This window comes from Sparus aurata, chromosome 11 (assembly GCF_900880675.1).
Source record: "Sparus aurata chromosome 11, fSpaAur1.1, whole genome shotgun sequence".
In the NCBI taxonomy this organism is placed as follows: Eukaryota; Metazoa; Chordata; class Actinopteri; order Spariformes; family Sparidae; genus Sparus; species Sparus aurata.
Window position 1 is genome coordinate 24,041,495 of NC_044197.1, and position 266,886 is coordinate 24,308,380.

The 266,886-nt window shown below is 40.2% G+C and overlaps 11 protein-coding genes across 21 annotated transcripts; 4 read left to right on the forward strand and 7 right to left on the reverse strand.

The window, feature by feature from the left end:
• Window positions 1–42,946: 42,946 nt before the first annotated feature.
• On the reverse strand, window positions 42,947–54,718 carry arrdc2 (arrestin domain containing 2). 2 transcript variants are annotated; one of them, XM_030432159.1, is made up of 8 exons: window positions 54,572–54,718; window positions 53,510–53,764; window positions 46,174–46,391; window positions 45,971–46,073; window positions 45,631–45,887; window positions 45,366–45,528; window positions 44,662–44,822; window positions 42,947–44,358 (listed from the first exon to the last, which is right to left on the reverse strand). In XM_030432159.1, exons 2-8 carry the CDS (start codon window positions 53,760–53,762, stop codon window positions 44,305–44,307), a joined length of 1,209 nt encoding a protein of 402 aa, XP_030288019.1. In that variant the 5' UTR covers window positions 53,763–53,764; window positions 54,572–54,718; the 3' UTR covers window positions 42,947–44,304. The 2 variants fall into 2 exon arrangements, with proteins under 2 accessions (XP_030288019.1, XP_030288018.1); XM_030432158.1 differs by lacking the exons at window positions 53,510–53,764; window positions 54,572–54,718 and adding an exon at window positions 47,969–48,390.
• LOC115590771 (ubiquitin-60S ribosomal protein L40) lies at window positions 46,665–65,092 on the forward strand. Of its 2 annotated transcripts, XM_030432163.1 has the most exons (7): window positions 46,665–46,668; window positions 50,574–50,580; window positions 62,984–62,990; window positions 63,423–63,534; window positions 63,943–64,029; window positions 64,321–64,423; window positions 64,939–65,092. In XM_030432163.1, coding segments are annotated over exons 1-7 (411 nt in total). In that variant the 5' UTR covers window positions 46,665–46,667; the 3' UTR covers window positions 65,033–65,092. The 2 variants fall into 2 exon arrangements, with proteins under 2 accessions (XP_030288023.1, XP_030288024.1); XM_030432164.1 differs by lacking the exons at window positions 46,665–46,668; window positions 50,574–50,580 and having other exon boundaries at window positions 62,937–62,990.
• Window positions 57,649–63,020, reverse strand: LOC115590768 (uncharacterized). 3 transcript variants are annotated; one of them, XM_030432156.1, is made up of 9 exons: window positions 62,894–63,020; window positions 61,164–61,817; window positions 60,817–60,926; window positions 59,435–59,526; window positions 59,086–59,186; window positions 58,522–58,643; window positions 58,222–58,411; window positions 58,064–58,146; window positions 57,649–57,839 (listed from the first exon to the last, which is right to left on the reverse strand). In XM_030432156.1, the coding sequence occupies exons 2-9, from the start codon at window positions 61,678–61,680 to the stop codon at window positions 57,711–57,713; spliced, it is 1,344 nt and encodes a 447-aa protein (XP_030288016.1). In that variant the 5' UTR covers window positions 61,681–61,817; window positions 62,894–63,020; the 3' UTR covers window positions 57,649–57,710. The 3 variants fall into 3 exon arrangements, with proteins under 3 accessions (XP_030288016.1, XP_030288014.1, XP_030288017.1); XM_030432154.1 differs by lacking the exon at window positions 62,894–63,020 and adding an exon at window positions 62,414–62,609; XM_030432157.1 differs by lacking the exon at window positions 62,894–63,020 and having other exon boundaries at window positions 61,164–61,830.
• An 843-nt stretch (window positions 65,093–65,935) lies between the features above and the next one.
• On the reverse strand, window positions 65,936–126,180 carry homer3b (homer scaffold protein 3b). 3 transcript variants are annotated; one of them, XM_030432160.1, is made up of 11 exons: window positions 125,699–126,178; window positions 122,441–122,486; window positions 104,648–104,804; window positions 102,173–102,304; window positions 101,069–101,176; window positions 92,986–92,994; window positions 88,915–89,048; window positions 83,603–83,759; window positions 75,239–75,349; window positions 73,674–73,754; window positions 65,936–70,344 (listed from the first exon to the last, which is right to left on the reverse strand). In XM_030432160.1, exons 2-11 carry the CDS (start codon window positions 122,461–122,463, stop codon window positions 70,159–70,161), a joined length of 1,098 nt encoding a protein of 365 aa, XP_030288020.1. In that variant the 5' UTR covers window positions 122,464–122,486; window positions 125,699–126,178; the 3' UTR covers window positions 65,936–70,158. The 3 variants fall into 3 exon arrangements, with proteins under 3 accessions (XP_030288020.1, XP_030288021.1, XP_030288022.1); XM_030432161.1 differs by lacking the exon at window positions 92,986–92,994 and having other exon boundaries at window positions 125,699–126,180; XM_030432162.1 differs by lacking the exon at window positions 122,441–122,486.
• A 3,870-nt stretch (window positions 126,181–130,050) lies between these two features.
• On the forward strand, window positions 130,051–137,336 carry ddx49 (DEAD (Asp-Glu-Ala-Asp) box polypeptide 49). The gene is made up of 13 exons (XM_030432787.1): window positions 130,051–130,330; window positions 130,941–131,064; window positions 131,857–131,942; window positions 132,197–132,318; window positions 132,692–132,879; window positions 133,906–134,046; window positions 134,335–134,410; window positions 134,780–134,856; window positions 135,471–135,568; window positions 135,682–135,756; window positions 136,219–136,307; window positions 136,559–136,630; window positions 137,038–137,336. The coding sequence occupies exons 1-13, from the start codon at window positions 130,216–130,218 to the stop codon at window positions 137,212–137,214; spliced, it is 1,440 nt and encodes a 479-aa protein (XP_030288647.1). The 5' UTR covers window positions 130,051–130,215; the 3' UTR covers window positions 137,215–137,336.
• LOC115591111 (regulator of nonsense transcripts 1) lies at window positions 137,328–153,329 on the reverse strand. Of its 5 annotated transcripts, none has more exons than XM_030432786.1 (24): window positions 152,894–153,329; window positions 152,352–152,494; window positions 151,437–151,526; window positions 150,783–150,950; window positions 149,109–149,289; window positions 148,796–148,957; window positions 148,366–148,450; window positions 147,962–148,060; window positions 147,666–147,774; window positions 147,173–147,332; window positions 146,616–146,734; window positions 146,326–146,490; window positions 145,162–145,276; window positions 144,654–144,797; window positions 144,293–144,506; window positions 144,048–144,165; window positions 143,440–143,596; window positions 143,071–143,213; window positions 142,567–142,741; window positions 141,752–141,833; window positions 141,431–141,592; window positions 141,029–141,249; window positions 140,507–140,629; window positions 137,328–140,238 (listed from the first exon to the last, which is right to left on the reverse strand). In XM_030432786.1, the coding sequence occupies exons 1-23, from the start codon at window positions 153,062–153,064 to the stop codon at window positions 140,510–140,512; spliced, it is 3,303 nt and encodes a 1,100-aa protein (XP_030288646.1). In that variant the 5' UTR covers window positions 153,065–153,329; the 3' UTR covers window positions 137,328–140,238; window positions 140,507–140,509. The 5 variants fall into 5 exon arrangements, with proteins under 5 accessions (XP_030288646.1, XP_030288643.1, XP_030288645.1 ...); XM_030432783.1 differs by having other exon boundaries at window positions 141,431–141,595; XM_030432785.1 differs by having other exon boundaries at window positions 148,363–148,450.
• A 1,605-nt stretch (window positions 153,330–154,934) lies between these two features.
• On the reverse strand, window positions 154,935–163,251 carry LOC115590751 (pyroglutamyl-peptidase 1). The gene is made up of 5 exons (XM_030432127.1): window positions 163,082–163,251; window positions 161,101–161,153; window positions 159,490–159,606; window positions 158,592–158,824; window positions 154,935–157,716 (listed from the first exon to the last, which is right to left on the reverse strand). Exons 1-5 carry the CDS (start codon window positions 163,113–163,115, stop codon window positions 157,521–157,523), a joined length of 633 nt encoding a protein of 210 aa, XP_030287987.1. The 5' UTR covers window positions 163,116–163,251; the 3' UTR covers window positions 154,935–157,520.
• A 1,352-nt stretch (window positions 163,252–164,603) lies between these two features.
• Window positions 164,604–168,356, forward strand: lsm4 (LSM4 homolog, U6 small nuclear RNA and mRNA degradation associated). Its single transcript, XM_030433384.1, has 5 exons — window positions 164,604–164,739; window positions 165,249–165,290; window positions 165,796–165,894; window positions 166,822–167,002; window positions 167,449–168,356. Exons 1-5 carry the CDS (start codon window positions 164,737–164,739, stop codon window positions 167,583–167,585), a joined length of 462 nt encoding a protein of 153 aa, XP_030289244.1. The 5' UTR covers window positions 164,604–164,736; the 3' UTR covers window positions 167,586–168,356.
• Window positions 168,357–169,385: 1,029 nt separating this feature from the next.
• LOC115591392 (E3 ubiquitin-protein ligase rnf213-alpha-like) lies at window positions 169,386–242,513 on the reverse strand. Its single transcript, XM_030433385.1, has 69 exons — window positions 242,446–242,513; window positions 238,067–238,106; window positions 237,612–237,718; window positions 237,369–237,466; window positions 235,116–235,830; window positions 234,895–235,019; window positions 234,399–234,532; window positions 234,110–234,244; window positions 233,769–233,974; window positions 232,165–232,445; window positions 231,612–231,829; window positions 230,638–230,829; window positions 230,094–230,286; window positions 227,957–228,012; window positions 227,696–227,861; window positions 227,008–227,121; window positions 226,813–226,911; window positions 226,608–226,730; window positions 225,781–225,970; window positions 225,466–225,639; window positions 221,846–221,998; window positions 220,157–220,776; window positions 219,701–219,860; window positions 219,404–219,621; window positions 218,865–219,002; window positions 212,362–212,517; window positions 210,976–212,257; window positions 210,165–210,349; window positions 209,280–209,435; window positions 205,297–208,857; window positions 205,026–205,153; window positions 204,248–204,343; window positions 204,019–204,140; window positions 203,649–203,762; window positions 203,515–203,564; window positions 201,266–201,416; window positions 201,027–201,162; window positions 200,633–200,818; window positions 200,225–200,349; window positions 199,913–200,073; window positions 198,576–198,779; window positions 198,078–198,265; window positions 194,038–194,158; window positions 193,722–193,822; window positions 193,448–193,627; window positions 192,950–193,095; window positions 192,580–192,682; window positions 192,222–192,336; window positions 191,181–191,385; window positions 190,517–190,707; window positions 190,138–190,260; window positions 185,159–185,269; window positions 183,962–184,204; window positions 183,729–183,819; window positions 183,378–183,412; window positions 183,146–183,249; window positions 180,141–180,294; window positions 179,718–179,892; window positions 178,434–178,522; window positions 177,947–178,198; window positions 177,590–177,719; window positions 177,328–177,405; window positions 176,867–177,047; window positions 176,175–176,376; window positions 175,794–175,871; window positions 174,962–175,159; window positions 173,637–173,726; window positions 173,307–173,485; window positions 169,386–171,717 (listed from the first exon to the last, which is right to left on the reverse strand). Exons 3-69 carry the CDS (start codon window positions 237,709–237,711, stop codon window positions 171,561–171,563), a joined length of 15,441 nt encoding a protein of 5,146 aa, XP_030289245.1. The 5' UTR covers window positions 237,712–237,718; window positions 238,067–238,106; window positions 242,446–242,513; the 3' UTR covers window positions 169,386–171,560.
• Window positions 242,514–251,430: 8,917 nt separating this feature from the next.
• On the forward strand, window positions 251,431–253,626 carry LOC115592014 (transcription factor jun-D-like). The gene has a single exon (XM_030434474.1). It carries the CDS (start codon window positions 251,708–251,710, stop codon window positions 252,527–252,529), a length of 822 nt encoding a protein of 273 aa, XP_030290334.1. The 5' UTR covers window positions 251,431–251,707; the 3' UTR covers window positions 252,530–253,626.
• A 4,822-nt stretch (window positions 253,627–258,448) lies between these two features.
• LOC115591569 (ras-related protein Rab-3A-like) lies at window positions 258,449–263,848 on the reverse strand. Its single transcript, XM_030433687.1, is given in 6 exon segments — window positions 258,449–260,051; window positions 261,274–261,341; window positions 261,343–261,370; window positions 261,373–261,395; window positions 262,263–262,429; window positions 263,837–263,848. Coding segments are annotated over 6 exon segments (489 nt in total). The 3' UTR covers window positions 258,449–259,860.
• Window positions 263,849–266,886: the final 3,038 nt, after the last annotated feature.

Consider the following 266,886-nt stretch of genomic DNA (forward strand, 5'->3'; position numbering starts at 1 on the left):
ATGGTTGTCTTTCTGGAAGTTTTTCCCATCTCCACACAGGATCTCTGGAGCTCAGCCAGAGGGACCTCTGGGTTCTTGGTCACCTCTCTTACTAAGGCCCTTCTTCCACGATTGCTCAGTTTGGCCGGGCAGCCAGCTCAAGGAAGAGTCCTAGTTGTCCCAATGCAGCCGAGTTTTTGGTGGAGCCTTTGTCAGATTTGTGCCTCGACACAATCCTGGCTCTTTGGTTTTTGCTCTGATATGCATGGTCAGCTGTGAAACCATAAGGTAGGTGTGTGCCTTTCCAAATCATGTCCAATCAATTGAAATGACCACAGGTGGATTGTAGTCAAGGTGGAGAAACATCTCAAAGATGATCAAGAGAAATGGGAGGCACCTGAGCTGAATTTTGATATTTCAGTTTCTCCTTTTTAATAAAGTTGCAAACATTTCTAAAAATTATGTTTCTGCTTTGTCATTATTGTGTATTGAGTGTAGACTGATGAGGAAAACAATCTATTTAGGCCATTTCAGCATAAGGCTGCAACGTAACAAAATGTGAAAAAGTGAAAGGGCTGTGAATACTTTCTGAATGCACAAGATCATGAGAGGAGCCAAAGATACAGTAACTGGGCAGGAACATTTAAAACTTCTTATAGTACAAAACAAAATGTCTGGCTGAACGATGTCTGTTGCCGTTTCCTTTTTTGTCTCTGTGCTACACTTCCCAAAAGTGAAAAAACCTCTCAGGAAATGAATATAGCTTTAATCTTACAGTGCACTGCACTGTGATACTTGAACATGCTGTACTGAAAAGAGGACACGCTGAAGTACATCTTTGGTTCAATAAACTTCTGTCAGTCTTTCATCTGAGTTGGCTGAGCTGTTGCTTTATGTCAGATCTCACTGCTGACAGTCTATAATCCTTCTGGCCGGCAGCCTGGAGGAGGAAACATTGTTCAGCCTCATGGTGTTTACATCTCCTGCCTCCTCCGGGTGAACAAACCCTTCAGCTCAGAGGAAAAACGAGAGTGTGCAGATTTGCTGAGAAATACCAAAGTCCATCCGTGTCTGTTTAGAATATCAACAGCTGGCAGTAAAAATCTGAGCCATGTTTTGGTGTGTTAGCTCTGACCACGATTTCCTCTTTGTTTACCCTCGAGACCGAGTTGTTTTTCTCAAAGTACACCTGTGAAAAACACTTCACATGTTACTGGTACTCAGGTCGGATTTGGTCAATTTAAATGAGAGTATATTATGGCTTCTTAGGTTCATACTTGGTGTGTGGCAATATATGCAACGTGGAAGATCTTTGTAAGGATCATGATAAGGTCAGTTAATCTCCTGGTCTTTCCATCTCTCATTCACACACACTCATCACTTTTATTTTTTACATGTGGAGTGGTCAGTAAACTTTGCAGCCAAACGCCTGGTAAAGGGAAATATGAGGAAAATAAGAATGAGAGCTGGTGAGAAGAATAAGAGAAAAGAGGGAAGGAGAAAACAGCAAAGAAAAGAGGAGGAAGTGAGAGAGGAAAAAGACAATTAGACCCAAACAAGAGAGAATGGAAAAGAAAAAAAACAAGAGAGGCAGTGAGATGAGCAGAGGAGAGGGGGAGGAGGAGGAGGAGGAGGAGGAGGAGGGGAAGCAAGAGAGGAGAAGGGGAAGGGGCAGGAACCGGTCTGAACCAGCCTAGGCTGACTCTCCGGGCTATAATACCCCTCCTCACTTCCCTCCCTCCTCCTCCTCCTCCTCTTCTCTTCCTCCTCGTCTTTCCTCTGACTCAGACTGGCTGAACTTTCTCTTTTAGCGCCCCGTCATGCGCTTGTTGTCAACCAGGAACAATTTAGATACACATTCCCCAGAAGTGTAAGAGGATCTACAGCAGAGTGAGGGCAGGGGACACGACGGTCAAGTCTGGATGATCCCGGACTTTAAGTGACGGGCAGGTGTTCCCCTGCACGTTACGTAAGGAATCAGGAGATAGCCTGAGAGGGCCAAATTTGGGTGTATTAATTATCAGGCAGACATGCTTGACATTCGTAAACACCCACACATATTTCTGTTGGGACAGTGTGTTTCATGGTATAGGGGTGTATTCATCAGGCAGCTATTTGTGGCTATAGGTTGTAGATCTTTATGTGGATGGAATAGAGTGGTGACACCTTGAAGAAAGTGGATCTTCTATCAGCAATGCTGCACTGAGTAATGTATGTCTTGTTTATTCAGTTAGAGATTTGTATTACCCCAAATGTATCGAGGGCTGGAACTGCCAAAATCAAAAAATAGTAAATAAATGGCTTGATAATACCAGTTACTTGCCATGTAATTTGCTTAGAATAATATTGAAAAATAAAAAAGCATTAGATCATTTATTAAATCTGACATAAATTGATATTTGCTTCTGTTTTCATTAACTATTTACTTTCCCATTAAATTTATACATTTCAACTATTATGTATGTATATGTCTTTACTTAAGTATTTACTATAAGTAAGTATATATAAATTGTTATTTTCATGTATCCTTTATATTTCTTTTTGCATGTGTGTTTCATTAAATGAGGAACCTGTCATTGAAAGTGTGTAATGGAGTTATCCTTTTTGCCTATTGGGTGATTGACCGAGTTTCATAGATAAACTATACATACCTTGCTTGTAACCAATTGCCAGGTTCATTATTGGTCTTCTGAGATGGGCGGTGTTTTTAACAGGACCCAAAAAGCAGACAGTCAGACTAGGAAAAGGTCACTGAAGGATACAGGCTTAAGCTGAGAGACATGGAACATAGGGTGCACAGGTAGTGAAGCTGGGAGCTTGAGGCTGACAGCAGATGGGTTAATAATTTTTTTCGACTTCGAATGGACCAACGTAACGGAGAGCCAGCTCATGTGAGTAGTAGGAGGAGTAGGTTACAGGAGCTGTTGGTGTCTTTTCAAGGGGATGGCAGACCGTACGCATTCGCACTGAATAACAAAAAAAACTCCTGCTGGGGATAGAGGAGGTGGACCAGTTATTGCAGGGGTTGTGGATTTTAGGCCAGTAAGTCGGAGAACAACTGGGAATGTGGATGAGGGATTCACAAAGAGCTGGATCTGTTCACGATGGTAACCAGAAATCACCAGAGTAAGCTGTTAGATGCAGAACTGTGGCTAGTAGTTTGCAGTTGAGTGCACTTACCTGTCTTGGGGTCTTCCAGGGACTCCACATGTATGATAGCTTGTTCCACCAGCGCCGCATAGATGAAACTATCGTCTGCCCTGGAGTCCACCAGGATGTTAACACATGGGTGAATCACGTGACCACTGGAGACAGGGAGGTTGATTTGCCAAGAAGAGCTAGAAGAGGAGAAGGTTTGGCTCACCAGTACAGCACAGTGATAGGCAGGTTAAACCCAGCTGGACTGAGGTTGAGATGAAGGTAGCTCTAGTCTACAGGGTCCTATAATTTCTCTCTCTAAGCCTTTCTCTGAGTCTGATTACAGAGATGAATTCTTCTAAGGACTGTGATAACTCTGGCATGGCTAGCTCATCCTTCAGCTCATCAACATAAGAACTTGTTCATTCCACCCACTCTCTGCAGCTAGAATATGGAAGTCAACTGAGTAAGAAGCGGCTGAGCGCCGACTGGGAAGACTGACATAGGGCATAGGCTAATAGCTAATAGGTGGTCAAAGCTTGGTCACTTGCTTTAATCAGCCATTTATTTCTTTTTGTTGCTGTTTGCAGTTTCAGTCCTCCATACAAATGGGTCATTCATCAAAAAAGAAATGCTTTTAGACCAAAACAAAGATGACAATATAACATTGCACAGAAATAAGCAAAATACGTTTTTCAACCATTTTAACAAAATTATTTAAAGATAATGTGCTATTGGTGTAAAGAAATGATACATTCATGCACAAGTCCTGGTGGAGGTCTTAATACATTTATGATAAGAACTTTATACATTTACTTTACTTTTTTTTCCTCACAAAGCGTTATTTTTTAGGATGCTGGATCTTGAATAAGGGAGGTGATGAGGTGGTGAAGACGCTGATGAAGGCGATGGTTGTGTACTTTATAATGGGCATATAGGGTATTAATGCCGCAATGATTGTTTTTGGAGTGTTTTCAGGAAAAAAGGGACACATAAATGCTGATTAATTGAGTTAAAATGAACCTGTGAAAGAGAAAAGGAAACGTGTTGATTGGGGTTAATATAGAAAAGAATGTAAAGAAATATCAGGTGTGTGTGAGGAGTGCTGAGGCCTCATGCTTGCACCGAAATTTGGTCTCGAATTTTTAGTGATGGAGAGCTGTTATAAACCCTTGATATCGTAGAGGCATCGAGGTCAGAGGCAGTGTCTCCGTCTGTCTCTGAGACGAGCTTAGCATGATGTAAGCTGGCCGTTGGTCACAGAGATCATGAGAACTGACACTATTCCTGGACTCAGCTTGCTGCCAAGTCCTAAACTTACTACCCTGGACCAGCTAATACATGCTGCTGTCCTCACCGGAGATCACACACACTCTATTAATATATCATTTGATATTCTATTACATTTTGTTAATAACATGGTATCTACACTTACATACAGATGGTTTAAAGACCTATGCTTCCTTATATATCACAAGCGGTGGGACAAAAATAAGCCCAGAATTGCCTACAAAAAAAAAAAAAAAAAATTCTCAAGAAGTAGGTCACCATAAGTTCCAGATGTGATAATGTTTAGGTATCCACTGTCATGGGCATACAAGTAACGCTATCGAGTGGGCAGTCTAGCCTGATTTGAGAGGTCAGGGGTACAATCACTGGCATCATCATAGTGCTATCCCAAGCCACCTGTCGCCTTGGATAACATTACTATTAGATTTCCTTGGTTGCTACAATTTTACACAAGAGGTTTCACGTTGCAAATGTGCTATGTCTTACATATTTTCCTGTTTGGCACAATCTTAGACAGTATAAATAGTGGATGGAGATTCTAGGTCTGTAAGTGAAGCCAATGCGGAAGTGCTTCAAACCTGCATTCTTTCTAATCGCCAGCAGGGGGTGACTCTACTGGCTCTTTACAATAAGAATTACCCGTCTCCTTCTTCTTACTTAAAACCTCAGTGAACAGTTACCTAATGTGTTTATGGTCTCAGTCTTGAGTTTAAAGTCTATACGATATAGCAGGGTCTGCTGCAGAGTCTGGCAAACTTGGCATTGACAAGTCAGATCCGATCAGGATATCCTCCCATGGTCCACTTTCTTGTTCAAATATCTAATTATTATATCAAATATCTTGTTCAAGACAGTTGGTCAGGTCTTCGATTTCAAGGTTTATGAACTCTAAGTGTGGTCTTACAATGAACTCAAAATCTTTCCTTTTGACATAAGCACAGTTGCATACCTGCCAACATTAGGCTGCGAAAACGTGGCTTTGTGGGATATCAGCAAATGTCGCCCTCCTGATCAAAAGTCACATGAATTATCTTTAAGTGCAAACAGTGTGTGTATTATTATTATTATTTTATCAAAATAATCTGGGTAGTGGGAGAATGATCAAGTTGAAATGAAGAAAAACATTTGCTACACAAATTATATAGATTTTCTAAAACTGTTCTCTTATTATGGCTTTTTGGGATTGGAATTGAATAACTTTATCTCTTTGGGCCTTATCTTGACAGGGGGCCCAGTGTAGATCCTGTCTCCAGCCCAGCGGGGTGACTGCCTTCATTGGATGTCTGAGGCAGGAGAGGAGGCAGTGGTAGAGGTCAGACTCCTGACCTCTGACCTCACCCCATAAATCTGCCAGGAGCCTCACTACATGCTGAGCAGTCATCAATCCACTGCAGTGTGAGATAGTAACTGCTCTGTGCTGACTCACAGGTTTTATATTGCCTGACCAAAGGCAGCTGTAAAACTGCTGGAGAAGCCCAGAGCTGCTGTACTGAACACAGTGGGATCATCTAGTTTCACTGACGTTTTCTTCCTATATGATTCTAACAAATGAAATCCATTGTGTATGATTCATTCACAAAACGGCAATTCATTTCAATCAAATTACCAGGCGCACATGTGGAGGGGTTTTTCAGGATTTTATCAATTTTCTGCATACTACCACTGACTCTGATTTTCCTCTTGCTCTCTCACATTTTAATTTTATAGGACCTAATGGATCAAACTGTGGTGATATAAAGTATAATGTCAGATTAAATTGTGCTTGTTTTGGTCAGTGAAGATCCATCAGATTTCACTCAGGGTCAAGTCCACTCGAAGCTGGTCTTGTTTGTTCATGATTACACAACTTGTATTTCAATATGTGCGTGACTAAGGTTAATGAAATAATTGTCAAACTAAGCTTGAGAAGCAAGTAAGTGAATGTCGATAATCCATAACTCCAAACTGGCCATGAGGCTCATAGAAGAGTGGTAAAAAAAGCCATGAAAACTCGCTCTCATCCTTCAGCGATTGACCATCAAGCAGCTTTTGACCAACACACTCAAACATGCCGCGTTGAAGGTCAGCTCCAAACAGTTGAAAACTAGGCTTAAGTTGCGTGGGCTTGAAGGTGTGGAAGTGTACAAATATGGAGCAAGAGCTCAGCGGGTAAATAGTGGTTAAAACAACACAAAAACACAAATCCTGAATGACCGTTTCTCCGTCCAAATCCTCACCACTTCATTGATTAGAAAAACATGCGCTGTAATCCAAGTAAAGCATACTCGGGCAAACTTTGGCATCTGCCACAGCTGAAAATCAGTTCCACCTGGACAGAGGCGAGGCAGGACTACTTAGTTTTTCCATTGCATAACTCTCCAGCTGCATTTTATTGATTCCTCTGGAGGGTTGAAAAAATGTTGCGGAAGACATGGCCCTTCTCTTTATATGTGTTTATTTAAAGTGCATTTTATGTGTTTTATTTTTGCTAGTTTCTGTCTATTTTCAGTTACCAGACTTAAAGAGAAACCTTTTAATAAGAGTTGGTTAAAAAGTTGTGTTTCATTAGATGGACTTTGCTTTGTAAAGCTAGAGGAAGAAAACCGACAGAATATGTAAATAATGTGTACATTTACAGCCTTGAAAGTTGAACCTCTGACCTCCTTACCCAAAGCCTGACAGGACCAGGACCCTTCTTTAAGCTGCAAGTGAACCAGAGCTGACTCACTAGCAACGTGAAAACCGTCCATCCTGCTAAGACAGAGACAGAAATGTAGTCATTAAGAGGGATTCAGAACAGATGCTCTAACTTAAACTCAACACCATGGATAGTCCAAGTGATCAGACCTGAGAGGAATAGGTCAATATGAGCATGAGTGTTTGCCAGTCACTAGTCACTGACATTTATAGGCATCTTAGTGCTGTTATGTGCCACCACCAGATTCCAAATATCCTTCACCGCATGAAGAGAGGCGGCTGAACTGAAAACTCTCCATAAAATTGAATAAACCTCACCCAATATACCTGGGCCCGTATTCACAAATATGCAGAGAATTCTCTCAGAGTGCTCCATACTTAAATTAAAAACTAGCAAGGGGTCTTGTCCTAAGAGTGATTTAGGAGTCTTCCTCGAGCAACTCTGAGCAAGGAAAGAACAGAAAGTTTTACCTTAGTGATTTTCAGTATCGACAGTTTTTTTAGATAATTTTTTTCAGTTGGCAAATATCTCAGTGTTTTGATCGATTTCACTTCTTCTGTCAGCGTTACTGCCTTGTGTCAGAGATATGAGATCAACCACAACCATTATCACTGCACCATATAAATCTAGTGTTTCATTAACTCACCGTCATTTGGCATGAACTCACCGCTCTTAAAGCTCCTCCTCACTACTCCAAACAGATTTCACCTTTAGGAGCTCTTTGAAGGGGCTGAGATGCTTTGTGAATAGCCATTTTTCTTGACAAGGATCCAGTCTGAATTTTTGAGAAAATATTCATAGAAAATGTCTTTCTACGAATTTTCTGAGAATTTCACAACTTGGAGCAACTCTTAGTGTTATGAAGTTTTATGAGTAAGGCCCCCGGTAAGAACACACTATTAGACAGACACTGTTCTGCAGTCCCAAACACCTGTGTGAACAAACACTCAAGTCTCAGCTCTGCTCTGTTAAAGCTCACCTGTGCTCTAAGGGAGAGAGAAGAAAATTCAAGAAACATTCAACTCACTGCAACAAGTGGACACACACACATGGAACATTAAAATTCTAGCTAGGGACGCATCCGTGTTATTCACTGTACATATGCTGTACAGTCTTGTAAACAGTACATGTTGGTGGGGTAATATGGGAGAGGGACACATTGAGTCAGCTGAAGTCAGAGTCATTTAATTTTAACTTTCAGTTCTGCTTCTTCTGTGTTACATTCAGTTCAATCTAAACAAAAAGGGGAAGTCCATTAAGAATAATGACATGGTGACAATAACCATGCTGGGCACATGTCTGTTTGTGCACGTGAGAACTGTGTGTCTCTGTGATGCAGGAACCATTATTCATATGAAATGCCTGTAGCCTTGATTCTTCCCACGCAGGGATGGTTCATGGCTGCTGCATGCGCTCTGTACATGCCGGGCACGTCAGTGGGCGCCCCCTGCTAATGCCCTCAGTGCTGCAAAGGGCAGTCGAGGCGCTAAATATCCCCCACCCCAAATCCATCCGCCTTTTCCGCTAACCTCGCAACCTCGCTGGTGGGGCTGGGCCAGTGAGAAGCAGCGCAAACCGGCATGAGCCAGTGCTGGGAGCTACATCACCCCCCGCCTCCTCCTTCCTCTGACTTCTTCCTCCCATATGTGCATACACACACACACACACACACACACACACACACACACACTCACACACACACGAGGATTAGTGTACTTATGAGGGCCTGCCATTGTCTGTATTCACTCTGTGATATCTGACCCTCAACTTAACATCTTTTTATGAACTCGGAGGGACTACAGGGCAGTTTCTCCCAAAGAAGATTCTGTTTTTTGATGAGAGGGGTGACTTTTAATCACAGCTGCTTTGTTTGATTATTACAATTATTTATTTTTTTATGAGACAGATTTGAATATGATAGTATGATAGAATGACAATATGATACTAAAAGCATTTAAATACACCTCTTTATGCCATAGCTCTGTTAGCAGATAGTCTTAACCAAAATCTCCCTTCTAGCACTTTATGGTCACAAATTTCAACCTGAATCTGATCCTAATTCTAATCTCCTAAACATCTTCTATTTTTGTCTTTTGACCATCATTTACTTTTGAAGAAGTGAAGACTGTCAACATGACTGTAGAAGCAGAGTAAGAGTTTCTGGCACAGGTGCATGAAGAACAGAGAAAGTATGAGGAGAGCAAAAAGCTCCAGCAACACACACACACCCATGCACACGCACACACAAACATACACACGCGCACACGCACACACAAACATACACACACACACACACACACACACACACATACATACAGACAGACGTACTTCCTCCTCTGTCCCCCAGACACGCTTTGAGCTTTAACTGTCTTGAACTGCGTTTGTACAGTTGCAGAAAATGGGCTGTTTGTGACCAGGCGTTTAAAAATAGGATGAGGACATCTGATTCCTCATGTTTTCACAGTGTAAGAAGGTGATTTCTTTTTGACCAAACTGTGAACTATTGTCCCACGGTTTTCTCCCCATCGTTAGCGGTGTTGGTTGGTGTTGGGTCAGGGACCTTTCTGCATAGTACAATGGTATCTGTTAGTTGCAGTAAACGTTTTTTTTTAGTCCCAGTGCAAGAATGTGTTTCTCTGAGAGAAAACACAAAGTTTAGCCAGAGTGGTCCAAGTTTACAAGACTTTTCCCTGTTGTTGGGGAGCCGGGAGGTATTTTGGTGAGCCAACTTCCCATTAAGTTCCCACTCTTTCAAGGACACACTTTTAGACCAACTCCTTTTCTGGAGTCTAAAAAGGAAAATGTGACAGAACTCACATGCGGAACAGTAGGCACTATTTTATATTTTTGCACAGGCCTAACCCATTCTTTATAGTGTTGTTTGTTTTTTATATAAACATACAAGAGGTTAAGTTAAACCATATCTTTAGTTTATGACATTGAGCTGTACAAATTAATTTTTTAATTTGGTTTTACAAACTCTTTTTGAACCCCAGCTAGTGTCACAATGTGATTCAGGTGGCTGCTATTGATCTTTCATTTTTGCCATACATTTGTTTTCATTTTTGCCACAACTAAAGGGTTATGCAGATCATTATCACTGTCTATTCAAAAGTTCACATAAATTAAAGGCTTCCTGACCTCCACGTGTCCAACGTATCAATCCTGAAACTAAACATGAAAAGAGATTACAAATCTTTAAGACACTCTACATAATTTCAAATGAATATGTGTGAGCAACAATATTACAACAGGGAGATGATTTGGCAAATGGTGTGGCAGGTTTGGTGGCTACTTAATAATATAGAGCCTAATGTGTTTGAGTGCAGTCAGCTACACCAACATTCAGTGAGCATCGTTGGCTGCAGTGAGGCAATGAGACAGATGGCATTCCTCGCAGTTAGATTTGGTGTGTCAGGGCCTTAAGAAGATTTAAACAGAAATCAATCAATTGGCAGGGAATTGCCCAAATCGCCCTCATTAGTATCTATAACTCCATAGTGGATCAACAATCAACAATCAACACTGGCTTCATTGCTGTTTTTGTAACACGGATCAGTGAGGTGTCGATTATCAGAGAAAAACAAAGTGCAGAGGTCGGCATGTTTTCATGTACAGTGCGACATCTGTATGCAGTGTATAGAGGCAGCAGGAGGAGGGGGTTGTTCAACACTCGCTGATCAGTCACATGTTCAGAGCCGGGGAACACAGGAAACACTTTTCTCCTCTCACCATGGGCGACGTGCATCACGGTAGGTTCGTGTGTTTGGGAGTGTGCGTCTGCCGGCAGCATGGGGCCGTGTGCGGCTGATTTTATCTCCACCTGCAGAAAAGAACACAGGCAGCACCTTCGCTTGGAGAACTTCCAACACAAACTTTACTCAGTTCACAATGAGGTCTGTTTTAAATCAACATTGTTTTCATCTCTTCCGCTGCACACTCATTTAACTCGAATAACAGTTTCAAATTTAACCCCCGATCCATCAAACAAGGCTGAATCACTGTCACTGAGAGATCAACACTTAATGCTATTGAAAATCAATTATTTTTCCACAGTGGATATAAATAGCATTTTGGAACAGAAGCCCTTCAGACAAACAGAGGTGGCAGAGTCAGTCCAGCTGACCAGTCACCCACTTGGCTGCTCCCTCTCACCCAGTGCCTGGACGTCCCCTCAGCACGGCCGTAAACAAACTATCTGGCCCCTCACCTGGATTCAACCTCTATCACGCACATTTTTTTAGGAAACATGCTTCCATTGATGTGACAGAGATTATTGTATCGCAGCTTGATCTGTTTAGAGTACTTCATCAGCAGCTTTTCTGTGTCAAGACTGCATGTTCTCCTCATTTTTATGTCACTGCATTTTTCACCCAAAGACGAGCTCGTTAGGTATTGCCAGTGCCTGGAAATCTATGGCAGCCCACAGCTACAAACTAATTTGATAACCTTGTTACAGTTGTTACAATTGTATGTAATGTCGTTTTTGCAAGCAGTCCACCGGTCTGTATTGCACTCCTATAACACTGTTGGACTTATTATGGACAGTGCAACAAATAATGATCAAAACTGTTACAGATAAACCAGAGATATCATCTTTTTTACTCCACACATTCTGCTTTTTCCCATATGCAGTAGTACTTCCAAAGATCTGTAAACACGCTTTAATGTACAGCATTGGTGGAGTTACTGTTTAAGAACAAATTCTTATTTACAATTGGCCACCTGGCAAAAGGAAGAGCTTCTTCAGGAAGGGGACTTAAAAACAAATATCAATAGTTAAACAGCAACAGTACACATCCAACAATTCTCACACACTGCACAAGCAGTCAGGCACAAAGCAGACAGTTGGTTTAGACAATAAAAACAATAAACAAGAGTAGATTACACAAGCAAAAGTATTCTGTAAATCAGTGTACATGAATATAGCAGACTAGCCAAAATGATGACCCTTGCTCTCCGCAAGTTTTTATTACAATACTGGATTTTAATGGCCCTCTCCAGCTGTGGGTCCCTAAATCATTAATGCAAAACACCTTGAAGGAAAATATACATTCGCAAAGATAATCAGAATAGAAAATGCACTGAGGTCAAATGTGCCACAAGGTGTCATTGTCATGAACTTGTATGTAGGTCCCGCTGTGACACAAACAGCTAAACACACTCAGCTTTAAACTTTTGTTTTTTGTAGGTGTGTTTGGTCTCATCAGGCCATTTAACTGTGTCTGCGGTCTGCCGTTTAAAGGGCCATGTGATGTCACCGCAGATAAGGCGCTGTGGCATGCCAGGGGAAATTCTAGCTTTGTCCTGATTGGCTGAGCACCAACTTGGCTTCTTATTAAATGTGCTTGACGACAGCACAGCCAATGAGAGCAGAGCGGTGGGCGGGGCCTGATGTTCCCAGCTGTGTGCGTCCTCAGACACACACGCGCACAAACACACACACAGTTTTTAGTTTCACTTCCTCTTAGTTAGTGAGGCTGATGCATTAAAATGCATTTGTTCAGTGCCTTGCAAAGTTCTGCAGCGCTTGTTGAACATTTCAGTCCTGTGAAAACGCATGGCAGTTAAGTTTTTGTCACGTGTTTTCAGAAGATTTCCACAGAGAATCTTCAGGAGCATAATGTAGCTAAACACAATAAGAATTATGTAGTATTAAGGAACACAAAACAACATGAAGAGGAAAATCTCAATGCTAATTTGTGCTGAATGCAAACTGCAAAACGGATGACAGTGTGCAAAGACAGTAGTATCAACAGAAATATGCACAATATGAAGTTTTGCAAATAATTTGAGCTGTGATGAGTCAAAGCGAGAGCGTGAGATGAGAGTCTGACAGAATTGCTGCTGTTTGTATGACGCAAATAGTGCATCAGATTCACACCAAGTCTCTGTAATGCTTGTTTGTACAGGAAGTATCTTAAATAGAGATGAAATCAGTTCCAAACAGACTATAGATAACATGTCCCTGTCTGTTGGCTGCTGAAATTAAAAAACGTATTTGCATTTGAGCCCCTTGCTGTTCTTTTTTTGACTGATTTCTAATGAGGTCAAATGTAATATAACAGGCAGTCTGCAGTAAAGAGGTTAAAGGTAAAGCTGCTTTTATGTGGTTGACTGCTGCAGGCAAGTGTCATTATAGAGAGAGGAACGCAACTTTAGTTTGTTGTTGCGGGTTTGCTCAACACATACACACTCTCTGGAAAACACACCACAAGGCTTGTTTTAACACTGGATGCACTTTTATTCTGTTTACTTTAGCAGCTATCCATTTCTCCATGCATTAATATTTCTCATTTTTGTTTGACTTTGTTTCAATTATTCTTGTTCCATTCATGTTATAACAGTCAATCCTTGTATATATTTACTAGTGTCTGCAGAAACAAAGTCTCATCTTTCCCTGCTCACTCTCACACTGTTCAACTTCACACACACACACACACACACACACACACTGACAAGCACACTGAACAACAGTTTGTGTGCACACTAGCTGAACATACAATAATACAGACATGAACCAGCCCAGGCAAGCAAAAACGTGCAGAGAGGCCGCCCACGCACACACACGCTGGCATGCAGTTAGGCACGCACAGCCTCCATATGTTATTACACTTAAATGTCTGGAGCCTCAACACAGCTGGTGCTGCACAGAGGAAGCCTGTGTGTGTGTGTGTGTGTGAGTGTGTGTGTGTGTGTGTGTGTGTGTGTGTGTGTGTGTGTGTGTGTGTGTGTGTGTGTGTGAATGCCTGGTGTTCAGCAGAGCAGTTGTCACTACGTTTGCTGCATTTATAATTGTGTTCTACTGTGCATGTGTTGTGTTACTTGTCGATTGGGTGACAGCTCATGCTTTCTGAGTTGAATTAAAATGTTTTGCGCGTTATCAATTAGCCTAAGTTTGTCCGTCTGTATGAGTCAACGCGTGTGTTTGCAAGTGTTTTGAACAGGTCTGTTTATATTTGATTTGCTCATGTTTTTATCTCTAGGTGACGCATTTCATTTCAAGCCCCAACAAACTGACTCACAGCAGGTCCAGCAGTAACTCACCTGTGTCCATGTGACTTGGCATACAGTAGTAGTGGGATCACCATCTGACTTCAACGTGAGAAGACTGATGGACTAATGGACTCCCCCCTTCCATGCATGATACTGTAGCTACATCAGCTTGCTTTAAAAAAAAGGGTTTGGGGTGTCAGAATGTGTTTACATACACATTCTTTAAAATAACATATACATAACATGAAAAAAATGGGCATTTGTTTATGCTATGTGCATGTTATTTTAGGAGGTTATCACTGACTCATGATAAGCCTTGGGTAGTTTAACATTTGTTATCTGGCAACTGGTGTCTTAGTTTCTTACATTCATTTTGTGTCATTGTTATTGGTGCCAGATACATCCCTGATCACTTTAGTTTTTTATCATGCGCTATTCATATGTATTGCTGTTCCAACAACCCACAAGCTAACCTGGAATGGTTTTGTTTACAGGATGTTCGCACAGCTAATCCACCCATCAGAGCTGCACAGTCTGGCACGTTGTGTTCTCAGTGCAGTTTAACAAGTATATCTGTTTGTCTTCATTCCTCCATCCATCCCAGAGTTGGTCTGTTTTTCTGTTCGGTTGCCCGTTTTACTGATTGCAGATCTGATATGAACCCACAATAGGCCTTCTGTATCATAGGCATTCCTGCGCCTCACTGGTTTCAGGTACAGGGAGTCCTCATCAGGCTTCAGTCCCACGGGTGGCATCACCTATCAGGACTCGCTTTAGTCTTGACTTGAGTTCACAAACTGATAGTCGCTTGTGATAGGGGAAAAGAAGTGTGTAAAAGAGACTTGACGCTGGTCACCAAATGTTCTAATTTTTTTCTCTCTTTCTTTTTTTATTTGTTGGCATTTTTTGCCAGGGACAGAATAGTACAGTTGTGAGTTAGTTTCACAGACTCTTTCTTTGTCTTTTTTGCCTTCTTCTCTTAAATGCCACTCTCAGTCTCTGTCCTTCTATTTCTATCCCCTTTTTCCTTTTCCACCATCGGCACATTATTATTCTTAGTCTTGTGTTATAGTATTGCGTGACCAGAGACCTCTTACATAATTCCTCGCAGTTGTTTTGCAAAGGCCTGTGCATCGCGAGTTTTGCTGTACATTTGATGGACAAGAAAAGGAGTGCAGTGCGGTCACAGTGTAATGCAGCACAGATGCACAGCCACAGGACTATGAAACCCTGCATGTTGGCTAGGGCTTTACGATGAATGGTGTACAGTCAATGATGTATTACAACAACATAGTTTCAAAGAGAAAATAAATATAAATGAGATGCAGTTGGGAAATGTGAACACATTATTTTTATCCAGTGGAAATGCACTGCGGCTGCTTCTGTGTGATCATGGACATTGCTAGTTAACCCTGTCACCTCGTGGTTACATCTATACACAAATAATTATGTATTTCGAAAGAATGTAATATCAGGTTGTTGTCATACCTGCCAACATTAGGCTGTGAGAAACAGGGGGATTTTCTGGGGTATCAACAAATCATTCAATCGTAGCCCACCGTAAAATGAATCAAAATGTGTAACAAAAATATGTGTATACAAAGGTCTCAGACTGTTTGATTTGTATCACTGTGAAATCAAACAAGGAGAACAGTCTGAGAAAGGGTTAAAAGTAGGGAGACTCTAGGCAGATATTAATCAATAGATGTCTCTGCAAAACAGACACTATACAGATGTATTTAACATAACATCAATATGTTAATTCTTCAACTTAAATTATTCTATACTGCACCTTTAACTACCAGTATTTATCTCCTGGAGTGTAGACAGTAGACAATAAAGACTAATCAAGTCTCAGTGTTATATTTCAATGTATTTCATCTGGCTCCCTGCAAATACAAAACATTATCTGTGTAAATTGTGACTTCCACAATGTTTTTTTGGTCTCAAAACCAGTTTTTCCCTAATGATAACCAAAGAGCTCTTGTTGTCTAACCCCACGGATAGGACTCAAGGTTGTATGCTCTCAAATACATCTGACCACTTTCCTTACATTGTGGAGCTGTTGCAAATGTAGCGCTTCAAAGAGCAAGTTTAATCACTGTTATGACCTCTAGTCCTGGTGACTAATATATAAACAACAAATCTCAAAATAATAGTGAAATCATTTTGCACTCAAATTATTTAGTTATTGTTTTCTCTGATGCATCAATGAACACAAATGGAAAAGAATTTGTGAACTTGACTGTCATGAAGCGGTTGTTTGTGTCGTTCCTGCTTCAGGATCGAAAAACAACAGATTTTTGTTGCTAAATATGAGTAAATTCAGCTTCATAACAACCGTCAGAGCATTTATGTTAACTTCTCCTGGTTGTTTTCCCAGTGTTGTGTGTTTATGTGACCTGGACCGGGGATTTAATCAGCTGAGTGACCTTCTGACTCTCCAGCTGGGCTTTTGGCTGCAGGAGCACTGAGGAGGAGGAGGCTGCGAGGTTTCCCATGGGGTTGTGGTGGATGGATGTCGGGAGGGGGGGGTTCATCAGGGGTTGAATCTGTTTTCCCAGTTCTGTTTCCCCAAAAGATTCCCTACTGAGTTTCCAGCGGAGAAAATCCAGACTGTCAAAGCCACAGAGCTACTGTGACAGATGTGCCAGTTATTTAGAGTCCTCTACTGAGAGAGCAGGAACAGTGTGTTGTAGTTTCTCTAAATTTCTCCTTTTTAGCACTAAAATAATAAAACTTTCTCTCACAGAAGAGTGCTGGATTTTAAAACTTTTTAGGGTAACACACTATACTACACACAGTCCCTATGATGCAACATGACAGTAATATCACTTGTCTGGCTGAAAGTCCAACTTACACCGTGTACTTTTACAGTGATATCATCAAACAATAAGATGTTAATCTGGTTCCTGCAATTTTGAGAAAACCCTTCCTGACATGTCTCTGCAGTGCTGATGTAACCCTGGTGTCATGTGTTTACTTGACACACACAAGGGAACTGAAAGACATTTGGGTTTAAAACAAAAAGAGAAAGTCTGATGATGTACAAAAAGAGTCCCTGTCATGTCAGCAGTAATAGCTCCCTATAACATTACAGGAAAAGCCGCCCCTGTCATTTAAAGGCAAAAGTCATATCTAATGAAATGTTTGTTTGCTGGGAAACAGTCAACATTGAGTTATGTGACAAGAAAACCTCAGGTCCCTCAGGTGGAAATCCTTACCTGATGAGTTAAGTTAGAAAATAATTTTGATCCTGTTTAAACAAAATAAATCTTAAATCATCAAACAAAATATTCCCTCTCAAATGGCCAGCAAAAGTTGACAAAGAGGATCCTAATGTGGGATATACACCCCACACTCAATCGGTGCGTTTACAGAAAGGATGTAATGATACGGGGTGGCGTAAAATATATGTGTGGGAAACACTTCTGTACATCATCTGCGTACAGATTGGTTCCCTGTAAACCTCACTTTCACCATGTTAACTGGTCTGCCACTGGGCTGGATTTTCCTGTGGGAAATCATGGTTGATTTAAGGCACAAAGGAAACAAGTCTGTCATTGCACAACCAAAACTGAGGCATTGTTTTCCACGGTCACTATCGCCAGGTAACGGTGGAACAACTGGAATAACTGTGGAAACTACATCGCAAAAGAAAAATAACCCTGCTGATGGAGGAAGCAAAGAAGGTGAAGAGGGAGAGTGATAGAAATTGAGGTCTAACAAGAGCGGACAGATGAACAGAAGACATGAGACAGTTCAAAACTACCAACCTATTATATCAATCAGGTGTTTTACTCTGACTTTTTCAGAGCACTGAGATCAGGATTTCTTGTTCTTTGCTTTGGATAGTAGCCAGGCTGCTCACAGTAGCAATGTTGCTAATGCTGTGTTTGCGACAGCTGCACCACCAGTGATAGCACACGAGAGTGGGTAAAGTTGAAAAGTAATCTATTTCCATTTCAAGATACAACAGTTAGTCACTTATAACTGATAACTTGGTTCACCTGTAAATGTAGCGCAAGTCATGACAGATGACAATTTATGATCATGATCTCCTGATCTGACACAGAAACCATCTCAAAAGACAAAATGTCTCTCCCCTTTTTTATTTAATTGTAAACTTATTATCCTTGGATTTTGGACTGTCTATTGGACAAAACAAGACGCCTGTAGATGTCAGCTTTGTCTTTTTTTCTTCTCTTTTTGACTGTTTTCTGACATTTTACAGACCAAACGTTTAAATTACTTATCAAAAAAATAAGCAGTATACTTAGTGATAGTAAAATAATGAATAGCAGCCCTACTTGTGTCTTATCTCACTGTCGGTCAGTGTATGCTGGGAGAAATGTGTCCTACGTTAACTTTTAGGTAAAAGTTACCTTCCGAGGAGATTTTTTTTCTGTCTCACCTTTTGGAAAAGTTCATGAGAAGAGTTTGGAAAAACAAACTGTCACAACAGATTGAGTCAGCAGAGAAGAATGTGTTTTTGACTTTTTGACTGGCAGCTGAGAGACTGTCCAACCGGTTTGAAAGATAAAAAAAATCCCAACTTTAAGGAGACGTCAAAATCCAGCCGTGTCAGCCTCCGTCCCCTCCTCCTTCCCCTCCCCTCCACTCCTCCCCCACGACCCAGCGATCCACCTTGTGTTTTTCTGAAAGATGACTCCCTGTTCGCCAACACCTGGGCTTTAAATGTAGGCACTTGGCCAAGAGAAGGAGAAAAACAAACTCAACAGGTTTCAGCTTTCCTTTTGATGAAAAACAAACAGAGGGAGAGAGATGAGAGGGAGGGATGGAGGAGAATATGGAGAGACGCACAGACACACAGAGGTGAGGATGAGGGGGTGTTTAGCCTCCTTAGATTCATCCCTGCCCGCTCACCGACTGAGACAAGAGCCTGTTTTGTTGCCCTTCGACACAGGACCGGCACGACTTCCTCTGAAGTAGCAGTTTGCTGTGAGCCTGTGGGTGGTGGTGGTGGTGGTGGAAGGCTGGAAAGGGGAAGAAGGTTGTCCTCTGTTTAACCCCCTCTATCGTTAGCAAACAGGCTGTAATTCCACAAAGTCACATCACGTCTCCAAAAGTCTGAGGGAGTGTTAGTCGAGGAAGTTAGCCCCTCAGCACGTGCCAAAGGGGGGAAAAAACCAGTGACACTGTAAAAAAAGTCAAGCAAAAATAATAAACTAAAAATAACCAAATAACCTTCTAGAAATGGGGGGGGAAAAGTTCATTAAGATATAAAAATACGGAAATCGTGTTAACAGAAATCAAATGCTTTATTTTGTGTTGAGGGAAGAGCATAACAGTAGAACAATACTCATTAATCTCTTATGAATATGTGATGTGTTTGCAGTGATGGTTAAAGTGTACTTATCATGCAAGAGCAAAAGTAAAGACATCATGTTAAATATTACTATGGTAAATGTTTGGTAAAAAAGTCCCCCATTTGAATAGTACTCAAGTGAATGTTATAAAGTATCTGATATTAAATGAACTTAAGTACCAAACGTATAAATAAAAGAAAGTAGGTACACTGTGTACTATGGGTCGACCCAGCAGTCAATCAGTGTGTTCTGCTCTTGCAAACTGCCATTCAGGTGTTTGTTTATAGGCCGGAAAGGACAGAGTTTTCAATTCATGACCTCTCTCTTAATCATCACTATTTTTTTTGATAAGCGGTACATTTGACTGTATGCCCCTTGTGGCTGATGCTAATGATGATGATTTGTATCTAACTTCATTCTGTCTTCTTCATGTCTTTATCCACCGTGTGTCTCTCCTCGTGTTCATCCCCATGTAAAATGCAGCCGGTATTCTCCCGTCCATAAACACAGACTTGAAAACGGAGACAGACAGGACTTTTATTTGTAAACATGAAAACGATCGTACTGTTATGTACTGTTTCCCTGAAGTCTGAAGGTGCTGCGCTGCCTTTCAAAAACAATCGTGCTCGGCTATGTAAACCTCCGACACCGTAGCCTCCCCAGGGGACGAGCTGAACAAAAACAACACACTCCTCCGATCATGACATCACAGCCAGTTGTTGTTACTCTCTCAGCGCCGAAGCTTCGTGCGGATGAAGGGATGAAAAAAATAAAGAGGGAGCAGCAGTCAGTCTGTAAGCAGTAGATTGTAAAAAGCAAAGTGCCCCACAACACTCTACAGCTGTGCTAGCTGCTCAGAGAGGCCATATTAAAACACAGCAGGGCTTTGACCTCAATGCTAACATGCTCAAGGCGACATGCCTTGAGCACATGCTGCAAATATGTTTAGAGTGCATTGGATGAGGGTGGAGGGAATGTTGTTTATTTTTTAAGTATTTGGTCATGAACTTAAAAAATTTGGCCTCATGATGGCAAAACAAGAAATCATCATATGGGACAATAGTTGATGAATCTTCTTAGGGATCACCTAAGTTATCAGGATATATCTTCTGGGAAATGTGTATATCTGTACAAATGCAAATGCATTAGGTTGCTGTTACGATATTCCACAGGATAAGTGAAACCTTTGACCTCCTGAAGTCACCAGACAAGCTGTCAGGGTATCAGCAGTTCCACGGTTTGGAACGCACGAACATCTGAACCACATTTTATGGCGATTCATCCAATTATTGATGAGACACTTCACTAAAAACCTGAAAATGTGAAGCTCCTTGTGGCAGTAGATCATTAAAGTCTTCTGGATTCATCCTTTAGGGACAATGAATGCCTGTAGAAAATATCAGGGAAATGCCTCTAATCGTTTGGGTATTTCAGTCTGATGCACAGTGGTGGACCAACAGAAATGTACCATCTCTAGGGCCAGTTGGTTAACCAAGTAAGATATGTAGCCTACGTAGGACTGATTTATAAGACTTAGATCACTCAGATAATCAAACACGCATTTTATCCAATCTGCTAAATCTACAAAACATAACCTCATTGGTTGGAGCTTGGTGGGGACGAGCGGAGCTAAAGGGCTGCCTTCAATCCATCAGTCTGTTCTAAAGCAAGCTGGCAGGTATGTTCTTAGATCAGTGATCAGGATCAAAGGTGATGTTGACACCCTGGAGACTCAAGAGGAGTCATTTTAAAGCAGCTTGTTTACAGCAGCAGCAGCAGCAGCCGTCAACCACGGAGAGATACGGCAGGCTTTCATGCCGAAGAGTTACTACAGCAACACTAGATATGTTGTACTACACTGTGCTGAACTGCATGATCTAACTTTACATGCAGTTTTATTCAGTCTCAGTACACTATTATTATATCTTTACCTTCAATGCGCTATGCTCGTTTACATTTTTGTCCATATGACAGTGTGTTCCTTGGCCCAGATGAAAGGTTTGGATATTAATTCAAATTGTACTCAGTACTCAATTACGATGTTAAAAGTAAGTTGTGTTTACAGACACATTAGTAAAGCAAACTAAACAACAGCGATCTTATCTCAGTCAGAGTTAATGTGATAGAACCTGCGCCAACGTGTCCCGTCCGAAAGAATGACGCTTTTAGAGATTTCATCTGAGAGCTGCAGCAGATTAATGGATATAATTTATTAAGACTGGAGATGAGTGATCTCTTCCAAACAATGTCTGTCTTTAGCTCAGGACACTTTGCATCGCTAATCTCTTTATCACACCCACCCCTCCCTCTGCAGCACTGCATGGACTTGCTGACCCTGGATTTATCTTATCTACAGTATATTACCACCACTGAGAACAGTAAATACTTTTAGTTTCACTTTACATACACAGCACGGGAGGTCATTGAGAGCCATCAATGAGAACTCCAAATACTGATGGTTTCGTGACAATGGAAGCAGTCTGTTTTCCACTTAAATGGAAAAGATGGAGCTGAACACTTAGCTCCTCCTCCCAGCTTCCCATTTGCTTTCCATTTCCCCTCCAACGTCACTGCTAAATGTAGGAGACATAACATGTCACATATGTTCCATGCTGAAGACTCAGAGGACTGCTCTGCTATGCAGAAACTCATCTGGGATCAATTTTGAGGCCGTATTTTCTGTAGGAAGCGCCCAGTAAATCTTAGGCGTACTTTGGTACGAGCAGCACAACATCAACATCTTTCTCCCAGTGTTAATGCTAAGGATGAGTGAATGTATTTAGCAGAGTCTGCCGTTTGGTTTCACATCTGGATCGAGGCACATATACATACCAACAACTGGAAAGATATTTAAGATGTATATGTCATTAAAAGGAGTTAAGGCAAAGGTCAGATGGAACAGATGAAACGAGTAACACAGCATCGCCTTATAAAGTTGAGATGGCTAACGAGTTAGCAAACAGTTGCCCGATAACACATCGAGCAACATGTAATGCATCAAACTACCAACGATTGAGCCCAAAATTCCCACCCAAAGCATCAGTATTTTGATGACCAGGAAACAACACTCAACAATCGAGTTACTTTCTCCAGAATCGGCTGCCCTGTCCTCAAAACAACTCACCTTTTACTTTGGCCTTGGATGCTAATCTAACAGCTGAGGCTGTCATTAGTTTCGCAGGTTGTCATAACCAAAATTTAAATTTTAGCGTGCAAGATTAAATGTCGGAGGATTTCTGTAGGATTCATCCTCTGGAAACCATGATGTTATTTACAGTATGTGTACAAATATTTATTGGTAATCCATCAAATAGTTGCTGTGGAGATTTTTCAGTGTGGCTTAGTAGCTTGGTGTCTTTGGTTTTCAGGTCTTGGAATTTGATCTTTGTACCCTGAATTTGTCCTTAAGAAATGACAGACAGCCGTTAATGAGATATAAATCATAATCCTGCCTGTCATCATCCTCTTTATGGCAACTTCATTTCAGCGGATGTGGTAAAGTTGGTGAAGCGTGTGTTTACTTCCATTTTTTCAGGAGATGTGGTTATAGAACAGAACACAATGTACAGCTAATGAGGGCTGTATCCACCTGAACATGTTGAAACTGCTCAATGAGAGTCTGAGTCTGCTCACCCAAAGACTAAAAATAGAGCCTGTGGTTTAGATATGATAAAAAACACAGGACATATTTGCATTCAGGGCGTGAATGTGACACAGTGACAATTTAATTCCTCTGCGTTCTCTTTCTTTACCTCACTGCCTGTTTCTCTTGCCTTCACAGGCTGTTTAAATGTCACACACAAGTCAACTTTATTACCCTTCACAGTTGAGTTTATGTCTTGGTGCGTCCCACAAGTTGGAAAGCACCTGAGATAGCGCACACGAAAATCAAGATCAGTGAATATGGCTTAATAGATTCTACGTCCTTTACACATAACAGCTGCATTAAGCTATCGCTAAGCATGCAGGGCAGGAATCAATAACCATAAAAGGTCTTATAATACTGTCATATTAAACTACAGTCAGACTTTTAAATGATGCAGACAACTACGACCTGAAGATTTGAAAAGCATCACACAGAAAGTCAGAGGAAACAGTCATAAGCTAAACAACCAAACTTAACCTAGTTTATTGAGAAGCCTGTACTTTATTGGTCTGGATATATTTAAGTTGCTGGTATGCTTTAACATCGTTTAAACCCGTATATCCAGGACTCTTTTATTTTTAAAGGAAAAAGGCCTGAAGTGTTTTGTCTGTAATTTGCTGCGCTTGTGCTGCACAATTTTTGGCTGCACAATGTTCTCATAACGGAGCCTACTTCTTCTTATTTTACATTTTCCTTTACGTATATGCACCTTCAATAACCCTCGGCTACACAAACAAATAAACTGTAAAATAAAATGTATCATTCATTAGTTGCTGTGACCAGATATTGTAAAGAAGACAAAATAATTAATGTTATCAGCAATCGTAGTGCAAATATTTTTTATAATTACATTTTCATTAATGATGGATCCTCATTATGTGAATAAAAATGTATTCTGTTATGTTTGGCTGGAAACAACGTGTCCTCATACTGAAACACAGATAGCTAACTTGGGGGGTCCAGCCCTGTTTTCCAGATATGAGCCACAAGCAGGCCAAAGCATGTCCACATGTCAGCCAAGAGCAAACCGAATTAACAAGAACTCAAATCTGGGCAAATGGTCATTCTATTCTGGTGGGCTAGATCTGGCCCAGACTTACGTACACTGAACAAAAATATAAACACAACACTTTTGTTTTTGCTCCTATTTTTCATGAGCTGAACTCAAAGATCTAAAACTTTTTCTATATACACAAAAGATCATTATCTCTCATATATTGTTCACAAATCTGTCTAAATCTGTGTTAGTGAGCATTTCTCCTTTGCCGAGATAATCCATCCCACCTCACAGGTGTGGCATATCAAGATGCTGATTAGACAGCATGAATATTGCACAGGTGTGCCTTAGGCTGGCCACAATAAAAGGCCACTCTGAAATGTGCAGTTTTGCTTTATTGGGGGGGTCAGAAAACCAGTCAGGATCTGGTGTGACCACCATTTGCCTCACATCTCCTTCACATAGAGTTGATCAGGTTGTTGATTGTGGCCTGTGGAATGTTGGTCCACTCCTCTTCAATGGCTGTGCGAAGTTGCTGGATATTGGCAGGAACTGGAACACGCCGTCGTATACGTGTCGTATCCAGAGCATCCCAAACATGCTCAATGGGTGACATGTCCGGTGAGTATGCTGGCCATGCAAGAACTGGCCACAATAAAAGGCCACTCTAAAATGTTCAGTTTTATCACACAGCACAATGTCATAGATGTCGCAAGTTTTGAGGGAACGTGCAATTGGCCTGCTGACTGCAGGAATGTCCACCAGAGCGGTTGCCCGTGAATTGAATGTTAATTTCTCTACTATAAGCCGTCTCCAAAGGTGTTTCATAAAATTTGGCAGTACATCCAACCGGCCTCACGACCGCAGACCACGTGTGACCACACCAGCCCAGGACCTCCACATCCAGCATGTTCACCTCCAAGATCGTCTGGGACCAGCCACCCGGACAGCTGCTGCAACACTCGGTTTGCCTAACAAAAGAATTTCTGCACAAACTGTCAGAAACCGTCTCAGGGAAGCTCATCTGCATTCTCGTCGTCCTCATCGGGGTCTCGACCTGACTGCAGTTCGTCGTCACAACCCACTTGAGTGGGCAAATGCTCACATTTGATGGTGTCTGGCACGTTGGAGAGGTGTTCTCTTCACGGATGAATCCCGGTTTTCACTGTTCAGGGCAGATGGCAGACAGCATGTGTGGCGTCGTGTGGGTGAGCGGTTTGCTGATGTTGTGGAATGAGTGGCCCATGATAGCGGTGGGGTTATGGTATGGGCAGGCGTATGTTATGGACAACGAACACAGGTGCATTTTATCGATGGCATTTTGAATGCACAGAGATACTCTGACGAGATCCTGAGGCCCATTGTTGTGCCATTCATCCAGGACCATCACCTCATGTTGCAGCATGATAGTGCACGGCCCCATGTTGCAAGGATCTGTACACAATTCCTGGAAGCTGAAAACATCCTAGTTCTTGCAGGGTGGCAGTCTGACTGGGAATCCAAGGTGATTATAAATAATAACTATAAATCCTTTGTTAAATCATGGATAAACCAATGCATTTAGACCCAAAGATACTTCATCAGGGCATTTCATTGTCTTTTTTTTCGCAGCAACTCGTCTGAACACTGGCTTTACACCTCTGTCATCTGTTTGTCCAAAGAAGAACATGAACAATGTGTTTCTGTGCAGATCATTGCTCTTCACACAGACCTGAGTCACATGGCAGAAAAACAGGGACGCTTTCAGTGAAAAACCTTTGTTAACAGGCTTAATAAACCACCTTGTGTCAACAGTGTCAACCTGGCGACGTGTGTCTGCACATTTAACCTCCCACAGCTTCAGGGCAGAGCTTCAAGATGAAACAGCAAACTTGGCTAGATATTTGCACGGGGGCTCATAGCAGCCGGTGCACAGCTGCACGTGCACACATAAACACTGAGTCATGAGTCAGGGACGCCACCCCCCTCATCCACCCCCCACCATCACCCCACCTCATCCCACATGTGCCAGTGAGGGAGGCACAACACACCTTTGTGCTCTGCTCTCCTGGTGCTCCGCATACCAAAAGTGCCTGAGGTCACAAATCAAACACTCGCTGCAAAAATATGTATATGTTTAACCCGTGAGATACAGCTGACGAGGAGTTAACTGTCACCTCCAGTGATTCATTATGAGGGAAGAAAAACGTTCCTGGAAAGTAATTTTCACACAACGTGTTTATGAATGAACTTCGACGTGACTTCATATGAAGCGCTTTTTTGTCCTGACATGAATGGAAGAATTTTTCACTTTTGTGGCATGGACCCATGTTAATATCTTGGTTTTAGACACACAGATCTTCACTATGAACACAATCATTTGTGCTTGGAAGAGGTCAGATTTTTGCTTTTGCTTTGTCTCTTATTCAAGATATTGTCATGATCTGCCTGTATTTTTGTTATAGGTATACTGGTTCCTTCAGTGTCATGTTACCTACTTTGTCATTCAGAGGTTTTTGTCACATCACAAAAAGTCATGTATGAACTACTGCTTTGGATGTAAACCAACTGTGAGACTCTGGATGGATGGATGCTGGTCATTGGCAGACTCAAATGTTTGAGGGGCAGGTTCTAGTTGTATGTTGTGGAGCATCAGGGTGCAGAAAGTCATGACACGCTTATAGTGAAGAGAGGGCCTTTCATTGAGTTTTGTCCACCCGAGAACACACTCTATCATGTTTTATCAAAGGGGCATCCAGTGACAAGGAAATAAATACATAGAAAAATGAATAAATACAAATAAAATAGAATATTATTATTATTTTTTTGATGTTTAGCATAAAGGCCCAAGTCTGGGGGTAGATAGTAGCTTGCACCGGCCACTATCTCCATAGCGTCATTACAACCCGGAAATGTGGCTCAGCAACTACATGTCTTTCATGACAGTTTGCACTACAACAACACTGATAACCATATGAAATAATCGATAAGAAGAGCCTTCATGCATCATCTGAACGACCAGGCTAGGAGAAACAGGAAAGAACTCAGGACAGAGAGTGTTGCTCATTCACTCTCCCTCTATACATTTTCCAGTAAGCCCAAATTTAAAGTTTAAAGTTCCAGTTATCAACCTGCTTCTCTGAGCTTTAGGTCACTGCTGACGTAAATAAGTTTCTGTGGGAAAGGACACAGTAAGGAGACACAGGGGAGGGACAGTAGCATCAACTGGGATTAAAACTAGAGCATAAACACCAATGATGATCTTCTCGAAGGATGTTGAGTTGAGTATCACATGTATTTGAAACAGATCCAGTTTCATTGATCTATTTAAAGGTCATATTATGCTTTTTGGGTTTTTTCTGTCAATCCATTGTTGTGTTATGTAGCATTTCTGTGTATGTAAATGGTCTGCAAAGTGAAAAAGCCCATAGTCCAAAAAAACCACTGCTCCTGCACTGTCTCAGATGCCTGGTTTGGAGCCGAGCCTTTACTTCCATAACTCATGTGCATCACTATGTAACAGGTGTGATATAAATAAACACAGAAATTGCAAAGTTAAAACGTTATATCTCAAAGAAAAAATAGTTAAAGTAATAACTTACCACTCTGACATGTCCTGCTCTGGTCTTGGTTGAGAAGGTGGGTCGTGTTTCGGTATCAGAATCTGGCCTAAGCATGGGTGGCTGTACCGCAGCCATGGTTACCGGCTGTAGCGCCCTTATTTTAGATCACACTAAACTTCAACACACTACATTGCCTTACATTGTCTCTGATTGGCTACATGTGCTGCAACAATGCACCATATGAAAAAAAATTTCTTTTTTGAAAATTAAAGTATATAAACCTTTTCTAGTAGGACCCCCAAGAATGTAAATAAGCACAATATGACCTCTTTAATCACTACTTCTTCTGGGACAAAGAACAAAAACAACACTATATCTCATGCTCTTGCTCCCAATTTCATCTTCTTTTCTCAGCTCTCCAAACTTGACCTTAGCCCATGTTTGTCTCTTCGTCTGAATCTTATTGACAGTGACCACAACTGTTTACATGGAGGCTCTTCCCTCGATTAGTCTTTGTTTTCCTTACCCATAAAGCCTGACGTCAGAACCCAGGATAGCACTTCCTCCCCGGGGACGACCATAAAGAGGAAGAGCTGTGAGAAGTGAACATGATTAAAAACAGGCAGGGATTTCTGTGTTGGATGTGTTATGTAATCAACAGAACTGGCGTGATAGCAGAATAAAGTTGACCACCATCTGCCCCCTGTGTGATACCAAAGTCAGGAAAGCAGATCACACTGAGAGTGAGAGAAACACTCACTCTATTAAGCAACTAATGCTGTTTTTAAGTAGATTTTTAAGTTTCTATTAATGTACTGTACAGTATTAGTCAAAAAGTATAACTTTTCTTATGAAGACATATATCATTACACCTGCCATTCATTATCTACTTATTCACAAGCATGCACTTATGGTTGCCCACAGTAGGAGTATATAGTACATTAATAAACACTTACAACAATATTATATTGCACTATAAACTGTTTACAACTGCTATGTAGGGGGGCTTTAAGCTATCAGGGTGGTAAGTTATTCTAGAATCGTATTTGTTATATTTGTAGAAGATCTCTTAACCTCCGGACAGTGAGAATAATTTGAATGCTCTAACAAATAAAACAAAAAAGTAACTGAGGCGGTTGAAGGTCTGTAATAAGCCCATTCAGTCGTCTCCTTCGGCCTGTATGGCAAGACTGGATAGTAGAGGTGTACAATTCGATACACATCAAATAGATACATGGGCTACGATAAGATTCAGGGATGATGCATTTTAAATACGGAACGATTTAGCGTGATGCGATGCGACACAATGCATCTGATACAGTTCTTGATATTTGTTTAATGTAGAAATTAATTTTCCATTATAAATTAAAATAAGCAATTCTATAAAAGTGGCATTGCTTACCTTACCATGTCTCGAAAGCCATCACTCTCAACCACACTGTAAGGTCGTATGTCCTTCGCAATAAAACGGGCTATAGATGCCGTGATTACCCTGGACCTCGCCAAGTTGTGGCTATGTTGTGGCTGGAAAAAGTCTTTAATAGCCATGTCGTTGTCTTGCATGTTCTTGCTTGCGCTATCTGTAATGTTATTAACATTAGCATCCACAGACTCCTCCATGCCGTCTCACCAGGTGAGGTGTCGGATTTGTCGTGCTACCGCTGTACTTAATAGCTGTTCTATAGACCTCACATCTGGCCAGACTTTTGTCGAAATGTCCCTCCTTCTCATAAAATCCAAATCTCCTCCAAAATTTAGATTTCAGATTAGCTTGTATTTGTAAACAGTGTCGGAGGTGTCGGACATGTTGTTGTTCTTGTTCTTGTGGTTTTTCACTCTGACACGCTAATGTGTCTCTCGCGACAATCTCGAATCTTGCATTATTGTGGCATTTCATCATTTGACAGAGTTGTGTTCATAGTCCAAAAAATTAAGAGGTTGTGCTGAACATGGCAATCTAGCCACTAATACGCTGCATCTCAAACCTGGCCGGCAAGCCCTACGGCTACATGGCAGTCCATGTAGTCAAGTGGTGCACAGTCATGTGTTTTGGAAGAATGGCTCTGAACGGAAGAGGTGGGAGTTTTTTGGTTGAATGCCTTAAAACCTTGCTTTTGCTGTTTTTAACAGTCTCACCAATCCCACACTGTAAGTATTAAAAGTTTACTCGTCTTTAAAAAAGTCAGAAAACCGATTACCTCATATTTACCAAGTAGACTCTTCTAAGTCTATTTAACTTGGTGATTTTTATGTAATCGGTTTCCTCCATTTTGAAAGCATTGCCATCTAATCATTTCCAACCTCTACAAGGAAGTAATGACTGAAATGGATTGTGCTTCAGCACATACAGTATGTAACATAAATAATGTAGTAGCCAATTAGTACTACACTAGCTCTACTGACGATTGTGGTCACAGAAATAGATGTGAAGAGGTCAGCAGCTCAGTCTGTCTCCTCTTGGTGTAAATCAAACCATCGAACTGTACGAAAACAGAACTGCGGCTCATTGATTGTGTTATGCACAGACAAAAAAAACCTTTCTTCTCTCCATAAGTTACAGAGGCATGAAAGTCCCTGACAACCATTGAACAAGACGTGAATAATCTGGAATCTTTAGTCAGAGACAAATTAAAATTCTCATCCATTTTTCCTCCAAAGGGAGTTAATCGAGCACTTGTCAGACAACCGCACATACAGTACATGTTCAGTGTCACATTCTGAATCTAAGGGTAATCTTAGTTGCACTTATTGTTAAATTCAGCAGGAAACTGGGCTGATGATTAGATATGTATTTAGTCATAGGATTATGTGTGAATGGTCGGTTTGATAACTTTCTTATGTAACCTGTTATTAAAGAATAGGAGTGGCAGTTCACCAACCTTTTCTACACTTTTTAAAATCAATCATTCACCTGACTGACCTATAAAAATATGACAATAATAAACCACAACAGAATTGTTTGAGGTGGTAAACTAAACAATAGCAGGTCTGTCTTTTCCCACTCACACAATTCAAAGTGATTTGTTATCTTTCCCTTGTTCCTCTCCTCTCCAGCAGCTCTTGTTGACTGCAGGCGGGGAAGCTTAACATCGACCCCTAACGTCTCAACCAACCACAGCCCATCATCTTTCCCTGCAGGGAGTTACACCTCCCCTCGGCAGATTGGATCACTCCAAACAAGGAGCCTCTCATGGCGGGGCAACAACAAGACCCAGACAGGCCGAGTCGAATTACACTCACAATAACATTTACATTTTAGGCATTTAGCTTGCACCCTTATCCAGAGCCACTGGTAGTGTGTGCAGGAGTACAGTAAGCTTCAGTTCCTGCAGTTAATCAGCCCTGCAGGCAACCAGAAGTGAACAGGTCAAAGGTCAGAGAGTGGCCTGATAAGACATGGTGAACAGAAGGAATGATTGCAGCATATAAACAATGTTTGAATGTGTGTATGGGCACCTCACAATTACTTTAAGAAAAACTTTCTTTAAAGGACCATTCTCTTTGGCTGCTACTTAAATGTCTCTGTATTGAAAGATCTGTAGATAGATAGATAGATAGATAGATAGATAGATAGATAGATAGATAGATAGATAGATAGATAGATATAATTACTTTAATGATCCCAGACTGGGAAATTATTTTGTTACAGCAGTAGTGGGTCCGCAAATAAAACACTTTGTACATAACATAAATAGAATCCAATATATACATAGTGTATATATACAGTGCACAGTGTGCTGTAAACAATAAACAATAATCCATATTAATCCATACGTTCAATGTCAAATAATTGATAAGGAAAGAAAAGGTCATATTACAGACTGTACTTGAATAGCAGTAACTCCAACTCCTACTCTAGCCAACTCCTAATTTTACACATTAAAGTGTGCTAGGTCTTGACGATTACAACTACATATGTGAAAACAGTAGTAAAAAGCCTTTATAGCCATGGGCAGATATAGGTGGATGTCATGCAGCTTCCTCTTGAGCCGCACAATGCTTTGTACACATTTTTTCACATATGCAGTAGTATTCACCAAGACCTGTAAACACACTTTAATGGGTTAAATTTGGTGGAGTTACCCTTTGAATTGGCTCCTCCGTTGTTTGTGGCTGACATTACCACAGCTGCAAGTAAGAAAAGTGAAACAACCGTCAGTTAAGATGGTAATAACTCATAGCTGGGTGAGAGTTTGTGTACGCAGTATTTGTAATTCAGTCTTATCATGTGATTATTTTCATTTCTGGTTCAGTTTTTATTTGTCCAGACATCAGTTACTGGTTTTGGAGAAGTTTCGAGCCTCGAGCTCATGCAAGAAGTTTCGAGCCTCGAGCTCATGCAAGTTCCTTCACATTCTCTGCTGACAGCTCTGACCACAGAAGGTGGAGAAGTTAAAGGAGAACTTCGGTCGATTTAAACATGCAGCTTCATTGCTCAAGCTACCCTTGACTTGCCAGTACCGAAGACGCGAACACATTTGGTCCAACCATTACAGAGCTCCGTGAACGGAGATTTAGCATTGACAGCTAACAGCATGGGGTCGGAACTTTACACTGCGTTTTAAGCGTCTTAACATGCTCCACATCTCACACCAAAAGTTATGCAACATCAGCAGACACCTGACAACACAGCACTGTGGCGTGTATGACTCAAAATGAATAAAAAAGTAGTTAAAACTGTGTGTTTGTGCAAGGAGCTACATACCTGTTTGTTGACATCCGTGTGTTCCGGTAGCAAGAAAATGACACAATAAAGCTGTTACTTAAGAGATAGCAACAATCAAACTGTAGACTGTATTATGCAGTGGAAATGTTGTTATTCTATAAACAGACACATATAGTGAAATAGTAATTATTGGGTTGATTTCAGTTATTCATTGTCTTCCACATGACACATGCTGTGTGAAAACAAACCTCTCCCCTCCTGAACCAGGGTGGCCAGCTCGATACAGACGTGCAAATTTGATTAAATTATGTGTGAACCGTTTCAGCTGCCGCTTGCTATCAGTATTTGACACTCGACTCGGATGGGATTACAAAAACTGTCCAGCTAACGGTGTTTATCTCTAAACCTCCCTCTCAAGGTGTGCAGGAGAAAGATCCTCACCTGCTCAGCAGCTTTCAGCCTACTGAAATTTTAAATGCAAAAAGTGAAAGTGAGTGTGAAACTTGTGGTGGCATGAAAGTGAGCAAAGGGAAGCAAAGAAACTATAAAGGAGTTACTGCAGCCAGAGGCCTGAGTTTGAGGCCTGAAGCCTCCTGCTGCTCAGCTGAGCTCGGCCACAGCTATAAGAGTGTTTACATCTGACTTGTTTTGCGTTCATGGGACATACTGTTCTTTCAGGCCCAGAAAGAAAGAAGATTGGGCAACAAGCTCAAGTCAAAACTTACTTGTCTCATAAGCTTACCCCCACCATTGTTTTTGTGCTCTGCAGCTCTGAGAGAGCGAGAGAGAGGGAAAGCTATGTGCTAATCTTGCGCTCCTTCCAAGAAAAATACATTCCTGAACGCTGCTTTCATGTTTGTCACATTATGGAGGAGAAATTTTCTCCCTGAAGACCTGGCAGGTAGCCAGCCCTCCCAACCAAACAACCCGGCCACGTGCACGTAGCATGGGAGGGGAAATAGCTTGCATATGCCTTTTACGCATTTAACACAGAGTGAATATTTTTGCACTATCAGACCAAATTGCTGTCTGTCTGAGCAGGATACCACAATATGAGCTGACTGAAACTGCACTCGGCCCATTGATGCCACCGAAAAGTGCCACACAACTTAATAAGAAGTTTGATGGCGACATGTTACACTCATTTTCAGGTTCATAATATTTTTTTCCAGAATTTCTAGAATAGGTTTACATGCTTTGGTGCTGGAAAAACACAGTACAGCTGCAGCACGTTATTCCCCCTCTGTCTGAAACACACCACATTAGCTCCTGTCTCTTTAAGACAAAATTCCACTGCATTATCTGAAAAACATACTTGTCACACAAGGCTGTTTTTTATCAATAAAAGCTGATGTTTTGGAGGTACAGGCTTAAGAGTAATGTTTTACTTCAGGGACACTCTACAGTGTCTATAATGCATTACATATATTCTTATAATGAGCTTATATTGATGTAATGTTTATAAGCCTTACAGACACATGCCAGTTTGATCTGATCTTTATAATTTTAGGTTATGTAAATGGATGAGTTATGAAAGAATGTGTCTGTAAATTAAGTTTGAAGAACAAAGGCCTGACACTTAATCCACACTTTAAAAGAATAATTCTGGTGTCTGGCAGCTGCACTGAAACAAACCATGACTAAATAACAATGTACCAAATGTTTCTCCTCATAGATGTTGGGCTAACTAAGAAAACAAAATGGATTGTTGTTTTGTGTCAACAGTTCTTGTTTTCTTCACCTTTGTTTCAAATCTCATAAAATCATGCCACGGCTTAGGGGGATGGCAGCTCGAGATACTGATGATCGATTTATTTGTTAAAGCGCATCACATCATGCATTATTGGCTCTGTGTGGAGCCTCCATTGTTCTGAGGGACATAATCGAACAAAGAGCGCCACAGAGCCCTGAAACAAAGAGAGACAGATCATACGCAACACAAAGTAGATTTTGTGGAACCCTGAATTACAACCGCGGGAGGAGCTGACATAAACAAAGCAGCTCTTTTTACATGTCGTTCGGGGATGTTGTTTGTTCCTACATGGTATTTTTCTTCTTCCAAAATATTCTGGGGAGCAGCTTGGCGTGCAGCACTCTGTCTGCTCCATGACCCCTCTGAAGTTACACTGGTTTCCACGAAGTCTTGAAAAGGGAGGGGAGCTGCAAGCTGATCCCCCACCCTTCACTTCTCCTTGGAGTCAACAAGGTGTTGATGTGAACCAGCCCCGACGTCCTGACGTCACAGCGTGTACGTCCTGGCATTTGGGTGTCACATTGCCGAAAGAGACACTTTGTTTGTCAGATCTCCAGCTTGATGTTGATCTCAAAGGATTAATTCATGACACATAATTCGATTATAAATACCACACTTGTCACATACAGAGCAGAGAGAGTCTCCAGCAAGTTTTGTAGCAGTGGTGCTGGGATGTGTTGGACACACAGTGGAAAGTCTTTTACACCAGGAAAAAACTATTTCAATTCAGGTTTTGGTATCTGACTAGACAGGAACATTCAATCATCAGATGGGCTTTTATTTAGCCTGTTCAGGCCTGTGAGAGCTGACCAATCAGTGGAGACTCAGCTTTACAGGAGGGGGCCTTAAAGAGACGGATACTAGAACAGAGCATTTCAGACATATGGTTGCGTCTTTGTTTCTACAGTGTTGTACATTACTCTGACCCAAGCTCCAAGACATGCAAACAATAAACAGAGACTGAAGTCAATTGTTTGGCCCTTCTGACAAAACATACTGCGTTTGGCCATGGATGAATGTGCACGCTCAAACACCCAACAAACTCCCTGCATTCCCTTCTGACAAAGCACATAACAAAGCCTCATGATGTCTTCCAAAACAACCCAGTGATACGTCCTCCCATTCCAGTCCTGCAGGAAAAAAAAAAAAAACCTGTTTTGGTTTGTCTGCCATTGTTCCTCCTGGTCGTGTTGGAATCTTTTTTGGAATGTAAGCTGATTAAGATGTTCTGATTTTAAGAAGGAAAACAAGCCAGGAAGACTGTCTTCCTCTCTGCAACCTTGAATGGTCCTCCCTGCTCAGACGTATCCTCATCCTGTGCACGTTTTGTATTCAATTTTATCTCCTGAACAAAACAGGTAACAATGACACCAAATATGTCCTGATAAGACGAAATGCTACTGCAACATATAACAGAGAATTACACATTCATGCCAAGCGCTGAAAGGGGAAGCTTGGTATCGAGAGTGCTTGGTCTGCTGACAGTTAGCCTTCCGTAGTGTCTCAAAACAATATAACTCAAACAGTTATAGACATAGTAAAATGCAATAAAAACACATCTAATAATAGATACAAGAGCATCAGGGGTCAGGTTTAAATGTATCAAAACAGGCCCAAGAAAGTACAGAAAACAGTAAAGCAAAAGTAAAGCGCGAGTAGAAAAGCCTAAACATGTCCTCTCTCTACATGGGGAGTAATGTTCAGATAGTTTAATAAAGCATAATAAGGACCTTGTGACACACTGGGAATGTATAACAGAATATACAAAAAATTAGGGGTCATGACAAAATGAAAGGATACTGAATGGACTGTAAAGAGAAGCCAACCAAGTTCCTACTTACACCTTTTTTAATAAATTTTTTGTATACGTTTACTAGCCTTTTGGCTTTGCCTCAGGAGTTTATGCCGCCCTTTATTTCAGTTTGGAGAGACAAGTAAATTCAGTAAAGATAGTTGTTTGTAAAGACAGATAATATGTGATGACTCAGTCTTTACAGAAAGTCTTTGACTCAGGCACAGACGAGACTGATGAAGCTGATGAATCTGTGAAGATTGGGTGGTGATGGAGAGGTGAGGGGCGCACGAGGAACCAATTTAAAAAGGAAAGGTGGCACGGAGAATGCCTCCCATGCGCGGCGACTGTGTCCTCTCCGTCCCAGCATGCATATCCCAATCCTGGCCCTTTGCTACATGTCATCCACCATCATCATCTCTCTAAACTCTCCAATCTAATAAACCATGAAAAAGCCAAAAAATAAGCCCGGAAAGCCAGTACAAGATAGGCTAACAATGTACATGTGATCAGCTTATGAGCACAGTCAATATCGCAATTGACAGCCCCAGATAATGACAGCAAGGAGATATGATCGAGTCAGCATGCGAGAGAGGAGAAAATAACAGGATGTTGTGGGAAATTAAACTACAGGCTGAAGTATGTGAAAGGATAGTCCTCCTGACTGGACTTTCATTAACACAGGTTGTATGAGCACCTTCAAATCTTAAATTTTAGTTGTTCCATCTTCCTGCCAACATAAAAATCAGAGACGTTCAAAGTTAGTTTGAGGCGTATTGAGGCATATGACCATAATCTGAATGAGGCCTTACTCTTTCACATCAAGGAGCAGTTACTGTTTGTTGGTTTGTCAGCAGGATTACTCAAAAACCTCTGAACGGATTTCCATGAAACTTAAATTGAGGATGGTATGCAGCCCCGAATAGAGCCCATTCATTTTCAGTGCCGATCAAATAGGGTGATTTTCAGTGTTTCCATCAAGTTCTCAGAGAAGAATACGTGCATCATGAGGAAAATATCTGGCATATTTAGCTGGCTGTGTGGGTACATTTTGATGTGGATCCTAGATCTAGATCTTAAATTATTAATCAGTTGTAGGTAGTTTGAATTCAGATTGATACAGGGCTATCAAATTTGATATTGGATTAGGCTTGATTGTAACAAAGGTGACTGTTGGGCCTCGGCAGAGGTATGTGCTCTACTGAATGCCATTCTAGTCTAGTTGTGATTCTGTATTTTTGGAAATGACCGCAATCACTGGATTCCTCTTAGTAAGAAAAAAAGGTTCTTCTTCAGTCAAGGTGAGGTTATCAAATTAGTTTTGTAACAACCACTGTCAAGTCCACCAAATAGCTTACTGTTAGACTTTTTGAGGTTCTCAAACTGGTATATGACTTTTTTCAGCATCAGGTCAATCATTGGCTCATGTTTCCATCACAATCAACTGCCAGCTGGCCGGTTCATGTCGCAGTTACACAGAATACTGACAACTTCAGTTTTTGTGTTCTTGGTCATGATTTTCAAGAACTATCTTTGATTATTTTGCACTTTTTGGGGGGGGCAGACCCAGTGTTCCTTCCTTTTACTATGGATCACACATCATGATGGATACAACTCGATGAACCAACAGACGACGGTTTCTGGATTATTCATTCATTCATTATTCATTGATGTTGCAGAGGTTGCTGGGAAACTAAGTTTGACGTCACTGACAAAAACCACAAGACAATTTATTATGTAACATCCAGAAACTTCTCCATTCTGCAGTGTCCATGAGTCACCTATGGAAGCAGTGCAAGGATTTTTCTTTTCTGGTCTGAACAAAATTATTTCTCCCCTGTATTTATGGCTTGAGAATTGGCGAAAACAGGTTTTGCCATGTTGACCGTTTAAGTTGCTTAATTTCTTTTCCATCTGTGAAAACACAGGCTTTTCAGATACATTTTTTTTTCATGTAGCCCCAATTTTCATGTAATGTAATCCCGCCTGGGGAGGAAAAAATCTGGAACATTTTTCTAACTCTTGGTTTTTCATACATGAAAATGTGGGAAAAGGAACTTAGACAGATTATCTTGGTAAAGCTTAGTCATAAACACAGGAGAAAAAAAACATTTTGATCAGAAATTGGAAAAAGGTTGTAGCTGCCTGATTGTGTTATTATTTGCCACAATCGAAAACCATTTTTATTATAAAAATCAATTGATTTTTTTTCTTTGAAAACATTGCTCTTCATCAGGAGCTCATTTTGGAGCTGCCAACGCTGTCACTTTAAAATGTTGCTTGAGCTGTTAGTCCTGTACTGTGTGTCTGAAACGCAATATGCTATCATTAAAGTGCTCTACAATTAAAGTGCTCTCCTGGCCGCACGTTAGCCTGCAGGTGAGGTGAGTTAATATGCAGAAATGTGTTGGTTGGTCCTGGTGAGGTGTGGTTGAGTGGCCTGAGAGGTTCTGTGAGAGTGGTGTGGCGTGATCAACCACGGCGTTTAGCAGATAGTCAGCATTGTCTGACAACAACTCTGTCTGTCAACTCATAATGACTCACGCACACAGCCACACGCAACCACGCACACACACACAAGCACACACACACACACACACACACACACACCTGCACGCACACAAAATCCAGGTGACACTATGTATTGGAAACAGTTGTGAAATGTAACAAAGTACATTTAGCAAATTTGAGGAACTTTACTTGACACTAAAGTTCTGAATACTTCCACCATCACTGATTGGAAACCAAATGTCTTTTCTATGGTTTTACATTTCGGGCAGCATACAATGCCTTGCTGAAAGGGCACTCTTGCACGATACATTCTGTTTTGGGCAGGTTTCTGGGAGCTACATTGAACCCATGACAGATTTCCTAAAGAGACTTGCTTCCAGATGTGTCTATGGTACAATGGATACACACACATACACACATTCACATTTAGTGGCTGGTTTGTTTACAGTTTTTGCCATGCAACCAGCTCGTAATGAATTTCTCTTCATTAGTGTAATTAGTTATCAGGGATACACCGCCACTGCCCTCAGTACAAATAGCCCAAAAGGTTTGGTGAAAGGAAACAATCTGTCTCTATTTGGCTCATGTGATTATGTTAACCCAATTTAGCACTGAACAAAGACTCCAGGGGAAAGATTACTAGTGGCCCCGAGGCAGTTTTTGTCAAGTCGAGGTTGGTCTTCATGTTTGTGAGGGGGAGGAACGAATGTAAAAATTTCTTGGAACACATTGCTGTCAAAATTATCCCTAAATTTCCCCAGACAACAGGTAATTCCATACAGTTTAGGTCTTTCTATTTGTCCTTTACTCCCTTTACTGAACACTCTATTGTTTAAAACCCCGAATGTGAAAACTGCTTCCTTAACTGTTGGCCTTTGGTTTTCAACTCTACTCATTTGATTCCAGAAATTATTCTTTTTTAATATAATTGGGCCAAGAAAACAGGTGTGCTAACAGACCAGTTGAGCATGTCCACTTTGAATCTGGGCCACAAAACACCGGGAGGCAAAACTGCAGGTATGTAACCTACATACCTGCAGTTTTACCTCTGTGTGATCTAAGGGGGTCTTTTAAAATGAATGAAAAAAAAAGAGTTCAAACTGAAGCTGAAATCATAACAAGTGGGGATGGAGGAAGTATTTGTAATTCAATGAAGTCAAAGTATGAATTCCACACTGAAAAAATACTTAATTACTAGTGCCTTATCAAAAGCATGCAGGTTGACACATATATTTTTACTACTTGCATATCTTATTTTTATTTTACTTACTCTTGTCTTCTTTACTTATATCTTATTCGGTTTCTCCATAGTGTGATATCTCTGATCTGGAAGGAGCAACTGGTATGAACCAATTTCCCCACAGTGATCAACAAAGTATTTCTGATTCAGATTCTGATACAGAAAGATCCATGTCAAATATTTGGTACCACTGTCTCTGAAAACTGAATTTCTACTAATTACTGGTCTACTAATTAAGGCATGACAAGTATGTTGAATCACAAATGTTATTCTTAACATGTGTAGCCACATGTCTTGACAGTTTCCAAATAAAACTGTGTGTTCCCACCTCCAACAGAAACAGATTCTGTGGGGTTTTGGTTTTGCCAACTAAATCAAACGTAATGATCCTCTGAATATTACCGTTTAATGAACCTGTTGACAAGGAGTTTCTAACATGCTGGTTTTTTTTCACATCAAATGTAACTTAACACAAAACTCTGAGTGCAATTAAGGAGAAATGATTGTTCATTGATTTTTTTGTTAATTAATTGAAAAGCCTTCTCTTTTAGTCAGGAGTCAGGCAAGGAGATTAATGTTCTCTCTGGGAGAATCGGGTGAAAAAGAAGGCAAAGTATATTATCAGCCAACCTGATCACGTTTGTGTGCCTTGTGAGTTCATGGTGATTCCTTCAGGCCAACACTTCCATGTACACTGTACATGAGGAGAACTAATAGATACTCCAAATGTTTTACTCCTTCTGTTGTCAGGTTACTAAATTCTAACAATAGTCTTTCTTAATTTCATTGCTATTTATTTTACCATAGATTTTTATCTTGCTGTCCTTTACCGACCTCTGTTTGTTTGTTTGTTGCTCTGTGTTTTTGACAGTAACTTATTGGATGTTGCTTGTGTGATTGTGGACGGGGTAAGCTGAAAATGAATTGCTCTCTTTGGGATCAATAGAGTTGTCTGAATCTAAATCTGAATCTGAATCTAAACTAGTGGTCTTTATAGGGTCAATACAGGAAACGCACAAGAACAAATGGAAGTAAACCACACTTATTGGATGAATATGAACAAACTTAATGTTGGAGCTATAATTCACAGACCAAACCAGACAGGCAGGTTTGATGATAGAACCCAATACTACAGAAGGGTTGAATTCACTCTGACTAACTCAGAGCATCAGTTAAAGGCAAGGTGTAAAAAGGGTTACAGGAATGTGGTGGATGTTGCATGATAGCAGGCAGACTGATGAAACATCTGCTTCACTTCTGTCATCACATCCGTTAGTTCTGTAGAAAACACACAGTGTCACAGTAAGGTGACTGCAGCGAGCAACTTAGTGAAAACCTCAAGGTGTCAGAGCTCAGGATGTTCACTTTTACAGTTGGTAACATTTCTGGTGTAGGCACTGGTGGTCTGAAATGGAGACCTTTGGCAGGTGAATCTTGTCAAGTTGTCATTAAATGTGTGTAGATTAATAATTTGTACCAAAACATGTTTTGTGAAAGATTATTTCTATGAATTAGCAACAGCTTATTTCTATCTGGTGTGACAACACCCACCCACAGTCTGTTCACCCTAATGCCATCTGACTATAGAGCAGCTTCTTTTCTCAGACTATGACACTCCTCAATTCATCCTCCACACACCACCATAAAAATAGTTTTTCCTGAGCTACAACTTCCCCTCAGAGTGACCCGGTTCAAGCCCCCCCTCCCGTCTTGAGGTGACTGTCCTCAGGGCAGACTCACTCAGATCTGATTCCTGGATCAAATGTTAGTCAGCACCAAGTGTTCATGTCTACCAGCTGACTGCTGGACTGCAGACTGTGTTATTCCAGTGAGTCTGAGCCTGGCTGAGCCAGTTTCGCACGTGAACTCCAAGGTTCCTGTTTTTAACTCATCTGACATTTGCTATCTTCTCTTATTTCTTGTTCTGTAACATTTTCTTTGATCATGGCAGCTGAGAGATAAAACCACACCACCGCAACTCCTCAACATCAAGAATTGAAACAGTCCTGTCAGGTGTTAATGCTCAATATGCTCGTGTACACCGGCTAATTAAACAGAATGAGCCGTTTCTACACACTCAAACATACACAAGAGTGTCTTGTGGTGAGAAAAACTGTGCAATCGTTTCGATGAAGGAGCTTCTGTTGGCGCAGACCTTGGCCTTTTTAAATTCCAAGATCTTCGACATGCCCAAGAAAATGTAGAACACTGGAGGAAAGGAATAAACAAAAAAGCACAATAGATCCCATTTAAGGAGTCTCAAGAAGCTGCTCTGTAGTCTGGTGGTACAGCAGCAGGGTGAACTGACTGTGGCCGGGGTCTCATCATACATAAACATTCTATTTGTCTGCAATTGTGTTAGCGGAAAAAAACAAAGAAACATTGAAATCCTTAAAATGGCACCTATTCTTTTTCCCCCTCATTGAAATTAATTCCAGAATATATTAATATATGCAATTATTTTTTGTTAAATTCAACAACTGGATTTAAGATTTGTCATATTTCGCTGTCCATTCTCAGTGTATGTGCAGTTGAGGTTTTTAAGTTTCTACATCACGCTCTTGTCTGCTGAATATTGGACCAGGGTCGGCTTCTGGAGTATTTTGTGATGTCACAAATCTCGCTCGTAGGTCCGCCTCCTAAAATTCGATTTTTCAGTGAGCACAGAGAAAATGTACACTGGAAAGAAAGAAAACCACCTTTTCACATCCATCATTCTACACAGTAACGCACAAACATTCAACTTATCAATTACATACCGATAAGAAGGATGAACTTTTACATACTCCTGCTTTCTCAGTGAATCTTTGTTTTCCTCCGCGCTGCACTGAACATCTCTCTTCTCAATAAACCCCATAGAATTTCTTCAGCCTGGCCGTCAGCCATGTTTACAGCTTTGTGCAGCACTGTGTGTAATTCAGCAATTTAGTTGTTTGTTACTATGTGCTACGTGTTTACATGAAAGATGACTGGGCTCCTTGTTGAGTATTCATGTACAAACTGTTCAAGGGGACACCAGATGAGAGGCGTTTATCAGCTGTACTCAGTGTGACAGATAATCAGTCATGATGAGCACAGAAAAACAACTGTTGACTCCTCCGGAGCAGCAAAAAGAAAAACATGGATTGCGTAAGTACACAATATTAGAGCTGTCACAGGCCTGTATGTGAGCCTGTAATTACTGTTTGGATCCACTGAGAGTAGCTCGTTTCTCCAGTGAACCCTGCCCTTGGCAACGATATAGTTTTGACTCACACTGCTGAACATAATGTACCAGTCCACCGGCACGCAACATGCTAAACAAAGGCACTCTACTTCTCTCTATTCCCCTCACAAAGTGTGCAGCTTACATACCAGTCCAGGCTTGAAGCAAACACCGCAGACATATATCATTTTGAGCTTCTTTTTTTTTTTTATTAGAAAAGAACAATTACAAAACTTTGGCAAGATTGTGAACCAACAATTGCATTTGTATAAAAATACATTCGTTATTTTCAGTGTGTGCCAACAAAGTGGCACGGCTGACCCTGAACACTTCTTTCATACTCCTAACAGTCTTTTTGGAAGTTGAGGAGAAAACATGATCCTCGAGTTAGTTTTGTTTTGGAATGTTTTTCGTCTGTATGTTTCAGTGGCGTCTCTAGCTTGAAGGCTCGACTTGAGCGCTGAGCGGTGTGTTGGGGTTGAGCCTTACGAAGCGCCCCACGGCACCGGGGCATCTGGCTCCCATCAAAAAGCTTCGGGCCACATGGCTCAGAGGTCTCCTCCTCCTCCTTTTGTTTAGCAGCTGGGAGAGCTAATCTATGAGCCTCATGCAGCTTTATACACAAACTGCTCTTCCTGTTTAATCACCGTGCTAAGAATCAACAGTCAAAGCTATCCGACACCTCAGTGCCTTAAGCCTCGCATTTACACAGCACTTCTCTTGGAATTCATCCACAGACAATTCAACCATTTTTTTTGTTCTACAAGTACTTTCAGAATACATTCAGCTCCATGAGAGAACTACTCCCTGAAACTCTCATGCAATCGCCAACGGTAGATTATTAAGGCATACTTGTTTTTCCCTTTTACATATTGTGACCTGCATGCATAAAATACATCTACATCTGCTCGACCATCAGTCACGTCTTCAGATACAGTATGTGCTTCGGTAACAGTAGAAATCATCACAGGCACACAATGCATAGGTTGTTAAAATCTACTGTGCTGCCAGTACAAGGAGAGTTGGAAACTGAGGACTATAATTGCACTTAACGCCATTCAAAGATGACAATCTAAAACACATGTCAGCTTCTCAAGAGCGCTTCTTTTTTTTTTTCAAACATCTGAACACGGGTGCAAATCCAACTCTCCACCTGACAAATATCAAGTGATCTCCCCCCCCTCCCGCAATATGTCCCAAACTCCTTAAATCTCAAAAATTGCTTCACGTGAGGGAATCCTTGATTGGGAGGTATCTGTAGATCACTTGGGGAGGACAGGAACTGATGTGGAGAAGTAACTTTCCTCGGAACACAACAGGAAAGCGTCCACTTTACTTTATGGGCACGAAACGAAGTGGCCTCCACTGACATCCAGTTCCTGTGAGCTCCGTCTCCTGCCCTCTCCGTGGCGGTCCGGTCCCCCTCCACGACACTTGGTGGGACCAGGCGCCATTTATCAGAGAGAAGTAATCCAGGAGAAGACAAATCTCTTGATTTGTTTCATTATTGTAGTCGCTTGACACTCAGGCAGGGATCTTCGTTCAACACGTCATGCAGCGAGGTCTCATGTTGATGGGCTGAGGGTTGGGGTCAATCTGTGGGCAGGAAAAAGGGAAATTAAGACACATAAACTGACGATGAAATTTGAAGATAATTTAACCTTTCTCCAAGCAAAACACTCACACTGTGCTATGATACACTCAGCCTCCACACACTGACTTCTTTTCATGTGGTTACTTTTGGATTATTCAGCTGGGATCTAAAGAAGCCTGTTAGGGATGTTTTTAAATACATCCACTCAATAAACAAAACCCACTCCCCAAGCCTTTCTAAATGCCAATTGAACTAAATCAACAGTGGGAGTAGGCGGCCGTAGTTTCAAGCATTTGATGACTCACCTCGCAGTAAACCGGAGGCGGTCGGAAGCGAAACTCTTGGACAAAAGCCATGAGGGGGCGCTCCTGGATCCCACTCAGGTCTTCGGCAGGTTGCGGGACCACCGTGTTGTTGCGCTGCTCGGCCTCCTCCTCCGTCACCACAGAGCTGTAATCTGGAGGAGCTGCAGGGAGAGAGGTGGGATTAGTCCACTGGTCTGACTCAACAGAACAGCACAGGTCCAAACACTAAGCTGCTGAGTCATCACTGCAGTTAAAACTCTTAGAAAGCCCCACAATAGATTTACTGCCTTTTTGCCGTAACAAACACTGATGTGATCAAACATGATTCTGGGCTGAATCGAGGCCTTTGTTTTGTTTTTACATGTTGGCATCTGACCCAGTTATATTTTGGCAGACAGCGATGCCAGTAGCAAAGTGGCATTGAAAGTGCTGCTTTTTCCAATACATAAAAAAATCCCATTGTTTAGCCGCTGGAGCCTGTTTGTCAGTATGTTTGACCATTTTTCCAGTGCCATGAATTGAGCTCACAGGCAGGATCTGGGTCAAGATGTCAAACATATCTAAACACTGGTTGCTGTTCATGAATGCCCAGACTGTTTGTGTCACAAAACTAAAACTTTCCATGTTTAATAATTGAGTCTCTATGCACATCTTAACCTGATCATCTCTGCCTGTTGATCACTGCAGTATTAAAGGGCACTTACGCTCAGGCTGCTCGGGGATGGCCATGCGCAGCCACTCCAGGTTGACGCTGTACTGGCTGCTGACGCTGGAGGTCCGGCTGCCGAAGGGATGGAGGGGGATGGTGCCAATGACCAGCGGCAACTCCAGACACAGTTTGGACGTCCCAGGAACATCAACACAAACCTGTGGGGACAAGAAGACGTTTTAGTGACATCTGCGCAAAACCAGCATGGAAAGAGGCGTCTTGACTTCCTCAGAACTAAAGCAGTTGTGAACTGAGCTCACCTTGAGCATGTACTCTACTTTGATGATGCGGCACTGCAGGATGGAGGGACCCACAGGTGGAATCTTGATAGCGCGACCGTGCCACGTCTCCCTGCATCTGGCGCCCACAATGTCCCCGCACAGGGTGCCCACGACCGAGCGCTTCTGCTTCATGGTGCCGCGGGCGATGAACGTCTGTGTCTGAGTGATGTAGGCTTTGGGCACCACTGATCTGGAGGTAGCGTTGTCGAACTCGGCAAAGACAGGTATCACCTCACCTGCGGAGAGGGAGAGTCCGTTAGACAAGGCAGATACTTCTAAGCTGTGTTTTTAAGGAGGTGTTTTGGTGAAAGAACCTTACCTGGTGTGTAGCCTTTGCGATCGATCTTTGCAGTAACAGACACCTGACCAAAGTTGCGGTACCACGCTCTCGCCATCTTGTCCTTCGTTCCAGCCTGTGGCGCCTGAGAATGATGGAACCAAATGAGGCACCTCAAAACACCCAGAAAACCATGAACTGTGTGTGACAACACAATCATGAATCACGAGGGCTGAGATGCTCACCAGTAAGGCCGGCGTGTTGATGTCGATGGGCTCGATGACTGTAAACTCCTTCTTGATCTTCTTGACGGTGGCCCACGGCCTGTGGAGCTTCACTTTGACCCAGTAACGGATGCTGCCGTGTTTCCCCTCGAAGGAGGTGACCAGCGTCTCCTCAGGCAGCTGGAAGCTGAACGGGAATTCATGTCTGCCGGCAGGAAGGACGGTCACTTCACCATTGTCTGAGGAGAGGACAGAAAAACGTAGAAATTTAAAATACAGTTTATTTACTTCATAGGAATAGGGGACATTGAGTATAACTTCAATGACCAGTTCCTCCTGTTGTTGAAGGTTATTATCACGAAGAGGAGCATAAAGTAATAGAAAACAAAATATAAGTGTCTTAATCTTTACTGCGATTGATTATCTGACTCTGTCAAAGGTGATTCACACAACACAAGAATGAATGGCAGCAATTCATTTAAAGAAGTCCCAATTAAAACTATGCTAAAATCTGCAGTTAGTTAAAACTTTTAAGAACATGCAAACACAAGTGTTCTTTAGAAATCCACAAGAATAAAGTTGACTTGGGGAGAGAGTACGAACAGATCTTTTAAGCATGACTCCTGCTGAAATAGAAATCTCTTTCTCTGCAATCACATGGCCCGTGTGCTCGCTCAGAGGGGCGGTTCCTGCTCCATTGTGCTGACTGAGAACATGTTTTCCTCGAGCTGTATTACGCAGCCCGTCTCAACCGCTCTCTTTTTCCTCTGGCTGCACAGGTCCAGGGAACACGTGTTTGCGTTTAACAGAGTCGATGTGTTTGGTGTCCCTTTGTTAGCTGGAGGCTTCAACTCGTTTTAAACAACAACACTGCCTCTGTCAAATGCTCTTAATGGATCAAGTGGCTTGGTGTGGGCTTTTTGTTGTTGCAAAAAAAAAAAAAACACCCCCAAAATCACCAGTGCTTTTCACATAATATGTAGCATTTTTTGAGAAAATACCAAATGGAGCGGTGAGACTGAACACTGCAGGAAAACAACGTGCAATAGCTGAAGCCCCGGCTGTGGATTTCCTGTCTGCACTTGAACCAAAACAACTCGATGCCCAATGAATGGAGGCAGAGGCTCAAGGCTCCAACGTCGCTGAGGAGAAAAACAACCCTTCTTCGAATGAGGAAGTCTGATGTCAGAACTTTTTCTTTCAACAGATGTTTTCACAATGACAAAGAAGTGCAAAGACGGCTGTTTTTGCTCTCTTCCTACACAGAATACTGAAGTTATGACCACAACAAAAAGCCTCAAAATAATGTTTTTGTCGATGAATGACTGGATCTCTTTTGTGCACCGTCTCGATGTGGATGTTCATGGACGTACCCACCGACAAGTAAACAACTGTCAAAGAGCTCCTGGTGAAATCTTGGAAACTTAAAATGCGACTTTCGTTTCATTCACACTATTAGGTGATCAAGTCAACTGTGCATCTGAACCAAATAGTGTATAAATCCAGTCACAGCCTACAGATGTGAGGAGATTAAAAAAACTTACTTAGGAAAACAAGTAGGAATTAGACTATGCCGGACTTTTAAACAACCAGCATTTTAACTCTCTTACCAAGTCATGTAAAAAACACTATTCCCAGTTTGCATACAAACAACCAGCTCACTGTCCCCAGACACATGAACCACTCTCACTATTGTTTCTGTCGCTTGGCATTCGCTCAATAACTTGACACTGGTTTTGCTGTTTTGATCCCCTTTGCAGACGGGCTGCACCCTCTGTTGTGTGCCCCATCACCGAGCCCTGCAGAGCGGACTGACCTGCCTGCAGCAGCACCTCTCTCCGGTTCAGGTACTCCACCTCGTCGCTGTAGTTCTGGGTGTATGCGGTGCTGGAGCCGGCGGACCGGGACTCGGTCCAGTGCACTTTAGCGAATCCTTCAGCGTGGAGCTTCAGGGAGTCCACTCGGCTCTCCCCAGACAGGTCCAGCACCACCCGTCCGGACACCACGTCCCCGCTGCTGAACACCGGAGGACTGTCGATCTCCGGAGAGTCGAAGACGATGTCAAACTTTCTCAACTTGTCGAAAATCATGTCTGCAGTGTGCGAGTCCTCTGAAAACAAATCGATTCCCTCTTTTCTTGTTGCTCTGCGGGATTTGAAGTTTGCTGAAGTGGATCTTCAGTTGTCGGTTGTTGACTTGTGTAAAGCTCAAACTGTTGAGCACTTTCGACTACAGCCCTATTTTGAGGCTGAGAAAGTGGGCGGGACTCTGGATTTATTATGTAAGGCCTCAGGAGAGGCCTGGCGCTGCCTTCAGGTGCCCCTCCCCGCCACCGACTTCCCAGCACTGCATGTTGTAAATAACACATGAGGCTGCATTTGATTCCTTTTATCAAAATTAGGTACACAACGTGTCAGGTACGTTTTAAACGGTTTAGGTTTTCATGTCCACGCAAGTTTGAGACCACTGCCTCTAAAAATAGATGCTTTACTTTGTGATAAAAAGGCCAGACATTAACATTTGAGCTTAAGACCACTACTTATGAACATGATGATGTGTGCACTTTTAAGCATTACACAGAGGGTGTTCATCATTACAAAAGGAGATAATTCTCATTAGGCCAAAAAATTCAGTATAGTTCATTTTTAATTGTGACCTTTTTTCTGCATATTAAACACTCAGGTTGTTAACAGCTCCAACAGAACAAGTCTGGGCAAAGCCTGAAAGCAAAACCACCTCATTACCAAAAATACCAACCACTATAAAGATGAAACTCAGCTTCATGTCAACAACTTTGATGACACAGAGTCAAGTAGGCTAAAGTTCCCACTTTCCCAGTCCAAAGTTTTTTTAGGTGCGACAGCTCATCCCAGAACTGCTAAATTTACGGACCAACCCTGAAGGCAGCATAATAAACATGCAGACTGGGTGTGGAGACAGCAGTGAGCAAAACAGGCCTTGGTGATGATTGATGGTTACAGGTTCTTAGAAGAAAACAGGCTCCCTGAACATGCCTCCATCTGGTAGAGATCTGCCCAGCACAGCTCAGAGGGGAATAGTTTCACTGAGGACCAAAGCTGTTTACTCCACTTCTTCCATGTCACTTTGAACATACTGTTCCACAGCCAGGGCTGCTGCACACATGGAAAAAACACAGCCATGCACAAAAGCATGCAACCTATTCTTCCAAATCCCCTCCAAAACAACTACAATCAGTCTTTCTGGGATAAAAATAGTGCACAGGAAAAGTACAAGTCCTCGAAAATAAAACTTTTGCACAAACTGGCTCCCTGCAGCTTTTCCTTCACACATCAAATTCACTCGTTTTGCAAACAAAGCAAATTCTGAGCACAATAGTTTTTTGCTTCAAAACTCTGCAGCAAATTAAAAAAAAATACAAATCCAACACTTTGCTCCATTTCTAAGCAGTGCTACTGTCTTCATTCAATGCAAAAACCCTCGGACAGAAATCAAGCCCGGTCTGAGAAAAACAAAGTTGTTTACTCTTTTGTTACCTGGCTGTGAGGGCTGGTTAGCTCTCCACTGTCACCCACTGGTGATGTGGAGGCAGTGTGCACAGCTGCAGGATGCTCTTACACAGCCTCATCTGGGCTAGAGATGTCTGTGAAACGTTTTAGGTACATGAAGCCCACAGATAAAACAGTAAAATTGGGCTTCACTGTTTCTTACAGGTTAAGAATAGTGGTAGAAAATAATAATCGATTTCCCTGCATCTTTTCTTCACTCTTATTTGTTTATTTTTCAGAATAAAAAGTGATCTTTGCAACAAAAATCTGACAAATTTAGGAGGTCAGTGCTCCAGTTTGCATGACAGAACTTTTGTATTTAGTTAAATTGTACAAATTGTATTTGTATTTGTACAATGTAACGTTGTATATATCATTATTGTTGTTTATTGTTCATAGTATATTTTGCACTGTATATATTTTTTGCAGACCCACTGCTGCTGTGACAAAATAATTTCCCAGTCTGGGATCATTAAAGTAACTCTATTTTGCCAGTTTTTGCTTGAATTGCATTCAGCAACATGTGGACTGAGGTGAAATGAAGTCCAGCACGCCACCTGCTGGCGACCAGGCGCAGCAGCCCGGACCCACCAGGGTTCCCCTTCCCACCGTAGATAAGATGAGCATGTGGTTCCCTGCAGAGAACGATGGGCCTGATAAACGCTCCTGTGCGCAGATGACTCAAGACGATAAACCTAATCATGGCTGCCAACATGTTTTACCAGTGCTAAAGTGCAGACGAGAGTAAACATATTTATCTTCGTGAGTTTCCCTCTGTTTGTTTACTCAAAGATTTGCTGCCGAGTGCACAATATCACAGAGTAAATATTTACATTGAAGCCCCACTTAAACTTTAGAGCAATGAGGGGCTTTAACAGAGTGCAATTATTCTAGTGTTTGCGTGAGAAACAACATGTTTTTAAAAACTGGAGCAGCTCCTCTGCACTGAAACTTTCGTGCCCTTAAAAAGGAAAAAGAGCCACTCACAAAAATGTTGTTTGTGGAAAACTGGAAGATTAATGAGCTGAAAATGACACCATATTGTAAAATGAATGGAGAACAGCAGCAGCAGCAGCAGTCTGTTGGATGAAGGCGGGCGAGACCAGCCACGTGTTGTTTTCCTGGTTGCCATGGCGACACAGGCTGCATTTTTTTAAAGGGCCCCCACCCTTCCTCCCCCCTTCCTTCCTTCCTTCTTTCCTTCCTTTACTTTCTCCTCCATCCTTTACTTTCTCCCAATTTCTTCTCCAAAATAAATAAAAGCCAAACGGAACAACTGTACAACATTTACTTTTTCTACTTTTACCCGATCGTTTGTGAAAGCAAACCTCCCAGGTCAATACAAGCGACTCTGTTCCTGAGAGGATCTGGGGCATGTCTGAGAAGGTGGAAGGTTTGCAAAAACAATTAGCGCTGTTGTTTCCTGGACAGACTCTGCAGATTACATTGGTCTGTAAAGAATGTCGGTCGAAGTGACACATTTATAGCCTGTTAGCCTCCATACTCTACTAGTGCAAGTAATCCAGAAAATAAATGTCATTTTATTTGAATTGGCAGGTTTTTTTTGAGTGAGAGATGAAGAAGAATACAGAGAATTTATTTAGTATAACCTGTAACAACTTTGTGTTACTTTATAACAACAAAGGCATATTTCTATTGTTTTCCCCTTGGTTTTATTTGACTTATCACATTTTATTCTTTGCATTATTTCTTCTGTTTTTTCTATAAAGATCTTCGAAGATCTGTTTGATATTTTTATCATCTAAGATACTGTATACTTTCAATGGCTGTGTGTAAGTCTATGAGAACATTCTGTGTGTATAAATCTTTGGTTTACGCTGCGTCAAGCAAACAAAAATTACTGCGGAACCAAATTGATGCAAAAGGAGACAGTTGGGAATCTGCAATTCCTGTGTACTGACATCAAGTCTAGTAAAGTCAACTTTCTTATTTCAAGGGGACAGGAGATTTGAATGGAAACAGGCCTACAGCTAAATAAGAGGTTCAGATTTCCCTGTTTTTGTTTCAGTTGGGACTTTGAGTCACTTCTGGTGTGAGGCAGTTTTCTCACCAGTGACCGCATCAAAACCAGATGATTTAGGAGAACAGGATGACGCAGCAATTATGCTTCAATGCATAATTGATTCAGGCTTTGATAAATGGTTAACTGTTGGTAATATATAGTTTAAAAAAATAGCATGTTTGCTTCCTTCCTTGCATCTCAGAAGCAAGGTTAAAGGTTAATGTATCATTTTACAAAACTGGTTGCAAGACGAAATTCAGTTTACGCTCCTTTGTGCTAAATAGAAGGAAAACAACTCAAAACAAAAACAAGCCATTTTGTGGAGTGAATTAGAGTGTGGAATGATAAATTAAGGAGTCTCAATGCCAGAGGAAAGATGCTGCTCTGTAGTCTTTCATTATCTTGTCATTATCAGATTCATGTTTTAAGTTTTTTGCAGTTTTTCTCAGTACGTTCGCAGTTTACAAATATCAATTTCAGCTTTGGTAACTGATAGTAACTGTCAAATTACATTTTTTACACATAACACAAGAAAATACTGATGGATAATTGAGGTATTTGTTAGTTGCAGCTTATAACAACATCTCAGTTGATGGGTGATGTGTTACCTTTTTGGGACGATTAAGGCTGAAATGTGGGCAAAATATTAACAAACAAAACCTGCCCAGTGCACCTTTGACCACAGTGTATACATGACGCAGCAGCCAGTGTATTGTGTGCTGTGTGTATTCTCCCAAAGCTATAACACAAATGCAGCTCTTATCTGAGACTGTGCATCTCGTGTCCCTTCATATTTGCCCATCTGAACAGGCAGCCAGGCAGTCAATCCAAGTGCTGTTTACAGAGAATCTAATGAAACATTAACCACTGTCTACAGTTTATTTACACAGCTACTATGGCCTATTTCTGATTTTAAGCCGCCGGGAGCCTTGCACACCTGGAGGATTTCACACTTTACAGCGTTATGTCCTGTACAACCCAGGACTCGGTAAACCAGTTGTGTTTATTTGGACCCTGCACTAATGGATTTGTGTTTAATGTCAGTATTATGTTATCTGGCAGGTGTATCTGGAGGAGCCTGTGGTGACTTCTCTCCCGGGTTTCCATGCAACACGATTGACCCAGGTGGCTTCATTTTGCAAACTGCAGCGACTACAAGACAGCAGCTACCAGCTGGCACATGACAGAGCAAATCAGCAGTTTTACGCCACATTATTCAGACCAGAGGGAGAAGCTTTTCACCGGCCAGCTGCAATATGCTGAAATACAGTTACTATGTATATCACAGCAAGCAGATACAGTCGGGGAGAAAAGCAAATACAAAAAAGGACAACAAAGTCAGCATTAATGCGCCCTTTTTTATAGAACAGAAGGGACTGTTATTTTCAATCAGTCATTATCACTAGTCATTTATTTCTAGTCACCTTTGGACTACCACTGTTTAACACAGCTGAGCTCTTGGTCCTGTTTGTGTCTTTTCCCTGAACAAGCACTATCAAAGAGCATTTGTTTTGCCAGATTATGGCTAACTAATGAGGTTTAATTTGACAAATGCACAGATTTCTACATGCAAAACACCATATTATCCAGAATCATTGCACATTTCAATGACAGAACCATCGAATCAAATAAAAACATAGATTTAAAACAGAAAAACACTCTGCAGGATGACTATTTGGTAACTTGTAAGAAGCAACATTTCACCATCTGCGGCTGTAATTCACCCGTGTTTTACTTATTCTACAGCCAGACTGATAAATATAAACACACACACTGAATATTTACCATCCAGGCTTTCTTCACTGACCTCGGATCAGATGCTGTCTCTTCCTGAAGTACGTGATCTTTGAGGTGTAGTCATTATAGACAGAGTTCATGCCCCGGTTCTCCAGCCAGTGTGCCGTGGCCACCCCTCTTCCCTGCACCTTCAAAGCGTGCACTCTGGTGTCCCTCCGAAGCTCCAGCACCACCTGGCCGGACACCACCTCCCCTCCGGTGAATGCTGCATCTGCTGGACCATCCAGCTCCAGCGTGTAGGACTTAACGGAGCTCAACGTCATCACTGTGAGTGGAGACAGTAAATAAAAACACACACTTTGACAAGGCTAAACACTGACAAATACCCAGGGTTTACATTAATGTTAGATTATTGAAGCATCTAGGGTTCGCGTGGACACCAGGGGACCCCAAACCAGGCAAATAACACATGAGAATTCATGTAATCACTTTTATATCCAAAATAATATTATGCTATGTTTTGTGCCGCTTTTAAATGGACAATTTAAATCAAACAGAACATGTTTGTTTATGCCATTTTCTTTGACAGATCTTCATTGTTGGGGTGGGGTTGGGTGGGTCTGATCAGGGTCGCACACATGCCAGGACCGGCCCTGGCAGCAGCCAGGAGTCTGTTTTTTGAAAACCTCTAAATTTTTTCTTTAATGGTTAAATAAAGTGGCTACTAAAGAATTACAATAAACACAACCCTTCTATTGTTTAATCTCAAAATGCATACAAACTCTTGCATTTCACAAATACACAAACAAATAAAAAAAAAAATTCTCTCATCATGATTCTTGAACATATTCTGCATGAGTGATATGGATATTTACATGCACAGGCCGAATATTCCTACAGACATAAGAGCAAATACATGCAACTCTGCTTCAATCAACGATGTGTAAATAGCATTGTAATAACAACTTACACTGACTCCTGTCACAACAGCACAGTTTAATCATTTCTAGTTTCCGTTATGCGGCCGGCGCGTGTTTATTTGACTTTTATGAACAACTCTCAGCCAATCAGGATTGAGAGCCGGCACAACGTTTAATAAACGGACGCTGAGCTTTAAACGCGTCAAACTCACCGGCAGGACACGAGTGAGGCGGCTCTGAGTGGTTTCCTCCAAGGCGAAGTTTGCAGCTCAGGAGCCGAAATCTATGTGTACTCGGACTGGCTGGCTCAATGGAGGTTCAGCGTTTATAAACGGTGGCAGGTTTCGACGCCCAGAAACACAACAGCTCTCTGTTTTACGCCAATGATGAGGAGCACATGCGAGACACGCCCGCCCACTTTATCAGGGAGGTGTAGGAGATCAGCGTCGACTGGCTGGACGTTAAGTGACGCAGAAATACAAGGTGATTTTCCGGTTATGCCTTTTCAAATTCAAGTCGTCTGTACCGTATTTCAGCACATCGTTTTCTTAACAGGTCACGTTAACTTTTGTGTGGGAGCAGATTCTTCAAAAAGAGTGTGCCATGAGGAAGGTCCGATATATAGACGAGCAAAATACTCAAATTTGACCGGTGACTCGATTCGTGTCGATGAACAGAGGCTTTTATTTTGAAGGCGGCGTGTCTTATTCAGTTAACGGTCAATGAAAATTATAACGACAGAACAGTCAAACGTGATATTATGAAGGAACAGTATTTCACAAAGTAGTTCAAAACAGGTTAACAACAAAAGGAGGGGGACAATAAAAGTAAATTTAAAATAGCACCCAAACACATGTAATGTAAAATGTAATGTACTGTAATGTTTTATTTTCTTAACTGAGGGGTTGTCTGTCTCCTGTTTTGAAATGTAAAAAAAACAACCGGAAAAAACAAACATAAAATGGCATCATACAGCTCGTCTGCAGTCGAGCTTGTGCACCCACTTGAGAAGGGGTGCATGCAAACGCTGTGATTTTTGGCAATGTATAACCCTAGTGTTAGAAATGATGTGATAGGCTTGCAGCGGTGGCCATCTCTGTGTGTTATCACTCGATTTATAACCCCACGCCGAAACACACTTTTCAAAACTCTACATAGGACAGAATATAAATTACACAAAATGCACTTCCATTTTGAAAAAGTTATATCACAAGAGTTTCCACTGTACATGAAGAATGAATAGCCTACAATGTTTACTGTACATCCTAGACTCAAAGGCAATGTATTACTAAATGTATAAGGATGACCCATAGGACAGCTTTTATATCACCATTTGTACATCGGCTGTAGTCATATTTATACACTACGTTTTCACTTTAACCTGTGCAGATACCAATGGACATACATTTTCTAGGATGTCTAGATCTAAAATGTCACCTGCCCCCAGCCAAAAGCTCAGATTTAGATGGTTGGATGTATATGTAAGCCAATTAGGGTGTTACTAATCACATCCTAGATGGTCATTCTTCATGCTGCCTATGCCTACAAGAGATGGATATCAAACTGTAGTTATCTTCTCAGAAGACACATATGTCTTTATCATGCCTTTAACACTCTATGATGAGATTGCGAATGTATGTTAAATGACATTTTTGGGATGGCGGCCATATTGGTAATATGCAAATTGGAGTGCTCTACATAGTGTCATCAATAAAAAAAAATAAAAAATCTTGAGTATTCCAATGCTTTTTAAACCTCAAAAAGCATTTAATAGACACCAATGTTGCCAGAAGACTCAAAAGTTATGGTAAAACAAATTTTCTGGTAATCGCCATCTTGGAAGTCCAGATGAATTCAATCATAAAGATAAGAGTTCCAGTGTGTTTCTAATAGTCAAAATACATGAAATAGACGGCATGTTTGCCTTTGTATCTTATCTGATTCAAAACTTATAGCTGAAGCCTTTTTTCGCTTGGCAGCCATATTGAATTTGGCCGCAATGGGTGCTTTCTAAATCATTATAACACACCCTGAGCTGCATCTGGGCCATATTTGTATCATCCCGCACTGTTCTCATGGTTGATATCATCTGAGACATTTGCATGTATCATGCGAAGATGTCTCTAACAATATATCACACAAACTAGCAGGACATAGTGAGAGAGCAATAATGAAAGCTTTTTGATCACACCTGACGAGATGCTGATTATTGAAGATAATGTGAATTGGACGTGTTAGGCAGGTCAAATCAAACAAGAGCTGTCAAGTCAGTTTTGGGGTTTAATCTTATATCAAACCATGTTCTCCCAAGATGAACCCCTCGGACGTGAATGTAAGCTCGTTACCCTACCAGTCATTACCTGCTGCCTTTTCACCAGGTTATTGAACTCCACATTGAGTTTATTTACATCTGCTCACCTGCCAAGTTTTTTTTTCTATCAGCATGAGTGTGCATTCAGGGTCAAGGCTGTGTTATTGCTACAACACAGATTGTTTTTAAAGAGTTTTGTGGTCAGTCATGCCTGAAGGAGGGTATGAGAATCTTTCTGTGAAACAGACTCTAACCTTCTTTGCAGTTAGCGTTGACAGTGTAAACAGGGTTGAAAGTAGGACAGTTAAACACAAGGCTGATTCCCTTCCTGGCCTGAATATGACTGGGCTCACGTTCATGTTTAAGCCACCTACCTGCTAAAGCTTCATACTGTCTCAACATTTCACACACTGATGGCCCCTGCACCAATCTGGGTCAACGGTAATTTATTTATCAGCCCAGATTATGATCATTTTTATGCAGCCATTGAAAAGCACCTTGATGATGTGATGAAGAGGCTTTAGCTAGAGAGGCATGCTTGAAATTTAAAGGAATTATAAATTCTCACAGACTAGAAGATTGAGGATCAGGGTTAATGATCTGCAAGTGAATAGAACAGAACAGCATAACAGCACAACATTGTTGTTTAGCACGCAAAATGCTGTGTGTTAACAATCTCATTAATGTCACTTATTAAAAAATATTTTAAAGGCATGTCTTAATCCAAGAGACAAGAGACGATACAGTAACCTTCTGCTTAACTGTAACTATACCTTCATTTTTAAGCTGCAGATCATTTGTTAGCATTTTGTTTAAAAGTGAAAATTCTGACTTCACTATGATACTTATTGATGAGTCTCGGCAGCATTTTCAGAAACAAAAACACCAAAATCAGGAAAATAATAAATTCCAGAAACAAGACTCAAATATGTGGAATGAGCTGCACATTTGAAACATTTCTGAAAAAAATGTCATAAATACTCTTGATTCTCTTTTATTAAGAGCTGGGCAGGAACACAAGAGAAAGAGAACATGGCATGTCACTGCATGACAAAATGAGTGAGGAACTGGCTGCGGGCAGCACGTCGCTGGATCAAAGGTTTGGTGGTGAAGTCTTCACTGTGGGTGGTGCTGACGTCCTGACAGGCCTGTGGAAACCTGAGGTTGCTCTATTTTATTAACAGAAAGAGAGGCAGAAATGGCATATTAGTGCTGAGAAAAATAAGAGCCCATGTACAAAGAGACACACGTAGGGATGCATCACGTCAGCATCAGTAATCAAACTTGCAACCCTGTAAATAACTAAAACTGCTATTTGTACTGATGCTTTCACCATCATTTTATTAGCAAATTTTAATTGCAGTATTTTTAATTTAAGTGGTTGATCTCTCACCCTCCGTGGTGACAGAGGTATAAGTCTGCAGGTCTTCAACGGGAGGTAGTCAGTCTTGGTGGTGCTGAGGTTCAGCCCATGTTCTGTCAAACAGATTAATCACAATTAACATCTACACGCACCTCCCTTTAAGCACACAAATACAACCAAATTGTCACCTGGTCCACTTAGTATCTTGACCGGCTGGCGGATGACAGGTCTGGCTCGCTCTCCTTCCAGTTTGCTGTAGTGTTCTTTGGCCGTGGTTGTGTAGTAGAGGCCTGACAAGCAGGGTAAGCTGAATTGTACATGGCTTTTTGTGATCAGGTCAGGCTCAGGTACATTGACTGGACTCACTTTGAGGTTCAGCTACAGGGAGGAACAGTCAGCATGATGAAATACGACATAAGATCTTTTCGCATAACAAACTTGTCAAAATGTGCAACGGTAATAAGTAAGTAAAACGTCTATAATCTCACATTGGGGAATGAGATTCTGTTGGTGGTGACAGACATCCTCTCTTTGTTGCCCCTCGTATCAATTTCCCCCTTGGGCAAGGAACTGGAATATTTGTTTCTCCTTGTCAGAACAACTCGAGTTCCTGAGAAAAAAACAAAGAGACTAATCCAGGCAGGATATCGAAAGTAGATTAATGTTCGATTGTTTTAGAAAAAAGGTAAAATTTTTGGTAAACACAATGTCCCAGTGTCCCAGTAATTAAACTATCTATTGTACAGTCACACAGGCTACGTCACCTGTAAAACCTTGGAAGACAACACTAGTGTCAACATCAACGTGATGCACAGAAAACTGGCTTCTTGATCATTTAAGTTAACGTTTAACTCATCCTACATGCATGACAATGAGTTGGCCTCTATGTGCCTCTGGTGGTGTGGTTAATCAGTTTAAAGTTTCTCTATGTTTTTATTACAGAGGTCTAGGATCTGTACGTCTGTGTCACATAATTAGACCATTTTAATCTTAGCCAGGGTTGATGCATGATGACTTTCTTGCGTCTAGACATTAACACAGAAAACACGCACCTGGCTTGCGGTAACGAAAATCTTCTCTGGACGTGCACGACCATGAGTCCTTAGAGAAGCTCCCAAGGTTGAGCTTCAAACGCTCTCTCAATACAGGAAGCCTGAATTAAGAACACAGATCATTTTTACATTTGCGTGGGGATAGATTCGACGCAGAGCTTTCAAATGTACTGTAATGTAATATTTCATGTACTCTTGACTTCCCAAGTCAAAACATGCAGTGAGAATTGAGATGTGTGAAAAGAGATGTGATGGGTGACTCCAGCCATGGTTTTTCCCGCTATCTGACATCTCTTTGTATAGGACATAAACTGAATCACGTGAGGGAAAAGCAAAAGCAGCCACAGACCTGCAGGCAGTGGGCTGGCTAAATGACACGGCATGGGTCGTCTCTCTTTCTATAATCTTCACGGGATCACCCATAGCCACGCAGGAGGTGTGCTGCAGAGGACATAGTGACAACATACACAGTCACGGTCGTGTGCCGATAACACATACCTCATGGAGAGCTTCGCAAAAAGGTCAACACCCTTGTTGCTTTTGTGTCTACCTAAAGCTGGCGGTGCTGGTATTCTAGGTCATAGTGTCAAATAGCAGCAAGCATACAGTACTTCAGCCTGCATTCTAGGTTAACCTGAGTCTGTCTGTGAAGTCTGAGAAAATGATCTGTACTGACCTGTAGCTTCTAGTTTCTTTTAGTCTTTTTAAACACATCAAGAACCAGTTTACAGTTGTTTCTAAATGTACTTAACCAGCTGTGACTAAACCATTTCTAATACACAACAGAATTTAAACATATGAGAAAAATAAAATTCTACACTTTGGGGTAAACGATTGGGTTCCACAGGGTGTAACATTTTGCAAAATGGACAAAAAGTATATCAGAAAGTAGTTGCACCACTGAACATTGTAAAATTGATATCACATTTTTAGATAATTGTTACTGAGGCCGAAACATGTAAGAACTGTTTTAATGTCATTTGATTTTTTTGGCACTTGCACATATGTACATTGTATGTAATCAATATATGTCAGTTGTGCTTTGAATTGAATTTGTCTAATGCAGCAGCACTGAGCCCAAGAAAAATGTCCATATGAGGAAAATAAAGTATATCATATCGTATCATATTGTGTTGTTTTGAATTCAATTGAATCATTTCAAATTTAATGAAATCATACCGTAGCATTATATGTGAATTTGTGCAAGCATGCAGTGTAACATACAATGTATCTGTTACATTTTAAATGAAGGTTTTAGGACATCATCCATTTACATAAACAATGCGCACGTTGTATTTAACGACAGACAGCATTTCTCTTGATGTGGTGTTGTGTATATCTAACACCTCTGTTTCACCTCTCCATGAATCCCTCACCCAGTAAACCAGGAGGCTGTCCCCAAGTGCTCCAATAGGATTTTGAACGTAAAAAAATCTTAATCTCACATCTCACTCTGAAATGTGTCGTATTAGAGGTCTGGAAAGCAGGAGAAATGGATGTACTGCTTGACATGACACTCAAGTGACTCTTCTGTTGAAAAAACTTTAAATTTGGTCTGTACAGTAAGGATTATGCATTATATAAATTACCTCCAGTGCAAGGTAGAGGGAAATCTCTTTTTTCCCCCTTTTTTTTTCTTATAACTTTTTAAAACATCTAAATCGGTTAAGTTGTGTGGAAACTTATTTGATCATACTGTCTCCTGAGTGACTGCTGCTGCTGCTGTGTTACCTTTTCCACAGGCTGGGCTGCTCTGCTCCAGGCTCCCTGGTAGGTGTTGCCGTACTGGGAGACAAAACTACGATGGCATCCATCCCCTTTGAAAGTGGGAAAGCTCTTTTCTACAGAGACATGATAAAATACTTTCACGTAAATGTTCTGCAGGATTCAGAGATGAACACTAACACAGATTCCTTCACTGTTATTCATTACAAGGCCATGCTGTTGACATTTTTTTCCAAGTTAATTCATAACCAGATTTGAAGAATGCTGACATCAATTATACATGGCTTATCAACGAACCCATGATTTAATATGGATTTTAGGATCAGAAGAAAATTAAGAATGCTGTCACTGACCTAGATGTTTAACCGTGGCTTTTACAACAGGAGAGACATGCTGTGGGGTGAAGGAGGCTTGGCTGGTGCTTTCTGCAGTCCATTCCACTTGCTGGATCTTCTTGATGGCAAGTACTGGTTGGATGGGTGCACGGCGAGCCTGGAAGGGCTGAGGCTGGAATTTCTGGGACTGGGTGGTGAGGAAAGTATCCTTTCTGTTGTCTGTTTGCATCTTGAAGTTGGTGCAAAGTGCAGGCCAGCGTGGAATGCGGGTGATCTGTGGCAATGGGTGACGTTTATAGGACACCAACGCATCTGTTAGGTACTCCTTGATGTATCTCACGTCCTTGTGGTCCACCTGAGCCGGGGTAGGCAGACTAAAAGACACAATCTTCTTGGGAGATGAAGGCTGGAAGTCCTCCTGGAAACGGGTTGAGAATGCATCTGGATTGCCGTCCAGAAATGGGATGTTTGTTGACAGGAGAAACTCTTTGTCCGCAGGACGAGCCCGGATCAAGTTTTTTACTACTGCAGTCATATTTAATGCCACCAGGGTCCTCCTGACATTACTGTGCCATCCTTCTTGTGACTTGAAGCAACTGAAAAATGCTACAATACCTCACCATGGAAACCTCTGTGCTGTGGAACATGATGATGTTGCTACTGTTGCTGCTCCTGCAGAGAAACAAATGGATGCTATGGTGTCCAATTACCTGGACAGGACACACAAAACTATTCAACTGTAGTATTTTATTCTACAACAAGGATACACAGAAACAGCTGCTGACTGTCGCTGTTTTAAAAGGATTTTTTTTAAATAAATAAATAAAATGTTCATGGTTTTCAGGCCATCATTGATAATCTAACAGCGTATAGACTTCCTTCTATCTGGCTTTCCTTGTGTTAAAAAGGGGCACCTTGGCACCCCTTTACCCTAACACAACTACTTAACATTTGAAGTGGACATGCTTCCAGTTTTCAAGAGTCTTGTGCATAATTCAGCATTACTTAAAATAAACTTACAATATCACCTTACAGAGTAGCATTTGAGAACAAGATGCAAACAGGCTGAAAGAGTTTGAAGTGATGACTGTCAAATAGAACATTTCACATAGATATGCATATTTAACACCACTTCAAAAGAGAGCTATCCTATCCCAGGTTAGATATACCATGCATATTGTATATGGAAATGCATGAATAGAAAACAACAAAACACATAAATGTAGTATAAATTGATTTAAAACTTAGCCAAAAAAAACTGTACTTGCTTGCAATACTTGAACGAACTCGGATTATGCTGTTTCTTCCATGCATGTTTTCGACGTGTCTCGACAACATTATTACAACAGCAGATGTCAGTCAAACTTTATTTTGGAGCAGTCCTACCCAGTCCAGACACACACTGTGCTGTTTCTCTGACACAGTGAGCTGCTTCCCAAAACCAAAAGGCAAATATTTTGAGATGTTTATGTGTTAACCTTCAATAATCAGCCTACATTCTTCTGTTTAATTAAGCATAATGTGCTGTGTCAAAGAACTTTCAGCGTTGGAAGTGAGTCACATTGCTCGTTGTCGCCCCCCCTCGGTCTCTTAATAAAAAAAAGACATCTGTAATAGTCTGTAAACGGGGCACAATGAGTCATTAAATGTTTAAATGTGTTTAAACAATAAGTGTAATGTATAGTCAATAACCTTTCAAATATAAGTTGTTAACAATCTGAACTTAAATATTGATGAATGACACTCACAGGACTTTATTGCCAAGGAAACCATGCAGGAGGAAGTGACGTATTTCAGCAGACGCTTCTTCCGCCCTCTTTTCGTTGAGGCTCAGCTAGAGGCCGGGTGGGTACACGTTTTGTCCAGAACATAGTTCTCGATTTAAAGTGAATGTTAGGTAGCTGAATGCCATTTTAACAAAATATTGTTCGAAGTTTATCTACCTTTATTGTGTATTAAGTGTTATTGGCTCAGTTCGAAGGCAGAACATAGAGAAACTTGTGATTGAGCGTCACGCTAACGGCGCGCATGTGGCGAGGCCCCGCACCGAGTCCACTGTGTTGCTAACATTAGCTAACGTCGTTGGCTGCTGATGAAAAACCAGCATAAAGTTTAAAGTGTAACGTTGTAAAAGTGTTTAGAAACGGTGAAGATATTGCCGTTTCTTTTGTAATTGTGCAGCTTTGTGTCGTTGATTGCTTGGTAAAAGATGCTGTCAGTGATCGTGTGGTCAATAAGTTAGCTAAACTTGGAGCTAACGGCCGTTTTATTCCTCAGCCTGCAAACATGCAGATCTTCGTGAAGACGTTGACGGGGAAAACCATCACCCTTGAGGTTGAGCCCAGCGACACTATCGAAAATGTCAAGGCTAAGATCCAGGATAAGGAAGGTGAGCTATCACACCGAACTGTCAGATGAGTCTTGACAAGTTCTTAGCCGGCGCTTTACACCTCCTACCTTATCAAATATCGTGACAAGTCATGTTCCCTTCAGATTCACAAGTTATATCAAGTAGGTAAAGCAGTGTTTTTGCTCTAGTGCCAGCCAGTAGTTTCGGTCTAAAAAGAGACTGGAATTCTTGCTCTCTAGGTAAACCATAATGCTAGCTATATTCATTCAACTTTTTATATTGTAATTGTAAAGCAGAACACTTTTGTATGCGGGATGACATAATGTAAAAATGATTTAAGTCTAATGTGTGAAGTCAGTATTTTCCATCACTTTGTCTTGAAAGCATGAATTAAATGTAATGTAAAAATGTGCATGTAGTTTTTGATAAGTTTTGTTGTGTTTGCAGGAATTCCCCCTGATCAGCAGCGTCTGATCTTCGCTGGCAAACAGCTGGAGGATGGACGTACACTGTCGGACTACAACATCCAGAAAGGTAAAAACCTGTTAACAAGGCTGAATGTGGCTTATAAATCTGGTCACAAATTAGTACTGACAAGCTTTTTAGTGTGAAGTAAATTGTAAAACACTTGAGCATGTTTAAACAGATTCCCACTAATCTTGAGGACACTGGTGCCTCGTTCATCATTTCACTAACACATTCCAGGTGTATTCTGTTCTATAACCACAACTTTAAGGTTATTATGAAATGCCCTGATAGAAGATGTGATGCTGTATGTCACTGAATATAAGATTGACATCATTGTTTGTTACCCCCACCCACCAGAATCCACTCTGCATCTGGTGCTGCGTCTGCGTGGTGGTATCATTGAGCCTTCTCTCAGACAGCTGGCCCAGAGGTACAACTGCGACAAGATGATCTGCCGCAAGTAAGTTTTGAAAACCATGAATAATAATAAAGCAGTCAACATTTTTTTATTGTGTGCATTAATGGTGCTATTTTAAGGGAGAATAGGTAGGTTAACATTGAGACTAAAACACTTTAAATCACACCATAAACAGTGTGGTTTCAAGTTCATGAAATTATATAAATGGATAAAACCAATAATGTTTGTGCTTAAAGGTTGAATATTGAAGACAGCATTTGTTGGCAGGTATAGGTCCTATTTTACTGCCCTCAAACTCTATTCCAGTGGAATTATTGAAAGATGAGTGAGTGGCTAAATGGCTAACAGTATGGAAGTTTCTTTAGCATTAAGCTAGTGTTTCACACCAAAATATAGGCTTAAGTTGACAACTGATAAGACCCTCAGATTTGGCAGATACATTTAGTAATTTGTCACATACATTTATTAATTTGTCTATTAATTTCAAAAGTGAATTAACTAAAATGTTGGTTCAGGAGAAATTTCCTCATAGTTGATCCCTGAAACTTGTTTTGCAGGTGCTATGCCCGTCTGCACCCCCGTGCTGTCAACTGCCGCAAGAAGAAGTGTGGACACACAAACAACCTTCGCCCCAAGAAGAAGCTGAAGTAGACATTTTGACTGAAGCGGCTGTCAATGCCATTTTGCGTTAAAATAAATGTAAGAAAACGACTCTGCTTGTCTGTCTTGTATTATTCAATGGCCGGAATAACTGCTAACATTTGTTTTAGTTTAATTGCCGTAATATGTGAAATACAGTCGTGAGGCTGTGCAGGGTGATCTCAGCTGCAAGCAAAACTAAAAGTGACAAGATTTGTATACTTGTTACTATTAGCCAAATGTGCCCATATTAGAATATTCATGAGAAGAGATTGGTAAATTGTCCTCATCAGAGGCCTGTACACTGAGTTATCTGGGTAATTCAGTAAACCTGCTGTTTGGAACTGGCACTGGTTGAAAACAGTGGATGCAATCCAAAACTTGACAGACACGGTGCCGGTTTGTACTTGTTGGCCGTGGTCTCCACTTTATTTCAATTTGGCACACACACCGTTGGTGTCAGCCTGAATAACAGGACTGCAGCACGCATAAATACCACGTGTGCGAAGTGCATCATTAACAGTTCAGACTAAAACACTTCTCACATGGCTGCTGGTGGCTGAATCAGAATGAGAAGATGCTGTACTGTCTGCCAACGCTAAAAAGATATTTATCGCAGCATTTCAGACACCAGCTGCTGTTTATCAGCTGATAAAAATTCAGTGTCATACGTGCCACCTGCTCTTAAAGCAACATTATGTAACTCTCAGCCACTCCACCCCGTCACTTGTTTCTGCACCATGTAACTTCAGTTAGAGGGTAGCATCCCAGTGTTGCATAGATGTGTACTTCAACATTGTTATGTAATGAGGAAGGAAAAAAATAATCATTCAGAAATGTGAGATGAAAACTTCAGGAATGCTTAATTGCACAAGCCTGCGTTTCTTGCCCTCCAATCACACAAACACAACACCCGTGACTGCATGAGTTTTAATGTTAAACAGCTCTATACAAATATAAGGAACTCATCTCACATTGTCAAATTCCATACAAACACCTGCTCTTCTCAATTCAGTAATACACGAAACAACAAAATCGTGACCTTGAACACCAGTTGACCAGTCGTTTTCCATTTACCAAATGAAACTGAAGTATTCTGAGGTATTTTGAGTCAAATGTTAAACCAAAAATAAAGTTGTGTGTTTATTCCAGTTGATGTCTTCTGCATGACAGTGGTGCATCTTTGGTACTGCGTTCTCTCTTGTAGCTGGCAACAGATGTTTGAAAAGGCATTACTTCAGTGTACTCCAGGAGGTTATTAAAACATCTTCCATTTATTGCTATTTTTTAAGTAATACCTATCCATGCCTCTCGTGTTTGGTCGAAAATGTCACCCCCTGCAACCTCTAAACAGAGGTCAGACACCGGTTTGGAAATACAGTCTTGCAGTTAGTCTCATTTCCCCCATTATGCATACACAGAAAGTACTCCTAATGCATGTACAGTGTTACTGTGCCTTAATGATGCACTGTAAAAAGACTTGTTGTGAAGTGTTTCCAAAATCTACCACGAGGAGCTCGAGCAGAGGAGCTGATGGCCTCCGATGCATTTTCTTCATGCTTGATTAAAGGCTGGTTCTAATCTGTAGCTAACTGGAGAAGCCATTAAAAAAGACCACAGCTGCGGAAAACGGTACTGATATTCAAATGGATGAGAACAGGCTCTACGGAGTTCTAATTACCTACAGATTACTGGTATTATCTATTAACAGGCATCTATGCTAGAAACTTTATTGCTAATTTAGTGATGTTTGCATGTATCAGCTGATGTCAGAACTCCCAGGTAGTGTAGTAACCTGTCAAAATTATGAAACGCCAGCGTTGTGGGACTGAAGGTACAATAACTTTTAGAAAAGGAGAGAAATTAATATGTATGTAAAGCGCGCAGCTCCACTTTTTGCTGAAACCGACTATTCCCAGTGGAAGAACATGTCCAGCAGCAGTAGCTAATTTAAATCATATACATATATGGCAGGAGTGGCCAAACTTGTTAGAATACCAGAACTGAAGCTTAACAGTGGGCCGTCACTGATTTTTCTTATTTATTAATTTTTACTTAACCTCATAATTTACTTTTCTTTATATATCATAATAATGACTTTTTATTTCCTGATTATGACTTACATTTCAATATTTGGCTGAAATGGGTTTCCATACAAATACCTTTGGTAGTATTAAAAAGAAAAATGGTACTAGGATGTAAAGTTCCCATAATTGACTGGCTTGATTATGATAAAAATCTTAATAATTAGGGATCCTTCATATTCAAAGAGAATTGAAACTCATAAGAAATAAACAGCATAGACAATATAACAGTTTAAAAAGCCTTTTTAACTCAAAACATCTGAGGGGCAAAATGGAACCGGCCCTGATTTAAAGGCTACTGTGTAGAGTCAATATTTGGCAAATACATTCGTTGTAATTGCTGTGTGACGCCAACCCTAACCCAGTTTTCCACCGGCACTTAAACGCAGCATACATTTGTGGATCGCCTAAGACGTGAAAAATGTCTCGAATGTCCACTCGTAAATGTAACCTGATCTCCGCACACACATTTAACCATCTGTCAATAAATATAAAAGAATGTCACAAATATTTTTTGACATTTGTATACACATGGGACTTTTTGAGAGTGAAACTGGTCACATCTGTGATGCTTAAGTACATAAAATATCCATTTATACAGGTTGTGATGTGTGCATTGGTAAATCTGTTCAATGTGTGTTCATGTTGCTTCGCAAGTGTGCGCGGATTGGAACACACTTTCATGAGTACCCAAAAGTATGAGACTAATTTCCCTCCATATTTATTGGGCTCGCTGAACTATAGAGGCATTTTCTTCTAAAATCTTAACAAATAATTGCAGATGATTGTTATAATGGGATGCTTGTGGTAGTTTATTACACTAATAATTATGACATGTTTAAGTCACATTTTGACATGTTATTATCCTGGCAGTTCCTGCATCATCAGCTGCAAAGGACTGCGCCTTATTTGTACCTATATTACTGTCATGAGAAGAAATCAATAACTCATCAGGGGGCGAGAAGCAAAGATCGATAGATACCGTGCATCAGAAGTTCACATACAAAGCTGACAGCCACGTTATTTAAGTACCCTAACACTAAAACTACTGCAGTTGTGCTTTTTTAACTCGAGCAGTCTCCATTTGCACACCAAGTATTGTGCGCGCACACACACACACACACACACATATACACACACACCTTCACATTCCTTGGCAGGTCCGAGGCTTCTGCAGAGCTCATGCAGTGCTTTCCTAGTGATCTATGCACTGCAGCACCCCTGATCCTCTCTCTGGGCTTATTATTACTATTATGGTAAATAGTAGTGTTGAGCAACACAGGAAAAAAAAAAGCACATAAAGTAGATCTTGGTAATTTTGTGAACGCAGACAAATGTAAACAAGGAAAAACTTGGCACAAACATTATCAAGTGCAATCTTGGGTTCAACAGCATCGGGGTGGGAAATGGCGACTCCGTCCACAGGCCACACTGACACATCAGGAGCCTTCTTCACATGCCGATGCACCTGTCAAAGTGGCCCGATGCAGAGGGCAGAGCCAGCAGCTGCAGCTTGAATTTACCAGCAATTTGGCCCGTCGCCATCGTTGATTTCCCACCCCAACTGTGAGCAACCCATCGATAAACATGAATAATAGAATAAGTGGTGAGGAAGAGCCGTCCTCATAAAACATGAACGCTGGCGATCCTCAGAAGATAGAATGTGAGCAGGTTGTTGCATCTCTGAGACTGTTGATGATCTGGCTGGTGTGAGGCCAGTCCGGGCTGCTGACGGTGAACTGGAGGTGACTTTATTCAGGGTCTTTGCCTCAATGTGTCCTTACCCCGACCAAACCTCTACTGCGTGCATCTCCACAGTGCCGAAAGAAAAGGATGTCACCAGCACGAAGTCAAAGTTGTTATTGTGTAAAAGCAGACATTTTACTTGTATAGCTTGTCTTGATTGCTTTTCCCTCAGTTGTCTCACCCATTCTGAGATTTGCCAATAACATGAGAAAATGCAGATCTAAGGATTTAATTATACAGGGCTATTATACTGTGCAGACCTCAGACTGCAGAGGAGGGAACAAAGACAATCGCTTTGTTGTTTCTATAAACCAAATGTTCAGAATTATGATAAATATTTATGTAAAGTAAGGGTGTACATTTCTAATTGTCCATTAAACTTGTGTACATGTGACTCCTGCTGTTACAGGACTGCAGTCTAACCGTCTGCCTCGACACAGATGAATGGTTCAGACCTCTGGCTCTGCAGGAAAACGGGGCACCACTGGCTTTATTACACCGCCAGATCTTGTGATTCTTTCCTAGTTTTAATGCTCCTCTTGTCTGTTAATCAGGTGAAAACACACTAATACAAGTGGACTGGCGATCACTCAAAGATAAACAAGTAGAAAATCCTTTGACACCTGTTGGAAATGTCTGCTTTTGCAGAATAACAAGCTTAAAATCGGCTTCGGTGTGAGTCCTCTTTTAAAGGTGCTTCGTGTATTGTTTGCAATCAGTAAATCATTACCTCAGTCCTTTTGAGACATTAGCATTATTACCATGGACAATTGAGACCATCACTGAAAAAGGCTTTCAGCTCCACTCAGCATTTTAAAACTGTAAACCACCGGGTCAGATTAGAACAGAATACACTGCTATAGCATCAGAAACAGGAGGAGGGCGCTGTTCTTCCACAGCTAACGGATCACGCGCTGTCAGTTTTCAGTGATGGCAGACGGTGAAAAGAGTAAAAGCCTGGTGAAATCAACAAAAACATGCAGCTGCAGGGAATTATGATATAGAAAAACAAGTGGTAGTAGCCAATTACATCGTTCTGACTGACTGTCTCATAATTACACCACGTTAGAGTAGTAAATGTAACAATGAGTACAGTACAGATGTTTTATTTTGCACTTAGCACCTTTATGAGGTTCCTGTTGTTTACCTGCAGTGATCTTAAAAAAAAAACCAAACAGACCCATGGAGGTAAACACCTGCATGTTTTCCTCCATGCCGCTTTGATTGTTGCTCTGCTGACACACAAATCAAAGCCACATGGATGAAACCAGCGCTGACTGTGGAGATGCAACCCAGACGACGCTGTGGCTATTTATCGATGAGTTTGGCCAGGCTCTGTCTCAGGTCGTTCAGGTCGCAGATTTTGACGTCCAGGACCTCGATGATACGTCGGACCTCGACCTCCGCCTCCTTCTGGTCTTCGCGGCTGGAGGCCAGTGTCTTTTCAGCACTCTGAACCTGATCCTCCAACTCAGTGTTTCGTCTCTCCACATCCTGCAGACACATCAATTGTTGTTAATAGTGTTTTCGTATCTGGGTGTGTTTGTGGATGTTTTCTGCATGGGCTGCTGTCCAAGCTCTCCACATTTTGTCTATTTTTGTGATATTAGCAGTAGCTACAGAAGCCCTGATGGGCAAGAGAGGACATGTTTTTCTATGTCAGATCAAAACTGTTCTCTCTGGTGAAAAAAGGGTTTTGCCAGGATAATCTTTTGTAAAGGAACAAAGTCTGCTTTGGAGCATTCACAAGTACAGCACCTTGTTTAAAGGCACTTTGGCCGATACAGTTTACTTCTGAAGGGATGAAGAAGAACCAACTTGGCCTTACTCAAAGGGCAACTCCACCAGTTTTATACATTGAAGTGTGATTACTGTATAAAATGAGGAGTATTACTGCACATGGGAAAACAGTTATTACAAAATAATCCAGAGGAAGGTGCATGTAATGTGATACATTTCCTCCACTAATGTCAATTAGTGTCTGAGTTGCATTGTGGGTAATGTATCTCTCTGGTTAAATTTTGAGCATTTGTTTTTAAATCGAAACCAGCCGAGTGCAATGACAGACCATTGGACTGCCTGTCAAAATCTGACACATTACCCACAATGCAACTTAGCCTTTTTCATACATGCAGTATTACTCCTCAAGAAGTTACCCTTAAAATGCCTGTAAATTCCTCATTCCCTGTGGCTGCTGACTGAAATGAAGTTCACTGAGAATGTCCCATCAGGCTTATTGGCTTTAAACTGTTTATACGGCAAAGGTCATTCTGTATGCCGAATGCAGCAGTAGATATATTATGGAATGAACACAAGGACAGCAAAGGTCGACGGTGAATAAACATAAATCACAAACTAATAACCACGACTAAAATTGACAGAAGACCTAATAAAGGCTAAGCAGTATGCATCCAGTATAATTTTTCTGCATTAGCAGTGAAAACTCGACACAATTAGTTTTCTCCTTGAAGCCCTCAGATCCTGGTTCTCTGCTGCTGTTCTGAACTGGGCTGTTTCTTTTAGGTACAGTAGCAGTGCTTTGATTTTCCATTAGTCGCCAGTGTGGCCCAGTTGAGTTTGGAGAATAGCAGAAAAACAGCTTGACAGCCGGTCAGCACTCTGCAGAACTAGGACTATTGTGTTTCTTACAATGAGGAAGATTCTAGTCTACACATTACAATCCAACCGAGACCACAACTTCTGGGCATATTTTATTGGAATTAAAGTATCTCCTCCTGCAGATACTTTTGGTTTTATCTGCAGGGATTTTAACCACTCATGCTGCTGGGTTCACTTGCTGCCTTTCCGGGCCTTTAAGAAGGTCTCTGACTGACTGCTTGCTAATTAGGTAGCGTTTTGCACAGATTTGGGTGTGTGGGTGTCTTTTGTGTCATTTTTCTTTGTTTGCTGAGATTTGGAAATCACCGCCACTTCGACGTTCTCCCACCAGTCGTATATAATTGAGGTGAAGGAACTAAGGCTGGGCAATTTGGCCTTTACATAATACTGTGATATTTTTAGGCTATAGCACAATGCACGATATATGCCTTGATATTTTATATATTGTGCATTTTTACTGGATATGTAATGTGCAACATTACTCTCAGTATCATGTGGGATATTAATTTTATTACTTCTCAATAGCATTGTATGTACTTTTATATTTAGTTTTGTTTTTAATTGTAGTTTAGCATTTTTCTTAAATGTAATTTTTTTTTCCTGTAATTCTATTAGGCACTGATGTCAGAATTTACTCCTTTCACACTTCTTATCCTCACTCTATTGTGTTTTATGCTGTTGATACTGTATTTTTGAGCATTCTCTGGCACGAGAATTTCCTTCAGGATTAATAAGTTTATTTATTTTGAAATCTCCATAAAAAGCACATCATACATACTAGGACTTATTTTGACAAAATCACATTGCTTTAGTGTAACGCAGCCTTTAAACCAGGAAAAGACAACACTTTTGCCATTCAAAAACTCAAGACAATGTTATTAATACCCTACATAAAATGATGGGAACATGTTCATTTAAAAGAATGTCATAAGGTGAAGACAACAAAAGCAGGTGCATGAGTAATGACTGCAGAGTAGGAATCAGAAAGAAAGAAAGAAAGCTTGTGCTGCAAGATTGAAAAGAAAATCCTTTGAGGACTGGAAATGATGACCTCTTAGCTACTAAATCACAAGTATGAATGGCAAAAAAAAAAAAAAATTGATGAGATGAATGTCTCTATTCAAACTGAAGATGAAACGCTATGATCTCCCTCCCCGTCGAGGAAGTAGTGTTCCCTCTTTTCTGCAATATTATACAAGCTGAAGTAAGAATGAAAATGTAGGTGAAGAGAACTAATTCTATGCATTGCTAATTTGGTTTAATTACTGTATGCTAACGAGAAAGAAACACTCCCAAAACCTCTGAGCGTTGCTCAGGATTGCATTAGTTCCATGAGGACCAACCCGTCTCCTTCATCACGTTTGATAAGAGCTGTGGCCTTGAAAATAGACTGAGTGGGTCAGAATTTCTTAAGAAATTCACACAAAACAGCTATCTCTTAAAGGTCGATATAGATAAAAACAGACAAAAAATAAACAAGTACATCAAACACAAAGGATTTTAACTTCTTTTCGCTTAATACAGACGCTACATTTAACAGCACTGTAATCAGAGTTTGCATTTTGTGAATCTAGATATTACTGAAATATCTCATACAGAAGGGAAAATGTTGGCTCCCGAATCTTAATTCTGTGGGGCCAATATTCACTTTCTGAAAACAGAGTTATAAGTGATTGTTAATTATTTTGTTAAGCCTTGTGTTTCCAGTCAGACAGATACACACAGACGAGAGACAGGAAGGTAGTCTTTTGTTCTGGCTCTGTCAGTTCAGATCTATAATAGTCTCCTGCAGCGGGGCATGGAGCTAAAAAAACATGTAGGAATCGCCTGCTGACTTTAGCCATTATTTTATTTTTATATATACACATGTAAAATTTCAGTCGTTTTGTCATGTCCCCCGTGCCTAAGACTTCGTATTAGTCTCTACCGGCCCTTGTTTTAGCTTAATACATGACAGTAGTGTTGTGAACCCTGAGAGAGTGAAGTTGGGTGAACAGTCCTGAGTGTTGCTGTGTAAAGAAGATTGAAGAAGAGTGTTAAAAGAGAAATTGTTGCCTGCTTCTTACCCACAGCCCAGAGGGATGGGAGAAAGCTACCAACCAAGACAAGAGTGTTAGACAAAGTGACTGCAACATGGCGAGTCAATCTGAGCACTCCAGTACACATTTCACAAAAGAGCAGATAAATATACTCTGCCATCTTACCTGCAATCTCTGCATGGCCTCCTCCCTCTCCTTCTCTAGCTCGCCCACATCTGTTTTCTTGCTCTGCAGGTTGTGAATTTCCTGAAAAACACAGTCGTTTCAAACTGTCACAACACCATGTTCACACGTATTCCCAACACATCCCCAATCGCTGTTCATCAGAACATTTGTCTCACCATTTGCTAAAAGAAGAAGCTGAATCATTAATCATAAACCAGGTTGCTGATAAAATTTGGGACACCTTGATGTTTTTCACAGTGGGTGGGTGGGGGGGGGGGAGTTGCCCCCCCCCAGGCCACTGTTACTAAAAGTGGAACTTGTTTAGATGGCGGTATGGACGCAGTTATGTTAATGAGGCTGGAGGACAGCAGCGAGCCTCTTTCTTGAAATATTTCACTTTAATATCGGTTTCACTTATCCACGGAAAATAGGTTTTTGGCATAGCCTGCCCAGCATCCACTTGATGGACACATACTTGGCTCATACAGGCACACAATTTTCACGAGGTCAAACTTTGGCATCATAAGAATCATATCAAAGTAGGCTTGGAGACTGTTCTGAAGGTGAGTCATACAATCCTGATTTCTTTTAACATGTAGGTGGCAGCTCTCTGGACATTTGCAGCATTCATTTTTGTGTTTTGTGAGACTATGCTATTTTCTCAAAGCTCTGTTCGTCTGATCACACCAATTAATCAACAGGAAAAATGACAGCGCCTTGAGGATAAATTTATGATTTTGTAGAAAATCGAAACTACAGGGGGATATATTAAAGTCAAAAGGCACATTCTCTTCTTTTATATCCACTTGGGTTTCTGAACATTTTGTTTGGTAATTATCTTTTCGCAAGGACAAAAACAAGATTTGTGAACCAGAGAGATTTCATTAAAGACTTAAATGATTCAGAGAACACACACTCAAACAGGCACTTGAACGTTTCCTTTATCACAAAATGTTTCTAAGGTTCTTCTCTTTTATTAGATGGAGACTGAGGCTCTGTATTTTCACAACTTCAAAACAAACATCCAATTGATTACTGGCAATATATTACCGTTTGTTTGCCGGTGTGTTATAGACCGTCTTTCAAAATCTGTGCAGTATGGGGATGGCTGAGGATGAAAATGTGATCGCCTGTAACAACCTTGTAAGACCACGTTGTGTGCTCAGTACGGCTGAATCAATTGGTTTGTGTTGGTGTTGCTTCCTATTGGAGTATTACCTCTGCAGGTACAATGTGGCTGGGTGCTAGGTGGTTAGCATGCTACCTTCAATAGATATCTCTGCAACACAATACGTGGACATCTTTGACATAACATCCAAACTGTTGTTTCTTCACATTGTGTTGAACATTTTAGTCAATCTTTTCATTTTTTAAAGTAAAGGTCTTACATACTGCATCTTTAAAAGCAGCAAGTAGTAACACAATAATACAAATTCATGTATCGTGAAATCAAAAGTGTTTAAGTTTTTTCATTGTCATATAGCCCTCTGCATTTAAAAAACTAAGTGAATCATGAGATGCCCAGAGACTTCCATCCCTGTTTATTGAGTGAACTGGGTTCTTGCCTGGTCTTTGTCTCTCAGCTGGGCTTCCAGCTCCTCCAGTGACTGATTCAGCTCCTCTCTGCCAGTCTGACCAGCAGCAGGATGCCCCAGCTGGGACTCAAGCTCTGCCACCTGGAACAAACACAAAGGCACATATTAATACATACTTAACAATACAACTGAGCTATATTTTCAATGTACTAAAGACATTTTACAAGATAACGAGACTAAGAGTGGCAGTGCTTTGACCTGCTGGTGTCAGTATGCAAGTTCACAATGAACATGCTGAAGTTTAGCAGGTATAACATTTACAATTTTACCACGTTAGTTTAGCATGCCAACATTTCCTTAACATAGCGTACAGCTGAAGCTGATGGAAATTAGAATTGTTCCTATTATTTCCCTGACATTTAAATGGAAGTTCAAATAGCCAAAATTAAGCGCTAGATGAAGGGAGTTAGGACAGTTATTTCTAAGGGGGTTCGTGGATATCTAACCATTTTTATGGCATTATATCATAGAATTATTAAAACATTGCACTTAAAATAAGAAATGTCAACCATGAGGGTTCCACTAGTGTCTGTTTCATGGCTGCTGAAATATTCTAGCCCGGACTGATGGTGCACCGACCGCCACATCGCAGTTGTGGTTAAAAGGAGTGTCCCTTCCATGATAAAATATACTTAAACATTAAGTTGGATATTAAGGGTTTTTTGGGGGGTTTTGAGTTTTGAGAGTCTGATCCCGGCTTGTGACCAGAGGTGACCGGGCCATCTGCTGTTCGAGCACTCTGCCTTCTGAGCCAAGACAGGCTGCATCATTAGCATATTGAATCCCTTATTAAAACTATCTTTGATAGGAAAGTGTTTATGAATATTTATATTTCGCTGGGTTTTATCATCCCACTCTTGCAATTCCTTTATTTCATCCCCTGGTGTTTCATGATCCCTGTGTTGTTTCCTTTTGCTTTTGTTTTTATCAGCAGTTTTCCGTGAAGCACTTTGTAACCTTGTTAAGAAAAGTGCTGCATAACTACAGTTCATATTATTAAAAGTGTAGGCGATCTATGGATCAGGTGCCTCTGAACAAGCAGACAGAAGAGCACACAAGTCATGCTGAACACAATACCACATTTATGATTTACTTCACACTTGGCTGGTGTATTGCTGAGGAACCAGGCAATTGCAGTGTCAAATATAGTGCGATTTTAACACGTGATACATTCAATATATATACATTTTGAATAAAATGTGAATGCCACTCTGTGCAGCAGTGAGGTGTGGCTCCGTGGCTCTGCAGACTGAAGCTGGGCTCACACCACAGGACTTTTAAAGTTTGATTTTGAAATATGGTCACATCAAACACAAGGAGAAACTCCACAGATGTTCTTCTCTTCAATAAAAATCATGAACAAACCACAAGATTTTTAAATAATGGCACATCACACACTACGGACAAGATAAGGGTTAGAGTAGTAATGAGTCCTTAAACCCAGAAATCAGTTAGCATTTTGCTGCTTCTGGTTCACTTGTCTCAAAGTGTTGGTTTTTGTTTAAATGCCCGCTTAGAAAATCACAAAACTGGTGTTCATCTGTGTAGGTTATCTTGCTGAACAAAACATGTAAGTATCATAAACATCTTTTCTGCAATAATCCAAAACCCAATTCAAAAATCCCATATGCTTTTTGTAGAGGGAATCAGGGTGATGCAAACTTCACGCTTTGCCTACAAAAATATGTCATCCATACACGACTCTGCACACCACCTCATGTGATCACTCTCACATGATCTCATGGGGAAGCAGATGTAAACAATAGTGTGGTGCAACAACTTGCTGTTGTAAAAAACAAAAGCAGAAGGTTAAATGAGTCTGGATGAGTGGGGAGACAGAGTATACATGGGTTTTCTATTGGAGAACTGGAGCTAAGATTTTAAGTTTCTGTCAACAATAGTATGCAAGCTAACATTAGCCTCAAGGGCTACAATGTTTACCATTGCTTGGCAGGACTTCTAGCAGCTCAGGACCCCTCAGAAGATACAGATGTAATCACCCAGTCTTAAATTGTAAATATCAAACATGTTTGACATCATCGGGCCAGCCCAGATGAGTCTGGGAGCAGATCATGAGGCATAAGACTGGATCTGTAAACCCCTACCAGATATTCTGTGCCAAACAGCATGTTTTGCACCAGTCGAAAAAGAAATAGCATTGTCAAGAAATAAGTCTCCTTTGTAAACACCATAATTCTCACTTGGAGCCTGATTGATGAAAGGCAGAAGCAGACTGGACATATAGAAACCACGACTTTCCAAAATTCTAAACAACTCCACATCTTGCTGTTACACTGAAGCACAGCGGCCCTCTCATGTTAAATTGATTTTAAATTGACTGAGCCTGCAACCAATCAGGAGTTGTAAAATCTATGTCTGATTTAGTTTTGCAATGTAATCCTTTGAGTCCTTTGTCTGAAGCTGATCAGTCCAGGTTTCATGGGAATATATAACTAGGTTTTTTACAGGCTAACACGGCAAACAAGAATCGGCAAAGGGTAAACAGAAATCCATTGTGAAGACGAGATTGAAGCAGCGGGACCTCATTTTAGCTGTTACACAATGACTGGGCTTTGAAAAGGTTGTATTAACGTAATGTGTAATTTTCTAAATTCAGAGAACAACACGAGAACCTTCATCTCCAGTGAAAATATGGAAATCAGCAGAATTAGCACTAAAAGGTTTTTTACACAATGTACAATGTACAAATACAATAACACAGTCACACACGATTAATATTGATGGAAATGTGGAAAACGCACTGTAGGGGTCACCGCTTACACAATCCGCCCACACACGCCCACACACATACACACACACAAACACACACACACACACAAACAGTGATTTCCACAGCTGATAAAAGTCCATTTAGTAAGGACTCAGTATCTTTGGTGGCTTCCATCGTGCATCACTCTGCTGCACAATCTACAAATGAGTCTATGATATTTTGTTGATTCATGCCCTCTTTCATCTCTTTTGGACCCCCACCACACACACACACACACACACACACACACACACACACACACACACACACACACACACACACACACACACACACACACACACACACACACGCGCACTTCTTTAGAGAAAAGCTTTTCTGCCAGCGGTCACACCACTGAACTCTTTCGCCTTGAAGATCTTATTTAATTACTTATTTCGATATTGCTGGAGGGCTGTGACCTCGTGGAAAATCATGAAAAATGTTTTTCCCAATCTGTCCCACTTCTCTGTATGCAACTTATTAACAGCCAAAGATGGTGAGAGACAGTCTGACTAAACAAGGGCAAACTGCTCAGCCTTTGAAGTCCGAACGTGATGTGATTCAAAGTTTGTGGTTCGCTGGTTATCTGCTCATTTATCTCCCCGGATGTTGTTGCTCAACAGTCAGAGCAAGGTGCTAAAGCTGCAATGCTTATGGGTTCGATTCCCACCGGGCCTTGCTACAACAAAAGAAAAATAATATGCTATAATTTTTGCATGCTCTGCAGGTAATAAGATTAAGACAATAACCTAATTGTGTCCCAGGTGTTTACACAGTTTGAAGTAACGGGATTTGTTAACAAGCTTCACACGAATTTATTTAAAAACTAAGAGGGGTCCTATTATACAACCACATCTAAAAATGTACCCTGAAAAACCGAACGTGATTACATATAAAACTGTGCAAAGGCAAAATATCTAATGTTTAACCTCATCAACTTGCCACAGAGGTTATTGCTTTCACATGTGTTTGTTGGTTGGTTTGTCTGCAGGATTACACGAAAACTACTGAATGGATTTCCACAAAACTTAAACTTAAATTGACTTTTGGTGCGGTCACTTTCGTTAATCTTGCGAGATTGGGATTTTTCAGCATTTTCGTTAATTGCACAGGAGATAATGCATGCATCTTGATGAAGGAAACCGGCATATTAGTGTTGCTGTTATCTGTGAGTGAGTACAGAAGGGGAGCGTGGGCCTCGGTGGAGTAATGCACTCTAGAGCTGAATTTACATCAACATGTTTAAAACAAGAGGAGTCAGGGGCAACAGAAGACTGAAAGTAGTAAAAGGAGAGTTTACTAAATGGGCTGAGGAAAACTTAATCAAACCTTTACTGGTAAACAGTTTGTTTGCACAGGATTGCATTCTGGTTTTATTAACGTTTTACCGGTGTTGTAAAAAGAACCCAAAAGTCAAACTTGAGTAAAAGTAAAGATATCATGTTAAAATATTACTTTGGTCAAAGTGAAAGTCACCCATACGAATAGCACTGGAGTAAAAGTCTTGAAGTATCTGATAGTCAATCTACTTTAATATCAAAAGTATCTTTCTGGCAGTAGATGTATTTAAGTATTAAAAGTAAAAGAATAATGTACATACGTGTATACTGTATACTAAAGGTCGAACGGTTACTGCCCTGGCTTTGCCTCTCAGATTTGCCATTCAGCATTTTCCGATGGTCAGAATCTGTGTTTTTTAATCCGGTTGCTGATCAAATTAATCAATTTAAAATGTGCTGCTTTGGCTCTGCAAAGTAACTAGTAGCTAAAGTAATGTAGTGGAGTGGAAGTATAAAGTAGCAGAAAATGAAGATTGCTGCATTTTATTCAGCATCCCAAACATTTCTGTGTCATGTTTTCTAAATCTGACTTTGGCTCTACTGACCCCCATCATTCAAAACGTAACAGTCTGTGTGTATATCCCCTAAAACATGGAGACAGGACTAAGACTCAACATGACAGTCTTCCCATTAAGATCATTTGTTGGGGAAAAAAAAGGTTAACACGACACTGACTATGGTGAGTGCTGCATTAACTTGATCAGATTTGCTTTTGCATGTCAGAGTGGACTCACTGTCAGCTACTACAGATGAAACCTGACTTCTGACATGATCAGAGCCGACAGGTGAAACATCTGCTCGCCATTTACTGTTGCGTGCCAGTTGTCTGTTCATCTTTTACACACAGTAACTTATAATTACGAGAATCATTTTAAATTTGCCAGGAATGCCAGGAGTAAACTGACTTTTGGGTTTTGGACAGCTGGTCAAACAAAGCAAGAAATTTAAACATGTTTCCTGGGGCTTTGAAAAATTGTGACGGACATTTTCCACAATTTTCCGCAATTTTACAGACCAAACCATTCGGTTGTCTTGAGATAAATAACTGGCAGATTCATTAATAATAATGATAGTTTGTTGTAGCCTTTAATGTGTAGATTTGCTGCTGTGTCCTTAACAGCCCAAGGACAAGGACACCTTAGATCATAAGAAGAAAAGGTTTACTTTCATAGTAAAACAGATGAATTCAAACAATGACACCTTAACTCTTGATCATTTGGTTATTCTAATGTCTGTCACAATGCAGGTTACTGCTTATTGCTTTTTTGCTCAATTGAATGTGTGAAATGTAAATGTGTGTTTGAGGGAAGATAGGGTTTCCTGCTCCCATGTTAATATTTCCCTGTCCCTCCCCTTCGCATCTCCACTGCATTTTCACAGACAATCATAGATTCCACACTATGCTATGTCACATGCCATCCAAGGCGAGCTTCAGCAAACTGCCGTGGGTGGAAGAGGAGGTGGGGTCCACATCATCTCAGGGGACTAAACTCCTTCGTATCCACTCGGTGTGTGACAGCTTCTGTCCCCGGAGGAACCAGCTAGTCTCTGAAGCAACCAGCTACCAGTTAATGTCTCTGAACTGCACACTGCAGAGGGACCTGGAAAACTGATTTATTTTCCAAAGTATTGTTCCCAGCAATATTTGTATATATGTGTGGGAGCAGTGAGCTGAATAAGATGTCAACGCAGATGCAGCGCCAAGAAAACAGATGGTGGAAAAGTGAGCACCGGCTCGTCAGATATTATTATATTATTAACTAAACTCTGCAGAGTTAAATCAGGAACGTCTTTCCGTCTGATGTCTTGATGTCTGTATGTTCATCTTGGATTATGGTTGAGTCCAATGATGACGTTTGCTTAATGGCTTAAAAAAAACGTATATACTCCATTCAGTCACAAACACTCGCTTTTTGCAGATGAATAAACCTTTTAGACTTTCATTTAAAATCTCACATAAAATCTTATAGAACCACAACAACCATCATTTATAAATGGTGTGTACATTAATACACATATGATATTATTGCGCAACATCTTTCTGTTTAACTTAACCCTCGTTATCCCGCACTATCAAACAGAAGAATTCATTGACAGAATCGCTGTATTTGTACGCTTTTGTACAGTTATGGCTACAGACTCTCCCCACATCCCCTCACTCATATTTGACTTTAACTAATTTCCCAAAGAAAGAGACAAAACAAACAATAAACAAAGCAAAAGATGAATCTGACAAAACATTCTGTTTAAATCTTTGTGTAAATGTCACAATAACACTGTTACCGTTAATTGTTTAGGCCACGATAATCACGTAGTGTTGATGATGATTGAATTGTTTATTCAGTGGAAAGGTAAATTATGATGTAAAAATTATCCTTTCCATTGATCCTGAACTATACCACAATGTCTGGCCTATTACAGTCCAATACGCGATGTGTTTAAACTGAGCAGGGGTCAGCAAGAGTCAACCCACAAACCCAGAAAATAAACCTCCAGCCCTTCTGCTGTGGATAACCATGAACATGGGGGGGGGGGGAGTGTGACTAGGGAGAAAAAGCCAGCCAACCTCTCTCCTTCTGCTCCTACGATGATTTATCTTCTTCCTCTAACTGGGGCAGAGAGGGGGGAGGGGGTGGGCAGTATAGGGTGTCCTGTCCCAAAAAGAAAAAAAAAAAAAACACCTCTTTGCCAAACCCTAGAGGCCTGCTCCACTTCCTGCCACCTGGTTGACTTTGCTGCAATGTGTGTGTGTGTGAGAGTGAGTGTGTGTTCGGTGGGGCAACCTTCACCTGGACTCGGAGATAGATGAAACCACAACGCCGGCTAAAAATAAAGGACCGGTTTTCTGTCACTGGTGGTAATAGCTCCATTGCTTGCCCGTTGCGGCAGCACTTCATTCTGTCGCATTGGAGAAGCCTTGTTAAGCTTGACCAAGGGCATAATTTGACTCTCTCTAAATTAAAGATGAAATGTCTGCGTTCGGGCTCTGCGATTATCACGGGAGCCTGTCAACAGAAATATTCCAAGGAGGGGGGGCTGGATGAAAAATGCATCTGCAGTTTGGAAGAGACAAAGTCCGCATAGGGATTTTAGCGTGATAGTTATGGATGTCTGAACAAAAAAATCTGCATAATATGTAGTCACTGTCAGTGGTCACACACAACAGGAACATAATTCATAGAAGAAAATCATACCCTGTATTCAGGTTTTGATTTGAGAGTTTATTTTCACCTGATTTACCTTTTTAAACCGTGTGGAGACAGATTTGTGGTCGCTTTAAATTATAATCCTGATCATCCCTCCTAAAACCCGAGTGATAAAGCAAAGTGTATTTTATACTACCGATCTAGTTTATTATCCCGATCGCATTTTTCAGAGTTTTTTATGCATTAATTTTACTTATCCCCACTGAAATGAACTGCTGTGCAGCTGATGTAGATGCCCTAAATAAAAACAGGGATGTGACAAAATAGTTTATGTTGTGACTTGTTTTGCTGGAGGACAAATTTCCTCCTCTGGGTGGGAAGTGACTGACAAGAAGCGGAGCGTCGCATAATTCAGCGACGATATGAAAACACTCAAGTCGAACCACATTCATGGAGCTGGACTATCTTGTTTTGTGCAAGCTTACATCTTTAAATATTTATTTGCACGACATGTATTTAAATGGCCAAGTTCTAGTGTTAGTGTGTATGATGCATATGATACAATAGCCCTGCAATAAGAGTTAGCTTGTGAAGCTTATACTCAGAGAAAAAGAAAGGAAGGGACATAAACGCCATCATTTCAAGATTCTTGGGATTGTATTCTGGTGCCAGGTCTTTTATATCGCTGAGACATGGTTAATGACTGATTTTTCCAAATGGGTGCATTAGTTTATTTGCTGTTGGCCTCTAAACAGTAACGAAAAAAGTTAAAGAGGTCATATCATGCAAATTTTCAGGTTCATACTTTTATTTGGGGGTCCTAGTAGAATAGGTTTACATACTTTGATAAAAAAAAACCACAGTATTTTTCATGTGGTAGACTGCTGCAGTACTCCTTTTCACACTGTGTCTTGAACGCTCCGTTTTAGCAACAAAGTGAGACATCTCGCCTCTGTTCAATCTTTGGTGTGAGTTGCATATGCGCATTACTTAACAGGCAGGATGTAGCCAATCAGAGCCAGAGTATATCTCTGTTTTATCTCTCTCTTTCACTGTGATCAGAGGCTGTGTACGTCACCTGGTCTCTGAGGCGGTCGGTCTCCTCCTGGTATTCAGCGAGCTGCTTCTTCCACTGCTCCACGCTGCTGTTGGCTTCCTGCAGTGCCGCCACCAGCTTTGCGTTACTGTCCTGCAGTGTGAAGAGTTCAGCCTCCAGGTTTATCTCACACATCGACCTGAGGAGAAGTCACAATAAGACCTGATTCTTTTTTGATTGGTTGAAACCACGTGATGTGAAGTCAGTTTATCAGAGATTTATTGCTGCCCGCTGAGGCCAGAAATGTCACTGATGAACTGCTTGGAGCGGTGAAACCAAAACAATGAGCTGAAAAATGGTAAAGCACTCCTAACTGCTAAGATGAGCTGCAGAAGCTGTCAGGTGATAATTAATATTGATTGATGCAGCTGTACAGACCTAATACTGGTCGGCTGTTACTGTCCGAAAGAAGCATTGCTGCTGAGCAAACTGCAGATGATAATGAGGTAATGCTGCACCATCTGTTTGGAGAAATTTGAAGGACATTTGTTTGATTCTAAGGAGCCACAAGCTCATGCGTTTTATGTTTTTTATGTTTTCAGAGAAGTCTGAGATAGAGCCAGATGACTCAGTTGTTAATTACCCTTACGTAACCTTCATTTCCAGCCCAGTCGCCAGGATAAAATGTTGGCAATTAATGTTTCCGCAAACTACAGATACATTAGCATTTGTGAAGGCTACGAACCATGTGAACAGTTTACAAAATGTCTTATAACACATTACATTACATGATTATGACCTGACTGTCGTATGGGGAGGAGGAGGCAATGGGGGAGGAGCTACATGCGAAAAAGAATGCCAAACCATTGACAACAGTTCAAGACTGTAGAAGTCGGGACATTTCCTGCCATGTTTGTGTCAACCCAAGACGAGCCAATACAAGATCGTTTCCTCACCCTAACCAGGTGTTTGTGCATAAACCTAACCAGAGTATAGACGAAGCATTGTCACGGGATAAAACTGATTACTGAACCTGAAATGTCATGGCATATTGCCAGCACTGATTCTGGCGACTGGAGCGTCACAATGTACAGATAATTGTGATATTTAAAAATAAAAGATTGATATTTTGATGATAATTTGCTTAAATAACCCAACACTAAATCATTTCTATTTCTTTGGCATTGCAATAGTAGGTGACAGTAACACACCTTGATCCTGGTTGCCATCTAAACTAACTAAACGGAGAGAAGAAGAAGAAGGAAAGGATCTGTATCGATGCTATAGAAAATGAGTATTGAAACCATTCCAAATATTCAGCATCGATATTTAAAGATGTTTCCACTTTTTTTTTTTTTTTTGCATAAAGAGAACTACAGAGACCATATAGAACTATCAGAAACCAGCACAGGTGATGTGTTCTCCTTTTATTACATGTGGGAAAGATGGATCAGTGCCTGTAAAAGGTCAGGATTCAGTGGGGATATTTATTAAACCCGAGAGCTTTCACATGAGAAGATGGAGGGTTCAACAGGATGTCGAAATTAACAGCTCGGCACCCGCGAAACTATTCACCATAGCAACAGGAGAAAGCCTGTGTCGGCATAAAACAATCATAACAATCTCGCTGGGATAATAGGTCATAAAGCAGCACAGGATGAGTGGTTTTCTGCTTCTCGGTCTCAATCGGAAGATTGAGTGATCAATGATAGGCACCATGATGAGGGTAATTATGAGCTGCTACCAACATGAAGGTCACTTGTAGTGTGGTTTTCATGCAGTCTGCACTTTTCTCTTTCTGTTAAATACTTGAAAATGACTCACTCCCATTCTTCTAGTTTATCAATGATGTTATATTTCCTAGAAGAAAAGCTCACTGTCACCTCAGTGAGCTTTTCTTGCAGAAATGGAGGAGAGAGGCACACTGAGGGGGCTGTTTTCTCTGAGGGGAGCACTGATTCACTCCCTTCAATAATGCTCAAACAATATGCACAAAAGAAAATCCCACAAGAAAATAAGAAATGAGAAAAAGAGTCAAAAGTCTAAATCATTTCCTTGAATTGTGGAAGTGCAACGTAAAATGTGCGTTGCCAAGTTGACGTCATATGATGCTGAAACATGGCGGATGAAAGTAAACACTGGGTTGATGGCAAGACATTTCTGTAAAATTAATTTATTGTATAAGTCACTGGATCGTTTCCTTTGCTCCTCCTCGTCACTCCAATACTGGAAACAGCGGTTAATGATAAATTACATATTTTTGGCGTCCATGTTTCTCCCAAATTCCGACATGATGCAAATGAACATACAGCCAAGTCAAAGAACGAATTTGCCACTCAGGAAATACGACCATCCGAGGAGCACTTGAACTCAGCAGAACTGCTGATACTTGGAGATGATCGCTCCTAACTAAATGAAGCAGGTTAATCCTAATGTTAAATACATAAATAATGCATAAGTTAAAATATAGGAAATTGTACATTTAAAAAAAAATAGTAATATATAAAATAAATATTGTACTGATGTGGGCTGGTGTGCGATTGTGATAAGCATTTCGGGTGTTTATGATCTGTACTGTCGGCTGGAGCTGGATGGGAAGTGTTTAAGTCATGATCGTAATGTAACAGAGAGGACAGGGGGAAAGAAGAGAGAGAACTTCACTCTGGTGTGTAACGATAGCCTACTGAATTCAATTTCGTTGTGTGCCATTGCTTGCTAACGTAAGCAATGGCAGATAAGTGTGAGTAATGCAAATAAACACAAATGTTCCTGCTTGATGTCCACACCATTTAACAACCACTGCTGCTGAAAATCCATCTGATGCGACTCAGGCACAAATGTTCACAGATGCGTTAACGTTTTTAAAGTGTATTTGTATTACATTTGGTGACAGCAACCTAATGAAATGCACAGTTACTCTGAGTAAACCGGTGAATTTCTCTGGGTTTTAACATTTTGGGAAACATTTGGGACAATAAAAGTACACAACACAAAGGTTGAGTTGCTTTTGGATGTTTTAACGCAGAATGGTGTATTCACACCCCGTGTCAAAAAGTTACCACGTCGCACCAGAATTTTAAGAATCTGAGCTCGTCTTACACAGTTTGTTCACATTTACAAAATATTTTCCATCCTCTGCTGTCAGCTCCTTTGTAATGTGTCAAATAACAGCCCTCATTTCAGAGAGAAACACCTCGGTTGTTATGTGGGCACCAGCTCGCCTCTCTGGATGGATAACAGTATGCACTGTTCGTAGAATAAATCCACAAACAACACATAGAGTCACTGTAAAACTCCTTCTCTGTGCCAAGAAGGCATGTTGTCAGTTTTGTTTGTTATTTCAAAAACCTGTGAACAGCTTTCAGCAAGTTTTGATGTAGAGTTGGGCCACAGGAGGAAGGAAAAGCGGCTCGTCTATGGTGCAGATCCTACTTTTTATCCATCTTTTCTGACATTTAAATGATATTGACAATTAACGACAATTTTTGCTAATTTCTCACAAGCTGCTCCGATCACGTAAAGGAAACAATCCTGCGTTGTGGTGCAGATTACCATTCTATAAACATTCATATTATTAAAATAACAATGTAGAGAACTGTGACTCACTCTTTCAATGCCTTGGAGCTTAATGGCTTGTAATCTCTGTTTCCTGTCCTCCACTTACAGACAAACCATTAAGGCATTTAAAGAGTGAGTCAGAGTTTCACTCAGTGAGTGCCGAATCTCACAAAGCACCACGGGCATTTGCATCTGCTCATGTAGCCGAACTGGCCGCCAGAGACAGGATTACAACCTTTGTAGTAAACTTTCTAAACTCTAACAGATACATGTTCACTACAGCACTCCCCGACACACATCTGCTGCTCTCCCTGTTGTTTGATTTCCATGTATTTTCCTTTTGCTGAATCCTTTTGAGGCCAAATACTCGTTCATAATCATCAGAAGCTCTGAGTGTAAATTTTCACTTCGTGCTGACCCTGTCTTTCTCCTTCTCCTGTGGCTGTATCTCTGCCATGTTTTTTCAAATAAATATATTTTTTATTTTTTTAAGTGAATTTTCGACTGAACCAAAAGCAAAACTATCTACGAAACAGCAGTGAGGGGTGTAAGGAATAATCCTTGAGAAGGAGATGCAGACCGCACCAAATGTTTAACAAACTGTGTTATGGACAGTGATCTACAGATGGGCTTTTTAGTCTTTCTGGTGGAAATTTTAAATTTTTTCCGTCTTTTTTTCAGTCTTACACATGAAAAAGAATTCTATAGACACATGTGCATCACAGTGAATAAAGTAACATCTGAAAAGTGCTGTTAGTCTGACCCATGTTCTGATTATTGCAGGATATTGGTAAGTAATGCAATGTAAAAGGCTAATGAGGTTAATGAAAAGCTATAACTAGATAAATACTTACAAACCTAAACTGAAGAACTTCAAACCAGTGTGGATAAAATACGCAAGAGTTATATTTGAGTAAAACAGTAAAGAATAGTACTTGAGTCATATAGTAGTATCCAAAATAAAAGTAAAAGTAAATTGGCTTGGCCGTTTATTGGATCTGATATTTAGCATTTTTAGTGATCATTTGGAATCAGTGCTTTTCTGGTTGCAAGCAAAATCATTTCATTAAAAATGTGCTACTTTGGCTCTTATGCAGAAAACTGCACCATACCTAATAATTAATTTATTATTTATTTTTTTTTAAAATGTAGTGAAAGTATAAAGAATCAGAAAACGGAAATACTCAAATCAAGCACAACTACCTCAAAAGTTGACTTGCTGCCCGCACGGAAAAATCTATGTCTCCAAAAGCTCTGACATCCTTGACTGATTTGAAAAGATGTTATTCACCCTGTCAGTCAGGGCCAAGCTTGTGCACCCACTTCAAACAGGGTGCGTGCTAATGCTTTTAGCTCAGCAGCTATGGCAACATTTTTTGGCTTCAACAAGAGCGAAAATGACATAGGTTCAAATCAATTTGGAAACCCTGGGATTCTGGAGACTTGGATTACGCTGGACGAGTGACTTTTTTCAGTTGTTTTTCATGTTTTAAAACAAATCCCCATCTACTTCAGTTGTTTAGGAGAATGCTGTAACACCGTTTTGCTGTGAAGCTCCAGAAATGTTTTGTGGATGACAGAACATCAACCCATTTTCGATAGATATGGGGGTTAATAGATAATGACATCACGGTGTGAAACTACATTGACATGTAAAGATGAAAGTTAAATATAGGAAGGGCTTATCAAGGCTTTACAGTTAGGCTTAGTCTTGAAATAATTAAGACGATTAAGACTTTTTTCTCCAGTTGATGTGATGCATGAGGTTTAAATTAGAAAAAAATCATCGTCATTACCCTTCAGACAGCATCTTTTTGACCCTCTCCTTCTCTGCCGTCAGCTCCACTTCAGCACTCTTGCTGCGAAACAGCTTCTCCTCGCCCGGCCCGTTGACTGTGAGCAGCGGTGGAGAATGGCGGTCCTCCGACAACTGGACCAACACACATGAAAACACAAACAGGACACGTGCTCTGTTATAAAGATGGAATTAAATCAGCAGCAGCTCGGATTAAATGTAAATCCTCATCAATGACACTGCAGACTCCTCTAATAGAAACTGTCCTTTTAGAGGACAAGAGCTCATGGCAGGGTGCGACTACTAGTCGTCCATTTTGCCTAAAGTGGATGTTTTAAATGACGGTAAGAGTTCCAATAACTATTCAATCAATGTAACTATTCTATTGACATCTGAGGACTGAATAATTACCAGTTCCAGCCTCACATTAATTATACTTTGGCTCAGAGGTTCAGGTTTAAGCTGCTGACAGGGCCATTGCTGTCTCTACATCCACACATGTCATCACAACAAAACAGATAGGACGCAGTGGCAGGACAGGACGGGGCTCAACCTGTCAGTGCTTGATATGTCCCATCTGGACTCCTATAAACAGGCTCCATGTGGAGCAGGCAGCCATGTGTGGAGCCCAGCTGCCTCGTCTTCACACAGCCTCACAGATCTAACTGGACTCTGATTCAACAGGAAACAACTGAAGTACAGTTCCGTGTTCCAAGAGTTCATCTGGTGTTCGTGTATAAAATATGCACAGACTGGTATGCTGCTGTAATCTGTGCGTCTGCTGTAATTTAACATTTACTGCACATGTGTACGTGCAGAGTTTGGCACTGGGATTTTAATGAGGGAGAAGGAATAGGCTAGTCTGAGTGATTTTAATGCAGTAAGTATACTTTTTGTCCATCAAAAACCAAATCAAACACACATCAGAGATACATCATCTATGTATGCCTTAATACATGTGTGGCTGGGATTCATTTCATATCGGCAGCTGGTCTGTAGCTGTCATTCATATCACATGATCTTTCTCAGCAGTTGCAGTTTGTTAATTGTACAGTAGATTCAAATTTCTATTTTCATGACCTTCATCTGAGCCGTCTCGTAGTTGAGGTTAATCCTGTCGTAACTTGCAGCTCCACTCTAACAGTTATATTATCCAAAGATAATCAGTTCATCTAAATTTTACAAGATTAAAGGGCCGTAAACACCGACAACGATCACCATAACTCGATCAAGATTACCAACTATATCGGCATCTTAGAAAAATGGATATGGGACGACATGTGTCTACTGTATGTTGAAGAGAGAAATTAAAATTCTTAACGACATGAGTTAGAAGACGCCAGCACTCTGTTACAAGAGTTGACGTCAGTTATCTTGCCAATTATTATAAAAGGACATCAAAACAAACTTCAGAGACCTAATCAGCACCAAAGATCCACTGGCAGCATCTGTCAGGTAGAATGTTGCTTTATATGCGTAATTTTCAGCCTAATACACGTTTTATGAGCGTTTGATAAGTTGGATAAATATCTAAGACTGAGTTACTAGAGTAAACCGTCTTAGCGTCTCTTAAATGCCATCAATTAGCTTCTATCAAAGAGGTCGGCCTCAGTTAGAAACCAATCTTATAATCACTGCGGAATTATTCTGGAGGAGAGTGTCCTCGAAATCAAGCTGTCAAGTGACGGCCCTGGAAATTCAGATAGATTCTGATCTATTTGTGGTTATTGTTGTAGTCTTCGTTCTCGGTGTGGACGGCCTTCAGTTCTAACTGTCATCAATGCCTTTTAGATTTTAGCTGTAATTTGTGAAATCTTATCCTGAACATAATTAAAGCATCCAGATGTTTCAGTTCAACTTTAAGTTTTCTGCCCAGCAAATTCTTACAAACAACAACTTTATAACAGAAACACAATAATATACAGAGACACGAGTTCACATTTTGCAGGGAACTAAATAACTGATTACTGATTCATCTGTCTGTTTCTTTCTTCTATTACTTGATCATCCAGTTGGCTTGAAGGTCTTCATGCTATAAATCAGTGTTTTGGAGTAGATATTTCAGCTTCGGTACAAATAAGAGCAGCTGCCGTCTCACAGTAACATACAGTGAGAAAAGAAAATCTAATTTATCTCACAAGTGACCTTTAGTTACAACACCGCATGGATCTGCAGCTATAAAACAACAAGACGGTTCTACATTTTGCAGCCTGGTTATTATGCTTGGACACTTGGACTTGGGAACAGTTGTGAGTCGAGTTCTCATATGCATTCAAGCGATCAACTCACTCAATCAACACAAAAGCCATTAGTTGCGTGGGATCGGGGGGTTGTTGTCTTAAGTGTTTAACAACCACCACACATGGAAAACATACGAGATATTGGTGGTGGGTTGTGATCTTTGAATATTAGATTAGTCGTTAAATGACAAAAACTGAATAGTGTGAGTGACTATAACATTGATTTCCACTGTTTTTGAGCAATGCCTGGAAATAACTCATACCGTTACTACAGACTGATGGAATTACGTTAGTATTCCCAGGCTCCAGTAAAACATTTGTAGCAAGGTCTTTTTCACACAAGCCTGTGTGACTAATATTGTTATTATTAGTAGTAGAATAATCATCAAGTACTTCCCAGTGATACCTGATAGCCTTTTTGTTTGAAATGCCCATCCCCACTACTGCAGGCAAGGTGGTGTTTTAAATGTTAGTTTATTTTAATTAAGACATTTATCTGACTTTTTCCTGCAAGTAACAGTGACAGGTGACCAAATGAGACGCATCATTACCTCGAATACATTTAAAATGTCTTCAAACAATGTCTTGTTAAATATTTTGTAACAAAACATTGTTGTAAGACATTTTAATGCAGAAAGGTCCTCTGTCTTCTTACCTCATTAGGATTAACTCACAGTATAAAATAAAGGTCAAACAAACTGAATGGTGATTCAGAACAAGAAGCCATTTGTCTTCCCCTAACGTCATGAAGATACTTTGAATATGACATTACAGCTTGCAGATGGCTCGACTCCAGCCTGGCAAGTCTAAACAATATGCTTTGATATTTTCCTTCCCGGCTGCCCAGAAATGGGTTCAAGCTTTCGTTCTCACAGTTTTTCGGCAGTTTGAGGCCCTGGGCTACAACACTGCTCACTCTCCTCTCTAAAAGCATGCAGATGAATTGGTTTGGGCACATTTCTGTGCCCCCCGTCGCCTTCTGTCTTCTCTCTGAGCGGAAACCTGAACTTGTCAGCGACCAAGTGCCTCAGTGAAGCATTACAACCCTGCACTTACTGTAGAAAAAGCTTGTATTATTAATTTGAGTGAGCCTGACTGTATCCCCCCCGAGGACGATGGTTTACCATCTATAGCTCAGCAGCTCTCTGCCTGTCCTTATGGATGGATATGGAAATAAAACACACAGTCGACTCATGTGGATTAGCAGTGTGTCCAGAGGAAGGAACCCGAGAGCAGGAGAAAATCAAAGCCGAGACAACTCCAGTCCGGCCCCAAAGCCAACGGATCAGCTGTGCGTATCCCTGAATAATTCATCCTGTGGATCATGTTTAAGTCATAAATGGGATTACAAATTTACAGCAGTTTTTTTCAGTATGTTGTTCGCTAACAGGCAGAGTGGAAACAAGGCAAGGAGGGACACTCGAGCACAAACCTGCAAACGACCAACAACCAGTCAAACAGAGTTCAAAGCATCTGCGAGGGAATTGTCACTTTTAAAGCACGTATCCGTGAACTGATATTTCATTTAATCGAGGTTTAGTCTGGATTTGATAAAGCAAACTCAGGAAACAGCTAACAAATTCACCTACATGTTGCAACATTCTGTACACAAAGCTCTGCTGTAGAAGACGCCAGCTGTGCTCAGTAGTTAAATTTGCTCTGAAGTCAACTTTGATCAGAGTCCGGATGAATTATTGAGCATGATAGGCCATGCAGCCCTAAGATGCCTGACTGTGAACACTACGGTCTCTAAGACAAAAGAAGGTGGTTGTCTTTGTGTTGCTTTTCTTTCTTTATTGTTGGTGTGTGGTGGAGAGTGTGTTTTCACGCACCTGGGAGAGCTGAGAGATGGAAAAATGTCCCATGATGCATCAGGTAAAAGGGAGAGGGAAGGGGCGAATGAGGAGAAAAACAGAAGAAATTAGTTACAAGGTGATTTGGCAGTTTTATTTTGACTAAACATTGAGCATGAAAGCTTCAACTCCTTCAAGTCCTCGGGGGAGGCTTGTATTGTAATCAATGGCATCACAGATACTTTAAATATTAAACGGCCTTCCTGAGAGCTTTCATCACGACGTCTCTGCGCCACTGTTCACCTTAAGTACATCTACACTGTTTACTTATTTATCCGAGCACAAGTTCATCGGCTCTCTTAGCCTTTAGAGAGCACCTATTTCTACGCCCTGTGTTTGAATGACACCACGAAGCTGCTTTAGTTATTCATGTCTCCATGCATCAGAGGCACATGCTTAGGTTTCCCTTGAAGCACCTGTCCTCCCCGACTAAACAACACACACACACACACACACACAGAAAACACACACTACTTTTTAGCTGGTTTTATTGCCAGGTCTGTGCTCTAAAATATTGATGACCAGTAGTTCTGTTTGCCTCTGTCTGCCTCTGCATGGAAACCATGTATGTGAGGAGATCACAGAGGGGGGGGGAAAAAAGCTCCAATCAGCAGGCGCAAACAAAGACAGCTGTTGGCTGTCAGAGGAGGGAGACAGCTTCTGTCTCCCGCTTGTGTTTACATTGCTGCTTAAACGATGTTCATTCTTCTTTACCCATCTTGGCATTTATTCATCTTTACGGCGGAGATCAGGGGTTCACAAACATCAACAGCCCTGTAAGATGAGCTCAAGTGGCTCTTCATTAACACTGCATATCTGATTTTAACTATATAAGGGTGGATATTGCTGATCCAAGATCTGCTTAGGCTTTGTCTCTGTTTTTTTCTTGGACCTTCAGTAGCTGGACACTTTTATCCTTTACTTAAGCAATGTGTACCAACTTCACACCAATCCAACTGGACCCCCGACATCCTGAAACACAGCCAGAGGCGATCAGGATAATTGTGCAGCTCCGTCACCAGCAGGTGAAACTCCCCCTTGCTCTTGACTTGTTTTCATGATTGAATGAACCCAGTGTTTTCTTTTTCTCCAGCTCAAGAAGTGAGAACAACAGAATCATCTTCACTCCTGTATATTTTCAGTGCGCAAGGTTATTGTGCAGATGATTTTTTAACATTCACTATAAAAAAAACATATACTCAGTGTGCAAAGGCATTTACTCAGGTTGGGTGGAGGCGGGTCATATATAGTTGGCCTATAAACGCCGGTAATTTATTGTTTATTATATCTATTAACAACATATTTTTTTATTTTGTAAAATCTAAATAATGAATGTAAGATATTATATGTGAATTCTTTTATGTTTGAGTTTGTAATCAATCAGATAATGACTCACTGTGATTGGCGACGTTATTTGCGAGTTCCCTCTCTTTTACAGTCAGTCTTTCTGTTATACACTGAGAAGTGATCTCTGAGTGAGTGTGCATATTTTCATATCATGTTTTCAATTTCATGTGTGCGACTGCTAAGTGGTTTAAAAGGGTGTATGGAAAATTCAAGCCTTACAGAATAATAGAGCCCCACATAAAATGAAAATACACCGTTTGCCCCCTCCAGCCCAAATGTCAAACTTCGTAAATGGTTTTTGGGACAATAAGTATATTAAAAGGTCAACCTTGCACTAATTTGGAGTCGTATTTGTGAATACCTACAAAACGCAAATGTGTAGAATTTTGTCATAAAATGTGTTATAATTCTATTATTCTAAAATAACCGAGCGGCAGAAGTACCTCCTGGAGTAGCAGTGGACAGCTGTGCAACACGAGTTCCCTGCAGGAGAACATGAGACTTATTACATGTGTTTCCTGTGAGACTGGTGAAGAGAAGGTCTTATCATTAAAATACTAAGTGTGTGTATTTCAAAGGTTCTTGGTGTCAGGAAAATCCTTTATTTGCAGAGGGTTTTTTTTTTTTTTAAACCTATGCATGTTCTTATCTTCCGGTCACACACAGCAGCCTCGGTGTGTCCAGATCCCTCCGCTCGACTAAAATCTGTGACCAATTGTTTGGATTGGACTGAAGAGAAGATTTTTCTTGAAATATCTTGTGACAGTATCTCAGAGAGGACAACAATGGTGTTGTGACAGAAAAAATAAAATAGGAAAGAAATGTGTTACAAAGTATTTGGGACCTTTAAGGCAAGTGCTTACTTGCCTGTAATGCCCAAGTGGGTGCATCTATTCACTTCTATATTTCAGCAATTCCATTTGCTTTTCATGCCATAATCCATCTTCTTTTTTGTTGAGAGAACTAATTTAAGCCATATCTACTACACAGCACATGACAGAAACAGGGCCATGGACAGGGGCTCAATTCCCACTGGGGCTTCCATTCAAAAATGCAGCATCATCTAAACAGTATTAACATTATTTTATTGCCCATAAATGTTATTGCCCGAGCACTACTCATTTCTATAATTCTCTCTATATTGCTCTGTTTATCATTCTTCATTTTTATCTTGCTTAACTTCACCATCTCCTCCTCCATCTTATCTCTGAGCTCTGCAAATAAGCCTGAAAGCTGCAGCTTTACTGCATGCAGATCCCCTGCTGCTGCTTTCCACACATCGGAGGCAGAGTGTGTGCTCTGTAAAGCCCGAGGCTGTATAGATACAGCTCTGTAGCAGTACTGAGGACGGTTACTGACCAGGGCTGTTACTGACCAGCTGAATGTGAAGCAACACCTCCTGATGTATTCAGTGAGGAGGAAAATTAAACAAAATGCTGCAGCTTCCCTCCAGCGTGTATAAACCATAAAACTGTTGCAGTTTTTCATAATGTAGGTTTATATATTTGCCTACAGTTTTATTAAAACATTACCTTCCTCTCTATCTACTGCTTCACTTTTTTTTCAGACTAACATTTTGTAGCTAGAAACACACTGCAGTTATTTTGATAAATAAGGTGCAATTTGTAGAATATGGCCGGAATCGGAAGGTGGCTCCAAAAACAGCCGACAGCTGCTGCTCTTTGCAAGCCATCCTTTGCCGCAGCTAGATACTGTAAGCTTATTAGCTCATGGCTATTATGGACATGGAGGCAATGGCCTAGAGTTTGTCTGGATCGAGACCTCAGATAACCACGGGGGACGGGCCCAAAATCATCTGGATTTGGCCACCTGATGTGAGAGTCAACACTGCTAGACACAGAACAATACAATACAATACAAGGACTGAACACAGCTGTCAAAAGAAAACTGAGCCAGTTACGCTTGTCTTAGTTTGGTGAAAGGGGGAAACTTAAATTCAGCAGATGAACAGTTGTATTTTTCCTGTTCATTAAAGAAAATAGATTTTTTTTATAGATAGATTTAGTTTCCTTTTTGAACATTTTAAACAGATTTTTCCACAGATTGAGTGTGCGGATGCTTTTTTTCTGTTCTAGCTTGATATTTTACAGCTCCAGCACCTCAGTCTGACGCTGCGTGAACGGTGCTTTTTAAACTCTGTCCGTATCTCGCAAATTGCTCCTTTAAAACCCTGTTATCTGTATTGTTTCTGCACTCACAATATGAGCCAGTGTTCGTGGAAAGCTTTAACAGTCCACACATTCTGGTGTATAAAAGCCTTAATGGAGCTCTTATCAGTTCTTATGCGGTATTAAAGCCACAATGGGGCCCCCATCAATACTTGGCTGTGGTTAATTTGCGCTGTAACTTTTTGTGTTCACACTTAATAACAGCTTTGATCGGGGATTATTTCTGCATTACACAGGTTCAGACGGTCAGCAGTTTGGTTTTTTTCACAGCGTGCAGCGATGAGTCAGAAGATGTGATAATAACCGCAACAGCACCCTCACAACACCACTGTGTTTACTGCCCGACACAAAATCAATGAATGCTGTCTAATCGAGGAATCATTAAAGCCTCCTCGCCAGCGCCTGACCTTGTAGCTCTACCCAGGTGTGTGTGTTTTGTGTGCGCGAGTGGATGCGCGCTCGCATTGCTCTTGATTAATCTAGCCTGCATGCATGCTTAATCATGTTTCTGTTTTCTCTGTGTTTGTGAGGAAGGGGACAGCTTTTGTTTTTCTTTTTTTGTTCTTCAAGCTCTCACAAATAAAGAAAGAGGACTCTGGTTGCCGTGGTAACAGGATGAAACACCTGACCTCTGACCTCAGTGTGTGCAGTTTGACTTTGCACTTCACACTGACATCTTGAGTGATGAACTGCGATCGCTCATGATTTCAGTAACTACAGCAGAGTAACTGCTAATCTGCTGGGTCAAGATTTTTATTAGGATCCGCACCAGAAATAAGTCCATTCTTTACCATTATCAGAAGAAAGCAGTGCTCTCTTTTTGAGCCTACATTTGAATTATTTTCTTTTTTTCCACTATAAAAGCTCTTTGCAATAATGGAAATCTAAAGAGGTGTTATTCATTACTGAGTAATGAGAAATCCTCAGTATCTTGCTCTCACACTCACTGGATAAGAGACATCCATTTTTATCCTTTCTGTCGTAACGTTTAAAAGATCTGGAAAGCAGACAGGTAGGATGGTTGCTCGCTGCAGAAAGGATTAGGGCTTTCTCTTGTTCTCGTTGAGACTAGACACTGGAATGACCTCAATTAGCGATGCTTTGCCGTGTTCAGCAAACTTAACATCATGAATATATCCTTCTATCGTGTTATGTAGTCCCTCTGCTGCAGCACCCGGCTCCGCAAGACTGGTGTTATATGATTCTTACTGTAAAGTTTGTCTGACCTAGCAACAGTAACTAAGGGGTGCATGACTTTTAGTCAATTGGGGCTTCCTGAAGGCTGATGGCTTCCATGTAACCACAGCAATCCCTGTTGTTATGTGTTATTATCCCCCCCCCCCAGTTTCCTGTCTACACATCCACTGTCCAATAAAGACAAAATGTCCAACAAGAATGAGCTCAGAACAACAAAAACACGGTGAATTGTGTTCACACTACAACGCTCGGATCGTTGAGTCATAGGCTAAAAAGTATACATTCAGTCTGCAGTGCAGTATTTTCAGCAGGAGAAAAGTTCTCCAGCTATGAGAGCGTAATCGATCAACGTCAAATACACAGAGGCATGAGCGAACTGAGCCCTCATCTGAAGTGTGAATATCAATCAGAATATGACACATAAAAGGCTCATTTGCAGTCCAAAGGCACAAAAAGGGATTTTTCACACTTTAGACTGAATCATCTTACATAATGGGTTTTGATTTAAATTCATAAGTGAAGAATGGAGAGCGAGGAGAGCGACAGGACATCAAAATCTAAACGGATGAATGCACACGACAGTTATATAAAGTTTTAAAGTGGAAGGTAAACAAGAAAATTACTGATCAAGTTGACCTTTGACCTCCCAGTCTTGCTACTTCATTAGAAAACATTAGTCCACTGGCCTTTCATAAGACTCTACAAATTAAGGTAAGCTAGTTTGATGAAGTATTCGACCTTCGCGGTATTGAAGCTCTGTTTCTTTCTGCCTTGAGAAATAAACAGACAAGAGAAACCATCAGCTCTTATCTGAGAGTCGCAGGACTGAGGTCGAGGTTGGCAGCGTGACTCTGCACTCCGTCAGGCCTGCTGAGTGGCTCTTTGTGAGGACTTCTACACAGAAACACACACTCACACACTTGAGTCTGTTTTGAATGTCCCTACAACATCCTAACACGCTGTTTACCACACGCCAATAAATGAGACTGGCAGCTCTGAAGCATTCCAAAAGGTAACATGTGACGGTGTTTCCTCCGTGTTTGTACGAATAAATCACAGTCACCAAATCAGGGCGTGCAATAGTTGACGCTGTAAACACAAGAAGAGCTGCCCCAGAAAATACCACTCTGTGTCTCGTAGTCTACTTATAGAAGAAAAAAATTGGGTGAAGGACAAAAAGTTTCCACTGCAGGCAACTTTCACGTCTCCAAGTGAACCTCAGAATTATCAAGTCCAGCCAGAAATCACCAACACTGGCAGGATAAAAGCTGGCCATTGTCCTTTCAGCTGCAGCCAGCTTCCCTTCAATTATGGATGATTCAGCTCCCTCCGTCCGTCCCTCCCTCGTTCTCTACTCTCTCTTCTCTCTTCTCCATTCTCCTGATCCCTCATTCTCCTTTCTCTCAGTCCTGGCCGTTACTGCCCCTCCGAACACCTTCAGCGCCAGCGTCTCTTTCTCCATTTGTCATGCATGAAATCTTTTAATGGAGTTAACCAATGGGAGAATAATGGAGCGGCCAGATGGGGATCCATCTAATCCCTCATGATTCTGTATATGTTTAAAATAGAAATAAAAGGCGAGGAGGGCTGATTGAGATATTACTTCTCTGCTCTGTCTCATTGTTGGCCTTCGAGGTCACAGGTTCGGCGGTTTAACCTGTTCAGCCTGAACCTGTTGTTCAACCTTATCAAAAGCAACTAAAGTCTATCAATTCTGATCCTTTTTCACAAGGTTAAAATGATATTACCTGTGACATCTGACCAACAAACACTTATCTGCATGTGACATGAGAGAGTGTCAGCGACAAAATCAGCTTGATTTAACTGTTACCAATTAGAACCGACCTATTCAACTGGCAGCCCATGGGCCAAATATGGCCCTTTAACAACCTCATTCCGGCCTTTTGATTAGTGTCTTAGTAGGACAATCAGAACATTTATAGTTTATTTCTGTTGCTGAGCAAAAAATACTCTAATTTCATTAAAAAGTTCTAACCCAGGCCGTTTAAGCAGCGGGACGTTGCAAGAATCAAACAGACAAACAGACTTCAGGACATGAAGTGTTTCTTTTACAATTGTGAAGATTAATTTAAAAAGCAGAGAACAAAAATTTAGAAAAAAAAAAACAAATACAATTTTAAAAAGTGCATTGTTTTTTACATCATGTATGAGCATCACAGGTCATATATAAGGTATTGTTCCGGCCTAGTTAGTGTCCTAACTGGCTGCACGCCCTGTTTCTATTTTCTTCCTGTTGCTCCTGTTGAAATTATGACATGACCAAGGAACGGCTGAATCATGAAGTTGAAATGAGGAGTTATTGATATAATACCATCTGCTTTTACTATAAAAACCTAACAAGGAGGCCAGCTGGCCGGAGGGCGATCGCCAAGTAGCTGAAAGTTTCTGGTAAAAAAAAACATTTGTAGCAAATGTGTCATTTAACATTTGCATTACAGTAAATGCTTATTAGTCACCTTTCACATCAGGAGGTGAAGGGGATGGTGGTGGCGTTTATTACAAGCCAACAAGGCTGCTAAACAGCTGACCGCAGTTCCACTCACACAACTGGATATTTTTAGGCACACCTGCAGACCTTTCCAGACGTTTTTGTGTCGTCAAAACTGGCTATTTTCTCCATCCCTGATCGTGGTAACAGGTATTTTAAACCAAACCATGGTGTTTTCTTAACCATAACTACTTGTTTTTTTTTTAAATCTTAACCAGTGCATAAGCACAGTGTTGTGACAAGAGAGAAACAGAAATTCAACCTAAACAAACAAAAGAAAAAGTCAGTTTCAAATTATCTGTGGTTTTGCAGAAACTTACTTAGCTGACATTTATTCTGGAGTTTGGGTTGAAGCTTTTAAGATTTCATTTCTACCATAATAACAGCAGTTTTCTAAATCATAACCAGCTGCAGCTGTTCCCTCAGTGCTGTCTGCACACAGTGAAGATAATTGCAGATATCACAGAAACAAATCTTTTTTTCTATGTCCTAATTAGCCTGAATTCATTAAGATGAAAAGAAACTATTCACCGTGCAGAGTTTTGGTTTCATGTGCTCAGGTTTTAACCTTTTGTTCTGCTGCATTCACTTGCTATCTGTTTAAGCCTTGACAGAAGGTCTCTGACTGAAAGCTTGTTAATTAAATAAATGTTATTGCAGATTCGAGTGCATGGAGGCTTTTTTTTAATTCAGTTTTTCTCCATTTGCATTGCTGAGATTTTGAAATCACTGCCAAATGAGAATTATCCCAATCCCAATAACTGAGAACACTTTCACACGTGTACTTTAACAGCTTTAAGAACTCGAAGCAGTGTTTTACCTCTGGAGCTGCGATGTTGAGCGCAGGGTTGGCCAGTTCATACCTCTCCTGAGATTTCTCTCTGGCCAGACGAGCCGCCTCCTTCACCTCCTTAAACTGCTCTGCAAACTGCAGGAGGAGGGAGAGACGACACAGGAGTCACACTCAGACACCAAATCACTGTTTTAAATCTGTCTTTGGGACCTGTACAAGATAATACACGTTAATAAAAAAAAAAACGTTCAATGTAATTAGTATTTTTTATACATCAATGATAAAAACAGATTAAAAGATGTTTTCCAGTTAAACACCATTTCTAAGAACGGCAATATCTCAGACTCCTTCACAAATCGCGTGATTTTAGGATAACACATGAGGAGAAACTCTATCAACTTTGTGCACAAATTCTAAATCTTTGGTGCCTTGTTGTAAATTTGACATTAAATACAATACACGATGTTTCCTTTCTTTTAAAAAGTGTCAAAGGTGTTTAAAGCTCGTCCTGTCTAAATCTGTGTCTAAAGTCTCACCTTCCAGCAGCTGTTTGAACACACTGTTTCAACTGATTTCATCATTGACACCAAATCTATTTACAAATTCAGTAACAGTAACTTATATAAGCTGCTTATTTGAAGAAAAATCCACAGACTCCCTGTAAAAAATGGTGAAACTGTATAAACTTTGTAAACTTCTGTATATAACACATTCACATTTTCAACTATACAGTTGAAAGGTCCAGCATGTAAGATTTTGGGTCATTTATGGCTGATAATGGAATATAATATTCATAATTAAGTCCCGCATTCAGCTGTTGATTTGAACTGAAAGTGTATCCATCCAAACAAATCTGTTGTTGTAAAAACGTCTTTAATAATAATCTTAAAATAGAATAATAAATACTGGTCTGAGTATTGACATTCTGTAGCATTTTCTGACAGTGACAGAATCTGGCTAAAATCGGACCTTGATCGCTTCATCACCGTCCTCTCCTCTCCGGCTCACACAGACCCTCTTTCTCCCCAAACCATCCCATCCCTGTGTCATATCTAATAAATGAAAGAGTCACTGAAGTGTTTTTGTTTGGCTGTTGCAGAGGTGTATGTGTCTGTGTGTGTCTGTGTGTACCTGTTGCAGCTGCTGCTCAGTGGAGAAGCCCAGGCCGTAGACGGTGTTGGCCCGGCTGTCTGCCCACTGGCCAAACTTCTGGGAGGTTTTGGTGAAGGTCATGTTGGGGGTGATGGTGCTGTTGATGATGGCCTGACACCATGGAGGATAAGAAAACAGCAGATAAAATGATCTTTACATGAAACATCAGAAGTATGGAAATACAGGAGAAAAGCAGAGCGAGAACAGAGGGAGACATTACACATGTTGTCACACTGTGTATAAAGGATCAACACTAATATAAACCCGACATACAGAAAATTATTGTAATATTTAGCAAAAAAAATAAACATTTTGTTCTGGAGAGAAACTCGATTGTGCACTGGAACACATTGTTTCACTAGTGAGGTTTTCTTTTTAAAATTGCTTGTCAGATTATTTTCCAGCAGTATTCAGGCGCGTCTTCATAACCTGAATTTTTAAGTAAATAACATCTGCAGCCGCTGTTATGAAGGTGCATCTTGGTGGAGTTCTGCACCGGCATACACGCATTTATCAACTTACCGCTTAACGGGTTTCAAGGACAAAGAATTTACAATATTCAGAACCAATAAGAAGAACATTAATCATTTCTGTCACCTTTAAATGCCAAATTCCTTACAGCTCGTTGTTGTTCTTCATTTGTATGTACTGGACCAGCTGATTTTCATCCAATTATCAACAGATTCACTGTGGAATAGCTCATTACAGTGAACAAGCTGCTGTTTGCTGGAACTGCGCTGGTTTTCTTTATGCTTATTAGCAATAATAAATAACATGGCAACAAAGACCACATGATTGATTTTGATTTGTTTTCATCTCATGCACAGAGAGTTCCCAGCCCTTCATGGGTTTACAGCAGGGATAGACCAATTATCTGCCTGTCCGATTATCAGGGTCGATATTCACCATTTTTCCAATTATCTGTACCTGTGATTTTTTTCTGTCACATTGATGATTAAATAAACTATTTGAAAATCCTCTCACACAATGCCCCAATAAAACACTATCCTATTGGTCACACGTCACACTTAATAACCTACAAACAATCAAATAATATGAATCTATTGAATTAATGTAGAGGAATGGAAGGAAGCAGTGAAGTAAAGTAGTAAAATACCTGAAAATTATACTAAACCTAACCAGAGCAAAAGTACAGTGGTGTCACGAGACACATTTAAAAAATTAACCTAAAGAAAACGTTTAGTTGCAACACAAAAAAATGGAAAGTTTCCAAATATCAATTGTTTGCAGAAAAGTACATTTTCAACATTTAATCTTGCATCGTTCCCTTCTAAGGTTAATAAAATCTGCTTTAAAAAATAATTCCCCTCCTGAAGAATGACACAAGTTTTTAAGACTTACAGTTAAAAAACATAACGGAGGTCTCCTCGAGAACTGTGTGTGCAAATAAATACAAAATATGCAACAACCAGGCCAGAGACAGAGCTAAGTGAAAAAGCTTGTTGTGGTGTCGGATGGTCTATTCAGTAATACTCTCAAGAGGATGCTCTGCTGAGGCGCATTTGTTGCCAAATGTAGATTTCTTTGGTCTCCAAAATCCTCAATTCTCAGGGCGCTTTATTGGCACAATTGTCTGATAACTACAAAGTGCAGTTTTTTCCCTGAGTTTCATTTCGGTGCTAACAAGATCTGCTGTTGGCGTCGGGACTCCCGGGTGCTTTACCATTGTTGTGAATGCTGCTTTTCCAAGGTAGTTGTGTTATAAATATTCTGCTGACAATGTGCGCCTCTGACTAATGCAATCCCCACCCATGACAGCCACGACAAAATAGAAAACAGATTTATTCCCTCGATTTGAAGAATCTCAGGATGGGAGTGCACAGAGTGGGCTGAATAAAATTCAGACTGGAGGAAGTGATACTACACAAAATGGAGTCACCAATGTAAGACTAATAACATTTGTGGAAAAATACTATCAACTCACAGCAGCAAGGTTCAATGTGTTACTGCTGAAGTTCAACAAAGGTTTAATAGATTTTTCGAGCAGTCCCACTGTACCTCGTACGGCTTTATTTGACAGAAATACAATAATTCATTTTTAAAAATCTAATTTGTCGTATAGATGACTCACTTTAGAATAAATAAATGCCAGAAAAGACTTCGGAAGAATATTGTTTACAAATAAATTGATTTCCATGTTTGTTTGTTTTTACATTTTTCCTCACCTTAGAGGAATTTCAGCAAAATTACTTGTTTTTTCCACCTTGGCCTGAAAATGATACCAGATGAAACGTGAAGAAATTCTGCAGCTACACTTCAGCAGCTCCTTGCTGACCCGTTTCTGACCCGTTTTTTACATTTCTGGTCCTTTGTCTCTGTGAACAACACAGTGTTCAAATCACTGCCTGATACACACAGTGTTTGTGTGCGATGTGAACATATGAAATAGCATTTGTGTGTCTGTGTGCAGTCATATGTGTGGTGCCCTCCTACCTTAGTGCCACCCACGCTGATGATGCGGTAGACGCTGCGGCTGGCATCGTAGAAGAAGGACACGGTGACGGCGTGTTTGCTGGCGGGCAGCCAGTTGCGTTTGGTGGCCGGGTCGATCTGGAAGACATGAGCTCTGGCGCTGAAGATGGGCTGCTCCCTTTTAAAACACACCACAGTAAAAGAGAACATATTAACTTAATTTCAGTGGTGATTTACAAAACGATACTGTGTATATTCAGGCAGGTGCTGTGCCTGAAAGCAAATTTATGTAGAAATTGGTATTTTGTGCAATCTGGCGCCCCACATTGCAACTAACGTTAGATTGAAAGGAACGCTGAAGTGACATAGTGCAGAAACAAGTGATGGGGGACCGAGTGGCTGAGACAGAAACACCAGTCACACTATTACAAGACACTATACTATCAACATGATTCTGAAGCTGTTGTTTTAAAAAAAAAAAAAGTTACATAATGTTGCTTTAAATGCACGGTATTCAAACAGAGGTACGGAATAAAACAAAATATGAAACCACCACACGAATGCACAAACACACACACCACACTTCATACCCTCATAATCCACACGGATCGTTTTTATGACTGCAGAATGGCTGTGTGGTTGCCATAACGGAAGTCTTCGGCTGATATTTGACATTGGATGGAAATGATAAAGTGTTGTGTTTATGACATTTATGAGTCATTTCCTTTGATATTTCAACATCAGCAAAGACAAATTAGTCATGTTTTTATTGCACTTTATTACAGATTTATTCAACGTGCCAACGACTTCCCAAACCTGTTTCTGGGTATACAGCATCAGTGTGGCATCAATTTTCTATTTCTGGACAAGCACAATTATTACATTCAGTTGTGTGTGGTTTTCCATTAGTTTGTGCTTTTATTGTCCCAGGAGCACCTGCTGACATTAGTGCAGTAGTAATCTCCGAGCTGATGACTTCTCTCTATAAAAATAACTTAATGTTCTTCTTTTAACTCCTTTGAGGTCACTTCTGTCTCTGTTCGGTAGTGAATAACAGAAATAATCTCAAAAAGGTGTCTGTGGTTTTAAGATTAAAATCTCCACAGTGTTGATTTACTTTAACACGAGAATAAACACCAGATTTAACATATAAAATACTGAGACCAGAAGAAATCACAACCTCATTTGTTTAAAGGCTTTTAATCATTTTGTAACAGTTGGTGTCACTTTCCAAGTTAATCTGTTTCCTGCTTGAACTCGTCACTCAGATCCATCAACAACAGTGAGGTGAAAAGTGCGGTCAGATATTACGCACAAGAATAAATCTGTCAGCGTGCGACGCTCCTCACCGAGCCAGTTTCTCTGGAAAAACTCACCTCAGGGAATGGAAAGATGAGCAAACAGTTTCGCTCAAAGTCTCATGAAAACTCAGTCTTCATTCTTATACACTGATCTACCTACCTGCAGCTGCATTGATGGTTAGGGCTGCATCTAACTATCAGTGTCATTAGCAATTAATCTGCAACACTTTTTCACCATTGATTGAGTTATTGTTTAGTCACAAAATGTGAAAAATGCTCTTCAGAATTTCCCAGAGCGCAAAGCCACACATCGTCCGATCAAAAGTCCAAAACCTAAAGGCTCTTCATTTACTGCTATAAATCCAAATGTTTAAGAAGCTGGAACAAGTGCAATTTTTTGACATTTTAACTTGAAAAAATGGGACTGGGACTCCAAATGTTAGCTTGCAGAATGAGAAGCCCTCAGTGTTGAGCTGGGAGATATGGCCTTCAAGTAATAATCACAATGTTTTTAGGCTGTATTGAGATACATGCTATGTCTCGATATTTTTAAAATCTCCTCTAATCTAATCCCCTCCCACTTCATAAACACTATGAGGAAAAATTAAATATCACAATCTTTGACATTGACATTTCAACAATATTGTTGGGATGACTATTAGTACTTCGACAAATAGTTCATAAATTCACTTTGCTGTAATGCAGCTTTTAAACCGAGGGAAGACAACACTCGTTCACATATTACAATATCCAAAATAAGATGATGTACAGGTATAGTCTTATATCACAGGAATTATTTATTATCGATATACTGCCCGATCCTTTTAAATGGTTTCTTTCGGATGGCATCTCTCAGGAAAAGCAATACTTTTCAGCTGATTATCTTTCATGTGCCGCTTTAAAAATGCATCCACCATTATCTTTTAGAGCACCAGTTTTACATGATAGGAAAGTGGAAATATCACACACACACAGTAAACTGATTAAAGCCAAAAGGCAGAAACATCTGTACCCATCATTAAAATCAACCGAATATCATTATCATTTCATTTTGTTCATCCGTTTGACTGCTAATCATTAACTTGTTTGGCATTTTGGGACCTCACTCTTCTACTAAATGTACAACGATGGGCGATAAAGCTATAAATAGAGACGAAAATACTCCCAATTTCCAATTGTGATTGTGTTTTTGAAGGACCTCGCGGTCACTGATGCGCTCCTGGTGTAATGAGGCTATTGGTGGATTTGCTAACCGCTAGCAGTCCAATTAGCCGTCCCGCTCTCTTTGAAGAACCATAGACTCGCTGTGGGGAGTAACAGAGGATCACAGGAGGAAGAGGGACTACGAGGGCACTTTGGCAAATTCATGCAACATTACACGGCTAATAGAGTTTGTATAATGTTAATGCATTCAATGAGCCATTCCCATCGCAAGTCAATTATACACTGACATTAATTAGGATAATGTGTGCTGTGAGGAGGCTCTGTTCTTTGTCTAAGCAAGAGAAATAATCATTAATATAGGTCAGCAACGGCTATATGAAGCATTGTTCCCACTGGATTTGGTTGGAATTACTTCACATTTGCATAGAAACAATAGTCACGATTGTTCCAACACAGATTACTGAAGCTGCAACTGACAATAGACAAATGCAGAGCAGCCAAGGGAGCAGATTCAGGTGCAGGAAGGAGCAGAGAGATAGAATAAATATCACTGACTGATGACACAAATATGGGTCTAAGTTACCTGAACCACATGCAGACTGGACAAAAATGCCACACATGAAGCGCAAACTACTAATATCTTAAATACCCTGATTTGGCTCTGAGGATTTGTTTTACAGGTTTTGTTCCAAATCAAATATTAAATTTTTTATTTCTCACAGAAGCTACAGAGGGACTGCTGCTTAGTTGCTGCCTCTGGGATTTGGAACTTTCCAGGAGAGTCAGTCGAGGACCGACCCTTTCCCCCCAAAAACCAATCATGTGCTTTACTACAGCTGAACAGGGAAAGATATTGCATTGCTGCGAGCACGCAGTTGACAGATTCACAACACTTTCAACCGATTTAGTGTGTTACAGTGATGGCGGCCGAGTGGCAAGTCCAGCCTATAAGGACTCCAGTAAAAGTAGGAGTTAACCTGTCACCATCTCTGCTGCTAACACTATGCCCAACAGACTACAGGAGGCATGTGACGGAAACAAGGCTGGTAACAGCTGCTGAATAGCATTTAACACACATCGAGAAGTGCTCAATTATAAAGGGCAACACTGAGCACTAGTTATTTTTCCACACTTGGAGCAGAGAAATGATGAAAAGTCATGTTGTCAAACAAAAGCAGCGTGCTACTGAATCAACAAAAGTAGGAAGTGTTACGAGCTGAGGGCCACAAGAGAAACATTTTAGTTAACTGGTCATCATATCAACACATTTAGACTCCCTCTCAGCACGTGTCCCACACAAACATAGTCCTTGTTCCACATTTGGTTTGTTGGGATCTGGTCACCGTACACGCAAGCTAGGAGCTAATTAGCTTAACTTACTGTGGCTTAGCATGGAAGCTACATTTCACTTGTATCCTACCGCACCTCACTGCAGCGGTGTCGGCCCAATTAGCTCAGTGCTGCCGACTGTTTCACAATGAAGTTACTTCTTCTAAGAAAGCTGTTTAAAGCCATGTGAGCTTCATTTTTTTTTTTTTTCTTACTGCAGACATTTTAACATTTTTAGCAGGAAATGTGTAAACAATCATGCTGCCTTCAATTGCATATAGAAGCTGCTGTTCCGTTACTTCCGATCTAAATGCGTCCCGCTGCGTTTGCTCTGGAAAACGTGGACGCCTGCAGCAACTGGATGTTTGTATGGCAAGTCTGTGAACTTCACAAGCACCCACAAGCAGCTGATTTAACAAACAAGAGCATTTATAAAGAGACAGGAGGAGTCAGCCAGAAAGACTTCTATCAAGCATGAATGGAAGTGGAAATGGCGACTAGAAAGTTGTTGTTACAGCATGTTTCACAACACAAACACTGCATTAGGTACACATTGATGTGAAGATTAAAGGTAATTGTTCACTACGTGTGCTCGCTCTGCTGATGTCAGCTGTGTGTATGTCGGAGGAGTCAGGCTTGGTGGATCTTGCCCGAGTTTTGTGACTGTTCAGAATTTCAAGCACAATTGAATGCAGCATAAGTTCCAGTGTGCCTTCACTGGGTATACTGGCTCTCTGTCGTGGCTAACTAGGGCACTAAAATGCAACGACACCATTAATATTTTTATTTACACATACTTTTCCCTCTACAAGCCGAAATGTTTGCCAAGAAAAAGAGAAGCAACTAGCACAACAACCACCAGCGAGGTGTTCAACACTGCCAGCAGTTCTTGTAAATGTTAACACTGCTGATTTATCAAAAAATACAGCCGTGTGTCCTCTTTCAGTAAATTTCAGGTGTCACAGCGGTTTGTTTGGTTTTCATCAGGCGTGTATTGGGTTCACACTTGAAACACCAACCATGATATTAAAACAATACACAACAGCTATACAAACGTTTGGCCTTAATGCTTTGGATGGCAACTTTGTAAATTTTTCTTGACAAAAGAAAAATCTGGCCACTGTAGCACTGCTGTCAGTCACGTATAAGTAAAAAATTAGCAGGAAGTTAAAAAGTCAGAAAGTACTGAAGCTGGCATCATTTCACCAGACAAATGTAACGTTTTTTCCTTTGGTTTCCTTGGTGTCTAACCCAGTCATTTAATATTATTTCTACCTGCAACACAACAGAGGGGTGTAGTTTGTATTCATAAACCCGGAAATCAGTGAGCGTTTTTGCACATCAAGTTCCTTTGTTTCAAAGTCTATGATGTTTTTGAATTGATTTTCAGTTAAATCCCTGAAATAAGGCCCGTGGTTACTACAGGCTTAAGAAGTTTTGTTCAACGGCATAAAATACATTGTTAATTGTCCCACAATTCAATTATAAAGCGCTTAAGTGTCTGTTAAAAACAGTGATTGCTAACAGGTGGCTAAATAAGACTACAGAAGTAGTGAGGGACGTTAAACGTCATCACACTGAACACAGACTCATCTACTCACCAGCCTGTCGCTACAGGCCGACTCTAGTTGCAAATTATTCCAACATGTAAGTATCATAAACACCACAGATCATATTCGCATGGCAGCCATTTTTCTCTGATGTCATGCACACGCTGGGATAATGTTGTCCTGTTGTGCTCCAGGTTGTAAGTTGTATCAACGTAGGGAATTTGACAAATTGCCGTCGTTCCACCGTTTCCGAGTTGATCAGCAACTAGAATGTCTGGAAGGTTGTTAGCATCCAACCACATCCAGTTAACATTAACGGTACCATGACAACCATTGTGCTTGACTTCCAGACTTGAGCTAAATAAATGTGTCCAAAGAAGTGGTTGAATGCTAACATTAGTCAGTACAATTTTATATGGATTAGGCTTGATTAAGTTAAAGGGGACTGTTGGAACTTGGCGGAGCACTCCAAGTTTCTGAGTTTTTGCAAGACAACAACCAAACCTTGAAACAGAGAGGGCATCAGAAGGGCGCCGCGAATGTTCCTTTTAAACAATAATTTACCAACTTCAGCATTTATGGGCATGAGTTATCATCTCCATCACCTTTAACAGCTACTGTGCGGCTGCCCTTGAGCAAGGCCATTTTTGCAACAATTTATCAAGTGAGAATAAGAGAGTAAAGAGACTGAAATATAAATATGCTGATGGGAAAGCAACAAAGCCATTTATCTTAAAAGAAAGCTATTATAACAAAACGTTTCAGGGAGGACAGTTTGATTTGAGACACAAATGAAGCAAAGTAACTGCACTGTAAAGGTATTCAATTACACTCAATGACACTAATCATTTGGCTGCATAACTGATCAACAGGACTTTAAAGGCAATACGCCAATATGCAAAAAAAAATAAAATAAAATTAACTTCAAAGTAGAACAGCTTCTGTTGGGATTTCCTTTCTATCACATTCTCATCTTAATGAGAAATGATGACTGACTGCTCAGCTCCCAGCCGTCACAGCGGATCACACAGAAAATGAATGTCCCGTCATTCATTTGGCCCATCTCGATGTAGCCCTGTGAAAAGCCCGTCAAGTTAATCAGCTCAGACAGGAAGCATCACGTCGAGGTTTGATGATATGAGCAGATTAAAACTGGATTAAACCCCTCCTGAGGTGAGGGAGAGCAAACACGGCACAGCAGCTCGACAGTCACAGAAGCCTTGTCTAAACTGATGCAGTGCAGCAGAGAGGAGTACAGCCCGGTACGTCACGGTGTCTGCTGCATTAAACACACCTGATCCAATTAACGTGAAAGTGTGTAGCTCTTAATTAAATCTGGCGATACGAGAGTAAAACCCTGCACGATGAAAGAGAGAGTTCATTCATATCTGCGAACCCCATAGAGCGGCAGACAAGCAGCAGCGGAGGAAGTGTTCAGATCCTTTACTTAAGTAAAAGCCGAAGTACCACACTGTTAAAAATACTCAGAAAAAGTCCTGAATTGAAAATCCGCAAATGTTCTCAGAACAGGGAAAAAGAAGAAAATCTTTTTAAAAGCCAAACTCTTCACTGATAGCTGCTGAACTGAAAGCGTATGTACACGGGCTTGACGGTACGTCAGGGGTGTACATAACATCTTTTTCAAATCTCTTTGGGCTCTCGGGGCTTCTGGAGACTTGGATTGCACTGGACAAGCTGTGCAGAGAGATTTATTTTTTGGTTGTTGTTATAGAGTTTCAAACAAGTCCAAATGTACTTGTAGTTGTTTACGAGAAGGCTGCAACACAGTCAAGCTGTGAAGCCCCAGAAATGTTGTGTGGACTGCAAAACAACTCCACTTTTCATCAGCATTGGGGTCATTTTTGAGTGGACTTATCCTTTAAGATATAAGGATAAGATATGATAAGATAGAACTTAAATAATGTAGCAATACCACCATGTAATAACAAAAACTCATACAGTCTTAATATTGGATTCCTAAACACTACCATGTACACAGACTTATCATAATGGGTAGAAAATAATGCATCATGCTTTAATGAAATGTGTGTTTACTATAGCACATAAACATAATAGAGTCAAATGTGCTTAAATTCCCTCTCAGTTTAACTCAAGTACACCACTTGTAATGATACGCAGCTCACAGAGCGGTTACTTGTGTGCCGAGGGTAGCAACCTCCCACTGTGAGCCAGAGGCCTCGGTCCAGAGGGAAGGTCATCTGGGTCAATCACTGTTAATCTATTCCAGGTCAGATATACATCCGTCCATGCATCCATCCCCCTCCATCATACTGTAGCTACACACTCACTGCGACACATCCACGCATGAGTGGAGGGAGGGCCCTGTTCAGATTACAGCTCAGTAATTAAACAGGTCACAAACACGACAACATGATTATCAGGGTGGAGAATTCTATATTAATACAATATATAACTCGGGCATATATATAATAATGTCTTTGTATACTTGGTGTAAATGTAACTACAAGTTCATCTATTAAGGGAAATGTGCGACGTTTTTCATGATAACATAACCAAAAGGTAGAAGTTTGACATTACCATCACAAACGTCTCATGTGACTAAGTTTCCCCCCTTAGTGTGCACCAATGTTACACTGAAGTTAAAGCTGCAAGTAACTATTTTCATAATTTATCAAAATGCCAATTATTTTATCAGCACATCCATCAATCGTTTTAGTCTGTAATATTTACGTAAATAGGGAAAAATGTCCAAGTCGAGGATTATTTGTCTCACATCACAATAGACAAACAGGAGTTTCAGCACAGTCTTCTGCAGTGCGTTCCTTAAAGTGTGTAAGCTTTTATCTAACGAAAGCCAAATTAACAAGTGAAATGTAAGTACTTTGTCTTCCCAGACTTGAAAATTTGAGATGTTTTTTGAGACTTGCTCACTGTTGAAGCACAACCTGCTTTTTCAAATCAGGGTGAAAAGTCTGTCACAATTTCCATGAGGCTGAGGCGATGTCACAAGATCTACAACAACATTCTTGGACTGACAAATATCCACCATCTTGATTAAAAATGACTTACTAAAAATAAATAAAGAATTATCAAAATATTTTTCTCTTTCTCTTCAATGCTGAATGTTAAATAGGCTGCATTTATATAGCTCTTTGTAATTTAGTTCTTGTCTACGGAAAGCTCTACAACACACGTCACATTCACCCGTTCACATCCATACTCTGATGGCTCCCACACAAGGTGTCGACCTGCTAATCATGAGCCAAACAGCACGTTCTATTTTTATAGCAGCCCACGATATTTCTGTGGTCATCGATTCACACACACACTCACATGGCAATGGAACACTCATCAGCTTCTTGCTTGAGGACACTTCAACATGCAGCCGGAGGTTGAAGCAACAACCTCCTGATCTGCTCAGCTCTACCTCCTTAATCCACAGCCAGGTAAAACCAGATGAAACCAGAGCAGCAGTCAGAAGACTTCTTGTACTCAGTCATAGACACCAGCCACCTAAATCCGCCTGATTTTTTATTTCATTTTTAAATCAAGTACAAATTATAAAAGAAAGTGAGACAAAGGGTTCCTGGATCTTTCCCTTTAACTGGATCCACACCAAAGTTAATGGGGTAAAGTTTTGTGGGATTTCGGTTTTGTGGTTTTTGTGTAATCTCGCTGACAATCCAACCAAAAAACGGACAAACATCCACTAGAGGACACCGCTCGGAGTCAAATAGGTCTCGCGTGGCTCTCTACTTTTCGCTTCACCACGTCCAACTCTCGTTTAATTCCTGTCTCAATCTCCTCCCAGCTATTCTGTGGTCAGCGTCTCTGTGCCCGGGTGAGTTAGCATTATACAGATGTTTATATCTTCTCCCCAACTTTTCAAACTTCTTCCTTTTATCACGTGGTCATGTCTCGCTTCAACTATGGCAACACTGTCCCGATGACTACAGACAAAAAAAAAAAAAAAAGCAGAGTACAGACTGAGGGAGCATAAATTTGCTTTGGCGAGAATAGACAAGCATCAAAATTCAAACAGTGGCTCTACCACCTGAGCCACAGTCAGGTAAAACTAGATATGTATTGAATAAAAAAACAAACCAAAAACAGAGATTCTAAAGCCAATTACAGTTACTAGAGAAGCTTTTCAGAGCTGGTTGTGTTTGGGGGACTCGTCTAAGTAGGACAAGGTATTCTTCTCAGGGTTTTTTCATTTCATTCCTTTTTATTTGTATTCAGGGTCAGAGTGCAGCAGACAGACAAAAACAGACAGGCAGAACCTGGTAGACACAGGAGAGAAAAGCTCTGCTGGGATCTGAGCCCAGGCAGGCTGGGAGGCAAGCAGGGGAACGCAGCTGAATCCTCAAGGGTGGTTCAAACCTCTGTGGGCTCGACCACTGGTCATGCCTTTCTAGGACATCTTATCTCCACGTCTTTGTATCCGTGCACTGCACGTCTGCAGCGATGTGAAGCTGGTGGGCTGTCACCGCTGGATCATCTGATGATTTTGACGCAGCAGACGGATTTAAAAACTACGCCTTCTCTCAGAAGAACTTCTGAAAGTTTGCCTTTAGAAAACCTTTATTTGATATTCTGCCATTGCCAGAGAATTGGAGAGTAAAGCAGCTGATTCTGAGCTGAAGGCTGAGGCTTTAAGTTTTCTTTAATCCACTACTGTCCTCTACACTCCCCATGAAAGCAGAGCAGCGATACCACATGGAGGAGGAGGAGGCACACAGCCCCGAGGCCATCAGCTCCCCTCCACCCTCATGATAAATTAATTACCATGAGGCATTCAGATGAATTTGAGGTTATGGGTGTACATACCAGATGAGGGATCTGATGAAATGTCGGACTAAGCCAAACAAACAGCCCTTTACCTCCTCCAGTCTGTCTCCTGGAGAGGCTTCTGCTGAGCATGCAGCCTCTTTCTCAGCTTCACAATCACACAGAGGAAATGATCCCTCTCAGGGTCGGGAAAATATTACAACAGTATTTGGCTGCTGCGTGCCGCAAAGGCCATAAACAGAGGGACTAATATGATCGCTCCATCTGGGCAGGCTGGAAGACAGACAGCACGAGGGCTGAGTTTTTCTTCTGAGAGCGTCAACAAGGAGGCTTTAATACACTTCTTCTTTACCTACAGGGCTTCATCTACTGCAAAGCCTCGTGAAATTACAGCCTGGACATCTTTGCTAACAGTTCTTTGGCTCCTGGAGAATAGAAATAACATCTCATATAGATGCAAACTGAGAGTGATGTAGGGAAGATGTGAGCAGAGTTAAAAAAAAACAATCACGACAGCGAGCTACTGAATAGACATTAACGCAAGGATTCGAGTCGAACTCCAAAAATACGTATATTAGGAGTAAAGCAGGGCCGCATTATATATTGTTTCAGCATCGACACTGAATTGTACCCATGTCCAACAGTCACATTACAGGACACATAATGTGAAGTAATCATACAACTGCTGCTTGATACAAATGGAAAACTCGCATGGTTTTCATTTTCCACTCACTGATCTACAAGAGACGTCAGTCTATGATTAGATAATCAAATCCAAGTTGAGGAGTCCCTGGACACATGGGAGTTTGATGCTTGCGAATGACATGAAGGCTCTACACAGCAAACATTCATTGATCCCTCTTAATGAATGTATCAAACAAAGCAGGGTCCATTTTGGTTTGTTTTATAAAATGCACTCGCTTACAAAATCACCCCAATAATTCTAGATTGAATCATTATTAAAAACCTATCTGGTGAAATTTTTTTTTGCCAATATCATGCAGCTCTAGATCAGAATAAGCTGGCATCTAATGTGACACCACAGGCAGCGTGTCTTATTTTAAGGATTAATCAATCAGTCTTAATTTCCTAATGTCTAAGGTGACATAAATCAATAAACCAAAATTCAAACATCTGACAGAAATGACCCCAATAATCACGAATCATACATTTCATACATACATCATACATACATTACACACACACAACAGAGCCAACAGGGACATGAGGGCAGTCAAACCCTTCGCGAACACAGATAATTAGGGTGATGCAAAATGTGGTAAACTGTGTTCAGAGTGACTGTGGTCATGAAGTGTAGTTCACAGTTTCTGCCCCAGAAAACACATTTTCTCCTCCACGATACTGACGCACCACATTATCAGAGCTGATAATGAGTCTGCTTGGATCCAGCGTGACAAATGTGACAGCACTTTATGAAATCCCAGTACCTGGAAAGATCTTTTACTTATTTTTCTTTTCTTTTTTTCTATCAGCAGTTCCACAGCTACTGACATTTAAATGCCACAACTGTTTGCATGACTTTTTTCAAAAAGTGAAGTCTGCAATTTAAAGACTTGAAGAAAACTTCTCGTACAAAAAGTCCTTGACGACTTCACAGTAGGACAGTCCTTAACAAGCTGACACTTCAATCCGCCATACAGTGCTGAAGTGCTCCTGAGCAACACACAATGCCCTCAGGTCCTGCAGTGCAGCTGCTTTTGTCCCATTTAACAAATGAAAATACGATTAATTCATTTATATCAGAACTTGAATATTCTCATACCATCACATATATTCCTATTTTTGATCATCTTAAAAACAAAATTGAGAAATGCTCAGTGTCTCTCACTGTAGAAGAGGATACTTCTTACTCTGAATCTAGTTGCCAGCCAGCTCACACACACACATATACACGCAAGCGCGCGCACACACACATTCACACACACACCATGCTTGTGCTGTCTTAGAGCTGTGTGTCTTTGCCCCAAGTCATCACTTTCTAATCCTCTCTTGCTGCTCTCTTCATCTCTCCTCTTAACTTCACCACCCATTCACCACCCTGAGTCTCTGATCTGTAAAACAGAGGCTGCACCATCCTGTCCGGCCCTGCAGTCACACCTGACCAGTCGCTTCTGTAGTTGAGACAGTACTGTCCAAACAGACAATAATGGAGCCTGTAAGCTCTGCAGGTTGTAAACAGCCTGTGATGGAGGAAGCTGCAAAACTTGCTGCCAAAAATCCTTTAGATTGTATCTTAAAGTCACTGTTCACAGCTGAAACAGCTGGCAGGAGAGAGCAGGAGGTTATGTCGGGGTTAAAGATGTATACAAATGACCTGACACACAGCTGGACTGTCCAGGTGTGATGAGTCAGTGCTCCAGTCAAAACTGCTGTCAGCAGCTAGTAACAAAAACACTTTTGTGAGTTTTACTGCATTATGTAACCACAGATTTATACAAAAGGGCATGTTCAGAGGAAGGGGAAATAAAATATGACGCCCGATTGTTACACCTCACCAGAGAAGCATTAATAAATCATCAGTCACTCCCCCTGAAACAACAGTTCAGTTTTGATGCTCAAAATCTCAATCCAAGGTAAAGAAGACCTCAGAAACCCTGTGAGTAACATTCAGCTGAAAGAATATGTCTATAAACTGATAAACTCAAACACATGAAATTTCACCAGCAACAACTTTGGAGGCTTAATTAAACACTGAAGTCTTTTATCCCACAGCTCTATCATTGTAAATGAATCATCTGTGTGTCAGTGTTCTGGTTCTTTCTGACAATATTAAGACAAAACAAACACTTAAATAATAAAAAAAAAAATTGTATTACATTTCATTCCAAGGAAACCTTTATTAATGAAAAAAGATCAACTTATTGAAACACACAAACATCAACTAAATAAATCAGCGACCCACTCGCCCTCTCTCCACTCACCTATGCCAGGTCAGGTGTTAAAAGGTTCTTGGACATTTTACTGCTGGATTAATACATACTATACTTTTAAGCATCCACAGTGTATCACAGATCCTTCTCAAGAGGCTTTACAATCTTTTATAATCCCCTATTAACACGATTTTAATTCAAGTGACAAGATCTGCACTCCTTGTACTATGTAAAAAGAAATGATCTGAAGGTTTGAGTAATTTGGAGCTTCAATCAGACGTCATAGTAACTGGATATCCTCCAAGGTTTGAGTACAAAAGTTCCTCTTTTTTGTTTCCACAGACGGTTTTCTTCGCTTTGTAATGGACCACAGCGTAAAAAAGGGAATACTGCACTGAAATGATGACTCATTTCGTGCCCTTGTTGCACTTTGTAATGCATTTTTACACAGACTGAGGCCTGGAGGTTTTGTCCCAAATCATTTACACTACTTTACCTCAGCAAACAAAACGGACCAAAAACTTTTGATTAATTTTTGATTAATAAAAGACAGACTTCGAAAAAAAATACAAACTTATCCTTTATCTGAGCTGTCAGTTTTGGTTGCTGGTCCGCTGGAGATGTGAGGCTGCGGATGGTCTGATGTAACTTTAGTTTATGTAACAACTCACATTACATTTTTTGGATTAAAGCCTGAGAAGAGCAAAATGTATAGCTGAAAGGGCGAGAAGCTGCTGTCGGGTTATCTAATAGAAAGAAAAAAAAGTATTCACAGACAGTCATATTCAGCCTGCCAGCTGACCATAAGCCTGGAAAAAGACTTCAGTTCAGTCTAGATGACAGCGTCAGCCAAGAGCATCATTTCTCAACGTCTCTGTATGAAAAACTGAATCTCTGCTGTGTTTCGTTTCAGGTCCCTGGGGAGTTCCGGTTTCTTACAGACGAGAATTTTTTTTCTTTTTTTTCTTGCTTTTCTTTTTTGTCGTTTTTCTTTGTTCCTCTAAAAGCATTTCTCCTTTAAGGTCCGCCTCCTCTGCCCTCTGAGAGTAAGTAAGCCTCGTGTCCACATTCCTGAGCCAGCGAAAGTGTTAGGCTCTCCGTCCGGCAACATGACCCGCTACAACTACATACCAAAATAGCACCACGAGGGGAAACACTAACTCAAACTGTAGCTACTCAGCAAGCCAACAAATCTGCAGCACAAACCACAGCGTGACATAGAGGCTGCACAGTGATTTTTTACACCACTGCAAAGCCTAAAACAAGGACCCACTTTTCAGGGGAAGCTGACGACTAAACTTCTCGCCCCCAAGCTTTTAACTCGAGCTCCGGTTGGGTTGAACGACAGGACGGCACTTCACTTATCTGAAGGTCAGCTCCTCTTGCATTAGTCTGACTGATAAACTCACGGCCGTCTCACATTGTGAAGGTGACAAAAAGGAGGAGTGCTCTCTGTATTCAGGATATGAAGGTCGAGGGGGGGGGGGGCAGAGAAAGATCTTTCATCGCGATCCTCCGGCGGCACTGCTTTTCACGTGCTCGTCAAACAGAACAGAGTGAAGTGGAGTGAACAGAGAGAGAGTGAGGCGTGGAGAGAGAGAGTGAGGCGTGGAGAGAGAGAGTGAGGCGTGGAGAGAGAAGACCGTTTATTCATGGGATCGCAAATGTCTCTTCTCCCCACAGAACAGCTGGTTTCTCCTTGGCCAGTGGGAGGATGCAGGCGCTGAACGGTTTTTATGGTATTATGCTGCCGATTAGCTGGTCGTGTTCCCGTTGAAACCAAAGTTTAGTCGTCCTCTGTGCGGCAGAGGGAGGCTGTGCAGCGACGGCGTGGCAGATTTCAACTGTAAATGAGATGATGTGGACAGAAATATCATCCGTCTCCCATTTGACTCCTCTGTAATTATGAAGACAGATGATCATACTGTGACCTACCTTGCCATATACCATATATATAATATTCATACACAGGATAGACTACATACTGCATTTCAACAGCTGTAACGAGTGGTTGTACTGCAGTCTTCTCATACGCTTTACAGTGAAGGGAATGGTTCATTTTACAACTCATGCTCACTTTTCCCTTTGAGAGTTAGAAGATTATGAGGCCCCTGTCTCTTACATGTGCCTGTGTGAAGTGTGGAGCTATAGCCAGACATGATAAGCTTAGTTTAGCTTAGCATAAAATTGTAAAGCAGGGGGAAATGGTTAGGTTCCCCTACGAAAGTCTCTTATTAGTCTAAATGCAAATAGAACAGGCAAAAACACAGTTTGTCATTTTAGAAGAGTTACACCCTCTATTTTGTTTTTGATACAGACACTTTTCTTGCAGTACCGGCCTTCTCTGCCTCTGACTGACTTGTGTCTATTGTTTACATGTGGAGGAACTTTCAGCACCTTTTTTCCATCTAAAATATGTAGAACAGAATCCGTTATATTTCCGTGGCCTTGGTAGTCCACTGCCTTACATAGGTAAGGAGATAGGTCGGGCCCGTGCCCACAGTGGTGGGTCTGCTCTGACCTGTTCTCCAAGCAGTGATGTGCACAAGGGGGGGGCAGGGGGGGCAGTGGCCCCCCCTCGTGGCCCAATTGTTGAAAAACGCGCGCTAAAGTGCCCTCCTGAGAGCCAAAATGCACGCTAAAGTGCCCTCCTGAGAGCCAAAAAAGCATGCCAAAGTGCCCTCTTGGTTGGCAAAACACACTAAACAGCCCTCTTGGCTGGTTAAAACATGATAAACTGCCCTCTTGGGAGCCAAAGCACGCGCTAAAGTGCCCTCTTGGGAGCCAAAACGCGTGCTAAAGTGTCCTCTTGGGAGCCAAAACGCACGCTTAAGCGCCCTTCTTTTCGCCCCTGCCCTTCAAAAAGTCTGCGCACGCCACTGTCTCCAAGGCTTATGTATGTGTTATAAACACAACAGCAAACAGAAAAAAAGGTAAGTGTTCCCAACCGAAGAATTAGAAGAAGGGTGGACTTGCTTGTAAAATTGATGTTCTGACGTTGTTTCGGTGTGTGATTTCCTGTCTGCTCTCTGCTGCATTTGGTTGATTGATGCGCTGTGCAGTGGCATATGGCAAAGATAGAAGCCTTGTGCATCTGCTACGGAGTGGTCTGGAATGACTGGAGCTTAAAAAGCCATAAGTGCAAGTACACACATAGACTAAAGTGAAACCTATCAGCCCCGCTAACATGGCGGATTGGAGATGGACCAAACACGGATCTGGTGGAATCTGGGGGTTAGACTGGCACAGCTGCTGTGTCTCTGGGCTAGTTAGGTAGAACAGATGAGCCTAGAGACACTCTGGGAGCAAAGAGGAGCTCCGGAGCTCATAAACCATCATATCAGAACAGCAACGAAAAAAAAACAAAAAAAAAAAAACGACATTATCGGAACTACTCTATGATTTAACAGATTGAGTCATGTGTAGAGAACAAACCAACAAAGGCAACCAATCACAGACGGAGTGTATCATTGAAGTTTGACAGAGCCAAGCTAGCTGTTTCCCACCTGCTTCTAGTAAAGCTAGGCTAACTGGCTGCTAGTTCCAGCTACGTTGACCAGACAGCAATAAAAGTGGTACCGATTTCATCTCATTCTCTACGACAAAACTTAGACAGTTTTTACAAAAATCAGTTTTTATATTTCACAGCATTATAGCTGCATGCAGCAAGTTATATTTTAGTCTGTTGAGTTCATTTTACGCTTTTTTGTGTGTGTGCAAACTAAACAAATGAAACACATGTTTGGTGCTGGTTTGACCACATGGTTTGGATCAGCCTGTGATTTGAATTTTTGACTTTGATTTTCAGTGTATCTTTGAATCCAGCCGTCAGTGGGTTGATGATTTTAGTTTCCACTGACCATTGTTACATTATTTGTTCTCAACGTATTTACATATCAGTAAAGATTTCAACTTGAATAATTTGTTCATCAAGATCTGATGTGAGATTGAACAGTGTAGTTTAAAATTAGGCTATAAAATGCATTTTAGGGCGCACAATGACTGTTGTTAGCTTGGATTTGAGTCAGCTGAGATACTGCTGGCTTATGTCTCTGGAGGATTTTCATTTTGTGATTTAATACTTTCAATCCACTGCATGTCAGAGGAAAATAGTGTATTTTAGACCATTGTATCTTCGGAAGGTGTATGACGGAAAAAAACAACATATATAATATGATGCAACATTCAACAATCCAACAATAGCCTACATGGAGCAATCGGGCTGCAATGAAACAACTGAGGGGAGGCAGACATGATGGAAGAGACACCATGCAGGCAACGACGACAAGAGGAGGAGAGCGTGCCGACAACATCTGCACACCAATGACAAGCATGAAACCTCCACTCTATCAGATCGTACAGTCAACAGTACAGTAAGAATAACCACAGATACTGCAGAGAGGATAAACATTACAGGGATGATATGATGAGGTTGGATTTTTGTTCAGAGGCGGATAAATGTTTGATGAGGCAGGGATGGGCGGATTGATCCCCAAAGTATCAAAAGTACAGATCCTGATGTTGTATTTGAGCAACAAACCAGAGCCAAAAGCATGAATACACAGAGGCTCTTTCTCAATCTCATGATGTAATGTTGACTTTTCCATGAAAAGTTGCAGTTACATTGAGCAAATCTTTCACTTCTCTTGTTTTTTCAGTCAAATAATGTCTATACTCAGATGAAGTAATAAATTACGTAATTATTTAGGCAGCTTTTGCTGATGGAAGGGGATCAAATCCAGACTTGTCTAAAGCGCCCATTCCTGCCATGCAGAGCCACAACACAGAGATGACATGTCTTTGTACCTCTCTCGATGTAGCGGGAACATTTTACAGCTCGCAGAAAACTCCTCTGCAGCAGAACAAGGGGAAAGAGGATCCAGGTTACACACTAAAATCACACGTTTATTTACGTCCCAGTGAGGTGAACACAGTGCAGCTACACAGGGCAGTACCTCGAGTGAGTGGACAGAGGATGGACATTTTTCATTTAAAAGTTATAAACAGTTGAATGAGTCATTAAAGGATTAGTTCACCTAAAAGTGAGAATTCAGTCATGATCTGCTCACCCCCATGCTGATGGACATCAGATTGAGTTTCATAGTCCACAAAACATTTCTGAAGTTTCACAGCAAAACAGTGTTGAAGCATTCTCCTAAACAACTGACTTAGATGGGGACTTGCTTTAAAAATGTAAAAAAAAAACAACAAAAAAAACCATTAAAAATAACCACATTAAATGGCTCCATTCAGAACCTCCAGCATAATCCAAGATCCCCAAGAAAGAGTTCATGCACTCGCTTCAGACAAGATGAACGCTTTTAGCTGAGCAGCAACAAAGAAGAATTCAGCTTTTTGCTCTCTGAATGTCTAAAATGGCTCCAACCAGCTCGCCCAGGTCTCCAGACGCCCTGAGATCCCAAATTGATTTTAAAAGATGTTATTTACACTCACAAGCTAAAAATCTTCACTGTAGCTGCTAAGCAAAAAGCACCCTGTCTGACGACGGTGCTTGAGCTTGACAGCGTATAGAGGGTGGAAATAACATCTTTTCGAGTCAATCAATGTCTAGAGACTCTTATGCCAGATAAAGCCAGACAAGCTGTGTGGAGCCTTTTACTGTTCTTTTTTAGGGTTGGTATTTTTATATGTCAAAACACGTCCCCATCTACTTCTGCTGTTTGGGGGAGTGCTGCAACGCTGTGAAGCTCCAGAAATGTTTTGTGTCCCTGACTTCCCATCGACACGTGCGTGAGATAGTGACTGAATTTCCACATCTGGGTGAATTTATCCTTTAAGAGCAAATAACCTGAATTACAGCAGTGATTTAACATATTTCACTGAAAAATTAACAATGCAGATCTTTCAAATATAAAAAGACAATTGATTTCAATTTAAAAAAAAAAAAAACACTTCTGCTCTTAAAAATGTTGCCCAGCTTTTTTTCATGCACACATTTTGAGACACCTGTGGTGAATCATGTATGTATTTCATGGTGAATTCAGGTGGTCAGAAAAATGAAGTGGCCACTCAACTTTGGTTGATCAGTTTCTGGCAGACGTATCTTGATGAATAAAAAAGCTCCTGCAGGCTTCAAATCAAAGCAGCCAGACATATATCCATTATATCAAGTCTGTCTCTCCATCAAATTACATTCTCCATTAGTACAGGGACCAATGTGGGCCAGATAACAAGGGTAAGTACTTGAAGACAAGCTGCACACAGCATGAGAGCACTCGTGTCCGCTGAACACTCATTTTGTTTATGAACCTGAAGTGGCGGTTAATCAAGACTGTCCTGGTGCTCCCTTCTGTGTGCAGGGAGTGTGCAGGTTCCCGTCTCAGTGTGCACGGTGGCCCTGCGACTGTATCCAGAATTTCCTCCAGAAGTCCTTCATCGCTTTCATTCAAAGTGACTGACCTCACCTGCAGCTGGTCTGAAGTCTGGTCCGAGCCCTCACAGTGTAAGTGCATGAAACACATCAGAGCAGATGTTTGTTGTCTCAAGGCTGCCGTCAGAGGCCCAGCATCCACGCTCTCCACTGTCTGACTGCATCACTGAGATACAGCGTGCGCTGATTCCACTCGGTCCGGCTCATCCTCACTGACACATCACATATGGAATACTAGCTGGGTATGCTGGATGTGGGCGGGAAGGTTACATAAGTAAACACTGATCTCTGAGTGAAGTTAGAGGTTGCTATGGGACCCCTTAAGTGGTGACCACAGAGCTGTGTGCTCAGGTTGAGCCAAGTGTTGAATTAATTAAAGTCATTAATACATACAAATTGCTACCAATGATGACTTAGAGCCCCTTTAACACACTTCTGTCACTGTGCAAGAGACTCTCTTCACTCAGAGAACCCTGCTGACATGTGTAACTTTCTGCTATGCCACTGTTTTTCCCCAATAGGCTGCCACACTGTTCCCCATCAGTCATCACGTGTTGAACAACTGGAGTCACACTGTAAACCGGTTGGTCATTTGAGCACCACATCATGGTGGCAAACTTGAACATTTGGCCTAACAAGCTGCTGAGGATCGTCTGAATGCACTCTAAAGTTTCCGTTCGGCTGGCTTGCGGGGGAGGCTGAGGTTCAGACCGCTCCTGAGGACATCTGGAGGACAAACCTACAAGTCTTCGGAGAGATCCAGATTCAGGATGCAGCTGCTGTTTGCAACCTGGTGAGCACCGACATCATGCTGCATCGCCGGGCAGTTTGGACACCCCACCGACTCCACTGGAATTGTATAAGTCGCTTAAGACTTAGTAAATATCCTGAGACGATATTCAAAACAGCCTGTGTGCATTCTTAAATTCTGACAGTGAAGTGTGACCGGGACACTGACAGTGGAGTGTGCGTTTGACATGTAAAGTGGCCTGCAATGCAAATGTCTTTGCATTGTCACTTTGTAAAGGGAATATGATCAAAGCCACTAAAGCATATGAATAATAAAATATCCCAGTCGACCCCATGAAGATAACAGAGTAACAAGGATGCTTTAATATCGGTCTGCATCAGCCAGATGAGCTTCAGAGGCGCTGACATCTCAATTAAGGTGTCACTGAAACGGGCCCGGGGGGGGGGGGAAGAGGCTGACAGCGTGGACATGGTAATGTGAGGAGGGCTCAGGTGTGTTTGAACCAAGCTGAAGCCTTGCATGTATAATTAACACACACACACATACACACGATACATGTTATACAGCCTCACAATGTGAATCTGACCTTCTCACATTCACAACCTCTAATGAAACTGGGTCAGGCTCCGTGTTTCATAAATAAAAGATTCCTCTCTCGGCCGTCTCTCCTCTGTGAGACTGTAAACAAAGAGAGCAGCCCGGTGTCACATGGGAGCTGATGTTAGAATTCGGATCGATTTCTCCAAATTGCTTTCAAGCAAAAGAGCCGATGCTGTCTGATCGGATCAAACAGCCACAAGCTCCGAAAACCGAAAAATCCCCACAAGTCGCTGCAAAGTTCACTTTTCAACCATTTCGCCATCAGAGCAAATCACTTCCAGTCGGCAGCAGTGCGCATTTCTGACACAAATCTCCAACTTACCCCATGCTCCGAGGATCTGGATGCTGTTTCGGGCTCTGGTTCCACTCAACAATCCACTTTTTGTCCTTTTTTTTTTCTCGGTTTCCAAACTGATCAGCTTCTTCCTCGATATCCTGAACGCAAGTTACATTTCCGAAAAAAAGAGAAAAGAAAGACAAATCACTTCCGACTCCAGATTCCCCTCGTTTCCCCTCCAACAGTACTCCTCTTCTCCTCTCAAGTCAGTTGTACTCCAGCCAGCCTGTCTGCCTCCCTTTGTCCGCGGGTTTCCACGGCGAGCGACACCGCGGATCTGCCGTTCCCGTGCGTAATTACGCGCCGTGAACCGTTTGGCTCAGCTGTGCGGGCCGGACAGACGGAGGAATGTCGATGAAAGTCGGACAGCAGAGTGCTTTTGGCTCAGACCTCTTCCAGGACTTGCGCTGCCTTCCCCTCCCGCCTCTGAGCCAGATCACACTGGGATCCCATTCAACTCTCTCGGTGGGATCGTGGAGCCTCTTGAGCGCCATCTGATGGCCACGATGCAAACCACCAACCCATCCTACCCTTCCTCCTCCTCCTCCTCCTCCTCCTTCTCCTCCTTATGCCTTTTCTCACTGAAATGTCAGAATATGAAATGTAATGTGGAAATGGCCCTCGGACAGTCTTAAAAGCCTCTTGGTGCGTTTTTATGGAGTGTAGCACAATAAAACTATGCAGCATCTGAAATTACTGGTGGGAGAACAGAAGCCAAATAGTCTACGCAGCCCCACAGCTACTGTCTGTGTTGATCTCTGACATCATATCAGTGTAAAGCAGTTTATAAAGAGCTATATGATAATCCCGTCCAACACTCTGCCGGATAAAAGGTCTTACTCTTGGTGGAAAACATGAAATCCGATTATAAAAATACCACAAAGCTTATTAAACCCACTGTACTACATCTGCATTGAGTCTGCGGGAAGATGATGCACTAATATAATGATTTTATTCATGAGAGAGTGGATGATATTTCACAGCCGTGATGTTGTCATCACATGTCCTGATTAAAACAGCACAAATGCGACAGAGGACTCCTGAGACATAATGCAGAACACACACAAAAAATCATAACTCAACAAAAGTGATATACGTTTAGAAATAAGGTATCCAGAACACTGTTTGAACCTAGAAAGGTGGCAGGGTCCGCCACGCATAAAACAAAGTAAAACAGTATGAAATTGGGCTTGTTTATTCACTTTATTCAGGCACGAAAACCGAGAGTGTGTGTTTATTTAGTTAGCATAAAAAATCCCTCTGATTAAAAGGCCTCCCCCAAAACTACATAGTGCCCCTTTAAATGTAGTCATATAGACGCTGCCTGTAAAAATGAGAACTATAATATAAGAAATTCCATAGAAATATGTTTTATAGTCAAAAACATATAGGAGCATTCTCAAAAAACATGCAGAAATAGAGACAAAAATTATGGAGTGATTTCAAACACACAGAAAAAATACATGGATAACTTTAAATCCAATAAAAACCTCAAAATAAAATGCTGTGGAATAAAACATGGGTGCAATTCAGATTACACATGCTGTTAAATTAATTTGGAAAAAGTCTTGGAAATGCAAAAACCTTCACAGAGCTGCTAATGGGTGGAGAGAAAAGCAAGAGACCGGAAGATGTTTCACCCAATTCAGTGTCAGGACTTTCTCAGTGCAGAAACACACTAAGACGGAGCTGCACTTCACCTCATTAGCTCACACAGGCCCTCGGTTTGGAGTCACCACTGATTTAAAAGAAATCGCTTATTTGCGTGAATATTGCCTGAACATGGGCGTCAAATGTAGTGGAAGAGCGATGAGGGCAGCTCCCGTGCTCTAATCGTGCTGCTCAGTGGCCTGTTACAGCGATGCAGCTGACTGCCCGTCTGTGCTGCGGGAGGCAACAGGGAGCAGCAGATCCCTGCCTCACATGCAAACAACCCTCATGTTCATTAACAGACACACTCCTCACACACGGGCTCAGGCAGTTTGCAGCACAGCTGGACGGTTTGGTCAGGACGGAGCTGAACCTCCAGGCCTCCACCTTTAACACACAGGGCATTAATCACCTCTGGCAGCCCAGTGTGAACACACAGACGGGTCATACTGTTGATTTCTCTCCTTCTCCAGCTTGTGAATCAAACTCATAGCGTCTTCACGCTCACTGTGGCAGGTGAGAGACAAAGACCTGCATGAAGTCACAAACAAGACACAATCTGCCCCAGATATAATATCTAGACAGAGGATTCAATCTTAAATGTCATCCTACTCATGAAAGCTGTTTTGCTGTCAATCTTATCATCATCATCATTTTGTTAGCTCTAATATCAGCTCTAAAGGAAACCCAGACACATGCTTTGTCCTTTTCCCATTGTCTGTCTTTACATACTGACGACTTTTTTCAAGAGTTTTTCAAAGCTCATGAGTGTAATCCTCTTAACTCAGAAATGTCAAGTCAACACAGTAAAAGTCAGCTTTGTAAAAATCAGAGGGTGCTTCAGGCCTAATTATTCCAGGTCAGTCAGAGGAGCGAGTCAGTGCGATCAGCAGGAAAGCACGGAGAGCCAGTGAAGACCTATTAAGGTGATAATTCACAAATTAAATCCATTCAGAGCAGCTGGAGACGAAGCAGAGGCCGTAAACCCAACACAATAACCACCTTCAGATAATTCATGAGTAAAGATCAGTGACATTTTACAAGAGTACACAGCAGAGAAGGAAAACACTCACGCTGAAATAATGTTGGCAAAAGAAACAAAAAGTATTTTGTGATAGCTGAGATCTATTTTATGCTCATCTGTGGTCATTGACCATAAGAAAAACAACATGCCACAACAGTAGAAGGTTTTCATTGATCAAAAACACTGTCTTGCTTCGTCATCAGTCATCGGGGGTGAGACTGCAGGACAGGCAACCTCTGTCTAATGGCTGAAAAGTCATTTTATAGGATGAAAAAGAAATCTTTACAAAACAGTTTAACATTAAACAGTTCTTGATATAAAGTCTTTGGATGAACAGTAAAATTAGACAGCATTAATGTCTTTTACTTGACAAGAATTATTTTTGCCCACTAACCAAAAGATCCAAAGTTCAGGAGCAGATAAAGACAGGGGCATTTCATCCATACAGGTGACTAGCATTAAATCTCACTGACAGTGATCAGGGGGGATATCAATCTTTAGAAGCTATCCTGAACGTGTGATCTTAGCCACTGAAAAACCTCTGTATGTTTTGTTATGACTGCTGCAGCACGGAAGGGAGGGAAAAGCTAAGCTGGATCAGGTCTAAAGGACTGCGGAGGTGGTGACAGTTTGACATATTCAGACACAAAAGAGCGTCTGGGTCTGTTGGGCTGCCTGGTGTTACATTAAAACATGTCATCCATCATATTCTATGACGCTTAACATGACTGGAAGAGCCACAAGTACCCCAGAAGCCCCACTGACCGAGTGGTTTGTTATCATTTAACTCATTGAAACTGTACTTGTGAATATACCCAGTTGATGATGATATCCACTGAAGATGAATTGGGAAGGTCCCACATATCCAATATTATCACCTCATCTAGTGGACCTGTCTTGTAAAGGGCCCTGTGCCCCCCAAGAAACCTTTTCAGTAGCCTATACATTGTGCTCACATGGTGCAGTTTCCTGTATCAAAGTGTGCTTAAATACATACACAATGCAAAAAAGAAAGATGATGGTGAGGTTGCCAAAGCGAAAGATCAGCTACAGTATATGATATTTATGAGCATGTTTCTGATTTAAGTTATATAGTCTAACTGCTAAAATACCCAAAGATGTAACAGCAGCAAACAAATCAAATCTCCAGGCCACTAGGCGGAAATGCTAGCAATTTGCCTGATATGGGTGGAATAAATTGGTGAAACTAAGATTAGTCAAATTTGTCATGAAGATGTGTGTGTGTGTGTGTGTGCTATACCTTTGGTTATCACAGCAGTTTCAATGTGGCATCTTTGGTTTAGCACGACAAAATAAGATATGGTAGAAGGGTGCAAGACATATGCTGACTTACATAAACCTGTTTCTGAGATGTAACAGGCTATAATAATATACTATCCTATATTTAATGCAACTGAGGCCAACGGGGGAAAGCTCATTGGTTTTTCACAAAAGGTGGAGTTTTTGTTTGCAGTGTAACTAAACTAAACGTGGATCTTAGTTCGAATCATATTTTAAATTTGATGATCAAATATATTTCTCCCTATCAAAACGCTCAGCTAATTGGGTGTAATACCAAGATTTGACCGGCAGAGGGCAGCTAAGTGTAGCTTCCAGTCCGCGGCAACCAGAAGAAGAAGAGGAAGAAGAAGGCGAAGAAGAAGGAGGAGGAGGAGACGTCAGACTGTTACGTAATCAATCCGCGACCGTTGCTGTAACACACGAGGATGTTTGACTCTACGTTAAAATAGAGTATTTCAGTGTTTCTTTGGTCAAACAAAGTACTCAGAAGTAGTTATCTAGCCGGAGATAAGGAGGTAAATCAGACATGGCGGACTTTTCGTCGCTGGGTCTGTCGGACTGGCTGGTTGAACAGTGTAAACAGCTCGGCATCAACAAACCCACTCCAGTCCAGGAAAACTGCATGCCAGCTATCTTACGAGGTAAGACAGCCTCCGTTAAAGCTCCTGTTAAAAAACACGTCACCAGGTTATCTGCCTGTTACTTTAATATCTTCGTCTTTACTATTGTTTGGCTGAATCAGTTGTCCCGATAAGTAATGCCGATCTACACTGAAAAATCTATGAATTTACTCGTCGGTGCTTCTCAGCTGGATTGAGATAAATTATTTAAATCAGCTAACGTAACTGGTTTCTGCATGTGTATTAATTGGGCCGATAATCTTTTGGTCTCACTTAAAATATTATTTTGAGAAATTCCCCAGACTTTAACAGCGATCCAGAGGTGTGGGAGCAAGCTATTTTCCTCTCCCTATAAACTACTACTACACTAAAAACTACTACACAATGTGAGGGTTAATCCCACGTGACTGGGGCCGATTACTCAGAAACATATTTTTATAGCACAACATGTTTGAAGTGTCGATCTTCAAGGTGTGTCAGTGTATAGATCAGCAAAGATACAATAGATTACTGATTTTTTTTTCGTTAAGTTTGGCGTGAGCCCCTGGCCGAGAGAAGTATGAGGTACTTCCAGTGAAATCTTTGCTCACACAAGTCAAAGTTATTAAGTCATGTATGTTTTTCCACCCAGGTCAGGACTGTATGGGCTGTGCTAAGACCGGAAGTGGGAAGACGGCGGCGTTTGTGCTCCCAGTCCTGCAGAAACTGTCAGAGGACCCTTATGGCATCTTCTGCCTGGTGCTCACTCCTACCAGGTCAGTGCTGTACAGAGTCAGAGCAAGCTGTTAGACTCATTTATGGGGTGAAAAAAAAAACTTTTTTTCCAGATCTGTGATTAAATATGGATTTTATGGGGGAAATTTATCATGACCTTCACCGCCCATATAGCTGTTTACTGGGTGTTTCCTTCTGTTCTTTGCTGGTCACGTCAGATTGCTTCATTCTCACATGTTCCTAGAATTGAGAGTAGAGTTTGGTAGGGTATATGTTTTAGTTATCTTAAAAAACATCATTGGAGAGAATCAGTTTTCAAAATAAATGAAAAGGGCTCTTTGCATCAGACCCTCAATAATAATTCTGAGATACAGGAAACTTGGTTTAGAATCGTGCAGCTTCCACATTTATATGCAGGACTACACATGATATTACTGAGAATATAAAAATCCTACAAAAAAAAAAATCTGTTTTGTCATTCCTGATTTTTCTCACAGAATTCCATCAGGAAAGTGTGAGAGTTTCAGTTAAATGCAAATCAAATCAATAAGGTCGGTGGAAACAACCAAGCCTTGTGTTTGAGGTTACTATGGCGACACGCACAGTACCAACTCCACAGAACTAAACAGTTTACAGCTCAGTATGTTTTGAATTCAGTTCAGATTATTTATTTATTTTTTTATCCCTTTTCGCTTGAAATACTACTCATTTCACCTCATGAGAGCAACAGAATACAAAACGTTTTTTCTGTTTCTATCAGATCTATCATGCATTATTTATTGTATACCATCCCATTCCACCTTTCCAACTGATTATGTTGTGATGTCATGCAGGGAGCTGGCCTATCAGATTGCAGAGCAGTTTCGAGTTCTGGGGAAGCCTCTGGGTCTGAGGGACTGCATCATCGTCGGTGGAATGGGTAAATGACAGCTCATTTTACATCAGACTGCAGTCAGCTTTCATTTCTTTTCATTCTGCAGCAACAACTTGAGCTTTACCTCAGCAGATATCGCTCAGTGTACAGTCATATATTGTATTTTTAGTTTTTATGTGATTAAACTCACCTAGCCACGTCTCCATGTGTGCATCACTCTTATTATGAGATGCATGAAACACAGTTGCCACTTATTGTAAAATCCTGCCTGGGCCTCTCCTCTGTTGTGCTGCTGACAGACATGGTGAGCCAGGCCCTGGAGCTCTCCAACCAGCCACATGTGGTTGTAGCGACACCAGGCCGGCTGGCCGATCACATCCGCAGCTCCGACACCTTCAGCATGAGCAAGATCCAGTTTCTGGTGAGTTGAGGAAGGACCACAAACTGAGAGCTGGACTAGGTTTCAACAACTCGTCTCTTCTGTAGGTCTCATATATTTTTGATCAGATAAGTTATGTTTGGATTAAGTTAAGATCAGGAAATAAAGACATTATTGAACAGTTAACACAAAATGCTTTAGTGATCTCATACACTTCATAAAACAGTGTTAACATGCTGTAAAGACCCTTAATTGTTACTGCACATCATATACATCCTACATTGTTTACATGTATTACAAACCGCTTGTTGTTGTTTTAGTTGGTAATGTTTGAATGCCAAAGAATAATTTTGTCAAGTTTGGGTTTTTTTTAATCAACTTCATCATTTCGATTTCATCTTTGTGTGTTCTTCAGATTATGGACGAGGCGGACCGGCTGTTGGAGCAGGGCTGCACTGACTTCACCAAAGACCTGGAGACCATAATGGGGATTTTACCGGCTAAACGGCAGACGCTGCTGTTTAGCGCCACACTCACCGACACCCTGCAGGAGCTGAAGAACATCGCCATGAACAAACCTTTCTTCTGGGAGAACAAGTCAGAGTGAGTAACCTGCTGCTGCTTATAGAGCAAATCCAGAAAGACGGTACAGGTGTAGTTTGGATCAGGGTGTGATCCGCGTATTTGTAGGTATGAACCTACTTACTGAAAGCTGGAGGAGAGCACTCGGGGTCAGATTTACTAAAGCTTTTCAGCTTCATTTCAGACACACTCTCTGTGAGAAGTCTTGCGTGTTGTTTACAAAACAGGAACACCAGTCTCAGTTTGCCCGTTATCTGATCCGAGGCGCAACTAATCGCTGAAGTGCAGCTCTCGCACAGATGCCTTTGGATGTAAGAGAGCCGTGAAAAGATGGAAGCAGAAATGTTTAAACGTAGTTGAGCGAGCATTATGCGGGATTTACTCACGCTCTGACTGCTCGCACGGTTCAGATACAGATGCAGGAAGCAGCTACAAACTCATGTGAATTCAAAAAAGGTTGAGATGCTGAACAGGAACTGTAATACCAGTGACAGCAGACTTCAAGGTCATATTGATAACATGTATATGTAGACAAATAAATTAACAATCTACATAGCTAGTAGAATAAAAGTATCCCCTTTTCTTGAAAACATTATTGTTTTTATCTTGGTTTGCTTTTAGATTGTTTTTATGTCTCCTGTTGGAGGTCTTGAGGGCTGTGATTGTTTTTGTGAGTTTGTGTTGCGAAGCCATAATCTGGGCTGAAATGTATCTGAGCACAGCCGCAGCACACAGGCTTCAGATTTCCTTTTGTCCTCCGTTTGATCGTAACAGAAGCTGAAGTAATGTTTAAATCCGCCACGCATTAACTTCCTGTGGATCTTGGCCCTGAATCCAGGGTAACTGTGAGTTACCTCTGACATCTCAGGGCATAAGAGTTTAGATGGTTATTAAAAGGTAATATAACAACTTTTGTTATATCACATGGCCTGTTAGGTAGTATAAGCCGTCCCCAGGAGCGCTGGAATGTGTAGCTTCTCTTGATGAGTTTCTAAAAAAGCTGCACAAACCCTGCATAGCTACATCTCACATCACTGTTGTTGACAGGACACGGACGGTGGAGGAGCTGGACCAGAGATACATCCTCACTCCAGAGAAGGTGAAGGACGCCTACCTGGTCCACCTGATCCAGAAGTTTACTGACGAGCACGACGACTGGTCCATGATCATCTTCACCAACACGTGCAAGTAAGAAGCTCAGAAATGACTAAAATGCCATGCACTGCACATGTCATGCCTGTACAACTTTAGTGTTAGGAAATTTGGAGAGCCTGGTGTTTATTCAACTCCATGAGGATTTTTGAGGCTGCAGTTTTGATGGATTTGATTGCAATTTGTAGCATAATAGTAGGATAAACTACTTTTGATACAAAGAGATTATATTTTTGTTCGTCTGTTGTTAAATAGGTGTAGAGAAATGTATTTTATGTCTTTGAAACTCGAACATGAGTGTGATTTTTCTTTATTCTTTGTCAGGAACTGCCAAATTCTTACCATGATGCTGCAGGAATTTAACTTCCCTACCATCTCCCTGCACTCAATGATGAAACAGGTGAAACTAACAAACTTTATTTTGGGATGAAAGGATGTTTTCATGGTTGGAACGAAGCTGCTACCATGTCAGTGGAATAAATAGTCTGTACCAGAGTTAGTTTTATTAGTCAGTTACTTTGCTTTGTGTGAGAGAAAGTAGGGAACATGCTGATGTGTCCTCTTATCAGCAGTCCTCAGAGCTCCTCGACGAGCTTGTGTTGAATGTGAAAATCATACTCGTCTCATTAACGGGGACAAAGACGGACACACACACAGCATGAAACAAAGCCTTTGTGATAAAACAGAACCGGTCAGTGTGAGGGATTAGAGCAGTTTAAACCAGATGAGTGGGCCTGCTGAACGAACAACTGCTCTTTATCTTCTCCAGAGACAACGATTTGCGAACCTCGCCAAGTTCAAGGCCAGCGTCTTCAAAATCCTGATTGCAACAGACGTGGCTGCCAGGTGAGACAACCTGCTGAGCCTCTGTACGTCTCTAGGATGATACTGGTCTTGCACACATTTTAATTAAATCAACTGTCAGTTCTTCTTAAAGACTGAGTGATTTAGGGCAACAGTCCACCCCAAACTCATGTTTGATTTCCTCTCAAATACATGTTTTTCCTCTTACCTGTAAGGCCATTTACCCATCTGTTCTGTGAGAGTTGCCGTGTTTTGTAGGTATCGGCCACAGAGATGTCTCCCTTCTCCTGAATGTAATGGAACTAGATGACACTTGAATAACTCAACAGCAAAGTCTCTCCGGAATTAGAGAGGCGAGCTAATGTTACAGCTCAGCCGAGGAGGGTGCCGTTAATAGGGTTGGAGAGTTTGGTTTGGACTAGTTTCTACATGAAACTGCTCCCACCAAGGTCTGTGCAGTATCTTGAGTAACCACGGCATGAATTCTGTAAAGAGACATTAAAAAAATGTTCTGCTTTGAGCACCAGACATCTCTGCGGTTTACATCTTCACAACAAAAAAGACATTTGATTTTAGGGTGAACTGTTACTTTAACACAGACAGCTGTACACAGGCTGAGACCACCTTCTCTTGACATCCTTCCTGTTCTTTCACAGGGGTCTGGATATTCCAACCGTCCAGGTCGTCATCAACCACAACACCCCCGGCCTTCCTAAGATCTACATCCACAGAGTCGGACGAACAGCAAGAGCAGGTAACCTTGAAACAACATGTTGTATCAGCAAAATCACACGTCCCTCATTGATGACTGATGACATGTCTAAAATAAAAAGCAGTGATACATGATGAGATTTTCTTCATCTGCAGGGAGGAATGGCGTGTCCATCACACTGGTGACACAGTACGACATCCACCTGGTCCAATCCATCGAAAAACTGACTCGTGAGTTACTTAGGTGAAATTACAAGGTGGTACTTAAGAGAATGTTCACCAACTTTTCCTTTGTGTGCATCCTCAGAGCTCAAACATAACTAATTAAAAAAAGGACATCATTTTAAAAGATGTTAATTAAACCAGATGAGTGGGAACTCCGTTATTTTTATAGGAGTAAGAATTTCTTTTTAACAGCACATGTATATTGTTTCCAACATCTGTTATCCCTCTCCTCGATTAACAGTACCGTAATTGGTGTCTGCCCTGAAACACTTTCATTTTTAATTATTTATATTTGGCCTTTATTATAAAAGTGACAATGACGAAGAAGCCTTAGAGAAATGATGCTAAGGGGTTAGGTTGAAGAACATAATTCCAAGACCTTAGTCATCAACCTAGCAGGAAATTTGTCAGTTAATTGTCTGCAGCATGTTAAGTCTGATTTTAACTGGTTCTGATGTGTTTCTACAGAGACAAAGCTGAAGGAATATCCTGTGCAGGAGAAAGAAGTCCACAAGATCCTCACCCAGGTCAACGTGACCAGACGGGAGTGTGAAATAGTATGCATGCTTCTTTTCGCCATATTCACTCTAGTTTCTGTCAAGTTCAGTCAACAGGAATTAATCTCTCCAGTGTTTGGAGCTAATAAGTATTTGTTCCCTAAAATGTGGACCCTGAACAATATTTTAATGGCAACACTGAATCCTTCAGTCAGCTGTTTGTATTTTTCAGACTGGAAGCCATTTCACTTCGGAATTTATTAATTAAAATGACTTAATGTTTTGATGATGAACTTTTTTCTGCATTGTAGAGACTTGAGTCGTCAGACTTTGATGAGAAAAAGGAGATCAACAAGAGGAAACAGCTGATTCTGGAGGGGAAGGTACGTTTCTTTTCATCAACATCCGAACACTTGATTAAAGGTCCAGTATGCCAGATTCAGGATGATCTATTGGCAGAGATGGAACTTAATATTTAGATTTCTGTCTTTTATTAGTGTATAAATGCGTGAAATTAAGGACTGTTGACATTCAACAGAAGCCCAGAACAGACAAACTAAACTGAACTCTCGAGAGGGCATTTTAAGCCGTCATCGTAAGAGAGGGTGAGCCGAGGGGGGTGCAATTGCCAAGTCCTCAGTCCTACCACTAGATGCCACTTAATCCTACACACTGAACCCGAGTCCTTATCTACTCACCCTCATGTGAATGGAAAATTATTTTTGTGAATCAGCTACAATGATTTAAAAAAATGACCTGTTATCAACTTGTGATTAATCTGCTGTTTCAGGATCCAGACTTGGAGGCTAAGAGGAAGGCCGAGCTGGAGAAGATCAGGAGCCAGAAGAAAAAGTTCAAGCAGAAAATCCAGGAGAGCATTCAGAGACAGAAACATGGACAGATGAAAAAGAAACTGATGAAGAGGAAACAGATGAAGAAGAAAAAGGCAGCACAGGCTACAGCATGAAAACTGCTGTGAACCACCATGTATATACTAAACATTTTATTATGTATCATAACTGTAAAATCTGAGCATCTGCAATAAATTTGTGCTGAATTTCATACCATATAAACAATTGCTCAAGTTGACAGCCTTTATTGATTCAGTTTAACAAGGAACCACCATGATGTGATGAAACTTCACTGCAAATAAGACTCATCGTTTCAAATAGGTATTTACATCACATTGAGCTCTCTAGTCCTTTTATTCATTCTCTGCCTGTTGACATAGAGAATCAAAGGGTTTGGATGCAAATGTTTAACAACTAATCTACAACTGAATCACTTCTTCAATGATCACTGCACATGTTGCAATTCATTGTGGCTCAGAGGATGGAAAAACACCAAAGCAATACGATAATATTACGGCAGCAGGTTCTTAAAGCTATAACATGTTAGGATCTCGGTGGAACGGGTTGATATGTGAAACTAATTCATCGCACGACTGGAAGATTCACACAATGTCAACAAAACAGAAAAACTTCTAAGTCAAACATGGCAGCGTCTACTCGCCACATGATTGTCACATGACTGCTGAAATGAGAAGCAGGTGAGAAACAACAGTGAAGTACATTCTTACTGTGTTCAGAAAGCGTCTTTCCTGGAAGAGTTAAAAAACTACAATCCCTCGGACAGTTTGAGGAGAGGATACAAAACTAATGAAGAAAGGAAACGGCGTCCGCCTCATTCCTGCCAGCAAGTTGCTACAAAAACAGATTTTTAGTAAAACTACACAAATGGCTAAATAACACCCAACTCAAGAAAACATGACAGACAAAGAAGCAAATCGTCTGACAAAAGCAAAGTTTGGATCAACTCATGGTTCAGGTTCATACAGTTCACCAGGAAGAGGGTTCAGGATCCACATAAATCTCGAGAGGAACTCTACAAGGAATACATAATGCAGGCAAAACAGCTTTGCACAAATCAAAAGTCCACAGAAGGAAAAAGAAATTCTACCAGCTTTCGTTTGTTAGACTCCACAGAGAAGGAAGGTGGCTTTTTTCATCCGCCTGTCCTTTGAGAAACAACCCAGCTGCTCAACTCACTGACCTCATCATCACCTGGCCTGACTTTATTAAAAAAATAAAATGCAACAAGTCCTTTTTTCTGTGGGTTTCCAGCCCAGCCCTCTGCTGTCTGAAAGGTTGTCTTTGTATGCTGGTAGTTTGATTTGAACTACATTCATGCTTGTGCTGCAGCTGTTTATCTGAAGGTGATTGGTTATAGGCACTGATTCACGTTTGTCATTCACTTTTCCTTTTTCTCTTTGCCATTATCTAATCAGTACTGATGGCAGTTCCACTGTGTGTAACTCCAGTTTGGAAAAGTGTAAAAAAAAAAAATAAAAATCATGTAATGCACAGGAGCTGAAGACCTTTCAAGAGGATTTTGATTCTTTAATTATAGGGTTAAACTGAGATTTTAAACATGTTTCCTTTTTGAGAATCTTTGTTTTCTAAACATCTAATTATCTTCAGATTTGTGTGGCTGCACAATATGTCCATCAGCCTGGCTACATGAACATTATTCACAAAATCAAAATGCTGTGAATTGACTGAGGGTTAACGAATACATCTTATGTGTGGTCACCTAATGCCACACGTCCCTCTAAATTTTGAACCCTGTCAATGACCTGAACTCATTTTTCCAGATGTGGAAACTGTCATATCCTTCTCTCCCTCAGCCACCTTCCTTTTCTACTCCTTACCTGTGGTGGATTGATTGCCACGATCGCCTGTAAGCCTCGACCAATATCATCCTTCTTTTCTCCCTCTTGTTTGGTTTCTTTCACCTCGAGCAGGGATTTGTGTGATGAGCGTGGACATTCCACAATCCCCTGAGGATTCAATCGATGCAAAGCATTCAAGCGTTTGCCAATCTAAGCGTACACAGAGTGTTTTAAAAGACATCTGGTCATGAAGCACTGTGGGACATCAACAACCCCTGCTTTCAAAAGATTAAATTAAGGAAAAGCCTTCGCTGAAACTTCAAATGACACTGAGTCGAATATTCAATGCTGGTCATGTTTGATAGTTTCAATGACTTTTTTTTGCAATTTTGTGCTCTGTGATAAGAAAGGTACTTCAGAGAAGAAAAAACTGTCCCATGATGGACGCGATATCGGTAGGATTCGCGCGTCATGCCTTGAAAAAACAGTCTGAAATTCCTGTGCCACTCCACCACTGACGTGTGGTCGAAACCACCACAGTAAAGACCTCGTGAGAGAGCCAGTGGTTCTCAAGGCAAGAGAAAGGTATTTCAATTCAAGGCTCTTTAATCTCAAGCACAGAAACAGTGTTTTTATTTCCTCTCCGAGAGGGTGTGTCGACTGCCGCTTCCTTCAGAGGCTGCTGAGGGTTTTGGGCCCAGTAGAAGATTGTTGGTGCTGCTCTCCTCCCATGATACACCAAATTTAAAAAAGATACAGGTTGAGCAACCAACCGACTTTTATCGTGGGGATTTTGTGTTGCCTGTTCAATGACTGTAATCATGCCCCCTGCAAGTTTGGAGAACAAGTTCTTCAAATTCAGCTGGGAAGCCTCGTTCTCCATCTGAAGATGAAACAGCTTTCCTTCCTTTCCTGGAGGCTGTGGGATGAAGGGGTGGGCTGGATTGTTTTGTTGGGAGTTGAGCCTCGTTTGGATTCCCATGAGACCGTTGTGATCTCCCGTTTCCCTCAGCAGCGTGACCACACGCTGCCAATTTCTCGACTTCCCTCCTTTGCACGGACATTGGTCCCTGCCTCTCGCTTGTTCACTCGGCCTCCCTTGCCATCTCCCTGCCCGTCTGTTCGTGCTCTCTCCTTCTTCTACCCTCTTATTTCTCTCGCTGGTCATTGGTTTGGTTTCGCTATCCCGTCGCTTTCACTCGGTGGTGCTTCGGTTGTAGCAGAGGAAAACAGGTATCCATTTTATGTTTTTATTATTTCCCAGATTAAAAAGCTGATGAGCTAAGCTCAGCTCAAGCCTAGCTCCCTTCTTCAAGTGACCTGCAAGATACAAAACAGGTTTATAACCTTTTGTCCACAACATGAAGATGAGACATGAAAATGTAAATCTTGACCTTAGAGAGGTGAGCAATACTGCCTTTTGGACATTTCAAGTCACACTAGTCAAAAACAGAGGATTTTTCTTTAGTTGTGACCAAACAGAGACCTCTTATTCTAATTCTTATTTGAAGATAAGTTGAGCCAGTGAGTGCATAACTTCCCAGATCTTAAAATGTGCAACGACAAACACTTTGTTTTACGTACTTACACTCTAGTACTGTGACAGTCCAGTTACCCCACCATGCTGGTATGCACGTTCACCCTGGTAAGTCGAGTCCTGTGACAGAGCCACATCGATTTGGGACTTGAACTCATCGCCCAGGTAGCTGTCCTGGAGAACAAGAGGACAGAAACTTTGTAAAAAACACATTTTCGTTGTTTATCAGTGAGCTATTTTCCAGAACCTATAATATTACCCCTACCATATTTTTTACTGGATTCGCTCAATTCAAATTCAGAACAATGTGACCTGTAAAATTATCCTATATCACTCAATATCAAATTAAATACAACATACTCCTCCTAAAGAGAACCAAATAAAACTGTAATTGACTGTTATAAACAACTAAGAAATATTCATGTTTTTTTTTAAAAAGTATGATTTCCAATCTGGATTGAATAAAACGTTTTTTTTTTAAAGTTCATTAATATAAAAAAATTAGAACACTATAATGAAAATATATCTAATTATTGCTAAATCTTCTTACACTGAGTGACAGTGGTGTGTTACCTGGGATAGCTCTGGCTGGGAGAGGCCAGGCTGGCTCATCTGAGAGGGCTGACTCATGGAGATGTAGCCTTGTGTCAGTGGACCCTGGGAGAAGGACTGGGAGGCCCCATCCTGGCTAGCCTGGCTGTTTGGTCCGTTACCCTGACTGGCACCCTGGTTTCCCGAGCCACGGACCCTCTGCCGCCCGCCACGCCCGGGCTTACCTTTCATGGCTCCGCGACCTTGATGAAAAAGGACAAGAAAGGAGATAAATAAAAGAAGAACAATAAAAGCAGGTAATGCTACATGAAGAAGAATGTTACTCCAGAAATCTTACGATCACTCTTCCCTCAGTCCAACCTTGCTCATTTTCAGCTGATACTGTATAATACTCCAGTGGACTATCTCAGTGCTGTAATGTACCTGCAGCAGGGCCGTTGGTCTGACCCAGGTAACTGGGCGGAGGCATTGGAGGCATCACCAGGTTGAAAGGTATGGGAATATTCATGGCGGCCAAGTGACCGGGGCCGGCCCCAATCATCCCGATCTGATCGTGAGTTTGGAAGTACATGTTGGATGGACGTCCTGCTGAAACACCATGTGCAGCACAAGATTCATTTCAGTATTTTATCAAGAAAACTCTACTTTTGATGAAATATTATGCAGTTCATAACAAAACAAGTTTGACATTTGTTTATCATTTTGAGTAAATCAGAAGAAATTAACTATATTTTCAATAAATACCAGCATTGCTGCGGTCGTAGGCGGAGCCAGGGATGAGGGCCTCACGGGCATCGTACATCGCAGTGCTCATAAAACGTCCCCCCTGGAAAACACCGGAAAATTAACAATTTGAACAGCCACAATTTTTTTTTTTATTTTTTTTTTTTTTAAAGGATTTTTTTCTGGCATAGACACCTTTATTAGCAGTAGACAGAGGAAATACGGGAGAGAGAGGGGGATGTGACATGCAGCAAAAGGACCTCTGACCGGAATCAAACCGGGGTTGGCTGCGTTTATGGCATGCGCTCTAACCACTCCACCACCTGCGCGCCTGAACAGCTACATTCTTTACATATTCAGGGCTGCAACTAATAATTATCTTCACTAATGATTAATCTGCCCATTATGTTGTAAACAAATTGCTGGTTCTAAAAAATGTCCATCACAATTTCCCTAAGCCCAAATAAATGTCAGTCAGTCTCCAACAGTTATTCAATTTTCTATCATACAGGACTAACAAAATAATCACATTAGTGAAAGACAGAAGTGTGATTTATTTTGCCACTTTTGCTGACAACCTAAAAAATTTAATAAATCATCAACATGGCTGGATATTACTACAGCTGACAATGGACTAAGCAATTAATCTACAACGGTTGACCTCTGCACAGATTCAAGACTTGTTCTTCAGTATGTGTTAACAGTTGCATCTAGCAGAAGTCCAAGTAATGCCACAACTGCCTCTAAATTAATACTGTGGCTAAATAAGGGAGAAGGAAATCAGCATTTAAGTTTGTCGTGAAGTTTCCCTTCAGAGTATGACAGGTTGTACTCACAGGGTTGATGGTGTTGACCAGTTTGCGGGGCTTGCTGAACTGCATCAGGCTCTCTCTCAGGTTGTTGAGCGGTCCCTCCACCAGGACTTTCTGCTCCTTGTAGTTGTTCAGCAGGTTGTTCCACAGCGGCTGCTTGGAGAGCGCTTTAGGGTTCCCCACGATGATCACACCGTACCTTCATTAAGAACAATACACACACACACACACACACACACACACACACACCTACTGCTCAGGAATGGGCTAGACATATTGTAATTACATCACCAAGTGTTGAATTTTCCATGACAGTATCTCTCAAAAGATTCTGTACAAGTGTAGAATTTCAAGTTGTCTGCTATAACACACCTACATACATTTAATAGTAGGCATATCTAATCAAAATCTTTTGTGAGTTTTTGACAGAATGGTCAACCTAGGAGTACAGATTGCAAGAAGTCACCATGAAAAATAAAAAACAGTCTATTCCTCAACAGTATCAATTTGCAGTTCTGAGGTCTTTACTTGGCTCTGGTCAGCGCCACGTTGAGACGTCGTGGGTCATTTAGGAAGCCGATGCCCTGGTGCTCATTGGCACGGACACAAGACAGAATGATGAAGTCCTTCTCTCTGCCCTGGAAAGCGTCCACGCTGGCAATTTCCACTTGCTTTAATGGAGCAGGACAAGGGGAGGACGAAGGGCAGAAAAGATGGTAAAAATTTAGTTTTTTTGCAGCACCACAGAGCAAATTCATCAATGATAACTGAATCCATGTGATGATGTTTTAGCACAGTAACACCATTTTAAAACAACTTCAGCTTTAAAAACATTAATTTAAAAGTAATTTTAAAAAATTAAGTTAATCTTCGTCTCAATGTACATCTGTGAGTTACCTGATAAAGTTTGGTGTGCAGGGAGCCACTGAACTGCATGTACTGGACCAGGTAGGAGCGCTGACCCTCGTATGGGGTGATGATGCCAATCTGGTCGGGTTTGGCTCCAGCCTTCAGCAGTCTGGTGGTGATCTTCTCTACATTGGCAGCCTCAGTCCTTGAAAACATCAGCATCAGTTAAATTCTATTCTGCCCAGTACTGGAAAAGTACATTCAAAGTTTATGCGAGTGAACTTGAAAATGCAAATCATGCTGACTTACAGGATTATTTACTTGCAAAAGCTGCAAATGTTACTGCAACATGAAAGTTAAAAAAATGTGATTCTGATTTATAGGAAGTCCTCTTCCAGCGCTCTGTGGAGGTGTTCCTGACATTGCTGATGATCATTATGGACTAGGGGATGGCTCTCTCCACTACAAGGTATACCTTCCAACTTTTCCAACCTGCCATAGTAGTGTTGAGGTGTAGACTGTTGGAGTGCACCCCCGAGGAGGAGCTACAGCCAGACTTTTCCCAACCACTATATTCAATCCCCTTCAATGTTATGAATTATTTAGAGCTTTGAAGTCAATTACTAAAAGTAAACCAGGAAAATGTCTGATGTTACCTGTTAAGATACGAGGTTCCAGAGCTGGCAATCTCCTCCTGACCCTGAGTCACATAGAAAAACATGGGCTTGTCTGGCTGCGGCCACTGGAAGTCAAATCCTTTCTTGATCCGGTCAGCTGGGGAGAAGAAGACGTCATATTATTTTCTAGTCTTTGTCGATCTTTCTATCTGCTAATGTACCACAGTGAAAATTTATTTATCCCTTCATCAAACCAGATAGTGAACAGCTCAATCTTTACAAACCTGCAGTGACGCCATTCTGCAGGGAGCCCTCATAGAAGATGTTGGAGGGGAAGGCACTGAGAGCCGGGTGCATGCGGTACTGGACCTGCAGGCGGATTGGTCGGATCCCCAGAACCACCAAGCGTTCAAACAGGGACTGGGACAGACCTGCTTTAGCTGCCTTCTTACACATCACAACTGGACCCAGCTGGCAATGATCACCCACCAGAATGAGCTGGGAAGAGGAAGATGAGGCACAGAAGTGTGACAATTGGGATAATTCAGCAGAATGCAAGAGGCTTTTGTTCAGACTATTCAAGAATGATAATTTACAAACAGATATAATCAATTCTGTTAGCCATGCAGATATATAGCTGTGTACCTGCTTGGCTCCCAGCACCACGGGCACCATACACTCCGGCTCGGTGGCCTGGGTGCTCTCATCAATCAGGATTGAGCGGAACTGCATCTTGGCCAGACGAGGATCACCAGCTCCGACGCAGGTACAACAGATCACATCAGCGTTCTGGACAACAAAGAAGATCATTTACAAACCTCAATCAGAAAGAGGGAGCCAGGATACAGTGGTGAAACACAACAGGAACTTCTACTAAGTGTATGATTACGAATAATCATCCTGTTTTGTGCACAACTGAAGTTTTGTTCAAGTTTTGAGATGGTCATAGCACCCACAGTAATTAAAACAGTCAGAATGAGTATTTAATCGCTTGTCTGAAACTACTTGTTTCACTAACAAGGCTTGAGCTGCTTTGGCAGGCCTCTTTGTGAGCCGACATGCCAGCTGCAGCGACAGGAAATCATTTACCGTGAAATCTCCAGAGCATCAACCTTGAGCTATTTTTGTTTAACACTTTGAAGCTCCTCCTCACCATGAGCAGCTCCCTCTCAGCAGTGCGTTTCAAAGCCCTGTAGCGTTTCTCATCAGCAGACGACAGCTCTCCGGTCTCATCCTTCAGCTGCTGTAGTTTCTGGAGCTCTGGCATGCTACAGAGACAACGACACATCAGGGTAACGACAGAGCACACATACTTGAGTTTTACACTACACAAAGTTAATCTGCAATGTGGGGCAAAGGGGTTTTCTAGTCTAAAAAAACCTCTTTGCCCCAGCCATTTTGGAACTACAGCTGCTTTAATTTTGAGGATGTTGGGGGATGTAAACAGGAAGGTAAATGTTGCCATGGGTGCAGTTAATACGCTCCAGGCTAAAACTTTAAATCTTAATTTTGGCCTATATTTGTTAACATTTTGGCAAACTTTTTCAAAGAAAAGTATTTTATATTGTTTATTTAGTAGTAGTCAACTACTATTGTTGTATTTCTTCAATAAAGAACAAAACTTTAAGTTCTGGAGTCTGCAGAGTGTTTTTTATCGATTTCTAAGCAGATTTATGGACTTCTATTTGCCATGGACATCGGATGATGATATTCTCAGTAGAGGTGTAAATCACATTGAATCAATACACGTGTTTTATGTCTTTGTGTTCACAATCAACAGAGTTATGACTCTGACAAATGTTGATTGTGGCAATTGGGAGGCAAAGGAATTTAAAGTACCACATTTCCAAATCAGCAGACCAAAACTACAACAACTTCCTGTTGCTTTTAGAAGAAAATATGTGTACTTGTCCCTTTAACCTCAAGCAGTGATGATTCAGAAATACATGCATCGTGTGGTGGCAGCCTAGTTACATTAGGAGAACTTTGCTTTCGTCAGCAAGATTTCAGTTTGAGAGCCAAATAGAAAACAGGGCTCAACATTTCTATTAACATTTATTATGTCTCTCCTAATATTCAATTAATTCTATACTACAAAGTGCAAGGAATCCTAACAAGAGTGAATATTATTGAGAACTTCGTGAAATTTAAAGAAATTGGAAGAGGAAAAATACGAAGGAGGAAAAAAATGATCAAGTAACAAAGTGCCATGCTGCTGGTGCGTGGCCAGTCTGTTATGAATTGGGTGTTACTACAAAGCAGCGATCAAGTATCAATAACTTTTGAGTCCAGAGTCATTCCCCTATATGCCACTGACCTGTCCATGTTGCTGATCTGGTTATGCAGAGCCAGGAAGGACACTGGTGACTCAATGGCCTCCCGGCTCTTGGCACACAGCCTGACAACCTTCAGTCCAGTCTTGTCAATCTTTTCAGTCAACTGATCCACAGCAATGTTACTGGGAGCACACACCAGGACTGGTCTGCAAATGTACATAAGAGTTGCAAGAGTTGTGACAGTTACATAAAATACAGTTGCTGGAATAACAGAGGTTTAAACATTAAAGGTTTCTTCAAGTATGTAACTGTGAAACTCTTGGTGTCTTACCCGTTGCCTTGTCGGGACAGGTGGTAGACGATAGTGGCAGAGGTGACAGTTTTCCCAGTGCCAGGAGGACCCTGGATCAGACTGAGAGGCCTCTGCAGCACTGTCTTTACAGCGTACACCTGCACAAGTGTCGGAGAATAATAGGGGATTCAGCTCAGGTGAATTGTTGCAAATACAGACAACAAATCCCTCTTACAACCACTTCCAATAATGAAGATCCAAATCCACACATTAAAACAAAAAATAAACCTTGCTCACTCAAGGAAAGGTTTGCCCTACTCAATAGAAATCACACAGTTCCTTTGTTTTTCAAATCTATTCACAGAGTACAGCTTTTGCACACCTGAGGATCGACAGGTGCGTAGGAGAAGACCAAGGGCTGACAAAATAAGGAGAGAAACTCCTGCACACTGTGCTATTCGAAATCTATCAAACATACTGAGCAACTATTATGTACTGATGAGCATGTGAAAGTCATACATTGCTTGACGTGACAATTGTGCATTGAAGACAAAATTAATGACAAAATGAAACAAGGAGTCACAGTGCTGTCTGACCTGTGAGTGATTAAGGTCAGGCAGGCCCTGGGCAGTGAAACGCTTTGGCAGCTGGCACTTGATGGTGACATCCTCTACCTCATGGCCCAGCAGTTTGTGGTAAATGTAACCAGACACAGAGGTCTCGTCCACCGCAAACGTCTTCAGGGCACTTTGCATCCTGCAGCAAAACATACACAAACGTAAGTCATTATAACTCATTTGCATCATCAGAAACCATCATTGCCAAAAGAGATTTTTTTTCTCCACTGTAAACAATGCAAACTTAATTTGGTGCATAGTGGACTAATATGGTGCCTGAAGAGCAGTGATTATTTAAAGGTTAAGTTCACCCAAAAATAATTCAGTCATTTTCTAGTCACTTTAGTACTGCTGAAACTTTCCATCAGCATAGGGATGAGTAAATGAGGACTTCATTTCATTTTCGGGTGAGCTTTAATCCTTTAATGTTCCTATCACATTAGGAATTGAGGGGTATAAACGTTCTGCCTACCTGTCAAAGGAAGTGGACTTCCAGACAAAGTCCACCTGGAAGTTGTGGGGGATCTCCACAGGTGCTCCAACACTGCTCCGCAACTCAATGGCAATTTCATCCCCATAGTCTTTAAACACAAGCTGTTAAGGAAATCTTGCATTGTCCTTCAATTTTATCTAGAGGGTGGGGGTGGGTGTAACTTTTAGTTACTAGTTTCAGTTAAGACTGTACACCATCCAGGATTAATGACTGACTTTAAGACACTGGAATGCAAAGGATGATATATTTGCAACTGTAAAGAGTGTAAAGGATACTGTCGGGAACTTTGATGACATGGCCGATGCCTTTCCACAGCGGGGCGAGGTCTCCCTTGTACCGCAGGCAGATCTCATCACCTTGCATCAGTCGCATATCTGGGATTGATATAAACAGTTAGAAACCGCTCTATGCTTGAGATAAAAAAAAAAAAAAGACTATCAAATAAACTAAGGAGGATGGGCTATACTCATAAACTAAATGATACAGTACCGTGCACGGACAAATGGCACAACACCCCACGACAAAAACAGAGGCAAAAACAAAACAAAGCACACATGCCACCAAAAGATGCAGGGCTTTGGGGGGCTGCGTGCAATTCTGACAACTGAAGGGAGATGGGGAGGGCTTCTATCTGCACCACAGAACCACTGGGAGGAAGTCAAGTTCAGAGTATTACCACCTGAATCCGTCTTGGGCAGTGTGAAATAGGCAATCCGCTTTTTATTCAGCCCCAGGTCCCACCTGACTGTTATATTGTCTTGGGTCTGCAAAAGGGAAATAAAAAATGTATAAATATAAAATCAACTCATGATTAATGTCACATTACTCTTGCAAATCTATCAGGTGTCATTTAAAAAAGGTACAAAACAGCCAAAACAACATTGCCAAAAAACATCTCATTGTGATCCAGATCCCAGCTGCAGGAGAGGAAGAGAATCACGGTGCCCAGCAGGATCCAGACTGACAATAAAATCGTCATTGTACTTATGACACTGAATACCGGATTAGTGGGTTTCAGAAGAGGTTTTTATGTCACCATAAACTACTACATATAAAGTACATTGGAAACTTCAAAAAAAGTGTCCTACTAAGAAGTGAAGTTCAGGTACCTGGGACTCCTTAAGCTTCTTGTCGTAGTCAGCCTCCAGTTTGACCAAAGGGCCAAAGATGTTTTGGTACTGGTAGGCGTCCTCATAGCGTAGCAGCACATGCTGGGGCTCCTCATCCACTCCAGGCTTCTCCAGGTCTTCCAAGGTGGCACTTGGGTTGTCCTGGGCAGAAACAAATTCAAGGCAACTGTCACTACAAAATACATCACATAAGCTGTCCCAAACTCTTATTCCACAAATAAAAACCACTGTATATAGCTCGTTTTCCTTCAGTTGCTGCTTACAGTTTAAAAACAGTGTATACAGTGTGTACCTTCCAGAGTTCCTCCAACTTGTTGATCTGCTGGGCAGTGATCTGACGGGCTCGTAGCTGCTCCTGCTCCGATGGGATCTTCACCAGCCAGGACAGAAAGCAGCGGTCCTGGATCAGTGGTTGCCACTGCGAGCTGTCCCAGTTGATGTCCTTCAGGCTGCTCTGACTGGCACAGGGCTGCCTGCATGATGAATCAAGGTTCAGAGATACAGAATTTAGTTTATGTATGGTTTTTTTTGTCTTCCTGCTTTAAGTTGATCTCTCACAGCATTTCTACTGCATGTGAACACAGAAAGGGTTAAATTAACTGCAAAAGCAGGAAGCACTAGTTAGACATTTGTAGACATGAGCTGGAGTTCCCCAAGCTGCACATTAAAAAACTGACGTATGAAAGCCACACTGATGAAAGCCACAATGAAAAATATATTCATTTTTTAAATTATATTTGGTAATGTTAATCTAATTTTAATTGAGATCATTTTAACTATGGCAGCTTTGAAACAGCACTGGCTTTAAGTTTTAATACATATGTTTATTCAGGTTATATTCATTTCTTTGCATTCATAAACATGTATAAGTTTTGATTTGTGCATCCCTGATTAGGGAAATTAATGTTTTGTTGCTGTAAAACTTCATCAGCTACTTTTCCTCCATCTCGCTGACTACTGAGGTATTTCAAGGAGACTGTATCAGTTTCACAAGCCTCTGGATGTAGGGCAACTCATCTGACGTAAAGGCTGAAACCTCAACAACTGACAGGAAATTCTCATGACAAACGTCCCGTTTCAAAGCAAAAATCTGGATTTTTATCTCTCATTTATTTTCCAAAGTAGCTTATTATGACTGTGCAGTCATCTGTCCTATGCCATCACTCTTGACTAGGGCTGTAGCGATACACTAATCTCATGATACGATACGATACACGATATTCAGCTCACGATATGATATCTATCACGATATTCAGCCAACGATACGATTCGATACACTTACATCATTTTCTGAAAGATTTTAAAAGGGACAGTGTGATTTTGGTGACATCTTGTGAGTGAATACGACAACACAACCATTGAATTAATTGTAGGGCTGGGTATCAGCAGGTACCTCGCGATACAATACCATCACAATATTTTGCCCTCGATAACGATAATATCACGATACAGCGATAATCTACATATTGCAAGAAATTTCATCCACGATACATCACGATATCTGTGTCACTGAAGAAATTCATAATTTATTGACTGCACTGAATCCATTTCACAGGAATTACAAAACATTGTCAATCAATTTCACATGAATGACAGCCAAGTAAACAAAGAGTATATTGCACAGTGTCTCTTCTTAACACACACACTGACTACAACTATCATTAAATATCTATATGTGTGGGTTTCAGAGCTACTTAAACCATTTTTTAAATTTTATTTGGTTGTATACCTATGTTTGAATAAAGATAAAGCTGTCCTCCGAAGAGGGGTGGTGGTGGTGGGCCAAAAGAAATTAGTTTTTTTTTTACATATCGATATTTGGCACCAGTGTATCGATAACGTACCTCAAGACGAAATATCGCGATATATCGTAGTATCGATATTTTGGCACACCCCTACTCTTGACAGTACATATTTGTAGCACTGGTCCGCCTGTGCATCAGGCCACTGTCTCGCCAGGACTTACCTGCAGAGAAGCACCACCACGGAATCGGCCTTGGCGGGGATGAAGCCCAGGAGGAAGACGTTGCGACAGCCGCAGTTGTAACACTCCAGCACCGTCTCGCCGAGCGGCCCATCTTTATGCAGTGTCACCTCTTTGCATTTGGCTCTCACCAGGTGGTTCACTATGTGACTGAAAGCCGGAGAACAAGAGTCAAACGATCGAGAAAATAATCAGAAACATCTTTATACAAGTCCCATTTATCCTGTTAACATTACTGCATAAATCTATTGATTGTTTGCATTACAACACATACTGACCCACATAACTGTGACACATCTTTTATCATCCCATCCCCCGACAGGACATAAACCTGAACCAACTGTTTCCTACCAATGCAACTTCAATTAACAGTTCTATGATACAACATCCTACAGAGCTCTCTTTACACACACTCAACATCAATTGTGAGGCAAAAGTCTGGCAGAATAAGATGTTGGTGACCTGAAAAAACTGTATTTTGAAAATGTAATAGTCAATCATTCCACATTCACTGCAGTGTTTGCTATCTTAATTATAAAGTTGAAGTGGGATGTTAACACTTTTGTCTACCTGAGTAGATTCATGCTATGATGCTTATATGGGAGATAATAACATGAACGTGAGTTAATTACACACCTGCCAGATGTGTTGCCACGTCCGTTACAGAACCACTTCTTGCTGGTATTGCAGTACACCACACAAGCTGGATCATGAATGCCACAGTAGCTGCAAAACAACAACGAATCAAAACAGCATCTGAATTACTGCAATTTTCAGTCGGGATTATGTGTACATCAACGTTCTTGAAAAAAAAGGAAGACTGAATTACAGAGGAAATACATGATATGTAATGTGTTTCAAAATAATTCAACAGAAAACCTAGCCCATAAAAAGTGAACTACTACGCACTGCTGGCTGAATTTTGAAACGTAAATTGTTGGTCAAACCCGATGCTTTCAGACAATATTCCAGAGGTTTTTTATTAAACAGTTAACAGTAAAATCAATATATGTTATCTTCGTAGATTCTCTGTGCAAGGAGGTTCTAACTTCAGTTTACACACACCTTTAGATCGCTATCAGAAATCTGCCCAGCTAAAACAAGGCTGGGAGACAATCATATTTTACACAAAATATCACCAAGACGACACCGCTAGCTTGCAGATTTCTTCTCTATCAGTTCCAAAAGCAACCATTGATCTTTTTTCTTGTGTGCCTATATCTATATCTGTTCATTTAAATAGAACAGATGTCAGTATTATACTTCCAATAATGTTTCGTCAGTGATGTGCAAGTCCTGATTGAGTACTACTTATACACTCTCATAACTGTGCTTCTCAGAAGAGTTTTAACTATTAATGAGGCTAATGACTGTCTTTTAGGGGCTTTATTGCCTGTAAGTGGTGTGTTACAGCAAGGACCAAATACAACTAGGTATTATTAATACAGCACTGTGTAATCGCCATGAAAATAACGTGTGGCTATACTGAAATCAGTCCCTCAGTGATCTGCAGTTAACTGAAGCCCTGTCGTGTGGCTCCTGTCACTGTACCTGCATGCGTGCACAGGCAGGTCTTTGGTGTAGTATGTGTCCTCTTCATCCTCCTCAAAGTTGAGTTCGGCCAACAGCTGGCTGGCTTTGGCCACAGAGTCATCCACTCCACCGTTGTGAAGACCTTCATCAGGACCATTTACCTGCAGCACAACACAAGTTTAACAAAACAAACTGAATGCTAAAGTTTAGCAGCTAGTGGCTAGGGGACACGGCGCGGAAAAGCCAGATAATTATTAGTTGACAGACTGTCAATTATCATGAAGCTCGTCTTTGTCCATTGAAGATGCGCCTGTGAGTCTAGTTTTCTTTGAGCAGTTCAAAACAAGCGTGCTAAGACAGCCAATATCACTTTGGGAGTTTAGTTAATGGCTTGCTAGCTAGCAGTAAGCTAACGGCAACAGCTAGCTAACGCGAAGCTGGGAAACGCAAGATCCACTAATAGCAGGCTAGCAAGTAGCGCTAGGTAAGCTAGCTAACTGCCGCTAACGTCTATTAACCGCGCTTTATTGCCCCTTCCTGTAACGCTGGGAGCTTCATACCTGGTTGTCTAGCTGGCTCTGGGTCTGGCCTTGAGTTTGCGTCTGGCTGGGAAGGGTGAAATCGGTGAAGTCGTACTCGGAGCCCTGGGTGTCCGCTCCGAGCAGCTCCGTTTCCTCGGTGTCCAGGAAGGTGAGGGTCTGGGAGCTCGGCCCGTACGCCTCCACACTCATCTCGACTCTCAACTTTCGCTTTACAGAGCGGTTGCTGGTGTTCGTTTAAAGATGAACAAAATCCTCACGGTATTTTGATCGCTAACTGGTCTGGAGGCCGACGCTGGGGGTCTGAATTGAAACCCAAACAAAAATGGAACCGATCAGAACCTCGAAAGCTCCAGCAGGTCCAACAGCGACGGTGACGAACTTCCATGCGCCGCTCAACGCGTGACGTCCACACTGTAGGCTGTAGAGCAGAGACAGGCCATCAGTGGAAGAGCTCTCACTCTGATCGTGTTTCCGGGTATGAAAACAGAAGCGTGGACCTCTGCAGGGAGAATAGGGAAATAACTACTGAACGCTGACAGACAACTGTTGAAGAAGATAGACTGTGTCTCTACAGAAATCACTATGAAGTCTGAATTTTAAAACAAAAACAAAAAAACAACAATATTTCTATAGCTAAACATACGGGAGGGCACAAAAGTCTCAGAGCACTGGTCAAAATACTTTTATTTTGCATTTTCATTGCACATGATAACATCTCCTGAAAAAAGTTCAATTTCTCAAATATGGCCAGTAATTTCAGAATATCTTAGAATCTGATATGCCCCCCTTTAATGACAGTATGCATTCAAGCTGGCATGAACTCCAGCAACAGACTCTTTCAACCTCGCTGCATTAAAGAACGGCACAGGAAATCATTCCTACCTGGTGCCATCAGACTTTACGCTTCACAGCAACGCCCAGGCAACACACACACATAATTTAAGTGACATATTACTTAAATCTTACCACTGTAATTAAAAATGCACCTTTCTCAATTTATCTTGCACCTTCAAATCCACTAAGTTTCATTTTGCTAAGTATTTAATATTATTTAATATTTATCTGGACCGGCTAAGCATCTTATTGTATATTGTATATAGTGTATAGTGTTTTAAATTGCGTATTGCACTCTGATTGTATTTTTTATTTCTGATTGTATTGTACTGCTGCTACGATGACCTTATTTCCCCTCGGGGATAAATAAAGTTATCTATCCATCCTATCCTATCCTATCCATCTATCCAACACTCCAAAACCAGGGGACTTATGTTATTCCAGCATCATTTTTAAGTCTTCAAGTGCCCTCAGTGACCGCATCATCAGAGGAAGATGTTGCAATATCTTCTATTTTTGCTGTAATACACAAATACATCTCAATATATTTTTTTAAAAGTAGCCTTGTAAGCACTTCATAATTTCTGGGACAGGGCAACAAAATCAAATATATTTTTTCAAAATACTTCAACAATACGAATATTTGTACTAAGAAATTTTAATCAGAAGAGGAAGATCTTCATTGATTGACTTATATATATATATATATATATATGACTTATAATTTTTTATATATATATATATATGCCAAAACAAACTAAATAAACAAACTCTTCATTTTCATGACTGAAGAAACTGCATAAACAAACTGACCTTGTAGGACAAAACAATTTCACACTTTTTTATTTGGGAGACCCTGCCACCTTGTAGCTTCAAACAGTGTTCTGGGGAACTTATTTTTTCACTGAGAAAATCTTGTTTATTCAGTTAAGGAAAAAAAACAACATATATCTGAGTTTGTATTTTTACCTCATTGATTCTGTAAACATTAAAATTCTGATTTAGGAGATTTCAAAATATTGAGGTATATACTGTGTATTGCAATATAGTTTTAAAACATTACATAAATATTATAGGGCCATATCATCATCTTCTCAGCCTTTTATGCAGACTATACAAACTTTGGATCAATCCAATTTTGTGTGACAAAACAATATATGTTTTCATTCGGTGCAACTAGTGAGTAGTGGAAAAAAATAAGAGTTGTAATAAAAGACACCAAGACTTGTAATCCTTTGTCTTTATTTCAAAGCCTTCCCTTTTACAGAGCCAATATTCCTTACTTATTGTAACAGTGCGCTATTAATGTCAAAAGCAGAAGACACCTGTGAAAGGATTCTCCCTAAACAGAGATCTCACAGTAAATCACAGAGCCATAATGTTATTGTACAACAGAGCACACAGTGAGATTAAAAAAAAAAAAAAGTATTTCTGAGGTAGCCACATATTTGACTGGACAGCATCAGTAGTATATCTTTGAACTGAACTGCAGAGAATTTTTAAGGCCTTTTCATAAACAACAGCAAGGCACAGGAGAGAGTCAGGGTCAGAGGTCACCTCATATGTAAACTTGAGGCTCTTAGGGGCAGGCTCCTCCACAACCCTTTCACTTCTCAGCACTCACAAAAGCCACACAGTAAAATATCAGCACCTAAAAACTCAGAACTAAAACCTACCCAACATTTCAACAATTTAATAAAAGATTTTACAACCACATGACCAAGGTGTAATATCAAAGACAACTGCCAAGATAAAATGTAGGTCTGAGAGGAAGTTTTCTGTTCAGATCAGTGCTCCAGGATGCTACTTTGTGGTACTGAAAAGCAATTAATTGAAACACACTACTAAAAAATAATGACTTTAACTCTACTGCCTAAACTCAGACACATACATTTTCTGCAGATACACGAGGTGCTGTAGCAGAATATAGACCATTCAATAATCAAATCTCTTAAAATGGATCAAATTTAATCCGTGTTGGGTGGCATGGGCTGTCCTGACGATTCAGCCGGCAGGGAAATGCTGGTCTACACCCTTAAACAGAACACAATCCATAAAGAAAAGCCATAAAACAGAACATTTATGTGTGGGAGTGGCACCATCACAGACAACAGGTCAGAACACACAAAAGCTCAGAAAAATAAAGCACAACTGACCGATCATGCATACCTCACATACATAATTAGAATCACTGAGGGGAAGGGGTGAAAATGGGCATGTGTATGTCTGGAAAGCTACAAATTTTAGGTTAAAGTGACTGGAAATAAAAATACAAGAGACAAGCATTCACATAACAAAAACTGCTGTCCATAGTCCAGATTAAGGAGGGAAAAAAAAAGAAAGTGCTACAGAAAATAAAGTCCAGGCCCAACTCTGACTCAAATGAGAGTCCAACTTCATCAAATCAAATCCTCAGATAAAATAAGCAGCTATATCTGATTCAATGAAGGGAAAAACAGAAAGCTTTAATCAAGGAATAAACGTCAGGGCCGCACAATTGTAGAAAAAAGAAGAACTTGGGCTAAATGCTGCACCAAATTGCAATTTTTCACAGTTTTACTATAAAAGAAAAGTTGTGCATCTTTGTGAAGCTACGCTTTGATCAGCGTATTGACAAACTATTGCCCCACTCAGTAAAAGGATTTCACTACCCAGAAATCCGGAGCAGTGATGTCAGTTTCTTTTCACAATCCTGTGAATAACTCATGAGCAAGAGAAAAATGATTTTCTATTTTTTCAGTTCTTTAAAAATGAATATAACTGGATATACAATCTAGATTTAGAACAGGACACTAAACTAGGAGTATAATTGCAAGGCTCAATATTTTCTCAAATAACTGTGCAGCCACAATAAAATTCTGACAAACCTAAAACTTAATCACTGAACTTGAGATCTATAATATAACATTGCACAGCCTGGGGCCAGATCTCAGTGGGGTGGATTTTGGGGGATTTTCTGTCAGAATTGGGCCAACAAACTGGGGGAAATGTGAGCTGGAACCAACCCGTTCCCTGATTTAAATAACCTTTGTAAAAGAAGGCAAATTTACAACTTCTTATAAAGAAAAAGGAGAAACAATACAACATACGGTGTGAAACAGTTAGAACATAATTAAAGGAAACAGAAATGAGAAAGTGTGGTTTTCTGCCCAACCTTTCTACTTAAACCATAATGTATCATGTACATTAATCATTCCATAGACACTGATGGGCAAACACCAGTCTATTAAAACATATTTCAACTGAAAGGAATTAAAAATTTGAGGATTATAAAAGTTAAATACTGCAGAGTATATTCACAGTTTCCCAAAATGTGACTTCTATAACAATTTCAATAACCCTAACTCTATAAGGTGCAATAATAGGAGTCACATTTGGAGTTATAGGTTGTAATATCTGCCACATTACAGACCCTCTGCACATAAACAAATGTGAGCTGCACTTTGCTTCTGTGTTTTCTTAGTGAGCCTTTAGTTTTTCACATATTATAAACTCCCAAATCAGAATATTATATGTTACTTGGAAGTGGGACAAAAGCCTACTTGACAGCGCGACTACCGGTTTTCTGAAAACACAAATTTTATCTTGTCACCATCAGGAGATATTTAAACATAACCATAACAGGGCTAACAAAATGAAAACTTAAGACATAGAGAAACAAACACCAAAAAGATGCTATACACTGAAGTTTCCTCTTCTTCAAGGGAAGACAACAATAAAAAACAAAAAAAGAAGTTTGGCTACTTGTGGTTAAGTGCAATTTCTGTTATGTGGTGAAGGCTGGAGAGGCTGGTAGGCATCTGGAGGTCACTTAGTGGAAGTGTTGCTGGCAGTGGATCTTCTCCTCGGCCTGGTCCAGAAGCTCCAGCATCTCCCGGATGATGGCTTGCAGCGCACGGCCCAGGTCTTCCCCGCTGTAAGGCTTTCCAAGCGGAGGCACATGAACGAAGGCAGAGCGACCATGGCTCAGGTACAGAGACGTGTAGTAGGTGAAATCACAGAGGTACCTGATAGGGAAGAGGGCACAGCATCACATAAATGAATGGACAGGTGTGTTAAACGGAGGACACTACTGTGTTGTTTAAAGCAACATTATGTATGTTTCCGACCTTAAAGGGATATTCCGGTATAAGTTTAATCCATGGTCTAAGCTAGCGGAGGTTAGATGCCCCGAACTATGTGCTGAGACCCTATTTGTACTGTTGCTGAAGTTTGGTGCTGTTCTGAGCATTATTTGTGGCTTTTTGGTGGCGGTTTATATTTGGATCCATTTACTGCAGTGTATTGTTGTCGTGCGGTCGTTTCTGAGGTTGATAAAACTCCGTAAATTAGCGGTCTGCTACCTTGATCTATCGAGAGGGAGTCTAACACAGTTTCACGGTGACTTAGACCATGGATTAAACTTGGAATATCCCTTTAAAATAACAGCCCCAGTATCGTGTTGTTTTGCTCTGTAGATACATTTTTAATGAATGATGGCAGTAAGTGCTAAACTCACTAAATGCCTAGAAAATGCTTTTAATGTGAAGGAGCAGCAATAGCAAATGCTTTGTTTGCATTAGCAGGAAGTTAACACAGCACTCTACAGATAGTGAGCGTCTTTTCTAATAAAAAAGCAGGTGTAGCCTACCAGGTATTGCCGGTGTTGTCACAAGCTTATTAGCTGGTGGGGACATCTCATCACAGTGTAAACCCCAACCAATGCTGTCTGTCATACTGTCATATAATTTCACCTCACCATGCAGAGACTACCACCGTGTGCTATTTTGTGTGTTTAACAGAGTGACATGAATGTCTATATCCTTCAGGAGTTGGAGCATGTGATCCAAAGGTGAAAGACAAAACAAAGTGCGGATGCTGACTGAAAAAAGTACATAATTACCTTCCGGCATCTCTGGAGACGGACACAGCCACTCCTGGCCCTGAGGCAGTCACTCTCTTGCAGACTGATTCCATGTCAATAACTGAGTCAATGCAGTCCGGGCCTCCCACTATGCAACACTGTGAATCAGGACAGAAGCTACTGTTGTCCAGGCCTTTGTAGCCGTGATTTCTGCCACATTTTTCAAGTGTGACAGTGGTGGCCATACCCGAGACTCCGACATGAACTACCAACTGGCAAAGAAAGGAAACAATATAAACACTCATGATGAAACTCAAAAATATTTTAATCACAAAATATCTGTGGTTATAGCTCTAGCTCTAGTTATAGCTCTCTCCTACTTCTGTGATTGTTTGAACCTGAAGTGTGACTGTAACATATGTGTATGTTGTGTGTGTACATGTACATGTAATACACAGCTTTTTCTGTGCATTTTTGCCTTTCATACACATGTTAAATTGCGTAAACAGACTTTTTGGAAATCTCACTTCCATGATGAAGATATTAAGAAAATTAATAATCAGTGTTTACATCAGGATGGGCAGAATCTGAGATTTTTGTAAACAAAGACAGAGACACCCACGTTCATTTCGTAACTGGGGCTTATCTGCGTATGCAGCATTATTTACAAATGTGAAATCTGAGTATGTGTTATGATATTGGACTATTAATGTTTGAACATTAACTGAATAGATGTTATGACAATCAAGTTTCCCCGACATGTTCATGGTATTTTCCACAACTACGCAACCAAACACAGAGTATACAATCTCCATCTGGTTTACTTATTTAGGCAGAGATCGTTTTAGTTTCTTTCAATATACCTGTGTACAAGTTTCTGCACACCTTCAAGAAAATAATGATTTGAATATAGTAAAACACCATTTTCCCCTCTTACCAGAGGACGATACTGCTTCCATAACGAAGGGACCAAACTCTGGACCGTCTGATATTCTACAGGGACCTCAGATACATGCAAGTCCACTTCACTGCCCAGTCCGAGCTTCTTCAGTTCCTGTCGGGGGGGCAAACAAAAACATTAAAGCTAAAATCCTGCATTTTGAAAAAGAATTTGCCACAGTGCGGTTCACAGTGGTTCAAGGATGCATTCACCTATTCTCCAGTTAACATAATGATGATGATGTTGATATAATGAAATTCTTTGTCATTAAATACAGTTTGTTTTAGGCAGAATCAAGGTAACGCTGGTAGAAAGCATGCATCATTAGCAAGCTCCAAAATCAACAATTTATAGACTAGCAAGAAGGTTTAGTAAATATTTTAAAAACAACATGGAGACAAGTGGTGCATTTTTTGCAGCACTGTACTATGAAAAGTTAGCAATACAAAACAAACCCACACATAACCTGATAATAAACAAGCTGCACACAGCACCTGGTCTGTGTATAGAGTTCTAAATTATGAGTTGCTCATATGATTTGTAAAAAAGTGTGAGTAACATAAACTAAAACTTCAGCATACACCTCTTCAGTCTATTTTTTTGTTGCTGTTGTTTTTTTTGTTATTTATCTGTACGTGCATAGATACAATTATGATCAAAAGAAACTGATAAACTGAAATCTTACAGTCTTCGCTAACGATAAGTAGGCTAAAAGGAGGACCCATGAGTGCAGATAATAACACACGTTATAAAACTGCAGTAAATAAGCTTCGCAAACTATGAACTATATTCCTCTTTTGTAGAATAGCAACAGCATGGCACGACTGATGGCTTTCTTTGCCTTTTCTCTCTTCACTCTTGCTGCCAATGGAAGCAAATCTTTCTGCAAAATATTTCCTTACATTTTTCCTTCGCTTCTTTTTCTTTAATCACAGATGTCTCTCACTAGCCTTGTTGTTTCAAAATAACTTGATTTTGCATTGAAGTTGAAACTGCAAAGTGGAGCACTTAACTGCAATAGTCACACCTCTCCAACGAGAATGGGAAAATCAAGAAATAAAAGATGCAATCGTACATATTATAAGTAAGACAAATCTTTGTCAAAGTCACAGCCAGCAGACCAACACCTCCCCCAATGTCCCTGCAGGACAAATAGCCCTGGACACTGACCCTCACTTGTATTGAAAAGGGGCTTGTTTGACCACGTCTGTGACCCCACCACAAAGCGGCCTTTTGTTTGCCTTTAATATCCTTATCAAGTCCGTCTAGACACCCTGACAGCTACCCTCATCCCCCACATGCAGTTTCCCCAGTAGGATGCTGAGAGCCTCTGACACACTGCCGCATGGTGTGAAGCCGGCCGGTGACCATTAGAGCATCATGTGACCACCACAAGAACACAACATGAAACAGAAATGTGGTTACACAAACTATTTACTACAAAAATAGAAATTTTATTTAGTTTTTTTAATTTTATGTAATCAAAATGTCAATTACAACAGTCTTGTTTTAAAATAAGAACCTCAGGCTGATTTCTGTTTGATTTATTTTAATTCGACAGGAAAGAAAAACCATGAATATAGCCATAAAAACAGCAGTGATACACACCTGTACTGCGACCCAGCTGGCGTTGACTGTGTGCTCTCCAAACGGTCCAAAACCTGCAAAACATACACGTTATTTTAGCTGCTGCACTGCGTGACATGTTAATCATCATGGAATCTGTTTGGTTTCTAGGCAGATCCACCAAAAACTGCACGTTCTGTTCTCAAAGTTGTGCTTGTAATGTTAATTATTATCTCTTTTTGTTTTTAAACATCCCATTTGTACCCAGATTTTTTATCTCTATGGTTGCTTGTCATCAACATCTTTTAGCAACTATTCTAATCTACATTGAGGGATTGTGAGATTCAGTGTAATCATAGGGCAATTTTATCTCTCGCAGGATGCCTTAGACAATTATCTATTTTCGAAAATATTTTTGGAAAGCAAATGCTAATGCATTTAATTCTGTAGAAACAAATGTGAATGTGGCATCACTCCCACAAGGCTATGAGCTGCCTTCTTACTGTGGTAATACAGCGAGTCCTACTGCATGCTCTGTGATGTTTTTATAGCTTAAATATGAAATGTGATGTTTAACTCAAAAGTGTTTGCATGTTTTTGTTTTTAGAGTTTACGCAGTTTAACTTTTTGCAGTGCTACAGGAAGCTCTTTTCCTTGAATTACCAAATTAAAATCAATCACTTTCACTGAAAATCCTTTAATGCCTCACTCCATATGACTTATAAAATCACTGCAGCAGCCAATGGATAGTCTCTCTGGCTTGTTTATATAGGAATCTATAACTGATCCCCTTCCACCACCCCTCCAAGGGTCAGCGGGTCCCTGGGGATTGGGTGGAGGGGGGGGATCAGTCTGTCTGACAGGCTGGTGAAAAGGAGCAGAGCGAGGGGCCGGCAGCTGCCAGCCGGCCCACTATTGTGAAGGTGCTGTTCCCATGCAATCTACACATCTTCTATCAGCTGCGACTGCGAGCTTCTGCACCCCTTTGTGTCTGAATACACCAAGTCACAGCTTCTGTTATCCTCCACAGATTTAATGTTTCAGAATACTGCATAGGAAGCAGCTGAAAATGACAGGTCTAGGCGCAGGCTTTCATACAATGATTAAAAGCAGCGCAAGCAAATTAGAGAGAAAAACAGATGAGCTCCAAAACAGAAACAAATACTGTAGGATACAAAGTGGAACTGGATCAAATCACTGGTTGGTTGTTGGTACTTTATACAACTTAAACACCACATGCGTAAAAGTGTAGAAAACAAGTCCAACTGCTATGAAACTCACAATACAAAGACATCAAGAAGAAAACTGTAGTACACTAGTATTTCAATTCTGGGGATCATTAAATGATTATCAGATCTTACTTTAACTACAGGACCCTCACTGTATTACTCAATGGGTCCCACAATCTGAGGGTAATTTCATAGATGCAAGAGCCTTGACATTTTCTCCCTCATTAGTCATGCTCCATCTGTTGTTTATTAAATCTGGGAAGGATAAAAAAGTGATTGCTAATAGCTATAGCTTTGATATCTTGATAACATAACGCAATAAGCTACAGTCTGAGATAACTTTGATTTCATTACAGCATCTATGGATGTAGTCCACGTTAATATCATTAAAGTGTTTCGCAAAGAATTACACAATTGCAAGATCTGTACGGATTTTATCAACAGAGGCTCCGTTATTAGTGAATTATGGTGGATATTTAGCCCTTTAATGATTAAAGATGTACCGTGTATTGTTTGGTATGGCCTTTCAGGAAAGACAGAGAACAACAACAACAACTACAAATAGATAATTTCACCTAGCTTGGCATTAGCCTCCAATCTAACCAGATACAGCCACAAGCAAAACGCCTCCGTTAGTTGGGTAACTGTGCACAACTGCCGTGGAGTCAGGGGGTAACAGCCTGACGCCATTAACGCTCAGCAGCTGTCATCTCTGCAACTTTTCCTCCACTTCACCCTGCTGCTCAGTCCGCCAGAGGAAAACGACAACGCTAGCAGAAAAAAAGAAGACAAACCTGTAACGACCACAGTCCGTTTACTGTTATCCATCTCCCGTCCTATCAACGTTGCTGTTTTCGGTCTTTCTTTGTGAACCAGGACCGTCAAGGCAGTCGGTGCCCTCCACAGCTGTCGGCTCCTTCTGCCAGACAAATAAAGCCGGTCAGACCTCCCCGCTAACTGCCACGCTAGGCGCGACGTGACCACGTCACCAATCAGTCGTTGATTACTCTTAGTGACGTAATGTTGACATAACACAAATATCTCATCATAAATAAGACAAGGGAGGTGGCCTTTAAACTTATAACAAGAGCTAACCAGTAAAACGTTTTGTTTTCTCTTAAACACATCTTTGATTCTCTTTTGTTCATTTTACTTACTTTTGTACTTACTACTGTGTGTATTTCTTTTTTCTTTTATTGCTTGCTTTTGCTTTGTATGATAATGTAATGATGATTATGATGATGATGATGATAAAACATAAATAAAGAAAAACAAAAACGTATGCAAACAAAAAACGGACGTGTATATACTATCTATACATGTATGCATATATTACAACAGAACCAAAGAGGGAAAAAAAGCATCCTCATCAGCCTTATAATCATTTTAGCCAAGATTCATATTCATCAGTCCGAAAGTTTCAACCAAAACCCTTTATTCTGACCCTGAGTTTTCCCAGGAAAACCAGGATCAAAACCAGGCAAGGTGAAGTAACTTTTAGTTTCCATGCTCCTCACCTGTGGAACAAACTTCTGAATACCTGAGGTCTGCTAAAACTGCCAGCTCATTTAAATAAGGGCTTATAACATTACTGTTCATAAATTGGATTCATTATGTCTTTTTAATCTGTAACTTTTCATTTGCCTACTCTATTTTTTTACTGCCTTTGAATACAATTTTAAAATGTTCCTAATGTTTTAGTGTCTTATTCTAATGCATTTTCATGTTTCTGTGAAGTACTTTGAATTGCCTTCAGCCTGAATGGTGCTATCTGGATAAACTTGCCTTGCCTATTAGTGAGCGTCCTACAGTCTACTAAAAACTACACTGTTAAGATGGCTGTTAAAAACTGTTAAAGAATGTATTTTATATAACGTTTATATAACCATATCTCTGATAATTTTTTTTTTTGATTGTACTTTTTTCATAGGGTATTGTATTTTTTAATTTCTTTATTTTTTGTTTTTTTTAATTTCACGTTTGTGAAACCCTCCTTGGCAACCTGTTTCCATTTTTGTGCCTTGCTCAGGTACCAAATAAAGTTGATATATTGATGATGACATAATAAGAAAATGAACAATAAACAAATAAACTTAGTGGACAATTAATTGAAAATAATCAAACAAATGACTAAACGGTGCAAAAACTGAATACGAAATAAAAGAGTAATAGCACAAAGAAATTCAGGATTTAATGATATATTAATGGGCATGTCCCTTTATTATTCCTTTTTAATTGCTTTATTTCTTTATCTTGTATTTTTGTTGATATTCTGAATTATTGCGCGGTGAGTGTTCTTGACTGTAGAGGGCAGCATTTTATAAGCAGCCATGATTACGCAGCGCAGCACCGGAAGTAGAAGAAGTAGCACAGGAAGTGGTACAATCGTGTAATTTCAGGGCCAAGACAGCAAGTGACACATAAAAAGTCAAAACGAGATACTGTCACAATGGTAAGTATTTAACTGCAGTGTTCAGCTGTAAATCGTCGTCTTAGATTTTCAGTAGCACGCCTGCCACTCAGCTAATGCTAACCGTGTTAGCAGCCCTGTCACGCTGGCTCTAAATGATGCTCGGTACGCTAGCCAAGTTTATTTAGCGTTAGCCGCTAGCTTTATTTTTTTTTTGGCTACATTTAACATCATGGACACACAGTGAGTGTTTTGAAGTAAATGCAGATATAACATGCAGCTACAGGAGACCTAGGTATCGTGCTGATCGGTGATAAAAGCGTATTTAACTTCAAACTGGTAGTGCCAATGACGCTCAAATACGTACCATTCACGTTAGAAGTGGCAAATAACGGCTACTAAGTGAAACATCGGTTAGTAGCAGCCAACTTAGACTAGCAGGGGTGTCTATGTATGAAGGTGAATGGTGCAGTCGGGATTTCTCATGTAACCACTTATTGTTAATGGAAGGTGAGTTCCTACGCGTGACCTGTTTTTCTTTCATTTTGCAGCTTCCACTATCTCTGCTGAAGACTGCCCAGAACCATCCCATGGTAAGGAGGCACTGAGTTCTTACTACTTTCAATAAGTATATGTTAGCGCTGTAGATGGGCACATGTATCGATGATAACTGTTAAACTGTATATCATTGTTAAAGTGTACTTCCAGATAGTGTTAAGTGAGAAATTGCTTTCCAAAAGAAACATAATTTTTAGTATGTCATACAATCGGTTTATTGTCCAAGAACAACCTATAAGCAGTTATAGATTTAGCTGTCTGTAACATTTTTTGTTAACCTACTCTATATTGCACACTTTCTATTTGCTGCAGCTTCAGCCGACTTTTATTTTACATTCAGGCTAAATAAGTTCATTATTTGATAGACTACCTCCAACCTTGTTGCTGACATTGTAACGCGAAATCTGTGTAGCCTGTATTTGCTTTGTCTTCAGGGTTGTATCACGAGAAAAAACGTGTGTAGCTTCTGTCATCCGTCCTGTATTTTGTCATTAGTATTCTAATACTGCCGGCCGTTTGTCATGTTTTACCTCTCCTCAGTTGGTGGAGCTGAAGAATGGAGAGACGTACAACGGCCACTTGGTCAGCTGTGACAACTGGATGAACATCAACCTGAGAGAAGTCATCTGCACCTCGAGGGTAAAGCCAAGCCCTGTTTTTACTTCTCTGTGGTCACTAATGAGAAAGGAAGTAGACATCTTTATGGTCCAATGTTAATGCATAGCTGTAGGTGTCAGTGTTGTTTGCAGAGTGTCCTGTTGGCTGGCGAGAAAGGATTATGGCCAGTAAGCAGGGAGGCTTTAAGCAAACACTCCATAGCATACACATTTAAGGTTTTCTATCATCAGTTTGTTTTGTTGTAGTACCTTTTGTGTTTTCTTTTTGTACTTTTTTACGGTTGCTTCTAGTTAAAACTTCCTCTCAATGCTAATTTTCAGGTGTCATCAATTAAAACTATTCGAATGAACAAATATGCTGCTATGGTTTCTACTAAAAAATTATTATTTTGATAATCACTTCGACCTAATTTTAGAAAACTGTCACTTCAGTCATTCAGTGATTTTAGAATAACAATCGGAGTAGAAAAACTCATTTAGACATTGTTTGAGAAACGGCAACCCTTTCCATTGGGATTGCTATTACCATGAAATGTTTGCCATTTTTTCTTAATAGCTGACTGACAAGATTGGCCAGCTATCAAAGTTTAAAACATTTACCCCTCTGTTGATTGATTATTCAGTCAAGCATGTGTTTTACTGAGTGAGTAGAATTGAAGACTGTACTTGTGCAATGGTCCCTTATTATCTTGTTTCAGAATGACCGTGGGTAAATGACAGTAAACAACTGAGTGGAAACTGAAATTCATTTAGGCTTATAAATAATTAAACAAACAAAATGGGAAATCAAGATGATAACAAAAATTGGCAGTTACTTTCACCCAACAAGTATAAAAAATACATCATAGCACAAAGATCCTCAACAAACCTAAAAGATGTGATAACAAACCAGCTTGTTAAAAGTCAAAGTGACATTTGACTCATTGACGGCCCCACTCTCCTCTGACAGGATGGAGATAAGTTCTGGAGGATGCCTGAGTGCTACATCAGAGGAAGCACCATCAAGTATCTTCGAATCCCAGACGAGATCATCGACATGGTGAAGGAGGAGGTGGTGTCGAAGGGCCGCGGACGTGGGGGCACCCAGCAGAACAAACAGCAGGGCAAAGGAAGAGGAGGAGCTGGCCGAGGTGAGCGGAGACACTCTGCTGATTGGACAATCTGCAGTGGCCTTTGTTTGTATCTCACTATTATAACGTGAATATCGGCATGTTTGATTGTGGTTGTTACCAAACTCTGCAGATGTAACTTGGCACACTCTTAAGAGCATCAGGCCTTTATCCTAAAACAATTATAAGTTAGATAAATACATTTCCCATTGATCTGCATCTCCACACTCAGTGGGTGCGTGTTGTCATTATAGTTCACCTAGCGGAGCGGGCAGCGGGCTGTACTGAATCATCAGCAGGGTTTGATTCCAGCCTGTGGCTCTTTGCTGCATGTCCTCTGCCATTCTCCTCCCAGTCTCCTGTCACTCTCTAAGCAGTCCACTCCAGTAAAGGATAAAAGCCAAAAAAGGGTGGAAAGGCAATGGAACTCTGTCTGAACAATAATTATCTTCTCTTTTTCTCTGTAGGTCTGTTTGGTGGCCGTGGCAGAGGAATGACCGGTCCTGGTCGGGGCCAACAACAGCAGCAGCAGCAGCAGCAGCAGCAGCAGCAGCAGCAGGATAAGAAAATGGGCAAACCACAGGGAATGAAGAACCAGCACTGATGGACAACATAACACCTTCAACAACACAAACTCAGAGCAATTACTCCTTCATTACACGAAGATAAAATGAACTCTCTGGTGTTTCCTTCTGCGGTGATGTTTGTTAAGACTGACCATGCAGAAATCACACCGGGCGAAGTTCAGAGAAACTGTGCTTTTGCACTGAATTTTGTTTTTTTAGTATTTGTAAGTCGCTTTTTTTATTATGACCAGTGTATCAGACACAGCTGACAGACTCCTTTAGTATCAATGTATAGTTTCATTACAACTTTGCAAGAACATTTTGTATAATAAGTCATATTGTATTATCCCCAAATCCATCAGTTGGTACACTGGACTGAGGTTTTTAGTTTAGTTTTTGTTTTTTTGCAGTTTACATGGTAAAGAAATTGCCCAGCCCCAACTTCAGTTGCATGAAAATATTATTTTTTAACTTGCTCTTTATTTTTGTGTTGTTTGTAATGTTTTGTGGTTTGAAACCATTTTGTCTGTCTGCTCTGCTGTGCGTCCGATCACGGCAGTAGATTGCGAGCCAGGGGACGAGAATTCAGTCTCTGAAAAAAAATAACACTTTTGTTAAACCATTTGTAAGGTGACACATTGTGATCATTAGGATTTCCAGACGAAAAAAAAAGATACTCATACTCCTAAGTCTAAAATGGATAAGTCCAACGTGTGTCTTGTTGGTTGGGTTTCATTTTATTTTTGTAACAAAAGACGGTGTTGTAATTTATTTACATGAGAACATGAGAATAAAACAAGTTTTGTTAAGTCGTCTTAATTATCTATAACTGATCCTCGGTCTAAAAATTCAACTGCTAGTATTGGATCTGTTATTTAAAACAATTTGAATCAAACTTTTATAATTTACAGCAACACTTAATGTATCCATGAAATTAGAGCTGGACAATTATCGAAATATTGTGATATGCAACATCCAAGTCAGAGCTGCAATGTTTCGTTTCTACTGACAAATGTCACATTACAATTTTAATAGGTCTCTCACTTAGACATGAAAGTTGTGATATGAAAATCATCAACAACAATTTCACAATCATATTTGTCAAAATATTGGCAATGTGATTATATCTTTCTTTTTTATTTAATATTGTGCCGCCCTTTTTTTAAAAAATGTTTCTTTTCAGGATCAGCTAGTGTTTACTGTAACAAAGGCACTAGTACTTTATTCACATAAAACCTTTAATATCTTGAAAGGGACCAATATTTAAGATTATTTATTGCTCTGGTGGTGAAATCTTAGACATTGTTTTCATGAAGTCTTGGAAAATAACACTCAAATGTAAAGGAAATGATGAACTGGATTACAACCCCCCTGATCTGAATGATCAGAATCTAATTTCTCACACAGTAAAAAATACCAGATTATAGCTCAGTAATGGAAAGTTTGAGAGATACACTTTGTGAGACTGGACCAGCAGATCATATGTTTCTTTCTTGAATCAGATTCAAATTAAAAGTGACTTTTATTCAATTTACTGACCATTTTATTCATAAAAGTCCCATTAAAAGCTAGAATGGAAAATGGCAAAAACGCTATATCTTGCAATGTCAAAGAAAAAATCCTAAATCCACCCTTTTATCTAAGTTACTGGGGTTCTGTGACAACACCCACCCTCCAAGTTTTGTGGAAATCTGTTCAGTCGTTTTTGTATAATACTACTGACAAACCAATGAACCAACCAACACATGGACACAGATGTAAACATGATCTCCTTGGTGGAGGAAAACATTTTGACAATATATACTTTCACCATGACTAATGATGTCTCAGACCACACGTGTATTTAAGCTGATTTATTGATTAACACAAATGCAAACATTTTAATTCATTCTTTAATCACAAAGTATAACATATGATAATTCAATGCTTGCAGATACACCTTTTGATACATATTTATGGTTCAATTTGTTTCATGATTCAGTGACATCAAACATCATGACCATGATTTTCTGAATGCTATGCTATAGTCCAACTGATCATAAAAACGTAAAACAAAAAATCGAGGATAGAGATATCAAATACACACTTTACAATCACTTTCACACAAATCCCTCAGCTGTGACTGACAATTTTATCAAAGTAAAAGATAAGATAAAAATAATAATAAAGAAATTAAGATAAAAATACTTAAATGTATAAGAAACTGAAAACAAAATGCTAAATGTTTTCTTCACTAGGTTATTACACCACCATGTAGATTTGTATATCCTAACTATCAGATTTGGTGGTCAAAGAGTAAAATAAACTTGAACAAAAAATTTAAAAATGAACTAATAAACAGATAATATAGTAAATGCAGTCAATGATCAGCTGGCTGATGATAAAACTAAACAAACTTTATATGTTCAGGAAATCATGTACTCAGGTTCAATCGGTCTTCTTGCAATGCTTGACTGTTTCCCTAGTCTGGAACCTTCAGGTTTTTTATCTTTCATTCACAATTATCACAGAAAATCAATAAAGTTAAATTGGTTTCTAGAATATAAGACCAAAACTTCACCTATAAACTCAGATCTCTCTTAACTTATCTACTTCATCCCTCCAGTTTTCTTTGATAACATTTTAAGACTTAACAGGCTTGATGACTGTTAGTTGTTCTGAAAACTCCAGTGAAAAGAACACACAAACCCAAGTTCCCTGTAGTCATTCATAAGGGATGTCACACATTTAAAATAATATGTAGAAGATATCAAATAAACACACTACAATCACTTCCTCACAAATCCCTCAGCTGTGACTGACAATTTTATCAGAGAAAAAAAGATAATAAAAAAACTGATGATAAAAATACTTAAATGTATAAGAAACTAATAATAAAATGCAAAAATGTTTTCTTCACTAGGTTATCACACCACCATGAATATCTTTACTACCTAACTATCAGTTTAGGTGGTCAAAGAGTAAAAATAAACTTCATCCAAAAAATTTAAAATTAACTGATAAACAGATAATATAGTAAATGCAGTCAATGATCAGCTGGCTGATGATAACACTAAACAAACTTTACATTATCAAGGCATTATGTACTCAGGTTCAATCGGTCTTAATGGTATGCTTGATTGTTTCTATAGAGCCTCGACATTATATTTTTTTCATCTTTGATGCATAATTATCATAGAAAATCAATAAAAACAGGAAAACAAAACAAAGTTAAGTCAAACTCCTTTGGTTTCTAGAATATAAGACCAAAACTTCACCTATAAACTCAAATCTCTCTTAACTTATCCTACTTCATCTCTTCAGTTTTCTTTGATAACATTTCAAGACTTAACAGGCTTGATGACTGTTAGCTGTTCTGAAAACTCCAGTGAAAGAGTTCACACAAATCCAAGTTCCCTGTAGTCACTCATAAGGGATGTCACACATTTTGACCATGTCTGTAACATCAAACATGGTCTGACTGAACAAAACACACTTAAAATAATGAATCAACGATATCAAATAAACACACTACAATCACCTCCACGCAAATCCCTCAGCTGTGACTGACAATTTTATCAGAGATAAAAAGATAATAATAATAATAATAATAAAAAAAACTTAAGATGAAAATACTTAAATGTATAAGAGAACTAATAATAAAATGCTAAATGTTTTCTTCTAGGTTATCACACCACCATGAATATCTATTACCTAACTATCAGATTTGGTGGTCAAAGAGTAAAATAAACTTCATCCAAAAAATGTAAAAATGAACTAATAAACAGATAATATATTAAATGCAGTCAATGATCAGCTGGCTGATGATAACACTAAAAAAAATTTATATATTCAAGGCATCGGGTACTCTGGTTCAATCGGCCTTCATGGTATGCTTGATTGTCTCTATAGAGCCTCAACATTATATTTTTTCATCTTTCATACATAATTAGCACAGAAAATCAATCAAAACAGAAACAATTGAAAAACAAAGTGGAATCTCACTCCTCTGGTTTCTACAAATTGCTCAAAACTCATCCCTCCATCAGGTACTCCTGTTTGGCTGTGATGACATATTTCCAGGTCTCCACAATCTGGGAGAGTTGCAGATTTTCAGGAAAACTTTCCACCACGTGAGGAGGCACCTCCACTTCTTTACGCTCCATGTAAGCAGTCACAGCCTCTTTCACACTGAGCAAAAGGAAAGGATATAAATCTTAACACATTTCTTTCTCATTTCAAATCAAGATGAATGACCATGTTTTGCTATTCATCCTCCCTTTTCATCTTCAGTAGTTGTTTTTCAACATAGGTACAATTCACGGACCTAAGAGAAGCAATTAAAAACTAACTGGACAAACTCATTAACAACAAAGACACTGTGAATTCTAGAAACAACAGCTATTACCCATGTTTTAAATTACTTTTAGAAGCCCCTGATAACTTCTTTAAATTGACTTAAATAAGTAAGTGATGATGACTAAATCTTGAGAGGATTATTTGACCAGCCTTTCACAACAAGAACATGGATGGAAGTTTCACAAAGTGTGCACACTAACACAGTTTCAGTTGTCATAATGATCTTATTCTACACTGTTAGTATCACATATGTATTCCATCATGGAATCATCGTATTACAACTATTTATTGAAGTTATAGATCTTAATGCTTCCATCTTTCAATCTGGTCTATGTTTTGTATCTCACTCGATGAAGAGCGCTGGAGGTGTGTCAAAGTCTGTTACCCCGCTAATAAGTGTTTCCTCTTACAAGCAGGACTCAGCACAGTTCAAAACTAACATTCTTTCTACTAGCTCAAGAAGAAGAGGTTACTAAAACCGTCAGACTTATTAGTACAACCAGAGCTTCTAGGTCAAACTGGGATGTAGGAGTTGAAGCCAGGCTGCTAGTGGTAACCTTGTTGCTAATGCTGTGTGTACAACAGCACAAAACAATAATAGCACAGGGAAGCAAAGGGAGAGGGAAAAGTTTGCTATTTCCCCTTTCTGTTTTCTATTGTTGTCTGTAGTAAATAGTAAAAAGTCAAATGTCGCAGTCCTGTTGCAGTGTTTCAGCCTGCTGTAGATTTCTTAATAATGTGAGCACACGCCCATATTTTTGTGGTATTCACTTGGTTTGACATCACCACATCCATCACAAATATTGCATTAACTGTCTATTCACCATTCTAAATGAATGTGTTATAGCCTGTGTCTTAAATGATTACCAATTCAAAATGCAGTCCTTCAGTGCATTACCCTCTAAACACCACAGGATGGCGCCTGTAACTTTGTAACACTTTCCTTCTACACTGACTGATACTTTACAGCACAAGTGATTATCTCACATCCCATTTGATACTCAACTTACTTATTTCTGCTTCTTGTAAAATAAATATGACTGGCCAATCTGAGCCCGGTGCAAGGAAAATGATCGATCATTTTCTTCCAGGTCTGGCCCTTCAAACTGTATGATATATTATATAACTGTTCAGATTTTTACTAAAATGCACACACAAGGTGATCACAACCGCCAGTCTCCATGACGGGACACATTCTGAGTTCAGGATGGATATAAAGATAATACGTAGTCTAAGCCCTTACTTGTTGCTTGAGGTAATTATTATGTTTAAACTAAGTGAAATATTCAAAACCAAAGATAAGATGCCTTTTTAATTGTGCAGCAATCCATCAAATCAGATATTTTAGATGTCTTGTGCATCACTCATCCCTTAAATTGAAAAATATCAGGAAAAATTGTGAAGCTGTTCAAGAGATTTACCTCCAGGATGGGTTGTAATCGGCTGTGGCCTGCGGGCGGCCGAGACGCAACAGGAGGAACTCGTGCATCTCAAGCAGCCATTGGTCCACATTTGCCTTGGTCACGAAGGTTTTCAACTCGATCTTGTCTTCTTCTGTCAGCAGCATATGGTACTCATCTGGATACCCCATAAAGGGCTCCTTTTTGAAGAAACAAATACAAACGAACGAACAAATTAACTAATGACAACATATTTTTGATGAGCCGTGCCCAGGTTTTTAATTGATTTTCAGTATCATGCTCTTGTTTTGCATTTAAAAAGACCCAGCATTCGGCAAAAGCAACACTTACCCTCTTGAGACGGAGCAAGTTTTCAGATTTGAGGGAGGAGAGTAGTTGCCACAGAGAAACACAGTGTCTGAGGTGGCATCTGTGCAGAACCTGAAGAAACAACACAGCAGCGTAAAAGAGTCTGTTCCATACACTCCCAAGAAATACACATAAGGTTTTTTTTAAAGAACTGAGTTTATACTCTCTTCAGACTTTTTTTTTATTTTCATGGAGTTATATTTGGTAATTACTTTATTTTACTCATGTTTAATTGGGTGATTGACCTGATTTAATAAGCAGTAATGATATATTCTGTCTCTTTAAAATATCCATATTTTTGTGTTAATAGGAAAAGGCACAATATCGTGCACATGTTAATTACAATAATAACTGTTCAGGTTGGTGGAGTGACTTGAGGCTGAAAGTCAGTGAACAAATTATAAAATCCACTGAGGCACTGTGATTGTGAATTTTGGCTATATGAATAAAACTAGCCTGACTTAAGAGATGCATTTAGAATAGTTTTTTGCTTTTACTTTATTTATGATGAAAAAATAGTCATGATTTGTTAAAGGATAGGTTCACGATTTGGCATTTGATTCGCAAAGTATGTCTTAAAACATTAGTCAGGTGCCAATATGAATATTTGTAAATAAGAGAGCCTGTCCTATATTATAATGTAACTGCTCAAATTCCATAGTCCTCATTCCTTCAAAAATGTATGACAATTCAAGTGGATAAATTCCAAAGTTACAGACTAGTGCATATCTCTGCCAGGCAGCAATGCTGGATTGTGGTTATATCCACAGGCACTACAGATTGGACAATAGATGGACGATGAGACATAGAGAGAATGAAGAGATTGTTGTGTTTACCCAGAAAACTACAGCTCAAAAAACACAGAAAAACACACACATTACCAGAGCTTCTGTGTGAGACAGTTAACAGTTCGAGTCAGGCATAGAGAACGCAACTAACGGAACCCACCAATCACAGGCGAAGTAGGGTTCATCTTTTGAGAACTGCAATGGGACCCATAATAACACCTCAGGGTGATGGAAAGTGATGTCAGGTTTACAAGTTGGACACATTTTGGTAATATTCCTAACAAAGAGAACAGCATCCTCCCTCGTCCCCCCTCAAATCATCTACTTACTGGTGAAAATTACATTGCAGATCTGTAGTGGAGGTTACAGCAAGTGGGAGGCGGGCTCAGCACTGCTGCCAGATCAGGCTAATTTTGGGATGTGTTGTGTGGGTTAACATGGATATCTTAGAGTGTCAGTTTACATAAAATAACTGTGACAGTATCCAGCCTGGGTGAAAGAGGCTGGATATGTGCTGACCTGCAGTATGTGATGATTGATCTGGTCAGCCATCTTCAGGATGTCCTGGAGGTAGGTGACCAGCGACATCATGGGATCACCACCAGTCATTGAGAGGAAACCCATTAGCAGCTCCAGGATCTTAAGCGCCTCACACACCTCGCTGTAGGAGTCCAGCCCTCTGGACAAGGCATTCCGGGTCAGAGAGGACAGAGCAACCTGAAGGAACAACAGTATGTAAGTATGAATGAAGGCTGAAACTACTGTAAGTATGCGTCTTGTGTATTTATGACAAATGAAGCTCATGTCATTAAATAGCGCAGGGACAAACCTTCACTGTTAGCTTATTATTTTGCTGCTGTCTATTCAAATATTAAGTTCTCTCTGTCTTCAGTTCATTTATGCTGCTGTTTTGATGGTCAAGAAAATGCACGTTGGATTGTAACCTAGTTCAGTGCAATCCTGTTATAGCTGTTGATTGGTTGACATCGGCAGAAAATTATTTAGCAACAGCCGATTCATATTTTAAGTATTTATCATTTATTCAGCAAAAATACCAAACATTCTCTGGTTTCAGCTTGTCACATGAGATTATTTCTGTGTAATGTCATTATAAATTGAATATCTGTGGGCTCTGGTGATTTGTGATAAACATTTTCACTATTTTCTGAATTTACGAGACAAAAAAGCCCCAACTGAACAAATGAAAAAAATCCCTAAATTGCAGATCTAGTATATTTTCTTTAATGGCATGTTTGATGATGATGATGATGAAGTGATGATGATGTGTCGTCTTTAGTCACAATTCAGCTGCCTATTGTACAAAAGTAATGTAGAAGGTTTATTCATTTACCTGAGGCACTTTTCCTTTAACTGCTTTGAAAATAGTGTCGTAGTCTCTGTCTTGTGTGTTGACCAGAGTGGGAATTCCCTGAAATAAAGCACAGTGAGTTTAGTGAAGCAGGGAAACACAGAAAAATAGGTAAGGCAACACAGAGCAGATGAAATAATGACACGAACAAGAAGCTGTGATTTACTCGCGATCTGCAGCAACAGTTTCAGTGTCTGTGATTTTGTCTTAGAAAATACACACTTTTCCCTTTGTGGCCTTTCCATTGCCTGTCTGAACCCAAGGTAGTGCACAATCATGGCAACAGTAGACTGCACAGGCCTGCTGAACTTGTGTTTATGCCTCTTTCTTTTTCTGTAACCAAACCAGGCTTTCTGGACTCACTGTGCGGGTGATGTGGGGTTTTCCCTGCAGGAAGCGGGTGAGGATCTGCTGCTGGATCCTGGGCAGGTCAAATTGTGATATCGTCTCATGGCCACGTTCTAAGCTGTACTGGCAGTTGGATAAAACCAGAGGAAGCAGGTCTTTCTCCATGTCATAGCAGATCACATGCTCTTCTGTTAGCTCTGCCACGCTCACCCTGTAACTGCAGATATTATAATGCAAGTATAAACTTGTTATGCATGTGATCACATTCATTATCCAAAACCAAAACGCATAAACACAGTACAGCAAACATGTTTTGTTATCGGCAAACTTGTTATAATTAATTGTCTAAAATATATCTGTGGCTGTCTATCAATAAAAAAGATTCAAATGATATTTGGCCAGATGCTTAAATTTCTGATTTATAAATCACACTAGCAGAAGGCATGATTGCTGCCTGTTACATATTACATATGCAGAAGCATAAGTAAAAGTGCTCTTTCTACTTATGTCTCGGTACTGCTATGATTAAATACATTTTTCACTTAGTTAGTTTTAGTTTAGTTTTACTAGTGTTTAGTCTTTACTTTCAGAAAGAAATCTTTAAATAGCTGGTATGTTCAGTGTCTGTTAAACTGAAAAATCGTCATCTACTCTCTGTTGGACAATTCAGTAAGCTTGTTTTTTGTATCTCTGTGTATATTTTGTACCTGCTTTCCTCTTTAGTGTGGTTGTCAGCAGCGTTCACCATCTCATTGTGTAGCGTCACAAGGTGGCTGACCAGCCCCGTGGCACACAGGCCTGGACCCTGCCGCCGGGGCAGGAGGTACTGCAGGTCACTGTCCAGGTCCAAGTCCTTGCTGCAAAACACTTCTGGGATCCTCAGCTCATCTGTAATTTGAAGAGGACATAAAATTTGTTTTCAATATAACAATAAATAAATATACATTCACTGATTAAGTGCTTACAAGTAATGCTTTAATGCATTAAGGTAAATTCATGCTAAATTCAACTTCATTTATATGTCAAAGTTGTGCCAATGTGCTTTGTAAGACAAAGAAAAACATCAAAATAAGTGAGTGGACAAGGACAGATGTAAAAGCACCTATTGTGAGTGCCTCCACTGGTAAACTTTTAAGGAGATCAAGAGCAGGGTAACTGATTTACTTACTGCTGGTTACAGAATTTCTGAGCAGATTCCATGTTTTAAGGAAGATGTCGATGTGGTTTTCATACCACTTTCTCCTACCTGAAACCAGAAATGTTTGGGTTACAAAGAAATGTAAAGAAAAGAAAAACACGTTTTATTTCCCATGAGCCATGCTTCCACAAAGATGAAGTCCTTCCATTAGATTTTGGCAATTAAATGATAACATTTTGAGTATTAAATAAGGCTTTTGTCTAGTCATTACTCAGAGATACTGCAGCTGTACCTTTTTGCTTATCAATGAACTCTCCAATGGAGCCCACTGCCTGGTCAGATGTGTTCTGGAACTCTCTCACCAAGCGTTTCAGCAGGATTAGGATGTTTGGAAGGTGCTTAATCTGTCGAATTTCCCCCTCCTGAACAAGAAAAACACAACAGCTAAAAGTCACACCTCATAATCATTAATCATTGATGGCCAGGATGCTGAGAAATATAATTATCAAGTAAATCTTTTGGAAATGAATATCTACAACAAACGTTATAGTAATCTTGCAAAGATTTCTTGCTCTGAACCAAACTGTTGGATGGAGAGGTGAATTCAAAGTCATTCTGTGACAAAGCTTTACATCTCACAGACATTTACCTTCTGCAGGAACCTCCAGAGAAGAGGCAGCTCCTCCTTTTGGTCATGCTGCTCCACAATGTGTGTGAGGCTGAGCAGTGACAGCCTCTCCCTGTAGCTCCATACTGCTGAACTGTGGACCTGAGAGCCCTGCGCTAGAGACGTCAGGAATGAGCAATCATCACCATAGGTCACCCTCATGATGAAGTTGGAAGATAGACGGGAGTCAGTCCTGATGAAGCCCTTTGCTTTTTGTAGCAGTTGATCAAGATCCTAAGCACAACATATTTGGAGTAGTAGGAGGAGAGTTTTACTGCAGCAGTGTTAAATATAATTTTGTGCAAAAAAAAAAAAAAAGCCATGTAAATATCAGCATACGCATATGCATTACAAATAAGTAAATGGACAAACATCATGTATGAATCAAAGCATATAAAGGCTTCATTGTCACTTGCAAGGGCGGATAAAACAATGTGAAATGGTAAAAATGTATGGCAAACAGCTTTACCTTCAACTGAGGTGTCATAATATCTTCAGCCACAGTAGTCTCCCATTTGTTTCTGGATGCTTTGGTTGTTAGGTTAGGATCGATACCAGCTAGTCAAAGTCAAACAGAGGGTATTTTGTAAAATATATCATGTACAAAATACATTATCTTCTTTACACCTATAAAGATATGTTTAATTTTAAAACATATTCAGAAATGTTACTATCCTTTCACACTGATACAATTTTCAATGCTTTTCCTACAAATTTAGAAAATTAAAAGTTTTTAAATTGTTGTAGGTTATGTGTCCATCATCTCACAGATGTGGTCTCAAGTCATTGTGAGTTGGACTTGAGTTGACACAAGTCACTGTTTTGACGACTTACAACTTTGTCTGACTGAAAATAAATTATTTGAGACTTGACCTGTACTTGGAAGTTTAAGACTTGTAATTTGACTTAGGACTTTGACTTGTCTGTATTCAGACTGTATCTTCTATCCATGGATGGTTATTCAGCTAGAAGGTGGAAACAAGAAATCTACACACATATTCGGCTTCAGAGCCTGAATCTGTTTGTAACTGAGTTGTTGGGCAAACAGGCATAACAGTGTTTCACTGTTATTTCACTGTTCAAAACTGTTCGGGAGAGATTTTTTTTTTTTCGATAGAGAAGCAATTAAAAATAAAGATGCTTTTAAAAGTTATTCATTTTTGTTTGATCTCATTTGTTTCACTGAAACTAGAAGATAACTTGACTTGGGACTTGACACAAAGTGTGACTTGACTGTGCCTATTTCAGGTGGCATTCCTATCGCTGTGTGTTACTGTTTTCCCCTGTAGTTGTGTGAAAAAACAACAACAAACTTAGAGCAAGCAACCTACACACTGAAAATGGCGAAGTTACTGTACGCTAACCTGGTCACTAACAGTGTGAACATCAACAAGGTAGCAGCTCTAACCTTTTCATTGCTGTGATGTAGCCATTTAAATGCCAGAGCTCACCTGCAAGCGTGCAAAACAAGTTCCCCCCCGACACTATTTTGCAGGGATACCATTGAGTGACGCCTGAGATGACTGAATTTGGCTTAAAGAAATGCAAACAAGTAAGATTATGTTCCACCAATACCAGAATGACAGTTGTTGCAGCCAGACTTTTCTCAGGTGCTGTGGAGATAGGTCTGGCTTTGCGAGACTACACTAGAATTCAATTAGAGCAAATAGGGTCTCGTAATTAGTGTGAGTGTGATTAGGCAATGTGCTTTAACAAACACTATTTAACAGTGACTGACTGGTGGTGGGCTTACAGTTAATGGCCTGCACAAGCTCCTGCAGGGACCTGAGCACCAAGTGAACAGTTGTAACAGTGTCATCAAATCCTCTTCCCAGTGCCTTTGACAGCTGATCCAGATCCTTCTTTATGTGCAGAGCAAGAAACGAACTTGCATCCTCTACAGTCGGCTGAATAATTTGCTGGAAATACTAAAGACAATGTTAAAGTCAGATTCAAAACATCGGACAGAATGATTAGTTTTTATATGCATATATTTCTTGCACAGAGATCCTTATCTGGATAGAATCATTTGATATCTCAAATTTAATGTCAGTTCTAAAAAAAACATTAGTGCTTGCAGTCCAATAAAGTCAACTGTTGAGAAACTGCTTCTAAACAGTAAGTGCTGATGCAGATATAAATATCTAATTTTGAGAGTTGAACTTCATCCACTCACATGGGATTTTTCTGAGGCACCCAGCAACATTGCCAAGTGTGTTACCATCCTGACCAGAGTGAAGGGTGTCAGAGACATATTTTTAGTGTCCAGGGCATCTGGGTTGTTTCTCAGCTCAGGGTCTCCCAGGATGTGGCCAGGCTTTGTTTGATCCCTTAAAAAGCATCAGTCAGTCAATCAGTCAATTAGTAATACAGGAGAGTTGTTTAAATGTAAGTCTACATGACATTTGATTCTACAACTATAGTCAAATGGGTTTAATAAAGGAACTCACAATTCATCATCCACACATTGCTCGTATAAAATGTATGATATTAGTCTGATTATGTTCTGAATGAAACAGCTTTCTTACTAAAGTATAAAATACTAAAGGGTATTTTTGACAAAGTTTCATAACTTTAGTATGTACCATAAATCACCACTGTGGGGGTGGTGATTTATGGTACATACTAAAGTTATGGGGTGTCCTGTCTTGGGGTTTTTGTCTCGTGATTTTCATGTTTTATTTGTAAACTCTCCTCTCGTTTCAGGTGACTTGCCCTTCCTTGTGTGTTACTGGTCTGACGTCTTCCCTGACTCCTGATTGTCTCCACCTGTGTCCCCTTCCCTGATGTGTCTTATAGTCTGCGTCTCCCCTTGTCTTGTTGCCAGAGTATTTTGTTCATTCGCGTACCTCCAGCCTTCGACCATAGTCCTTGCCTTGTTTCATGCCAAGAGCGTCCACGTCTGTATTCTTTGATTCCTTTTTTCCTCTTAAGAAGAGTGATTTTCTATTGTTAATTTTTCAGCTCAGCTGAAGCTCAGTTTTAGTTTTGTAGCCTTGGTTTTTCCCTCTGTCTAAGTGGTTTTTCGTTTCATAGTTTTTCGACCAGTTGTAGCGTAGTATAAGTTTATTAGGGGGCCAAGCCTGAGGGGCCGAGGGAACGCATATGCAAGCAGATGCGTTTCCTAGGACCAGTGGTGCTAGGATTTTTTTCTCACGCCAAAAGTGGTGCTGCAGGCTAAACCGTGCAAGGGAGGGCGTGCAATTTGGAGAGTTGGTCCAGACACCTGCATGTAACTCAGACACAAAAAACTACATATATCTACCTGCAGGGGGCGCTATAACCTAGGCCAATGCGTTTTTGCCTATAATTCCCACACCATATGTTTCACATTCAAAAACCTTGTATCCCCAGATTCCCTGAGGGAGCTGAATCACTTTGCAATTGACCACGCCCACTTCCGCCTAGAGAGTTTTTTCGCAAAATCGCAAAAACTAGAAAACCTACTTTTTCAAACCCCTCCTTGGCATTTTGTCTAATCTGCGAGAAACTTGGCACGTACACTCTTCACCTGATCTAAAGTTATCAAAACAATTTTGCTCGGTCAAAAAATGCGCAAGTTATTAACGAACAAATTTCTGTATGAGGCGAATTTGGCGAATTTTGGCCCCTAGGTGGCGCTAAAAATATTGGAAGTTTATATCTCTTGAGAGGCTACACCGATTTTTATGAAATTTGGTCAGTATGATGTAGGGCCAATCCTGAGGCCATATCCTGAAGAAGTCATGACTGCTCAATGTGGGTGTGGCTTATTACAAGATAAACAACAAACATTAATTTCAGCCAAACTATCATGCTGAGAGCTGTGAAATTTATATGGTACCTATAGAATAGGACACAGTTCTACCATACAAGAAATTGCACATGTACTCCACCAGGTGGCGCTATTCATTCATTCATTAATTCAAAAAAAAAAAAGGTGGCGCTATAATGGATGCAATCACGTTTTTGCCTGCAACTTCCACATTTTAAATAACACATTCGCAAACCTTATGTCCATATAGGACACGCCCACTTCTGCTGCACATTTCGTTTGCTAAATCGCCACATACAAAATCTACTTTTTTGAACTCCTCCTACAATTTAAGCACCATCTGCCTAAAACTCTGCACAGAGAATCTCCAGATCTGATGAAAAGTTGTCAAAAGAATTTTGCTAAAAAACACATATTGTTTCATATTTCGCTCAAACTAAATGCTTTCAACATCAAACTTAAGTCAATTGTTCCTGAAGTCATGGCCCCCGTTCATAACTGCTTGCAGTTCTAGTTAGCCTTACATTTTCCGTTTTTTGTTGTCTAGTTTTCATAGTCATTCCTCAATAGAGTAGTTTTCAGCCTTTTTCTTTGCCTCCCTTGGGAGTGAATTTCTGTTTATTTTCTCTTTGGTTTTGTGATTTTGTGTTTTGTCTTTTCCTCTGCCTTTTCTGAAGAGTTGAGATTCTTCATAGCCTGGTTGATTTGTCACTCTCGCTTAAGAGTAAAGAAGTGAATTTCAGAATAAAAGTCTACCTGAACTGTTCTCAATTCTGCATCTGAGTCCTCCTTTTAGTCCAGGCCTGACAACCACATTATGGGCAGCTGGCAATATACTAGATATTTTCTACAAGATGCACGATATGGATTTTTTTCAGCTGACACAGATAACCAATAATTACCTGCTTCAGATTTTATATTACCTAACTCAATTCATGTCATATTGTGTTAACATTGTAGACTTCCTTCGTCTTCTCAGAACCCTTGCAGAATTGCAACTGTGTCCTTCTTTTTGGAGTGTATAGGTGCTGTATATCTACTGCTCTATTTATCCTGTATAAATTTCACTAATACCAATAAATGGCAGATGATATATATTTCCAAAAACCAGGCCAATAATTTATAACCCAATATATATTGTGCATCCTTACCATATACATCAAAATACTACACTTTTTTCACTTCTACTTTGCTGTGTCATGGTAATATTAAAAAAAAAAAGTTAGGATTTGCATGTGTCTTTGTGGACGTGGACCTACACCAAATAACTATAAATAACACTTGATCATTAACACTAATAGTCCCTCCAATTATTATGTCCCACACAAGAAATTTTATTTGAACTGTTAAGTATATTATATTAAGGAGCAAAAATACTTAGAGACAATTGAGTGCGTGACTGTAGCTTGACCAATATTGACACTCACTGATGCAGCTGAATAGATGTGAATCCAGGCAGGCTTTTACCCCCTTTCAATCCAACCTCCTTGCGACATTCCAGACATTGGCCACTCTCAACGGGCTTGCCGCACTGTAGAATGAAGCAGATTGGAACATTTTGCTCAGCAAGCAAATTTCTTACATACGGTATGTTTTTACAACTTAATGTTTTAATCACTTTGCAAATAAATTAACTGTAACTGCATGATAATAGCTTACCCCATCAATACAGAATGGATGGTTATTTGGACACACTGTGAAAAAAAATTGTCAACTTAGAATAGGCTAAAATCATATTAATTATTAAGACAGAAGAAGACCTAAACTAGGAATTAGTATGTGGGTTGATGTGAGTCCCTTAGCATCTAATATGATGAAGCAAACCAAGAGCACTAAAGATTATCAACTCTTTGAGAAATCTGTTTGGGAAAATAAAATCCACTGAGGAGACGGAATGTAGAAATAAATGCAGACTATTGACATAAAATAAGATGAAAATTACCCAATGAATAAAGCTGCAAGAAACCATAATTTGCCATCTTGGTTTATATAAGAATATGTAATACTTACCATACCAAGTGAGATGCCTATTGTCTTTTTTTTTTATGGCTTCCTGGGCAACAGCTAACATGTCATCAGGCATTGTGGGTATAAATGCCTCCTGTAAGATTTAATAGAATTAAATTATAAAAACTGGCACAGGAGTTGCATAAAAATAATCATCAGCTACACTACATTAAATTACATTAAAGCAAAATTAAATTAAAGAGTTTTTCACTCAAGTTGTTGGATTTTGTGTTTACCTGCATATTTTGAGGAGACAGACCAAGTTGCTTGAGTGGCATCACAAGATCGTGAGTCCCAGTGAGCAGCGCAGCTGCCAGATGGATGGTCAGCTCAATGACAGTGTTGTCAACAATGGTATTACCATGGTGAACAGCCAGTTTTCCCAACCTGTTGTTAACCAAGTTTGAGCCAAAATCCCTTACTTCTTGTTGATGCAGAAACCTTGAGCCCTGGATGAGCTCTTCAAATGCTTGGCATTGCTACAGGGAAGATATAAGATGATAAACAGTGACTATACTGACTACTTTATAGCCAATTGAAATATGAATCAAAAATATCAGCTAAAAAATTGTGTTAAATTTTTGTTATATTTCCAAGAAAGAAAGTTGTCAAATATTTCTATAATAACACTACATAGGCTACTGCATCTATATGCTAATATAACCACAGGTTGTTGTGTGTTTTACTGCTGGATTTGTACATTAGTGGCTAGGGCAGTACGCAATTGCAGAGAAAGACAGCTGATTGTCTCAATCGCAGGTCATCAAATAAAGATACTTTGGGGTGATATTCAGACTGAGCCACCAGACCAGTAGCCAACCCAAAACATCTGTTTTGACAACCTGGGAATGAGACTCAATAAACACTTTCTCTAACTATGAAAGATATGTCTCAAGGTACTTCCCCTCAATCTTACTCTGTCTAAAAAGGCAAGTGGAGGATCTTAGTGCAAACAAAAGGCACAGTCCCTCACTGGCTTTGTACACCAAGTAATTATGCTCTGCCAAGCTAGAATCGTTGCTGCTTGCAGGTGTGAAAACCTTTTGGTATTTTTCATGCCACACAAAGGACCAAATACGATACATTTTGACAGATGACCCACAGATTATGTTCATCTGACTCTGCAAACCGAGAGGGATTTGTTAGTGTTACATGCTGCCCACTGAGGTTGATCAATATCAAAACATTTTCACTCAACATACAGTTCATAGAGAACTTTATAGTTTCTGAAAAAATGCTAAGCATGCTTTGATAACAATTGAGGCAGTAGCTTTAACAAGGGTTTAATTGATCACTGAAAATGTCTGTTGTTTACACACATTTTCAATCCTAAAATAAGCATCTGCATCTGTCCAACTCTGGGCTACTGAAGAGTCTCAATGTGGAATATGTTATTTCGTTTCTGAAAAGGTGCATTTTATCCTTCTTCATACCTCAGGGGTTGGGTGAAGACCTGTATTTGCAGATCGGTACCGAGTTGTAACCTCTCGGAAAAGTGCCAGGAGGATGAACACTGTTCGATTCCTTGGTGGAACATTACATTTCTGAATCAATGGAAAACAAACAAAAATGTAGAAGTCAGTAAATACTATTCAGACTGAAACCAGACATTATAAAAACTTGATTACTTGATTAACTTGATTTGGTTGATTACACTCAGTAATCTAGTTAACAGTCATTCAAATTTCCATCTGGGTAACACTGGCCCAAAACACCAAACCAATTTGTAAATTGTCGTCCTTAGTTTAGCTTTTTATTGCATTGTTGGCTCCTTTTGATAGATTAGCAAATATAAGTTTGTCCATAGAAATGTTGCTTGTTAATCTGTAACTTTTACATTCAGACCCTGAACAAATACCAGTTCTGCTTTGCTTTACCTGAATTACATTAGCTAAATTATTGTGTGCGTTATAGACCCACTACTGCCTGATGCGCAAGATTGTTTTGGGAATTAACCAACTTTAATATATGTCATATTAATAGTAATATTCCTTTCATATTTGAGTTAAAATTGTTGAAGGCACTTCTTGCAATCTCCTTCATCCTCTTCACAGCTATTCCAAAATGACTAGTAAACATCTATCTATAATACAAGGGATCTCTGTCTGTCTGTGTGTGTGTGTGTGTGTGTGTGTGTGTGTGTGTGTGTGTGTGTGTGTGTTCCTCAAATATCTCTGCGGATCAGGATCAGACTGACCTGAGACTCTCAACATGGCTGCTGCGTGGTTCAGTGGTGTGCAATAAGCATTTGCTTGGACTGCAATGATAGCATGAATAAATTATTTCATAAATGCTTTACAAATTCTGCAAGCATTGTCCACCGGAGCCACCACAGTAACGTGGGCACCAGAGCCAACCACTGCACACCGTGGCCACGTGCGCACCAAAGCCAATCACTGCAGAGCTCAAGCCCACGACATACCTTAAAAAAACAAGCAGATTTATACCTGCAGCTGCGCGAGCTGGACCGGGATTTTGCCGGCGGTTCGGTTCCGTTCTGTGCATCTAAACTGACTGTTGTGGATTAATGAGATTAAACAAGTCCAAGTCTGTTCGGGTCTGAGGAGATCCGGAGACGCGCGGACAACAAAGTGGGATCGGAATCTGTGGATGTTTGTGTGTAGCTAGTGCTAGCTACACGGCCCACCGCCTGAGTCGACGGAGCGTACGCACTGGGATTTATACCTGCAGCGGCACGAGCTGGACCGGGATTTTGCCGGCGGTTCGGTCCCATTCTGTTCTGTTCATCTAAACTGATTTTTGTGGATTATAATGAGATTAAACGCGCGGTCAACAAAGTGGGATCGGAGTCTGTGGATGTTCGTGTGTAGCTAGCTGCTAGCCGCTAGCCGACCCACACGGCCTAACGTTACCTACCGAGTTGATGGAGCGGGCGCACTGGCACGTCCAAAACCGGATTTAGGGTAAATAATGTCCAACACGCTTTTTCGCGAACATTGCCGTTACCTTTGCTTTATGTCTGGTGCAGGAAGAAACAGTAAAAATGTGCTTTTGTCACGATAGTGTCCAAGCAGCAAGTTTGGTTGTTGAGGAACAGGAAGATGTGGGAGGGACATCGGCGGATGATTGACAGCAGCAGTGATGTGTTGGAGACAGCGACAGAGATAGCGAGTTTTGAGAGTTGAGAGATTTGTGACATATAGCGTGTTTGGAGTGTATAGTAAGTGTGTTGTGTAGTGTGTTTAGTGAGTAGTGGAGTCGTGTTGTGAGGCAAACCAAGGAGGAGACGGCTGAATGTGGAACAGGCAGGAATGAGCTGAGCCCTGAGCCTGAGGCATTGCCTGCATTTAAATGTAGATAGTTACACATAGCTTTGTAAATTTCAAAAACTTATGCACCAATTTTGCAAACAACAATTTATATTTGCATTATAACTAATGCAATCGGTCCATTAAACATATTTGTGGTTTTCACAGTAAAAAAACTAACTTTTTCTACTCTGATTTTATGTTATTTTGTGATTTTAGGTCCATAGTGTTAATATAGTACCTTAAAATGAAAAAATAACTGTACAGTCACACATGTGAGGTTGTGCTAAAAATAATTACACCAAGTAAGGCAAGGTAAATAGTTTTTAAGTTGACATATAATGGTATAATCAAAAACAGCCAATTATATCCCTGACGTCCCACCTTCAAACACAGCCTCATTTGGCCATCCATGAAAAAGCTACTTAACCTCCCACTTTTCTATAGAAATACATGCTTCCTACGGGCAATGCACTAGTTATAAAATAACAATAATAATAATAATAATAATAATAATGCATTTTATTTAAAGGCGCCTTTCAAAGCACTCAAGGACATCGCACATAACAACAACAGTACAACAAAAACAGGAGACAATTTAGTGCAAATGAGGATAAATAAATAAATAAGAAGATGCAATTACATGGTGCCAGGAGCTGGGCACAGAATTCAGACTCCGCACCACAGAGGAAGTCAACCGGGCAAGGGTTAGGCAGGGTTGAGCTTCCGGGGTGAGAATAGTGCAATAGAGTGGAATAGAGAATAGGCAAGAGTGTGATTATATGATTAGTCTGATACAGAGTAAGCCACTCGGAATAAGTGTGTTTTCAGGCGAAATTTAAAAGTGGAGACAGTGTCAGAAGTGCAAATGTCTGGTGGGAGAGAGTTCCAGAGGCTGGGGGCAGATCAGCTGAAAGCTCTTGACCCCATGGTGGTTAGGTTGGCAGACGGGGTAAAGAGCTGGATGGTAGAAGAGGATCGGAGAGTGCGGGAGGGAGTGTGGGTATAGATCAGTTCAGCGAGATATGATGGTGCCATGTTATGAAGGATCTTGAAAGTGAGGAGTAGAATCTTGAAATCAATGCGGGATTTGATAGGGAGCCAATGGAGTTGCTGCATGGCCGGAGTGATGTGTTCAGCAGAGGGAGTTCTGGTGATGATACGGGCAGCTGCGTTCTGGACCAGTTGATATCAACGAGGAGGACCTCAGTTTTGTCACTGTTCAGTTTAAGGAAGTTGAGTGAGAACCATGATTTATTCTGCAGCCGGCAGTTGGATAGAGCTGTGGATGGTAGAGTGGAAGTAGGCTTGGTGGAGATATAAAGATGGGTGTTTAGTTGAATTGCAACAGTTCTTTCAAGTATTTTGGAGATAAATGGCAAGTTTGAGATGGGACGAAAGTTGCTCAAATCATTCAGATCTGCACCGGGTTTCTTGATAGTTGGAGTAATTGCAGCAGTCTTTAGTGATGATGGAACAACACCAGAAGTCAGTGAGGAATGAATGATGTCAGTTATGAGAGAGGACAAGGCAGACAGGCAGCTTTTTACCAGGTAGGTAGGCAGGGGGTTTAACTGGCAGGTGGATGATTTGGATTTAAAGATGAGTCCGGTTATTTCAGAGACAGTTGGCAGTTTAAAGCTGGCAAGTGGAGCGCTGATGGAAAATGTGGGCAGAGAGTGCAGAGAAGGTGTAGAGTTATTAGAAGCAGTCATTGTCTGGTGGATGTTTTCAATTTTGGCATTGAAGAAGGTCATGAAGTTATCGCACTGAGCAACTGTGAGTAGGTGAGGTGGTAGAGCATAAGGTGGTTTCAGGATATTGTTGATGGTTGAGAATAGGGCTCTAGTGTTCCCATCCGCTGTCCTGATTACGGTTGAGTAGTTTGGGTTTTGGCTAAAGAAATAGCATCCTTGTATTGGAGTATGTGATTATGATACATTTCTTTGTGCACTGCTAGGCCAGTTTTGACATAAAGGCATTCCAGGCCACGGCCTTTGGTTTTGAGCTGGCGTAGTGCAAAGGAAACAGACCTTGTTTTCCGAGGTGCAAGAATATTTAGCAGTTGATGAAGTCCAAGGTTGTAGAGGGATTGCTGTTGTGAGGTTTGGTGTTAGCTGATCTGGTTGAAATAACAAGTACACTGTGATCAACAGTTCGACTACACCTGTGCAATGTGTATTGATTTGCGATGTGAGATAACCATGGGAATTGGAATCCAGTTAATCACAGCAGTGGAAGTAGCTTTATGACAGCCAGTAGGAGACGGTGGGCCATGGTAGGGGGGTTGGGCCATGGAGAGTGTCAGTACTTGGGTTGGCTCCCAGGGGGAGCTTGTGAGAGACACAGTACTGTATGCTGCAAGAGTAGGCGGAGAGGAAGAAGGCTCCAGGTGGGGGGCCAATCAAGGTCCCTCTTTCGACCACGGACCAAGACCTCCGTACAAGGCAGCTGCTTGGGTGTTGAGCAGGAGGAGAGTTGTGGGCCAGTAGCTGGGTCCCAAACAACCGTGTCCCAGAGTATTGCACTGAGTGAAGCGATCTCTTTGGATTGTATGGATTCTACATCCATGAAGTTGGATAGCAGTGACTCTTTCTTCTGGAGTTCATCAGAGAGCCGGATATCATCTTGAGGTCTGAGATCTTATTGTTTGATTGCTATAGTAGTAAACAGTCTATGCCGGGCATGGTTAGCTTAGCTGTGACGCTAAAAATCAGTAGCTCAGATCGTTTTTCCAATGAGCTAAGAGAGGTTTTTTCAGTAGTCTTGTATCAGACTGTATGTCTGCTCCGTTTGTGAATGGCAATCTTAGCAAGACAAACTTCTCAAGAACAAGCACTTAAAGAATGTCAATTGTACTGGCTGGAGACAGACTAGAACCAGGAGCTCGGGACAGAATTCAGGCTCCGCGGTTCTCACTTGCACAGGAAGTCAACTGGAAGTCCACACTTGTCTCCCTAGTGGAATTGACCTTAAAGCCTAAAAATGTATAATGTTTTGTTTATTCAATGTCTTAATGGGGGGGATTGCTACTCAATCATGGACTGGTGTTCACCAGTGCCACCGGAGGAAAAGTTGATATATGGAAAAGTGGATGTGAACAGTACTTGTAGCAGATTCATTTGGTAATTAAATTCAAATACCTCTAAGACTTCTTCTATCTGCTCAACATTGCCATTCACCACTGCCTCAGCGACTGCATCCCTCACCACCTTGTATTCCTCTCCATATACAAGATACTGGTCCATCTGGCCTCCATCTTCATTCTGTTTACATCATAAATAGTGTAAAAGATGCAAAAACATGGTTTAAAATATCCAAAAGAAGAGATTTTAAATGGATTTCACATGTCATGTTGATTTCCTGGTCAAGGGGTAGTCTATTAATACACTGAAATGAACTGCTGCACACTATCAAATGATAGTGTGGTGCTGATGATTTGCCCCACGGCCTACATCAGAGTAGTTGTGACATGTTTACATACATTTCCTGAAGTAGATTTGCAGATGAATGGTGGTGTACCTGTTGATTGATTTTCGCAGGGAAAATCCAACTGAACCTTGGCTGTTTCAACAGTGTCTGGACGAACTCGACACCTTGTTGTACACTGAGTTGACGGATCAGGTAAATACGGTACCAATCATTCCCACTCTCCTGACAAAGCTTGATCACCATGTTCAAGAAATCCTCTGCTCCTTCTGAGACATCGTTGCCTGCAACAGCAATGTAATGTTATCCAATAGATATAATATATAGAATATATATATATTTATTAGGGCTGTCAAATGATTAATTTTTTTAATCTCTGCATCTGCCATGTGTTTGGCTTACAAATGATATTTGAGACTCGACATACTTCAATGGTAACTCATTTCATGTTGACAGTACGTGTAACTTTTGTCCTATTGACTGAACCATCTGGCAGTGTTTTAAAAGTCAATTTGCCGTTCACAAGTCCTTTCTCCATTTCCTTTCGCTTTTCAGTCCACTGTGTTTTTCACAAACCGCCAAAACCTGGCTAAACGGCCATGCATTCATACATTTTATTCCCTCCTATAAAAAAATAATAAAAATATATATATATATATATATATATATATATATTTTTTTTTAAATATAATTTATATATATTTTTTTTCACTGCTCACTAATGCAAATTTCCAGTAATAGTTGAGTTATCTCTCACCAGACAGACTATCACTGATGAGCTGGACAGCCATGGTGAGGGACAGACGCAATCGTGCGATGTGCTGCAGATGTTTAATAGACACTGTTTCTGTAACAGAAGTGACTTCAACCAAAACGAGGCGCAGGAATTTGGTTTCACCATTGAAAAATGCCTTTAACTCTTGAGCCTTGTTGTCTTGAGGCATTTTCTCCCACATGGAGTCCTGCAAAGAAAAAGGTTGAAGGATCATTATTTAACTATCACTTGACACAAACTGACCTTAATCAGCAGTGACCAGAAACTGAAACAGCAGTTTGTGATACAGCTGCCATCTACTCCTCCAGAATCTGGCCCTCAAGTAAAAGGTTTGGCCCACTGACAAGTCAGAAGATTTTTTTTTTTTCCAAACCTTTGCATGATTTTTCATAAATCATCTGTAGATAACAATGTGAATACAAAGCTCATTAAAACATCATATATGACCTTCACATCTTCACATCACATCTAATACAGCAGTTCTCTGAGGAAATCAGTCAATGTATGAATACACTTTGTTCCTAAATGAATCAAAAGTGCATCTTGCTGTTCCATAGGATGGATGGCCCTCGATCACAAAATCGCCCTATAGAGTCAAAGTGCCAAAGACTATCTGACAGACTCACTCAATTATCACATATCATCTACTGTAATACATAATGTTATGTTTACTTCATTCACTTGTCTCTCCTGATTGAAATCAAGGATCAGTTAGGCCTCCAACATTTGGAGTCAAATTTATTTTATTAACACATTATTGGTTGCTCAAGTGCCCTCTGAAAAGTTCAAAGACCAAGTTTTAAATAAGTAATAAATGTGATCTAAATGTGATGAAGAGAATGTGTAATGTTCTGCTAGAAAAAAAATACATTTTTTGGGAGTGCACAACAACTGTTGTAAAAGGTTGCCCTGACTTATTTTCCTTGTTAAGCTTTTTGAATGTTTTGAAATCTTCAATGAAATTGTCTTTCCATTTAAAATAATAGGCTACTGTCACTTGTCTGTGATTAAAATATATTTTACCTCCAAGCAGTTGATGTACATGGCATAAAGCTCTGCTTTATCCTCCTCGTCTAAAAATCTGCTGTCTTCAACTGATGACAAATGTTGCTGCAAATATTCCTGGACTGCATCAAAGCTGAAACACAGTTAAGTTCATCATACACTTAGTACAAAGCAGAAAGACTTCAAAAGGTTAAACAGAGGAGCTTAAACTGATTCAAACATTCTCTCTCATAACCAAATTCTTTGATGTGATGAAAGCAGCAATGCTGTAACACACGTCTGCACTGTTGTTGTCAGAGCTGCCCTATAAACACTTCAGACAGCTCTAATTATCTACGTTCATGTAAATTTAGGTATGTACTTACAGTTTACCTACCTGAACTTCAGCAGCAGCTTGAGGATCACAGATCTCACCACTGGGTTTTTATCTGGGGACTCGTCGAAAGGCGACAGATCTTTGGTGTGAATGTGCTCATGTTCTGGTTTGAGAGATGACTTATTATTAGTAAGAAAAAAATAAAGACTTCTAATTATTAATGATAATCTCAATTTCAGAGTGGCAATACAAAAAGCATGAAATGAAAAGATTATCAGAGAGATCCCCAAAAATAGGAATTTATGTAGAAAATCATTAAAGCTTTAACATGCAGTGTCAGACAAGTTCACTTGAAAAGAACATGGAGAAAACGCAGAGGAAACAATACTTTTGAGGGTTTTTTAAGAAGAAGCTCTACAGTAAGTGGTACCTGTTTTAATGCTTAGGTAGGACAGCAGGTGTTTGATGACACCTCTGGCTGGTGGCGTGTTGTCCTTGAAGCACACAGTGGAGAGTAGGTCAATGAAGAAACCTTTGCAACGTTGTCTGAATTCTGCATTTTTCTTGATGGAGACCCTGCAGAGTCATAAAAATCAAAGGCACATCAATAGCAAAAAGCTAAAGTAGTGACATTTTATCTGTGTTAATTTGAACATTTTAAATTATGGTTAGGTTTAGCCAACTGACTCTCCAAATTACACTGTGAGAGGGGAATTTCTTGTTTCAGTTTCTATACCACTGTACTTATTCTGACTTATACTTTATTTCAGTCACACCCACTGAATCACCAATCACCTGGTCAGTACACACATATTTTTAAATGGCTCGAACTCATTATACACATTTGCTAAGCACTATGCAGTGCAACAAAAGACTCATTTGCACTTCATAACAACAGTGGTGCAGTGAGTAAAAACCACAATCTCACCTGATATCTTCAGAGACACGTGGCTGAAAGTTATTTGGTAACTCCTGCCTGCACTTGGGACAGGACGTCTTTCCTGTATCAAGGCTTTTCATAATGCATGTTAAGCAGTAAATGTGATGGCACGGCAGTCCTACAGGATCCTGAGGCTCCATCAAGCACACCGCACACTCAAGTCCAAACCTTGAAAATTAAACCAACAGCAATCAGATTCTCTAAACTGTAACATTCTAAACTATTTCATTCAAAATAACTGGGCAAATTAACAAGCCCTCACCTGAAACTCTGATCACTTGCCCCCTGCTTACAGGACTTCAGTACTTTAATCACAGCTTCAAAAGTCCTCACTGATTTTACATCTGAGCTGTCCCTCAGAGCCTTAGAAATGGGCGAAAAGCATTGTACATAAATAAAACAATAGTCATAATGGTGTTTTTGTTTTGTTTTGTTACTTTCTTGTAAACAATCTTGACACACCAAAATTCTCCTCAAGGTAGATGGGTTAATAAAAGAACCTCAGTCATATTTGATGTAAGAAACATTGATTTTGCCCGTTTTCTCTGGAAGATACCGAGGACTGAAAAAGTTCTCACCTTGCTTAGGGTTTGAATGTGAGTCAGGATGAGTGCTCGGAGGTGACTCTCGTCATTTTGGAAACCCAGCAGCATGTGTTCCACAAACAATGCGAGTGTGTAGATGCGCTTCCACCCGTTACTGTAACAGTAACATTATAGAGACCAGTTGATTGATTCACCATACTCCGAGGCAGTAAGTTAGGTCAGTGCAGGGTTACCCTAAGATATTAGCTAGTAGAAATGGTATGCACTATATTATGTAAAAATATCCTCAATTATTGAATATGTGAAATAGCATCACTATTTTACGGTGGCCCTGAAGGGCAAACGACAACGACAAAAAGAAAAACAAACAACATTAACAAAAACACAACCACAAAAACAAAAACACAACAACGTTAATAAAAACACAACCACAAAAACAAAAACACAACATTAACAAAAACACAATTACAAAAACAAAAACACAACAACATTAACAAAAACACAATCACAAAATCAAAAACACAACAACATTAACAAAAACACAATCACAAAAACAAAAACACAATTACATTAACAAAAACACAATTACAAAAACAAAAACACAACAACATTAACAAAAACACAATTACAAAAACAAAAACACAACAACATTAACAAAAACACAATCACAAAAACAAAAACACAACAACATTAACAAAAACACAATTACAAAAACAAAAACACAATTACATTAACAAAAACACAACGACATTAACTTCTACTGGAAAGGGTAGGTACCTTCTACGACACGGATCAATGCTGATTGGACGAAAGCACGTCCGTGTTTTTAACAGGTGGGAAGGGCTGCTTTACGCCACACCAGAGGCCTGTACTGCGAAGCCAGTTTAGTGGGTTAGCAGGTATGTTGAGTCTAAAGCCAGGCTTCTCTGTACTACAATGGTGGCTCTCTTTTAACCCGGCTAGATCACCATGGTAACTTATGCTTAGCTCATAACCTGGTCCCGACCAGGTTCTGTTCAGGGTTTCAGCTCAAAATCGGCTATAAAAGCGCCGCTGTTTCACTATGTAACTCATTCGGAGATGGTGTCACCATTCATTGAGAACCCGGTGGACCTGGGAGCAAGAATAATTCGCGCAGCACGACGACGTGAGCGGTGCTGATCTGCTGGCATTTCCTGATGAAATTATCTATGAGCGATATAGATTTTCAGCCGAGGGAATACCGTACACTCACATATCGAGCCGAGTGTCAGGAATGCCACTCGAAGAAGCTGTGCGCTCACTGTCGGGCAAACTATTTGTGTAGCCCTTTGTTTTTTTGCCACGGGAACCTACTTACATTCAGTTGGTGATGCAGAAAATCTGAGCAAGAACACACTCTGACAAAGTGATGGGGCAGCTTGGCTACATAACACTTTGAATGATGTTTTTGTATTTGGCTCTAACTCGCTGCCATGTCCGACTGCTGCTACCACATCTTAATAAAATGCAATATGAAATATTAATTAGGCCAACCTAGTATTTATTTGTCACAGATGATGAGTAAAGTAAATTATTTCTTTGATGTGGCCATGAATAAACTGATGAACTGATCAATGTTTCACCCGTTGTAGAGCAGTGTGCTCAAACACAAATCTTACAGGCTTGCTCCGCTGGCTGTTTCACGGAGGGGGGAACTCCCGTTTTTGTTTGCCCATGGTGCCAACCAGGCGATATAATACAACTATATAATAATTAACTTACAAGTTAATTCGCAAAGAAGCACAAACAATAACAATGAAACCCCGCGACATGATGTGCGGTCAATATGACCACTTGTGGCTGAAATAGGTTAAGCATATATTGTCTTGTCTTTGTCTTGCGTGTGATTTATATAAAAAATATTCTAAAATAAAATACAGACAAAGTTATTGCACATTTGAAAACGGCCAAAATGACCATCTCGGCAGTTGAACTGCTAGCAAGCCCTCACTTGAACTCTTCACTGCTACTAATTATTACTCCGTGCTTTGATCAGCTGAGCTGGCTTCTCTTTTGTCAGAGTTTACAAAAACGGAAGTAAATTAAAATGTGGCGTTACATCGTAACGGTTGAACAAAGGGGATAATTAAGTACAGTAATTTCTATAGTTGCAAGTAGATCTTGTTATATATTACTAACCTCCTAATCACCTAATGATGCAACTTCCACTTCCTTTGTGTGGGTCCAGTGCAGTTGAACATGTGAAATAAGTTGACATTTGTAAATTCCTGTAAGTTACAGGGAAATATTGATATAGATTTCTAACCATCTAACCTTCATTTCTTCATTCATGTCCTGTTATTTCACAGCCTAGTAGATGACCCTTGAATAGTTTCACCCCTGTAATCATTCATTGGTATTTCACATAATTACTGAATAATCAACTCTGGTAACAAGTACTGATTGGGAAGTGCTATGTGCGTAGGAAAATATGTTTCTAGGCATTGTACTGTACACATCAACGCTTATTAATATAAAAGTGGCTGGTAAAAATGTTGAGTGGCTGGTAGATTTTAGAATTTACCAGCCACAGTGGCAGGTGGACAAAAAAGTTAATTTCCATCCCTGCTACGCACACTCAGTCTCACTTTCAATAAAACACACACGCGCATTCTATAACTGAGATCAGTAAAATGTGAAAACAATATAGACATCATTCAAAAATTAAAAAGATAGTTGTTGCTTCAGTTTATTTATTTTTAAATGGATGAGGGTTAATATGTAAAAGTTGCACAATATTGAGCATTCAGAAATTAAAACACTAAGGGCTTAATATAATATTGATCATAATATTAATCATTGTTAACTTACGCATTTACACGGTCAGCACTTTTCTGCCAGCAGCCCTCCCTCGCTCTATTGGCGGCGACAGTTTTACTTTTTGCCGTGATGGTTTCTTTGAATTCTTCATAGCCTTGCATAATAAGAATCTGCTCATCTTGAGTAAAATATGTGGCCTGGGATCGATCCGTTTTCGCACGGAAGTAGAATAATATGACGTCAAACGCCCCCTTTTATGTGTACGCGCGCAGAGCACAAAGCAGAGAACCGGACTTGACAAATTAAGTTGATAACCACCGTCGCAGTACCGTTTAACTCTGATTGGGGACTTGGGGCTTTGTTGAGCTGCATCATGAGCACAAAGCCTGGCTATGTTGAGCCCCCTTCGCAGTACAGGCCTCTGGTGTGACGTAAAGCAGCCCTTCCCACCAGAAAAAAAAGACGGACGTGCTTTCGTCCAATCAGCATTGATCCGTGTCGTAGAAGGTACCTACCTTTTCCGGTAGAAGTTAATGTCATTGTGTTTTTGTTAATGTAATTGTGTTTTTGTTAATGTTGTTGTGTATTTGTTTTTGTAATTGTGTTTTTGTTAATGTTGTTGTGTTTTTGTTTTTGTAATTGTGTTTTTGTTAATGTTGTTGTGATTTTGTTTTTGTAATTGTGTTTTTGTTAATGTAATTGTGTTTTTGTTAATGTTGTTGTGATTTTGTTTTTGTGATTGTGTTTTTGTTAATGTAATTGTGTTTTTGTAAATGTTGTTGTGTTTTTGTTTTTGTGGTTGTGTTTTTGTTAATGTTGTTGTGTTTTTCTTTTTGTCGTTGTCGTTTGCCCTTCAGGGCCACCGTACTATTTGGCTCCCAGGGGCTTAACAAGCCTAATATTTTATTTAGATAAAAATTTAGTATTTCTTGTGACTTAAGCAGAAGAATTCTTTATTTCAGGTATGGTAGGCCTAGTCTGCTACAAAACACCAACAAATTCTAAAACATTAATTGAAAAAAATGTCTCGTGAAGTTGAGCACAAATCAACACACCCAAAAAGTGCATGACATGAGGCAATATTTTCATGTCATCAGCAGATCTAGGAAACAACTCAACAACATTCACACTTCAGGACAATTTTAGAGTTACCTAACCTGCTTATGACCAGACTGTGGTAGGGAACAAGAGCGGACAGACAAAAGGCATGCAGCCACATCATTTTATCTGTAGACAGATGTTAGACTTTGGACGGAGTATTTTACTCTGGGTCCTGTGCATCTGCATCATACCTGACATCGTGGAGTATTTCTTTGCATCGCCCTCCATATTGCCTGGTGTTGTGTTGAGAGCAAATCAGCTCCAGAGATGGTTTCAGCCTCTTCACTTGCTTCAGCCAGTGCTGGTAAAGAGCTTCAGTATCTAGAGTAGAAGGCTCCAGATATTCAAGACATGCCTTAGCTGCATGAACATCCAAAACCTACAGGACAAAAAATCAGTTGGGGAGTGTTTTTTCAACATCTAAAACATAAATAAATAATAATAATAATCTAGATTAGCCATAATCAATGTGTGAAAAATACTTAAAAAACTATTCAAAGATGGCAGAAATAGAGAATTCAGTTCTAACGGAAGAAGCCTCTTGGATGAGAGGGGAAACGTCTTCAAGAAACTGAAACAAGTCCAGTTGCCTACGATGAAGCACTTAGAGAATCATATAGATATTTTAATTTTCTTAAGTCTGGATGGTCTCCTCAGAAAATGTTGCTGAGATTTAGAAATGTGTTTACCATCTCTTGACAACAGCTAATTTGCTGGTTTCTTTGCAATGGAGAAAGGATGTCAGGCCGAAGAGATATCATCCTTGAGAGGTTCTGAAGACGACTTTTGTAGACATGGTAGGCGATGTGAATATGAGGAAGAGAAAGCTCATCGTCATCTTTTTGTCGTTTCTTTACTTCATCCACACAGCTGGCCAGGGCCTGACACAAGAGCTGTTGAGTAGTGCAAAAGTAGATTATTGGAACAGTATTTGTTTTTTAACTACAGCAATGTTAATGAGGAACCTTATGAAGGTAACTGCTAATTGTCTGCTCTTGAGTCCTTACCTAGCTGCCTAGCACACACCTTTGTGTCTGGCATCAAACCACAATCATAACAACTAAAGTTATGCCTTAATTTGTTGAAAACTGAATTATTATTCAGATTCACTCAGGCCTTTTTTTTAGCTCACTTAGTCAGCTGGTGGATCACTGGTATCTGTACTGAACAAAGTTTAACACTAGTTATCTGGGATTGCATTCTTACGTACAACTCTACAATTCATGCGTGTGCCCTGTGTCGTCTTTATTGGGAGACTATAAATTTACTTCAGTTTTGGTCATTAGTGGATATATGGCATGGGAACCTCCAAACATAAGACATAAATGTAAAATGTTTTGGCTTTGGAATAGATTTGTGAAGATGTCTGATCAGAGACTCACTTAAAAGGCAATTAAATGGGACATCTCTGGGCTAAAGACATGAAATCTTTCTTTCTTGATTTTCAAATTAGATAAAAAGACCCCCGTGTGCACAAAAATCTGTCCCTAAGACTGGCAGGTTTAAAGCCACTTCAGAGTTTGTTTGTTGTGTGAGCAAGGTGAAATTGAGAATGGATTTCATTTTATATTTTGCAGTCCTGTCTATGAGGACATAAGGGATGTATTTTTACTAAAATGTTTATGCTGACTTCTTTTGGCTGGGTGACTATGAAAAAGGGAGTGAGTTGTGCCTCAGGAAGGGAACCTTTGTAGCAGATTTTGTTTGCCAATTTTGGAAGGGCAGGCAGAATATTCTATACGACTAAGCTGCAAAATAACCTGTAATTCTGTGATGAAATGAAATGTCTGACCCCTACAACTGTACTTCTGGTGTCTTGTAAACTGATAAGGGTTGGGCACATTGTGTGCTTGACACAAAAATAAAATAAATCAGTCAGTCCACCATAAATTAGTGTTGTTTTTGACTGCACTGAATTAAATGTGGGTAACACCAGAGAAAATCATATGCAGACAAATGTTTGAGGAAGAGAGCAGTGGTATTGCAGTTAATGGAAGAAGTCATTAAGTACTTAATTTACACTCACCTGCAATTTTTCATCTGATGCCACATCTACACTCATGGAAACAAAATCCTTCAGGTACCTTTTAAAAAGATCTTTCTTCATTTTTTTGTTCACATTTTTTGAGATGTAACTGCCAAGTGGAGTGTTGATGAACAATTCTTGGAAATGGCCAGGTGAACTAGCTGCAAAGACAAGTTGAGAATGCCACTAATGCATTAGGGTATAATGTTGAATAAAGAAATCTGTCATTTACAAAGCTGGTACTTTAACTGAACAGCAAAATTCTAGAACAGAAGGCATTTGGATATATTAGTTATACAGTCGGATAGTTACATTGATGCCTGACAGTCTGCATCATGAGTCCATCCAGGAAGTCTTTGATCCACCAGCTGAAGGGCATGCAGCAGTGCATTGTGCAGCCAGCTGTGGTATGGCTTTGTACCCGTAACACACTGGAGCTGTTGAGGCAAGTTGCAAATATGATGAATGTCATTTTGCAAGTAAGAGCCAAACAGCTTCTATCTCATGCTGATGTTGTTTACTTGAATTTACTTACATATTTTTTCTACAGTCAGAAAACAAACCCAATGGCATTGGCCAAAATGGGTTTTATGTTATGCATCATTTATAATAACTACATAAATGTAAAATAACATCTGTGGTATGTTCAAGACCAACAATGTAACTTAATCTCTAATAATAAAAGCATTTGTGCTGAAGAGATACCATGATCATACTCACTTGCTTTCCAGCTTCCCGTAAGGTACATGGAGCATGTCTTTGCTCGCAAATATTTTAAGCCATAGGTTCCTGATGTCATCGCACTCATTCAGCAGGAGGTCCAAATTGCAATCTCGGTCAATGACTGATATCAAGTTGGCTAGAAGTGGAGTGACGACTGCTTGGATCTTCCTCCACAGTGTGTTTCTGTGTGAAATATTCATAAACAACCTAACATTTGAATATGCACATTAAGAATTATAGTTCAAAGAAGTATAGCATCATCATCATCATTTAAAATATCACACTACAGCAAAATTAGTCATGAATAAATGACATAAAAGTTGAATGCGAATATAGCAAAGAAAAAGGTTACATGGACTGCTAAGGTATGGAATGTAAAGGAGAGACCTACAGGAACGTTCCCCCCTCTTGAAGAGCGTTGATATTAGATGCCTCACTTAGCACCCAGCTTTTTGGATAGGGGATTGTGGCCTCATAGCCCTCTAACAGCAAGTGCAGATGTTTTCGTACAATGTTTGCAAACACACCTTTAAAACAAAATTAATTTACAAAACCTTTAGTCAGAAAGATTTATTTTCACGGGCCACAGACAACATTGGCCCAATTTCAAAAGATAACTGATTTTATAACCTTGTGTTTGACTTCCATCCAGAAGTGTCAGCAGGTTATCAACTCTATTTGTGCAGAGTTCTCCACTTTCTCCTGCATCTCTGAGCATGCTGACAGCAGCCTGCACACAGCTCCTAATGAGATCTGTTGTATCAAGAATATCTCCCAAAACCTGCAAAAAAATCCATCTATCAGTTATATTTATTTAATAAATGTGTGTAATAATGGATAAATTGCTTAAATAAATTCTGAATCTATAAACTGTTTCCCATATGTTTTGAAACAACAACAACAACAACAACAACAGAGAAAAGATAAAAGATGAGATGGTTGATCAAGATCATCCATCTATCCATGTCCCAGAATACAAAACATGTTTGAGTTCATTTAGCAGTTTAAGAATAATTTTTAATTAAGTTTTGAAATCAGTGAAATCATCAGAAAATAAAACATCTTATTCAGATTACCTTTTATCATGGGCTTTTCTAAAGTCACACTAAAAAAAACATCCCAAGGAAAGCCAAGTCAAAAAGGCTGGGAACTCAGGTTCTCAAATTTCTCAACTGCCTTCTAATCATTTGTCACATTCGAATAATTACCTCCACCAAGGTGATGCTGTTTTCACCTGTGTCCGTTTGTCTGTCAGTTAGTTGGTTGGTTTGTCAGAAGCCAAAGTGACGGCTCAAAGAATTACATTTCACTTTCTTTAACGTTGCAACATAGGGTGTTTTTCTTAGCATTTTTGTCAGCAGTGTTATAAATTCCCGAATATTTTTGTTGACAGCTGGGATTATTTCTAGTCAGGCACTCTGAGAATAGGCAGGTGCGAATAGAGGTAGCTTGCCTATGTTGAAGAAATGTTGCAAGTAGTGCATTTCACCTTGTGAAGTAGCAGTAACGGATGTATGTTTGTTTTTCTGAGCTGTTTTCTGGAACTGTGGGTTAGTTTGACTCACTTGCTAATTGGGCTTATGCTTGTTAGCTCGCTGTGTTACATTGCATGTACTATGATGTGGGTGTATTTAAGATAACAGCTCAGCTATTTTATCAGCCATTTCTGTTTGCATTTATTTACATTACATTTATTTATGTTATATTGCTGTATAATGCTAGAGTACTAAGCTTAAATGATAATGATTAATTTTGTGTTTGATTTAGATTTAACTGACCTGCTCCACTGACTGTTAGGTATGTCCTACGTCACCAATTGAAAATAATGTACATAACTAATTCCTGAAGAGTTGGGACGCTGTGTCAAACATAAACAGAAAATAATGTGATAATATATTAATCTCTTTTGACATATACTCAAAGTAAAATAGTAAAAAGACATTATATCTAATGTTTTACTCATCAGTTTTATTGATTTTTGCAAAGAAATGCTTTTTCTGAATTTTATACCTACAACATGTTGGGAAAGATGTTGAATGTTCCAAAAACACCTGTATGGAACATGGTAAACAGGTTCAGCGGTAATAGTATCATGATTGGGTATGACAGGGGCATCCTCAAAAGGCTCAGTCATTCACAAGCAAGGATGGGGTAGGGTTCAATAATTTGTGAAACACGTGATTGTAGAGAGGATATTCCTACCATGGGCATGGGAACATTTCATATATAGGAAACAGTTTGTTTGCAAATGTTAGCACTATGATTTTATTTACATTTTAAACAGCGTCCCAGCTTTTTGGGAATCAGAGGTTGTACAAGTCCATAAAACTAAAAGATACATTGTTATCCAATGTTATACTTCTACAGTTAGTTTGTTTTGTTTGTTAACTAATTGTAACAGTCGGAGTTATTGAATGTAGCGCCACTAGGTGGCGCCTCCTTTTGTTAAGTGGATAATGTAACCTGTACCTAGAAGAAGAGTTGATGTGCTTCCGCTCCACCATGCGTAGCAATGCCGCAAGCGGAGTGAAGACCACGCTTTTATTTGATTTTATATTGTGATGTATAGGTGTAGGATCCTCGGCCTATGTGTGTCAAGGCATGTATGCGTGTGATAACTAGTGCCATAGCGACCTGGCTTGGTATGGTCTGTAAGTTACAGTGGAATAAAAGTATGTGCGGAAATCCCACATGTTGCCTGCCGTGTCGTCTGAGCTAACCGGAGCTACCGCCACTGAAAGCGGACCATAACCTTCCCCTGCACCGACCACGTTACATAATGCATTAGAGATAAGTAAATTGTATTTTTGTTATGTGGCCTGACTGGCAATCAGGATCCTCTTGTTCTTGTTTATAAACGGATGGTAAATTATACTTACAATGGAGTCATTATTTTGTGGCACATGGGTGTGGTCTTCTGTCTCTGTGGCTTGAAAAAAAGGGTTACAGGTGAATGTAATCAGTCACTTAAAAAAATAACATTCTTTAGGAAAAAATGTTTTTGTGGAATTACCCTCAGGTGGCTCTTCAAAAAGGTCACTTATGCACTGTTTTTTCAAGGAATGAACATCAGACACAAACTCTGTTGATCTCCTGAGATCATCAATGTGAACAGACCCCCAAGAACCTGTACAAAATAAAAGGCAGACATATTAAGAGCTGATATGTAAGTTTTAACTGTTATTTATATTGTCTGCTCTTTCATTTATTTTGTTTCTTGTTGTTACACTTACTCTGTAGTGCTGGGTTCTGTGTATGAAATGTGCTACATGACCTAATCCATTATCATTATTGTTGTTGTTGTGCTTATACAGCATATTGCTGCTGACATGAAATAGACACATTTGCTAGTCATGCCGTGAGTGTGTAACAGCAGGGCTAACCTCCTTGAAATCCAACATAGGAAGTCCCGCCCTCAATTCGGAGAAGTTTGGTGACAAAGTACACAAATGTCTTTGTGTTGTCAGTCGTGGCCCACTTGTTTATTTCATTGATGCATGAATACCTAAAAAAAATTAAATGGAAGTAAAAATGGGAGGTGAACAAACATTACCTTTGCAATAATGTTTGAAAAATATGTGATAGTAATTATTTGATAATATTTACACTCACTTGGCTGAGGAAAGAATATTCCCTCTGTAGGAGTCTTTGTCATAGTCTGTTTGAATAATGAGCACTTTGTCTACAGGTGTTGAGCCAAGAAATTCCCTAGTACCAGAACATAAGCATGCTTTACAATTGAACAGACAGAGTGAACACTTTACAAACTTATGCAGGCCCATATCACGTAGTATCTACAAGGATTGGACGATTGGACAAATATGTCAGCTATTGCCAACAGAGTCTATCGCTGGTATTTTTTGGGCAATTTTTCTCATTCCATTTAGCTAATTTAACAGTCTGCTGATGAAGAAGTGAGAGCTGGTCCTCAGAAAAAGACTCAGCTGAGCTCACCCAGCAGAACTAAGAGGCCAGCAATGGCAGAGAAAGGCAGCAGGGGAACCAGTGTGTAGTGCCAGAATATTTTTAGATCTAACTACATGAATTAAGAGTTTATTTTTGGTTTTTTGGAGTTGGTGATTTTGGAAGAGCAGAAAGACTAACTGAGATGGTTTGGGTGAGTTTTATTTTGTTTCTGCCGAGTTTTAATAATGTCTGATTTACAATGAGCTAAATGCACTGTATGCAATTTCTGCTGGATGGGGTCTCTCAAAAAAACATCTATCTCAATTCAATCTAATTCTATTCAAATTCTTTAATAAATCGCCAATCCTAATATCTACTCAATATAACACAAAACAAAAATACCACTAGCGTGTGGAAAAAAAGGCTGTTTAGTTAGACTAAAATACCTAGGCACCACACTCTTTGCACTGTACTTTACACACACCTGATTATCTTGAGGAAAGAGTGCTCTGTGTCAAACTGTTGTAGTGACAGCAGCCTGATATCAAGGTTTGTCACTTTCTGCAGTTGTTGAATGTCTACTGCAGTCAGTAGCCTGGAAAAAGTTGTGACCTTCAAAAAAGCAAAAGCCTAGAATTATGATTTTAAATACTATGCAATCATCTCTCGTTTGCTATTACAAAAAGGAAAGACCACCAGCATATATTGTTACTTTGTTATGTTCTATCAATCTGTGATGTATAATGTAAAAGTACCTCAGTGAAGAAGAAGTGGGACTGTTCCAATTGTTGTGTGTGATAGACAATGTAGTCTCCCAGTGAACTGTGCATTTCCTCTTTAACATATTCCTTTATGAAGTGTTCTCTTTCTTCATCAGGAAGTCTGGCTTTGTCCAAACGAACAACTGAGTCTGGAGTGGCACAGTTGAGCAGAACATGTTTGGCTTTGTCCAGAATGGTCTGAGAATCAGTGTCAGCCCCTTGATTCTCTGTTACTTGCAGGATCACAGATGAGCATGTGTCTTCATGGTAGCCGATGAACACATCACTTGGATCATATTGCTTTTTCATTGGATGTTGAATCCATAAGGACACAAAATTTTCAACCCATTCCTTTAGTTGTCTGGCAATGTTCTTCTGCTCATTTCTGAGAACAGTGTTGATGTCAAGGTAGTGTTTCTCCATCCTGTTAATCAGTGGGATAGGAAACTGCTCATAGACCACCTCTTGCTCTTCAATGACTATAAGCCTGAAGTTTTTGTGAACCCTGCATTTCACGCGATGTGTTCCTAATCCAAGATCAACATACTTTTGACCCCCGAGAGTAACATAGTATTGGTTGAGAGCATCATACAGACTTTCATACAGATTCTGAAGGTTCAGAAGCAAAACTGTCTGTCCGGTCTCCATGCAAACCTTGACACGATTGATGTTCTTACAGATCTGCATGTACTCCTGATCCTTTGGGAAACTAGACCCAAAGATGATCTGTGGATGTATTTGGTTCGAAGAGAATTTCTGTTGGAGAATCTGAAGGGCTGCATAGTTTTTTGTGAGAATTAAGAGGTAACGACTTGCGTCAACTTGGCAAGCTGGAGAGATGCTTTGACTGACCAAATCATCGGTGGTGATGCTGGCATTTGCAAAGTCATCTCTGAGTTCTTTGCTGAATATGCCCATCACGTCCACAACCTCTTTTCCGCTGAAGTTTCTCAGGACTGCTCCAGTGATTTCATCTGCAGTGGGTCTCTTATTAGTGATCTTGGTAATCGAAAATACCATTTTTATCAGACTGTAGAAATCCCGCAGACCAAAGAAACCCTTGCCTTCTTCACATACAGTGATATATGCTTTTGCGAAAGGCTCAAAGAGGTGTTTGATCTTTTCAAGAACAATTTCATCAGACGAACATATACCCTCAGCACTTTTGATGAGCTCTTTCAGGTTCAGATCTCCACGGGACACAAAGATTCCACGATTCATCTTGGCAGGGTCAAGAGCCCAGTTGGAAATTCCAATGAAACCAACCTTTTTATGAGGTTCTGGTTCATCATCAACACAGCCCTCTTCCAGTAATGGGTGCAGTGTTTTCAGTGGCATTTTAGGGGAGTCTTCAGCCAATCCAATCTCATCTAGGACAACTACTGAGATGTATTCATCCAAGATTTTGCTTTTCTGAAAGCGGGCACAGTGTTTGAATGTGTTGATGATTCCTTCGGGAGTTGAATGGGGGCTGCACTGAAAAGACACCAGATGTATCTGCTTCAGCCTCTTGTATAGCTCAGAATGTGAGGCAGGGCCCTGCATTGCATCTGCAACAAGGGTTTTGGACAGTGATTTTGAGCTCCCTGGTTTCCCAACAATAAACAAGGGAATTCTTAGCTCAACACAGATCACCATCATGAAGAAATTTTCTTTCAAAGCCTCATTTCTGGCAATTGTTTTACCCATGGGAACACCATCAAGTAGTAGGTCCTGCATGAGTTGGATTTCCTCTAGTACCCTCTCAGTGTTGTATTCAGGAGGAAGCAACTGGCTGATAGTTTTCCAGTATGACCTTTTGTCTTCTAAGCATGACTGATAGCACACTCCAGTGGCCATCAAGAGTGACCAGATTACTCTGTCACTAGCAGGTAGAAACCTGTCGGAGTTTTTTCTCTTGTGATCGAATTTACTCAGTTCTGTTGCAAACATGGAATGATTTTTGTGGAACCACACAAACACGTTCATCCAACGTTCAACATCCCTCAAACTGACAAAACTGCATTCATCTTTCCTCTCCCTCATGAATTTTTGTGATGATGACAACACCTGAGTTATGGTTGCAATATCATTCTTCTCAATCACATTGGCCTTCACCTCTCTTTGCACCATTTGTTCAATGTACATTTTCTCCGTTGAGTCATTGAGCTGCCCAAAATCCCAAACAAGTGGAATCATGCTGGGGGGCAACTTATGAACACGATACACAAGCTGGCGTAGAGGGATGGAGCCAAGTTTGTCATCAGTATCCTCAGCCCTGACCCGGTAGCCCAATCCAGATGCCTCTAATCTTTCAATCATCTTGTCTGTATGCTTCCTGTAGGGGTTGCATGCAGCAACAATCTGTAGTCCTGTTTGAGAGTCAAGTTGTTGTCCCTGCACAGAGTGATCACAAATGATTTCTTTGATGCTGCTGATGGCATCTGTGGTGTTTGCCTCATCGAAGAAAAGAACAAATTTATGATTCTTTGTGTTTTTCCGTGCAAGAGTTTCTGCTTCCTTCACTTTCTCATGAAGCATTTCTGAAGTAGTTCCTCCATGAACCTTGACCAGTTTCATGTTTTCTGCCGATGCTCCACACCTTCTCAATTCACACATGAATTTTATGAGCTTTGTCTTACCACATCCCGTCTCACCCATTATGATTACTGGGATGCCGCACCTGAATCTCATATGGATTGCCAACATTTTGAGAATATTATCAGTGGTCAGCTCATATGTTTCGTCTGGATCTGTTGACGATTTGACGCCAAGCACTCTACACAGAGTCTCCATCTTGTCAGCTCGAGGAAGCTGATCAAAGTCCCTATCAAAAGGAACTCTCTGAAGTTTTAAGCCATTGTACAGCTGTCGAGTCATGATGTTTTGTTTTATCACTTCTCCTGTCAAGGGATTTACGGCATCAACTCCTTTCTGGTCATTGAGCTTCAGGTGAAACCCAATAAAAGTCATCGACATGTGGTCATCATTAAAAAAGATGTATGGATGTGGCTCAGATTCCCACCTCCTACGAATGAGGAATGGTGCTAAGTCTCCTTCATTAAGTTCACTGTTGTCAATTTGTTGCCTCCCTGGGCTCTGGTCAGTGATGCATAATGATGGGGTTGCAAAGTCTTTGGACATCAAGATCATGAACTCAACCACAAAGTTTTTGAACCCACGGAGAGTGTCTCCAACCAAGTCAACATTGCAGAAATCTGATTTCTCACAGTCTTGCAACTGAAGATTAAGGAACCAGACAAAGTTGCGTAGCTCGGCCCATGATGGATCTATTATGCCACAGTGGATTAAAAGTATCTCAAGACACTTTGCATGTGTCCCCTCAAAGCCCTTGTATGTGAAATTGTCGAGATTGTTATTGTTGTAAAAGCGTGAGAGATACTGGAATGGTCTTTGATAAGTTTCACTCCTGAAACATTCGTCATCCATGAGGGGACCATCACTCTCCATGTCCGCATTTTCCTCACTTCTCATTTCCAAAGCCATAACCTCCTTTGGTGGATGACAATATACCTTCGGGAAAACGTCTGAGAAAACAACATTTTCCTTTTGCCCCTAGCAAAAACAAAAATACATATAGATTTAAGTTTAGAATCAGTTAATCAAGCTTATTCTCTCAGGCAAATATCTTAATATTTATTTCAGCAAAAATAATTGTACCTAACTCTCCTACAAGATACTAATAGCAGCTACTGTATTTACCTTTATACCCTATTTAGCCACTCATCCCTGCCCTTCCTGTTACTGAAACAAAATGCCAAGACTGACAAAATGTGGTTGTATCTATCTAAATTTTATTGCACACAGGTGAACTTTAGTTATTTGAGAATCTGTGTTACAAAAACATTTCATTAAACAAAAATGCAGCAATTGTAATATTATTTGTTTATATCAGTAATAAAATGAAATCAATAGAATTGTGTAGTATGACTGATTGATGAAGATGAAAAATGCACAAACTGAACATCTGTACTTACAGATCCAGGGGCATATTTAGATTGATTGCTGGTGGATTCCAGTAACTCAATGATATACAAGTGTTTGTGGCTGCAGTGCCACACCCATCCATCGGAATCCATCAGGTACCGCAAAAAGAAAAGCTTGAATATGAATTCATTCAAGCCTTTTTGCACCTGGTATTAAAAATAACTTTATTAGAACAAATCTTGACGTTACTGGATACAACAAACTTTGACCATTTTAAGCAGTGGTCCCCAACCTTTTTTGCAGCACGGACCGGTTTCATATACGACTTAATTTGGGGGGGGGGGGGGGGGGGGGGGGGGGGGTGATTAAGTGTAAATGAAATTACACAACAAAGTGCATAAACACCCTACGTAGGTTGCTTTCTGCTAGGTAACTTACTAAGGTAACATGCAGTCTCCAGCAGTTGTCCACTCGCCGTCCCCGCAGCTGCAGTTCAACCACTTATTCAGCCAAATTGAATACAGTTGTCCATCTCCCTCTTCTTCCGTCTCATCATAATTCCTTTTTTCTTTGCAAAGTAGCTCTCCGAAGACGCTTGTTTTACACTCATTTTAGCTAGCTTGAGGGCTTATTTTTTAGGGTATACCATGACTGAAACAGGTACGTGTCAAGCGCGCCAACAGGAACTGACGGATGTTGTTAAAAGAGAATCTGCTTTTCAAAATAAAACAACTTTCCGAGTATGATCGTCAATATAACGGAAATAAAATAACGTATTTATTCTTTCTCTGCGGCCCGGTATCAAGTGACCCACGGACCGGTACCGGGCCCACAGTGGTTGGGGACCCACTGATTTTAAGGATTCTCTTAAGAACCACATTGTTAAAAAATAATCAAAGATCTTTTATTACCATGGTTATTTAAACATTGCTTACCGAGGATGTGACGTCAATGTGAAACACCTTGAGATCTTTTCGTTTTGGTGTGTCATACAAAGACTGAAGAATTTTGTGATCATCAACCTCATGTTCAGTTAGTCGGATGCACTTCTTGAATGCAGTTCCTTGTTCAACACTTCTCTCCAGCTTTTCATACAATCTTTGGACATACAATGACTTGCCTAAAATTGAAAATCACCATATATATAATTTGGTAATGGAAACGATAGCATCAATAATAACTGAGTGGAATATGCTTTGAAATACAGTATCTATGTACTCCAAAAGTGACACAGATAATTGTGCTAAACAGTACCAAAATCTGAGAATGCTAGTGCTTATCTAAAGGCAAGCATCAATAAATATGAGAATTGCAATACAATGTACAACAACATTGCTCACATGAGATCCACTTTGAAGGATTAACTTTTTTTAAAATGTATCCCCCTAGATTACCTAACCCAATATGCAGCATGCAAAGTGACTGCATAATTTAATTAATCTCCAGCAAAAAATGTTGCCAAATGGATAAACTATGATTGGGAAGTCAGGCTTGTGCAATAGGCATTCTTGGAACTGCATACGGATGCAAATATTTCTACTTGACTTAAAGTTAAATAAGCAGGTGATATCGCTCATGTTCAGATTCTCATTATGTGCGTCTTAGAAATCGCTGTTAACAATTTTGCATGTTTTGTTATCGATATCTCTGCATAATTCCTTTACACAGGTTGAAATAGACAGAACATCAAAAAACTTAAATAGTTAAAAATAAATATTATAAAACTACAGTTTATGTGAGACTTACCTACTCCTGCTCTCCCGGAAGTTACAATGCCAACAGAATGGCCACCTTTGAACATAGCATTCCTGTGGTCTGAGTGCACAGTGTAATGCTTGGACAAATACTGCTGGATCTTTTCCAATGGCTCTTGTGGCACAAAGTCTCTTTTGAACTGACTGAATGCAGTGGGAATGTAAGTGTGCTCCCCTTCAGAGCTGCAAAAGATCACTAGCATGTAATCGTGTTTAAACTGGGAACGCAGTTTCTGAAAACACTTCTCCATTGCACAGCTCACATCATAGGTTAGTTGGTCTGCCCAAAGCATTGTGTAAATCTTCTGTCCAATGTCACCTGGTGTGAGACATCTCCTCAGAAAAAGCTCTACTTGCTCATTAGATGTAGCAGGGGTACACAAGAGAACCTCATCATAACTTGGCAGTGGCTCATAATCACTGGTCATGTACAAGCAGATACTTGAAATCAGGACATCATCATGTGGGCAAATTATGAGGTTAGGCTGGTTTGAGAGGAGGCGTTTTGGGAGCTTTCTCCTGAGTGAATTGTCTTTTGTATCTGAGAGCACTGGTTCTTCCCATTCATTTTCATTTTGGTTTTCTGCGACAGTCATCATTTTTAACAGTTGCCCTAAACTCCTTACGTCCAAAAGGTCATGGAAAGCTATTCCCTCATTTCTCACGTAACCATTCCACAACATTTCCAGTTTTTCAAAGCCCACAGTTTGATCTGCCTTGTCTGCGAGATCATCTGTGGTCAAATTACTCACATTAGCTGAAGACATATCAGTGTCATCCTGCCAAAGAAAGTGACTTTGAAACTGACCATCTTCATCAATCCTTTTCCCAGGCGTATACTGTTTGTGAAATCTTTCCCATGTGCTCCACACATCTGATGTTGTACAGTTTGGTTGGATAAAAGAGAGCATCATCAGAGCTTTGTCATCTATTTCTATATTTACATTTGCCGGCGTCACAACACTGCAGAGGTAGAATATTTGTTCTGCTGTGAAGTAGTTTAAGTAGTAGTGATCAGATCTCTGTTTGTCCATGAAGTTTCGCCAGTCACCAAGAAACAACTCCAAGTTCTTGGACAGTGCTCCAAGTTCTTCGATAAGACTCCCACATACTTGGATGCGATGCAGGGTCTTGCAAAAATTGATTTCCATAATGATACATGGGTCACTCTGAGTTTTGCAATAAATCTTAGCTTCCCAACACCTGAAGAGTGGGCTCCCTGCAGCATAAAGGTCTACAAATGCTTTGGTAAGTCTTTGGACATTCTCAAAAACCTGCATAAGAAGAAGATACAGTGAGATTATAATTAACAAAAAAAATCAGACTTAGAATATCTCTTTTCATAAAATCACAAAAATATACAATTTGTATACAACACCTCAGTGAAGCATTCCGATGTGCTGTGATTTTGTTCCCCTCTTCCAGACATGAGCATAAGCTTATTTTGCAATTCTTTCAGGTCCGCATAGGTGTATGTCTTGTTATTCTCATGTCCATCCTGAATTTCCAGGATCAGGGAATTCTCTAAAGTGAGCTACAGGGAACAAGAAAGCAAACAGCAATATGACAGGGACTACATTAGTGTTTATTTTAGATTAGACCTAACTAGAATTACTACCCCACAATTGCATGCTCATTCATGGAGTGAAGACTTTGAAGGAATATCATAAAAGGTATTAAATTTTATTTCAAATATTGGTCAATATTAAAGCCACTTTTCTAAAACTCATACAATCTGCATCAAGTCCGAAATTTTAGTTTCAGTTTGTTTCTTTCATCTGACAAAATACATAGATGCATGGTGTTTGAACTTTGAAAGCTCTGATACAGATTATCATCATCCTAACATTTATCCCAATGCTTAATCTCATGACTAACATATGTTTATTCTTTCAACCTCACCTGTGAGCCTCCAGCCTCTCCTCCTACATCTCCTCCAGCTTCTCCTCCTCTATCTCCTCCAGCCTCTTCTCCTCCATCTCCTCCAGCTTCTCCTGCTCTCCCTCCTCCAGCCTCTCCTCCTGTATCTCCTTCTGCATCTCTACTATACGTCACCTGACAAAAATATATTGATGCATGACATGAACAGTGGGACAATTTAGGGTGCAACAATCATCAATTTTGATGATACGGTTATAGAGGAAAAAACTTAGTTTCACAATTATCATGAGTTTGGATGTATAAAATCACATTTGTAATCTGAGGTTTTATTGTACTTTTCCCTAAATCTTTCATTGTTGGTGTTTTTTTTTAAACAGTTGCTGCCTTTCGACATAAAAATAATACATGAAAATAAGTGTATGTCTTTGGCATTAAATATAAGCTTTTTTTTAAATCTTTGCATTGTTGAGGCTCTACAGTAATAATAATAATAATAATAATAATAATAATAATAATAACAATAACAATAACAATAACAATAATAATAATATATTTTATTTATCAGCACTTTCAATAAAACTCAAAGACACTTTACAAGATTATTGAGAGCTTTGTAATTGATGAGGAGGATCTTGAAGTGGATATGCTGCTTTATTGGGAGCCAGTGAAGGTGTTGCAGGACGGGTGTAACGCTTTTCTTTGACTAACTTACACTTTGACTTCTAAAGAAGTCTTGTGTCCACTTTTCTTTTTTTAGACATCCTGGCTGCACCTAATTAACAAACACACATACCGTAAATGACCAAATAATAGCCGGGGTGTTTATTCGTGTCAATCACTTAACAGACCAGGCGTTTATTTGGGACCAGGCGGCAATTTGGGACAGGCGTTTAATTCCTTCCTCACAAAAATCCGGGATGAAAATGTCACAGACTTTACCAGGTTCTCTGTGAATTCTCTTCTACGTCACCAGCAACAAAAAACTCTGCCTCGGCATTCGAGAAAGATGGCGTACGAAGAGCAAGACGAAGCTACATCTTTGTACATTTCGTATATGGTGTACATGACAATGACACAAACTAGATGCAGAAAGACGCCACCGCCGTCCTTCTACTTCAGGCTCACAGTCCCGGGAAAGAAATCTTGCGCCTGCGCAGAATGCAAAATCCGATCCGATGTGATGGAACGTGTACATGCACGAGTAATGCGACTATCAATCGAATAATCTAGGTGTTTTAATTCGACTATGAGAAATCCGATCCAGTCCGATTTAGTCAGACTAAGGTGTATACATGCATCTTAAAAATCCAATCATAGTCGGACTAACCCAGTAATTCGGTTTTCTTGAGTGTCATGTAAACGCACTGACTCGTACATTTGTTTCGCCATCGCCCTGATCATTTTGCGGGACACTCTCTCTTGGCGTGCCCGTTTGCTGATAACCCGGTCCGGCATGTCTATGTCTAGCTCCTTGCTAGCCTTCTTCCTACCTCCACCAGGCAGCCTGGTCCTTTTGCTGTCCTCCTCGTAGAGACGGTGAAGCTCAGTTTTATTTTTTCGCCAATCTCCCACTCTCTTGGGGTTGACAGAGAACGTTCTAGCGCAGTGGTTCTCAATTATTTTTTGTCATGCCCCCCTAGAGGACAGAAATGTTTTCGCGCCCCCCCGAATTGAAATACTATTGAGAACCTGATAATATTTATTTATTTATCTGTATAAACCACTGTATGAGTTGCAGCATTCTGCATACAATCACCTGATGATTGTATCCAAAATGGATTTATGCTGTCCGCTGCCAGAGCTTTCAGGCATAAAACACAAACAGGTCTTTCCTCATTTCCGACCGTGTTCACGGTAAACCCAAGGTCTATGTAGGCATCGTCATATTTCCTGCTGCATAGTTCCCGACCGAGGGATTAGCAGAAGAGCTTGTGTTTGTCTCTTTATAGAGGTATCAACACGGAGTGTTTTATTTTGAAAAGTAACCGGATGTTATATTGTTATTTCGGCGCATGACTTCCTATCTGCTCAGTGCAAAATTCAACTGAATTGCTGCGTCTTGCTCCGGCATTTGCTAGATATATAGAAGTCCTGCATAGCTGTTCTGGAGGGCTCCGGACTGCCAGAGCTGGACGGAGCAGACACGCAGCTCAGCGGACCTGCTGGAAGTTAACACATAGGTTTCACTTTCACTTTAGTCTATCAGCTCCACTAGCGTGATGGAGACGTAATGCAGTGGACACGTATCCAGTGGAAATAGACCTTCGCGTCCTGCCCTGCCTCTCACGCCCCACCATTTGAGAACCACTGGTCTAGCGGCTGCTTCTCCCAAGTTTTCCTCTGCATATTTTACGAGTTTGAATTTCTCAGAATTTCAACTCGTACTTTTTATTTTTTTTGCTGCACAGCAGCCATGGCGGTCATCATTGTGATATTAACTGACAGAAAGCAAGCACAATACTTGAAAAAGGCGAAGAAGAAAAAAGGGCAGTGTCACCGGTCATGTTTATCGGCCTGCAGTTCATCGCTATCCACTTGGCAAGAACACTCATCAGCCTGTCGGTCGCAGACTTGCTCATACGCAGGGTGTTCTCCCCGAGTTCAGTTTGGTGAAGAGCTTTGCTATGGCTCGCTAAATTGCTAATGTTTTTGCTGCTAACGTTAGCTGTGGCTGCACTCGCGACTGGGTGCTTTGTGTTGATGTGGTAGGCTAAACTTGAGCTGCTTCGGTGGTAAGCAAACTTCTTCTTACAAAGAAGGCATATCAGGCCCGGTTCTAGACTGTCTTGATTGGGGGGGCAGTAAGAAATGTTGATGGGTCACCAACTGCTACTGTTTTGAGTGCCATAGAGATGTCGTTTTTTTTGTATGCCTACCAGTCTATGATGCCAACCCAGACGTAAGCATCGCAGATTGCCGTGGTTCCATTGGCAAAGCTCTAACGGGAATTCTTTTTCTGGATTGACGAAGAAAACAAATTCTGTGGCCAACAAATTATTGATGTCAGTCTACTAACATATTTTCTATTTCAATTTGAAGCTACAATGTAATTGGCATTTTACATTTTAAGCCCACCTCCACCTCCCCGATGTAGGACAACTTTATCAATGCCCAATTATAATTAGTTATCTAATATTAAATGGAATCTAAACCTAAATATTGCGCAACTGGCAGATAGAACTTTTGACGCACGGAAAGAACACACACTTTTGAGCCCCAGTGATGCTATAAACAAGTGCACCAAAACATGGACATATCAATGCACAACCCCAATGCATAACTAAATCATCAGAGCCAGCCGTTCCATAATAAAAATGTCTTGCCATCATTCGTTATCCATGTTTACCTCTTCTAGATGAAGCTGCACTTGATTTTAAAAACAAATCAGTCGGTTTGCAGCATTTTTCACTGTCAGCCTACAGTGCTCTCAGATTTCTCTCTCTCTCTTTTCTCCGATCACCCCTTGTGTGGCTTGATGCCTCGATTCTTTTTTTTGCTAGCTTAATCTCAGTCAGTTTCCAATTTTCAATCTCCAACTTCCAACAACCACGCAGGCGCGGTCAGAGACGTTCTACTATTGTAGGAAGGAATTGAAGAGACTAAATTGTCGTTTAGCTTTTGAATAACTCTAAACAGGGAACAGAGTGATTAGTCAGCTGGCCCATAAGGACTTGTGGTTCCTTTGGCATCTGCCCATGTTTAAGATTGTCAGTCTGCCACATACATTTTGCCCCACCACCAAATTTCCCAACCTCCCTTCATATCTACCACGATGAATTTGGGAAATTTGGTGGTGTTGCAAAATGTAAGTTTCTTAATAATCTGTGACAAAGCAATTTTGTAAACAGCGCTATAAAAATAAATAAATAAATCTTGTCGGATTGGTTGATGCTATATTATTGTGCAGCACTTTCTCGCGCTTTGGAAAGTCGTGTGTGCCTGCCTGGGTTCCCTGTTTCTCCCTGCCAGATGCCAGCAGCCTCAAAGTAGCCGCTGTCGGAGGCTCTGGCCCCAGGAAGTAACGTTAAACAGTGGCCGGCGGCGCTAACCTGAATTTACAGGTTATTGAGTCCCCTCTCACTAACGTGTGTTGTTTAATCCTGTCGGCGGGGGTGGGTGAGGCTCATGGGCCAACAGGACTAACAGCGGGGCTGGCAAGGGTTGAAAGTTGAAACCCGCTTCACAACCGGGTCGTAGCCTGCCCGTGTGACGTTTCCCATGCCGCGGAGCGGGACAAAGACAAACTCGGCAGCAGCCACCGATGGGACTAGGCTACTACAAGCAGTTGCTAGCCGACATGCTAACTACTAACAAGCCTGGAGTGCCCACAGTATCTAATGTGATGCTGAGAGAAGCTGCTACTGACTGTATGCACCGTACAAGAGAGAGAGAGACACCGGCTCTGTTGGCAGAAGAGCCGTGGACTGTGATTACTCTGAGCAGCATTTATGGGAATACGTTACAATATTATATATTTGAATATACTTTTTTTTTTTTTTTCTCTTTTCGGAATGAAGCGGGGTCGGTTTGGTGGGGCAGCTGAAGCATTAGGGGGGGCATTGCCCCGTGCCCATGCCTAGAACCGGGCCCGAGTCATATCAATCTACATTTATCAATGGTGCCGTCGGGGCGTTTGTGAAATGTAAATTTCCCATTCATTGGGCCGACAACTCTCACATGCTCCTCCATTTTCACGTCTCCTCTCCGCTTCTCACCTTGCCCTCCCAACTACAATGGGAGCCTATCAGCTTATGCTAAACCATCCCCAACACAATGACAGCCAATCAATGTCCACTTCAGGGTGTGACTGACCACTGTTTTCCACTCAAGCACAAGAAGCCGAATGCACAAAAACAGATTTTATAAAAAGGCAACTCGCATACACAAACAGTAAGTTAGAGATTAAAAATTAGATTAACGTGATTAAAAAACATAACACGCTAAATATGACTGAAATTAATTAATTGCAATTAACGTGATAATTTGACACCCCTAGAATTAGACTCTGCATTTATTTGAAACCTGCACCTGGCGTTTAAAGGGGACCCTGCATTTAACTGAAACCCAGCTGTACACACACGCACGCACGCACATACGCACATGGACACCGATTCAAACGTTAATGTAAATGAAACCTCGGATATTACAATCCCTCTAGCTGACGTGACCCAGGCAGCACAAACGCTCACTTTACAGTGGCAAATTAATAAGGACTCCTGGGCAATTAGCCGTGATCTGCATTACCAACATGTGACTTGGCCAAGCTGGTAATCCCACCTCCTGACCTAAATGACACTAACAACAGGGAGTTTTATAAAACAATGTTATCATCATATGACCATACTAAAGACTACAGGTAAGAAGCAAGTAAGGCAGCACATTATATTTTAAGTTACTTGTGAAAACTTAAAAGTTTAAACAAAAATCTAAATCTTTAAATTCTAGCGCTGCAATAACAATCATGTACAATATAATTACTCATAAAGTAAAGTCAGTGAGGGTCCTAGTTCTCCCTCTCTAGTCTAATACTGTAATTAAAAGCTTGACACTGGGTAGACTTTTGGCTGAAATTGCAATCAGCTGTGTTTGGAATGATATTTAATTTTATAGTAAATATTCTGCTAAGATCTAAATATAGGTACCCCAGAAATGGACAAAATTTTATATCATTCTGTTTTGAAAGTGTTTTTTTAACAATCACAAACATTAATTTCATCAGATGGTAAACCTGAAAACATAAAAAGCTATCATCACATGCACACGACTTGGAAAGCCAGTGTGATTTTGATACTAAAATAGTATCTGTTGAAAAACATCCACTTACTGTAAGAGGTTATAATCTGTGCAGTTGAGATGTGTTGACGTGTTTATTTTTTACAGTTTCTTTTTAACACTAAAATTGAACTAAAAAAAATGATTATGATGATACGTAACTATAATTGTTGCAATGATATTTTTCCAGTACTGCCAAAATTTTTTCACATTGTACACTGAGTTTACCTTTTTCTGGTCTTGGGCCTTGATGGTGTATATTCCTCTCTCATTGATGGATGTTGCCAGGGACAGAGATGAAAATTCAACAGATCCATGGCTTAGCTTCACAGTCTTCAACCATTCCAGATGTCGTGCTGTATCCCTCTGAAATACGTTACAAAATGAATAATTTTGAGTGTAATTCTTCACATTAACTTATAAATCAGTTTTCTGTATTTTCTTCAAATAGCAAAGAATAAATAAACAGTAGCCATTTATCCATTTTATATATACATTTGATAAAAAAAACCCCCCCAAAAAACAGGATGTGGTTTGTATAACAAACTACGTAGCTAAGATCCCATCAGGGGATAAACCTTTTCCTAAAATATTTGCCTAAAACGTTGAATGTGACAGTGCACTAATTAAAGAAAACCTTTATTTTTTTCACTTTTAAACAATTTGGTTTGGATAATAAGACATCTTAGTAACTTTTTATGGATTGTGGTTTAATTGTAGAAGCAATTTACTTACATATGCTGGTGACATAAAGGATGGAATCTTACCAGCTTTGTCGGTAAATTTATGTCACTTTTAAGTGCTTTCCACAATTTTGACAGTGACTCATTGAAGGCCACAAAATCAGAGTCCTGCTTCAATCCATACAAGATGGATGAGAAACCAAGGACAGTATCATGAAAACAGGCCACTCGATCCACTTCCAGGTCATTCTCTCCGGCAGAGATGGATGCCAGGTCGACAAAAACTTTCAGCTCATTGATATCTGCAATTAAAAAGTTCCTTAAGCCAATACAACCTCTTGTCTATAGTACTTGGTAACAAAAAAATGCTATTTACTGTACCTTCAAGTGCTTCTTTAACCCACAGGACAAACTCTATGCTCCGACTGAGTTCCTGAAGACATTCCTTGCCATCATTCGTAATGTCCATCAGAATATTTTTGGTCTTCACGAGGTTATCATCTATGTAATTCAAGCAGTTTTTCTTGAAGTCACCTTGAGTCTGAAAAAGTATATCCAAAGTATATTGTTAATTGTATGATTTGTGATTCTAAAAGGCTGTATAAAAGTCTATTTTATTCATTTATCTTTTCAGTTTTCTCAAACTCTTGTTTAAATGATTTTTTGTGAATTGTGGGTAAATATTCTACTAGTACTTCAGTATGTTATTCATAGTACAAGACCAAACTAGTCTTCATAAGAATTATGAAGTTTCTGGTGAAGTAACTGGTGTTTCTTTTAAATAAATTTTTAAGGATAAAGCTGCTCTTCCTAACTTTAAATGATTGGGAAACATACCATTTGCAACAATTTCTCCAGTACATTGAAGTTTCCTTCTGGACATATTGTGTTCCTGATGTCCATGATGATTTTAGCAGACTCTATCGCAAGATGAAGACCATGGTACTGTTGAATCTGGTGAATCCTTTCTCCGATCCATTTTCTGTCATCAGATGGATTTGTTTTGCACATGATGTCCAATTCTTCCTTCAATTCTTTATATTTTCCTCCACAGTATGCAAAAATGCTGTCTATGTCCTCTAATAACAGTTCCCCACTCTTCAGACCATCATAAAGCCTTTTGTATTTGCTGTAGCAACTCTGGAATACTTTGCTGTAGACCAGGTCAAGAGTGTAGATTTCCTTATTTCCATCAAGTTCTTCAGTGTCATTTGTATCATGGTGGTCTATTGACAGCTCTCCTACTTGGTGCATCCAGCACTTTTTGAAGATTGTGCTGTCTTTAACAGCATGCAGTTTTGAAGCCATCTGACGAGCGGCATCACAAAGATTGAAATAAGTGACTTGCCCATGTGCAGAAGAGGTTTCTCCATCAAGAGTGTGAACTTTCATGAATTCATTCAGGTTCATCATCTCAGTGTTCTGATCAAGTTTTTTGTCCAGCCCCTTAAAGTCAACTGTGGATCAAAAAGATAAATGTTAAGAATATACAGTCCTGGCACGCAGATAGTTGCGTGGTTAGAGCACATGCCATAAACGCAGCCAACCCGGTTCGATTCTGGCTGGAGGTCCTTTGCTCCATGTCACATCCCCCTCTCTCTCCTGTGTTTCCTCTCTGTCTACTGCTAATAAAGGTGTCTACGCCAGAAAAAAATCTTTGAAAAAAAAGAATGTACAGTCCTGTTCAAAGTTTACTTACACTTGTAAAGAACATGTATATCATTGACGACTTGAGTTCCAATGATTTCTACAACTCAGATTTTCCTGTGATGGAATCAGCTGAACACAAACTTGTTTGTCACAAAAACATTCATGAAGTTTTGTTCAATGATGAATTTATTATAGGTCTTCTCAAAATATGACCAAATCTGCTGGCTCAAAAATATATATACATTAAACTGAACGATTAATTTTGGTGATTATAAAGAAGTTGTGTTAATCAAATATTTGTAGTGGTCTTAACTTTTTCTGAGTGATTCTGATTGATAACAGCTGGTGACTTTACTGGGCCTATTTAAATAGGGATTGTTTGATACACCCATTAGACTCAGCTGATCTGAAAGGGCACATTATTGATTTGAATAAGTCAGGAAAGTCGCTTGGAGCTATTTTAAAGCAGTTAAAGTTTCAAAGATCAACTGTACAGACAACTGTTTCTAAGTATGAAGTGCATGGCACAGTTGTGTCACTGCCACGATCAGGAAGAGATGCAAACAATCACCTGCTGCTGAGAGAAAATTGGTCAGATGGTCAAAAACCACCAAAAAGCAAGTCTGCAACAAATTAAAAGTTTTATACTACTTCAGATCCTATCATTTGAATTCTCCAATCATCCTCTTTTAAGTGCTTCACATGTTTTCATTTGAATCATGGGCCAGCGACTGTTGAACTTCTGCACCATATATATTTCTGCAAGAAATTTCAAAATATATTTTATGATAATAAACTACAACATAGCATAGTGTCTCTATTCAAAGACTAGGTTTCTAACATTATGTTCACTCTCAGTGTGTCAGCGCTTCCTACCTTTGACGTGCTTTGGAAGCTCCCGGCAGACTTGTAGAAGACCCTTAACCAGCTCCTTCTCTCTACGGACAGATATTACTTCATCTTCTCTTAGTTTCAGTAATGTTGTCATGTTTACGTCATCTTTACAACGTCCATCATCACAGAGATCATCTAGAAGAACATAAACACTTAGATGAACATAACTACAGAAACAAATGACAACTGTGAACGTCAACAAAGAAAAACAGCCACTGTGCATATACAATGGTGTGAAAAAGTATTTGCCCCCTTACAGATTTATTTTGTTTTGCTTTTTTGTTACACTTACATGTTTCAGGCCATCAAACAAATTTTAATATCAGACAAAGATAACCTGAGAAAATACAAAATACAGTTTTCGGATGATGATTTCATTTATTAAGGGAAAAAAGCTATCCAAACCAACCTGGCCCTATGTGAAAAAGTAATTGCCCTCTAAACCTAATAACTGGTGGTGCAACCCTTTGGCGGTGTTTGCGATAACTGGCAATGAGTCTTTCACATGACTGTTGAGAAATTTTGGCCCACTATTCTTTGCAGAATTGTTTTTTGAGCATGAACAGCTCGTATAAGGTCATGCCACAGCATCACAATCAGATTTAAGTGCGGACTTTGACTAGGCCACTCCATTTGCCATTAAGAGGTGGACTTGCTGTTGTGCTTTGGCTCATTGTCCTGCTGCGTAACCCAAGTGCGCTTGGCCTTAAGGTCACAAACTGATGGCCGGACATTCTCCTTAAGGATTTTCTGGTAGAGAGCAGAATTCATGGTTCCATCAATTACAGCACGTCAGCCCTAGATCATCCAACTACTATCACCATGTTTGACTGGTGGTATGATGTTCTTTTTCTGAATTGCTGTGTTAATTTTACAGCAGATTTAACGGGAGGCGCACCTTCCTAAAAATTCTACTCTTGTCTCGTCCATCCACAGAGTATTTTCCCAAAAGTCTTCGGGATCATCAAGATGTTTTTTGGCAATTGTTAGACGGGCCATAGTGTTCTTATTGGTCAGTAGTGGTTGGAAATCTCACATGGATGCCATTTTTGCCCAGTCTCTTTCTTATTGTAGAATCATTAACACTGATCTTAACTGAGGCAAAGTCCTTGATGAGTTGTCGAAGCGCTCTTGGAGTAATTTTGGCAGGCCGGCCAATCCTGGGAAGGTTCACCACTGTTCCATGTTTTCTCCATTTGGGGATAATGGCTCTCACTGGGGTTTGCTGGAGTCCCAAAGCCTTAGAAATGGCTTAGTAACCCTTTCCAGACTGATAGGTGTCAATGACTTTGTTTCTCATCTGTTCTTGAATTTCTTCGGATTGGGGCATGATATTTTGGCTTACTTCATGTTGTCAGACAGGTTCTATTTAAGCCATTTCTTGATTCTACAGGTCTAGCAGTAATTGGGCCTGGGTGGAGCTAGTGAAATTGAACTCAGCTTTCCAAAAAATGTGGTTATCACAGTTAATTCCTGATTTAAGAAGGGGGGGGGCAATTACTTTTCACGTAAGGTCAGGTTGGTTTGGATAGCATTTTCCCTTAATAAATGACATCATCATTTAACCTTTCTCAGGTTATCTTTGTCTTCTATTAAGATTTGTTTGATGATCTGAAACATGTAAGTGTGTCAAAAAAGCAAAAACCAAAGAAATCTGTAAGGGGGCAAATACTTTTTCACAGCACTGTACACATACAGTTGTAGTCAAAAGTTTACATACACTTGTAAAGAACATGTATATCATGGCAGTTGTAGCCCCTTTTTTAGAAGACCCATGATAAATTCATTATTGAACCTCACCGAATGACTGTTTTTTGTTACAGGTTTGTGTACCACTCATTACATCACAGAAAAATGAGAGCTGTAGAAATCACTGGAACTCAAGACTGCCATGTTATAATACACATCAGAGGGCAAATTTGGTGTGGTGAATGTTCATGTCTTTCTGATAGTACTTCCAATCAGAATCCTGAGCAGCAATCAATAGTGGATATCTCAAGACCAGATCAAGTAAAAACAATACTATCTGCATTACTAGAAGGGGGTATGTTTCTATTTCTTAGAATATAACTCTGTACAATGGGACACTTTCAAGGCAACTTACACAATTGATTTTTTTCAACATTTTTATTTACAGTATGGAGCTGATGTACAATCTGGTTTAACATTAGTTTAAGATTACTTAAATTAAAGAACCAAAATTCACCTCTTGAAATATAATGGGGGTGGTAAAAAGTTGAAACAGAATATTACCAGTCTTAAGCAGCCTGATTCATGTACTGCTTTTATCCTCAAGATTAATTTACTTAGGTACAAAGGTAGAAGGTACAAAAGAGGGCAAAAAAGGTTCCACTCTAGAGGGGTTATTTATGGAAGCCTTAAAGGGCCATGCATTCATACATTTTATTTCCTCTGTTTTCCCGAGGTAACGGGAACATTTTCCCGAGATCTCGAGATAATGAAACTTTGTTTTCCCAAGATAACGATATAATTAATTTGAGATCTTGAGAAAACAAAATGATAGTCTAGTTAGTATATTAAATTGTTGCAGGAAACATCATTCAGTGTAGCAATATCAGAAGAGCAGGAGCATATCGATCACCGCGTCAGATATCTTTACACCTTTAGCAAGGCTTCAGTTATATCGGCGCCGCAATCTAAGTGAGCCTGATTTCGTCGTTAACTACATAGCTGACCAGCTATGAGGTCCCATGCGTCAGCTGTGTAGTTGACGACAACATCAGGCTGACTTAGATTGCGCAGACGCAATATTCTTGTTTTGCACAGTGACATGCATTCTGTCGTGTGTGTGTGTGTGTGTGTGTGTGTGTGTGTGTGTGTGAGTGAGAGAGAGAGAGTGAGAGAGAGAGAGAGAGGAGATGTTTTGGATTTTGACTTCATATCTACAGGACTTCTTGATCCTGGTGCATGAAGGGAAGCAGGATAAGAGTCTGAAGGGAGAATGAAAAAATACCACCTGAAGCCAGTACAACAACAAAAAAGTGCCAGCCATAGACTGAGAGACAGGGAGTGACACACATATCAGCTGGCACACATATTTGTTGTTTGTTGTTTTCTTCTTCGTTGTTATTACTGTTATATTGACAACAGACCACTTGTCTTAACTGTAGCCTGTTACTTTACTACTGTTTTAATGACATGACATGATTTAATATACTGCACTATGGTTTTTTCTCAAGATCTCAAACTGAAATTAACTCGTTATTACGGGATAACGGAGGAAGTAAAATGCATGAATGCATGGCCCTTTAGGGCTTTCGTAGTTGTTGGTTCACAAATCTGTCATTCCTCTTGAATAATACAATTTCTTTTACAGCTGTTAGGTGGAGGTAGAGGGCACTGTTTTGAGAGAAAACATCTATTTGGTTAAAGTTTATGGATTTAAAAATAACTAATTTTGCAAAAATACATTTTATTCATTGCCTTCCTGCCAGGTAAAGTCAGTATTTACTGTTCCTGTGTCACTTCAGGGTTGCGTATGCCACCGCCTGGAGGAAGAATTAGTAAATGAAGAAGAAATTGAAATTCAAGGGAGAGGGGTTTCAGAAGAAAGAGCAGAAAAAACTGATATTCGTACTCACCTATCTTTACCAAGTCAACAAATTCATGTTCTCTCTGGACGATTTGATTTAAAGTTTTGATTTGGATCTCGCCAGTCAGGAACTTGTTTGACACAGATCTGAATGTTGACCTTGCCAGAGTTATCTTTGTTTGCGCTTCATCGGACAGTTTGTTGATTAGTTTTTCTCTTGCACCTGGAAAACAGCCGTAACAAAACCAACTGAAAAACATTTCAGCATGAGAAAATAAATACACCAACTTGAACCAACGTTCTCTCTCATTCACACACACTATAATAATAAAAAGTTATAATATAATATGTTAAAGGTACTTACCTGTCATTTGAAAGACAGTTTTTGATATGGGCAAAGTCAAAAGGTGCTCAAGTACCAAGTCTTCTGCCTCAATATCTTCTCCATTAACATCTGTGGGCCATGTCTTCAGCACAACAACAGACATCAGCTTCCCAAACTTTGTTATATCATGTTTCTTCAAAAGAGCTGAGATGGCTCGGCCAGACTTATCCTGATCAGAAAACAATCATGAAAAATAAAATCATCGCACAACATACTCCAAGTATTTCTCATTGAGAGCTCAAAATATTGTACATAAGAGGGATCTGCTGATTTAATTAATTGCTTTATTGCAAGAGGCATGCACAAAAATCATTTTGGTAGTTAATTGTCTTTGTCAGTCATTTATTACAAGTACTAATAACTAAATTCTTGTAATACTAGAGCTTTAAAGTAGGGATCAACTGATTTTTTCAGGGCCGGTACTGATTATTAGTGTACAAAGAGACAGATAACTGATAAAAAGGAACCAATATACATTTGCATTAAAAATAAAAATCTTAATGTCAAAGTTGAGAATACCAAGTGGTAGAATGTAACTAACTATAATTTACTTAAGTCATGTACTAAAGTATTTTGCATTATTCAGTGTTGACAGGCTGTTACTTGTGATATTAGATACTGTTGTGGGTGGGATATATATACTTACTAACCCATCTGACTTTAAAGTTCTTAAAGAAGTTTCTTAACTGCCTCATTGGTTACAACTGTTTATGTTTATAACACACAAAAAGGATACAACTAAGCATTCACATTATGTAATTTAAAAGCATTTTGTAACTTCTATTCACCACTTATCAAAATCATACCTGACAAATATCTGCAACTGCCTCTAACGCACATTTCTCCATTGTACTGCATAACAATGGACTTGTCTTGTGCAGTTCTTCCATCTGTTTGGAGTATACTCCAATTTGATCCTTTTGCTTTTCCTAGCACAGAAGCACACATCCTCAGTTTTGTTTCATAAGTGCATATCTAAGGCATGCAAACACCAAAAAATACTTGTCTTACTTGTTTTAGCTTTCCTTCAAAATCAGCTATGAAGGTGTCTCTCCAGAATGAAGTGAGTTCCTCATGACTGAACGATAGTGAGAGTAACTTTTTCCATACCTAGAAAGAGAGACGTGGATTTGAATAGTTGGTCAGCTATGTCATATTTTAAGTAGAACAGAGAACAACATATTACTGCAATTGATTTTGACTTACCTCTATTTCAATGGGTAAAGAAAACTGCGATTTACAAAGCAGTTTGTTACTGAATGTTTTTCTTCGCCATTCCCTCATTGTTTCGAATGTCTCCCCAATGGACTCTTCTGTTGACTGGAATAGCAGTTATAAGTTACTATGGATTTTGAATTGCTTTTACATAATAAGAGGAACTTTTAATGAAAGAAAAAACCTTAACATTGTCTAATATTGCACTGCATGCATTAAAGCATTAATAGTCTGTATTTGTACATGTTGTACCCTGCCTTTCACTGAGGGACATCATGAATAAGACATAAAACTTAAACACATGAAACAAAACTGGGAATACATTTCCTAAAACTGGCAGATTAGCAGCACATTGCTTTGCTTCTCTGTCCATGCTACGCGCTACTTCTCCACAAAGTTGGAGAGCTAATGATCATCTACTGCAGGTAATACATAGACCCCAAATCAAAAGACCCAAATTGTTACTTTAAGTTAAAAAGAGTTTCATAATGTTGCTTTAAATATGGTGTATAATTTAACAGCAGAGAGTATGAGATTGCAAATATATAAACCTCAAAATCATAACAAGCAGAGGCCGTGTTCCCTACAGTTGCAAAATGCACCAAGAGTTTTAAGTCCTGACTGTGGCTTGGAGACATAAATATGAGGCCTGTCCAACAGACAGACAGTTGAGTCTCACCTGGGAATCAGTGTGGTTGTATGACAAGAAAATCTGACAGACAAGATCAAGGAAGACCATGGGAACATTGCAGCGCTGTGGATCTGTTGTGTGACGGCAAACAGAACCAAGCAGCATTGCTCCAGATTTCAGGCAATAGTCTCCATATTTCTCTGTGTCATCAAAACTATGGGGGAAAAGATCTATTGATGAGAAATTGTTGCAATTGTAGACATTACTGTAGAAATACTATCAAACAGTGACAGGTTTTTTTTTTTTTACCTTTTACTGTTATGTTTTGTTCCGTCAATGAGAACACTTCCCAAATCTTTTAAAGCCTGTAATACAATAAAAAGAACAAAAATAATTTGAAGACATACAGTACTTCAACAGTGAAAGAAGATCAATGTACCTCATAGCTGTTTAAACCTGCAATTATTTCAGGTCATTATTATAATGAAGGGTTATGGCATGATCTGTGTCCGTCTGCTGTTTGATGCCAAGCAGAAGGTGTACAGTGGGATTGCAGAGCCTTCTCCTCGGATGTGAGCAGGCGTCAGCAGCAGTCAGCAGAGACAAAAAGCTGTGGTCAAGTCAAACAGGTTTTTAGCAGCCTTCAGCTTGCACAAGAAATCACAGAAACACTCATATCCTTTTAGATCTGAGTTTGATATAACCGATATGTTACCAACCCATATATCCGTTTGTATGCAGTCTTCAATTGACAGGGTAGCCTATTAATGGATTTGATTTCTTTTATATCTTGTCATGCTTACCAAGAGTTCCAACCCTCATGGGTTTACAAGAAACCAAAAGTACAGTTGCAACATTCAAACATTTTATATCATTACAAAATGACATGTTATTTTGCTGCTCAGTCTTATACAAAATGTTCCGCCTTCGCTCTAAATTTGACAAACAAAATCTGCTACAGCAAAGGCTCCCTTCCTGAAGCACAACTCAAGTTTTTCATAATCATCCTGCTGAAAGAAATCAGCGTATATGTTCTTTTAGTCAAAAATACATCATACATCATACTACATCAAATTAACTTCATTCTTAAATTTCACCTAGCTCAGTAGCTGAGGGATTACCATGTGAGATGTCCAAATTAAATGTATTTTGAGCAAGTCTCTAATCAGATATCTTCACGAATCAATTCGTTCATTTCCTTTTCCATAAGGGTTGTCCCCCTGAGGGGTTGCAGGGCTTACTGGGGCCAAATCCAGTTCCACTCATGGGCGAAGGCCAGGGTACACTCTGAATGAGTCGCCAGCTCATTGCAGGACCCTTACTGATGGCAGTAGCTGCCCCACAGGTTGCCAACTGCACATCAGGAGCAATTCTGGAGTTCAGTATCTTGCTCGGCATGTAGCTCAGTCCCACCCCAGGGGAGCCAGGGATTTGAACCAGCGACCTTCCGATCACTGGTCCACCAGCTCTACCCACTGAGCTACAGCCGCCCCTAATCAATTCAAAAGCTAAAATATTTGAGGTATGGAGTTCCCATCCCATGTCTCCACTACTGCAAAGGATATATAACAGCACTGTTAAACCAAATAAAAAACTGAACTTCTCTCCTGTGGCTTTTGTCTTTGTCTTTTGTCCTTTACTATTCATGTTATGTTCATTCACCACTAGTCTCCATTTGCAGCACCATTATACAACAATGTTCAGTATGATCTGTAGATCTTTTCCATGTTAAGAAAGTCAAACTACATGAAACGCATATAATTTGCTCAAAGTCTGATCATCAACTTTAACTTCCAAGCTAGAAGCTTTACTTTGAAAGGCTAAATCATTAACACTAATAGAAAGCAATTTAGAAAAATACTCCAAAAAACAAGCTAAATAAGAGCCCTGTAAATTCAGAAGATTCCGCGACAATGATCACAGTGATCGTTTCTGTGCAAGCCCGGCTCCTCATGAACAAGCCCAATAACAATGTCATGACATGGCAGTTACTTTAATTCACTGTCCCTTTGATATGGCAATGGGTCTCCTCCTCTGCTCAGAGAGAAAGGAGCTCCCAAACTTCCTGTCACTACCTCTGCTGCTGACTCAGTGGCTGAACAACATTTACCTCCTATTTTGTCTTTGTACCTTTTATACAGAATGGTGAGGCTGAATAACGGTGCAACATTCCCACCTTGAAGAGACAGTGTCAAAAGGGCCACTGACACTGTGAGAGTGGTACAACTTAAACAAAACACAAAGTTGTAGGTCGGTCAGCCAACAATGAGCATGAACGCATTATAAAGTGGCATACAGCTGAGCAAAGCTACAAAAGCTGGTGAATATTCTCTGTAGGTTCATCTCCAGTTGCAACCCCTTTAACATTGTCACATTGATTTCACATTGCCATTTGATAAACTTTTATAAGAAAAAAAAAATGTTATAGTCACTTTAGGATACATACCATGTATTCGGAGCGAGTTATTCCAGAGCTGATACTGATCTGCAGATAATTAAGAATGTCTAGGAGATCCACTTTCACGCTGGATATGAAGCTTGTAAGATTCTCCACAGGTAGCAAAGGCATCCAAGAGTGCACAAGAAGACGATCAATGTCTGCCAGGTATGCATGCTCTTTCATAATATGGGCCACACTCCTAATTTAATAAAAAAAAATCAAGATATCCCCAGGATGAGTAATATACATTGACCTAAACTTTCAATCTAAAAAGAAAATTTTGTCTCATGCTAGTAACGAGCTAAGGTGTCTGTTGCCTGCCTGGAAACCTTTCAGTGTCAACGCATTTTCTAAAATGTTGACCTATCACTTAAACAAGTTTTGGGTCATGAAATATGAGGACAAAACATTACCAGCTTCATTTAATATAGGACCACTGATATTCAAACGTGTTTAACCAAATTATGAGTTTGGTTAAACATTTATACAGATATTTCAAAAGGTTCTGTTCATCAGCAAGTCTTTGGAGGAGAAAAACACATCCACCTACCTGACATCCCGGTCGGTGGAGAAATGTGTTGTTTTGCTCTCCCTCAAGCGTGTCCAGGAGTCACAAGGTGGAACTTTTTCAAATGGCTTGCTTTCACCTCTCAGTAAGTGAATCAGAGGGATGACCAACACCCACTTCACAATGTGATGTCGTTCAGCACTGTTGCAAAGTATCTCAACAGCATCTGCAACTCTACACCAGCAGAGATGTCAGTGTTTAGTTCTATTACATTTACAATGGAGAAGGTATTACATTTTTTGAGAGCCAATTATGTTGTTTTTTCAAATATTATCATTATCATATAATAAATGGTTAGGATATGTTTTTACTCTGTATTATCAGTGTTTCCCCTAGATTTTTTTTGAAACTTACAGCTGTTAATTTTCATCTTAATTTTCTTTGATATTTATCATAAGCCTTAAAAAAAATTTAAATAAAGGGGCACAATGCGGAAATGTATTTGTTGAATGTAATTTATTTTATAAATGTATTTTTAAATACCACCGCTTATACTGCTGGTTTCGAGTCACTGGGCCACATGACATGGAAGATACAAATAAGAAATTATACAAATAGCAATAATAACAATATTAATCGATTTCAAGATAACTTATGATGTAGTGCTTTCACTGTGTGCAACTTAAATTCGCCCGTAATATTAAACCTACAAAAATCAAGTCTTTTTTTTCTTTTTGCGGTGGCGCAGAATGCATAGGGGAAACACTGGTATTATGTTGATGAAACATACAATCAGTGCTCAGATCTTCATTTTAAAGACAACAAACAAAATACATTTGCATGCTTTATTTAAAATATAAAACTCTTCACATAAAACTTAAATCTGAGGGTCTTTTGGTAACATATAGCATTCAGTTTTGCTGTCTGTTGTTTATTTCTTACCTTTCTTATCTTAAAGTTATTACCTTTATTGTTATCATGATAATGTATTATAACTTAAATCACATATTAATTACCTCTTTTCATCTATAGGGCTTGTAAAGGCCTTCCACCAGGGTGAGAAATGGTGTGGTGGTTTATTAGGCAGGCATAGAAGATCACATAGATGAGATAGCTGATCTGTCAAGCTGTCTTGCAGGTAAGTGTTGTAAATGAGCAAACTAACAACTCCTGCATGCAGAGGCTCTAAGAGAGCTTTTGTTTTTTGAACAAGATCTTGGAGCAGGACCTTGACCTAGAAAAGGTAAAAGAAGAAGAAAACAACCAACGTAAACAGAGCTTACCAACCACTCAAAGTGACATGTTACATTCATATATTCACAAACTGCTATCCTGTCCATCAGGAGAAATACTGTACTTTCTATCCAAATCATCCCAGAATATTTCTATGCACAATCATTGAACCACCAACTTCTCATAAGTGGATGACTAGCTCTACCTACTGAGCCACAACCACCCCTCTGTTACACTTATACTCAGATTCTGAGGATAATTCTGACTGGAAACTTTTTTTTATAAATTCAATTTGTCTCAGAATTTTAGGCGACCATCTGATGTCCCATAATTTACCTGGTTTTCACCATATGGCAATCCCCATGGTTTTTGCATGCGATCATGCAATGCTATCAGTGCAGGAAAGCTGTATGTAAAGTAGAACTGATCTAGCAGGAGAAAGAAGTTGTCCACATTTGGTTCCTTCCAAGTTTTAAGACGCTCAAGGATGATATTCAGCATCACCCTGCCAGCTGCGTCTCTTCCTTTGATAACAGCTTCTTTAATCGAAGATTTCCCGGCCAAAAAACGCTTCTTAAGCTCCAGATAGATCATATCATCAAACTGGTGCCACTCCCCTAGATACAGATTAACAAAAGGAAAGAAGGCTTTTAATGGAATGTCAAACCATTATGTACAAATGGAGCATTGTGTTTCTTCATAGAGTACTCAAATCACTTGTATCAGCTGATTGGCATCAGTTACTTTCATGTTCATGATTCCCCATCATTGGCTCAGTCTTTAGCTGCTTGGCTAGCAGCTGACTAGTCTCACATCTCACTTCTTTGTTAATGAAGATACACCTTCCACCCAAACTTTGTCGTGATATGATAAACTTTGAAATTGTTTGTTTTTTTAACTAAGATCTTATGTAATTATGTGTTTGCTCAGGGGGAAAAATAATCTCCTTTAACTCAGTGCTTTACATATGCTTTAAGAGCTCCCTTAAAAAACAAAGAGTTTTTAAATGAAAACATGGGTCAATTCTTTTACATACAATTCATATTAGCAGATATACACATAACTGTAGAGCTCACTGGAAACAGAATAACAGAAAAATATACTCTGATCCCAAACAGCCCATTTGATACTTTCCAGCATTGCAGACACATTTGTCCTAGATCTTAGCATCCATTGTGCCTGTCATGATTGTGTTTTTTTTATATACATTTTTTTCGTGTATGGTGTGTACTTCTGCTTGTGAGTTTCAGAGGTGTGTCTTAGGCTGAGGCATGGTTTCCCTGGAAGGCTGGAGCTGGACACACACACATGCATCAATCTCTTCATGATCTCTTGATTTAATTCATTTACATTTACATTTAGGGCAATTAGCAGACGCTTTTGTCCAAAGTAATTCATCCTCCTCAGAGTTGATTTCTCCACACTCTCCAGTGTCTCACCCAACCAGCCTCCTGCCACACCTCTGCCAACAACCAAACTCCACTCAAGGCTCCCCGAGCCAAGACGCTCTCAGGACCCCGTCTATTCACTGGTAACCCAGCACCATAACCCAGCCCGCCTCTGCACTTCTCTGCATGCTTTTGATCTTCATGACCTCAAGTAACCCTTTCCTGACAGAGCCCTCTTCACCTCCTTCAATGAGCTACCCCTGAACTGCACAAATATTCCTCTGATTGTTGAATAAATCACCTTATAACCTTCTCCTGTCTGACTGTCAGCTTTTGGGTCCGTCTACGCACCTTCAATCCATCACAGTCCCCCTTGGCAAGTGTATTTTGTGATTCATTTCTGTGCAGCAATTATCAGTGAAAAAGAATTCCAGTACAAATAATCTACAATAAGATAATACCATCTGCTATCTGCAAAGCTGATTTATCAGTTAGGCTCTGACTAGAAACTGTTGTTGAGCCTTTTAGTGTAAAGAAAAATATCCAAATTACCTTCAAGTGTTAACAACTCCTTTCCAATTTTCAGGCTCCTGTTGACATTTTGATTTCTGTCTTCCTGGTAGATGGTCTCAAAAGTGCTCTTCAAGTCACTGTCACCGCCCTTTAAAATAAAGTATCTGTAGGGTATGCTCTCGTGAATTATGTTCTTGGGAATCATAACTCGTCCTTCAACAAGATATGTCTTGTCCCCTAGTGGCCTGTGAAATACAGCAGTCATTAGTGGTGGGACAGGGAAATGTAACTTATAGATCAATCTGATTTCATTGTTCCTTTGTTTTTGGTGGAGAGTTGACAAAAAGGTTATGATAGAATATGTTTTTCAAAACTCATACCTAGAGGACAGTTGCAGGCCCGTTTGATCCCAACTTCCATACAATCTTTTACATGTAAAATAAATCTTATCCTTTTCTGGATTGAAATGAACACTTTTGGAAGTGACAGCATGGAAGTACACAGGTATACATTCGCTGTTTGATAAACAAAAAAAGACAAATCATTTAGGTAAATGTTGACTTCATATTTTCATAATACAATATCAAAGTATTTCGGAGCAGATAGTAGATCAGAAATACAATAGAAAATCATGCATATACGGTAAACATAATAAAACCAAAAACCTACATTTCTGGTGTCTGATGATCAGTGGACATTTCCAGGATATTTACTGCCTTCTTATCAGGGCAAAAGGGCACTGGTGAATTTGAGACATCAACATCCCTGTTGACTGGCTGCTGTGCCTGTGTGGTGTCAACAGCCTGTCAGAAGAATAACATGCCATAGATTAAACAAAGCCAAGTAAATCGTCACGTTTTACACATGAAATCTGATTGTCCTCACTCATTGAAAATAACAGTATTGCCACTTGAAAATTGGTCATGGTTGCTAATTTCGCAGATGATTAACATTACACAGTTAAAATCCAGTATACATGCTTTTTGCCAAAACAACGTGGTTTTGATGTGACACGAATTACAATAATACAGAAATCTGGAAATGTTATTACTACCATGATAATCATTTAGTGTTTCTGCAGAGAATTAATAAAAGCAGCGTAATAAGCTTATAATTTAGGGTTCAAGTCAGTTTTTAAAGGTTAATGTAGTTCACTGATAACTACCTCAGTGTTTCTGGCTAATTCCTTTGGTCCTGGACATGGATCAGCAGAATACTCCACTTGTTTGGTATTTTGATCATCCGAGCAACACCTCTCAGCTCTGGCTGCTTGGTTTTCCTTCCTGAAAACTAGTTTCGCAAGTTCATGTTGTTCAGTGTTGATGTGATTCTCATTATCATCTGGTCTTGCAAAGACATTTTCTGTGTCATGAGAGATTGTCTTACCTTTATCTTGCTCAGAGGCAAACTGCTTTGCAACTGAATCACAGTGTTTAGGTGTCTGGCCAGCAGTGCTATCCGTTTGGTCATGTGATGTAGCACCCTCTCTGGCTGTGTGTAAATCATCAATAGATAGCTTCCCCTGATGAGAGTCTGAGTAGTCAGTTTTATCATCTGGCCTCCCAGAGAGACTTTGTGTCATATCTGTATTTCGTTCAGAGGCAGACTGCTTTGACACAGGACAGCGTACGTGAGGTGTTTGCTCAGATGATTCTGATGAAGTGGGGCCAATTTCTTTAGTTGATGTTAGTGGTGATGCAGAAGTAGACAACAACCCAGACTCAATGTCACCAGGCTTGTCAGCAGGAATTTGCACTGCATTAGGGCTGTCCTCTGTACTTATATCTGGAGGGTCCTCTGTTTCCTGCTCTGTCAGATTATCATTTGCAGGTGTAGTGTAGGGCAGGACTGTGGAAACAGGGACAGCATCACTGCATGGTTGAGAGTCACATTCAGGAGCTGTAGCAGATAGCCTTTCTTCCTCCTTACAAGCATCTTTGACTTGTGGCATTGCAGTAGAGACTGATTCACCAACTGAAAATGTGAGATTGGGGGATGAGGGTGTGTCTCCTTTTTCCACTGTGACCTGGCAAGCAAAGTTATCTGATGGGTCCTGTGGTGTCGCTCTGGCTGGCTCAAAGTCTTCACTACTCGACTGCTGCTGGAAAGATTAGCATGGCAGATATTGGAGAATGACAGTTAAGAACAAGTTAATAAAATGGCAAATATCCACAATGAGTAAGAAAATATGTTTACAATATTAGAAAAATACCATCTAATTAAGTTAATTAAGTTAGCACCCATAACAAGATAGGTAAATTTGCAGTTTGAACTTTGAGGGCCTCCTCAATATTATGATAACTTAATGTGACAGTTTTGACTTCAAAAAGAGAAAGAGGTTATATACAGTGTCTTTTATTTTACATGTTGGTATTTCAGCAGGCTTTCACTCAAGACATCATTGTACAGAGAGAGAGAGAGACACACACACACACACACACCAACAAACACACACACACACGCACACACACACACACACACACACACACACACACACACACACACACACACACACACACACACAGACTTCCACAGTCTTTGTGCCTGCCATAGACTGAGAGACAGGAAGTGACAATCATTTTTGTTGTTTGTTGTTTCCTTCTTTTTGTTATTACAGTCCTGTTGTGACTATGACTGTGATTGAGTCAATTATAAGTTATACATATTATACATACAGTATAACTAATTTATTGTAAATATTGTTTTCCTTTATTGTTATTATTATTTTGAATTCCAAACGCTTACTTTGGCAATATGTACAGTGTTACCTCATGCCAATAAAGCCAAGTGAATTGAATTGAAATTGAAAACGAGAGAGAGAGAGAGAGAGAGAGCCTAATGACCTACACCCTCTTATTGGTTATTTCTATTCAGCCAGACAGCTATCGCCTGGAAAGGCAGGAGGCCAAGCATCAGCGACAGTGGCACATCCTGGCCAGCAGAGGGGGAGCATGTAACACACACACACACACACACACACACACACACACTTATTATATATACTAAATAAGAGGATATTAGACCCCTGCAGTGTGTGAACCGTATATTTGTAGTTACGGTTCTATTGAATCAAACATCCCCCAAGATATGAGTGGAAATTATTGTTCTTACAATATTATTTATAACTTTTTGGTTATTCAGACATGTGATATGATACTTCAGGACACTGCAGATGTTACGGTATCACAACAGTAAACTGTATTTTACATTGAAAGCTTTACAACTGTGAACCAGTTGAAGTCTTTCATTGTGAAAGCGTTACTGGAAATGCACTGCATTTGCAGAGCATCAGAGTTATATAGCTGAACTCTGAGAAGTGTCTGTACTGAACGGTGCTTTTGTCAGATAAAAAAAAATGGACATGGTCATTCTTGCCTACTTGGTCAACTAAAAGGAAGAATGGGTAAAGACACAGCTGTCACAGTAAGCTTATATAAAAAGCTGACAGGCACAAAACATAGCACACAGCAGAATCCTGTTCTTTTTTCATGAGCTTGTTTACAACCCGAGATAATGTCCATGTAAGCAGAACAAAGGTTCAGTCACAGGAGGAACACTGTGTAGTTTCTCTGTTTAAAGTTATCTTTTAAATATGAATGGTTATCATGAAAAATTATGACAGTACAATTACTGTTTCACCTTGGTCTGGGCAGTCTTTTGTTCAACATCTTGATCCTCCTTTTGATCCTTTTCCTCAGCAGTGACCAAGAGTTGATGTGCTGATGTGTCCACATCTGCTTCACAATCAATATTATGTTACATATTAATACAGAAATATATGTTTATCTGCATAAATAGTGAATACGCAATCCCTATTTGCAAGTCAATTACAGCAAATAACCCTGAGAAATTCACAAAAAAATAGTTTGATGGTAAACTTACCTTGGGTCTGATTTTGAGGCAAGACAGATAACTTGAAGCCACATTCAGGACAGAATTTATATGACCTTTCCAGTTGACTTCGACATTGAGGGCAAAACATGTTCCACCTATTTAGGCAGACATTAATGAGAATAGGGAAGTTAAGAATTGTGACATGTAAAATAGAGTAGACTTATTTTGTTTCACTTTTCTTCCTTATTTTGTTCTGAAGATTAACCAAGAGGATATTGGTTACGAATGAAACAGGGCAGGACAATCTGAAAACAACTCGTAACATTCAATGGGAATCTTACAGTTGAGCCCAAATTAATAAAGAATACTTAATGTAATACTAAGATTACAAAATCTCAATACGACTAACCTCATATTTACTGTTACAGAAAAGTTACTTGAATATTCTCATCAGCATAATTAAACTGGTCATTAAAATGGATTTACTTTTTCAAATAACCTACCTTGGTCGCTCTGCTTCCTTACATGGCTGACACTGAAAATCTGAGAAAAGAGATGTGCTTATATAGCTTGATAAGAGTCATGCATTTACTTTTGTTTTCACTTACATAATAAGTAGTGGCTGTAACGGCTACAACTTTTTATCTCCCCTAACCTTATTCCCTGTTAAGAAACTGCACACATAATGAAATTAGCTAAACATTGAAAAAGTAGGTGTAGAACTAGTGTTTGACATATCAATTTTAGTAATAAAGGCACCATCAGTGTTATAACAGTAACAGTAACAGCTGCACAGATGTCATGTATGATACTACTTGAAATGCCATATATACTATTTACTTATGATGCCTTCTTTGTCAAAACCACCACCACAGAATGCTAGTCTCACCTAGGTGAGGCTTCATTACAAAATACACAATATAAAACTATTTTTAAAAATTCAGTATTTTTGTGTATTCAAAGTTTTGTGTAATTTGAACATATTTTGCATGATGTGGTATTCAAGACTTCCAAGGTGTAACTTATCTGATAAACAGGCCCATTACTAACTTGTTCTACCAACAGTAGTTCTGATGTAACTTAAACATGCAGAATAAATGAAGAATGCAAAATGATAATAAATATGCAAGTGTGCTTAAGCCTGATTTACTTATAGTTAGTATTTATTTATCTGTTTAGTTTTCATAATACATTTCCTATAAAGTTAGATTACCATATATTTAAAAACATTACATTGTATAAATAACAAGTGAAAAAAAATTGTGCTGCTGCAGTTGAGCAGAATGAGTTATTTCAGTGGGCAGCACCCTTTTCATTTTATCTTTATTTTTTTAAACTCTTTATTTGTCCAATAAAAGCTTTCCTTGCAATTCCAACACCACCCAGATTAACATTCTCCAAATTCACACGAAATTTATGTGTAATATCAGAGAATGTTGTTAGCCATTATGTGAGTAAACTGCGGACAGTGGACTGACTATCCAGCAGAGGTCACTCTTTGCCAGGAAGAAACTACAGTATGTTCACACCAGGTAGCAAAAGAAATAAACACATACAGACACAGACACACTCTTAGCAGTACGCACAACTACAGAAACAAGGCAATTGGGTAAGTCACTTACTACCACAGAAAACAATGTAAACTGCAAGCATTGTAAAGGGTGAGGGTCATTACAGCTGCTATTTACTCATGTTTAATTTGCCAGTGCTAGTACCACAACAACTCTCTGGGTGTGGCTGGATGTGTGTGTGTGTGTGTGTGTGTGCGAGCGTGCGCGCGCGCGCGCCTAGTCATCAGAAGCTACTGGGGGTGTTGTTAAACAGGAATGACTTGAAAGTCATTCCTGTTTAACACCACCCCCAGTCCAAAGTCCAACACTCTCATCTTTGACCCGTTTCACACCCTTTTGTAAATGTAAAGAGTATAAAACAGGCAAACATGTGCAAACTTAGGCCGATAAGGTACATCTCTACAATCTATTGCAATTCAGTAAGACTCTACCATAACCTATAATCCATAGTGACCTTTTCAAATTGCTTGTTTTGTCAGCTCAGCTAAGCTATTTCACTTAATCTCTTACATGACAAAGAGAAACAGCAAGTCTTTACCTTTGAGAAAGTGGTACTGGGCAATAGTCATAGGTCCCTATTCCTAAAATGATTAATAAATCATCAAAATAACTGCAGACTCATTTTCTTCTCATTGACTAGTAGTTGCAGCTCTGTATAATGGTATGCTAATGTCAACTTTACTGTTTCTACAAATATTACTATATATACAGACAAAGAATAGCGAATAATCACTGTCACAAAAATCATCTAAAGTATGATGCACCAAGAATTGATGATAATGATAATTTGATGGATTATTCTTAAACTTGTCAGTAAAATGGATGAACTCAGCTACCTACCTTGTTCACTCTGCTTCCTTCAGTGGCTGACACTGACAATCTAAGATGACTGCTTATAATGCTTACGAAGACTCTTGCTTTTACTTTCATTTTTATTTACAGGAAAAGGTGTGGCTTCCTCAGATAAAACCTTTAATTTCCCCAAACCTTATTCCCTGTCAAGAAACCATATCTTAATTTGTTTTTAAGTAATTAAAACCACTTCATTCAAACAACACTTTACACATATTTAGAGTAAAATCAGCAATGGGAAAAAGAAGTTGAAACACCAGCAGTTAATAGATGTAACAGTAATAGCAATTGCAATGCTATTTATAATACTATTATTTTAATTCAATTTATTCAATTTATTTTTATGCTAAAAGCTCTATGTAACATATAAAGCATGGTGTGATATTTAAGACCTCCAAGGTGAAAATTATCTGACAGATACGACCAACTATTGCAACTAATAGCAGCTCTATTGGAACTCATGATAAACTAAATGACTTGCTTTAAAAAGGCATTATATAAAAATGAATGATTTCTAATAAGAAAATCCTGCAATGTCATTTCCGTGCATTCAGTCCTTCCTGTCTTTTTAGATCCTGTCCAGCAGATGTCACTGGAGAGCTTTCCTGCCTCAGCCATCATTGTACCATCTACCCTGTCCATACCACTGTTCCTGATGGCCCCGGTATTACCCTTAGTCACTACCTTTTCCCTGCTAGTTTACCTAAATCAAAGTGTACCCGCCATTACTCTGCCATGTCTGCTCACACAGCCCTAATAACAGTGATGATTGACGACGACCTTATGCTTGCCACTTGACTGAGTGAAGAAAGATTTCTTTTCTAATCCATTTTTTTTGCAAATATGTTTCAACTCAATGTTGTGATAAGCAAATATTGTTGGTATTTCATCCTGCACTTTTAGGATATAAAGAGACACACACAAAGACTCATGTGACATTCCTGCTGACTGCAGATGTTTTAGGTATTTGTTTTGGGGTTTTTTTCTTTTTTTTTTTCTTATAACCCTCTCTTTATTATTTTAAGATGCCTCATCTTTCTAAGGATATGAGTACTTTAATTTCATCCCCAACAATGGCCCTATGTTATTTTGTCTTACTTCTCTTGAGATTTATGCACATAACTACATTAACTGCGCACTGGACTATGAGTGTCACAATTCTCAAAAGCAGTGATGTTGCTGAGGAGAATCAGTGTTGATACTGATGCTTTGGTACAAAAGGAACGAGATGCAGAAACTATCAACTGGAAATGTTGTTCAAGTCCGAGATATATTTATGATACCTGATTGCAGGATAACATTTTCACTGTATGCAAATGATGACAAGATAAAACAACCTCTCCTCTGTTGCATCATAGGTAATAGTTGGATATGTTAAGTTAATTAGGGAGACAAATGTAACATTCATCTTTCTATAAAGCAAACCATGATTGAAAGGATTGTAAAAGGCAATTGGGAGAGATAAAACAGGAACACTGGCGGACAAACTGCAGTGAAGAAGTAGACTAGAGGGCAGAATAACCTTTAAAATGTAATTAAATTCAGGACTAACGCCTTGCAACAGCAGCTGAATTGCCAAAAGGTCTATTTTAATGGCCCTCAAATGAAACAGCAGGATATGTTTAGTACATGTGGGGGAATGTGGGGAATATTTTCCTCCCAAAATGCATGCATGCATACTAACCAAGATGGCATTTGTGAGGGAGGAAAAAACACTATTTTCCACCTCCTCTGAAGTCAGTGCTCAAGAAGCGTGCTAAATCATATCATCTCCTTGCTAGGCTGAATTGTTGACCGTGCTAACAGGCTTGGACTGTGTGTGTGTGTGTGTGTGTGTGTGTGTGTGCGTGTGTGTGTGTGTGTGTGTGTGTGTGTGTGTTGGGGGTGTGGGTGCTAATCTCAGAGCTGGGCTTTTGAGTCCTCCTCCTCTTCGTTTTACCACCCACACATCTCCTCCCTACACAGACAAACACCGCTGCAGTTGCCAGCCAATCACCACCTCTCTCCCTTTCAATTGCCTCTACCTGCGTCACTCTGCATGTGTTGCCATGGCGATCACTGATGCTCCCCCCACACTTTGTCTCTCTGCCTCTTCCAGTACGAGGACGAAGCCGACTTGTGGCTGATGATGCAGGCAGGCTGCAGACGTCATCACTTCCCTCGGGAAGAAGGCCTATTTTTACCACTGGGCACAAAGTATACCAAGCTGCCCAACATATTTATGGAACCGCATCTAATCCCAGCCTGCCAGGAAAACATCTCCACCCACGCTCTGCATCTCTCTCTCCATTCATCGCAAAGAAACACTGTTCCACTCCTTCCAACGCATATTTTTATCCCTTGAATTGAGATGACAGCTCTTGTGAAGGTTTTTTTTAAATATTGTTTTGTTTTTTGTGCAGTGTTTTATCTGTGATGCTGTATTTATCACCAAAGGGAAACTCCACACTCATACTCACGCTCCACAGTGAGGTCCGAGGTCAGTGGTCATCCAAGGAGTTCCAGCTTCAGAGCTTGCAGAGATTCACAGTTTTGCTCGTAGGCGCTTCGACTGAGCAGTTACCTGTAGTCCCAGGGAGAAATAACAGAGAAGGAAGTAAGCAGCACATCCCCGACAGGTTTCTGAACACTCATTTTGAAAGCATGGAACAGTGTTGACAGTTAAAGGGGGAACTGCCAAAATGAGGTAAAGTAAAAAGACAGTGGAACAATAAAATGTACAAAGCCAATACAACCAAACCACAGATCAAAAACTGTAAATGGCATTCAGTCAAAGCATCTGCAAAGTTATCTTTTTAAGTACATTCTATGTTTCTGATGAAGATTAAGTGTGCCGAGGCTTTGCCTTCTTTCCACAGGCTTCAGATATTTACACATTTTGTGACATAAAATATGTCACTAAATGTCCTATAATTTAATTATAACACACTTATATGTCTTGAAAACGGTGGTTGCTAACACACTGCTGACTGAGACTAAAGAAGACGGCTAATAGAGCCATGACCTATCAAGCTAATGGTAGCCAGCTACAGCCAAGGATGGCTAGCAAAGAGCAGCAGTTGTCAATTACTTTTGAATTCTGGCCAAATTCAACAAATGTATACTTTCACTGAAGTTAGCAATTAAGTATTAAAAGTCTAATGTTTGCCTCTGAATGGTAGCTAGTTGAGTATTTTATAATGGAGCTCATTGTATAAATACTCAAGTATAGTAAAGTAAAGTCAAAATTGTTCTTGAGAAGTTTAAGCTACTTAAATGTCCTTTCTACTTTTAGATGCTGCTACTGGTAATAGTAACTGTATCAAGTAATGTAAGCTAAAGCTAGCAAACTATCTAACTAGCTACTCCAAAGGCAAGCTAACAACTGTAACTCAACCACTCAACCCAGTGGGTGGGTAACATTTAGCTGAGGTAATTGGCTAGTTAGCAACGATAAGAAGTGCTCAATAAAAACGATAAATACCTGCAAATAAAATATCCTTCAGTTTCATGGCCACTTAAGCAGTTTGTGTGTTCCTGTTCCAAGCTAACAGTGAGTGCCGTCAACCTGGTGTGCAGAGTATGGCTAAGGCCTGTACACAAATGGAAACAGGACACAAAGACTGAAAGTAATTATATCATAAAGGTATTAGAAAAATTCACTGTTGATGAGCTGCAACAGAGCTAGAAGACATACTGTTTTTTTTTTTTTTAATTGAGTAATAGTAGCACAGTAAAAGTCCTGTTTTACTGTTTTGATTTTACATTTAAAAAAAATCTCTTGATTGATCTTGGTTGAAATAGCAGAACACAATTGAAAATATTTAATACGAAACAGATATATTTTGGAAACCTTGTGTATGTTTTATGTATCTGGTGGCCTTTCACTAGTAATTGAATAGCTTATAGTGTTTTTGTTTTTGTTTTTTCCGTAAACTTTTGTTTTTACAGTTACGGTTGCTCTCTCCACCTGCCCTGTACTTATATTTTGAGGGTAATTTACTTGCCCCCAAAAACAAGATAAGAAAAAAACACACTAAAGAAATGTTAAGGTAAGACTGTGAGCATTTTTCTTTTTTCCAATTTCTATATACAGTATATCAAGATAATATCATAATCGTGAATTTGTTTGGCCATGATAATCATGTATCAAATATCTGATTCGTGACATTACTAGGTCAAAGAAGCAGTAATACTGTCATCAACAATTATATCAGGTTAATTTTGACTTTTATATAAACCAAAAACAACAGTGGTCCTATGATCGATCCCTGGGGCACAACATTATACAGTACAGGAATTTTGAACTGATGAGTAAGACTGTAAAGTCTACAGACAGAACAGTACTGAATACTTCACATCATACATCTACATCCACAAATGCCAGTCTGTGATCAAGTCAGAGTCTTTGGGCTGTGGGAGGAAGCCTACACAGACATGTGGAGAAGGAAAATGCAGAAAATAACAGGCTCCGATATTGAAACCTACTTTTCTTGCTGTCAGGTGGCAGTATCAACCACTGAGCTACCCACTGTAGCACCCAGCAGCAGCAGCAGGAGAGTTTCTGTCCGGACGAGGAAGATCAACCTATTGTCCTGCCATACTCACTGAAGAGGTTTCTTTATCTTTCAACATATTCCAGATACGGTGTATAACAGACAATTAAATCCTGTCCTCTGCAGAAATTAAAAGTCTGACTTTGTGGAAATATTTAGCATAATATCAAACACTTAGCCTGAGGAGTGACATTAAAATTGCATGAGACTGTTCGAAACATTTTCCGCAAAATGTAACGTGATTTGCATTTTTTCCCTTCAGAGCCTGGTTGGAAAATGAATGGAAAAAAACAATTTAGGTAAATGAGACATTGCTGAACACGATCATTACTATTGTTTTATGTGGGGAGAAATTACATGAAATCGTACTGGTTTTGTAAGACTGTTGTAGTGGTAAAATGATAATAAATACAAAAACATTTTGAAATTACAATAATTATTAGTATTATACAAAATAACAAAAGAGAAGTAATAGTGTGAATTTGGTGTAAATGATTAATAAAAAATACATGCAGTACTATAACATATTCTGGAAGAAAATATGAGTCAAATATCAGATACTTTCATCTGTGTTTCTACAACAGCTAATGTTTAACCATGAAAAGGTGTAGGCCTCAGGATGTGTGGTTAAAGTGTGCAAAATTGTGGGTGTGTTTGTGTGCAAACCAACATTTTGCACATACACACACACACACACACATACGTAAACACACAACATTTCGCTCATGGGGTTCCTACGTCCTCCATGAGTGTGGAACTTCACCCACACTTTGAAACTACGTCAATCAGACCCAGTGGAGCAGTTTAGTGGGACTCACACAAGTGTATGTGTATTATTGAATTGTTAAATACCTTATTTACCAAACAAAAAAATATATGTCTTAATCTCAAAGTATCACTGAAATGAATATAATCCTAACAACACATCAAACAAAAATCCATTCATGTCCCTTTAACAAGATGATAAAACCAGGAAAAAAAAGTTGTCAGTCAACATTTCTGCAAACCGCAGATAAATCCAAGGTTTGACATTTGAACCAAACCTTATTAGCCACCTTTCACATCCTGAAGTGGAGGTGATGTTGGTTGTGTCAAGTCACGCCACTAGATATTTTTGAGGAAACCTGTGGACATTTCCAGCCTTTTCTGTGGCATCGAAACTGTATATTTTTCAAGGGAAGCCAGATCATCTCTGTCTAGAATCGTGGCGACTCAAACAGGTGTTTTAAGCCTAAACATTTTTTACTCCTAACCCTATCTGAGTGGTCTTTGTGTTGAAATATAACCAGAGCATAAACACAGCATTGTGACAAGAGTAAAATAGAAAACTCGACCTACAAAAACTGAAACTTTTTCAAGAAACGTAGTTAGCGCAACAGAACTTCTGGCAATTAGGTTGAAAAGTCCATACTGCTGACACTCTCCTCCCTCCATTGAAACATAGAACCAATTCACATTTAACATTTGAAATTTTGGCTTGCCCTTTTTTATGACTTTGTCTGTGGCTCAAAAGGTTTGAAAACCACTGCTCTAAACTTGGAATGATCACGTGTGAAAGACATGTAAGTTCTGGTAAATGAGATGTAAGATAAGGTGCCGTTTGATATCTGTTTTATTTTGAGCCCACATGCCCACAGAGAGTCACATACCTGCCACTCGGGCACTGTGACATTTTTGCAGAGGATCAAGACTCAACATTTATCTAGTAAACATCTTTGAAAAAATGCCTTATTCAGTATTTTCATACGTCCATGTACACTTGCCAGATCAGTTGCGAGTAAAAACTGCCAAACTCTTCACTTGTGTGTTCGACCCTCACAGGAAATTCACAAGAAATTCATAGATGTGAAGATGAAAGTAAGCCAACCGTTAAAGTTTCTGTCTCACATCAGAAGATGGACGCTTGTTTCTATTAATACCTTCAAAGGGCCTCAAGCACGATCCACACATTAACCACATGTTGCTCAGTACAGCACAAAACGTTCCTGATCTCTTTTGGGCTTTGGTACAGCGGAAGTTGAACCGTTCCAGCCCATGCCAAACATTCCTGACAGCTCATCCCTGTCCGCCTTGGCTTGCAGTGTTAACCCACAATCACCGATAAAAAATGATTGCCGGAGGCCAAAGTCCACTCTTCACGTCATGTTGATTCTCGTTCAAAGTATTTCGACTATTTAGCTGTCATATGATACATAATTACATTATGACACACTACTGGGCTATTTAGTGTTTTGTATGTAGAACATTTCTGAATATCATGTCAGGTATATTCACCCCAACAGGCCAACAAAATCACAAGCATAAATGTTGGCATCGTACATTTCTACAAACAATGGATATGTTGAAACTTGACATTTCTTTATGATTTACGTTTCTGTAGGTTCATTTTCTGTTTTATGTTGTGACAAAGCAGTGCTTATGGTCGGGTTAGGTTTAGGCACAAAAAACACACGGTTAGGGTAGGAAAATATTGTGTTTTTGCTTGAAATACCTGTATTTGTCTCCACAAACACATGGATTTGTCACCATTAGTAAGGCTGGAAATTGTCTTGAGGTTTCTTAAAATGATCTGGTGGTTTCAAGATCTGCGGACCCGAGACAACTGACCTGATGTCTGCCCTGTGTCGGCAGCCCTGGTCATTAAGGAAACATGGAGTTTTTGAGTGATTTCCTACCTGATAAGCAGTACATGGTCATTCTAGTGTCACCTTTTAAAGATTTATGGTGGGTCGTCTAGAGTTTTGGTGGCATTGTCAGTGGTCAGCTGGTCTATATGATGCATTACAATGATATTCAGCACAGACATTCTTGTTCCCCAGAGGATGACTCTTGTAGAGCCCCTGATTTTTCATCTGGAGATGTACTTGCTGTTGATCCATACGTTCTGCTTATCCAGTAAATATCTCTATCAGGAAAGTCAATTTTTTAATTGTTACTTTGCTGTCTGCTGGCGTTTCATGAGTCCAGTTTACAGTTTTATTCTTAAATTTAGTTGTTGTGCTTGGAAATTTAAATTAAAGTCCATTGTACATTTAGTGTTGTCCTCATTTCTGCTTTCTTCCAGTCCATTTTGCACTTCACAATCCCCTCCCTCCTCTCTACGTCACCACACTGGCACAACTCCTGGTTTTCTCTCAAAGCACCAATTTCTTTTCTTCAAGCATTTTTCCTCCCTTAACCAGTTTGGTAGTATAAGCCGTCACCAGGAACACTGGAGTTGGTAGTTGTCCCAGTTGCACCGTGAACGTGAACCTCCTATTAAACAGGAGGTTCACGCTCTCAATGCGTTCCTCGAGCAGACAGGACCGCCTCTTTATGGAGTTCTCTGTCCTGATTGGAGAAAATTGGGCATGGATACCAGAAAATGTTTTTTCTCTTTTACTGCATCAGGAGGAGAGACATGGGTCTATAACATTTATAAAAGTGATTACGGCATTCTCAATGACAAAATCCAAATTGGATTTTAGCATTTTGAATTTCAGATTCGTCACACGAAAGAAAAATCTGAATTCAATTTGAATACATTCTACATTCGTTACAGTCATTTTTTTCACTGGAAGTATTATCTAATGTACACTTGCTATTTGAAAAAGGGATAATGCTAAATAAATTGATTACAAGACTAGATTTCTAGAAATTGGGGAAATTCTTTGACCTGACAAGTACAATATCTAAAGAGCAAATTCAACATTTATGGACAATGGTTAAATGAGAGGGCGCAAAACTTCAGTAGCAGAAACTAAAAAACTGTCTTATCTCCAAATGTCACATTTTGTACATTTTGGTTGTGATAAAGGGAAAGAGAATGAAAGAAAGTCCTGTGTGTGCGTTACATCGTTTTCCAGCTACCCTTTTCTTTCCTTCAGTCTCAACACCCCCACTCTCACTACTCTGATATTCAGACAAAAATATCTCTCCTCTGTTGGTTTACCCCAACCCTTCACACACACACACACACACACACACACACACACACACACACACACAGGCACACACACACATACACACACACACACACACATACACACACACACACACACACACACACACACAAACACAGGCACACACACACACACACACATGCACACACACACACACACAAACACACACACACACACCTCCATTTCCGCTCTACCGTTAAGAGATCTGACATCACAGGGTTTTATCATGTGATCCACCCACACAAAGCTTTGCACTGATGGATGGGGCCTACCTGTGACGCACATACCCCCTCTGTGTAACCCTTTACAGTCCAGAGCCACTGTTTGATGAAGGACACAAGAGACACGATATTTAGCTCCATATACTTTTTGGGTTTTGATTCATTATTAAATATTTGCCTTAATAAATTGATTGTCTGCTGTTTGCATCTGTGTATTTATGAAAAGGAGCAAAAATCATATGAGAAAGGAGGAAACCAAACACAGACTTCTGCAATTATCAGGAATATAATGATTTCAATACCTGAGGACAGTTTTAGAACAGTAATTCTAAGTATATTTACTGCCGCTTGAAGTACACAGACGTGGTATGCAGGTGTACAAAAGTGAGTGCTGTATGAATGATAGCAGCACTGGTCAGAAAACATTGTAAGATTATTCAGTGAAATTAGTTTATTGGATGTGGGAGGAGGTGATATCATGGAAATAAAAAATAAAAATGCTCTTATAAGAGAGGTGGTAAAAAGGCTAAACTAAAATGCTGTAAGTAAAATGGGCAACAAAAGCAAAGTAAAATCTGTAATGCAAAATGTAAACTCTTGGGTTGCAATTTAAATTATCATGTGACTTTTTCATCAGATGGCTGTGTTGTGTGCGAGACCAACTCAGAGACATCTTGAAAGCTTTTAACTGACCAGAGGAAGTGTTGAAATCAGATGGGTTTCAGATTCAACTTCTCCTAATTCTGCCGTGCAAGAATACAACTAATGTCTCAGCAGAAGTACGCGGCAGGATGTCAACTGTTTTCTTAGCTTCATGTCCAAAATTATGCAAGACGACGCTTCCATTGTATCTTCCTGTTTGGTAACAATAACACTTAATTTACATATTAATGATACTGGGGTGAAAATGTAAACAACACAAGTACCAGTCAATAATCACCATGACATCAAACCTCGACGTACCACCTCAGTGTTTGTAGTTTCTCCTTCCTCTCCATGGCAATAGAGCTGCTACCAAAGATCATCTATTGATAAAATGAGCCACTCTGTTGAAGCCCTAAGCAGCATAGCAGTTTACAAAATTTTAACACAAGAAGGACCTTTTACTGTTCTTTCCTGGAGCTTTCATCAACTTCTCATAGTCTTATTCAGATGCTCCGGTATTACAGAAGGGTGTGTACCTATAACTATAATCAAGCAAGAGCATGTGTGTCATCTGTCAGTACCTTTAACATACAGAGAGGCATAACAATCTTCATACTAGTTGTTTATCAAGGAAAATAATTGGAGATTAGGACTTAGCTAGTGTATGTTACTTAAAAAGAGGTAATATTTGGCTAAATAGAGTTGCTGTGTTTTGGGAAAACCCACAAAAACAACCCATCTCTCAGCCAGTGGTTGAAAGGAAAATTAAGCTTCCTTTCTGAGGAAAACAATCAACATTTGCAATCCAGGAAAAACCCAAACACTTTGAACGGATGTTGATGGTCATTCACAGACTTGCATTCATATAGCATAATGGATTCCCTTATTCCTAGTGTATAATCAGTGTGTAAGTGCAGACAAATAATGTTGTTGATCATGTTTGAATTGTGCCGTGAATTACACATATGATGTTTGTGGCTATAATTTTTCTGGTCATTAAAGTCACAGTTTGTCATAAAACTACTGAATTATGAGTCAGACAACAGTGGCGTTAGTCACATTGTCTTGTTGAACTTTCAACAAACCCGTAACTTAAGCAATTTAAAGCTGGTCCTTTACATTAGCAGTTCACAGAACTAACTCTTTAATACATTTTCTGTGACGAGTTTACTTAATTTATGACAAACCGTGACAAAACCTCACACATGTGTTTCATGGTCGAAATCATCTTTCTCAATTCACTATCATACAATATTTTTCTGAAATAAGGTCAATTCACCGGAAGGGCTGTGAGTCTGCTTTCTATAGGCCTACAATACACAAATATTCTAATTAATTGAAACAAAGTTAAAAAGTAGTTTGTAGTCCTAAACCCGGAAATCAGTAAACATTTTTGCACATCCGGGTCCCTCGTCTCTACTTAGTGCTGCTGATGTTAAAGTAACGTGACCACAATGCAGTCTGTTTATAACGTCAGATTAGTTTTTTACTTCTAGAGATTTACGCTTAAAGAAATCACAAAAGTGGTTTTAAAAGTTCATCTATGAAGATTATCTTGCTGGACAAAACATGCAAGTATTTATTACAGAGCTTTTTTTTCAGCAATATTTGAAAATCCAATGGAAAAATCCCTTTGGCTTTTTGTTGAGGGGCCCAGACGACTCAAAGTAATCTCATGACGCTTTACTTTTTTAATCAACTTTATAGAAAAAAATCAAATATAATACAAACTCATCAGATGGACAAGTACTAAATATAAAGGAACAGAAACAACAAGACATTATCATAAATCATTATTGCAAATTGAATCTGTAAGGTAAAAGAGAGGAGAAAGAAAAGGTACAAAACAACACATTATTCTTGTTAGAAAAGATCTTCGTACAACTTAATGGGTTTTGTTACCTTTCTGAGTGTCAATCAGTGCCAGACTTTTAATATATTCTTAAAATTCACACAGTAAATAAAGATTCTGGTTCACCACTTCCGGGTTAGCCTACAAAAATACATCATCGCTAAAAAAAATTAAATAAATACATTTAATCCATGGGCACCGCAAAGCTGCACATAGTGAAACCTCCCTCTCGTCTGCGCCTCTTTGATCGGCGTTATTAAAATAAAAGTGTGGAAAACGTCATTTCTGCCCAGTGCGCGTGCTCTGATGTGACATAATGGAACGTGCGAGCCTAGAAAAGCTCGAGGCGGCGCGAGCGGGCACACACAGTACAGTCAGGTCCGAGCAGCAGGCGGAGGTGTTCAAACATTAATGAGGCTGGACATAATTCATTGAACCGCGCCGTTCGTTCCTCTGAGGTTATGGGCACGGCTCCGTTCTGAGGGAGCGCCGAACACGTCGACTAGTCATTTCGAAAAACGGAAATAATGATGAAGAAGGATATTAACTTGAGCCTGGCGGACGACGCTGACCTCAAGCCGCATCTCCGCGACGCCGAGAGCCTCCTCAGCTCCCCGGACCTGGGGCTGCTCAAACTGGCCTCCCCGGAGCTGGAGCGGCTCATCATCCAGTCCAACGGGATGGTCACGACGACGCCCACCAGCTCCCAGTTCCTCTACCCGAAGACGGTGACGGACGAGCAGGAGTTCGCCGAGGGCTTCGTCAAGGCGCTGGAGGACCTGCACAAGCAGAACCAGCTGAGCGGAGCCGTTCAGACGAACAGCAGCCTGGACCTGGGCGCCAACATCGCCCCGGTCACCGTGCAGCCGGATCTACCGGTGTACACGAACTTGAGCAGTTACGGCAGCGGGCCGCTGGAAACCACCGTCAACTACTCCACAGACACCGTCCCTTTCCCGCCTCCTCCGTCGCATCATTTGGGGGCAGCCCCGCCGCAGCCCGAGCTCTCTCGGGTCCAGCCGCTGAAGGAGGAGCCTCAGACGGTCCCCGACGTGCAGAGCTTCGGGGACAGTCCGCCGCTGTCTCCCATCGACATTGACTCACAGGAGCGCATGAAAGCCGAGAGGAAGAGGCTGCGCAACCGGATTGCAGCCTCCAAGTGTCGGATGCGCAAACTGGAGCGGATCTCCAGGCTGGAGGACAAGGTCAAAACGCTGAAGAACCACAACGTCGATCTGGCCTCAACGGCGAGCCTGCTGAGGGAGCAAGTGTCCCAGCTGAAGCAGAAAGTCCTCACCCATGTCAACAGCGGCTGCCAGCTGCTGCCACACGAAGTCCAGGTCCACTAGTCTGAGGACATGACCTGCAGTTGGGCTACTGACCAGCATATAAGCTTCATGGACTTTGTTAATGTTGGTTTTTCTGTATGTAGCCCAGATATGTGCCGTCCCTAGGGGAATGATTGCCAGGCCGCGTAGGCCAAACTGTACATTAATAATGGTCTGTTTAAATTGCTCTGAACATCAGCTAAGATATCATCATACCTGGTAGAACACAGTGTAGGATAATGTGTGATGAGACTCTCTCGCTCTGATCGGCCATCAGATAATACTGATAAGTTGCATTTTTATTGAGTAAAAGCAATTTCCAGGATCTACATCTCCACACACGCCTCCGTCCAGTGGAGATGATTCGCCAGTATTAATCACTCGATTTTTAAATTAAGTGACGCCAATTAGTCGATTGGGTTTAAGCCGAAATGAAGAGTGTTACACTTTGATATATTCGATGATTGAAATGCTGTTCTACCTCGTATATATGTTTACTGGTGCTCAAATCAACATTGAACTGCAATTTTTTTTTTGCAGAAATTTTGTCATGAGATTCCCTGATGAGAGAACTAGGCACTTGCTGGGAGGGCTGTTTGCTCACCTTTAATGACAAAAGGGATATAATCTAGATTTTTTTTTCCTGTAAAAAATGTTTACAGACTGGCTGTTTCTGTATACAGTCTCAAACATGGACCAAACAGATTTTCAATATATGTACAGTGATATACACACATGTGACACAGATTAATATATGAGGAACTGGTCGTAAGAGAAGTCCACACACCCACATTTGATATGACACCAATCGACTACATAATGGACTAATTAGTTTGCATGTTGTTGACATACTCGAATGTTGCCCACTGCTGGGTGTCAAAGGGTGCAATTTAATCAGTGTTTATCAATGTCAACATTTTACAAACACATGTATTTATCTTTTTGTTATTTTTTACTCTACTGTGTCTCAAATTCAATGTGTTCTTTGTTTTAATGTTACGAGTGGTAACCTTTTTTGTTGCACTGACTGTTGCTGTCACCTCTAGCCTACAGTTACTTGGCTGTATGCTGCTGCGTTCTGAATTAAATGCTGCTGGCAATAAACACTGTTTCCTCCATTTTGGTGAAGCTCTCATTTGCATGCATGTTGGCAAACACATACTGATGGTCCAAGTCATTGTGTGCAAAACTGACAAAATAAAGCGATTAGTTTGAAGACCATGCTCAGTTTAATTAACGTATGCTGGCACAACATTGACACCATAACTAAAAGTCAACAGTGTGTCATTATAGTACATTAATAGCTTCCTCCTCTGATGGAGATTGAATTAGTGAAGCCAGTGTTGTGTAATAACAGTATTTGGAACCATATGTGCAATATTTCTGAATCACATCATCCCCCTGGTATCTTTCTCCCTCTGCTGGTTAATTGGGAAATTACAAAATATGTTACTGCACTGATAGTTGAAGGGACATTTTCTTGAACATGTTTGGACCTTGAACAACTCCAGGCTGTCCAAAGGAAAATAAGGATATGTTTGACTTCAGTGGTCGTTGCACAGATGTCAGATTAAGGGGGTGGACTATTAATGATTTATTTGAGATATTATTTATTACCCAGCAATGCAGAATTCAATCTGATTAGATGTTGTTCCCTATAATATTATCAAATGACCGGAGTCCTTAATATCAGGATTACACCAGAACATTGGTTCTATTAGCCTTTTTAATAAACACTGTGTGGCTTTTGTTAATAGCAGTCAGTATCATAAGAAAAGCAGGACACTCTTGATATTATCACAGTTAAATTGTGGCTATAGAAAGTCATTTTTATGTCCTTTGTTTCATTATGTTATTGGTCAGTTATGGTATATCCCATAGTTTTCCCTCTAAATAGGTGTGGTATATGATATGTATTAAGTTACTGTATGATATGTACTGTATATATATGTATATATATAAGCATACTATTTTGATCCAGTGATGGTCTAGATATACAGTTAATTTTTAATCTTAATAAGATAACATTCATTGGAAAATGTTGTGCTCAATGGCCTTATAGCACCATACAATATAGTAGGGAAATGGAAGAAATTAATGACCCCAACGGACAATCATTTGGTAATATTTTGTCGATTGGGGTTAGGATGACCGCGATACCAGAAACTAATAGCCCACCATCTGAAGCCTTCCCCAACACTCATGACTTCATTTTCATGGCTTAGATGATGACTGATTTGTTTGGTACAAGCTTATTAATGGACCGTGGGCCAAAAGCAGCTATTTCTTAACTGACTGGCTTCCTGTGCTTAGTGTCACTCTGCTGAGCTCAGATCATGATACTTTTTTTTCTTTCCCTCTTTTTTTACCTACAATTTATATCATTTTGATGTAGTCTTTGGATAAGTAATCTGATTACAGTTCATGGACAAAGCTGTCTTTGTAATGTAATGATGCACTTCCTGAGTGGTGCTGAAGAGGTTATTTTTTATTAATTAATTTTAATTTCCGCTCCTTCAACAGTCTGTTTAAGGACAAATACACATTCAGAGATACCTTCAAATTAAATATTCCATTAGTTTCGATATGCTTTTGTAATTGGGAAAGTATAAATCTGTGGAAAGCAACATGTAATCACATTCTCAAATATATTAGAAAAATAAAAAATTGACTTGAACAGCTGGTTTCTGAAGTCCTTTGCTGTCCCTTCTGAGACATACTGACCTAACTTGGCACTTTGCATTTTTCTTGATGTCTACATCCAAGCTTCACAATTGTGTATATATCTATATATGTACATATGTTTTCATTGTGTGACTTTGTTTTTTTTTTTCATTTCCAGGTGAAGACTGAAACAGTGACATCTTGAGGCTGTCGGACGAGAAGCAGCCAAACATTTGCCACCAGTGTGACAACCTCAGTGCTGAAACTGAAACATTTTATAAAACTGAACAGAATTTCAACGTTACTGTCCAACAATGGAGATGCAGCAAGTTTTTTTTAAGTTAGCACAGATCTTGGTTGTCAGTTAATTTAAGTACTTTGATATTTTTGTTGTTAAAATATGACTTTAAACAAAAAAGTAAAAGTCTTAAAGTACTTAAATAACAAAGAACAAAACAACAAACTCATTATACATATATCCATGTGTATTTATATACTGTTTACCGTGAGTTGATCAAATATCAGTCAGTTTATCAGATCTGATATTCTGCATTTTCTGGAGATCAAAATCCTTTTTTTTGTTTGTTATTTCTTTGATATTCCATTGCGATTTAAAACACATTTATCTGAAACTGTGCTATTTTGGCTCTGATGCAGCGTGCAGTGTGGAAAAACAACCAGTAAATGAAGTTATGAGATATGTTTGGTGCGAGTAAAAAGTCAGTGGAAGTATAAAGAAGCAGAACATCAAAAATTGGCCCCAAAAGCGCTGTAGTGGAGTTAATGTACTATCTCACCCCCAACCGCACAAAATCTTCAAAAACAAGAATCAACTGATTGTTAGTAACTTTTTATTGTTTTACCACAAAGTACAGATAAAAACATCCACAGCATATTCTCTCATCTTGATGGCCCAAACGGAGGAGGATTTGAAGAGGCAGTGATACGAGACCAAATAAAGTACACGTTTCTGCGTGCTAGTAGAAGATCTAAAGTCGGCAACCTCTACCAGCTTGATGGCGTTTGTTTTTCGTGTAGATGCTGTAGTGTGTATTGCTTTGTAACAGAGTGACACATTCATTCACGAGCAGGCCTAGAAATGAATGCAGATACAGTACAACATGGCTCTTCTGGGGTTTTTCAGGTTTTTACTGCTAGTGTTGACTTTTTCTCCTCTTTTTTCCCCCTTGATTTTTTTTTTTTCTTTGTTGCAAGCCTGAGTCGATACAACACAATCCACACATATGACTCAAAAGGTACAGTATTTACAGATCTGGTTTATATAGAGAGGAAGACATATTAGAAAGGAGAACAGTTTTAAAAGTTTGGATTTTTTTTTACCGGAAAAGAAACAGTCACAACCAGTAAGAAGTAAAATATACGCAGGATCGAAAACAGAGGTTTGTTGTGATCATCACTTCCTGTCTGATGAGGTCGCCACACTTTGACTCGGGCCGCATTTTTCTCAAGCTCTAATAGTCAGCGGCTCATCCGGGATTGATTGTTTGAATGCTACACTTCTTGACGGTTAGGATAAATGCTTTTCTGATTCAGGTTCAAAAGGTGAAAGGTGAAAGGTTTCGATCGTCGCAATGATCTTTATGGTGCTTTGCCTTCTCAATCGCCATCCATCCATGTCTGCTCTAACTGGAAAGAAAAGCCATCCTGAAATAAAAAGTGACACAAAAGTATTCGGAATTTGGCCAGACTTCACTTCAGTCCGACACGCAGCACCTGTTTTAACACACTGTTTCTTCTGGGAGTAAAAACAGAGCTGCTTCTCTGGCAATCTTTGATGAAGCCAAACAAAGGAATTACCGGCAATCCCAGAGGGGGGTGATGCTATGCAGACTTGGAGCAGCTGTTAGCAGATACGTGGTGAGGTTACACAGCATCTTGGAACCAATAAAACCTCAGAACAGAACATTTAATTCCCGCGTGGACTCGCAGAACTCAGCAGCAACCGGGCTTGTGAACAGCCTCCAGCTGTTTGATGCTTGTTTGACTTTAAACAGTGCCGTCCGTACTTCACCTGAACAGTGAGCAGTGTGGAGAACATTACACACAAATATACAAGCAGACTCTGTAATACTGATTCTGAAGAGGTCTCACTGTGGGCGAGGAAACGTTAAATTGCTGAGCGCATAAATGGTTCTGTAGTCCTGTCTCTTCAACATGTTTCAAAGTAATGCATTTAAACTGATGTGAACTGCAAACACATCACATGTCTGATCCTAGGTACAGTCTGTTTCAGTGCGATCTACTTTAAAAAAAAACATCTGACCAGCTGTTTGAAAGCTGTGTGACACAGCTACTGTTAAAGAAATGTGTGTTTTATCTCTGTATCGCGAATACTGCTGATACTACGAGGCCGAAGCGCAGGAACTCCAGTGTCCAAATGAGTTTTATGACTAAAATAGAACTTTTAAATGTTTAAAATATCTTTGGACATTAGGTTCAAACTTGCTCTATCTTGGAGAAAAAGGGATGTAAAAATGGCAGTAAAAACAAAAATCCAATCAAAAACCATGACAGACCACAGTAAGTGTAGGTACTGCGCTCTGCCTTGAGTTTTCTGGGGTTGTGCGTCACACGGCACAAAATTATACACAAGGATGGCTTGAATGATGTGTTAAGAAAGAAGATGTGCTCAGGAAGAAGACAAGAAGACGATTGTAGTAACTACAGTTTATCGTTGCACAACCTATATTTTTTTTTCAGGTCAAAGAATGCTGTCATTTTTTTTCACATGTCAAATCATTGATCATGATTTTAAGACAAGAACATTACCCAAATAACACATACTTAACAGGAACATAACCACTGCTCTAAAAAAAAAAATTAAACAACTGAAGCCCCTTCCTAAATTTCATAGAGTAGTAACTGTGGTTAGGCTTTGTAGGGCAGCGTACTGTGTATTCCTGTCAATCAAACTTGATTGTGGTGACTCATTAAGACACTACCAGTAGTTTCAGTGATGTGATGACCAAGCGAAGATTTCTGCCGCGTGACATGTACTGAGTGTCAGATTTCTCCCTTGATGTTTCCTCTCAAACAATCCGATAAAGGCAAAATACCATAAAGACTATCGAAACAAAAACAACATTGCTCGCATCCTCCAACCCGTTCAATCATGTGCTAGAGAATGTCGAATTGTTCTGAGTGATTATTGTTTTATATTTGATAAAGCAGCTGTGATTATCCGACTAAATGTTTGCCGCCTCCAAGTCTGTCAGCCATCAGACAAAGACTGTGATGTCATTATGCAGCGTTGCAGCGAGCACAACTGCACAGCTGTGTTGCCCAAAAATGCTTTTCAGATATCCTTTAATTTTTTAACACTGTCTCTCAGTGACAGCAGGGACAATAACATCTTGAGGCAAAAGCATCAAAACACTTGCCACCATAAGACTTTGGAGGGACTCAAATCACTACAGTCACTGTCTGGCTTTAAACAACACGTATGATGCAGCTCAGAGTGTATCCCTTTATTAGTAATAGTGTTGGGAGTCACACTGAGTGGATTGGAGGATGATAAACATGTTGGGAATTTCCCAACTCGCATTTCAGATTCAAATGGCTCCGCTGAATATTTTTTGTCGGTGGAGAAAGTTTGAAGCAGCATGAGACCAAACCGAGCGGGAAAAGAAACAACTCACGGAGGAGCTGCCACACATCACCCAAACAAACCCGACACCACAGATCTTCTATATTTGATACTATCCTCATAGAACTTCATTCCTTTTAAAATTCATTTCCAGAAATGCATACCTGTAGATATTATATATATATATATTGCACAACATTTATATGTACATCTGAAATAAATATAATTAAATAAAATGCGTCTCTTTATTTTTTGCTATGTTTTTTAACCTAGCTCTATCTTGTTCATATTTTTCTCCCACCTGGTGTTTAATGCATGGAAAGAATAAAAGGGGGCACCAGAATACAAAATCAAAGAAATGTAAAAACATAAAAAAGGCCAAACGAAAAAGGCTCAGATGAATAATGAAAACAAAATACCTGCTAATACCTGACATATCCATGTATGGATGCCAGGCGAGACAACTGAAACACAGAACGCTTCTGTGTAGAATCAAACGTAACGCATCAGTACAGAGCAGTTTTCAGCTGGATCAGCCCTCCCTCATTTACTCCACTGTGGCCTTCACTAAATCCGAGGCTGACATCTTTTCAAGACATTTAAACAAAGTACTGTAAACATCGGAAGGATTTAAATGGCACTCTGAGGACGGACGCCGTCAAATCCTTCTTTTAAAACCACACCGAGGAACAGGGAGACAACTGAAGAAGGGGTGGGGAACCTTCAAGAACCGGTGCTGCAAAGAGTCTGAAACACAGTTTGATTGAACTTGCTTTGGCATCAGACCAACACCCGCGCTGATCACAAAACTGACACCTTTTAGCTCCTTTATGAGGAGGACCCAGAAGCAAACACCTCGAGCACCGTTCCACGAACACCTCTGAGGATTTCAGACACTTTTCAGCCTGGTTCTTGAGAGCCGCAGCTAGCGATCCTTACTAGGTTACAGAAAGAAGCAGGAAAGTGAGTGAGAAAGGGTGATGGAGTATGGACCCGAGGCCCTGGGGTCCAGCTAGAGGAAGAGGAGGGAGGAGGAGGAGGTTGAGGAGGGAGTAGGGAAGAAACGGGGCTGTAGTCAGCTTTAACATGCACAGTCCTGGTGAGGAGGAGCAGGCTGCTCTGTCAGCTGGGGCCCCTGTTTGGCCCCCGTGACGGCGGGATCTCCAGCGTCCAGGCTCTCAGACATCTTTTCACAGATGATGTCGACCAGGCGCTCGAAGGTCTGCTTCACATTGATGTTGTCCTTGGCGCTGGCCTCGAAGAACTCAAAACCTTGAAAGGGAAAAGGGCAGGAGAGAGGCTCAGTTCATCTCAAATATGTGTCATAAACACGTTTTCCTGTTGCGCTATTTATCTGTGTAGATATTATAATATAATAGAGCTAAATGGCACCTTGCATGTGGGTGCTTAAAACTTCCAAAAATTGAAAAGCCCAACAGCGATGTCTCTTTCCAGAAATCAGCACCCAACTAAGGTATCTTGAGTCACAGCTCAGCCAAGGAGGAAGCTTTAGAAGTGAAGCGGCTGCGACAAGACTGCAGTGGCCACGATGTAAACCTTGGGGGCTCCGACAGTCAAAGTTAAGTTTTTTGCAACTGACAGGCTGAGCTTGTTTTGTAAGAGTCTGAAAACTTTACGGAAACAATGCCTACAGAGAGGCCTTTTGTTAATAAAGAGATTCCGAGAAACCAGAAAACACCAAGTCTCGCTCAAAGAGAAATCTTACGAAGAAATATTACGAGAGCTGGGTTGCCGCAGGAAGACGACAGTGGAAACATGAGTCAGAGTTCAAGAGAGGAGTTTGACATTTGCCTAGAGGAACTGCAAGCAAGAATTTATTTCCAAGCCGTGGGTGAATAATGAACTGCTTTTGACAATCAAGACGAGGCAACAACTGAGATGAGTCAACTCGCAAGACAACAGAGCGAGACTTCTGGGTTCCAAAGGTCGAAAATCATCTGAAGAATCGTTTTGGGTGCTGTTGTCAGACACCAAGAATAACAACCTCAGCCTGCGAGCACTTTAAGTGGACGTAAATCGACAGGTCAGAGATTTCCAAAGGATTAACGCTGCATCTACTGGACCTTTTTATACTTTTTGGTCAGCTTGAAAAACAAAACAGGAGTTCCTGTGTGATATTTACATCTCGCTCTTCAGTGGAAGAAAAGTAGTAACTATATGAAACTGCATCACGATGTCTGTAGATCATATCAAGTAACTAGGTCATGAAACATTTTATAATTTCAAATGTGTTATCTTAACCTGACCTTTAGCTAAAAAAAAACAACAACCTTCTTGTCTTCATCGATTTCATTTGGGGTGAACTGTTCCTTTAAAAGACTTTGGGTGAAATCTATGTATTCATTGAGTAACTTCAGGTCTGTGTACCCAACAGTGAGTCATAGATATGAAGTGTGTGGTGTGTGTGTGTGTGTGTGTGTGTGTGTGTGTGTGTGTGTGTGTGTGTGTGTGCGCACGTACACCATGAACTCACCGAGGTGCTCAGACAGCTGCCGGCCTCTGTCTCCGCTCACCACTCGCTCATCATCCATGTCGCACTGTTCCTACCAGCAGCACCTGGGCGTTGTCCACGAGTACGTCTTGATCTGAGTCGACCTGCAAACCAACACACCAGCAGTCGAGAGGCCAACTCAGAGGACACACTGATCACACTGCAGCTGAACGTGTCCCTGGAGTCTGAATCATTGCTCTCACATGACTCCCAATCAGAATATAAAGACTTTTTCTGTGTAGTTTTCAGCCCAGAACAGCCGCTGGAGTGTTGCAGTCCGCTGGTCTGACACTGCACTCCTCTACACTGTTGGGCTCTGTTGGACAATTTACCAGCAGAACCAGAAATATTCCTTTATTTATTCCATGTGCAGTCTTCATCCTTCTCAAAACCTGGCACCTAAACCCTATTACCCACAATGCAAACTTAGCCACTGAGTGAAATCACGATTTGAGTAGCACCTCTACCACTGCTTATTAGTGAATTTGTCTTGTCTAACTGAACGTTATTTTTCGAAGATGCAAAAACCCCCACAAGTGTTGTTACAGTTTCTACAGTGAACAAGACTTTTGGTTTTGTCCAGCCACATTGGACCTAAAAACAAGAGGTGTGTCCAGTCTGATGACAAGAAAAAGGATGAAGGACCAATGAAAATGAAACTTGGACTTTGACATTTGGTATTAATGTGGGGAAAAATGAAATAGGATAAACTTTTTCTTGAAGGACAATGGGAGTAACTTTAGAGCAGAGAAATGACACCGACAGGAAACGAAAAGGATAAAGATAATGATCGGCGCAGCATCCGGTTCCTCTGCAGCCACAGATAAAACAATACGAACAGAAACCCGAACTGGATCATCAATCTACAATATCTCGACATCTATTTCCAGTCCCGTGCCCATTATCAAGACACCACCTGATCCATCATCCACGCAGCGCCCCTCTCACACACCTCTGAGCCAATCACATACCAGTCCTGGACAGCGTTGAATGACTCCTCGTTGGTGATGTCGTACATGAGGATGAAGCCCATGGCTCCTCGGTAGTAGGCCGTGGTGATGGTGCGGTAACGTTCCTGACCCGCCGTGTCCTGGAATTGCAAAAGAGGAACAGCAGCAGTTAGAGATGTTTTTATGAACTCATTACAGGTTAGATGGAAAACAAACTTTCAGGTCTGCAGACAGTCTAACTGGTCATTTGTCCTCATTTCACACATGTCAGACATTTGGCAGAAGAAGTGGGGTTTTTTTAGCAAACGCTTTGCAAATCTGACAATTTCATTCTATCAAAATAAACCTATTTTGTGTTTCTAACTTTGAAGCAAAAGGCATCAGGAAAATACAAATAAAAGAGGTACATAAATTTGATGTCGTTGAAAACATTCTCTACTTTTAACCAGCCTGGTTTTGTCTTCAGAGACCCGAGTCCAAATTGGTTTACAGCCCATCACCACTCAGCTGTGCGTGTCGTGTGCACCAATCTTCTATCCTGCATTAATAATTCACTGTCCTAATAAAACATTAAGAGCACAAACAAAAAACAAAAAATGGAACAAAGACCCCGTGAGAGTAGGAAATTACAAATTAAAAGCTTTGAAGTCAGAGCAGTTTGCCGAAGTACACAGATTGTGGTAATAACCTGTTTGTATCTGTGTTTATGTGATGCCTGGAGTTTGTTTAAGGTACAAAAGATTCCGAAAGTTATTTTAGAAATGACTCAAATATTCAAGAGCTTCAAAAGGCCTCTCCTGTTTTCCGCCAGCAGGTTATATGTCATCAACTCGCTGAGAGCTCTGCCTCTTCCTCCTTCCCTCTCTCTCCTTTGACACAAAAGCCGAGGTTGAATTTCAGAGTTTAAGTCTAATGAATGCTCAGGGAACTGAAGCCTGGTGTTTCTGTTTCCCAACGTCCTGCGTCTCTCTCTGAGCTGAGCAGCTCATGATCCAACTTCAACACTTGACAACAACTGCAAAGTCTGGTGGAGGTAACCAGGTGTAAGTATAAGGTGATTTTTTTACTGTTTAAAGGGGGCTCTGTATCTGTAGTCATGTCGCTTCGAAAATGTTTTGTTACTGAGGTGGCTTTAACTGTAGGTGTATTTTCATGACCAGAATCCCTGCTGAATGATCACATAAATATTACGGCAACATTAGAGGGATAATAATGAGTTATAAACCGTCTATAAAGTATTCATATGCTTCCTTTGAATGCTTCAGCGACTTAACCATTGGCCTTCAGTGTACAATCCCTGACACAGAGAGTCCATAAATGTGTACACATACAACACATTCTGCTCAGTTTCTCTCCTCTTGGATTCATCAATGTGTCTATTCACTCAATCACACATGATCCTCCTCAGGTCACAAGAATATTGTATGACATCTATATTTAGGGAGCTGCAGCTCCATATTGTTGGTTCTAATGTTCTGCAGTTTATGTCCTGCTCATCCACTCAGTGTGCTGCAGGACGCTCAGGAGCTGCAGCTCTATACCTCAAATGTCCGTGTAGGTAGCACCGAGTGGTGTTACATAATGAACTCACTCACTCGAGTACTCATCTTTCACCAAGAGCCCTGAAAACAGTTTAAACTGTGAACATTTTAGATGAGCCCCTGGCTTGTGAGCAGATTGATTAACTTTGATATGGATGTGCGAAAAAAGGGAGGGTCACTGAGGGAAAATATCTGTTATTATCAAAGTTATTATTGAACAGTTTCTCCTTACTTTTGATTGTGTAACAGAGGTGAACCAGGATAATCTTCTATTTGCTATAACTCTTGTGTCTGTGCTAGACTACAGGAACATTCTGTGTGTTTTTGTTAAAGACTATAAGAGCTTTCTCTTCAAATAAACACTCGTTCGTTGGTTTCCCTGCTTCCTAGACTCACAAGTACACTGAAGAAAGTCTGATTTAATTCAAAGGTACACGAGTCAAAACCAAGACACCACGAGGCTATGTGATGTGGGGAACAAAGTGAAGTGGCGACTGCATGGACGGTGGAGGGAACAAAAAGGAAAACCAAGGAGCAGAAAAACTTGCCTGTAAAGACATGACAAAGTTTGTGTTTTTTCTATAATAGGGGTCGACCGATATGGCTATTTCAGGGCTGAATATTAACAATTCAGGAGACTGATAATTGGAACATTTACAGGAAACTTAAAATTCTTAGTCTCAAAATGGGGATTAAGCAGTGATGGAAATTGCCCACATACAGTTTACTTAAGTCCTGTACTTAAGTACAATTTCAAGGTACTTTGCTCGAGTATTTCCATTTTCCGCTACTTTATACCTTCACTCCACTTCATTTATTTGATAACTTTAGCTAGAACATTTTGCTTATTAATTTTGATTAATCATTATACATATATAAATATATATTTTATCTAATCGGCAATCAGATATTTAAAAAAAAAACCAATGTTAGTAATCATAAAAATGCCTTATATGAGTCCCAATAATCGGTCTATACAAATGCTATGTGGTGCTATCTACTGGTGTCAAAAGGTGAGATATGGGAAGTGATTCTGTCTCATTAGGCTAGACTGCTACAATTCCTCAACAATTAAGATTAATAAAACAGAGAAAAGGGCTGAGGTATTCCATCTTGTATAAAAGGTAGAAAGCCTCCAATAAACGGAATGCACAGTGCTGTATCAGACCAATAAAACCTCCCGCTGATGGGTGAGATACCGCAGGTTGGGCGGGTTTAGTTTTGGCTATTGGGGCGTTTTGAAACAGGAAACACTAAGGCAGACAGACGACATCAAACAATACCATATCACATCTTATCGTTAAATCATTACACTAAAAATATGTTTCCGAAAGCATTTTTTCAGCCGATGTTTTCACAAAGGAGGAAATAGCAGTTACAACCCTAACACCTACACCCATGGGTGCTGACACTATGAATGTAGCCGTTATAGTATTCAGCATAATGAAAGGGTGCCCCATTCAAGTGAGATTATGTTCAAATGACTCAGAACATAAGCATGAATCTATGTAAATGGGATTAACTGCACACTGTGAAATAAATATACATTCTGTATGTTGACCATTTTCATTTTACCGTCAGCTGAGAGAACTGCTGAGAGATGGGGGATGGGGATTTCATGTGTGTTTTGTATGTGTGTGTGTGAGCGAGTGTGTGTACACGTGTGCAGAGGATGTAAGGGATGGATACTCGGGGAGATGTGTAGTAATGGGGGAGGGGAGAGCACCCAGTCATCTGTTTCTCATGCTCTGATTGGCCAATCGAGTCTTCCTTACTAGAGGCAAGACCTGGCAAAGGCTGACAACAGCGACAACCATACGCACACACACACATGCACACGCACACACACACTGCCCTGCTCACAATCACAGCTCTGTCGGCGGCAGAACGTGTAGTCAAGGTAAAAAAAAGGTGTCATGATCAACACTGTGATACTAAACCACCAGTTTCCTGCAGCTCAGGGAGCTTGAGCCCTACAGCTTGTCTCTGCTTTGTGATTGTGGTTACTTCTGAAAAGACACCAACCTGTGTTGTGTTTTGCAACCCTGTCATTGTCTTTATTGTTTACCATGTTCTACTCCAGGGGTGAGCTGGACGAGCAGGCTGTACAGAGCAAAGCGCCATCTGAGGACAGTTTGCATAATAAAACGGCACCACAGGGCAGAGTCTCACAACGAACAAGAACCGTTGAACATTTTACGAAACGTCTTAGGAAATATTATTTGCTGTATTATTAGGTCTCATTAATAACATGTGACTCACATTCAGGCTTTGTCTCAAAGGTTCAAGTCAGAATCACAATGATTTAGCATTGTCTCTCTCTTTCATGAGTATCCAGCTTACCAGCCTTTTAAACAGCCTTCAGATGTACCTCTGGTATCGAGGCTCAAAACAAACCACCATGAGCAAAAGTGTTTGTTGCTGCTGACACTATGATGGCGCACGTTGCCTCACAGCAAGAAGGCTCTGCGCCTGCAACCCTTTCTGTGTGGAGTTTTGGGTGGGCTTGGGATCTCCCCCACCATCAAAACATCCATGTGTAATAGCTGAATTCTCCGGTCAGTGCACTTCACACCACCAGGCACGGGCTACGATATGGAGCTGGTCCCTGGGCGCTGTACAGTATGTTGGCCTCTCCTCTGAGATGGGTTACTTGCAGAGATCCAGTTTCACTCAGCTGTACACTGTGTGACTATGTGATAAAATAAAGATTCTTCATAAACTGACACACAACAAGGCGGGGTGAAAAGCCAACTGTCATAGAGACGGAGGAGATGCAACATCTGTTTAAAAACTGTATGGGAATAATGGCACACATTTTAGGACAATCCTCCCTGAAAGGTTTTCATAGTGCTACAGCAAGCTGTTGACACGAAAACTAACAGAAACAGTGGTGTAAATAATGAAAAAAGAGAGGCTGGATTCTTACGTTTTCATCTCCACACATCTGACCAACTGCTGTGTAAATGTTGCATTTGTGGATTCAGAAAGGTGTCAGAAAGGTGTTAGCCACACTAATGTCTGGTGACCCAGGACTCAGAACGGGTAACACATGCAAACAAACATGTACATCGCTGGAACAATAGTTGCAATGTTTTTACACA

What these genes read in the sequence shown, in the direction of transcription:
- ddx49 (XM_030432787.1), top strand. Translation starts at nt 130,216, where the DNA reads ATGGCGGACTTTTCGTCGCTGGGTCTGTCGGACTGGCTGGTTGAACAG. An exon ending in GCAACAGACGTGGCTGCCAG is followed by an intron (nt 134,857 to 135,470) that starts GTGAGACAACCT and finishes GTTCTTTCACAG; the next exon opens with GGGTCTGGATATTCCAACCG. An exon ending in CGGACGAACAGCAAGAGCAG is followed by an intron (nt 135,569 to 135,681) that starts GTAACCTTGAAA and finishes CTTCATCTGCAG; the next exon opens with GGAGGAATGGCGTGTCCATC.
- lsm4 (XM_030433384.1), top strand. An exon ending in CTGCCCAGAACCATCCCATG is followed by an intron (nt 165,291 to 165,795) that starts GTAAGGAGGCAC and finishes ACCTCTCCTCAG; the next exon opens with TTGGTGGAGCTGAAGAATGG. An exon ending in AAGTCATCTGCACCTCGAGG is followed by an intron (nt 165,895 to 166,821) that starts GTAAAGCCAAGC and finishes CTCCTCTGACAG; the next exon opens with GATGGAGATAAGTTCTGGAG.
- homer3b (XM_030432160.1), bottom strand. Translation starts at nt 122,463, where the DNA reads ATGTTCCCGCTACATCGAGAGAG. An exon ending in TTCCCGCTACATCGAGAGAG is followed by an intron (nt 104,805 to 122,440) that starts GTACAAAGACAT and finishes GTGTTTTAAAAG; the next exon opens with GGAGCAGCCCATCTTCAGCG. An exon ending in TCAGCGTGGGTGGCACTAAG is followed by an intron (nt 102,305 to 104,647) that starts GTAGGAGGGCAC and finishes CCATGGTGTCAG; the next exon opens with GCCATCATCAACAGCACCAT.
- LOC115590768 (XM_030432156.1), bottom strand. Translation starts at nt 61,680, where the DNA reads ATGACTGCAGTAGTAAAAAACTTGATCCGGGCTCGTCCTGCGGACAAA. An exon ending in AGCCAGCCCACTGCCTGCAG is followed by an intron (nt 59,187 to 59,434) that starts GTCTGTGGCTGC and finishes TTCTTAATTCAG; the next exon opens with GCTTCCTGTATTGAGAGAGC. An exon ending in ACAGAATCTCATTCCCCAAT is followed by an intron (nt 58,412 to 58,521) that starts GTGAGATTATAG and finishes TCCTCCCTGTAG; the next exon opens with CTGAACCTCAAAGTGAGTCC.
- LOC115591392 (XM_030433385.1), bottom strand. Translation starts at nt 237,711, where the DNA reads ATGTTTTGCCCTCAATGTCGAAGTCAACTGGAAAGGTCATATAAATTC. An exon ending in TTTTGAAGAGCCACCTGAGG is followed by an intron (nt 203,565 to 203,648) that starts GTAATTCCACAA and finishes CTTTTTTTCAAG; the next exon opens with CCACAGAGACAGAAGACCAC. An exon ending in ACATCTATTCAGCTGCATCA is followed by an intron (nt 180,295 to 183,145) that starts GTGAGTGTCAAT and finishes ATGCTTTTTAAG; the next exon opens with GGATCAAACAAAGCCTGGCC.
- LOC115590771 (XM_030432163.1), top strand. An exon ending in TAAGATCCAGGATAAGGAAG is followed by an intron (nt 63,535 to 63,942) that starts GTGAGCTATCAC and finishes TTGTGTTTGCAG; the next exon opens with GAATTCCCCCTGATCAGCAG. An exon ending in GACAAGATGATCTGCCGCAA is followed by an intron (nt 64,424 to 64,938) that starts GTAAGTTTTGAA and finishes CTTGTTTTGCAG; the next exon opens with GTGCTATGCCCGTCTGCACC.
- arrdc2 (XM_030432158.1), bottom strand. Translation starts at nt 48,242, where the DNA reads ATGATTTTCGACAAGTTGAGAAAGTTTGACATCGTCTTCGACTCTCCG. An exon ending in TCAACACGCCGGCCTTACTG is followed by an intron (nt 46,074 to 46,173) that starts GTGAGCATCTCA and finishes CATCATTCTCAG; the next exon opens with GCGCCACAGGCTGGAACGAA. An exon ending in CATCCCCGAGCAGCCTGAGC is followed by an intron (nt 44,823 to 45,365) that starts GTAAGTGCCCTT and finishes CTCTCCCTGCAG; the next exon opens with CTCCTCCAGATTACAGCTCT.
- LOC115592014 (XM_030434474.1), top strand. Translation starts at nt 251,708, where the DNA reads ATGATGAAGAAGGATATTAACTTGAGCCTGGCGGACGACGCTGACCTC.
- LOC115591111 (XM_030432781.1), bottom strand. Translation starts at nt 153,064, where the DNA reads ATGAGTGTGGAGGCGTACGGGCCGAGCTCCCAGACCCTCACCTTCCTG. An exon ending in CGTGGCAACACATCTGGCAG is followed by an intron (nt 150,951 to 151,436) that starts GTGTGTAATTAA and finishes TCCGGCTTTCAG; the next exon opens with TCACATAGTGAACCACCTGG. An exon ending in CTGACCTTAATCACTCACAG is followed by an intron (nt 146,735 to 147,172) that starts GTCAGACAGCAC and finishes ACACTTGTGCAG; the next exon opens with GTGTACGCTGTAAAGACAGT.
- LOC115590751 (XM_030432127.1), bottom strand. Translation starts at nt 163,115, where the DNA reads ATGGATAACAGTAAACGGACTGTGGTCGTTACAG. An exon ending in CCAGCTGGGTCGCAGTACAG is followed by an intron (nt 159,607 to 161,100) that starts GTGTGTATCACT and finishes CCCCCCCGACAG; the next exon opens with GAACTGAAGAAGCTCGGACT. An exon ending in GTCTCCAGAGATGCCGGAAG is followed by an intron (nt 157,717 to 158,591) that starts GTAATTATGTAC and finishes CTTCCCTATCAG; the next exon opens with GTACCTCTGTGATTTCACCT.